The 235,586-nt window shown below is 36.0% G+C and overlaps 2 protein-coding genes and 1 pseudogene across 13 annotated transcripts; 2 read left to right on the top strand and 1 right to left on the bottom strand.

The window, feature by feature from the left end:
• Positions 1-80,570: 80,570 nt before the first annotated feature.
• SAMD3 (sterile alpha motif domain containing 3) lies at positions 80,571-112,952 on the top strand. 4 transcript variants are annotated; one of them, XM_016118475.2, is made up of 11 exons: positions 80,571-80,598; positions 80,942-81,029; positions 81,678-81,867; positions 84,716-84,823; positions 93,465-93,650; positions 93,901-93,985; positions 96,078-96,245; positions 107,483-107,683; positions 111,500-111,671; positions 112,174-112,256; positions 112,481-112,952. In XM_016118475.2, exons 2-11 carry the CDS (start codon positions 80,951-80,953, stop codon positions 112,763-112,765), a joined length of 1,557 nt encoding a protein of 518 aa, XP_015973961.1. In that variant the 5' UTR covers positions 80,571-80,598; positions 80,942-80,950; the 3' UTR covers positions 112,766-112,952. The 4 variants fall into 4 exon arrangements, with proteins under 4 accessions (XP_015973961.1, XP_036077540.1, XP_036077534.1 ...); XM_036221647.1 differs by lacking the exon at positions 80,571-80,598 and having other exon boundaries at positions 80,605-81,029; positions 81,633-81,867; positions 93,468-93,650; XM_036221641.1 differs by lacking the exon at positions 80,571-80,598 and having other exon boundaries at positions 80,605-81,029; positions 81,633-81,867.
• Positions 112,953-115,600: 2,648 nt separating this feature from the next.
• On the bottom strand, positions 115,601-215,317 carry L3MBTL3 (L3MBTL histone methyl-lysine binding protein 3). 9 transcript variants are annotated; one of them, XM_016118401.2, is made up of 23 exons: positions 215,211-215,315; positions 211,667-211,740; positions 193,738-193,854; positions 187,082-187,193; positions 186,644-186,718; positions 185,060-185,219; positions 183,825-183,960; positions 181,899-181,983; positions 180,277-180,368; positions 178,179-178,283; positions 175,105-175,240; positions 173,547-173,638; positions 169,239-169,390; positions 159,686-159,762; positions 156,095-156,180; positions 154,142-154,252; positions 147,368-147,482; positions 146,296-146,398; positions 139,672-139,821; positions 129,152-129,231; positions 122,001-122,170; positions 121,677-121,739; positions 115,601-117,456 (listed from the first exon to the last, which is right to left on the bottom strand). In XM_016118401.2, the coding sequence occupies exons 3-23, from the start codon at positions 193,837-193,839 to the stop codon at positions 117,313-117,315; spliced, it is 2,346 nt and encodes a 781-aa protein (XP_015973887.1). In that variant the 5' UTR covers positions 193,840-193,854; positions 211,667-211,740; positions 215,211-215,315; the 3' UTR covers positions 115,601-117,312. The 9 variants fall into 9 exon arrangements, with proteins under 9 accessions (XP_015973887.1, XP_015973894.1, XP_015973888.1 ...); XM_016118408.2 differs by having other exon boundaries at positions 183,825-183,957; XM_016118402.2 differs by lacking the exon at positions 215,211-215,315 and adding an exon at positions 214,413-214,431.
• Positions 199,821-199,939, top strand: LOC118605103 (annotated as a pseudogene).
• Positions 215,318-235,586: the final 20,269 nt, after the last annotated feature.

The following is a 235,586-nucleotide window of genomic DNA, read 5'->3' as shown; positions in this document are numbered from 1 at the left end:
AGGTAGAAAATGTATCAGAAAAAGAGAGAAGAGGAGGAAGAGAACTTTCCACATTAAACAAAATCTCGGAAATCAGATAAAAGACTGTAGAAATAGATTGCTTCTGGTGTAATCTTTCTTGACTAGAAAAATTTGTAGATTTGTCACTTACAGTAAAAATTTAACAATCAAAGCATTAAAAAAATAAAAGCTGAAGATATTGGGAGGAAGGTGGAGAAATGAGTCACCCCTATAAACCATCTGTCATTTTATTTTTACCCCACCTGCATCCAGTACTTTTTAGCCTACAACCAGCGGCTCAGTTCTCTTAGGTTTTTTGTACATTTGTCTAGGCATCCCATCAAAGGAGTGTGATTTCATCGGGCCATCTTTCTAGTTGTAACCTCTGCATTTTATAATGTAAGATCACTACTTCCTGGTTAGGATCACTAACTTCCCAGGAAATGAGGAACATACTCATAGTGTCTGTCCTTAGAGATCATTAAACATGACATCCCATCAAAGACAAGTAGTGAAACATTCAAAATGGTCACCTAACCATTTTAGGCATTGAATGATTGAGACGTCTTCAAAGAGGGACTGATGAAAGAAGGAATAAGCACATTCTTATGACCACCAATATTGATAATTTCTCATTTCTGAATTTAGAGTTCAGTGATTTAATCAAAAAAGCAGAAAGATGAGCTACATAAGACTACTAAAAGTGCATTATTTACATTTCTTTTAAAAATAATTACTGTTACTCTCAGAAAAGACTAAGGTAACATGTCCTATAAATAAAGGATTATGTGCAATTCAGTAGACCAAGCGACTTCCAAGACATTAGCTATCAAATTCTCCTCTGACATTAAGTGCTCAAGGCAAGCTTAGGTAAATAATCCAATCTCTGCTAACGGTCAGTATCTTTCTATCTGTAAAAAGGTCCAGTGAGTATATCATGCCAGTAAGATTTTGAATTTAGCTCCACATCTGCTTTAGAAGTAGTAAATGGGACCTCTTACCATCAAGTTGCACTGCACTTCACACATGTTTTTGCTGTGTCTTTCTGAGATGTGTAAATTTACACTAGAACAAGCCCATCTTGTAAGAGTACATCAAGGAAGGACCATTCCTCCCTGTAATTCAAGTTCAACTACCAACTAACAGAGGAATTTTGAACCTCGTTTCTCCCATCCCTTAAGTAGGAACGAAGGATCTATTTCAAAGTGTTTTTATACAAATTGAATGAAATGATACATATAAACTCTTTTTACCAAACATAGATCCTCAACACGTAGTTAAACACATACACACATACACAACCAAACTTGTTTTAATCCTATTAACATGATTAAAAAGAAGACTTCCTCTGGAATTGAGAATTAGCTTGAGGAAAATGTTGAAATATAAAGATTAACATTTTCAATCTTGGTACACTATAAATGTAAACCCAATGACTTAATTTCAAAAACATACATTTGAATGAAATAGTAAGTATTCTTAAGTAGATCATGCAACAAAGCTAAGGGAAAGCCTCTTAGAAAGTTTATCTGAAATTATACCCATTGTCTTTTGCCATAAATGCAGCCCATAGTATTTCCAAACCTGAGAAGATCCTCAACCAGAAAATAAAAATATCTTCAGTAGAAAGTAAATGGAATTGTTTGCCAGATTCATATCTGAATTACTTAGCTCCAGCTGTGAAACAGACTGATAATCTTAAAGTCCCCGAGGTATCTCTTATAGCAGCCATAGTTGCTGTTTCAAAGAAGGGGGTAAATAAAAACATTGTCAATTAAAGAAAATGCTGTGTTCGATTTTATCCTTAAAATATAGAATTTGGTGGAAGGAATACAGGAGGAATACAAGTAGCAGAAATACATTTAAAAATGAATTTTAAGGTCATTTTTATTTCACTTTTATTTTGACTAGCACTTTGACATATTTTTATTTACATTTTTCTCTATTATAATGTATAATTGATTAATAGTTTTGTAGATTTAGCAGCAAAAAGATGTTGGTAATTTCTGTTCATCAATAGTATAAGTTAGAGGGCTACTTCTCTGAAATATAGTATTGAGACTGATAATATTAAATATTTTATGAATTCTGTATTAACTTTATTATTTGATAATAAACCTGATTAAATTTTTTCACCTGTGGAGCACTGACAGCCTACCTTTTAACAATGTGAAAGTGGTACCCTCTGCCCTCTCTAAAACCTCAGTTCTCTCATCTGGACAGATTTGTACCTAAATGAAGGAAAGGATCAGCACATAGCTCCTATAAATCCAAGGATGAATTTCAAAAATTTCTCTGTGGTTTGTTATCAGAATCTACCCACAGGAGATATTCACAGATTTGGATGAAACAGCAAAGATGGTAGTCTAGCACACCTGTTCCACTGTCCATGGTGCTGAATTAGTCTTTGGTTATTAGCACTTGACTACTTGAAGTGTGGTCGCAGAATTGGCGATGTTGCCATCACTGGAGAGTTGTTAGAATAGCAGGATATCAGGCCCCAATCAACCACACTGTATCACATTGCCATGAACACCCTCAAATGATTCACCCGCCTGTTAAAATTTGAGGAATGCTGCACTAAAACACAGTTCATGTTGCCTGGCGACTTTCCTGGTGCTCTGCTTGTATCACCCCTCGTATCAGTCCTCTCCAGAAGCATATTCCCACTGATGCCTTTTGAGCTACATTTAATTTGTTGATGGCAGTTTGATGTTACATAGAGAGCATAGCCTTTGAATCAAACAACTAGGCTAAAATCTCAACTTGTACTGACCATTCTAAGCTTCATTGTCCTCATCCATAAAATGTCAATATTATTACATGTTCTCATAATGCTGTTTTAAGGATTCAATGATAATATAATAGTATTTTGTAAGGCACTTAGCGTGATGTGTAGCAGATGTCCAATAAATCAACCACTGCATGAGTGCTACATCCTCTACCAAAAAAGGGGTGTCCCCTCAGTATAACACTGTAAGACATGGTAAAGCAACTAATCTCCAATTTCCACTCTACTACTATATTCAATTGGTCAGTAAAATAAAAACTTAAAAGCTACCAAATCTTTCAATTTGTATTTCTCCACCCCCATAATTATAATCTGGAGTAAAGAAAGATAAGGTCTTTCTCAATGATTATATTATATATGTTTTTATTAAATTAGGATAAGATGATTTGGTATTTTGGATTGGAAAATGTTTATAAATATCTGGATAACTTCATTCTACTACAAATGTGTACACATGTACAGCTGACTTTGTAAACAATAATTATTTACACTTATGTATAGACCCTAATTAAACTACGATGTTGGTAAAATATAATGCAGTTTAAATTGTGCTATTCAGGAGGGCTGGGAATTCCCTTTCAGACACTTATTTTAGAACATGAGAAAATCTTGACATTCATTTTTTCAAAAGAAATGTCAAATCTTATAATCTGTTCTGTTACAATAGTCATTTAATGAGTTTTGACACTAGGCTCATTGCTCATTACACCACTGAAAACATCTGTTTCTTTAAATAATGAGCAATAATGAACTTGAGCAGGTCAAATTTTCTTTTAGGCACAACATTTAGTTTTTAAATTTCCTGGGAAATAATCATTAAAATACCTTAGATGCCATTTCTTTTAGCTCCCTCATCTTTTAGTTTATAAATACAAGTTAGGTACCTTCTCAGAATCATATAATCAGAGAGTGGTAGGGGCATGACTAGAATCCAGGTCTTCCTATTTCTAGTTTAGTGCTTCTTCAATACTCATAAAACATAACTCAAATTAGCTGCTTTGAAGCCCCCAGGTTGAAATCTTGTTTGAAAGATTTTAGCATATCCCTGGACATATATTAGACTTCCACACCTAAGGACACTTGGGATCTAAGTTCTGTCTGAAGATCTGGCATCACTCTGTATAAGTTCTCTTTTTGGGGGGTAAATATAATGGTTGTAACATGCTGGGACTCTATGAAAAAGAGTTTGTGTATGTGTGGTATAGTGAATATGAAACCTGGAATATTTCTCTGGGCTGGAACCACTTTCTAAAAGATATCGAACCAGGTCACCCAATCAGTTTCTAAATCACTAATACTTGAGACTAGCTACCACACATGCCAAAGAAGAAGTTATTACATAAGGTCTGACATTAGAACCTGAAGAGTTGTACACACCATTCAAGTTTAGAAACAGAGGTTACACCGATGTGGGTTGCATCCCCTTTGGAGACATGTGCACACTGCAGGAGCTGTGGCTGATGGCACGTAGGGTGCAAAGTTCTGAAGTGCAGTTTATCCGGGAAATCTACATCTGACTGATTGTTGAGAAGGCCAGAGTCTTTATAGCTAGACTTCTGGACTTTTAATAGCAGTTTAATCCCCTATTGTCTAAGGAGGAATGGTTCTGGAATACCATACTTTGAATGGGAACAAATATCTAGAAGAGAACTGACAACCTGTGGACACGGATGTTTTGGTTGATTGTATGTTTCTCCATGAGTCTCAGGTTTTTAGGATGGTTATTCTGATCTCTTTTCTGACTTCATTTCCTTCTGTTTCTTTACTCCTTTGTTATCAAAAATTGTGTGTCTGAGATAACTGATATAATGGTCAAAGGTAACTTTGGGTAACTGATTTGATTTTATAATAAATTTGAGGGTTCCAAAATCTAGATTAAAGAAAGGACAGAATATCCCAGCTGACATCCTAATTTGTTGTTGGAAGATGATTGCAAATCATATTATTTCATTTAATTTCATTTCATTTCGCTTTTATTTTATTATTTTTATTAAAATTATTAGGGTGACATTGGTTAATAAAATCAAATAACTTTCAAGAGTACAATTCCACAATATATCAAATATATATTGCATCAAGTCATATTTTAAATTATACCCTATTTCCTATAAAAAGTGCAATAATAGAAATTGGAAGCCCATTTCAATCTATAAAAATACTAAAATTAATAACCTAAATAAATAAAACAAAAATGTATGAGCAGTTGCTTAGGTGTTAGAAGGCTCTCCTATGCTCTAAGTTTGACTCATTCACCTGCACAGAAAGAAAGAACTGGTAGCCAAGTAGGGAGCAGAGTATTGGCTTTATTCATGGCTATGCAGGTACATTAAGTAATCTCCAAAATGAAGAGCTATCAAGTAAAAGCTGAATTGGAGACACTACTAAGGTCTAAATCATTCTACTCTTTCTCTCTCCATCACTGGACCCTGTGTCTCTGGCAGTTACACTAGAACAGAACACCGGCCTTCTTAACTGACAGAGAGTTGAGCATCTCAAAGGTAAAGGAATGTGGACCAGAGGAACCTGTAACACAGAAACCCTGAAGGGAGTCAAGAGAGAAGCAGGAATTATGTACTCCAATACTTTTCTCTTTGCTTTTTGCCCATAGAAACATGAGAAAATGGAAAATAAGGGTTTCAATTTCCTTTAATAGTAGTTTTACATAATTATAAGCCAAAAATATGTAAGTCATATTATCATTAATCCTTTTGGCTGAGGCTCATTAATATAAAAGCTGTGAGACTGTCAGATTGAAGACATGTCTGTTATAGGTAAATCTCCCTAGAACAGAATATGCTTCATTTGCTACATACGGAAACCACAAATTTCATTCAAAATAAGCATCTACTCTCCAAAATGTTTAATTTCTAACTCAGTGAGCATGAAGACCCCAGATGTATTATAATGATAAGTTATGAGAAAAAGAAATTTGCATTTTCTTCAATGATCTTCACTCTAAGTGCAGCTATACTGCCCTATTCTTGACTTTGTGTCAGTATTGGTGTTGATGAGGAAATGGGTATTTGGGGTCCTTTTCAATGAAGGTAATTTGTAATTATAAATATGGGAATTGGTGGTTACTAGGGGCAGGGGTGAGGATTTTATTCATAGTAAGAAAAGTCATAAAGTGAAGAGGTTTCCATTCAAAACCCCTTAAGTTGTGAGTCTCATTTTGGTTTTAAAATATGATAAAAACAAAAACCATGTGCTGAAATAATTTTAATGAAATTTTACTCAAAAAGCTTTTTTCATTAACATAGCTCCTTGACTGGAGTTGATCCCCTTTCCTTTCATAAAACAACCACATTAATTTTTAATCAAGCCATTTTCTTGCCTAAAAACTTCTATAGTTGCCTATTGCGACAAGATAAATTCCAAAATATTCATCTTGTTATAAAAACCCTTTGTGTTTTTGAGCTTTCTAGACTTATCTATAACCCCTCAGGCCCCAATAGAACTGCCTTACTTGGATGTTCTAACATTCAACTTGGCAAGAAGGCACAACCCATGTCCCAGGACAGATACTGAGAATTTTCTAGTAACTAAGGGTCTGCTCCTTGTCTTTTTCTTCTTGAGCTTCCTGTCTTCATATGTGAAGTCAAGCAATCTGACTTCTTTTGTATCACTTGGGAACAGATGACAAATTCTCACTTCCTTCTGTGAGGAAGGACTTAGAAGCTCAGTTTCTGTATGTATCCATTCAATTAACATGCACCAGGGGCCTGCCCTGTGCCAGGTACACAGGACTCAAGAGCATTCCAAATGCCTCTGACTCTGAGAGGGTTTCTGGAGACTTGAATGCTCTCCCTGTCCTCACCTCCCCCCTACCAGTCTCATTCAGAATTTTATCAAAGGCTTGTGATGGTTTAGACAATTATTCTTCACTAACACAAACACTGGTCTATCTAGACTTAACACAGCTCTTCCCGTTTGATCCAAAGCATGTCTTTAGGATGAGGAGCTCCCTCCCCAAGCAGGAGAAGCTGAGTTCTTTCCACAGCTGTGTGAGAGCAAAGCATCTGCTCATTTCTGCATGACTGAAGAGAAGAGATAGTGGCTTTCTGAAATGTGTCTTTTTCTTCCGTAGGTCCGGGGGAAACACTGCGTCTCCGCGGGGTGGGGGCGGGGGCGGGAGGTGCGGGCGGGAGTGCGGGAGGGAGGGCGTCGGGAGGGAGGGAGGGCGGGAGGGAAGCGAGGCGAGGGCGGGAGGGAGGGAGGAGGGGGGGCGGGAGGGCGGGGAGGGAGCGAGGTGAGGTGAAGCGAGCGAGAGAGCGCGGCAAAACACTCTGAAGCCAGCAAGAATTACCTCCTTCCTTAGTACGTCCGTCCTTATAATCATTGCTTTTCTTTCTTTCTTTTCCTCATTTTCTTCCTTTCGTCCTTCCTTTTTTCCTTTTTTTCTCATTTAGAATGTGTGTGTGTGTGTGTGTGTGTGTGCGCGCGCGCATATGTAGCGATAGGGAGGCATTCTGTAGGAAGGCATTGCCCGTTAGGGCCAGGGAAAATAAAAAGTGAGCATCTCCGGGAAAATGTTTAAGCATAATACTAGAGAATAAAATTGGATGATCAGTTAGATTCCAGAATTTTGTCAGTGTGCAAACATAGAAATAGAGATATAATGTAAGAAAATCACTGAGAGAAAAAGTCACAAAATCAGTAATTGTTCTTACTGATAAGGTCAGTTAAGTGTGAATTTTCTTCTTTACATATTACCAAATTTTCTACAATAAACGTTTGTTACTCTATAATGAGAAAAATAAAAAATGAAAATCAAACATCAGAAATATTTTCTTCCCTGAGAGTTGTTCGTTGCCTGGAAAAGTCCAGTAGACCCTTCCTCAGGGGGCCTATCTTGGTAGAAGAGGTGTCAATATCTCTTTGTCGGTATCTTCTTTTCAGACCTGAACTTCCTCTCTTGACATTTCCTTCAAGACTGTCAGCCTCTAACCTGCTCAGCTCTTAACTGTGCCACTGTCCTTTGCCCTAGGGATGGAGCACTCCCTATAAGTGAATCAGCATTCATCCAGTGACCCTGGGGAGAGAAACATGTGGGCAATGTTTCAATCAGAACAATACCAGAGAACTGGAGCTATAGAATACATTTAGTTTTGCTACAATACTACAGACACATGCCTCTTTCATTTAGTAATTTCTTTACCTGTGCCTAGGTATGTTATTTTTGTGATGGCCAGAAGTTTCTGACAAAGTCCTTTATGACTAGAAAGCATCCTTTTCATTCTCCTGGTCATGAAAATAGGTAGTTCATTTAAGATTCCAAGCTGTGGAGATGTGGGGACAGCAGGGAGAATGTCTGAGCTTTCAGTGAAATTAAATCTTTTCTAAGTTAAAAGGGTATTTGAAAAAGATTCTGAGAGCTATTGATAATGCATCCCTTAAATTGCCTTTTATACCAGATTTAACATAAAATTACACAAAAAGTACACAAAAATTAATAAAAATAATGCTAGAAGTAATAAAATTCCATTATCACTTCTAGAAATTTAAATCTTCTTCCATAAATTATCTAAAATTACTTATCTTGACTTCATTCTAGAAAAGTCAAGTTTTTTTTCCATGTAGTTTTGAGTCAAGGCCCCTCAATATGGTCTGAATTTTCTGGGTTCACCAGCTTTGCTGCTTACTTAAGTATGTAATATTTTCTTTTTTTATACAAAAAAATCTTCAATAATTTTACAAACTTTTAATGATATTTGTTACTGCTACTTTTCAAGAAAGCTATTTAGCTTCCTTCTGTAGGCCAAGAACAGTTACAATCAATTAAAATAATGAGTTACATATGAAACTTACTATATAATTAAGTATTGGGTCAAATGATTTATTAGGTTAAATCTTTTTTGTTTCTTTTAATAATAGTCTCCCATTTTAAGCTATCATTAAAGAAAAAGATGTGTACATTTGCAGTATTATGGAATTCTGTCCAGATGAAATGGTGTTTTGTATTTTTAAAGGGAGAAAAATCATTAAAAAAAATAACAACAGGCTACGGTTTGCAGAGTCTCTAAAGTGAGTTTTAAAGCAATTAACTTTAACTAATTCTAAATATGATTATAAGATATTAAAATTAATAGCTCAATTCTTAGCTTAAATTAATTGAAAATGATGCTTAATGCACAGGTTGCTTAGCAATTATATTTTTATATTTTCATATTAATTTTCCAAAGCTGCTGCTTAGCTTACACACAATAGCCAAAAAACACTCATTATGATTCCAAACAATTTTTTTCTGAGGTTCATAAGCAAGTTCTGTAAAAAAAATAAATAAGACTTTTTTTTATAAAATCTTCATGAGTATAAACTTTTTCTCACATGTGAGGTGGCTAGAAACCAATTCTGTGCAAAGTTCATCACAGGATTGTCTAGTAAGGTGCAAATTCCACATCTTGCATGGAGGGATGGAGATTTAAAAAAGAATGCATTATACATCCAGATTCTGACATCAGTATAAGGAATTGCTACCTCCCTCTCACAGGGTCACAACTTATAGCATTTACCTTTCCCTCTTGGCATAGAGACCCAAAGAACCATCAAAGAGCTTTTTGTTAGGGACTTGGGAACAACATACAATGTGAAAAACAGTGGCAGATGCTCCCTCACTATAAATGTGAACAGTTGAATTTTTAGGTGATACACTCTTTACAATGACCAAAATTTTAGATAATAAGTTTTCCACCTTAGCAGTCAATACATTTGCATTTTAGAGCACTTGGAGAACACTATCTACTACAGTAAGATTGATCATTACATTTTCTTGTAAGAAATGACTATGTTATCATAGGTGCTCCCAAGGACTATTACTTTGCAGCATATAAAAAAATGTGATGAATTTTTTCTTGAATATTTCTGAATAGAAATCACTATGAGATGCTCACTTGTGGAAAATACACAAATATGAAATCAGTTATCAAAAACATTACTCACCCAGTATATCCTCTACAACAGTAATTAGTATACCTCCTTCCTGTTTTGGAATGGAAATTTCCCAGAGATAGTCCCATGCACTAGGGGAGCCCTCGAAGGTAGCATTATCCAGTGATTAAACACAGAGAAATCAAGATTCAAATTCTAGCTCTAGAATTTGAGCTAGGGTCATTGTGTAACCTTAGCACTCTGAACCTCATTTTCCTCATCTGTAAAGCAGGGGTTTTAGAAGTTATCTCAAGGTGTTCTCTAATATTTAAAGAGTTACTTTATATAAACTGCTTAACACATTATATTAAGATTAGCTCTCATTTTAGTAATGAAGCACAGAAATCTACTGACACAGGGTATGTTTGATAATATTGGCTTATAAAACCCCAGGTTTGATAATATTGGTTGAGCGAATAAATGAATTAACGAATATGTATCTGATTTGCTTTAGTCTATAACATATAGTAAGAATGGGTACACTGTTCTTGACTTAGCAGGATATGGGTGGTCCTCTGTCAGAAAGATCCACTAATGGAATTGTCTCCGTAGTGACTGGCTTGAGATGAGCTGTCACATTATTTGATATGTTGGTTCTGGTGACAAGTCTTACACATTTGAGACTTGCTTGGTCAGGATCGGGGCTGGGCTCTTCAGTTTTGGCACATGGTTTTTTCTTTGTGGAATGTACCTTCGCATAAGGAGAGAGAACCCACAACCTTGGCCTCATTTTTATTCACCCTGGAGCATGACAAATGCTGCTAATTGACTGCCTGCTGACCACTTGGCTCATATTTGGGAACAAGAAAGCCAGCTTGAAAAAAATAGCAGCTGGGGGCCTGAACATTTACCACTGTAAGGCCTTGGCCCATCTTCTATAGCTCAGAGACAAAGGCGATTAATGTTGACAAGTGCTTTTGCAGATATTATAAATCTTTTATAAGAATAGGGTGGATTGATAAATGGCATGTTGTCCTTTTCACACTGAGCATGCATCCCACCTGTCTGCTGGTAACAGATGTGTCTGCTGTTAATATGGCCTGTTCATATTTTACTACCTTTCTCAGATGACCACACTGGTGGTACAATATGAAAGAAATGGAGAGTAGGGAAACCTGGGTATTCATTCTGAATCTGCTACATGTTGCATATATGGCTTTGAGCAAGGGAGAAAAAACTAACATTGTCAAATGTCTTCTATGTACCAGTCTCTGGGTAAAATATTATATCTGCATGTAAGCTCTTTAAATCTCCCAAAGACCCTGTAAGTTAGAATGATCCCCATTTTATAGATGAAAACGTTGAAACTCAGAGAAGCTGTATAACTTGCCCAAGAACATGGAACAGAATTGTAAGCTAACTTCATTGTTTTAATTGAAATATATTTGACATATACTGTTAAATTTAACAATGTTAAATTTAAGGTATATAGCATGTTGATTTGATACATTTATATATTGTGATGTGATTGACACTGTAAGAGTTAGCACCTCTATCACTTAACGTAATTATCATTTCTTTTTTGTGATGGGAATAATTAAGATTGAGTCTCTTAGCAAGTTTGATGATTATAACAAAAGGCGTTGTCTATATTCACAATACTGTGGATTAGATTTCCAGAACTTATTTGTCTACTAGTTGCATATTTATACCCTTAAACAATATCTCTCCTATTTCCTCACCCTCTAGTTCCTGGTAACCACCATTTTACTCCTTTTTTTTTTTTTTTTTTATGAGTTTGGCTCTTTTTTAGATTCCACATGTAAGTAATATCAGGCAGTATTTGTCTTTTTCTGTTTGACTTATTTCACTTACCATAATGTCTTCAAAATCCATCTGTGTTGTAGCTAATGACAGGATTTCCTTTTTTTTTTTTTCTTTCTCATGGCTGAGAAAGAGTCTATTGTGTATTTATATATACTACATTTTCTTTATCCATTCATCCATTGGCAGGCTCCTAGGTTGTTTCTGTATCTTGGCTATTGTGAGTAATGCTGCAACTTAGTTCTGCTAATTGCAAAGCCTTTGCTATTTACTATACAATGTTGCCTCTGGAAATCAGTCGTCTCATCCATGAAAGGAATTGGGTAAACTAGATGGGGCATCCACATTTTCCTAGTAGAGAATCACTCCAGATCACAATCCAATGCTATGTATGCCACAGTCTTCCTTTCTCTCACTCTTTCTCAATCTCTCTCTCTCTCTCTCTCTCTCTCCTCTCTCTCTCTCTCTCTCTCTCTCTCTCTCTCTCTCTCTTCTCTTTTTAAAACATTTTATTTAATGACATGACCATGCATAATGTAGAAATATCACAGGGTTACTCTGTTTCCCTCCTGTCCCCTCCTCCCACCGCCAGCTTCAAGCAGTGGGGAGGGCTGGGCTCCTTCCACTCGGTGGATATTTGTGGCAGGATGGACAGCAGAAGCCACTTGAAATCAGAGAATATTCCCAGCTTTTGTAAAAACCTCAGCTCTTTGATGTTATTATAATAAGTGCTCCAGAGAGAGAGGAAAGAGAAACCAGTACCTTTGAGGTCAATAGAGGGAGTGGAAAGATTTCAATAAAGAAGAAGGAGAATGGCATTCTGCATGCAGGAACATGAGCATGACTCCAGTACAGAGTCCCAGGGAAGTGGCAGCTCCACAGAGGGGTTTAGCTTTCCTCTTGTCCCATTGAGGCTGAGTCTCAAGCATAGGTTTTCCAGCAGTCAAGTGATATGAAAGCAGAGAGTACACGGGCTTAAAAGCATGAGGGTAGATGACTATGATGAACTAGATATGAAACAATCTTCTCTCTGTTAGTCAGTCCCACCTACACTTCCTTGATTCTTACACAGGCTTAATGACTAAGACTGAATCTCTCACCTGCCTCTCAGTATAGGAGCTTAGAAGAAATTTTGTGTTTGATTTAAAATAATAAATAAACATGATATTTCCTGCCACCAGAGTTTAAAACTGAATCACACCTGCTCTACAATATTGGATGTGACTCAAACATCAGCCAAGTGCATATGGAAGTTTTATTCAAACCTATCTTCCTTTTGTTTATAATCTTCCATAAGGCTCCCTTTTCACGGTGTGATTTTAAAGGAATTAAATATGAGCCACCCAAGCTCTATATAAAATGTTACCCAGCTTCCATTAGAATTGCAAATTGATCCAAGTTTATTTAACAATATAATTGCAAGTAGTCAGCCATGAAACAGTAGGAAGGGGTTAAGATGCATCGGACCACTAGTTAATACTTAGGTTACAACACCCATTTCAGAATCTTGGCTAATTCTGGAGAGGAGGCAGAGCAATAGGATCAGGGAGAAGCATGTGAGTGGTTGAGGTCAAGTTCTAAAATGTAGATCTTAAGTGCATGGTGGGAGCATAAGACTTTCCTTTATTGTGTATACTTCATAACTTACACATGCATAGCAAATACACGTTAAATATTTTTAAGGCTGAAAATGTCTAGCGAGACCCAGGTCATAATCCTAATATATGTCCCCAGTAGGTTTGCTTTCCTACTCTATAGAAGACAGTTTCACAGCCTCTCATCACTCCTCAAACACGCCACCCTCTTAACACACACAGACAACTGTGGCCCTCTCAGACTTCATTGAGGGAATAGCACAATGATTATGTTCCAATCACTAAATCTACCAAACCACTTGCATCTGACCTTTATTTCCTCCCCTTCTTATGTTACAATGTAAAACTAGTCCCTCCGTGTGTCTGGATCTTGTCCCCTCAAGCACACCAAACATTTCCCCCATATCAGCCTATAAGGATGCTCTGAAATCTCTCCCCAACTCAAATGACCACGAACAGCCTCCCATGACCTCATGTCCCCCTCAAATTCTCTTTCCCCTTCCCAGCAAAACTTCTTTCTAGTAACCTGTTCATCATCACAGCCTACATTTTCTTATCTCCTAGTTTCTCCTTGGCCCACTGTGCTTTATATCTCCACAGAAACCATTCATGTCAACTTGCTTTACCAACCACCTCAACTGGTGTATTCTTTAATCCCCTTTCCTGACAGTCTCTCTGGCCAATCCTAAATGATGTACTGTCCAGGGGATGTTCCTGAGCCCCATTTTTACTCTGTTATCCTTCCCTAAATGATGACCTCTCATCTCATAGATATAATAGTATCTGTTGCTGATAACTCCCAAATGTATAACTTTACATCTGAACTCTCACTTTTGCTCTACACTCATATATACAGATGTTTTCTTAACATCCCCATTTGAATATGCATTATACACTCAAACTTAATGTATCTAAAACATAACTCCTGCTTTCCCCCCAAACTGTTCCTTATCTAGTTATTTTTCTTCTCAGTAAGTAGTATCACCTTTTACAACCTAGTCACTCAAAACGAAAGTCTAAAAACCATACTTCATACCTCTCTTCTTCCCCTTCCATGTCCAAATCCTCAAGTTCTTTTAATTTTACCTCCTAAAAAAATACCTGAGGCCTATCAACTCTACTCCATTTCCACCACCACCATCCTAACCATATTTCATCATCATATTTCAATGTGGTCCCTGTAGTAACCACCAACTGGTCTCTTGCTTCCACTTTACATGCCCACAAACCACCCTCCATGTAAGACAGAGATCCTTTTGAGTATAGGTCAGATCATTTCATTTCCTTCACCAGCAAGGCCCTCTGATCTGCTCCTGACCATTTCTGCAACTTTCTCTCCAACCATCCTCTCCCTGTTTTGTTCTGTTTTGTATTTGTTGAACATGCTAAGCTTTTCCTATTTTCTCCACCTGGCATAATTGGCTCTAATCATTTCAGTGTTACTTTACCTTGATGTCTAAGCCTTGTCTCAAATGTCACTTCCTATTAAAGGACATACTTTGCCACACCATGTAAAGTTGTAAGCATATACACTCACATACACATTTTATACACATACAACAATAACCACCTGTCAAAAATCTAAACTTTGTGATATCAGAAGCCTTGTTTGCCTTGCTCCCCTACTCTATTCCCAGGGCTTAGAATATGCCCAATTGATAGCAGGAACTCAGTAAAGACTTCTTGGAAAGGAATAGTAAATATTCCAAAACTATCAGGCTACAAGATTTCACATTTCTGCTTAAATTATTTCTAGTTATTTCATGATTTTAGCTGGTTAGAATTGTACATAAAGTTAATGAATTTTGTATAATTATTTTGTATCATCACTATTAGGAATTTTCTCATCAAGTCTAAGATTTTTTTAAAGTAAATTCTCTTAAATTTTTTACTCAACAGTCTTATTTTCTAGATGCAATGTCAACATTATCTTCTTTTTCATAATTCTTGTATGCCTTATTTGTCTTTTTTTCTATTATCACACTGGAGAGAAAATCCAAAACAATACTGACCGTTAATGATGGTCGTAAAGAGCAGTCTTGTGGTTCTGATTTTAATAGAAATAGCTGGTGATGTCTTTATTTGTAATCTCCATGAAAACTCTGTTATTTTTTCCTGTTCATTGATTTAATATGTTAATCTTGATTGAGTTACAAATTTTTGTTATATTCAGTTATAGTTAATTTAGTTCCTATTCTCTTTTACTCTAGTTTATATTCTAAGAAATATCTTATCATCTAAAATGACTTCTGAAGATAGCTAAACTAATCCATCTTGAGTTAATTGTTTAAGTATTAGTGTCAGTAAATAATTTTATTTTCAGAGTCTTAACAGAGAGAAAGAATGCAGAGGGTAATTCTACCCAGTAATCTGGAGGCTATATAAGTGGTAGGGATTATGATGTTGGATTGTGATATTTTAGAGTAGCTTCTTTTCCCAATTCTTGAAAGCCTGATCAAGCCTTACAGCCAACACCCATCCAGTTCATCAGAGGAAATCCTAAGATATCTCGAATCTACCCATTCAACCAATGAAGTCTGGTACTCCCAAATTTCCTTCCTTTATCTTTTCACTTATCACTACCAATTTTTGGCTTTTAGTTCTTCTAGCTCAGGATTATCTATTACATAATTTTCCCTCTTACCTGCACTTGCTCAATAAAATATTTATCTGTCCCTCCAACTCAGTGGTCATGGATGCTGTGTTAGTCTACTTGGGCTGCTAAATAAAATACCACAGGCCAGGTAGCTAGTAAACAAAAGGAATTTATTGTTCATGGTTCTGGAGGCTGGAAATCCAAAATCATGACATGGGCATGGTTGAGTAAGGACTGTCTCTCTGGTTCTTTGCTGGTATCTTTTCACTTTCTCACATGGTAGAAGGGACAAATGATATCTCTGAAGTCTCTTTTGTAACAGCCCTAATTACATTCATGAGGGTTCTGCCTTTATGATTTAAGCACTTCCCAAAGGGTCCACTTACTAATACCATCACATAGGTCATTCGAATTTCAACATATGAATTTTGGGGGGACTCAAACATTTAGACCTCATCAGATGCAACTGAGTACTTTATCCACATAATAGAATTCCCCCCTTTTCCTTCTTCTAAGTTCTAAACCATTCTCAAAAACATAGATACATGACTGAATCTCACTGTTTTGTACTGACCGAGGTCCCAATATTGGTAATTTTTAATTATTTATGTATATTAAAACTTTAGGAGCAACATAAACTCATAAATTAAGTGAAAAGTTTTCACACAAAATGTAGTCATTTTAACTGCATCCTAGGTCTCCCATTCCAATATTCAACATGTCCTTGCATTCTTATATTGTGCTCCCATATCCTAAAAGTCTCCTTCTTGTAACCACCTTATGCTTAGGTACTATCTTCCCAGCCTCTGAGTTCATGTAACTTTCAGATAACTGTCCTTACTCCATCATACACAAGATAAATTATCCTCCAATCATTCATCATTCTCATACTTATCAGAATTACAGGACTGGTTAGCTTCCATATACTACCTTTGGAGAGGATAGTAGAATGAAGCTAAGCAGTCCAGTGATTCTAATCAGTGTTCTTTATCTGAAAGTGGATGGTAAAGATGTCAGACAGATGTCACTGGTCCCCAAAAATAATGTAGTTCAGTAATAGAGGCAAGTATATCAGCAGCGCTAAACTTTACCAGACATTTTTTCTTTTTTAAGATTTGTTGATGGGGCAAATCTACATATTTAACTACTACAAACAAAGCAGAGATAATGATGGCAGTAACCATACTGAAGATAATTAGTAAAAACATAATCTACCTAACTGGGAAAAAAAAAAGCATGAGTGGACTAAGTAACCAACTATAACCATCTATAACATGTAAATGTTATAGATGCTCTCTTGCTTTGTGCCCACCTCAAACCAACCCTTATATTTTGATTTCCCTCTGACACTCTCAACTTTGTCTCAGCAAATCTGCTAGCTTTTCTTTATATTCTTAAACTTTGTACATATTTTCTCTCTACTCAGATTCCTCTACATTACATCTACCTACTTGGGATTCCAAGTGATTTTTCAAAGCTGACAGTAGATTCATGCTTTCAATAGAGAATTTGAGCAAACCAGGCCAATATTTGGATGACTAGAATGAATGGCATATATTTTCAAGGTTCAGAGATTGTAATTAGCTAAACAGACTTGGCCTCGAGGCATTCTGTGATCCTAGCAGCAGCATGGCGGGCTGAGGGAGGCAATTTGGAACTATGCAGCATAGAAGCTGAGAGAACCAAATTCACGTTGGGGTTGATCTTGTCGCCTAGTAGTGAAACCTCAAAGTCCAAGATGACTTCGCAAACTCAAGTTCTCTTCTGAGTTAATGTGAACGTGTGGAGGATCTACTCTTCAGGATGGGGTATGGGATCAATATTTTTTGAGCATCAATGACACTTAGGTGATAGCAACTTAATTCTAAGAGAAGTGGGAAAAAGAGGAATTTGGGATTGAAATAGAACCCCAGCCAGTGCCTTTAGATAGAAGACAGAGTTCAGCCCACTAGAAAGGGAAAATTGGCAGGGCCTGGGCAGTTGTGTAGCTGCAATCAACAGTCAGACTGCAAGGCACATAGCTTCAGGCCCAGCAGGTCCTGTAATATGAATCAGAATTGGGGAACGAGTCCCATCACACCATAGGGCCTATCAGTGGCAATTGCACAAAAGGTAGCAAGTTAGTCAGACTGTGGGTTTGCTTCCAGGACTCACAGCAGATCTGCAACATAGAGCAGCAGGTAACTTTGAGTTTCTGTGGAAAACTCAAAAAGTGGGTAGAAGATAGGCAGCAACAGATGGGGGTTGAATAAAGCCTGTATGGAGAGTTAGTCTCCTGGGCTGGTCCATTTTTAAACTCATTTCTAGGATTAGGCAATGATGGTAGTAGAATTAATGTTCCCTGTTGATTTGAAAGTAATTAATCATTTCTTATTTTCTTAATTTATCTCTCCACATGTGTTTCCTCAGTCATAATATGAGCATTGTAATACTTTTAACTTATAAATTTTTTTGAGTATTGAAATGACAAAATGTTACAAGTACTTAATATTTAGTATAGTACCTGATACATAAGCCTCAATATGTGGTTATCACAAATATTAATATTAATATCCATTCCATACAGAATATAAATACCAGGAGTCGATTTAATAATTCTGCACTAAGCTTTATGCCAAAGAGACTGTTTACCCAGTTTTTATTTGAAATTGTTTGATGCACAAATCTAAAGGCTATTTTTACTAACTTCATTTTCTTGAAAGAATCGTCCACTAAATTGTCTATTAAATTATAATTCGCTAGTTACTAAATATGAGATTTCATGGTTTTTAGTACTAAACTCTGAGAGTTAAAATTTCCAGTTTCCTAGAGAAAATTAATGTCTTTTTTTAAAGCTAAAAATTCGAAATCTAATGATAAATTCAATTACCAAGTCTAATTCTAGAATTTGGACGATGGTAATATCTGTTTACTGGCAGCTTTCTTTCCTTTTCTCTTTTATAAACAATAAAAATTATTTCTCACAGTTTTAAAATCCAGCAAGATAGGTTTGCTTTTGAAGCCTCTTCTCTTGGCTTGTAAGTGGCCACCATTTCGCAGTGTGCTCTTGCGCACGCTTCTTAGTTTGCCCTCTGAGAGAGCTAGTGAGCTCCTTGGTATCTCTACTTAAAGGGGCCTAACCTCATCATGAAGGCCCCACCCTCATGGCTTTATCTAACACCCAATTACCTCACTAAGGCCCCATCTTAAAATACCATTACATCGGGGACAGGGCTTCAACGTATGAATTTGAGGAGGACACAAACATTCAGTCTATAACAGGTATCTATTCTAAACCTATAAGTTGCCCCTTGAGCCAGGAGCCAGGGAGCTCACGAACACCTCAGTCACCAGAGGAACTAAGTAAAAGAATATGAATGGCAGTTCAAGCTAACCAATCTCCTCTTCACTTTCATCATCATCATCTTAAGTGGTTATTCCTGGCACAGAGAAGGCAATCAATATCCTTAAAAATATCACTAAGTATTCTTTACTCTTTCAGGGCATTATTTAGTCTATGCTTCATGATAAAGCTCCAAATGCTTGAGGTATTATCTTAATTGTATATTGTATTAATAATGGGAATGTATCACTACAAGAATTTTAATATCAGAATATTGTAACATGGCACTTAAGGAATCAGATCTATGCCATATTCCCTACTGACTCATGTGAGTTTCTGATAAAAGTGTCTTTAAGCAAACAGGTCCCAGGTTCCTGCAATTAGTCCTATCCCCTCCATCTGGCAGCTTTCTTTAGAATCAACTTCTTTATCTTCTGATTAAAAAATAATAATAATGTTCTAATTTTTACTAATATGTTTGATGGAAATTGCTATTTTACAAGCCAAAGCTTATTTTTCACAGTGAAATCCATTGACTTATATCTGTCCATCTATACAAGCTTCATGGTCCAGGAGTTGCAAATCCAATCAAGGAAATGAGGATTTGGTCCAGGAAAGGTAGGCAAAGTTTTTCACAATTTATAAGGTGCACACTCCGAAGAAATATATCATGCCAAAACAAATGTTTTCCTGTGAAAAGAGACAGTATCAGATCAATGATCCCAAAATTATCTGTTTAATATATATATATATAATATATATATACCTGATTTTGAAAATCTCAAATTAAATTTTAATTTAAAATATAACTGTCTCACATTTAATATAGTTACTGCAGTGTCTCCTCTTTATCAATCAGGGCAGCTGCATGTAGTTGAGTACTTGTACAGTTCACAACTCAAGTGGTAGAGTGGATGTTCACCTTAGAATCTGTGATACTAGTACCTACTCCCTGAGTTGTTCAGTGCACAATGTATATAACTGTACTCTGGCTCTAGAAATGTTAGACACATTTACGATATTAAATTTGTTTGTTTAGTCCACAAAAAGGAAAATACAAGCATCCATATTTTAAATTAACAAATATTTATGAACTGCCTTTTATGGACCATTGAAGTTATTATGAAGCCTAAGAAAGAATTCCTACCCAAAAGTAGTATATAAGGAAAATCAGACCAATAAACAGCAAAATAGAATATGACACATGTATTCAGTTAGGAAAATGCACAAGGTACAATGTGACAAAAGAAAGGGGGCATTTAATACAACTTAGAACTGCAGAAAAGAATCACTAAAAAATGTATCATGTGGACTGAGCAATGAGGATGAGCAGGAGTTTGCAAATAAAGAAAAATGACTAGGCATTTCTAGAGAAACATCATGGATAAAGTCATAGAAGCAAGAAGCAAATACATATCCCAGAAGATATAACCAGCTCAATACTGTTTATGTATAAAATATAAGATCAGGAGTAAGGAATGATGGGTCTAGATTTAAGGTAGTTACAGTGAGTTATGAATAGAGTCAGTGGGTTCCAATTAGAAACTATTACAATAGTCCAGGCGAGATTATGGTGAATGCCAAAACTAAGGTTGAGATGTCAGGAATGGAGAGGAAGGGATAGATTAGATAAATATTCATAAATCATATATTTCTTAAATATTTATTGAGCATCAGGGACTGCGAGGCCTCTGAGTTTATAGACAAAGCCTGGCTCCCATGGCAGCTACCATGGGGAGACACACAGGAGACAAACTCCATAATTAGGTATTTGATAAATATAAAGGAGCAAGGGAAAGCAGTGTAGGCTGACTTCTAGATTTCTGATGGGAAACTGGATAGATATAATCCATTTCCTGAAATCAGTAAAGTTGAGGAAGGAGAGGGACAATGTCGAGTTTAGTAATGGACACACTGAATTTGAGACTCTTAAATCATGACATTTAAAAAATAATCTCAGTACTCAACCATGCCAAAAGTGCAAAAAAATACATAAATCCTAAATGTATAACAATGAGACTTCTGCTAAACTAAAATCTGCTAGGTATAGCTCTTATTTGTGAATAGATAGAATTCTCCAGGCCTGAATTGCACCTGCAATATTTCGTTTAAGGTTACACTGATATTGGTGGCAATAAAAAGATATTTTACTTAAAAATGGCAAAATTATAATTTAAAATTAAAAAAAAAACTGGCTTTTTTGGCAAGCTTGCATGGTATCTATCATTCCAGTATGACACAGGAAAAAACTAACTCTTATGTGTAGGCGGCACCCAGACCAGATTAGGTGATTACATTTGGGCAATTTATGTGCATGAATTAACATTTTTCTGTTCCAAGAAATTTTCTCCAAAATGTAATTTTTGTTATTTTAGTTCCAGCTATTTTCAAGGATATTGTTCAGATCTTTTGAATTTAGGGATTTACTTGATATATTTAAAAGGTCATTTGTCTTCCTCTGAGCCTAATTTTTCTGATAAGTAGAGTTTTAACCTAGTTTCTTTAAGAAAAGAGAAATTGTTTCAAAGAGGAAGAAAGCACACAGTACATTGGTATGAATAATTCTGAAAGTATTTTATAATTAGAAAAAAGCAAAATATAGATCTAAGAATAAAATTTTATATTTTGAAAGTAAAGAATTCAATTCCAACAATAATTATGCTTCAATATTTCATAAATTTTAATACAAGTATGCAAAAATATATCACATCAAGAATATTCCTCACATACATTTTTAACAGAAAAATCAACCACACTAAATATACTTATTACACTGTAATTTTGCTTCTACAAAGTTGGGGTAACAAACATGTTTATTTTTTTTTTTAAAAAAGCTCAAATTAAAAGGCATGGTTTCAAATCGGAAGAAAGTTAACCTAATTATTTCAAAGGCAACTTCTAAATAAAAAATGCTATTATTCTAAATATATTTTGAAATTCAACTTATCCTTAAATATTATCTTAATGTTTAAGAACATTTGATCAATCTAAAATGTAAAGAAATATTTTAAAAGATTACTTATACTTAAAGTGTTATATTTTTCAATCATGCAAGAATAATGTGTTCATAAATATATTTCAAATGTTAAATGTCAGATTGTATTTAAGTCATCCTTTGCACATCTCATGTGTACGTCGTATTTTAGCCATTCATTTATTCATATGTTGATTGAAATATTTCTTGGTATATGCTGCATATCCAGCACTTAAAAGGCACCAATACAAGGAAACCAGAACACAGTTTCTTACCTTTTCCCTTACATTCTGGTTGGGGAGCAAATTATTAAGTGGTGTTTACCATATCTCCCACCAATTTAAGCACTCCTTGTATTAACTCATATAAGGCCTGTAATAACTCTAAGAGGTTAATACTGCTGTCATCCCATTCTACAGATCAAGAAAATGAAGCAGAGGTGTTAAGTAACTTATCTAAACTCACACAGCTAGTAAGTAGTGATCCCAAAAATAAAGAGAGAGAGAGAGAGAGAGAGAGAGAGAGAGATTTTATAATGCAAAATGTTAGTGTTTTTGTACATAATTTCAAAGAAATGCAAATAAAGAAAGTGAAGTATGATAGTCAGATGAAGTGACTTGTCTGGAATTTGTCTCCAATAGCATCCCCAAAAGAAAAAAGGAATGTGGGTTGAATGGTAAGGAAGAGAGGCCTGAGAATAGAAAAAATCCGCTTGGTGCAGCTAGGGAGCCTAGCTTTTGTAAAGGTTGTGAAAGAGGAATCTATCATCCTATTCTCTCACCTGTCTATGTTTTAGAGATGTCTAACATTCACCTATCAGAAGACTCATTGAAGAACACAGTAGACATTCTTTGCTATTTTGACTTTTATAAAGTGCTTCATTTTAACTACTCGTAAAGCAGTTTTATTTCATATGTCAATGGCCTTTCGCATGATAGTCATTATTTGACTTTCCAGCTATTATTCCATGAACATTTTCTATTGTAAACTTTCAAATGTCAGGGAAAAAGCTAGTAGCTTGAGATTCAACTTATTCCGTTTTCTGTATTGACCCGCAAATCGCAACCACACTGCCACCTAGTGGGTCTTAGCAGAAGCCTCCACGATTAACGAATTATATTTCAAATACCTCCAGCCCACGATTCCTTAAAATTTATTTCTACAGAAATGTGTTTTTATATAGGTTGCTTGGAATACACAACTCATTTTAATATAGAAGTGATATCATGAGTGGTTGTTAGGTTTCCAGCTCGTTCACAAAGTCGTTCATCCCATAATGTATTCTGAATGAACACTTTCCAGGTATGCTGATGCATCTGCAGTCACAGTTCATGGTTTTCTTGCATCACCTCCCATGTTCCTTCCACTTCTACTGTTTTGATAGTCCAAGAGAAAATGCCTGACTCCCAATCTCCCACTCCAGCCACGTAGTCTCAACTTTGTATTCTCGCCTTGGGCATAAAAGGGACCTCACTGGAATTCAGCCTTTCTCTCATCCTGCTGCTGGTTCCTGATGCTGTGACTCAACCAGGCGGGCTCAGCCTCTGTCCCTTGTCCCTAGCTCAAGGCCAGCCAGCTATGAATTTATTCCTCTACTGCCTTTGCCTGGCCCACTCCTACTCCTCTCTCTACCCTTGCCTTGCTGATGGCTCAGTTAACCCCTTGCTGATGATGTCCTATCAATGATCCTCGCCCTGCTCCATGGATCCTCTTTTCCAAATATTCTGAGTGCATGATGAATGAATACCTTGGCTGCCTCATCATAGGGAAAAAAGAACATAGTAGCTTAAGGAATTTCTCATTCTTCTGGTTTCCTATGAAAGACTCTCCCATTGGAGTGAGATCTATATATGTCTGTTAGATCCTCAGCTAAGAATCTTCCTTTCAGTCTGGACTTTTGTTTATATTGTATGTAAAGTGTCAAATATGCTATTAAAGGGTATTTTAATTATTTGGTTACATATATATTACTATAATAAAGAATTTCCCATACATCATTGCACTGGAAGTACCTAGAATAGTACCCAACACATAGTAGGTCTTCAAGAAATAGTTTTATAAATGTTCATTGAGCTCCTTCTGATTCTTCTTGGGAAGATGATCATGGACTGTCTACAAATTCATCTAAATCTGGACAGTTTTTCCATCAGCAATTCAAGATTCCGGGAATGGATTGGATTCTGACAGTATCTTCTTCTATTGTCATTTAGTTGCTTATGGTTGCTAGGGAAAACGACAATCCATAGAAACTATAGGACTGTTAGGCAGATAGCTGGTGATAGCTGTGAAGTGAAACCAAAGTGTGTTTCTTAGGAATTCTCATTAGTCCTTCTGCCTTGAATCCCTAACATATCATAGACCAGAAGTCAGAAGGCCTGGAGGTTCTGTCTGCTCTGTCCCCTGCTGGCTATGCAAACCAGGGCAATTAACTAACTTCCTGAAGCCATTTTGTCATTTATTGAATGGGGATGATAATAATACAGATTTACATTTCCTACTCTCCAATTCCAAAATCTTAAAATCTATGAAAACCAAATGCTTTTTCATAATTTATTTGGCATCAAAATCTGACTTATATGGAATAAACTAATGGGAGGTTCTTCAAAACTTTTATTTATCCCATTAAATTAAGAGGTGCTTTCTCAGAAACTCTGGGGTGCATTGTTTAATGTGTGGTAAAGGCATCAACTTACCTTCTAAAACTTTAAAACTCTGAATTCCAAAATCTAGCTTCAATGTATATACCTTAATATAGCATATATTTGGGCCTAAACATTTCTTAAAAGAGACTTTGAATCTTTTCATATCTGATGATGTTGTTATGCGGTGTAATAGTATCATGAATGAAAGCTATTATCACAGTGCCTGAATGTATAAGCCCTCAGTGAATGTAAGTTATTATTATTTTAAAATTTTAACTCCTTTTACTCTAAAATACAAGACATTTTCTCAGTCCTTCTGAATGGGAAGTTTTCCTAGCCATGCGTTCAAGTTTTCTGTTCTTTTTCTCTTCTCTTTCTTTCCTTTTCTCACTTGTACTTCTACTTCCTTCCTCTTCTTTAACATCTCATTCATTTCATCTCTGAAAATAGATGAAAGGTATGGATCTTCTTCCGAGGAAATCGTTCCTCAGCACATGCACACACACTTCCACATACTTTTTCAGGAAAGCCACAAAGTCCCAAAGAGTTCATTGGGGAGGGATCCTCCTTTGGGGAGCTCATCTTTACGGAATTAACATCATATGTGTAAGAAAAATCCCATTCACATGGGCAATTACTATTTTAAAATAATTTAAAATTATTATTATTATTTTTTTTTATTTTAGGCGAGGCAAACTTTGGTTGACCTCACAGATTGCAAGGACATAATCAGTTTACGCCTACAGCACCTGTTCTTCTTAGGTGGTCTCCTATCCAAGTACTAACCAGGCCTGACCCTGCTTAGTTTCCAAGGTCAGACAGGACCGGCTTGTTCAGGGTGGCAAAGTTATTTTAGAATTAATTTAAAACTATTTTATACTAAAAAAAAAAAAAAAAAAAATTCTATGCCCAGTTTTAAGTAGATGCAAATTTTAAACTGAAGAAAATTGAAATATCATCAAAATAAATACAAGAATTTTGCAGATAAGTTACTTTCCTAAATGGTTTAGGCAGGTGAATAAACCCAACAACCTCTTCGGGACATTACTGGGTCTATTGTTCTATAATCCTGTTCTTGTCAACAACTTACATTCACATAAGACAGATAAATTATAAAGTGATTTTATATATATTATCTCGATAAACCCTCACAAACCTCTTGAGAGTTAAGGCTGATATTACCTTCATTTTACAGTTGAAAAAATGTAATTTCAGAAAAGCCAGATGATTTATGTCTGAGGTCACATTACTGAATATCCAAATATCTAATCCAGTGATTATAGCACCATATTCTACTGGCTCTTCTGACAATTATTCCCGTATATACCTTTTCCATTCTAAATTTTCAATGACACTTTAAACCAATCCACATTTGACTTTTTTTTTATGTATACACACACACACACGCACACACATATAATTGTATTGGTTTTATATATTTATATATTCATATTTATAGAGAATATATAAATATTCTATATATTCTTCATATATATATATATTTCTGGCATACTATAGGTTGGCTATGACCTCTTCCCTCCCTTCCTACTTTCCATCTTAGCACATTCAGTTTACACAACATACCATATTAAGTCAACAGGTATAGTGAAAATCAAGAACAAGAACACTATAATATTTCTCAATGCTTGTTAGCTTGAAAGCACAATGTACTACATAATTTTAAGCAGGGACCTTGTGGTGAAATATTAATTTATATGTAATGGACATGTGCTAACCAAAATTGTTTAAAGTGCTAGTATTCAAAAGCACTGATCATTCCTAGAAGTAGCTGGAGAGTATTTTGTCAAAAGAAGTCAAATGCCAGGTCAAAGTTTTATTCACATGACCCTTAGACCATTTCAGCTATTTTGCTTTTACAATTCTCCAACTGAGAGATTTACGCCTTTGGGATCCAGTGATTGTCCCAGAGCCCAGTATTTACCTGTGAAGAATTCTCTCCTGTCACTTTGTTAAATACAGAATTTAAATTCAATATCCTCTTTGGTTACTTCTTCTGGCTAAATGCAATCTGATTCCCCAACATCACGAGTTGGGCTCCCTCTCAATAATAAGAGGGGTTACACGCGAGCAAGTCTGACTAATACCTAAATTACCCTTTCAGATAGTGTTCAGATTTCAGATTGTTAATATTTGGATGAAGTAGAAAGCAGTTTCAGTGGCTAGGATATTAATAACAATGATAAACGAAAAAAAAAATTACTAAATTCTTCAAGGGGTTTTAAACTCACTCTAAAGCTCCTTGGATTAGTGCCAGTGTCATTTTCAAAGTAGAGAGCAAGTCTACTGTAAAAATGTGTGGCTTTGATTTTGTGGGTAAAATTAAGACCTAGAATCTTTATACTTTTAAGTGAGGAATTATAACACAACAACACAACGTAGGTATATATTTGAAATTTAAAGAAGGTATTAATTTTTTTTTTCCTCAAAGATATCTGCTTTTTGGGTTCTTTCCTTTTAGAGTCTCTTAAGGGCTATAGTTTCCACTTCAAATGTTGGTTTTATTGAACAGACAATAACAAAGTATAACAATCAGGGCTTTAAGGAAAAAAATTAAAATGTGAAAAGAATGTACTTTGTACCTTCAAATTTCTTTCCTTCATCTTTAACCAAAGTCATTAATAATATCTCTTCAACTCACGTACTTGTATCCCCTTTCCACTCTCCCTCTTACCAACTCTAATTTCAAAAACGCATCTGGGAATTCTGGTCATACACAGATTAAACACGCATATTTATTGTTGCTCCTTTATAATACACCAAAACGAAAATAAATGCATATAAGGGCATAAATCTACAAAATGAAAGGGAACGGGAGAACAGATAACTGCATATAAAAGATGTCGACAAAACTTCGAACTTGGGAAAGAAGACGGATAAATAGTAAATGAAATAGCAGATCAGAGAAAACGGAACTGTGAGCTTGCGGGAGAGAAGCTGCTTAGATCTGCTGAACCTCAGAGAGGCTAACAATGGAGATAGGTATTTTGAAAGCAGAATGTCAGAGCAAAGCTACAAACTGGAGGGTAGTTTAAAATTTTATGTGAAGGTCACTTAGACCTCCAGGTTCCCTTCCCAGGAGTCTGGCCCTTTTCTACCTCTATGAAGAGATTTATCTTTGGAGAGATTTACAGCTGAAAATGGAGAGTAAGGTGGTATTGGCAAAAGTCTGTCACTGCCACAACATTCTCATCACACACTAAACCCACTATTTAAATTCCCTTGTGTGAGTTATATTAGGCAAGAGAATTGCTCTTGACTATATCCTAGCTAAGCAAAGTGGGTTTTGCTCTGCTGTTAATACCTCTTGTTATACTTAAATAAAACACCTCTGGTAAAATAGAGATAGAATTAGATAAAAATCTGGGTACAAGCCAAATAATTAAATACAGTGCCCACTAATACCACAGGGTTCTTTAATATCTTCAGATGACTGCCCTCAGGTATTATTTTCTGGTTCAGATCTCTTCTTCAAATGAGACTCAGTATTTTGCTTATTATAAAAATAAATTGCTGTTGTTAATTTTTGTTTTTCATAGTTTGATATTATGACATCATTCTGATAATGGTTACTCAGTGTTTTGAGGTGATCACTAAGGCCTATGAGGCTTCATATAAGAAATCGTAAGGAACTACAGATGTTGCCCTTAAACAAATATGACGGAAAAGCCTTCCTCTGTTCTGGCGCTCTTTTGCTTAACTGTGGCCTAAGGCACGTAAGAAAGAAAGCAAACCATGTTCCCTCCTACATGGGACATGACATACCAGGAATGAGACTCCCGGGCACGAGAGACTGACAAAGGCATGACATACCCAAAATGAGCCACCTGACAATGAGGGACGAACCATACTTTTCATAACTGATCAGTGCTACTTTCTGATAATTTTTCAGGGACAATTTCAAGGAAAGATCTGATCAAAAGGGGGCAATGACAAAATAATTAAATAGAGACACTTAAAGGGGAAGCCAGAGCTGCCATGCCAGAGGAATTGCCTTGCATGTCTTATGCCTCAAATTTTTGTAATGCTAAAACAGGGCAAAATAACCTTGGACTGGACCTAGGGCAACCCTGTGTCCCAAATATCTCGTTGCAAAGATAGCTGGACACTGAGTCCCAGAGTAAACAGAATAAAATTATTTCACCAACGTCTCTTGAAGGACTGGATGGGTCCAAGACATGCGGATCAATGTGGTTCAAATGACAAGACTCCAGCTCTAGATCAGGGGACTGCAAAACTTGTCCAGAAAGAGCACTTTGTAACAGTATCTTGAACAAGTAGGACTCAAAATCAACGCACTATCGTTTTCGTTTTCCACTATTATTTTCAAATTTGTTCAATAAAATTTATCTCCTGTTTTTTAATAGAACCTTTGACAGTTTCATGAATTCTCATTTTAACAGAACATTCTACTATCACTTAAATCACAAAACAGTCTCCATTTACCTATTAACACTGTCCAAACCAATAAATGAATCAACATTTCCACATTTATTTGTAGTGAGGCCTCTCTTCCCTCTTTTTCAGCTGCAACCCACACAGCTAAGAACCTGTTCATTATGAGGAGGTATTTGTCACCTGTGGCTTTTCTCTTTCGTGCTCTGCTTATGCCATCATTGCTAACTATGATTTAGCATCTCAGGTCTAAGGAGTAGCGGGAGGGCTAGGGGAGAAGGGACACTCTCAAGCTTGATGGGGCTTTCAAGCAGGCTCCTTCCTCACTGGGCGCTTTCTTACGTTCATCAGATGCTCCTTTGCTGATGATGTATCGATATCGATTCTGTTTCTTGTATTACCACTTTACCCTTGATTCCTGGTTCTCTGGTTGTCCATCTAGAGACGCTCTCCTTCAAAAGTCCCTCCAGGACAAAACTTGGAACTGCTCCAGACCAGCTGTGTTGGCTCTTGTGAGGTGGGAGGTCAGCTCCAACCTAATTTTAGGAAGAGGTGGGGGCGCTCACAGTATAACAGCTCTCTCTCTAAAAACCTTTCAACCTTTCTGCTTCCAATCCGTTTACATTTGAAGTTGGTAAAGTTAAAATAGTTCTCATTTTCTCAGCAAGTTCTGCACAATGAGGATTTGCCTCAGCCATTTTGATATCTAACATCTATCATATTGATTCTTCAGTTGAAAATGATGTGGGATGAATCCTACTCTTAATGCCTTAAATGGAGAAAACTGCTACTCTCAAACAAGGAAGTGTATGGTAAGTCAGCACCCAAAAATAAATTTTAAAAAAAGTCCCCTATTCAAACTCGTGGTAATAACTACCCTCCCCCTCACTCTTTTTTTGTCTAAAGGCTGAATAGTTTGCTCTTATAAAAACTCAGTCATGGTTAGAGGAGGAGAAGGAGCTAGTAATGGATGCCCCATATACCAGGTTAGCCCAGCCAATCTATGACCGAACCCAAATCTTAGTTTAAGAAATTCGTATTAATCATAAGTATATCTGATCCCTCTGAATGGGATGTTTCCAGACAAGGACCCAAGAGATAAGCCTGGAAAGACACTAAAAGAAAGCAGTAGTCCTATAGATGTCTCCACAAATTTTATTTTCAACACTTCAGGTGTTCCTCTTGCTCCAAGTCACAGCCCATTTAAAAAAGTGTAGGATGACCAGCTCCTGGAAGACGGCCCCTGTCACTTTTTGATGAAGGCTCTTACTACTGCTCTGTGGGCATGCAGTACCATGCAAGTGGCTGCAGCAAAAGACAGGGCAGTGGGCCGGAAGGCTTGCCCTTGCCTTTGGCCTTGGCTAGGCACACAGCCTCTCCAGGCTCCGATTCTCTCATCTCTCATAAACCGCATCTTTAATAAAATTTAAATGATTTCTAAATAAAATTCTAACCCTGATACATTGTGATTCTGGCCATATAAATAAAATAACTATCATGGTAGTTGGATGAATAAAATCAATATTCACAGTAGAAAAGGCTCAATTATAAGAAATGATTTAATTCGAATAATAAAATAACAATTCAGATGCAAATGTAAAATTTAATTCCAATGGCACTTCTGAAAGTAGGGAAAACGGAAGAATGGGTAGGAGGTTGATTCTGTTCACTTACTTTTATGAGCTGTCCTTTTTAAGTACAGCTTCTCCTCTCTGTAGCTATATGATTTAGTGAGGGAGGTGAGATGGTGCACGGAATGTGTGGTTCTTTGTCAGGGCTCTGACTCGCTTCAGTCTTAATTCACTTTGCACAGCATGGCTTGGCCTGGGGTCATATGCCTAAGATACAATTTACTAGTACCTGGCGTAGAGTTTACCACTGACGGAGTGTCCCTTCTCAATCCCCAAGGAGAGAATATTAGCTATGTTTTAGTTTATTTTTTTAAGTATTTAAACCTTAAACAACAAATTATTGTGGTTATTGAATATCTCATCCTCAGACGTATCTATTCAATGCAGTAGAAAAAAATTAGTGACAGTGTTAATAGACATACATTTGCAATCAGTCTTCAGCTCATTATTTTTACGATATAATTCAGATTCTGAAGTCTCCAAGATATGTAATCTACAATTGTAAGGCTTGAGAATTTACAGGTGTTAAATTATCTGCACAGAGCACATTTACTGTAATTTCGAATTCAATAAAAGTACATTATATATTGCCAGGAAAAATTTTAGTACTAAAATGGAATAGGAAAACTATAACGTTCATGGAAATTGTGTTCCCTAGCTCATAACTAGAACTATATATATGCACAAAGTATTAAATTTTGTTATAATATGGTATGTTGTGCATTGCTTTTTAAACAAAAATAACTTAACTATTTTTATTAGCCAGCATGTATTTTCAGAAGACAGAAATAATTAACCTTGGAAAGCAAATCACTCATTTGGTCCATGATGAAATAAAATACATGAAGTATTTCTATTAATACAAATTCCACCAATGAAGGGTTCTAAAATTCATTATATATGAAATGAAATTTTCTCAAAAGGCAATATTCGTTTTATTAAGATTACATTCACATCACAGCTATTGCAATATATATAATGATACGGAGGCAATTATGGCGATGTTTTACATTCTTTGAAACAATTGAAACACATTAAAACTGATTTTGTGACTCAAATGGATCGGGATGCCAGAAAACTCTGGGAAAATGTTATTTCCTAATATAAGAATAGAGAAACCATCGGTACACTATTCTCATTTTGCTATGTGTCTACAGCTCATTTAGGGTTACCATTTAGGACAGGAGGTTATGTTCAGGAAAAGGTATTATCTTAATTGAATAACAGAACTATCTGCAATTTTGTAAATGGGAGGGGTGTTTTTTTCCTTCATATGATATTATTAGGTGAATACTTTTTGAGCCAGAAGGAGAAAACTGGGAAGGCAGAAATATACAACTAAAAAGGAGTGAAGTATGGAGCTTTTACATCTGAATGGCAACCAAGGAAGACAACCAAGGACATCAATTAACAAATGTAATGGCATTGAAAACAGTCTAGATTCTGACTCCCCTCTTAGCACAATAATTGATGTTCCCAAATCCCTCAAGTCTCCTTCCTTCATCTGGCAGGGTGCCAGGAAGCTCATATTTCTTGATGACTTTTAAGTGTCCCCCTCTTTTTCGGTTCCTCTTCCTGAAGGATGTGTGAGCTCTGGCTTAACTACTTCAGAGAATTTCACCTGTGCCTCTTGCTGTGCTCTGGTTAGTCTGTAGCTTCTGCTGTCAATGTTTTTTAAAGCACTAATATTGACTTTGTGGCTCCAATATTAATAGCAACAACATTAGCTACCATTTTCTGAGCATTTTTGTGTGTGTGCGTGCCAGGCATAGTGCTAACACCAGCACCATCTTATTTGACTGCTATAAAAACCTTACAAAATGAGGAATATTAGACCCATTTTATAGGTAAGGAAAGTGAAACTTTCTGAAAGTTATACAACAAGCTAGAGCTGAGTTACAAATGCAGAATTTAAAACCTAACACCCAGCTTTTATCCCTTACAGTCTAGTTTCCCACATTCTAAAAAAAATAATATTTTCTGACAGTTTACAACATGGTAGTCATGATACCAAGTACTCTACACACATCTTCCCATTTGTGACCACAGTGCTTGAAATACTCTCATCTTAAGTCAGTGACTATGGAAAAGGCTGTCTTCTTATAGAAATAAAAATTATATAAAAAGACTGTTGAAATAGTAGCCAAGTCTTAACACCACAGATAAGGATATGAGTTTTGATTTTGCCACTCACTGATTTTGTAAATTTATTTTACCTCTCTAAGCCTGTGATTCTTTATTATTAAAATAAGGGTAACAGTTGTATCTGTTTCATTATTTATTAAGAGAATTAGGAATTATAACATACAAAGAATAGTGTATCCTCAAATTATTCTCTCAATGTGTTGGTTATTCTAATATTATGTTTGCTATTCTAATATTAATCTTGGTACTTTTCACCTGAAAAGTTGCCTTATAAATTTCTCTCTCAAGTATACTGGGACATCTTTAGTTGGAGCTAGGTCATATGCCCATTGTGAATGAGTATTTAGGAAAAATTTTTAGCACTTTAATTTGCTTCTATACGAATGTAACTTCACTTCTCAGAAAAAGAAGTTTTGCCTTGATTTGAGACAGACTTTATCATTCCCTTGTTCTCAAGTCTTCTTCTAGTTATCTAGGGCCTACTCCCCAGCCCCCAAATTCACTTCGGCTTTATCTTTTATAAGGTCTGATGTGACACCATCAAAATTAGAGTCTTAGAATCTTTCCAGGTTGATTTACAGGTAGGTGAAGTTTCTCTCCCAAGACCACCTTTCCTACCAAATATATGTATATATAAAGTAGCACGAAACTTTGAACTTACCAAATTATAAAAGTTGAGAGGGAATGAGAAAATTTTCAGCTTTTTCAGGTTTAATAAAGATTTAAAAATCTAAAATCTTCTGGTTATTTATCTTAACTTTCTAAGAGAGACTCCCCTGGGAATTTGTTTGTGTACTCCAGTTTCTGGTTTGATCAAGACTCACATAGAGCTAAACCAAGGAAACTCAAGCAAATAAAGTGAAAACCAGACCAAATCTTGTTTGATCAGAGAGGCCAAACATGGAGCAGAATATGAGAGAAGACTCCCAGGAATGTATTACTTATAATCTTGTTACATTTTTTATATTTTCCAAAAACGTGAATTTAAAATATTAGATGAGCAACCTTTGGCCACCTATGAGATGGAGGAACTCTTCTACCTCATAGTCAGCCACTTGGGTCAATGTCAAAAGGCGTTATAAAAGCACAGATCTCAACTAGCAATGTGGAAACTAACTTTTTACAAATCTTTAATTCTAAAACAACTCTCTCATATTTGATAGATGCTAAGCTCTTTTAACCAGCATTAATTAGAATGATAAATTAAATAAAGTATTGGCCTACTATATTTTGTAACCAAAACTATTTAAAACTTATTCTATCTTATGGACATAATCATTAACACATCCAGTTAACATAAATGAATTCTATAGTAAAATCTTATAAAAATTCACTAAGAATCACAGTTTTTCAATTTTCAAAAGTAAATTTTCTATTTCTCCCTCAGCTTATAGAATAATCCAAGTAAATATTAAGCTCATTTCTCTCATTAAATGGTAAACCTGGGTTTTTTAAATCAATATTCTAATTCTTCTCTTAAAGAGTATTTGAATTATATTTTTAATAAGGCCCGGAAAAGATATTTATTTTTCACAGTTAATGAATACTTTTTAGCAATTGCCAAAATAGAAAAAGAAAGCTTAATTTCAAACTATCTTCTAAAACTCACAACAGGACCAGCTACGTAATTGTGGGGGCCCAATGCAAATATCAAAATGTGGGACCCCTTTTCCAAAAATGATTAAATATTTCCAGACAGTGGCAACAGAGCAATACAGCAGGAGTCAGCCCCTCTAAGTGTGGGGCCCTATGCAACTGCACAGGTTTCACCTACCTGAAGCCAGCAGAGCACAGCTGTATTCACCCCAGATGTAGTCTCTCACATTTAGCGAATGCTTCCTTTTTTACTGTATGTGTAATTTAGATATGTGTGTAAAGTTCAAGCTTTGTGAATTCACAAATATCCAGAATATTTGAAATACATGAAAATGTATTCAGAAGCACAGAAAACACAGGAGGGAATGGATTAAAATAATTCTAAAAAGTTAGGAGACAGAGAGAGATAGAAAATAAGTCAGAATGCTGGTTAGATCGTCCATATCCTTTGCCATATTATAGAACTAGAACCTCAGTAGTGATCCATAGGTAGAACTTTAATCAATAGTTTAAATTTTAGACAAAAAAGAAAACACAAGTCCTGATGGTTTTTCAGATGATTCAGCCAAATATTCAATGAACAAATAGTTCTATGTTCATGAACTTTCTCAGGAAATAGAAAAAGAAAGAATATTCTCTGGCTTATTTTATGAGATTAGTATAAGTCTTGATACCTGTTCTAGATAATGTTCTCCCTGTACTCCATACTTGCCCTTTATACTTTTTTCTATACCTCCTAGAAGCCTGCAAACTATATTGCATAGTACCCTTGTCATCAGGCTTCCCTTTAGTTTCTACTAATGTGAGGCACTGACAAGACATTGTAAAATGAAAAGAATAAAGAATCAATCTGTTTCTCATTTTTGGCAACTCCTACAGCAATGGCTGCTTCAGAAGGGCAGTGGCAGCCACCTGTAAGAGTGGATTAATTGCCTAGTCAATTCCCTTCCAACTGCCTCAGGATCATAGCAATCATAGGTACTAAGTGACACCATTTTTACATTTGCTTCTTTAGCCTTCTTTTACCTTTATTGGGTAACTAATTTTTCATTATGTGCTCCTCCAATTCTTCTAATACTTTGTAGCAAACTTAATTCCCTAAATTAAATTTCCTCTTCTAGTAATATCTAGAGTGGTCCTGTATTTTTCAACTTGAATAGTGACTTATTCAGTACTTAAATCATCCAAGCATAGTTTGAGAATTAAATATTTTTGCATGAGTGCAAAAGTCCTAAACAAAATATCATCGAATTGATCTAGCAGTGTATTAAAAATAACATGTGATTACCACCTTATGTTTATTCCAAGATTTGAAGGTTGTCTGAATATTGGCAAATCAATCAACACATTTTACACCAATAATATTTGAAAGAAGAAAAAACATATGATCTTCTTTGTAGATTCAGGAAAAACATTTAACAGAATTTACTATCCATTCATGATTAAAATTCTGATTTAACTAGGAATAGGAGAAATATCCATAACCCAATAAAGGGACTCCAATAAAGCTTTATAGCTTTCATTTCTCTTAATGTCAAAATGTTAGAAACATTTTCTTTAGAATCAGGGAAAAAAGTAATGATTCCCATTATCACAATTTCTGTTCAATATTTTTCTGGAGACCATAGCCAGGAAAATAAGCAAATAAGTAAATAAATAAAAGGTAGAAGGATAGAGTATTAAAAATTAATAATGAATACTGTAATTATTTAAATGATGTAGATGATATAGTTGACTATCTACAAAGAAAATCCAAAGGTTCTGGAAAAATTATTAGGATTAAGAAGAGTTTAGCAGTGTTACTGAAAACAAAATCAGTGTAAATAAATCAATTTTATTTCTTTACACCAGTAAAAATTAGAAGATGCAACTTAACTATTTACAATAGCAACAACAACAACAAAAAATCCTGATAAAGATGTGTAAGCACTTTGTAGAAAAATTATAAAGTTTTTTGGAGAGATATTTTAAAATACTTAAATACATAGAGCAATATACCATATTCTTGGAAGGAAAGATTTAACATAATAAAAATATATAACAATTTTAATCTCATTAAGTTAAAGTTTAGGTGGAATTCTAATTAAAACTTAATTAAAATTTAAAACATGACTCTTATTGTGTGGAATTTGGCAAGATGACTATGCACTGAAGATCAAAGCATCCTGAGAAGAGTCAGAACTCTTCGAAAGCAAAAGAATAAATCAAGGAGATTTGCTTTAACTGCAGTAAAAAGTTATAAAGCTCTACTAATTAAGATGTGGGGTATTAGCACAAAGATAGGACCTTGGACAAGAAACCTAAAAGAGATCCCCTAAACTAATCCACACAGTATGGAAACTTGATTTATGAACAATTGGCATTTCAGATCAATGGGGAAAAAAGGAAGTATTCAATAATGTTGACAGAACAATTGTTTGGTTGCATGAAAAAAAAAGAAAGTTGATAGGTACCTCACATGATACACACAAATCAATTCCAGGAGATTTAAAAACTTAACTTTGAAAGAAAAAAAAAAAACATTAAAATATTGCGGAGAAAATATGGAGAGATATGTTTAGACAATCAAGTTGAAATTTATTAAAGAAAAATAGAGATGAAAAACTTTAAAGGAAAAGATTGATATATTCAACTGCTTTAAAATTAAAGCCTTATGTTAATCAACACATTTTTAAAAGATGAAAAACCAGACAGAAACTGGGAGAATATACTTGAAACACATACAAATAATAATTAAAATCTAGGATGTATTCAGGGGTGAAATGACATGATTTTATATGTTGTTCTAAGAGATCATCAGACCATTCTTTATTCAATAAATTGAATAGGTGTAAAAATTGAAAATTGGAGAAAAGTTAAGAGCCAAGTGAGATAAATAATGATGGAATTTTAGACTGGTGTAGTAGCTGTGCAGAAAAGAGAAGTAGAAGATTCAAGATATATTTTTGCAAATGACTAACAGAACTTGCTGATTAATTGTATGTGTGTTTTGATTAAACAGGAAAGAATTCTTATTTGATTTCCAAGTTTATGGCTTCATCAACTAGGTAAATGGAATTCTAAAACAAATACACTTATTTCTATTTATGGAGATGCCTAGGGGAGGAAAAGTTTAGGGTTGAGAGGGAATCAAGAGTTCCCTTTTGACTTTGTTAAGTTTAAGTGCCTATTAGATATCTAAATGGAGATTTGGCTCCATTAAAATAGACACTGGCTGCTAAAATAAATACTGACTTAGAACTCAACAGAGAAATCAAGCTTGAAAAATTGATTTAGAGGTCATTGGCCATATGTGGTGTGAGGGTACTTCTTACCCCTGGCCTGCGACCTGAAGCAGAGAAGGTTGTGACCTTTGACTTTGGGAAAGAAAGACAAAGTGAAGAGGACCTTTACTTGAAGGAGACATGCTGTCCTGGATGACAGAGGCAGGAAAGGCAGGAAAGACAACATGTGTCCAGGAGGGTCTCTCAAGGAGGGCATTCACTGGTTACCTCCAGGAACAGTAATATGTGATAGTGTTAAGTTTTACTACCCAAGCTGTAGTCTTCTAATGTCTTCATTGACATGCTTATGGTGGTGGTGGGGGGGGGGGCAGAGAAGGGGGTGTGGATAATGAAGCTTGCTGTTATGTCCATGGCTAGGGCCAACCAAGGGAGAGAAGCAACTTCACCTTGGGGAATAAGTATATATTACATTAACTGCTCACTAGTAGAAAAGCCCAGAACATTGGTCCATAGCAGCATGCTATGAAATGATTGCTTAGTCCTTTCTGGAGAGTCTAAAGAGCTTCACAGATAAGATAATAAGTGGATATTGAGTAGAATTCTTTAAAAAAAAAATACACACAAATTGGACAAAGATTTCCTTATTCCGAAGTAGCCTGAAAAAAATCTTATCCAAAACTCTCTGAAACAATTTTCAGAGTTGCGAAGAATGTTTAAAGCCCTTTTAAGTCTAGTATTACATTACATGACATCCTTAGGCTAAACCCAATTGAAATGAAAGAAAGAAGAAAGGAAAGAAAGAAGAGAAGGAAGGAAGAAGGAAGGAGGAAGAAGGAGAAGAAGGAATTAGGAAGGAATGAAGGAATGAAAGACCCAAGAACATAAGCAAAGACAAGAAATGAAAGAAGTAAGACAGAGCCCCAAGGGAGGGGGGAGGTTTGATGTTATGGTTCAGAATGAAGGAAGGAAGGAAGGAAGGAAGGAAGGAAGGAAGGAAGGAAGGAAGGAAGGAAGGAAGGAATTCTCTTAAGTGAGCAGTTTTCTTAAACAAATATGAACCTGTGGCTTTAAAATCAATAGTTACTTGCTTACCAGCTCCTCAGATCCATATCCCTCAATAACTAGGGCTGCTCCCAAAGAAACGTCTTGAAAGTGGAATCTATGTTCTTCACAGAATATGCATAATCTCTTAAATTAAGTAAACTGAGAAGTAGCCTGCTCTCTTCTGGTCATTCTTGAAACTGAGCCAAGCTCAGGTCCCATTGCTACAACCTTGTATGCACCAAGCCCCGCTGTTGGTTTCTCTCTTTGCCTACCTAACATAAAAATTATGGAAAACAAATTTGATCCTTATCTAGAAAAACTTAGAGATTTAAGAGACAAACTATGAATACTTTTTTTAGTATGAAGCACTAAAAACAAGTTTTTAACATAAAGTAGCACAAAGTACCTTAAACTTGTAGATACAATCAATCGAATCACCTGACAAAATAGAATCAGTCCTGATTAAAATAATAACATGTCAATATCATATATTAATCTTACATCTTTATGGAATGGTTTCTTTTAAAGTTTTTTATGGAGACCATGGAAACGCTACATTCCAAGATTATTCTTAGGACTATAATATAACTAAAGAAAACTATACCTTACTTAAGGATAATGTCATCTGCCAGAAAACTATGGTCATGCGGCTTTATGTGAAAGAAAGTAATCAGTTGACTAATAAGATTTTTTTTTTTCGATCTTTGTCTAAGGGAAATAGACACTGTATCTGGAAGACATCTGTATTCTAGTGACTACAGTGAAGTGGCTAGAGTGATGAAATGTATTGTGTGTCAAGGAAACTTGTGAGCTTTTGTTCAATAGCTTAGATCAAAGATGGCAAAAGCATGGCATGCTCAACTCACACCAGAAATCTTGGGCAGATGGATGATGCTGGTATTCGATCATAGCATTCCTCTATACTGGTCTCAAATGTTGTCTCAAAATAGTTTTCAACCCAGTACCCCAAAGATAGAATCGACCCATAATATAAAATCAAATTGCTCCTCTAGCATAGATTCAATTGTCCAGTTTCCTTTACCCCGATTGTGGATTGTCTAAACAGAATTTTAAATACTAATTAAGGGGTTCAGAGACTTGAATACTGAAACCGAAGGTCCTCATAATTTTGACTTAATTTGCTGCCTTTTCCTCTGCACATTTCACAGACCTCAGCCTTTCCCTTTAATAATCACCAATCTTGGAGGCAACAGAAGACAATAGCCTGGTCCTGACTAATGGTCGCAAGGTTTGAGCCTGTAGTAGGCTAAACATAAAATCTTGATCTAAGTTATGTTTCAGCTCTTGAGCCCTAAGGCAGAAGGGCCCTCACCATGAAACCAGACAGAGGCACTCTGGAGCTATCCCAGAGCTGTCCTCAAGAAATTATTTACTGTTGTTACCTCACCTTCGACCAATCAGCCCCTAAGATGACCCCCAAACCCCTAATCCATGGTGTCTTGTGATTTTGCCCTATATAGCTGTTACCGTGGTGTTCTGTTCTCCTCTCAACATGTTGTCCAGGCTCTTGATGTCTTAAACAAAGAATCGAGCAAGACACTGAAGTACAGCAGCAAAAGAAGAGCCTTGTCGGAAGGGAGAGTAGAGCAACAGTTCACTTCCAGGCAGAAAGAAGCCTGAGCAAGAGAAGGGTGGCTCAAGGGCCTAGTAACAAAGCCTTTGGGGTTTTTATCCCTACTTACTGTGGGTGGTTACTTTTCTTAGAGGAATGGGCTTTCTTAATGAATAACGAAGATGGATGGGACTCAGTGACTCATTTACTTTCTGGGCATGTTTGTTCCCAGAATTCAGTCTGTTATAATGCTGTTAATAAACTTCCAGGCATATGCATTATATTAGAATGATGGCATATAAGGCTCAGGTGAGCTGGAGGTTATTACGATCTTCATTGCACAGGTATGAGTGATTGACTTAAACTGGTACCTAATTCTCTGCCTACCTGTTTCTTTGTGCAAGTAACTTTTTAACCCCAAAATGCCTTTTGACTTACTTAATTATGAGTGGACGGGGGTGGGCCTTTTCTATAACAGGATGGCCTCAACATTTTGCAGGCAGACGCGAAACCCCCTATTTATCTTTCCTGACTAACTTTTTTTCTAAGAGCTATGAACCCCTTCTTATTAGTATGGATACTGAAGGACAAGAAGTCTCTTCTTCTGTATCCGCTTCCTGCTCAGGAGGGTCGTAGTCCCTGCCTTTTGGTGTTTCATAGAGCTCTTTCCCTCTCTGTCTCAGTCGGAACGGGAGCTCCAGTTCTCCTGCCAGAGGATGTATCCCACCCAATTGCTGCCCTGTCCCTAGACAAGGAAGAAAGAAAGATGCGTGCATATTATTCAAATCATATATCTATGAATTTTCTTACTATTGATGTTCTTATCAAGTGAAAAGAATAAGCTTAGTAAAGGAAGATAGACTTGGTTAATATATGACTTAAAGAAAGCCCTGAGTTAAGGTTCTCGTCCTCCCCATGACTACAATGGCCCTGCCTGGCCTAAGGCAATTTGTGCTTACAATGGACCTAGAAGAACGGACCTGGAAGAATGCTAAGCTTCAGTGATCCTCAATCAATAACCAGAGGACCTGAGTCAATAACCAAAAAGCCTAAGTTACACCTTTCTGAATAATTATCTGAATTAGAGAGAGAGGGGGTCTTTTCCCAGAGAAAGGAAATAAAAACCTCAGCAAAACTTAGTAGTGTAAAAAAAATAGTTTGAAAAGCACTATTAAAAGTTCTGTGAGCACATTTTATAAATAGTAGCTGTATCATAACCGGTCAGTTACCTGCCACAGGGAACTTGGTCTTTTAAATCATGGGTCCCCAAACCCTGGGGCCGAGGACCAGTACCAGTCCGTGGCATGTTAGGAACCAGGCCACAGGAGGAGGGAAGACAAGCAAGTGATCTTCGTCTGTATTTGCAGCCGCTCCCCAGTGCTAGCATCACCACTTCAGCTCTACCTCAGATCATCGTACATTAGATTCTCATGACGTTGTGCTAAAAAGGTTGGGGACTTCTATAGAGCACCAGCTCACCTGAACTCCTGATCAACACCAGTCCTAGTGAACTTAATTCCCTTCTCGACTGTAAACTTCTGCTCATTTATCTTTCTGCCAATGCATGCAGGAGAACGAACTCACGTATTGGGATTCCATAACAATACCAGGAGAGGGTAGTACCCTAGATACATCTTTAGTAAAGACAGCTTCCTGTGTAAATGAGCAAACCAAGATTCTGAGTTATATAGCAATCCCTTATGAGTTTGTTTCAGAAGAGTTGTTCTTGAGAAGCAACTCAACTAGGGGCCTGATGAAATTGAGGTTCTCCATGTGAAAAACCAGGATCCAGACCCTGGATCAGAGTGGCTCTGCCAGCTCACTGCCAACCTGTGAGAGCCTGCCTTGGTAACCAGTTCTTCATGTGATCTCTGTCAGTGCAACAAAAATTGACTTCTCACTCATTCACAGGTTAGTAAAACCATGTTAAACTTTTATCTCAAAAACAGGTACGAATCAGATTTGTTCTGATAATAAAGGTCACCTAATCAACCTCTTAAAATTTCAAATTTCTTTTTTAGTTTTCTATTTTCTTTTTCTAAGCTAAATTATTTTTATCTAAACAGATCTGGTGTAGAGACACATTAAGAATGCACAGATCTACCCGCACATAGTTACTTTGATAGAATTGGAACTTATTAGATGTACTTCTCTGAAGGAAAACCCACAGTTAATTAATTCTGAAAAACCAATAAGAATTACAAATGGTAAAATCACATGAGTATTAGCAAATAAAATCACCTATCAACAATTTGTTTTAGATAATGCTGGTATGTTCAGATGAAGAGAAGTAAATGAACTATAACCTTTTGAGATTATGGCAAAAAGTTAATGAGCAACTTTTCGTGATATTAAGAATCCACCAAGATGCTGCCTGTAAAGCAACAAGGCATTTAAACTGACAGCTGGCTAATTTGCTGGTTCTCTATTAAACTACAGAATAAACCATGAACCTGAGTAGTGAGCCATAACTATTATCCTAAATAGGTCAATTATTGCCAGTATTTATGGCATGAATATTTTTTAAAGCAAACATAAAAATGAAAGGTCTGAAAAATAGAGCATGTTAATGGTGGTATTAGGGAAGAATATTGAAACTGTGGCATCCAGGATGATTGGTTATCACACCCAAAATGAAAGGAAAGTAAAACAAGACTAACAAAAATAAAAACTTATTTTTCATCTGAAATGTTTGCATTGTTATATTTCAAGATTTTTAAAGTGTGAATGATGATGTATGTTTAATAATAATAGCCATAATTTCCTGCACATTTACTCTGTGTGCTACCCTATACTGAACACATTGCATATATCATCTAATCTCATAACAATTTTGTAAGGTGCTTTAACAGATGAGAAGACTAAATCACAGAGAGGATACAATATTTCCTCAAGGGAACTCAGCTCCCAAAAGGCAGAGGTAGAATTAAATCTAGGCCAACTAACTCAAGAGCCAAGTATTAATGGTAATGCTATAATTTCATGTGTCAATGTGCCTGGGCTATTCCCAGTTGTTTGATGAAACATTAGTATTCATGTTGCTGTGAAGGTACTTTTGGTTTTTTTTGATGCGACTAACATTTAAACCAGTAGACTGAGAATAAAGTAGGCTATCCCCCATAATGTGGGTGAGCCTCATTTAATCAGTTGAAGGCCTCAAGATCAAAAACTGAGGTTTCCCAAAGAAAATCAATTCTGTCTCAAGACAGCTACAGAGAACCTCTGCCTGAGTTACTAGCCTACAGATATGAGACTCAAGACCACAACACCAACTCTTCCTTGAATTTCCAGGTCGCTGGCCTGCTCTGCAGATTCCAGACTTGCCAGCTCTCCTAACCGCATAAGCCTATTCTTTAAAATTAATATCTCTCTCTCTCTCTCTCTCTCTCTCTCTCCCTCCCTCTCTCTCATAGAATTATGTATAGGTATGTATGTATTTGTTGTTTCTACAAAGAACCTTGACTAATCATGTATATTGGTATAATCTGTGCTGTTATATAATGTTATTTAATTTAATTCCTATTACAACCTTATGCCTTAGGTAACACAAGTATTATTAACATGTTAGAAATAAAGAAAATGAAACCAATAAAGTTTGGGTTAGTTATCTAAATTATAGCCCTAGTAAGTAATAAAGCCTGAACTAAAATGTAAGTCAAAGATTACGAGCTCTGCCAGCAGATGTGTTATGTTTGGCTACAGCAGATGTGTTAGATTTCTGTAGGGATTTGAGTTTGCCACCATCTACCTAAGTCTTCTGACTTTATGGTTTGAAAATATTTCCTCTACCTCACTACCTCTCAAATAAACAAGTATACTTATCAGATAATTCAAACAAACAGCAAGAGGAGAACACTGAATCAACAGTTTTAGATCATTTCTGCCTCCTAGCCACTTTCTGGCTAGGCATGATATGCAATGAGGCAAAGATGTAGAAATAGAATCAAGAAAACCAACATCTTCTTTTGTTTATTCAAATACATATGGAGGGCCTATTGCACAGTGTGTACACAGGTACTTTAAAAGAAAGCAAAAGGAGTGTGTTACTGTTAAGCCACAGAGAAATGGGTCTATGCTAGAAGCCTATAAATTACCTCTTGCATTTAAATTAGTCCCAACAGTTATATTCTTCTCCTTAAGCTGATACCATGTCGCCCGTGCACTACTCTAAATTTTAACATTTATTATAAGCTTAGTGCTACAAGGCCAACAATAATAAAGTCTTCAAACAAGCAGACCACAGTTGACATTACTCAGAGCTAGTAGATGAAGCAAGAGATTATAGTAAGGTACATAGTGGTTAACTGAAGAGTGGTATTTGCCAGCAGAAAGTAAAAAGCATTACTGTATAAACACTTACAAAGATATGATCTTAAGTACAGTGAAATAGCTATGCAAAGAGTATTTATTAAGGAGATTGTACTGTTCATAAGACTGTGATTCCAGCCCTTAGCTCTGCTCAGCGTTTTGATTCTATTTGCCTTGGCAACTTATTCTCCCTCTCACTTTAGAGAATTTTACACACCTTATCCACTATCTTCAAACCTTCAGTCTCTTCCTCCCACCCCAGAAGATCTCATCTACTTCACAGAGAAATAGAAGCCATCTGCTGGGAACTCCCAAACCATCCATATCAGTACTCATCTCCATTCACATTGGAGGAGTTGACATAAGAAATGATTCTTTATATTGAACCACATGTTTACTAATTTCTTTCTTACTATTGCTACTTGTAGTTTATGTTTCTTCCTGGCTTTTACTTTACCCGCATTCTTTAAAAGATTTTTATTCATCATGCATCTGAGTGGTACAACTTCTAAAATTTGTCTAAAAATGTATTTCTAAACCCTTTTTCCCAAATGACAGTTTGGCTAATTTATTCTAGAGTAACAATTACTTTCTCTTATTATTTTAAAGAAAGGCAATAAAAAATAGAATCGCCTTTTAACCTCTATTCTTGCTCTTGAAAACTTGTGGCAGTAAAATTTTTGTTCCTTTTTAAAAAGGTAGCCCATCTTTTCTCTCTGATTGCTTTCAGATCTTTTCTTTCTTTGGTTTTCTATAGTTTTACAATAACGCTCTAGGTGTGATTTGTTTTTATTTAGCCTGTTTATGACTCATCGTATTTCTTTAAGGATTCCTATCTTTCATCAGTTCTAGAAAACTCAGTCATTACCTCAACAGATATGGTTTCTCCCTTTTTCTCTTTAATCACCTCCTACCAGACTGGTATTCTCATTCTAACCTCCAGATTTCTTAATTTCTCCTTGTTTTCTAATTCTTTACCTCTGTGCTGTAGTCAGGTAATGCTCTCCAATCTAACTCTCTGAACCTTTACTTAGTCGTATCTTATTTTCTATTTAGTATACCTACTGACATTTTATTTCTATAAATTTATATATTCTCTATCCAATGTATAATTTTTATAGTGTTCTGTTATTTTATATGGTTTAAATTCCACATCATATGCTTAATTCATTTTGAACAAACTTATTTTATAAATTCTATAAATAGAATTTATAGACTGTTCCAGGAGCAGAAATTCTAGGGATTCCAATTCTTTTCACTGTGGTATCTGCTGCCTTTTGCTCATCATCAATTGTTTCTCTGTAACGTGGGTTGAGGATTGCCTCTCTCCAGAGATTTTGCATTTGCTTCTTCCACCTGCCCTAAGGGTATCATCCTGCTGGGTCAAATTCTTATATGAACTTCTTTCTTTCAAGATATCCAAGTTTTATGAGAGTATTATTTTGAACCCTAATCCTGCATGAAATACAAGTTTAGAGTTTGAATTCTCAGAAAATTCTCTTTTGTTTCAGCTTCTTTGTCTTCTTGCTATAGCAGTGGGTGAATTTCTTCTTCTTCTTCTTTTTTTTTTAGAATATTCTTCTTCTGAGGGTTTCTCTCAGCTTTAGTGCTTTGAGGGTCTCATATTTATTCAAAGATCTCTGTTTCAATTCCCCTCATTTTCTAAATACAAAGGTTCAATTTCTGTCCCTATGAGGATATTAAACTTTGAGTCTCTGGATTACAAACACTGAGAATCCTTCAAGGCACCCATGGTCTCACATATTTCACTCTACCACCAGATAGTCTATTCTACCTTACGTGCTCAACTGTGCGTTAAAAAAAATTTTATAGCATGCATCCAGCATTTAGTAGGTGTTGGTACTAGGAGAATTTCTGTTTCTCTTTGTTCTCTTTAAGACTGCTGACTTTTGTTAGGCTAGGAGAAAAGGCCCTTTCCCTAGTTCCAGAAGCCAACTTTAGGGCAAAGAGCAAGGTCAATCCTGTGCATGTGTGTAGGTGTGTGTGTGTATGTGTACACAAATATGGCTAGTGTGAATGTGTTAAGTGTGCGAAAATAGGCCTCAGTCAGAGAAGACTTTCCAGAAGAGCTGTGTCTTAAAGGAAGAAAAGTTTTCTAGAAAGACACGGGAAGCCTGTTCCGGGCACAGGACACAGTATGTGCAAATGCTTAAAGACTTAAGGGAACTTGGATTATTTAGAGATGTGTGAGTAGGTCCATGCAACAGGAGCATAAGCTGAACACCGGGAAATGGTCAAAGTCTAGGACTGGATGACAAAAATTCATTTTAATTTCATACTAAGAAGCTTGGATTTTATCTTAGAGGCAATTGAAGGCCCTTGAACAATCTCAAGCTGAAGAGTGACATAATTAGATTTCCTCTACAGTGTGCCAATATGAAGAATAGATGCAGGAGACAAGAGAACATCACACAAATCCATATGTCCAGTTTTCCATGCCATAAAGGGTCATTTAGGGGCAGATGATGTCAGGGAATGGGGGAGGGCTGCAAAGAAAGAATGCCAGGGGTAGCCAGATACCTGACACCAATGACAACAAAACCCAAAGGAAAGATCAGATGGGGAGCTGGGCAGAGGGCTTGAGGTTCAAGGAAGCCCGAAGAGGAGTCGTGAGGGTGAGGGTGGCCAAAACTAGATCAGAAGCCGGTATCCAAGTTTGGTTAAAGTACCAATAAATGTAGTTCAGGAATATGCAAATCAACCTAAACAAATGCAGAAAATAGGGACAAAAGTTTAGTGCTGTCAGTTATGGGATGTTGTAGTCAGTCATGAGAAAGCTTTTAGAGATGTCTATTTTCACTTGTTCCCTTAACAGGTGGACATGCCCTCTGCTTAATGTTACTACCTTTTTGATTGGATCTATTCGATCCATCATCACCACTGAAAATTCATTCTTAAATACAGCCAACAATAAAAAAAAAAAGATGAACAAACTTAATGACATGTAAATAATGCATCACATTGCTTTGACTAGAAAGAAAAAATTCTTTAATGTAGCTATAATTGTATCTCTATGGATACGGTGATAGAAATATCAAATGGGGCAAGGTGGCAGTGTTCCTGCCAGAAGAAACAATCTGGGCTGTCTTGATTTCCCATTTTCTCTGTAAGAGGATCTGGCAAACCTCTAGATGCCTGGCAGGTGTTTATCACTCTATTCCTACTCCAGTGGGAGGGACACAGCATGACAATGTGATATTCCAAATTTAAAATAAAACCCGCTTTATCCCAGAAGATGAGCTCAAACTGGTGATGCTTCAGGGAAACAACTGCTGTTATCTAGCTTTTGTGTTCTTTTGGGAAATGCAAGCTGTGTCTTCGCCATCTTGGCAGCAGTGTACCTCTAACCCTAATTAAATATCCACAGTGGTGCATGCCTGCTAGCTCTGAAATTTAAATAAAGAGGAAATAATAATTTTATGCTGTAAAATCAGTAAGCAAGAGACTTTCCCTTTTTTCTATTAGTTTGCACTGTGGTGATTTCTACTGTTCTCAATTGTGTTATGCCACATTTTTAGTGAAAATAGTTATTATTTCCCAAGAATATTATTGAACATATTATAATTATCAAATAAGTCCTTGATGACATAGATCTATGACTAAGAAATTTTTATACAAGAATAAAGAAGGGTGTCAAAGATGAGGCAATGAGATAAAAACTATGTATAATTTCTGTCCTAAAGAGTTTGCAATCTATTATACAATACTCCAAATAAAGACAATATAAGACACTGTGTGATATGTGCCAAAATAGGAGTATGAACAATTGCCCAGTGGGTCCAGAATCCAATCTCGGACACACTAAATTTGAAGTGCAAGAATAAAGTACATGCGGAAATTTGATTAGGCTTTTGGGAAGTTGGAACAGAGCTCTGATGAGAGGCTGGTGTTGAAGACTAGATTTGGAAGTTGCCCATCTAGAGGTGCTATTTTAAAGTCTTGAGAGGGAATATGAGTGCCAAGTAGAAGCATGTGAGAAAAGAGAAGAGAGCCAAGAAGTGAACCTTCTGAAAGATACTTCTGGAGAGAACAGGAAAAGGAATGGTGTCAGGAAAGTCCATTTGGGAATAGTGAGAAGAGAAAGAGGTATGAGATTGTGTACAATCATCAAAGACAAAGGAAATGAAAATGCCAAGCCAGAGGGGACCCGCAATGCAAAATGCTTATGAAGTTTAATAACTTGGTCATGGTGAGGCTGGTTATCACTGCTACAGAATAGTGTTAGTAAATAGAAAGATAAAGTGATGAGGAGTGAATGGGAATTTCAAAAGTAGAATCAGCTAGTGAAAAACAAACCACACAAAAAAGAACATTTGAAGAGTTTGGTGATGAGAAAGAAAAACAAAAATAGCCTAAAGGAGCAGCGAGTTTGAGGGCAAGCCATTTTAGTTCATTTTGTTTGGTTTGGTTTTATTTTTAACTTAGGGAAGATAATTATGAGTTATAACTGAAAATAAGAGTCAAAAGGTCAGAAAGAGATTTAAGTTTGAGAGAGAAAAAGAGTATGATAGAGTACCTGAAGGGTGGGAGCTCAGACTCAGATAATAATCAAGAATGCTTCTTATTTAGTGCTTACTGAATGCCAAGTAGAACACTTAGGAACTTCACATACATTAAACAATGTAATCTTTACAACAACACTATTAGATAGGTATTGTTAAGCTCATTTTATGATTTAGGAAACTGAGACTCAGAAAGGCAAAGGGACTTGCCAAGGTCATACAGCAAGTGATGTTGTGGAGCTAGGAATGAAATTAAGATCTAACTTGACTCCTAGGCTCATTCCCTAACTCTTGTACTAGGTTGATCCTAACAAGAGAGAATGTTCAATAGAATTACAGAGAGTATGATCATATCCATGTTTCCCCATCTCCTATCTAACCACGAGAGTCAGCAATAATACTCATGCTAAGCTCACCATGTGTACTAGACAGTACTGTGGTTTACCAGCATTCAGTTCTAATTTCTTTACAGACACATAGAAGTACACATCTCAGCCCTTTTTTTATGTGAGGCTGTGTAAACAGTTCAAGAGATGAAATGTGAGCAATAGTAACATGTCACTTTAGTGCTGAGGCAATGAAAAGCATGATCCTCTTATTTCACCCTTCCTCATCTTGGCAGCAGTGCACCTTGAACCTTAATTTATTTAATGGCTTAAAATAACATGAATCTACTATTCTACCATTCTGAATGTCAGAAGTCCGAAATCAGTTTCACCAAACTTAAATGAAGGTATTGGCAAGCCTGAATTCCTTCTGGAGGCTCTAAGTGAAAATATTTTCTCACCTTTCCCAGTTTCTAGAGCAACACAGGTTCTCGGGATCAAGAGTGGAGTATTAAGAAAAAAAATAAAAGAACAGGATGAACACAGAAGTAGAGGTGCAAGATTGAATCACCAGTGGAAAAAAATACAAATCAGGACCAAATAAACAAGAACCTGGTCATAATATGCGGAGGAATTTTTTTTCTCCCCATAGCATTAGTAAGGATGAGGATTAATAAGTAAACTAAATTGATATCATGAATACATTGCCACATATAATTATGCTTTCACTGATTAATCTAGTTAATTATATAATGTGGAATTGGTTCTTGTAAACTGAATACATGTTTTATTGTGGTTCTTCTGAAGTCCAGTGCAATACAACCCTACTAAATATGGAGACAAATAGATTTCTGAACTCTGGGTTTATCTGAGTATTTTTGTCAACATTTTAAAACCCAGAGTTGACAGGATAAGAGGGTAAAACATCTTTTGATTGTTTCCTTAAGATGGCTTATTATGTCAGTAAAATATAATACACTGATAATGGGACCTAGACCAGTACAAAAAGCAAGAGAAATCGGCAAGTAAGACTTGGCAGTTAAAGTTGAGAACTACTGGTATAAAGATAACTTCCATTTTTCTAGCAAAGCTATAAATGCTAATGCTACCTTGGATGAAATTAGTCCACATCTTCATGAAGCACAACAGTATAAAATTATCAGTTGAAGATTTATTATCTCATCACTCACCAGCCAACTATTCATTGTGGTAGTTTAAGGAAACACATTCCTGGCTCTCCAGTTATTCCTTATTGTTTATAAAAATTAGAAATATTGGACCTTTTTTTATTTTTTTGTAGGGGGCTGTTTCAGGATACTGTAAAGTTACAACTGAGATATGAAATAATTTAAAATAAGTAGATAGAGAAATAAATAAATCATTTAAGAAAGTGCCTATCTCGGTCTGACCCCTGGGTCTAAGAGAATCTCAGAAAAGTAATTGGTTTTAGCCATCCCCAAATTTAATCCATTAAATAAAAGATTGATAAATATACATGGGTATAAGTACACGATAAAGATGGCATTTTGAAATAGAGAAAAGATAGATTATTTAGTAAACAGAGATGGGATAATGGTCAGCCATTTGGAAAATAAATATAACTGGATCTTTCTCTCACTCTTTTCACAAAAATAAATTACTGGAGATCAAAGCTTTAAATATAACAACATAAGAGAATTATTTATAATCTTGGAAAGGATAAGATCTTTTAAGGCCAAATGTAGAACTCAATAAACTACAAAAATCAGGATGGATATATTTGTCTATGTAAAATGTAAAAATTCTACTCAGGGGGAAAAAAAAACCCCATAAACAAAGTCAAACACAAATGACAAAAACTTGAAGAATATTTATTTGCAATATGTATGACAGACTTAAGTTTATTTTCTAAATAAGTGAAGAGCATTTATAAACCAAGTAATAAAAAACAAAGAATTCAATAAGAAGTGGAGGAAAAATATAGCCATAAAAAAGTCTTGATGCTCATTTATAATCTTATAAATGCTAATTAAAATCACAATGCTAATTAAAAACCCAATCAAATTTCTAAACATCAAATAGTTTGATAGTACAGTGTTAGTGAGGTTGAGGGGAAATGAGCATTCTTAGGGTGTTGACAAGAACAGGTACAAATTCTCTTTAGGGTAATTCGGCAGTGCCCAACAACACTCATATCATCTGATTCAGAAATTTTAGTTCTCAGAGTTTTCAACAGACATACAGACACACCAAGGAATATATACGTGAATATTCCCTGCAGTATTATTTTAATAACATAAAAACTTGGAGAATATTTAAAAATGAATAGTAAAAGACTAAATAAAGTATTATTTATTCATACCATGGGACGTTATATAGCTATTAAAATGAATAAGATACATCTATGAATTTAGGCATTTATAGGATCATACGAGGACCATATGAAAATATTTTGGAGAAGGAATTTCTGAAAATGTGATTTTTAGACTATCTGTGGTTTATATTTGTAAGTGATCAGCTCTTGGTTTAGGTGCAGCTTGGTTTAGACAATTCCTATTTGTCCAACCCTCTTAACCTAAAATTGCCAGAAGGAATGTTGAAGTTGAAACAGAAAGAGGAGCTTGCTTTAGGCCAGACAAAATCTCAGAAAACATCATGAGATTCAGAACTAACCTATATGTTTGAGTTATAATTTCATGGGAACTATTAAGATATCCAACTATATATAGCCCCAGGCTTCACAGATATGGAGGTAAAAGAGTATTTATGGAACCAGTAATATTTGGTGCTCATTTGCATATATATAGAGTTAACAAATTTTAACAGATATATATTTTAAAGTAATTTTAATTTTACTTTAAAGGCAGTACTATATGTATAATTCATGACATGATTTGCATTTTGCTATGAAATGATATTAATACTTGGAGGAAGAGCTATTTAAATGATCATACTTGTCCTTCATAATTACAGGTTATTCTGAACAAAATGACAATAGTTTTTGCACACTGTCCAGGTTGCTATGGTTTTTAAAGAAATTTCTTCTATAAATCACAGTGATGAAGGTGAAATTTAAGATCATCAAGATATCTGTAAATATAGAAACTTAGTTTTTGAAGGCACTTACAGAAATCATTCATTCTAGTCTCCCTGTTTCCACTTAGGACTACAAATAAACCTTCTAAACCACAGAACAGATTATTTGTTTCTCGAAGCCTGAGATTTTTTTTTTCAAAGTTTAATACATAATCATGCACTCAATAGGCGTTCAATACATACTAGAATTAATTAATTGTTAGAGGAGATTGTACCAAAGTTTGTTTTTCAAAATAAGACCAACTGGATTCCAATCTTTGTTTTTCTATTCACTACCTGTGGCGACTTACAGTGAGTGAATCAATTTTCTCATCTATGAATAAAGCATATTTCCTCAGGCTTCATCAATGATTTTCTGTGCCATTACGGACATTCAAATTTCACTGGCTCATTTTCCTCCGATGCAAATTTCATAACTTCAGTGTTTGTACACTTCTCTCCAACTATTTCTAGAAATCCTTAAGGGGAATTTTAAATATTCAGAGAGAATATTTAAAAGAATGGAAAAAGATATATCATGAAAACAAGAAGTTTGCTCCTTCTGAATATTGCTTTGCTCCGTGGTCTCTGCAGTTCTCCACCGTGCCCTACTGCTTCCCTGGGCAGTAGCCCTGTTTTTGTATGCATTAGGCACCTCAGCAGCACAATTCTCCATCAGGGTTAGTATGTTATTGGTGCTTATTCTACCTGCTGCCACTCTACCTTTAGTCTTGGCACCTTTGATGCTCCCCTAGGTGCCATCGCAAACAGTTGCCGTTGGAGGCTCAAAGATGCTTAGTGGTCTGTAATAAAGTGGTACTCCTCTCTTGGACAGTACTTTCTGTTAGAGTTCCCCAAAATGTGGTACTTTTGTGTTCCAATGATGAACTCTTTTTCTCTTTCCTTTCTTCTTTCTCTTTCTTCCTTCCCCCCTTGTGTCGGCCTCTTTCTTTTCTCTTTCTCCCTTTTTCCTTCCTTCCTTCCTTCCTTCCTTCCTTCCTTCCTTCCTTCCTTCCTTCCTTCCTTCCTTCCTTCCTTCCTTCCTTCCTATTTACAGATGCTATTTTCTGTAAAACCAAGGCTTTAATAGAGGCTGTGCTAGAAGTTAATGTCAAGTGATGTATCTCATATTGTATTCAGATTTCCTTTTCCTCTTCCATTTATTACTGATTCATTTTTTACTGTATTCCTGGTTCTTCTTGCCTTAGGAAATTGTTTCCCCCGGAACACACTTCGGTCTCCAGGAAAAAAGAATTGTTTTGACCCATACAACCTGTTTGTCATATATTTCATATATGATTATAGACATCTATACTTAAAGTGAAATCCACATTAAAAACAGAATATATATAGTGATATCCAAATTATAAGACTGTTATAATATCATAAATTTCTTAATAGGGTTATTAGAATTTAAAAATAATTACTGATACATGGAAAGTTGTCAATAAATGTTAGCTAACAGCAGTAGTAGGTTATGGAACTTCTTATTATATTAGTATGATTAATTTAAGATGACTATTACTTAGTATCTTATACTCAATCAAATTTTTTGATATTTTTATAATATTTCTATATTTAATATTTAATTTTTTACTGTACTTATTTCTGTTGATAACTTATAAAAATAAAGCAAATTATGTTCATCTATATTCAAGTTAAGGACATTTGAGGGAGCTCCTTTCTGATCCAAAATTTTAACAAAATTTAAAATATAAATTCTTAGCTATGAATAAACTTAAAAATACATTGTTCGATTTGGAAAAAGAAAACCTAGCACAGGGATTTAATTAATTAACTATATTCACAGTGCTATCTGCCCAACACTAAACTCCGTACAAAAGGAGAAACAAACAAACAAACAAAAATCAAAATACCTGAAGCTAGTCCTTCTACAAAAAAATAGGATAAATAATATTAACGTTAAAAATAATAACCACTAGGAGCTAACTCAAGTGGCAATTAAAAGTCTACAATAGGATGTCAGGGAAAAAGTATGGTAAGAAAGGCTGATTTAGTCACATACAGCTTGATGGAGAGAGTAGGACTAGCAAAGAAGTCAACAAGCGAATTCGGCCAGGGAGAAGATGAGACTGGAAAGCGCTGAAGAATCAGGAGACTTGTATTCCACCTCTGATTCCAACTTTATGCAGTTACTGAGACTTTCAGAAAATCACTTAATCACTATTTTTATCTCTTTTATTTTAATTATAAAAACGAGTTACCTTGGTTTCAAAATGAGGAGTTGCACAAATTCATTTTAAAGTATTTTCATAGCCTTAAAAATTCTATAACTATGATTTCAAGGGTTGAAATCATACAGGTTTTTTAGACCACTATGAAATTAAAATAAAACTTGACAACAACAACAAAAATTTAGAAAATGTTTGAAAATTAAGCAACACACTGTAAATAGCCCAACACACTGTAAATAGCCCAACACACTGTAAATAGCCCATTGTTCAAAGAAGAAGTCATGGTAGAAATTAGAAAACATGTGAGGTGCGGCTAGAGCAATACTGAGAAGAAAGCTTAAAGCACTAATCGCTTATATTAGAATGGAGGCAAGATCTCAAACAATTAGAATTCCTACCACAATGTAGGAGGAAAAAAAAGAGCAAAATAAACCAAAAACAAGCGAAAGAAAAGAGACAATAAAGTTAAGAGCAGAAATTATTTAAGTTGAAAACAGAGCAATGATAAAGAAAATTAAAAAACCAAAATGTTGATTCTTCAAAAAAAAAAAAAACCAATAAATCATTAAACCTCTAGCAAGATGACAAAATAAAAAAGATAATACAGCTCACTAATATCAGTATTGAAACCATGACATTATTGCAAATCTCAAGCCATTAAAAGGAAAGTAAAGCGACACTACAAAGACCTTTATGCTTATAAATTAAACAACTTCAGGGAAATGAACCAAATCTTCAAAAATCACAAACCACTAAAACTCAACCAAGATGAAATAGATAATTCGATATGTTCCATAACCACGAAAGAAATCAGAGTCATATTTTTAAAAAGCTCTCAGAAAAGGGATCTCCAGCCGTGGAGAATTTCTACCAGAAATTCTTGGGAATTTTAGTTTCACTGGAGAATTCTACCAGACATTTGAAGGATTAACACCAATTTTACACAATCTCTTTCAAAACAAATAAAAAGGAAAAAACTGCCAACTCTTTTTATGAGGCCAATATCACCTTGATAACAAAAACAGACAAAGACAGTAAACAATAGAGGATTAGAGACCAAATCTCTGATAAACTTAGGTATAAAGACTCCCTACAAAATATTAGCAAATTGAATTCAACAATATATAAAAAGAATTACATGTCATGACCAAATAAGAGTTGTTCCAGGTATACAAGTCTGGTTCAACATTTAAAAATCAATCAGTGTGATTCACTATATCAACAGGCTAGAGGAGAAAAATCATATCATATTAATTGACACACAAAATGTATTTGAGAAAATAAAACACTTATCCATGATTTAAAAAAATAATAAAACTCAGTGAATTAGGTATAGAAGGGAACTTAAAATTTTTGAGAGACAGATGAAAAGCAAAAGGATGGAAAAAGATAAACCATGAAAACAATAACAAGGAGAAAACTGGCATGACCAAATTAATATCAGACAAAGTAAACCAAGAAACATACACAAGAATTTTCAAAATATCTTTATTTATAACAGTCAAAAACAAGAAACCCCTACATGTCCATTACTAGCAGAATAAAAATACAAACTGTTGTGTATTTAGTCAGTGGAACACTAACAATAATAAAAAAGAACAAGCTATAACAAACTCAACAACATATATGAACAAGAACAAACAATAACATGTATTGCTACTGACAATAATAGACATAAATCACACAGACATAAGTGCATACATTGCATGATTCCATTTACATGAAGTTCAGAAAGAGGCAAAACTTCTCTATAGTAATACAAATCAGAATAAAATTTACCTCAGGGCTATCTGCAAGAAGGGGCATAACAGAATCTTCTAGGTAGCTGGAAATGTTTTTACATTGATCTGAATGCTGGGTTGCTAGCTGTATATATTTATGTTAAAAATCATAAATATGCTATATGCTTAAAATGTATATGTTTTGCTGTATGTATGTTATAACTTCAACAAAAATATTTTAAAAGTCAGTAGGATTTTATAAATTAAAAACTTAGCGATTCTATAATGTCTTGAGTAATTTAGATATAAATGATTACTAGAAGACTTGATCTAACTAGAGAGAATATTTGGTGTGAAGAGGTGGTAGAAATAGTAGTTGAGGAATAAAAAATACTCACTGTTTTTCTTAACCTATCAGCAGTTAAATTATTCTCCTAATTTATTTTTAAAATAGATCAAATGAATGCCAATTATTTATAGAATCTGTTTCTCTATTATTGTTTTTTCTATTTTAAAATTTTTATTTTTAATTTTAAAAATTTCAAACTGAAATATAGTGACACATAACATGTAAATTTAAGGTATAAAACATGTTGATTTGATACATTTATAAATTGTAATATGATTGTCATTGTAGTGATAATTAGCACCTATTTCATGCCACATAATTGTCATTTCTTTTTAGTCATCGTGATAATTAAGGTCTACTCTCTTAGCAAAGTTGATTATAATATAATATTATTGTCTATATTTACTATACTGTGCATTAGATCTCCAGGACTTATTTACTACTCCTTGCAAGTTTGTACCCTTAAACAATATATGTCCCATCCTCTCACCCCAATCCCCTGGTAATCTATTATTATTAAAGTACTTTAGATCAGGCCAAAGTAGCTGTAGGACCCAAAGCATTGTATGCCAGTACAAAAAATGAAAAAATAAATAAAAAGGACTTTTGGAGAATTATTTACAGAGCAGCTATTTCTGAAGAATATAAGCTAGCTAAATAATAATTTTTGAGTACTTGCAAAATGTCTTTGTTTCATGCTTTTTCATAAAGCTGAATTAAATGTCTTACAGAGCAATAGAAAAATGAGCTCATCCATTTAGAGACATCTGAATCAGCTGGAACATCTGGGTTGGATGTTTCAAATAAATCTGAAACCAGAAAATGTTTTGTTTTTATTCCAATCCTGTTTTATTTATTACACTGGGGTAAAAGCTCAGGCAACAACATCTGTTTTCATGAATGTTGGGAGAGGAATGCACAGAGACAAAACATACAATCATAAACAGGCAAGTCGGGGGACGATGACTCTTCTGGTTTAAAAATGGAATAACATGGAACAGTAAAACCTAAAACAATTGTTGAGCGATGTTTGTTTTCAAGAAGATTCATAGTAGGCAAAGAGCCTACAGAGAATGATAATGGTGTGTAATAGAATAGCAAAATGCTAGTGCTCTTGTTGCAGCCGCCGGCCCCAGATAGACACACGGACCACCAGAACTCAGTGAGTTATAGGAAACACACTCTTTATTCAGCCAGCTGGGTCTGCCAGGGCTACGCAGACCCCAAATTAAGCAGCTCCGAAATGTAGAGGTACAGGGTTTTTAAGCCCTAAACCCCATCCTTAATTCTGTTTGAACACAAAGGTCTATTTTTCTTCTAGTCACTACCTGTCAACCCACGGGTCGGGTATGCAAGCGAGGGTACATGTTATGTTCCCTTAGGTAACACCCTATGTTCTCATGTGCAATAGCCTATATTCCCACGGGCAATAGCCAAGCAGTAATTTTCCAGCCAGCACATTCTAAATTCAAAACCTCATTTTACTAAAAGAGGACCTAATATATAGTAGGTATTTAATAATCTCAAGTGAATGAATAAAATCCAGGGAGGAAAATGTAAAGTAAACGTGTGACAGGCTGAGAGAAGTTTTAAAAGCAAGTCTTTATTGTGAGAGTGCTCCCGGGGGAGATTCTCTGGTCCCGAGGGGAGGGGTCAGAGAAGTTGCGCCCTGGGATAGGAGGGCATAGTTTTTATAGAATTATGTGGGCGTAGGGTATTGAATAGGGAATGTCAGTTGATTGAGCATCTGGATTTAGGGTGGTGGCGCCCCCGGGGGCTGTAGGGTGGGCCCTTGTCCTGATTCCTGTCAAGGTGGGAAGCCTCCAGGCAGGCTCCTACAGACCTAACAGAAAAGTGAGTTACCTATGGCTAGTAGTTGAATACTGCAGTTCGAGAAAATAAATCACTTTGAACAAAACACTGATTTAACATGGAAAATGTTTCTAGTTGATTTCTAGTGTAAATATGATAGCCTTAATTCAAAATTCCTTCCTTTTGTTCCTGGAAATCACCTTAGAGCTTTAAACCACTGTTTGTTTGTTTGTTTGTTTATTTGTTTGTTTTTTATGAAACTGGGAGAAGCTAAATTTTCCAGACTCTAAAGTAGAGGAAAGGGCTGCCGAGAATCGCTGAGACTGAGCAGGGAGATCAAGAATCATAAGCGAAGAGAAGACACCGCACAAAGATAACTTAGGGGCAAGAAAACGTAGTAGCTTCAGATAGCAGGACTGGAGGGTTACGTTTCTTAACAGATGAAAGACACACACTGAAGTGCAATAGCTGTTGACAGAAGCATCCCCAAACCCTTTTTGGTTGTGACAGCAGAGGAGGCAGAGAAAAATGGAGGATCCACACAGGCTGCCATGCTTCCAGCAAGCAATCTGGCTCTGCGGCAGAGGAGGAAGGAGACCCTGTGTACTGACTAATATGACTTTCTCCATTGTCCAAAAGGAAACAAAGACCACACAACTTATGCCAGTGTTAACGAATATGGGTATAAACAAAACACGGTATGCTAATACACTGGAATATGTAGTCATGGAAAAAAATGAAGTACTGATTCATGCTGCAATGCCGCTGAACTTGAAAATATTGTGCTAGGTGAAAGAAGTCAGACACAAAAGGCCACACACTGTATGATTTCATTTATATGATTTGCCCAGATTGAGCAAGTCCAAAAAGATGGAAGGTGAGTTAGTAGTTAGTTGTCAGGGCCTGGGGCCTTAGGAGAGAGGAATGGGGAGTGACTGCTAACATGGGTGCAGTTCCCTTTTGGGATAATAAAATATTCTAAAATTAAACTGTGGTCAAGGTGGCACAGCTCTGTGAATATACTCCAAACTACTGTACCATATATTTAATGAGGGAATTTCACGTTATGGGAAATTATCTCAATAAAGTTGTAGAAGAGTAGAGGTTTTTAATTAGTAGGCATAACTACTTGTGCAGCCTTTCCTTATCTGCCCTCTTCCCAGCACTGGACCAAGGGGATAGCTGGGTGGACCCTCTGTTGATAGAGCAAGAGGAGGAAAGCTTAGAGTAGGAGGGGAAAAGGCATCAAATGTGTTATGTTGTGTCCAAAAATGGTGTTATTTTCTGCTATGGTCTTTAGAAATACCTTTATTAAATGTACTATACTTGTACCTCTTTTTGGTTTCAAATCTTAGCCAAACCTGTCTCACTGTGGTGTCTTGATTCAAGTCTACACCCGATGTTTTTAAAAAGCTATTTTTACTGGAGTAAGACAAATAGCTTTGAAAGAGATAACTCTTGGCTAATTAAAATAAGTAATATTAGAGTCACAAAGACAAAGAAGAACTAAATCCAGGGCTTTGTGTCCAAGGCATGCTGATTGTTTAGCTCCCATCTCCAATCCTTTCATTTCCTTTCCCTGAGGCATCTGATAACAACTAGCCTGGCCTAGCCATGTGGGTGCAAGGCATGCATCTTGTGCCTACCTAGTCTGTGTTACCAAGTTTTCCAGGAAAGGGAGAGGAGATTTGAAAGGGCAGATATCTGAACAATTAGCTCATGAATGACTTTTATTTCTTTTGTCCTTCAGAAATCCCCTGTATAATCCTGATTTTTAAAATCTGGTATTGAGCCCTATAGCAGATGCTCTGTGAGTCAGACATAGATAATATATCTGCCCTTGAGAGCTGATTTTAATTAAGTCTTACTCTGCTAGCCACCTAATATCAATTTAAAATTTCCTGATGCTTCAAGAAGGAGAGCAGAATTCATTTTTGTTTTTAGGCAGCATCTCAGCAAAGCTTCTTATAAATGGAACCTGGCTCCCTTTTCTAAAGCCTTCTTTCCCTTATCCCGTTCCCCCAAGGAGAGTCTGGCTTATTTACTGCAGAGTTCTGTTCATTGTTTGGATTGGCATTAATCTCTTCAGTGCCAGAAACTGCCATGTTTGGATCATCTTCCTTGCCTTTTTCTCCACCCTGAGTCCCTATTGGAACCTAGGTAATTGATAGACTGAGTGTAGGGCAGGCCATTGCAGTGCGTATAGTAGCATTATACTGCTGGGTGACAAGCAGTATATTTTCTGTTTGTTCCTGAGACGTCTAACACTTCCCTTGTTAACCAGGTGTGTTCCCAACACCTTTACAATAATTTTGATTCTGTACATTTTGTAACTATCAGAGGTTTTAGTGAGATATAAGAAAAGGGTAGGTTAAGATGCTGAAGGAGCAGACCCAGAGAGGCCAGACTCCCTACAGTACTGCTTTGATCTCGACATTACATGGTTGCTTGTTGTGATCACAGGCTACAGTTGTATGTTTTAATAAATTTTGATATGTTGTAAGTGATTTTTGTTAAAAAAAAAAAAAAAAGCAAAGAAACAAACATATCAAAATTTTCAGATTGGATCACAAAATGATTCATAGCAGTTCAAAATAAGAGGGTGTTCAAAAGTATACCAAATGAATGCTAAAAGCATATCTATGAATCTTAATATCAGCATGGTTGAGATCAGGCCAAAAATATTAAGCAACACCATGAAGGGCAGTTTATAATTCTACAGGATGTACTTCGCACTAAATATGTTATCAATACTTATGAACCAAATGCTATAACAACCACAATCATACAAGAAACAAGATACGAGCAGAAATATACAGAAATAATAGAGATAGGTGTAATGCACATCGCTCAGATTACGATGGATACAGGGGTCAAAAAATAAGTAGAGACAGAAATGCTAAATAACCTAGTAGTTATTCTTCATATATTAGTCAACTACGTCTATAAAACGAAATTTCTCATGATCTACATGGTTATCTAAAAGTACATTTCATACAAGAAAGATCAAATAGACATCTGACTTTTGTTGTTGTTTTTCTCATATTTACCAGTTTATAAAATAATGGGTTATTCACTGAACTTCTTCCAAAGGGGACTGACACTATGTTGTTTTTTTTTAATGTCATTATGAATTCACGGTTTTAAATATACTTGATGTGTTTTGATCTATTACAGGTACTATACATACTGATGTTCAAATTGTCCCATCTTTGTCCCTAGGAGCATTTTCCAACTGATTCGTGAGTCCTTTTGACATGACAACAATAATCTTTAATAGCTCATTCATTTTCTAAAGTGATAGAATGACTAGGCTCACTTTATTCACTTCTTGCCACAGGCTGAGAACCAATCATTTCTCCAAGAACAACTGGTTTTTTTGGAAATCATTTTTATAGATAAAAATCTGGGTTCTAGAAATTCTCAATGTTCTTGGGACTTTTTAGTGATCAAAATTATATAGCTACATGCATATGTATATGTATTTTTAATAAAACATAAATTCATAATGATATTTTAAATCCAAAATTCCAGGGAAAGAGATTTTAACTTTTGCATCTCATGTTTTTATCTGCTTTTTCTACTGCTAAAATCCTATTTTCTAACATCAACATAATTACCCATCTAACAGGCACACAACAGTCTCAAAAAACAAACCAAACCAAACAAAGCAAAACTGTTACCATGAAAGGTATGATTACTAAAAGAAGTTAACAGGTTTTTTTCTTTGGTGGGGGTGGGGGGAGGGTCTTTCTGTTCTTAAGAGTATATATACTATGAGTGACTGAATGTCTTTTTAATAAGCTCTATCTATTATACTTTTACTACTCCCCTACCTTATCTTACATTCATGTTACTAAGAGATACCACACAAATGATTTGCCACGAAATAGAAAAAAAATTTAAAAATGGGAGAAAATGGAATAAATTTTAGTACCTAACTCAGCTGGTACCTCATATAATTTCTGCCTTATTCTTTTACATACAGCTTTACACTACGAAATGGATCTGGTGGTGAAATATAGAGATGCCATTTTAAAATAGAATTACAAGCTCCTTTTCCAGGCTGAGTCTGAAAAATTTCTAGATATTTCCAATCATAGTACATTTTCTACTGTTCCTTGGCAGCAGAAACCCCTTTTAATCACTTCTCGAATTAGTCCAGCACCTTCCACGCAACATTAGTTTTTAAAGAAAATGGCTATACCTTATTTTCTGTGGAAGATTTTCCAAGGGGCACTCACAGACATGTACTCAAAATATTCCAAAATCAAATGATTTGGGAACTTCCCTATATGGGAATTCATGCAGCCCATGAGCATATCAGAGTATTTCAATCACAATATTACTTTCCAAGCATATAAGCTAACAGTCTTCATATCAGTGTTCTTAGGTTATGGCTTGGAAGTAAAGACAATGAATATATACTGAGGGCTCACTGTGTTTCAGGTGCAGTTTTACAGAGGTCTACAGCATCATCTCTCTTAATCACAATAGCCTCATGCTATTTTGCAGGTAAAAAAACAGAGGCACAGAGATATTAAATAATTTATTTAAGAGTACATGCTAAATGTATATTATATAATAAGTGAAGGAGCCAAGAACTAAATCAGACATTATGACTTTTGAGTTTGTTCTTGACTACTACACTTTGCTGCTGTTTAATGGGAAATGCTACCAGAGAAGTATCTCAATCATTTATGTTTTTATGATGCATCTCATAAAGTTAGTGAGGCTTCAAATTGTCTATTGTATAGAAGTTTTTATTCTTTGTCAAAGGCATGAGATATGTTCCTTTAAATCAAATCATCCAATAAAACTAAATATGCAACCCAATTAAAATATACTTCCAACTTATTAGGAACAAATTTACCAGTCTTATTTATATAGGAATAGAACCATTATATGAAATCTATCTTCTATTTTGTATTTGTAAACTAATTAAAATTTTGCTAGTCATTTCTCTAATGAGAATTTAATAGTTACTACTCTCTTATCTAGGGTCATAAACAAGGAATACAAAACCAAATTACAGACAATATATATTCATGAGACTTTTAGAGAACAAAGTCACACACACAAAGCAGCGGATGAATTTAAAAAGTTTTTATTATACAGCTAATGGTGTGTGTGTGTGTGTGTGTGTGTGTGTGTGTGTGTGTGTGTCATTGACAGGAGAAGTCTTTCTCTCTAACTATTGGATTTTGGGAAAATTACTAAGCTTCCTTGAGCCTCCTGGTTTTTAAAAGAATGAAATGAGATTATATACATACAATGTATAGCACATAATATTTTCCATGATTGCAATAGCTCAGAATTTTGTAAGAACTCAGTTCAAATCTTCATTCTATATCTAATAGTTATGTGACTTTGTGTAAATTATTAAACTTTGCTGAGCCTAAGTTTCCTAAACTGAAAAAATGAGAATATTACCTGTCTTATAAGGTGGTTGCTATGATTAAGTGAGATAATATATGTGAAGCACACAGCATCTAGCACTATAAATGTCAGTCCCACTTCTCTCTGCTCCTCTGTCTGAATTCTCTCCTCTCAGAAAGGACTGGTAAGACTTGGGAGGTACAGTTTGGAAGTAGACGTGCCTCCCACTTACCAGTGACCTTTGTCTCTGAAAGACTCAGCCAAGCCTGGTGGCCAGAGAAGTAGAGAGCAGAGTACTCAGATTCTAAATTCTGAGGAAAAGAGGGTCTTAACATTTCTTTCCACATATTCAACTCAGCTCACTAGGACAGCAAAGGAATTAAGGATTCAAATGAAGGCATAACTAGCAGGCATCTGTCTCCTTCAGTTATATACCCTTTCACATAACTGAAGCAAAGAAGGAGCTCCTGGAGTCTTAAGGGAGCGACAATTGCGGGGAGGTCCTTGTTCTTTGTGATGGGAGTAAGGAGCTCACAGCGTCCATGTGGGCATGAGGACTGCGTGGGGTCAGGTTCCCATCTTGCTCATGTTCTTTCCTAGGGTCCTCTTAGAACCTTGCAGTTCCTAGAGCAAGATTTTTTATGTCTTTTTTCTTGTCTTTTGATCTTTCTTCACAAATGTCAAAAACAATTCTGCTGTTTTTTTTAAATGATCAAGCATGGTCTCTTGCTACAGTTCCTCTTTATACACATTAATTATTACTCACATTAAATTTAATCACAGAGAATTGACTTGCTAGAATCAAAAGTAAGTAATTATTATTGATTTCAAAAAACTATTATTATATACTATTTTTTATAGGGAGAGAAGGAATACTGATAAAACAATCCACCTACCATCCTCCAAAATTATATTTATTTTTTAACAACAATTATTTGGCTTAATTTCATTTTAATCACATTAATATTAAGTCCTTAATTTTAAGACTGTTGGGTTTTTGTTTATGTATGGTGTGGTTTTATCTGAATAATTTTACAAAATATTAAGAATGTCAAAAATTGGTTATATACATATGTAAATTACTTTAATTTATATATTAGTTACAGTAATTTATATATGTGCATATATATGACTATAATACACTTTATACTATAAAACAAACTGAAAATCTGGTGATTTAGAATGTTTCGTACCTTTAATTCTAATTAATACTCATTGTAATCTAAACTGGCAAAATCAGAAATTGAACTGGGATTGGTTATTTATTTTTAAAGTTTTCTTGGAATTGAAACTTTACTACATAAATATTTTTAAACACTTAATTGCATTCCTTGTAATGAACACTTTTGCAAACACTAAATCATTTAATTCTCACAACTAATAAACTAACCTGAAATATCACCTGAATCAGTGATTTTAGTGTTGCATTTATTTTTAGAAACAGTGCCTCATGGGATCAAAATCAAATCTTTGTTCAGACATTTATTAATTATTTAAGTTGAGTAAGTTATTCACCTCTCTGAGCCTCACTTTCCTTGTCTACACAATAAAGATGATGACATTTACTTCAAAGGATTGGGGTAAAGTGTAAATACATACATATGTGAAGTGTCCAGCAATCATTAATGACAACTGCTATATTTATTGCTTTGCTACTAATTCATTTTTAAAGCAGTAAAAAGTCTGACCCTTATCAAAATATATCTGTACCATTTCTATATCCTGTATTGTCATTGGGCTGTAGCTTTAGGTAAAAGTAAGCAATTTGGGACAGTTAAGAATTTTATCAATCTAAAATTTACCAAGTACTAAATTTACCAACTTTTTTGTGAAGCATTAGGGATACCAGAATGAGAACAAGCAAGGAGACAACCATACACAGGAGTTATGCAAGTACCACAGAGCAAGGGAAGACTCTAGAATGTGCAATTAATATATATAGTCAAAACTAATTTAAATACTAATAATATGAGTTACCATTAATTAAAAGATTTCATGTCAAACAAAGTAGTAGATTTTGCATACATTGTTCTATTTTACCTTCACAACTCAGACCTCTTTTTTTTTTTTTATCTCGACCTCTTCATCTTTAGTCTTTAATAGTTCATAACCAACTTATTATTGCTAAATTGCTGGAGATAGAAATTTTTTTTAAGTCAACATAGATTATTTTTTATTTAATAGAGTACATGTTAGTCATTAATCATAATAAAACCAGAGTAAAAATAAGAATGATAATTTTTTTGAATTAAGTTTGGGTTTATTTGATTCTCTTTATTAGCAGGGCTGGATAAAACTGGGCAATATTTTGTTGATTGCAATATAATGCAAATGGCTGACTCTTAATCAATTTCTTGTTTGTGGCCATATCAAACTGATACAAGGGAAAAAGTCCTCCACAGTAAATAGTCTACATCAAAAAAAAAAAAAAATCACGAATCTTAAAAAATATGTAAAAAGTAACAGTCTAAAATTATTGATTATATAAATGATACACCACCAATATTTTCAGCCAATAAAACAGACAGGTAACCAGAAGTACTGATTTTATAATATAAACTGGCCATAATACTTTGGGTAACTTTCAAAGTCAATCATTTTCTTGCTTTTTTCTTAGCTGTAATTTGCTTAAGATGACAAGGTACTTAAGAGCTACCTTCTACTTCATAGATTTCCAACAAGTCCCCTCTTATCAGCTTCATGTCACATTTCCGCCTTCCAAGAGAAATTTGTTTCTAACATTCCTCTCTTCTGCAGTGTCTGACAGCTGACTTCTTGTTGTCTCTCAGCCTTCACACACCAACATTTCAGATACTTCCATTCTGATTTCTCGCCTCCCCAGAGTTGGTTGTCATTCACTGCCTATTTCCATCTTTCAAAATTTGTGAGCATCATTTTTCCTCTGCTATTTATTTTTCTGTTTTCTTTGACCTCTTAAGTTTAAACATTTTTCTTCATCTGCCGTTATTTTCTAAGTTTTCAAAAGGGAGCAAAGATTAATATACATATATAATAAACCACATTTAATTGAAAGTTCTGAAGCATGACTTTTAAAACTAGTTGAAAATATTTTTTATTAAATAAAATTCCTAAATAATTTGTATACATAGATATGGAGAAATGAAATCAATTTATTCATTTGTAAATCTGTAATAGATGTAACTAATCACTTATTTTGAACATTTTAAAAGTAAAATTAAACCCTTAATTTAATAATTGTTTAGGTTAAGGGTTTGAAAGCCAACAACTTTACTTATTGGATGTTAAATTTGCTTATATCTCTGCAACTCAACTACAAAATAAATATAATAGTAAGACTACTATGCCAATGATTCTATGAGATAATACCTGTATATCACGCTTCCATCGTCTAATCTATGCTTCCATCTTTCTCGAGGAAGAAGCTAAAAGGGCAGCCTCCAACCGGTGGAAAGAGGTCAGTTTCGGGAGGCTTCAGACAGCTGTGGGTCAGAGTTGAGACTCTGTCACTTCTAAGTTGTGTGATCACCTCTCTGAGCCTCAGTTGTCTCCATTTTAAATGAGTATAAAAGGATCAAAATGAGTAGTCAAGGCAAAAAGGTGAGGGAAGGGAGGTGTCTGCTCCAGTCCAGAAGTCTGATTACATATGAAGAAGGCGGGAAGGAGTTGAGGCCTCAGGAAGGAGACCCTGGCTTCTGGGCTGTGACGGGACCATGTTGAATAGTGGCTCTGGCTCCCTTCCGTCCACACTCGGGGGATGAGGTGGGTGTGAAGTACAGAGGGTGAATTGGGTGGAGTGATGGAAGGATGAGATGTGTCATACACCTCGGTATCCAACCACATATGCTGTCCTTCCCATATCTGCCAGTGAGCCCATTGGAGGCCCAGCAAACAGCAAGGACTCATTGGGAGGTGAGAGTTTATGGAAGAAGAGGCTGCTTAGAAAATATGAGAGCCTGCGCAAATGACTTCTCCATAGTCTCTTTAGCACATTCTTACTTATGCAGAGTAACAACACTGTCACAGACTCCTGCTTCACAGTATGGGCTATTGGTCCGCCACCTGGGACAAAGCTAAACAAAGATTTTTGGAAGATGTTTTCCAAAGCATGTGCTTAAAACAGCCTGTCTTCTCTAAAAGATATGGGGACAATGCAGCCTTTTATATAAAAACCACCATATATATACACATATACATATATATATATATAAATATATGTGTGTGTGTGTGTGTGTGTGTGTGCATGTTAATCCATAGCTTCTACACACACACATATATATATAGGAGCTATGGATTAACATACTCAATTGATGTGCATTTTAAGTTCAAAGTGATGACTCCCAAGAACATCTCTCTTGCGACAAATGCACAGGCTTCCCCAGCACCTGGGGCTTGGAAGGATGTTAAGTCATGTCTGGGTACTTGAGTACGGAAGTTTGAGAAGCATTCGCTGACACATTGGGCTCCTCGGGGTACAAACTATGTCTCATTTCTCTCTGTATCCTCCTGCCGAATTTAAGGTTGCCCACAGGCAGCATGGCCACGGAAGCTTGGGCCCACAATTCCATCGTCCCTTTCACGTTTCCATCTTTGCCGAGGAATAAGCCACAATAGGGTCCTCCGACCGGTGGAAAGAGGTCAGTTTCGGGAGTCTTCAGACAGCTGCACATCAGAATTGGGACTGTCTCTTCTTAGCTGTGTGAACACCTTCCTGAGCCTCATTTGTCTCCAGTTTACATTAGTAGAAAAAGGCCAGAATGAGCAGTCGACGCAGAGAAGTGAGGGAGTGGGAGGTGTTTGCTCGAGTCCAGAAGTTCGATTTCATATAAAGAAGTGAGGAAGAAGTTGAGGCCTCACGAATGAGGCCCTGGTCTTCTGGGCTGAGAAGGGACCATATTGAATTGTGACCGTGACACCCGTCCCCCGAACTCCAGGGAGACCGTGGTTGTGCACTCCACAGGGTGACTTAGGTGGAGTAATGGAAGGATGTGATGTGTCTGACACCTCGGGTGTGTGACTACGTGTGCTGGCTTTTTCATGTCTGCCAGGAAGCCCCTTGGAGTCCCACCTCACAGCAAGACTCATCGGGCGGCCGTGCTTCAAGTACAAGGAGGCTGCTCACAAACTCTGTGAGCCGGGGCCAGTGCATTCTCCACAGCCTCTTTAGCACACCCTGACTTTGGCAGAGTGACAACACCTTCAGGGCCTCTTGCGTCACAGTAGGGGCTATTTGTCTGCCCCGTGAGCCAGAGCTAAGCAGAACTTCTTGGAAGATGTTTTCCAAAGCACGTGCTCGGAACAGCCCATCCTCCATAAAATATGTGGGGGCTACACAGCTTTTTCTCGTAAAACTCACGATATACATACATGCGTATATATTCCTACATACGCATGTATGTATATGGGAGCTATGGAATAACACACTCATTTCACCTGCATTGTAAGCTAAAAGTGACGACTTTGGAGAAATGGCTCACTTGCGCGAAATGCACAGGTTTCCCTAGCACCTTGGGGCTCCATAGAAAATGTTCAGTCACCTGCGGGTACTTGGGTAAATTCATCTTATATTCAGCAAGTCAACTTCCATTGTGATAGAAATAAAGTGATTCCACTTCAGGATTTTGAGTTAAAAAGAAAAAGCAGCATAGCCCAAAGGCCAAATGCCATCTTTCGGCCATTCTTGCTTTTTAAAGTGATTCCTTCCTACAAAATCGCTGTTGAATAGAAATGCAAGCAGATACTTGACATTTAGTCTTCCCTTCAGCTCAGAATCCTTGAAGACCTCATTTTCTTTTTATTCACATCACTGGGTTGCTGGGAGGATGGTGTAAAGCTTTCCTTAATCTGGAACTTAAATCAAATCCTTTCTATTCTGAGTTTGAAATTTAAAGCCTTTGTGATCCTTAACAATCAAATCAGAGAGTTAAGGTTGTCTAATAATCAGTGATTTTATTTAAGATGACAAGTTAATTTTGGGGCAGCTTCTCTTTTCCAGTAGCTTTGAAGCGCAAATCAAACCTCTTAAATAATCTGAGCCATCTCCATGCTAGGCCAAAACTAAGAGTAATTTGTGTGCCAGCGTAGCTCCTAGCCCCAAATGGGAAAGGTGAACCCTGAGACACCTATAAAGACACATTGTCCCCATTAACTCAGTTAATACCTTTGTTTGATCCTGGAAAGGAATAAACGGAGGTTGGCTGCAGATGTTTGTTTCTTTGAAAGAAGTCAGAGGAAAGAAAATCTATTTGCCCTCTGCCTCTTCTCTTCCTCACACTGTTTTCTCCCTTGGATGCAGAGAACTTCAAGGGAAATTGGATTGTGAAATACAAAGAAGAGTCTCACGTCTTCTCTGCGCTGGTCTAGGTCAGGTCAGCTCAAATTAATATGGCAAACTTAGATCATTTGTGGGAGTTTATGATGAGTTCCATGGCTGTGATAGAGTTTTACTCATTTATTTGTTTTTGTTTGTTTGTTTGTTTGTTTGTTTGTTTTCTGGGCTTTAAAACCGAAAGTTTTTAGAGTGATCAGGGAGAATGAGGGCACTGGGTCCACACATTATGCTCTGTCTCTCCAGTGATTATGGATCTCATGGACTCACTGAATGTCAGTCCAATTACCGTCAGTATCACAAAAGATTTGGCTGGTGTTTGCCCCTGGGAGCTAACTTCTAAGCCCTCAGACTTTACCAAGTTATAGAAATATCTTTGTTATGACCCAATCAAGCATGTCTAAATAATGAACCCTCAATAAAACCCTGGACTCCAAAGACTAAGTAAACTTCCCTGGATGGCAATACTCTGAGTACTGTCACAGTTCAATATCGGGAGGGGACCACATCCTCTGGATGATACAAGCTTTGCATTTGGAACCCTCTCAGCCTTTGCCCTACATGTCTCTTCTCTTGGCTTGTTCTAATTTGTATCCCTTTGCTATTAGAACAAACAAACAACAACAACAACAAAAACTTCCGTTATACGTATAGCACTTTCAGTGAGTCCTGTGAGTCTTTTGAGTGAATTATTGAAACTTAAGCAATTGTGGGAACCTCCAACTTTGTAGCTAGCTGATCAGAGTGAAGTTGGCCCTGGGGAACCACAAAACTTGCAACTGGTTCTGAGGTGACATCGGTCTTATGGAGAACCATGCCCTCAGAATGTGTGGTCTGACAAACTCATTGTACTGTTCTTCCTAAGCTTCCGGTCATGTCTATCTTTGCCTATCAGAAATTTAGCCCAACAAGCTCAGCTCATGTCATAGTAAATGACCTAAGATTTATACCACACCTGCAAAATGCTCTTCATCTTTCCACTGGCCAATTCTTCTGATAAGCACCATGAAGATAGCCCAGTTTTTTATAAACTAAGTTAGCTCCCTTGCCAAAGAGCACTCCACACCATTATTAAAAACACAATGAATAAAATAACAATAAATGGTAAATGCCAACATTAGCTAGTTGTTTTCATGCACTATCACAGTCTTGTGAGGAGACAGTTATTATCTTCCTTTTTCAGAAGAGGACACTGAGTATTAGGTTATATAATTTCCCCAAGGTCCTACAACCAGAAAAGGAAAGGCTAACGTTAAACTTCAGCTGTCTGACTCCATTACTTGAACTCTTAAACTATATGCTCACAGAACATAGAGACTCCAATTTATCCCAACATGTAGGTATACTCCTGGAACTGGTAGCATCATTCTTAGTTTTGCTTTCTCAAGAAGTAGATCTTGATGGAACTTGGATACAAAGAAACACTAGAAGAGAAGTGGAGAAATGAAACAGGGAAGGTAAGAGAACCTATATAAGGTAAATTAACAAGCTTGTCACCACTATAGGTAACTGAACTTGATCTTCCTTGGGAACTCTTAAAGTCGGCAGAACTTTTGCCTCTGAGGTGGCTATAATGGCCTTTCACAATCCCAGAAAAGTATTTATATACCAAGTTATATCAGTCCATTGTTAAGACAGCTCTACTTCCAGCCTGCCCTGGGCAGCATGAGCTCTAGTTCCTGAAGAAAGTCTCTGGGCAGTGGACGTAGGCCTGTCCCACACAGAGTGGTTACAACTGAGAGGCTTTGGGTAGACACTGACAAGTTCCTTACAGCTAAGGGTTTAGTGAAACAGAAACTATTTACCTGTGTTCTCCGATACAGTATCCAGGAGCCACTGTAACTACTTAAATTTAAATTAATTATAATTAAATAAAATTAAATATGTATTTGCTCAGCCACATTAACCACATTTCAAATGCTTAACACCCCTATTTGGCTGGTGACTAATGAACTGGACAATGCAGATATAAATCATTTCCATTAACGATAAAATCTCTATTGTTCAGTGCTAGTCTATGCAGGTACATAGGAGAGTTTTAGGAATATCCCTTCCAGAAAACATTTTAGCAAAAAAAATAATAATATAATTGTTTATACCTTTGACTGAGCAATCTTGATTAGTTAAGAAAAATAGTTCTTGAACTATCTACGAGCCATCTCTGAACAAAGATGTCATTTTTAACAACACACACACATACAAAACTAAAATCGATATAAACACTAAATATTTTGGATAGGATAAATAATTTATATTTCTACAAATTGGAATATTATTTATTAAAAATTATACTTTAAAAAGTTAAATGATGTGGGCAAATTCATTTGATACCAGGACAAATAATAGAAGTAAAAAAATAAAAATAACTATGTACTATAGTCTTAACTATATTATAACATATACATTGTTAGGTTTAAATATTTTTCTTTATATCTTATATATTTTCCACATTTCCTATAAGGATAATGTTATCCCTAAAATTATAAATAAATAAAAATGGCACATGCATATACATACATTTTAAGGTCTTTATTTTCTTACCTAAGTCATTGATAATGGTCTTGGCAGACTGTAACTACAGGGCTGAATTGAGAAGCAAAGCACCAAAGATCTTTCCCCAGGTTCAAGTTAATCTGATCATAACTTTTCAGATATAATTGTTTGATCAGTTTTAAATATTTCTTATTGTCTTAGCGAACCTATATTTTTTTATTTTGATCAGATGATGTCTATAGGACTCCTTTAACCATGACAGAATTTGCTTGTTTATTCAATTTTTTCAACAAACGGTTGTTGAGAAACCATTCTCTAGCCAAACAGGAGTCTTCCCAGGATTGTGCACGCAGAGGTAAATGCATCTCACCCTTGCCTTGAGCAGAGCAGGTGCCACATCCTGAGCGTGGCTGGAGCAGCATAGCGGGCTCTTCGTCCTCCCTTCTGGTTGGCCCCAGCCTGCTCGACATTCCCACCAGAAAGTCCTTGAGATTGTGATGCAGATGTCCTACATTCAGAATTCCAACATAATACCATTCTTCTGACAGGCTCAAAATAATAGGTTCAGCATTTAGGTTCTTAGAAAGTTTTCAGGGAACTTGGTAAAAATAAATCTGCTTTCTTTTCTTTAGCAATTCCATCGACACTGTTCTGCATCACAACTTATACTACATGAGTAAGATATAAGACATAGGGTCTTTAAACTTTAGGTACGAAATGTCACAATTTATTGTAAAACATTTGATGGTATTTTTATAAGCAGGTACTTGTCTTATGAATTATGACTAGAGCAAAATAATTTCTCCGGCTTTGAAACGCTCCTACATTTCAGAGTTTGAAGTTTCATACTGTCACTGTAGTGAGGTTTGCTGACTCTTTTTGCTTTGAGCTTGCTCTCTCATTAGCTAGGCAATTCACTTACTGGTAGGAAGCTACATAGTTGACTTAGGCTATGCAGTTTTACCAGCCATTTAGTCTACTAGCCACTAAGTTTACTAGCTATGCATTTACTCATAGGGAATTAAGCAGTTCATTTACTCATATCAATTGATGGCTTACTACATGTAGGTTTGTAGTACTAACAGTTAGTACTGCAAAGTTGGATAACAAACAGTCCTCATCCTCAAAGAACATATAATGTGAAAAATACAGCCATAATAGAAGCACGACATGATGCCAAGGTGCACTTAATTTATTTTTTGCCACCTCAGGTTTTTCTTAATACTTATGACTTACTTAATTTTTTGAAAAAATGACAGCATGTTATTATAAATCTCAGTCTAATAAATCAAAAGTGTAAGACACCAAATTTTCATTATTTTATAGCAAATTTAATATCAGGCTCTGAATCCCAGTTCCCCCAGAGTAAAGAGAAAGATACCCGACCTCAATTATTTCTGGAATTCCCCCACTCTTATTCCCTTCTCCCTTCTCTCCTTTTTCTCTTTCTCTTTCCCTCTTCCTCTTTCCCTCTTCCTCTACCTCCCTCCTTCACTCTTCCCCCGTTTCTCACCCCAAATTCAAAAACACACACTCATATTTAACATTAGACTATAACTTACCAGTTGGCACCACTTGAGGGATAATTTTTTTTAAAGAATAGCTTTGTATAAACAAAAAATTTGAACATCCTGATCTGTCTTCAGAGAAACCCAGGTCTGACAGAAGCATGAGCATTTGTCACTCAACTGTACCAGTCTTGTAGGAGAGCTACAGGGTCCAGTGCCTTTTTCATCCCGAGACTTGCTATCTGTGGCTTGAGTCACACTGCAGTCCTCTGCTTCTAGAAAGGGCCTACATAGTCAGACAAACACTCTAAAAATGTAGATTAGGAGAGCCTTGTTTGACTCGTACAAGCTAAGCCTTATAGGAGGATGCAGAAATCAACTGTCATGTGCTCTAACAGATGAATGCCTCCAAAGAAACAGTTTAATAACTGTAATATTTTAATAACAAATTCTTGCCACCATTCAGAGCTCTAAAAGTAATTCTCACCTGCACTATCATGTGCACATTACACTATGTAACAAGAACTACACTAAGCCAAGGTCAGTGCTCAGTAAATGTTTGTGCATTTTACTTCAAGGATGTAGTTGTCAAGAAACGAAAGCCTCAACACACCAGGGCTTTCTGAGACACAAAGCTTCGAGTCCTTGATTTGTGATTCAATGCCTAAATTCTGATATATATATTATAATCTTTGCCTTAAAGTCGCTATAGCAAATGTATTATTTTTTTCCTGATAGGTGGTAGGTATTATTTCTTCTAGGAGTTTTAAAAAAGTTAATAGAGAATTAAGAATATTCAAAGGTATATTATTGTGCATATATACATACATGAGTATTTATGACTCTTCCTAAGACCGTCTTCCTTCAAGAGTTGACAGATGTTAGCTATCCGGGATCCAGTCTGTTTCAAACTGCCTGTCTGCTCCCGGTACCCTACAGTGCATCTCAGAGAGTGACCTGTACTTCTTTCAAAGGAGCAGCCACTACTCAGTCTGTCGTTACTCAGAAATATAAACACAGCATAAACTTCTAATTTTTTGAGTGAAATCAGGATTTCAGATTAGTAGGTAAAAGCTTCTATTTTTAAAAGGAAAGTAACCAAAAACACCTTCATGAGCCAGATCTAGCCTAGTGCTCTTTCTTTCGATTTTCTCAGATACGACCCATGGGCCAAAGCCTCTCCAGCAAGTACCCATAAATACCACTTTTTACCTTTTATCTTTAAAAATCTAACTTTCCTGAAAATTAAAGTGAAGTTCTTCTATTGAGAAAATTTTGAGAGTCACAAATTAGAAAATTCCACCAAACTGAGGAATCCACTTTTACCTTTCAGTGCATGTTTTCCCAGTCTTTATCCCACTTATATATTTAGTTCTGTTTGCCTTTTATCCTATCTACAGTATTGAATCATAAGGTTTTAAAGTTATTTTTACTTAATTATATTCATAATTGTTTCTCTACATTGTTATTTTTTAAAATGCAATTTTTAATCACTACATAGTATTCCATTTTAAATATAAATTACCATAATTCAGTAGTCAGTTCCTATTGCTGGAAACCTAGACTGTCCAATTTCTTTGTTATTTTAACTATTACTACAGAGCACATCTTTGAGCTCATTTCTGTTCATGTCCTTAAGATAAATTCTTAGAAATGTTATTTTGGAGTCAAAGTATAAGACTATCTTGATGATTTTTGATTTATATTAGCATTCTTTAAAGTTAAATAGATTGAGGCCCAAAGCTATCTTTCCTTTGCAAGTTATGAGAATTTACGTGAATTACTTCTGTAAACTTCAGGTTTTCATCTATAAACTGGCAAAAATATAACAGAATAATTTGTACCTTCTTTAGCAATGTGTAAGAGAATATTAGCACTCTTGCTAATCATTTCAATTTTGCCTTTTCCAATAAACTATAAAATGATATTTAATTAATTTTATTACATAGAATGTTTTATATTTTTAGATATCTAATTATCAAAATTTTGTTCATGAATTTCCCATTCCTCTTTTTTCTAGTGGTATAGTTATCTTTTTATTGGTTTAAAGGAATTATTTTATTCCTTATAATTATATATGTATACATACATATTTTTTATTTTTTTTGTAGTCAAATCTGGCTATCTTTTAATTTTATTTTTAATCTTATTATAAATTATTTTAATTTACCTAAAGAATTTGTTTTATAGGTGATATGAGGCAGTTTCTTTTTTCTCATCGCCTATTTGAATCAATACTTTTTAATACTTTTATTGTATATTTCTGTTTCCAGGTTTCTATTCTGTTCAATGAAATGGTCTGTCCTCTTTTACTTCAGTACCATGCTTTTATATTTATTCTAATTTTGTAGTACCTTTGAACATCTTGGAGTGCAAATCCTTTGGCCACATGCTTTGACCTATTTTGTCTGTTTGTCCTTCCAGATAAACACTAATACCAGAGTAAGTAAAAATATATAACTAATTTGAATATTAATTGGAATTTATAAATTAATTCTGAAAGAACTGACGTCTTCAGATTATCAAGTCTTCCAAAAGTTAATAGCACAGCTCACCATTCCCATCTCTGGCAAGAACCCAGAAAGTTGTAGTCCGTGCTGATGACCCATAAACTTTGACAGTTAACTAGGCAGAAATAAGGTTGAACCATAAATTTGACTCAAAGGCAAAAAGTCCTGGGTGTTTGTGACTCAAAAACATCCCAAGAGACCTGGGATTCTGGTTCATTGCAATTTTTAATTTGTTAACTTAATTAAACCTCCCAGATAAATTGCTGTTTAGTTTCTTGATAAATAATAATAATTAAAAAAAACATAAAAATTTAAGCTACTATTATTATACTCTTCACATCTCCTTATCCTCAAATTTCTCAAGGGTGCTTGTGAATTACAAATGCCTCTGATAAATTTTGCTGGACAAAAGAAACCAACAAAGAAATACTTGTAGTTCTCATAAAATCAAGATTTTAATCAATAAGTTAAACCATAAGAAATTACTGATCTTAGACTCTTATGTGTACAAAAATGGCAGTTTCACATGATTCAGGTTAAAGCACACTGACGGGCCCTTGCGATGTGTTTCATTTGCGTGGTGTCAGCTAGCTTTGTAGATCTCACTCCCTTTGTGCCTATCATGTATGAAAAAAAATGTTTTATTTCTATAATTTATGAAAGAAAGGTTAATATGAACATCTATCTTTCTAAAGTGAAGGAAAATTGCTGCATATATGAATGTTTAGTAAAAGTTCACTTTTACTAAAAGCTAACTTTCCTTCTTATACATAATTAACTTCGAGAAAGAACACCCTTTCCTATAAGTTATCAGGCACAGCTGCGTAAAAATCTTCTCAAGTATAGACTGTACAATCAGCTCAATGACTTTCCCTAGCTGAAGTACGTCTATGAACTCTGAACCTGGTATTTCAGGCTCACCAGTGATCTGTCTGACCGTCTGTTGTCATTTTCTACCGTGTGTTCACCGTTCCAGAAAGTTTGGTCCACTTTCAGGTCCTCAAACCTGACTCATTTATTTCTGGCTTTTTACTTTTAGTTCATTCTATTGATCCCACTTCCTCTGGCTCCTTCACTATCTAAACTGTATCATTCATTCATATTCCAAATAGAGATTCATTCATTTCCATGATAATAGGAAAATTCAGCTCATAGTGCTTTCTATAGCTCTCATCGAAATTGACTTTATGTTACATTCTACTTATGTCGGTGTCTTCTTCGCAAGGCTTCTAACTTCTTTGGTGTGTCACATTCACCTAGCTCTGAGCTATCTAGGCAGTAACCATTTCAATAACTAAGATAAGCAAGGTATTCTAGTTGACTGTTCCAGTTTTCATTCCTCCTGGTCTGGTGATGGTTGGGATGAACAATGGCCCAAAGTGGGTGAGATGTTTGGCTTTACTCGAATACAATGATGTCCTTGCTTCATGTTCTAGCAAGGTCGCTACCCAACAGGATTGCCTGGACAGTGGTTTATGTGATAGCCACATCCCTATTTTTATATCTCAAAATTTTTTCCCCCTTTTCATCAATGAGACCGAATTTTTGCTAAATGGCCTGTTCCTTCAAGCCAGGATAGGAGATGTCCTTTCCCAGAGCAGGAAGATCCAGGAGAAGGCATTTACCACCAGCAAAGCTTTTAAAAATCTTTTGCTGTCTTAGCTTTGGGACTCTGAGAAAATAAAAACAAAAAGGCAAGCAGAAAGGGAAGTGACAAATGTTTTCATATTTCCTTAAAAAGTGCTTATTTGTGGTTGATGTTGTTATATGCTATATTGTTCTTGAAGATTATAAACCACACTCACAGCGATTTGCACTATCTTCCTTTGGAGTTTAAACAAATTTATTAAATAAAAATGTCCCATATTTTAGGTTGCTTTAGCTAAAGTCTTAGTCCTTTCTGGCTTTAATTAGTATTTAATACAAACGTTTTTTAAATTAAAGTATAACTTAATTAAATAATGAGACTAGTTTGGTTGGAGTAGTCACATATGATGTTCTTATTATTTTTATTCTTTTTGTATTATTCTGTCTTCAAATATTTAATAATGGTACTTGTCTTCACATTTTAAAATCTTTTCAGATGTTTCTGCAGCTTCTGGATATGCAGTAAAGCTGTTGGATGTGTCTTTTTTTCATTTGATATATCTTTTATTTGCTTATGTATAAAATCATAAATAGTATATCTAGTCTTTATGTGAGAGGAAGTATTAAGGTGGCTACTTAAGTTGTTACTTTAGGCAGTGGTATTTCATTTTCTTAAATATTTAGAAAAACAAATAAACAAAAACTATAGTACTTTTTAAAAAATCTTATTGTTTTTGTATGAGGTTATAATTTGATAACTGCTGTGTTTTTCCCAAAAGTAGAATTAGGTAAAAATCTGGGAATTAAAACATATGAGAGAGTTTCCAAATACTTATTTTATTTTCAAATTTCTTTCTATCCTTTGATGTCTTCAGGGCAGTATCTTCTGCTCTGCATGCCTTTTAATCTTGGAGTTTAGAGAATTCTTTCTCTTTCTTTCTTTCTTTCTTTCCTGCTTTTTCTTTTTCTTTTTTTCCCTAAGTCCTATTCTTCACAAGGAAGCCAGAAGTGTGACGGGAAGGTGTGATTTTTAATTTACACCAGAGTCTCGCAAATAATGACTTTTCACACCCTACTCTTACTGCTTAGCCTAAGGGAGGAGTTCTGTGGCTACTGTTGTCGTAGCAAATTAAATCCACTGCTGTAATTCAGAAAGGCGTTCTTTTGTGTTTAACCCTTATTTTCAGTTTTGCAACTTGGTGTTTGTGAATACTTATGAGAATGTGGCTTATTACTTTGAAGTGCACTTGTTTTCTAGGAAATGATTTTTGAAGGCTGTTATCATTTCAGATTGTCAAGTTTGAAAGGTAAATGTTTTCACTTCCCACCACTCTATATTGGAAATTGTAACTTACTCAAATACACAGAAATGAAAAATATCATATTTATTTTGAGAACATCTGGTGATAAAACTTAAATACAAGATCTAATAAATATTTTTACCTTTCCTTATGATTCCATTTCGCTAAGAGCAGTTTTCCCTCTGTCTTTATGGAAGAGTCAGTGTCTTACTCTACAAGTAAATCTACATTTAGATTGAAAGATAAAATCGAAAGTAATGTTAAAAGACTAAAATGTTTTAAGTTTTTCTTCAGTTTCTTCCCAGCCCATTTTAAGTATTTTGGATTAAATCACTTTTACAAAGGGACAGGCATGAGCTGCCTCAGGGAAATAGGAAAAAATATTGAAATTGGTATACTTGTTTTGAAATTTTCTAAGTGGTTACAGAAAAATAGTGGCATTCAAAAATAACTGAATATTTAAAGAATAATCTAAATTTCATATGCACTTCTTTCACTTAACGACTTTTAATATAGTTAATTATTTTCCCATAATTGGGAATCCGCACAACTAAAACTTAACAACAACAACAAAAAAAGGTTTTAATCAATGAGCTAGTTTTTCCCAGTTCTCTTACCAATCATAATGGTTTTCAATAAAGTTCTAGAACTGAATGGAATATTTAAGAAGATTGTTGAAAGGAAAGAAAGGAACATTCTCAGGTTCTCCTGAGAAATTGTTTTGCTACTTCCTCCTCTTGCTAACCCAAAGCAATCAAAAGCAGCTACAAGCTTTCTCCTTAAGCCGGGAAGCAGCAAGGGGTTAACCTGTCTTGCTTTACTAAGTATCTCAGTCAGACTTTTATCTGATCCTTCCTCCCTTCCTTCCCTGCCCACCCCTTTTGTAAATGTCAACCACTTCCTGATGAGCCCAGTAGTGGTGAATTTCACACCTTTCTTTTCTTTGTGAACAAACCTGGGTGTTAATGGTACAGGATTGGGTACCACGGTATGTCTCTGGCTGTCTGTTAGTAAAGCTACAGGATGCCTGTGGAAAAAAAGTAGGAGAAGGTGAAGAAATTTGAGTAATGAGACTAGGAAACAGTTCAAATCAGTCTCATTTTTAAAAAGAAAATTTGTTTTATTAGCAACTTTTAGATGTGTATTCAGAAAATAGTCATTTTAAAGAAGCTTAGTATTGAGAGTCTTAAAGAGTCTGCCAAAATAAGGCACTGAAATTAGAGAGCTGATTGGTAAAAGTAAATAAATAAAATAAAATAAAACAACAATCTGAAAGAAAAACTGAAGAATCCTTCTCAGACCTTTTATTCTACAGGTGTATTCATTTACAGGATACAGCAATGGAAGCTTGGTCAGTTGATCAGGTCTGCAGTTGGTTGGTGGAGAACAATTTAGGAGAGCTAGTTCATAGGTTTCAAGGTGAGTTGTTTACACTTTTAAATAATGTTAATCGAGCAGCCTAGCTATTGAGTGTCCTTTGTTCTTGGTAATTGCTTTTGTTGCCTAATGCATGTGAGTGTGGACATGGAATTGCTTCAGTGGGGAACTTAATTTCTTGACTGGCTGTGGCAGAGTTTGCATTTGGCCTAGCATCCATGAGAGAATATATTCTGAAAAGAACTCAAAATAAAGTCTTAATAGTTACTTAAAATACTTATTTGCTATCATTTAATACCATTTGTCCTTAAGTAATGCCACATGTGTTTTGTGCAGTGCTAGATTTACAAGTATTGAATATTGCCTGGGAGATATTACTAATAATAATCTCCTAAGATTTGTTTCCTTATAAAAACTTGCCAGTAAGAAAGGATTGGAAGTGGGGAGGCAGTAATGTGGAAGTAATAAGATTTTATTGTGACTCCATGTTCTAGTTCTTTCTTAGGAGCAGATATCGATTTGGTATTATGCACATCAGTGTTCTGTCTGTCAGAAATACAGATAATTTTATAATATGAGAGGACAAGTTTAGATGATCCTTTTGAAAATGATATTTTCTTGCTCGGAGTGTGCTGTCTTTTACAGTGCTTTACCAAGCAGGCATGTGGAGACTTTTTTTCTTTTTCCCAGAGGAAGAAGTAAGTGGAGCCGCTCTTCTAGCACTTAATGATCGGATGGTTCAGCAGCTGGTAAAAAAAATTGGGCACCAGGCTGTTCTGATGGATTTAATTAAAAAATATAAGCAGAAGAGTCAAGAACTGCAACCCCCTGGAAGCCCTAGAGAAAGAGCCCTGCTCATGCAGGCAGCAGCAGCCCAGGAGTAAGTCTGTTCATGAATGCCTTGTTTTTGATGCTGTGCTTTCCTGATGAAGGCTATAGGATGAGACTGGGGTTTAAGCCTCTTTGAAAACTGAAAATTTCCAGCTAGATTGTGTGTACAGTATTTCTAACATCTGCATAAAGGACACTTCTTGCAAAATTTTCTGAATCAAGATACATTTTTTTAATGCACCACTTTTTAAACACCAACTCTAATTGTTAAGGGAGTCTGTAAACCACGAATTCCAATCTAAAAACATCTGTAATAAGTAGCTGAAATATACAAACAACATGAGTAGATACGGACTCCTGCAGCTTAGGTCTTAAAATCAGGATTTGGGGAAGCCATTTTTGCTGCTCCTTTGCTTTTCCCTCAAGCATTTATTTATTTATTTATTTATTTATTTATTTATTTATTTATTTATTTATTTATGTGTTTATTTGCCAAGGATTCCTTATAGTACCTAATTTATATTCTCCTCTCAAGGCCTTCACAATATAATTTGCTAGAGGCCTTCACAGTGTAATTTGCTAAAGGCTCTTGATACAATGGATTTTCTAATTTCTCAAGAGTATTCTTGGAAGGCTGAATGCTATGATAGCATCCCGTAGAAATTATGTAGGAAAATTTGTGGTGGCTTTGAGCTTTAAAGATGTTTTTATTTTTATTTATTTATTTATTTTTAAATCACTGACTTTTGCAATGAAAGGAATGATAACAGAAATTATGAAATTAAAATAGTCACTTTATAAATCTAAGTTCCAGGATCATTTCAGGCATTCTGATTTGGTTTTCTCACTGTCTAGACTTTTTGCAAGATTTCTAAGGTTAAATAATTGCTGCAGATGAATTAGTCATTACTTTTAAAAATAAAATTGTGATGTTTGGTGAAATCTATGTGTTTACTTTCTTTTTACAGATTACATCTATAATAATATATATTTCTATCTTACTCTCTGGCAAGCAATATAATATTAGAGAGACCCGACTTAAGTAATTTGATTTCTAGGCTATTTGGATATTTGGGACATTGAGGGGTAGGTAGATTTGAAGGGATGGTCCATGGTTGGTCTGGAGAGTATACCATTTGATTCACTTGAAGGATTTCTCCCGTTGTTTTGACATATTTATGTAAAAGCACACTCTTCAGATGTGACTTTTGATGAAGTTTCCATTGTATGCTTTTACTCCTTTCCAGCAAAAAGAGGGTGTGAACCTCAAATAGAGCTCAAAGTAATTTCCCAGCATTCTTGGATGAGTTGGACTTTTGGAAGTTCTCTTCAGTTGAGTGGAATCTTGATATGGCCTTAAGCACAGCTTGGAAGAAAACAGGCGGCCTTGTTTCCACTGCAAATTAGTTTATAATGTTCTCATAGTAAATGAGAACTAGCTTGTCTGCCAGGAATTCTGGGCTTCATTCCTGGTTCTACCACTGACTTGGATTGATTCTGTTAAATGTTGACATTCCTGCAGCTTCATCTGTAGGTTGTAAAAAATAATACAGCACCTAACTCCATGTTATTCACAATGATGTTAGGAGTTTCACAACCTTTGAGAAAATCTCTTCTCCTTCTCCCAGACCAAAACAGCCTTGTGTTAAATATCAAGCTTTGTGAACCTGGTTAAGAAAGCCATTTTCAAATGTAGCCACAACTGGGAACACTGGTTGTTCAGGGATTTATCAGTGAGGGTTTTTCACTCTACCCAGTAAGTAGCTGATTCACTTTAAGGATTGTATTGTTTTGTATTCAGGTTAAATTATTCTGGTGAAAAAATATAATTGCATGTGGACTTATTGGTTATATTTGTCGATTGTCAAATATACCGTCACTGGACAAATATATTGTCAAGTGAAATTTGTGATAATAGAAAGAAGGATGAAAATATGCTATTTAATTAAGCATTTAATTAAAAATAAGGAACATGGTATAATAGAAAGAGCCCTGAAGCTAGGTATCAAAACACTTGATTTCAAACCCCTGTTCTGATGTTAGCTACCCATCTAACTTTGGAGAGTCACTTGACTTTTCTTAGTTCCAACTGTAAAACAAAGCAGGTAGAATAAATGATGCTTAAGACTCCTAAAGAGTCTACAGTGGCATTCTAGATCAAAGATTGCAGATGGATTTCAACTTGAATGCATGTTTCATTTACTGGCTAATGGTTGCCTGGTATGTTATTTTAAAAAGAATTTGTAGACCACATTTGAATGGGATAGTTGGTATCCTATTGAAACTTAGGCAAATGATAGGAATATGTAATAGAAGAATTTGCAGTTGCTTTTTTGGTTGTTGTTTTTGTTAAACCTGATAGAAAAATCACTGAACAGGAAGCTGAAAAACTGAGGTCAGCTCCTGGCACTGCTACTGTGTGGCCTGTGGTGGTGAAGCCTTCTGGGCTTCAGCAGCATCACTCAGAAAACAAGAGAGCGTAATGTGGTGCTCATAAGATGAGATTTCACAGATAAAAGGCAGGAAGTGGAGAAGAGGTCTCTTTTGGATTGTTTGTCAAATCAGACTGTTAACCAATGAAGATATATTCTATTATCACTGTCATTTCTTATAGGAAAGAATTATCTTAACACCATTTAGAAATATGACTGATCAGTGAAAATAGGATTGTGAACTGTCATCGGTCTGCCTCCTGCCATTTTTGAACCACTGCGTAAGATAACCCCAGAGGCTCCTTCCTTAAGTTCTCTTAGTCGTGACTCTAATGTGGATCTTAGAAGAAGACACAGATCATATGTTTTCTATGGACTGACTCCTACCCTTAGAGCCACCCTGAGAGCAAAGGTTGTGGCTCCTACTGAACAGCCCCTAACTCACCTCTTCCTTTTTGGTGATAGGAATGCGCAGTCTTCCAGTCCAGCCATCCATGGGGAGCACACTGCATCTTTCTCTGCAGCTGGAAACCTTGCTCTTGGACTAATTGACCAAAGAGTACTGAAACAGAGGTGGGGTTGCCAACTTCTAAACATTTTAAAGCCAAATGATAATATTCATCTTTCTTTTTTATGAGATTTCATGTCTTTAAATGCATTTCTAAGTGGAAATTTTTTGCTTTCTGGAAGGGATTTCTTTTATTTTTATTTACTTATTCATTCATTTATCTATCTATCTATCTATCTATCTATCTATCTATCTATCATCTATTTATTTATTTATTTTTACCAAGTGATGTAAATGTTTGGTAAAGGATGAAGGTTAAATTTTCTGATCTTTATGTTAGAAAAGTGAAGTTTTGAAATTATACTATGCATCTTTCATGTTAAAGAAAAAAAGGAATATCTATGTTGTAAACTGTCCAGGATGATCAGCAGTAACCACAAAGATAGAATTTATTCAGTGAATAATGTCCTATTGACCATGCCTTTTTTGGAGTCTTTGTTTTTGTTTTGAATTTTGTAGTTGTTTTAACTTGATTATTATTGATAGAGGCACTGCTTCGGTAAACATTTTCTTATACAGAAGCCGCCCCGCCTCCCATGCCTTATTCACAGTTCTGCTTTCTGTGGTTTCAGTTACTCTCACTCAGCTGCTGTCCAAAAATATTAAATAGAACATTCCAGAAATAAACAGTTCATAAGTTTTAAATTGCACAGTGTTCTGAGTAACATAATGAAATCAGGCACCGTCCCACTCCATCTGGTGTGGGACGTGAATTACCCTTCTGTCCCGCGTATCCACGCTGTTCACGCTACCTGCCCCTTAGTGACTTAATGGTGGTCTCAGTAATCAGATCGAGTGTCGCAGTATCGCAGTGCTTGTGTTCAAGTAACCTTTGTTTTATTGTTTTAATTGTTCTATTTTACTATTATTGTTGTTAATCTATTACTGAACGTAATTTATAAATTTAACTTTATCATAAGTATTGTGCAGGAAAAAAACAAAGTATATGTATATAGGGTTCTTCGGTACTTTCTGTGGTTTCAGACATCCACTAGGACTCTTGGAATGTATCCTCTACAGGTAAGAGGGGAGATATTGTATTCCTTCACTGGATTTAAGTAGCGTAATATTTTGATATATGGACAGCATTGGAACAAAGGAAAACCATAGACCTAGACACCAGCCCCAGGAATGAGGTGTTCAGACAACCCCGAATGTGATTATAAGTAAGATGTGGTGCCACCTGGCTGCGTGGTTCATGTATCACTCTTGATATATATTGTTTTCAGCCACCGATGAGCAAATATTTTCCTTAAATGCACTGCCATTGAAAGGAGAGATGCCAGCTTGCATAGGAGAGTAACTGGGTACTGGACAAGCCAGGGTGTGGTCCTTTATAGTTTTCACAAACTCTTTTCATTGTCACCCCACTTAGGCCACACAGCAGTCCTGCAAGGTGGGCGTTCTCTCTCTTTTTTCTAAATGAGGAAAACTGAGACTTAGGTTAAGGGGCTTCTCTCTAGTTTCCCCAAATGAATCTTACTCACTTCTGCACAGGACCCACCATTGTTGGAGTGGGAGCTCAGGGGTCTACGGGCATCTGCCTCAGTCCCCTGACATCAGGCCCCTTCCCCAGCAGAGCGGGGAAAAGCCAGCTGCACCTTTGATCAGCAGCTCTGGCAAAACAGGCTTGGGCTCTGGGCTATTTTCTCTGTTCTTTCCTCTTCACCACCTTCAACCTCACACACCCACCACTAGTCAGTCATAAAGGCCCCAGATCCTCAAGGACTCCTAACATTAGGGCTCAATTTCACCCATGCCTTTGACTCCTGTTTGGCATTCTCGCCTGAAAAACGGGAGTAATAACAATAACGCTCTCCTTGTGGGGCTTTTGTGAGCATTAAAAATAAATAATGCCTGCCGAGTGCTGGCTCAGCAGAAGCACATGAAAGGCACTCCGTGTAGACAGCACTGCTCCAGGTAATATTCCCTTTCCTTAGGACTTCTTTCCTTTTCATACTTGCTGCTATGGAGGTTAAAATAATAATAATTTTTTTTTCTCCCACCTTCTAAGTTCTTCTAGCTGGGCTAATAATCAAATTAACAGAGACAGATTAACAGGAGAAAATCAAAATTTTGATACATGTGCATGGGTAGTTCACGTAGTATGAAAATTCCAAAGACGGTATGGCAACTTTGGGTATATAAAACATTTTTGGACAAAGAAGAAAGAAAGTAGAGGATGGGGTTTTAGATTTCACAAGTGAGAATGGGCAATTTACAGGTGGTTGAGGACGAGCTGGAACATAGTCAGCAGGGAAATTCTTGCTGGGCAACTGAGAAACAATGGGACACAGCGGGGGGTGGGGTTGGGAATGGGGGATGCTATCCAGCTAACAGGCTTGGAGTCTTCCTGACTAATGCTGGGGTGAAGATTCTTAAAGTGATTAAGTCAAAGCTTCCTTCCTAAGGCAGGTTCTTCTCTCAAACTCTCTGGTGGGAAAGAGGGTGGGGTGTCTAAGGTTCTTTCTAAATTTTGTTTCTTAATAAACAGCTTAAGATCAGTATCCAAAAAAAAAAAAAATAGCTTTAGAGGGGCAAAATTTTGGTTCCCTTCAGTGCCAGTGAAAGATAAGGGTGAAACCTATTCATGTCAGTCTTTCCTCTTTTCTAAGCCCATTGATGATAGTCATTCCCCATTGTCCTGAGATACTTACTGGCAGGGCAGGATTATTATTCCCGATTTTTCATATGTCTGGTCAAAGGAGTAACCCTGTGCTTCATGGTGTTCCTCATTCTTCATAGAGCCTGGCAAGAGAGAGACAAAGATAGGGCTGGCTTAGAAAATGTAGAGAAATTGTAGGGTTTGGATACCAGAGCTGATATTGCCATATCTTTCTAATCACGTCTCTCCTAACCTATTTGACCACTTGTTGCCCATCTCTAATCCACAAGCATTTCAGAGTTAAAGATGTCCAAAAAGGAACTCATGGCCTCTGCCTTTATATATATTTTTGGATGTAAGAACCACAATGCACTCTAACTTAAGACAAAAGGAGTTTATTGTAATAAAAGCACTCCGTAGACTCCAAGGGCAAAACCTGGAGGAACTGGTGCTGGAAAGCCAGGGGAGCAGCTGTCTATCCTCTCGTGGAACCACGTGATAGCCATTTCAGTCTCTCTTCTGCTTCCCTCCTCTGCCTCATTCCCTGGCTTCTTCCTAAGAGGACAGATTTATCCTACCACTCAGGGTTGCTCTGATCTCCACAGACTGACTGGCCTATGACTGTCTTGCCATAGCATTGACTCCAAAGGAAGTTCTTGCTGGAAACTTCTCAGGTTGTCCCAGCCAAATGACTCAGTATCTGGGGACGTGAAATGAATTGCCCATCATGGACCAGGCGCCCTTCCTGTGCAATCAACTGTGCGCGGGAGGGGCACAAAGCATGGTACCTATTTTAAATATTTTCCTTCTGGTCCAGAGCTGTAGAATGGGGATAAGGCAGAAGATTCATTCCCTTTCTATGACCTATCTTAGAAGGTGGCGCCGTTATCTAGCCATATGAGCTAAAATCATTGCAGTCACCCTGACCTCTTCCTCCTGCCCTCTGCCTGGGGTGCTATTCATTTGAGAGGTGTTGGTCAAGGACCTTTTGCTTGGCATTTGTATCAGGCTGTGTTGTTCCTTTCCTTTACCTACTTGCTCATCCTTGAAGATTCTGTTCAAAATCTCTATTTCAGAAGCCCCTCTGCTGATGTTCTAGGCTAGCCAAGGATCCCTGTCTTCTGTGAGTAGTGTCTTTGCTTTACTTGTAAAGCTAGATAATGAAATTAATAACTTTAAAGTCTGTAGTCCTTGATTAGATTGGAGGCACCTCAAGGACAAATACCGTTTGTTTGTTTGTTTGTTTGTTTGTTTTTTGTCATTATAAGCACAGCATTTGGCATAGTTCCTGCCACACACAAACTAAATAGAAATTTTCAAAATTGAACTGAGAATATGTGATTCAATGAACAATTGAATATATTTTCATGGGACATGATAAATATTTTAATAGCATCAATTTCTCTTTAGACCTTTTGATACAATTCATACTAAATATGCTAACTTTTTAAAAATTTTGTTTATTTGTTTTAATTTGTTTCAAGTATACAGTACATTTGTTAGGCATTTATATTGTTTATAAAACGGTCCCCCTAATTGCTCCTTTTCTCCTCTGGTTTTCCACCTAGCAAATATAGTAGTGCTCATTGCATTCCCTATGCCATGTTCCCCATCCCCATGACCATCAATCAACTACTAATTTGCACTTCTTTAACACTTTGCCCCATTCTCCCAGCCCCCAACTCCACCCCTTCTGTCTGTCACCGAATTGTCTACTATATTTGTGAGTCTGTTTTTGATTAGTTTGTTCTTTTTGTTCCTTAGATTGCACGTATAAGTGAAATCAATGGTATTTATATTTCTCTGTCTGACTTATTTTACTCAGAGTAATAACCTCTAGGTTCATCCATGTTGTTGCAAATGGTAGGATTTCGTTTTCTTTAATGGCTGAGTAATATTTCATCATATATATGAACCATAACTTCTGTCAATAGGCATTTAGGCTGCTTCCATATCTTGGCTATTGTAAATTCTGTTGCCATGAATATTAAGGTTATGCTAACTTTTAAAACAGAGTTAAACTCCAGGAATTTATATCACTCACACAATTTTCTTTTCTAAAATTTCTACTTGGTTTTTTAAAATAATTTCTATTTCTCTGCTAAATTTCCCATTACTTCAGTCAGTCTAACATATTATCCTTTAAATCACTGAACATCATTACAATAGCTGCTTTAAAATCCTTGCCAACATCTGGATAATCTCGACATCATACTCTGTTAATTCCTTTACCCTTGAGAATGGGCCACACTTTTCTGTTTTTTGTTTTTTAATGTTACGTAATTTTGGATTATATACCAAACATTGTGAATGTTACAGTGGAGACTCTTGATTCTTTCTTATTCACCCAGAGACTGTTATTACTTTGTGTAAGTGAGCAACAAAATTCGTTGTACTCAAACCAAAAACTCTCTCTTGGATATCAGCTTAAATCTAAGTGTAGTTTAGTTTTTTTTTTTTTTTTTTTTTTTTTTTTAATTTTTAATTAGGTTATGCACTTATGTGGTTCTGGATCAGCCAGAGATTTGGACAGTTTATACACAGAATTTGTAGTCCCCTCTCATTAACTTTCTCCTTTCTGAGATTCTCCACTTCCTTCTCAGAAATGCCATTCCCCCAAACTCTGTCCACTAATTCTGTAGGCCATAAAGTCTGCAGGTTTTCTAATAGAGTTTTAACAGCACTGCTTGAGGTCTGCCTTCAGGCTAAAAGTTATAAAAAAGGGAAACTCCCTCCCTGTCTTTTTTTTAAGTATAGGGTTCTCCTCAGAATCTGCTTACTATTTTCCATCTTCCAGTGTTCAAAACATTACCCAGAACAAAATGAATTCAAAATGAATGCCCAAGTAACTACTCCTTTCAGCTGATTGTGTTTTTTCTTTCCATAAAAGTCACCGTGTAGCAACTCTACTAAGCTAGGTTATATTCACTGTAGATAACACAAATCGTCCTTGTCCTCATGTAAAATCTGTGTCTCATCTGTTTCCTGCCAAGGCTCAACTTCTGTCTTCTGGGCATTGAGATTTTTCCTTAGCTGGAGCTCAACTAGAACTATTGTTTTTTGTTTGTTTGTTTGTTTGTTGCTTTGTTTTTAACACAAACTTATTGTTACAGTTTCTTTATTTTTGAAATTTTAATTGAGATATAATTGACATATAACATTAGTTTCAAGTATATGACAAGATAATTTAATATTTGTATATATTGTGAAATGATCACTACAATAAGTCTAGTTAACATTTGTCATCATATATAGTTACAACTTTTTTATCTTCTGATGAGAACTTTTAAGATTTTCCATTTTAATAGACCTGTTCTTGATAGGACCATCTTCTTTACTCTTGGTCAGCCACATCAGACCATACTATCTGCACCTTAGGAACAGAAAAATAATTCAAGGATTTTTCATGCTCATTAAAGTTAGACAAAATTTTAGAGTTAATTAACTTTTTTATGAGACTCCCCATTTCATATTTTTTAAAAAAATTAGTGTGTACTGCAATAATGATACTGCCAATTATCAAATGTGTCAGCTTAACTTTATTATGTTTTATTATCATAAATATAAACTCTACACATAAATTGAGTGTTTAGTGCAGTTAGAATGATTCAGTTAGACTGCCATCAATCCTTAACATTAGCATGTTAAAAAGCTCTTACTGTGTACTCGGGGTTGAGATCCATTGCATTAGAGGTGTGTTGTTTTGTGATGGTATTTTGCTGAAGAGCACTGGCTCTGAGGTGGGCACAGAGATATCAGTGTCTTCTTCATTTGCAAGCGCTTTCCTCTCCCTGCACTTACTTCAGGCCAACTTCCGTTGGTGTTCTCCCAATAGAACTCTACTTAATAAACACATTATAAAAATTCTTAACCACATAAAAAGATTATAAAAATCATAAAAATATTTTTTTAATCCAATGCAAACATCATTTTTTGGGTAGGAAACAATTGAGCCTGCCAACTACTTGCAGTTAGAATGTATTTTAAATTTCCAATGAGTCCCTTTTCTTGTGTAATACCAGTTTTGACTTGTTCTCATTTGGCATAGCTTGGATTCTGGTCACTTCCAAAATACCTTATAAAATTTGTTTTAATGTAAAGAAGATGAAAACGTTAAGCCTCTCATTTTATCTACTGACTCTATTAGGAGCAAGATGGAATATCTGGCTTTGAAAGAGTCTGTGTGTGTCTAGATACATTCTGGCATTTGCCAGAAATAATATCATACTACATAGTCCCTACACTGATTTTGAAGAAAAGAGACATATGGAAGAAAATATATGTTGAACAAGAAGCTAAAAATTGTATCAAGCCCTATTTTACAGCATTGGAATATTGAAATTATCTATTGACGTGGTATGAAATAAGAGATGGCAGCCTCAGAAGTCTGAAGGGGTTATGCCACTAACTTCACTACTTGAAAACCCTGGACTAAAATGTTGTACTGAAATCAAGCTTAACATCGGCAGTTACATCGCCTTTTAAAGGCACAAAATATGGGGGGAAAAGAACAAAACAAAACTTGTCATTACTTTACACCCTTGGTCAGAGTAGATAAAGGAGATCATGGGAGAAAGAAATGAGCTAATGCAATGGGAATGGAAACAGGGATTGTAAAAGAGTAATTACCATATGGTAGACCCCAACAAATAGTGACCGACTGAATGAAATGAGATGGAAACATACTGGAAAATGATTTGGGCCGAAGCACAGATTTCATCTGGGAATTGCTTGTTGCTCTATTAATCAAGTGTTAAACTATCAGTGTGCTTATTTTAGTGAGGGCATATTTTTATCACTGATACAGTGACTACCAAAGGGGGAAAAAAAGAAGAGAGCTTATCACAGAATGAGAAGCGAGTGCTTTCTCTTTGTTTCCTATGTTTTCTTGCACGTCATGCATTCTTATAAGATATGACCTAAAATTCTAAAGGAACGTGATCTTTCAAAACTCATCTGAATTTTGTTAGGACTACTAAGGATTCCATGGTTATGCCAGAAAGTTAACTTACTTAAGGCTAATTGAGGAAATCTTTCTGCTTTTTTTTTTTTTTTTTTTGTCTTCTACTTTGCATTTATTCCTTCACTTTCATTCCAGCCAAGCCTGTTAGTTAAGTATATGGAAAGCTCCTTGTGCCTCTGGGCAACTGTTGCTTGGAAATTTTCTGTAGAGTCTTCTTTTTACACACTTAATGATCAGTCACTAACTTTAAGGTTTTAAAGTGGTTCTGATAATTTTATAAATGGCCTTATTGAAGTATATTTTACATAACATAAAATTTATCTGTTTCAAGTATATAGCTCAGTTCATTTTAGTAAATTTATGTTTGTGCACCATGGTCACAACCTGTTCTGGAACATATCCCCCTCGAAAATTCCCTTTGCCCTTTTGCAGTCAATCTCTCCCACCTCCAGCCCCAGGCAACTACCGATCTGCTTTCTGTAGCTATAATTTTCTGTAGCATTTGGTAGAAACTTCACCTGAATGAAATCAGAATATCTGATATTTATTTTTAGTTTAGAAACAAAGTTTACCTATTAAAATAGCCAAACCAACTAAATTAAATGGATCATGTATTTCACTATAAACAGCAGCAGAATAAATTAATCAGATGTATTTTCTTAATCGGGTGCTATGACTTCATCGTAGGTCTCATTTGTGTTGCTGAATTGCAACTTCCTCTCTTTTTGCTTCATACGTTGTTCACTTTTGAGCTATGCATTCCATATTATTTCTTCAAGATATATGGATTACTATTCTTTTCAACTTCGGGCTTTATTCTAAAGTCTATATTATTATGACATTTCCCCCACCCCCTGCGACCTCCAGAACAAGTATTTATGTGTGTACAAAGGAAAACAGAGATACCTAACGAGCCTTCAAACATTCACTGATAGATGAATGGATGGAAGACGGATTGATGACTTTCATCTATTTAGGTTTTAGGAAAGTGGTTTATAGCATCATTTCTCAGGCTGTAGAAAATTAATAAGTTGCACATACTTACAATAGAATTTCGCTCTGCGTGTATTTTTAACAGAAGGAATGTGAAACATGTGCTAGCAAGGAATAAAGCATCACACTGGATGAAGCCCTATGTTTTACCAGAGTTTCCCTATGACGTCAAGTGCATGCTAGCAGAACAGAAGTGTCCCGATCATAGCGTGAGGATAAGGATCATTGAGTTTCTCCAGGCCGACATGACTAAGTATCTGGAAGGCTCATTGTGAGTAATAACAGGACTTGTTCCTGTGGGAGAGGGTCTGTTTTCAGAGTAAAATAGAATTTATTTGAAACCAACTCTCTTCAGATTTGGGATGGCATATTGGTAATAAGTCCAACATGGCCCAATATTCGAATGTCTACACTGTTCTCTAGAAAGAGTTGAAGAAAAGTGAGTGCAATTTAAACTCACCTTAAAGGAAGGAATGTGAGCTGCTTGAAGTGATAAGTGTTCTCCTTGTCCTGCTGACCAGGTATCCTACCACACAGCAGTATAACGATGTGGTCAACGCCCTCCTGCAGGCCCACCCTTTCCTGGATGAGGATGGCTGTGGCTTTGTAAGTGACCGCATGATGCCTTTTCGTTAATCTCAGCCCATCTTAAAGTAATTGCCTTGCATTGTTCAGTAATGGTATGTGTCACCCCACTTTCTTCAGCTTCTCTCTCTCTTTTTCTCTCCTGGATACTTTCTGTGCCTCTCTTTGTGTCTTTCTTTCTTTCTTTCTTTCTTTCTTTCTTTCTTTCTTTCTTTCTTTCTTTCTTTCTTTCTTTCTTTCTTTCTTTCTTTCTTTTTTTAATAGACTTTATATTTTAGAGCAGTTTTAAGTTCAGGAAAATCGAGAAGATGATACAGACATTTCTCCATATGTACCCTCTGCCCCCACATGCATAGCTTCCCCTAGTACCAACACTCCTACTTTTTGTCTAGGTCGATATCTCTGCTCTTTTTTGTTTTTCCTGCTATTTACTTTTTGGACAAGTCCAGTGTAGTTGCTGTGTAAGATGGTCCACATTCTGGGTTTCTCTGAATGTTTCTTGATGATTATATTTGGGTTTGAAAGGCTGGGCAATGATCTGCTGATGGTGCTGTGGACTGCTTCATGTATCAGATCAGGAGGTCCATAATTTCAGGGCTGTTTTTTATTGCAGAGTGATTGGAGGGGAGCTGTACTCATGTAGGTCTTTCCACACGCCCTCCAGCGGGAAAACTATGGAGAAGGGGGATGATTAATCAATGACACAAATATTATCTACTGAGGCATCTGAATTAGGAACTCATGATGCCAGGCATATAGCAACTCGTTGGTTGAGTACTCATATGAAAAACTGCATTCGATTTATCTTTTTATTTTTGTTCCTAGCAGACAGTTAATAAGGAGAGAAGGGAGAGTCTGGGAAGAAGAAATTGGCAATTTAAAAATGTCCTAGCAGTTGATTGTTATAATACCTCCCAGCAGGCCAGCAAATTTAGAAAACCTTCAGAGCTATAGGAAATATGAGAGAAAAAAATATATTTGCACTAGTTCATATTTCAAGGCTAAAAAAATATAAACCATCCATTATTTCTGTGCTGTTGTTAAACAATGATGGTGGAGTTTGGAATCCCAGCCTGTGGGAAGTGATGAAGCATCTGTGACTCACACATCCCCAGGTGCTTAATCAGGGACAAAACTGTCCCCCAACCTCAACCCACAGCACACCTCACCAGGGCTGTGGAAGGCTTTATGAACTGCACTTTCGTTACAAATAGCTATTTATTTGAGTCTCCCAAAACCCACTGAAATGGACAGGACTGACTCTATTGCTCTCTCACTGTGCTGGGCTTGGTGAGCAAAGCAGACATGAGCCTTGTCTTTGCGTGCTTATAGCCCAGTGGAAGTAAGCCAGGGAAGGAAGGGAGGGAGGAAGGGAGAAAGAATGAAAAGGACAGAAAAGCAACAGAAACAGAATGTCATCACATAGATGATGGTACATGCTGGTGTGATAAGTGTTGACAAAGAAAAATGAGAGCTGACAACCCAGAGAAATGAGCTGTTAGGGTGGCCATAAGGGAGTGGTGACTGAGCTGAGATCCGGATGGAGGCAGGGTGAGAGTTAGATACCAGCAGGGTGGGGGAGGGGTATCTTTGTGTTTGCAGCAGTAGGTGCTTCACAAATATTTAGAGCGATTGCCAGTAGTATTCACTGAAGCAAATTTCAAGGGATGATAGAAAAATCATATATGGATTGATAAATTTTCTTTAAATGCACCAATCTGTATGTGCATCAGCCATTATCAGTTTTTTTTTCTAGAGCTCACTAGATAAAAGTAGAGTACGTTGTGGAGACAGCAAAGTAAGGTGAAAAGTATCCAATTTTAGGAATTAGAAAATCTAGATTCAGGAACCAGTATATTTACTCAATAGCTATATGACATTGGGAAAATATTTTTATTCCTCTGACTCTGTTTTCTTATTTATAATATAAGGTTTGCAGTTTTTAGAGCAGTATCACAAAATTTCTAAGGGTAAATGGTACGATAGATACATTATTTCTGTTACTGTGATGTGAAAATAGTTCCAGTCCGAAGGTGATAGAAAATATTTTATTGTTTACATAGAATTATTTCAACCTCTTCAAAGATTAACTGTCCTGTTTTATTTTATACAGTTTTTATGGAAACGAGCCCTCAAAGATCGCTTTAAATATGTTCGAAGACCCATAGAAGATGACGAACAAGTGATGAGAAATAAGTGTAAATTTGGACACCGAAGAGGCCAGACAAGGAAATCTCTTGCTGATATAAGATTCGATGAAATTAAAATTGTCCAGATAAAAGTAAGAATCTTTAATTGTTCTTTAATTGAATCTTTAATTGCTCTGACAACTTATGGGTCAGTTGATTGATTATGGGATAATAAGTAATAGCATTTGAAATAAAATAAGTATCTTTTTGGTGTAGTCACAAAGCAAAAACATTTATGCTTTGCCTAGCAAATAATGCAAATGACAGTATTTCCAGAAGGGAGCTTCTAAAACCAGTCTGAGCGGAGTATGCTCTTGAACATCTCATGCTTATTTTTTTTACGACCTTCAAAAAACCTGAAAAAAACCCTTACGTTCTGAGTGCCTGAATATTTTCCTGTCATCTTAAATGTATTTTGTGTTCTCATGGTTCTTATTGGTACAGAAAGTTTTTAATACTCATAGCGTAGTCTCAAGGTGTCAGGGAGCAAGGTAGTGCACATGTGTCGACATGTACTCTGTATTGCCCTTTCTTTGATCAGAAGGGGTCCCACACCACCTAAGACAGCCATGGGGAATGTCAGGCCAAGGACTTCGGGCAGGGCCTGGGGATTTCTCCCTCAGCAGCGGGTTTGCTGCATACAATGTCCGTGTGGCTCCTGATTATCTGAGATCCTAAAAGTATTCCTTAATTGCCTCGGAGTCCCCAAATATCCTCAGAAACAAGAATGTCCTCTATGAATAGAGTAGGTTGAACTCCTAAGTATAAAAGCTAAACCTCATGCTCCCCCAGTTCTGTTTCCATCTCAATCCAACATGAATACATAATTTAGTTCTTTATCACAAACACATTTATGTTAGTGAATGTACTTGGTACAAATATTCTATTTTGTTCTTCAGCTGGTATATTTATTTGCCATTAATAGAGCAGCCTATCAGGTCATGCCAATTTTATTAGCACTACTAATAGCTCCAGGGGACACAAATGCTCTTAACACATTTTGTAAACCATTCATCCCAGCATTATACATAAAGAAAAAGTTTAGATAAAGGTATATATTTAAATATCTTATTATAATTTTCAAATAATAGGCCAGTTAAGATAATATAATTCTCTGTCTACTCTTTGACAAGACACATAGAAGGCGCCTAAATTTAGTGGTGTAACTTTTTAGAAAGTTTGACTGCTATATTCTACTATAAGCTAAAATCAAGATAAAGACAGAATTACATTTATTTAAAAATATCTCTTATATTCTTAAAATTAAAAGTCACTCTACAAAGGAACATGATTATGCATAAATTGGTTTTCTCAAAAAAGTTGATTTTCAGTCTACTAAAAATGGAGTTCCTTTATAAATAAATTAACATTTTGCAAACTCAGTTTTCCTTCTTTCCCATGATGCATGTCTCGATAAAATTCACTGGAACGGATGAATGGTAAAATTGGAAAATTAGCAATTGTCCCAGCACTAGAACTCAAGGGTAAGTCCTTGGGGTCAGGGCTCACCTCCAGGGACACAAGGCTAAATGGCAGCTTCTCTTTTGTTGACACATCATCACTGAACCAGCTCGTACATTCATCTTTGTTTCTTCTCGAAGCCACCTTAGTTTTTTATGTAACTATAACTGTCAAGGCTCTACCCAGCCACCTCCCCGTCTACTCCCCCAGACATACCTGAATCCTAAAATGACTCCTGCGGAGACCCATGTGGGGGCTTTTGCTACAAAAACCACAGGGAGTCGAATGTACCAGGCCCCAAGAGAAATTAAGTTGCAAAAAAATTTAGTTTTGACCTTCTTGCCAGTTGGGGCAAAAACCGATTATAAAGTAGTCATTGTTCACATCCGAAAAGACAACATTTTTCCTGGCAAACAATCTAATTGGTAAGGATTTACTTTTCTCCCCCTTACCAATGGAGCTACAAATTGCTGATTCTTTTAAAAACTGTAGCATCCCTGTTTATAATCTGTAAAGCCAAAGCTTTAAAAGATGGGAAAATATTTATAAAAGAGAATTACAGAAAAAATGTATTTCTGTGTTCCGTACCCTCCATGGTGATTAAGCAAATGTAAAAACACTAAGAAGAGTGGAGGGACAAATCCGCTGAATGTACTACTTATCTCATGGAATTTTATACTTAAGATGAATTGCTGAAATAATTTCCGATGTCTATTTTGACCTTCTGACAGCTGCTTTTCAATATCTTTAAGATTTCTGAAAATTGAAGATATTTGGATTAAGAGACACTTTGGTAACTTTCACATTTTAAAAAGTTTCTTGACCGGGCACAATATTTCCATAATACAGAAAAAGTTATTCCCTGTGTTGCAGAAATGGAAAGTGCTGATTCAGGCAAAAAGCCAGGAATCAGGCCATTCCCTCAAAGGTAGGGAAGAGGCTTTGGCTAAACTGGAGGAAGATTTTGGGAAGAGAAGGAGGAAAGGAGAGGAAGAGATTTTCATTGGTTTGGTTTTGTTTCTCTCGTTCTTTAGAGGTTGGAAGGATTCAGGTAGATGTCTCAATGAAGGAAGGTGCATTTCTTAGTCCTGTCACATGGATTTCTTCGGATAACCTAGGCAGCTGCAGAATTTGTGTGAGTCTGAACATAGGCCACTGATTTCTTGTCCCTCTCTCTCCTCTCTCAATCTCCTGGGACAGTTTAGCATAGCACAAAGTATACTACAAAACTTGAAGCATCAGCGGCACCAAAACACTAAAAAGTCTCGTCACCGTGTTATATGGATAGCTGTACTTGTTGGAATCCCACACTATGTACCTAGAACAAATCCCGCAAAATACTGGGTATTTTGCAATAGGTAAAAGTCCTTTTCCAACCTCACAACCTCATGTCTCTGCTGCTTATAGGATCACACAGCAAAATACAGCATAAGTGGTATACTTATTTATCTGACTTTTAGTTTTAGGTCCAAATAATTCTGTAGACTCATGAATTGATAAATTTGTTTCTTTTGCTTAATTATTTTTTCCTATACTTCATCATGTATTTATAAACTGTCGACATAATAATGTCCAACATTCTGAAGAATTTATATGAGTTTATTTGAGCCAAATCGATGACATATGCTGGGAAGCGAGATCTCAAATTCTCCGGAGAATGACAGTTTTGCAGTTTGCTTTACACATTTGAAATTAAGGTCACAATGGAAGGAAGATTACATAAGGGTGGAAGAAAGAATGGGGATCAGATTACATGATCCTGAAGATTATGTGTTCTCTTGAGGGTGGTCTGCTTTAGAAAGAGGGATGTGAAAGAGCGGTCAGTACGCAAGGAGGAAGGATAGGTCTGGAAGGGGGCATTACAATGTGATTTAACCTAGATGCACAGAAACAACGGACAGGGCTTTTGCTTAAGGCAAAAATAAGCCTTTTACTAAAGAAGTGATATGCCTGGGATGTACCTACTCACCATGACCTGCCTAGTTAAAAATATATGGTCAGGTCTCCCTGCAAGGTTACTTTCCATAGAATGCCTTTTTTTAAATCCACAAAATAGAAGTATAATTAGGTTCTCAAAATAGTAAACTTAAATAAGTAATTTCATAAGTTGCGTACAATATTATCCTTTTTAAATGATGAAGACACTGGTTTTAAAAGTTTGTATGGATTATATGAAACTGCATGGCAGTGTAGAGGAATCACACTTTATACTATAAATGTATTTTTTTTAATTAAAAAACCTCGGGAGCTAATTAAAGCTAAGTCAGATTCTTCATGGTGTGTTAGCATCATTGCCCTGTGGCCTTTTTCTGGTTCTATTCATTCCTTTTCTGTCCCCATTCCTGTCTGCCCTCCTCCCCACCTCCGCCCTTCGGCAACTATTCTAATGTCTCTCATATGCATCTTTCTGTTGTAAGTGTTCCAAAATGTGTATTATCACTTTGGGTTTACATATATTTGACTGAACGTAAATAGTATTCTTACCTCATTCTGGGTTCACTTTTTTCACTGACACTCTTTAAGACCCACTTATGTCACTATGTATTTCTAGTCCATGATTTTAACAGTCATGAAGTACTCCTTACCACAAGTTCTCCCCACCACGAATTGTACCATCATATATGTCTGGTTACGAACCTACCTGTGTGCCTGTGTGTTATTTCTTTGGGTTGTGGGAGTGGAAGTGATGGGGCAGAGGACATGCACGTACTTAATTTGGCCAATTGCTCTTCAGAATGACTTTGTCGGTCTCTCTCCCACAGTAGTACATATCCCTATAATCCTGCCGACCCTTGGCATTATCCAGCCTGCCAGGGTTTGCCAATTCTAATAGGTATAAAGGGTAATCTTGTTCTTGTGATTCGCATTTCCCCAGGTAACTAATGAATTTAAGCACCTTCTTACATGTTCGTTAGCCTTTTGAGTTTCTTCTTTTAGAAAAGTACCTCTTTAGATGCACTTCCATTGTTTTAATGAGCTGGCATCTTTTTCTTGTTAATCTGTAAGAAGCAGTCCTTCCCGTGCCCTAAGTCACAAAGATATACTTCTTTTTCTTCTCCTAAATTTATAGTTTCACTTTCACATCTTCGTATGTGCTATCGAGTAGGGATCTGCATATCGTGAGTCACTTTCTTAATACCAATTACTAAACAATCCGTCCTTTTTTCATTGGTTTATGGTGGCACTTTTATTGTATGTTAAGTTATCTAATAGACTTGGATGTGTTTTGGGGGCTCTTTCTTATTCCACTGGTGAGGTTAGCAGTCTGGTATTATGTCATCGCCATATTACATTTGAGTACTTAGTGATTATTATTTAGTATCATTTAATACTTAGAATAAAGATATTTGTTCTTACCAGTGGGAAATGTGCTGGGTCAGGGAAATCCCTCAATAGAAAGGATTCTGGAGAGATTTGTCTGCATTTTCTAGGATAAGGAGAACTGCGGGGAGTTCTTTTCTTAGTAACTGACATTTGGGCCAATCTGCACCATCTACTTTCTCATAGGAGAACTAGAACCGGGGAAAGGGGCATTGTGTTCAGGTGGGAACCAAAAGAAAGTTCAGAGATTCCGCCAGCACGAGGAGCGGCAGCATGAGCTGTCTTGCTCTTGTGGAGGGCCTGCTGTGACAGGACAGAGATGCTCTGACAAATACATCCTGCTCCTGTCATCCTGATCCTGGGGTGGGGGCGAGGGTGACATCTGGTCTACGTGTGGCACTGAAGCTGGATCCAGACATTGCCACAGTCTGATGCTCTTCCTTTCTTGGGAATTTCTTTATCCGGAAGAGGTCGTACTCTCAGGTGTCTGACGATCGCCCCATTTGAAACAATGGAATATAAACATAGTTTTTGAAATGCTTAAATTCATCTTCAATCCTTTTTTTTTTTTTTTACTAATGTATACTTTTTTCCTTAAATTATTGATGTTTCCTTCCTCTAGTAGAGTTCTCGAACTATTAGCATAAATTCTCCCATGGGATATAAGCTGATTTTGACAATAGTCAAAGCTTCTTTCAAAATTCTGTGAAAAAAAATTGGGCTTATATCTTTCAGGTGTCCAGTTCTTCACATATATGGCTGATTTTTTCATATACTTTGAAAAGATTCACTTTTAACTTTACAGGTAAATTAACCCTAAATTGGCTATTAGGTGAAATTTCCTTTTGTATTGAAGCAGAGCAGGAAGGATTTGGTAGTTTCTATGAGAGCTTTTGCTTCTCTTTTATTTAGTTATTTTCCCTAATTGCAATGAAGTTTTCTCAGTGTGGAGGTTTTAATGTGATCTTCAGTGTGCAAATTATTTTCTTTTTATCAGTTAGTTTATTTTACATTCGGTTTCTTTTTAAGAGTTTTAAATAAGTAACTTATACTATTAATCAGTTTCTCCAAAATTCCTTTTGATATCGTCTTCTCAGAGGTCTTCATTTTATGATATATTTGTTATATCCAGTCCAAGTTACAGTAATCCATGTTGTCTTCTCCAGGAATAGCAGTTGTTCTAGTCTTTTAGTGGCTTGTTTTTCAGCTGTTTAGTGGTTCTGTTTGTTATTGAAAGTAGATCACTGAAATCCCCAATGATTATTATTCTTGAATTGTCTCTTTCTCCCTTCAGTTCTGTCAGTTTTTGCCACATGATTTTTGGGACTCTGTTGTTAAGTGTATATATGTTTACCATTGTTACATCTTCCTGATGGATTGGTCCTCTTACCATTATTAAATATCTCTTTTTGTCTCGTAAGAACAATTTTTATCATAAGGTTTATTTTGGTTTTGGTTATTGCTTGCAAGGTGTATCTATTTCCCATCTTTGCATGTTTGAATCTAAAGTATATCTCTTGTAGACAGCATATGATAGGATCATTTAAAAAATATGTTCTGTAAGGTAGGGTTAATGTGTGCTCTTTTGCTATTCGTTTTCTATATGACATCTCTTTTTTGTAATTTTATTCCTTAATTACTGCCTTCTTTTGTGTTAAGTAAATAGATTTTTACCATACTAAGGTAATTTCCCTTATTGTTTTTCTTAATATATATGGAATTTTAGTTATTTCCTTAATGGTTTCCCTGGATATTACAACTAACATCTTAATTTATAATAATCTAGTTTGGATTAATACCAATTTAATTATAATAGCTTACAAAAATTTCACCTCTATAAAACTCCATCCCCCTTCCCTTTTGTGCTGTTATTGTCACATAAATCACATTTCATACATTGTATGCCCTACAACACAGGTTTATAATTATTGCTTCGTACAATTGTCTTTAAAATATGATGGGAGGAAGCATTACAAACAGAAAATACATTTATGCTGCCATTTATATTTCCCTCGAATGACCTTTACCAGTGCTCTTTATTTTTTCATGTGGATTTGAGTTATAATCGAATGTTCTTTCATTTTAGCTTGAAGAATTACCTTTAATGTTTCTGGTAGGACAGATCTGCTTGTGACCAATACTCTTAGTTTTTATTTATCTGGAAATGTCTTGAATGTCTCCTTGTTTCAAAGGTTGTTTCGCTAGACATAATATTCATTCGGACAATTGTTTTCTGCTTTGAGAATTGTGTGTTCTGGTGTCTCAGTTAATGTGATTTTGCCTATAGCTAACCCTCTCTAAAATTGGCCAAAACTATATTAAAAAAAAAAAAAAAACTACACTCTCACATAACAAGAAACCCAAATATACATGAGCCTTGTAAGGTGTTTTCATATCCCTAAATCCTCCAAATATTTGCTAAATAAACAAATTAATAAATACCAAGAGTTAAATTACTCAACACTATACTTATAATTCATTTCTCTCTTAAAACATTTTCTTTTCCTAGTTGTTGGATAGGTACTCTATAACTTTGAAAGTCATGAAGCAGTTTTGTGTGTTAGCTTTTTTGGTATTAGAGATAAAATAAAACTGAAAGTTATGCAAAAACTACTTAGTCAAATGTTAAGAATATCTACTGAGTTCTTTTGGGTTTCTTTTATGGCAGTTACTCTTTGTTTCTTACTGCACCTGACACATAATGATTTATTGTCTAAATACAAATCATTTTTTAGAGCCTGTTTCACAGATGTTTCTCTCATGGAGCAAAACTGAACAAGACAGCAAAAGTTGAAGAAAAATGTTGACAGTTAATTGCATTCTGGATATAATGCAATTACTGCTATCAGCAGGTGGCAATTTACTAATACTGTGAACTTTTATAAGTCAACTGTGGACTTGGAAACATGGGGCAAAGTTGCAGCATGAGACACATAACCGAATGCTAAGCAGAGAGACTCCTCAAGTTACATAGAGAAGCATCATTTCCAGTCAATTTGATGACAAGGGAATTGAAAATAGGACAATCGGAATTTGGTGTGTAGAAAACCCTACCATCTAAAACAGCACTGTCTCATAGAAATGTAACATGAACCACATATGTAATTTAAAATTTTCTCATAGCCACATGGGAAGAATTTACTTTTTTAAAAAGAGTAAAAAGAAACAGGTAGAATTATAATATTAATAGTATATTTTGTATAACCCAATATTTTACAATATTATCATATCAACCTTATTAACAATGGTTAATGAGATGTCTGACATTCTTTTTTTTTGCATACCAAACCTTTTAAATCCAGTGTTTCCAACACACATGTCAGTCTGGACTAGCCATATTTCAAGTGCTCTGTAGCCACATGTGGCTAGTGGCTATTACACTGGATGACTAAGATACACACAGTGGAATTGTAGGGTGAATTGACACTATAGGGAATACCAGAGTTGGGAGGGAGCATGACCAGTTATTTGATGTTCAGAGCTATAGTCCCCAAATCTTAGGTACAAGACCTTTACGTGTTGTCTTTAAAGTGGATTTTTAATTATGTGTTTATGAGAATAATTAAATTTCATAAATTTTCATAATGAGATACTTTCTTTGCAAACTTATTCAGATAGCAGGATGTAGAACAAAATTATGGTCAATAAAAGTCCATGTGAGATTTTATTCATTTCTGGGGGGGAAATGTTTTAATTGTACATTTCAAATCATACTGTCTTAATACTTTAAAACCAGTCTGAATTTTCTGTTAAAATCTAATTTAGAAATATTATCCCCACTCATTTCTACTCTAGCTGTCAACTTAGAATTGCAATTGGTTAGAGCTCAACTCTCCGCTACTTCAGCCAATTCTCTAGGTGCTGTAGGTCACTGTGATGTTGGAGCAGAGCTCGCTCTGCGTCACTAGCACTGGTGTGGTAGAGACGTGGCATAAACGACTTATCCAGTTTGTTTGCATCCAACTCAGGTTAATGTTCTGGTTAACTTATGCTGATTCCCTTGAAGTCACAAATCCCACAGGTGACTTCCACTTCCGTCCAAAGTGTCCATTCATTAGCATTCTTGGCCAGGAATGATCTGTTCCCTGCTTTTTGCTTTCTTCCTTTGATGCTTCCTCAGCATGTCTCCCTACTTTCTTTGCCTTCTGACACAGACATCTAGCAGTTGACTCTGCTGCGTCTGCTGTTGTGTATGACTTAGACATTGCTTATTCACTAGTTCTCTCATCTTAATATGTACTGCTAAGGAGTCCAGCCTGTCAGAACAAGGCCGTCTACCTCCTCAGAGAAGAGGGGAGTTACACTAAGACGAGAACCCCCAGCCCTGGTTATCTCTGTGCTTGGGAAAGTTACTTCCTCTTTGAAAGTCTCAGTTTGCTCATCAGTAAAGTGAGAGGCATGGGCCAGATAATTCTAAGTTCCTCCCAGCTCTAATGGTCTAGAAATTATTAGAAAAGTGAGAGTTTTCAAGTCTGATGCAACCAACTATTTTTTTCTAAGAAGGAATGTCATGTCAATCTAGAATACAACACACTAACGTGTTAATTCCATCAAGCAGAAGTGTCCTAGAAACTCTGCCTTTTATGATAGTTCACGAATTGGGTGGGGATTTTAGGGGAAGCAGCACGCCATGTGTTTAGTAGTCTATAAATGTCAGTTTTAACAATTATAGAACCGACGGTATATTGCGATAAGAGAAGAGCTGTTTATATAATTCAAAATTTTTCCTTTACTTTTTAAAAATTATGATTTTTCTTTTATTAATAAATCTGTCCTTATATACATTTGAGACCGATAAAAGAATATACATAATATATGTGGGTTTTATGAGATAACATGAGCACTGTGAGCCCAACATCAAGCTTTAGAATTAGAACACCCCCCGTGTCTGCCTATACTCATCCTCTCTCCCACGCCCGCCTTTCCAACACTATTGCCCTCTACTCTGAATTTTGTTTATCATTCATCTGTTTTTGAAATATATGACTTTATCACATATGCATGATTCCTAAGGGAAGACTTTGCATACAATTTGAAGTGCTCTATTTCAAAAGTTTAGTAGAATTTGTCTAGAAAACAATAGACAAATTCTAGAATTTATCTGGAAAACAGTCAGATCTTGGAATTTGTCTAGAAAACAGTCAGATCTTGGAATTTTTTGTGGAAAGACTGTTACTTTCTAATTAAATTTATGTAAGATTGTATGAACTTCTTTCGGTCTGTTAAGTTATGTTTTTCTAGAATTTATTCACCTGGTCTATGTCTTGCTAGTCATCTATGTTCACAGATGACTTGTAAAAGCTTTGATCATTTTTCATCCTTTACAGGTAATATATGTTCACATTCTGATCAGATAGACAGTTTGTGAAGTTGTTAATTCAAATCCAAGTTCAGTTGAATGTCCTCTTGATGCCAGACCGACAGCTCGACAGGGCGGGAGTCCAAGGAGGGACCCTGACCCTGAGGTTCTGGTGGCCGGGTTCTTGTCTTATGCCCTGAGAAAGAATTCAAGGACACGACAAACAGCAAGCTGGAAAGCTCAGGTTTTTTAAAGTGAAAGTACTCACTCAAGAGAAAAGTGCGGGCAGCTCAGAGAGAGTCTGCCCCAAGTTGTCTGAATTGTGGGCTTTTGTTTCCTTGGAGGTGGGGAGGGTGTCCCAAGCTTATCTGGCTTGCCTTCAGTTCTTGGCTTGTTTCCCATGTCACCTGGAGGGGAGGATGCAGCCCAAGGCCATCTGTCCTGTGTCTTAGCCTTGGTCTATTTCTCATGCCGGAGTCTCAGGCTTGAAATCGAAACAAGGAGAGAGCCGAATAAGGGGCAAGGGAGAAATTCCAGAGCCACATCCTGGAGAGGAGGGAGGACTTCCCTAAGCTAACTGTCCTGCCTCACTCTCAACTAATTTTTCTAGAAAGATTTTTTTTCTTGTCTCCTCAAAGCTGATTGTCTTACATTTTTAATGATAATGTGTAGGGTATTTCTTAGCCACCCTATCCCACCCAGTGTACCCGAATGTGTAATGTATAATGACAGCTTGATAATTTAGCAACACAAATACTCAGTTATTATTTTAAATATGGATTATATGACATGGTACTGCAGCTATTACAAGGCATTTAAAAAGAAAAAATACAAGCAGTAACAACAAACCTTAATTTAAAACCTTTTTATCTCTTCTTAATATTTTATTTTCTAAAATTTGAATGAGTAGAAATAAACATTCCTGTTAAGCGTGAACCTTCTGGATGACCTAGCTTTCCATATAAAAGGGTATGTAGGAAATGAAGTTACTTGTAGATCTGTCAGAGACCAGATTATAATTCTAATTAAATAATTAACTATCTGATTTGTTCAGAGCTTTAAAGACTGTCTATTTGTTAACCATGTTCAAGGTCAAGTGCAGTTATACGTAATGGTGCTCATCATATAAGTACATTATTACGATATATATAAAATGAATACAATACAGCCTATAATTCAAATTCTCATAAAACATTAAGCTGAAACTTGAAATATAGAACATACTGATATTCTAAAAATATTTTGCAGGAAGAAGCTGTTTGTTTAGATTCTGAGGTAGATGAACATATTAGCTGGTTCCAGCAAGAATATGTGAAAAAAGACAAAGACTGGAGAGAAGTTGATAAGAGGATGAGCCAGACTTTGCAAATAAGAAGGAAGTTGATTGGAAGCAGAACACCGCTGAAGGACATTCTTAAAATGTTTCCTTTCTTGAAGTGCCCTTATCAGGTATCTTTATTTACTTATAATATTCTGATTATAGTGTCAAAAAGGACTTATCTCTCTTTCCTCTTGGAGCGGTAACAGCACTGTGTAGCAAGGTGATAGGTATGACTCCCAGGGGCTACAACCAGGACAGTTTCGTAAGAATTTCTAGAAACATGTTCTAATGACACGCACAGGCTGCCTTCAGATTTAAAGAGTTCCCTGTCATTGGGTATATTGGGAAGCTGGGGGACCACTACTTAAGGGTATTTTGACAGTATGAAACATTTTCCCTTTGCATGCATTTACACACTCAAGATAGTTTATTAAGGAAATATTAGTATGCAGCATTACTCAAAATCTATTTCCTTTATGACCCCAAATCATTTCATAAGGTGGTCTTAAAACACATGAAGTTTAAGGGGTAATTCATGTACTCTGCCATTTAGTTTACTTAAAGTAGCCATTAAAGGATCCTACTACAATTTTAGTATAATATCAGTTATAGTACATAATGAAAAATTCATCAGAGTTTTTACCTAAGAACACATTTCATGGAAGAATTCTTTGGGTGCAATCAACCAAATTGAAAATGAAAAGTCTTACACCTTTTTTTCCCCATTCCAAAATAATAAGAATTTACTTGCATGTTTTATTTTAATAATAATATCAAAAGCAAACATCTGAACTTACTATGGAGCAGACATGTTCTTTGCACTGTACATGGATTATGTTACCTATTCTTCTCAGCAACCCTACCTTGATTTTTGTTTACTTTCTCTTCATCTGTTCCTATTATTGGGAACAGTAGGAGCCAGCTTCCTCTGGCTATTAGAAAAGTATGCCATATTGACACAGCTACAAAATATAGTTTTCACACAAAAACCTGTCAATCTAAAAGTCTATGAACTCTTTAAATACAGGGAGCATGTTTTAAACACCTTAGTATCCCCAAAGTATCTGCCAGAGTACTATATGAAATACAAATAAAATGTTGACTTTTTGAATGCCGAATGAGTTAGCAGATGGTTAGTGTGGAATGCTGTAACAAAAATACCATACACTTGGTGGCTTATAAACAACAAAAGTTTATTTCTTGCAGCCTTAGATTAAGGCACTAGCAGATGTGGTGTTTGGCTAGAGGCTGCTTTCTGGTTCTTGGATGGCACTTTCTAGCTGTAACATCCCATAGCTGAAGGGGCAAGCTAGCTCTCTGGGGTCTCTGTACTCATCCCATTCATGAGGGCTCTGCCCTTATGACCTAATCACCTCCCAAAGGCCTCACCTCCTGATACCATTACATTGGGCATTAGATTTCAACATATAAATTTGGAGGGACATGAACATTTACTTGGTATAACACAAAGGTCACTGATATTACAGTGTTATTTATATTCAAAGTCTTCATTGAAGTGCAGCTTGCAAAGGTTTAGTGATTAAAAACAGATGAGCTCTGTGGTTCAGTGGTCTTTTTTAAAAAAGTAGATGATAGTCAGTCTGAGGTTGTTTATCAGCCTGAGTGAGGAGTAAAGAAGAGATTTCAGAACTGAGACCGTATCTCTCATGTTTTATCTAGTTCTCTGTCTTTCCCCCTTAGTCTCTCAGGTATTTAACCCTTTATAGTTTTTATAATGAGTGTACTTACTGAATAAAGTTGTTTATTTATTGTTTTAAAAAAGTTAAACATTCCTGAAGGTACCTCCCTCACTCAGCTGTCTAGCTTAGCTGGATTTACAATTGATAAACCCTGTTGTGCTTTCTAAAATAAAAGCAAGTCTGACTTTATTTACAAATACCCTGTTAAAAACAATCCTATAGGAGGCCGGCTGCCCCTACTCCGAACCTCCTCCTCCACTTGTTGCTACTACCATTGTGGAACTACTTGGAGCTTAGGGTGCTGTGGACACAGATGTGGCAGCAGAGAAGCAGCTGGTGTGGGAAGGTGGTCCTAGGGGTTTGTTTACCTGAACCCTCCATCACTACCTGCACTCATTAACATCCTCCCCTCAACAAATTTTCAACAGAAAATTTAAAAATTAATAATTTAAAAATATACTTTTAGACTATCTAAGATATTATCAACTAGAAATTTGTTACTGGGATCTATTGGATGTGACATGAAACACTACTGGAGTTGAGGGGAAAATATCAAATACAATTTAACAGTACCTCATATTTTCCCATAAATCCTTTGAGATGCTAGTTTTCGCCTTACTGAGAAACTATTTCAACAATCTGAGAATTTAAGAGAAGTACATAAGAATCACCAGCTAATATAATACTTGAAACTATATAGTACAACATATATAATAATTAACTTTATAGTTGAGAAATGTGGCAGATTCCATCTTAACGAAGTGATAAAAGTCAATATTTCTAATAATGGGCCCAATTAGCACCTCGTGTTTCCTCATGCAGTGAAAAGGGTCAGCGTTCTTGCCAAAAATGCATAAATCTTCAAGAAATATCATATAAACCTAGACCAACAAAATAATTCGCTTTTGCTTCTCAAAAATGTCAAAGAATATGAGGAACAACCAAGAAGCTGTTTCAGGTGGAAAGAGACTAAGGAGCCATGATCTCTAAATCTCACACTTTCCTGGATTAGATCCTGATTTATAAGGAGTATGACTGGAACTGGCAAGCTTGAATGGAGTCCATGGATTAGATTTTCCTGATTTCGATAGTTGTGCTGTAGCTATATAGAAGAGTTCCTTGTACTTAAGAAATACACGATGAAGACTTAAGGCATAAGAAGCATCATATCTATAGCTTATTGTCAAATGGATCAAAAATGTTAGCATTGGAAGAAGTTGCATGAAGGGCAAAAGTTACTATTTCTGTAACTTTAATGTAAACTTGAGAATAAAAGGTAAAAAAATTCCTAGCCTGTATGCACCCAGGAAAGTAGAATATTCACCACCTTCATGCTCCACTTTACGACTCCCTGCTAAGAGAAGACCTTTTCAGGGTATTAACCTAGATTAATGGTCCACTGAGGATTTCCTGATAACAGCCACTATGCCTTTGTGAAAATGTGCATCTCAGTTTTCCGACAACTTTTGGACCTTATCTTTGGGCAATTGATGATCTACCAAAACATTTAAGGAACAATGAGACATAGTGGGCAGTATATAACTATTCTTTACAAAATTTTAGAGAAAGTGATGACATCAGTTCCTACTAGTGTAGGTGATAATCTTAAAATGCCACTATCAAAAAAAAAAAAAAAGTAGAGAGGGAAACAGTGGTGGTGGAATTGAGGGGAAGAACTTAGGTGCTGGCAGGAAAAGGTGGTTTTGCCTGAAGGAGATTCCATTTTGTAGTCAAATGTCTTACCTGTACAGTTTTTCATAAGTTTATTTCTATCTGATCTTATAGAGTCTTTAAAGCTTTCATCTTTCCCTTTAGGATATACTAAAGTTAGGTATTTTTTCAACTTTTGCCTACTAAAATCTAAGTTTTCTTCTTTGCCTCTTGTTGGACACTGCCAAAACATAACAATGTGGTTTACCGAAAGAAATGTAAGATCCTAGAATCTTAGCTGGGTAATCCAAATAGCCAAAATATGCATATATACTTTGGAACCCTCATTTAGTTGTCTGCCTCCAGTTTTAATTCTACGCACTTCCAAGTTTGCCATGTCCATTATTTATTTATCTTTTACTATTCACTTTAGTCTTTTGTTCTTTTCTCCTCCTGTCCTAAATCTTTACTTCTCCACTAAAGCTTAGATATCAAGTATATATGTTAAACTACACTCAACATTTAATATAATCCTAAGGAGTTATTTCCTCACATTAGCTTTTCTAGTGATTGGATATCTTTTTCTTCTTCCAGATGTTCAGAGAATTTCAACTTCTTACAAGAACAGATGTTTATAAGAAAACAAGGCACATTTTGGAATCCTATTCAGAAAATATACTGACTTCTTTTTCAGTGGTGGACAATCCAATCAATATTGCATTGCAAGAAAAAATGAAACAGCACACAGATGAAGACATGTTGAAATGTTAGTAAACCTAGGAGTGGGGTGATCTGGTCTCAGTTTTCTGTATAATTCAGGATAGTTAGAAAAAGTTCTCTTTGGGTAATAAGTAAAGTTTAGTGAGACAACATGTGAGAAAGAAAAAATTCTCAAATAGGAGGAATTGGAGGATAGATTTTAATTTAAAAACTACTCTCAATATTGTAAAATTATATTTTAGGAAACCAGAAATCTATTAATTTCATAATCTAAATCACAAGGTAACATTTGATAAGATCATCCTGGCTCATGAACAGAGAGTACACAATTCATATCTTCTGGGCAAAATCTGGAGGACAGAACATGAGATCTTAGATGTTTATGAGAAGGGGATGCTGGTTAAAAATGGTTGGTCAAACACTGATCTAAGAAGGCTAGTTTGTTCTCTGTAGAAGGTAGTGATTAAAAACAAATTCTGATGTTTTAATACTAGCTTTGTATTAAAAGCTTATTTTTACTTGGACTGTAAGCATGTTTGCTTTGGCAGATATGAAGATGACAGCCACATGTTTACTCCTACCAGATGTTTTTGGGGATGATCCCAGCCTTTTTGTCATTGTGAATGAGAAGGTAGGCAGTGTATCAATGATCACTGGTTTGACATTTCACATCTTCACATAATTTACTGGAAAGCAGGACGGTGGTCTATTTGAAAGTATGTTTTGTCATATTTACAAATGTTGTAAATTTCAACAAGCTTATTACATCATGGTTAAATCCAGGCACCTTGCATTATGTAGTTATTTTACACATCACAGGGTGGTGACTCTATTATCATTTTTTTTTTTTTTCAGGTGCAAGTGTCCACGCCCGTGTTGGAAGTTAAGAACCCTTTTAACATCGATGTCTGTGAATTTTCTTTGTATTTAGAAAAAGAGAGACTCACAAAAGTGGATGACTGTGTTACGGCCTTGGCTGCTCTCATAGCTGCCTTTCATGTATTTGGGATCAAGTGTCCAAGACGACTGTCCCAAACTCTCAACTTCCTAGAGACACTGATTTTTGATATGCACAGTCCCCATTTTTCTTCTATGAAAGAAAAGGAAAAGGAAGTAGGATTTCAACACCTGGTCACTTAATAGCATGCCAAATAAAGTATCAAAATTGCTATCTCGGACAGCTGAAATTTTAATAACGAGTTGTTCTGAACTAGGGTTATGGTAGAGGTATTAGAAAATCATCTCAAAGATGCGAACAAATTTCAATGCCTTCTATTGTTACACTTAAATTCTTTATGAAATTCTGTAATAAAATACTATTTAAGGAGCTGTTTTTGTGTTTTCATTTATCTTAAGAAATTCCATGGTCCAAAGTTATATTTTCATGGGTGCATTTTAAAATACTATGCTTCAGATTTGCTCAAGTCCTTTGGTTTAGGGTATGACCTTGCACTTAATTCAACACGTCCACCTTTAAAGACGTAATGCTCAGGCAGGAGTCCACCTTTAAAGACGTAATGCTCAGGCAGGAGCATCACATTTGGTGTGGAGGGGCCTGGGCTGCCCCTTTGTCTGACATTGCTTGGCAACATTTTGAACTTGGATATTTTAAGATGAATATACTCCCCAGTTCCTCCTTCCCCCAGGTGACGTGTGTGGCCCCGGAGTTTGGTTTCCTTCGATCACATTTGTTGAGAACAAAGGCTGCTTCAGGGCTCCTCGCTGTCGGCCAATCTCACTGGCACAGGTTCTGATCATCTGTGATCTAGGTTTGTCTTTCCCTGCTTCCCTCCCTTGAGGTACAGTGCTGCACACCTGGTTCTTGTCTTCTCACACTGTTTCCGATAATCCCTGGCCTTGACCTCCAGTATTTGTGTCTGCCCTGGTTGCCCCGCAGCCTTGTCTGCATTTGCAATACAGACCTAGCTTTTCACTGCCAGGGCCACTTGGGCACCAGCTTATAGTTTTCAGGTAAAGGCCCTTCCTAGACCTGTTCTCTAGCTCAGAAGTCCTAGTCCTGGTTCCTCAACCAGCCCAGAGTCCATGTCATAATTCATCCAATACTACAGTTTTAAGGTGTCCTTTGATGTCATCATAATATCAACGTTAATTATAAGTTTGACAGAACAAAATGGTTTAGACTGAAGAAACTTAAGTGTGCTTATATGTGCATCACAACGCAATGAGCATTTCTTGGGTTACCTAATCAAAATGAATTTTTAAAAAGTTTAAGGGGTTCATATAAATTATTAAAAAATTTTTGTAACATACGTCTCTGGAAATACTGTAAAACACCAATACCCTCCTGACTGTTCATTGAAATGCTTCAGTGAGATGAAAGGAAATGAAAGACCAGATGCCTCCCTCTACAGTGACTATGCGCTAACCACTTACAAGGGAATGGACGAACGGAGTAACTTGGCATGTGCCATTTTTGTGTAAATTAGTTCCTATTCCAGTTTCCATTTTTCCCCTTTCACTAGAATGTGCCTTTAGTTCTTTACAAACTTTATTTTTTTAATTATCCCCTTCCATGCTTTTTAAGTTTCACAATTTTATTTCTCTTCTTCCAAATGATTTTACCAAATTCTTAAAGATTTCTTTTCTTAGGAGGTTCGCACTCTCTATGGCTGAAGTTGAACTAAAGCCTCGCGTTTTGGCCGGGGCAGACCGGTGGGGGTGTATATGTGAGAAACTGCAGTGAGATTTGGCTCCAGACGTGACAAAGACATCAGCTGACCATGAAGTCAGGTACATGGAAGCTTTATTATCTCTTTCGAGGTGCGTCTATCTCCAGTGACAAGCATGGCTGTGTCACTTTGTGAATATTCAATATTGCTGGACTAACCTAACCATGTTTTCTTTGGAGGCTGAATCCCCTGCATCTAGAAGTAGCAAAATGGCAGCCTGGGGCTACATTTCAATCTGCAGACAGGTCTCATTTGGCTTGCAGTGTTTGTAATTTTTTAATTTTTTGCTTTGATCTATGTTTTAATTAAATAGACAACACATTTTAACATTATAAAAAGACATTCATATATCATATGGGGTTTCCTATGAATACAAATGGACCATTAGTGTTAGGCACCAAACATTTCAAATATTTTTTTTTTTTTCAGCCTGTCCCACTGATACATCCTCAACTCTTCTATTTCTGCTCTGCGGGCATCGCCACTCTCATTAAATATTTTCACAGCTCAGAAAAATTCTCTTCCGAACAACCGGATTGGAGACTGTCCTCTATTGGTATTCTTCAGTGCATATTTTCATCAGTTATCTCACAGTGCCCAGATTGCTACGATGTTTATTACCATTTAAAATGAATTTCTATTTTAACCATGAGAGTTTACATGTACATGTTTATCTAAACACAAAACTGTGTTTAGTTGAATGAATAATAAAAATGACTCATTCTTACTGGTTACTGTAGAATAATTTCAATCACGTAATTTTTTTTAAATGCCTTTTAGAAGGAAAGGTCTTCTCAAGCTCCACATTCCCCGTTCCTCCCTTTTGTCTTTCCCCTAGCCTGCTTCTCCCAAGTCAGAGACTCTTCTGCCATCGTGGCCCCCTATTTCCTCCGTTAAGACTTAGACTCTGTCCCAGAGAAGGAATGGTGAAGTTTCCCTTTCTGAGGTACATTCTTCCACTCCAAGGATGCTTAATGCCTTGCTTCTAACATATTAACAACATGCTGCATAGTATATGTTTCCAATAAGATTTAATTGTCTCTTTTGTGTAATGTACGCTTTTAACCAGAAGGACAGATTACCCAATGTGTCACTTCTACTTGACCTAATTATATAATTTTCAAAATTTTTGTTGCTCTTCCCATTGTCTGGGACGTATTTTGACAATTTAATTCCTGCAGTCATCGCACAGCTAGACAATGCCCATGTGTTTGATGTTGTTCCTATTCTCATTTGCCCCTCCTATTTGACAAGCTTTCTTAAAAATCATACATATGTAAAAAAGTATCTGCAATTTAAATTTTATTTCATTCATGTCAGATATAACAAGTGCAACTTGAATGTACAAATTCTGAACAAAACATAAAAAAGGGAATAAGAACTAACAACAAAAAAACTTATTTCAGCAGATTCATGCAGAGAAATGAAAAGGACACTGCAGATGTCGCTGATCCTGTTTTTACCTTGAATTAAGACAAATGCAAAAGGCTGCTAACAGACTTCCAACGGGGGTCCATCAAAGGGAGCTCTACATCAGAAAAACTGAGAGTAACTAGAGAGGTGGAACTTTCCCGGAATTCAGAGAGCATGCTACAAACTTATTTTCTACTTTTAAAGAAGTCCTTGAATAAATATCCAATCCTGGAATTAGAAATTATATCAGAAGGCTGAAAAATAATTTACCTTTTGTGTTGGGAATGGATTCTTGCAAAAGAAACACTACCAGCTATCATTTTATAGGTCATCAAGGGCTTTCATTTAAAGTGCATGTGTATGCTTATATATTGAGGTGAACTGTTCCACAGAGAAAGGAATCTTTCCAAAACAGAGGTTCTTGAATAATTGTTTTGGGAAGTCACTCCCTGATGTGTGAGTATTTAGCATCTTTGTGCCACGTGATGTTGCTCCCTCACACCTTGCCTTTTTAGTAAAATCTATACACTTTGTTTTTCAGGCAACCCTGAAGAAAACCTTTGGGTTTAGAAGACATAGCAACATCCGAGACAGAGCTCTCTATACAGATTGGTGTTTCCATTGACAGAATAAGCCCTTCATCGGTCTCTGAAAAGCACCAGCTACCTCAATGATAATTAGAGAGACGCTCAAGATAATATCATAAATAGTTCAAGATCCTTACCCGCCCCTGCCCCCACCCCCACGTAACTGCATATTCCATGATACCACTGGACTCTACAAGAGTCCAACACACAGGGCACCACGATGTTTGAAATTGATGCCATTCAAATACATCGCCTAATTTATTTCTGTTTATATATTTTATTTTTCAATTCCATTACTTATATACATGTTTTTGGTAATTAAGTAAAGATGCTGGTGAAAGTAATTTGTTTAACATTTCATAATACGTGCAAAAGCAAAAACACTGATTTAAGGAAAAGTAATTTTTACAACTATTCAGCCCCAACAAACGATGACAAGCAGTTAGGCAATATCATGACTTGCAAAGTTATACTTAGCATAATATTGCAATTCAAAATATGGCACAGAATTAACAATACAGATAACAGTCCCACTGGCTAAACTCAGCCAGGTTTTGACTAATTTGGTTTAAGTCGAAATTTGATTTATATAAAAAGATTCCTGAAAGTATTGAAAAAGAAACAGTGTACATGAAAGAGAATTCAACAATGTTTACAAAATGCCAAAAGTTCTTACTCTGTCCCCTCTTATCCATAAATAATTAATGAAGTCCCTGTTCCCCTCCCCCCTCCCCCGGCCTCAAAAAGATTTACAAAGATAAATTTAGCTCAGTGAACAGAACCAAAAGATGACTGTTATTAGACAGTACTTGGTTAAAAGCTCAAGCACTTTCGTAAGAATTCATATATATTGTCTCTGGAGGAATATAAATAATCCAATAGCATTGCTCTTTTGGGTTTTGGACACTTCTCACTTGGGAGTTATAACTGTTCTTGTGCTTTGAATAAAACATGAGCTTTAAAGCGGAAAGCTGATGGTATTTGAAATTCACCATCTTCAAAGTTCATTGTGAGAGTTCTTCTCTGCAGCTTTGAACATCAGGATAGAATTGAAAATTTTGAGAGCAGGGCCCAGCTTAATGCTCATAATTTTAACAATGTCTGTTTGGGTCATAAGCAGAAATGCTTCTCCATCAATTTGCTGAAATGGGAGAAAAAGACAAAAGATTGTGAATTAATCGGATGTAGTGTTGTGGAAAATATTCAAAGTTAAATTATTAGTTTCTTATACACAGTAATACAAAAAAAGGAACAGATAGGAGTTCATGTGTACAAACATTTCCAGATACATGGATCTTTCTTATCTACAACACACCCAAATGTGGAAGGAGGTGAAGTAAAACTCATTTGTCTGAAAAATCAGCTCACAGGAAAATGGAAGGTGCCTATACGTTCCAGTGATTACTCTTAGGTGCTGACTCAAGAAGAATTTAGAAAACTAAGGGGTGCCTCAAATTCAGCTCCTATCATGATAGGTTTTAGAATTAGAGATAAGAATAGGTACATAAATGTTTGTGAATATAAACAAAAGAATTCAGGCAAACACAACCACTGCATGATAACATTTTTTAAAAATTAGCCTTCCGCCATGAAGAAGAAAGAAATCAGTGATAACATTCATTTCTAGAGTGACCACAATTATTCTTCATATACAGAAGAAAAGTAGTTACTAACAAGGGAAATTGATAGTGTAGTTGGAAAAACATGAAATTGTTGTTAAAAGTTGTAAACTCTGCTGGTTCTTCTACTACTTGGGTAACTGAGAAATATCCTTCTTCTGTCTCTTCTGAGTCTAAAAAGTCTATGCTTCCACAGAATGGTATACTTTTAGGTTCAAAGATACAATTCTGTAAAGATGATGTCTGGTTCAGCTGGCAGAACAAAGAAGTGGAGCCTTTTTATACGACTTTCAGCTCATGGGGAATCTACTATCTTTAAAAAAAAAAAATCAATTCCATTACCTTTCTCATTTTGCACAAGAAGTGAATCACATGGTTGCTCTCTGCTTTAGAGTACACTGGACACTTTGACAGCAGTGTACTATTAGGGTTGACCATGTCCCTCCCAAATTTGTATGTTGAAGTCCTAACCCCCAACACAGAATGTGATATTATTTGGAAACAGAGTCACTGCAGATGGAATTAGTTAAGATGAGGTCATACTAGAGTAGGCTGTGCCGCTAATCCAAGTTGACTGGTGTCCTTCTAAAAAATGAGAAATTTGGACACAGAGACAACCATATGTAGAGGGGAGATGATATGAAGACAAAGAAAGAACATTTATAATCCATAGACAGAAGCCTGGAGCAGGTCCTTTCCTCACAGCCCTCAGAAGAAGCAATGCAACCTGTCAACGCCTTGACTTCTGGCCTTCTTCAGACTTCTACTCGCCAGAAAGTAAGGATTTGGATAAAGGTTTCGGTAGATTATTATTTTTAAGGTTACACTAGAAAGAAAAAATCCATCTTGAGGCTAGTGTCAAAAAGCCCGTTGCTCTGATGTGTGGCCATAAGGACAGGCCTGAGCTAGGAGGAAGCAAACTTAGAACTGAGAAAGTACTTTCTAAGAACAGTGATCACTGCATATTACTGGGTTTACATATAAACTGGTCCAACTCCAAAGATTAAGTATCTTGCTAAAGGCCCAAAACTAAGGAGAAGGATCTGAAATTTAAGATGAGGGGAGGTGGGCGCCCCTTCTTTCATGCCATTACTTCTCCCACTATGCACTCACAGCTCTTTTCCAATGCTTTAACTCTGAAGTCACAGCAACAGCTCTTTGCATGTCTTTCTCAGAGTGTAAAGGTATGAGTATATTCACTTGTTAAAAACTTACTAAACATCTACTATGTTCCAGACACTCTCTAGGGTGTGGGCATATAGCAGAGAATAAAACGAATAACAAAAACAAGCAAGTAAGCAAACAAAAATTCTCTGCAGGGCTTTAATAGTTGGAGACAGTCTCCAAGCTAAAAATATAATAAGCAGATTAATTGGTAATTACTACTAAAACGTAATTAGTGCTATGAGAAAAACAGGTGGTGGAGATGAGCAGGCAGTAGGTGTAGGGACGGATGTGTGGTGGCAGGTGACAATGTGAAGTAGGATAGTCAGGATAGGAGTAATAGAGAAAGCTGTGTGTGAGCAGGGGGAATGAGCCAAGTGAACATTTGGAGGAAGAGCATTCCAGGAAGAAGAGCTGGGGTGTATCCGGTGTGTGGAACAGTGTTATGTAAGGGCAGAGTAGGAAAAAAGAGGTCAGGAGTAAGAGAGGTAATGAAGTGTCAGATTGTATGCCCTTGTTAGGATTTTGGTTTTACTCCGATTTACTATTGGGAGGGTATGAAGGAGTGACATGATTTGACTTATGATTTAGCAGGATCACCCTGGCTATGCTGGGAACAGATTGTACAGAAGCAAAAATAAGAGCAGAGACAATGGTTAGGAGGTTATTGCCTTAATCTAGGTGGGAGATGACAGTGACTCGGACCAGAATGGTGGCGGTGGAGGTGGGGAAGAGACAGAATCCCTATATGTTTTTAAAATACATTCAGGGTTTTCAACAGATTAGCTTAAAATGTGTTAAGAGAAAGAGAAGTCAAGGATGGTTTCAAATAGCAGCCCATTCTAACACCTATACTTTGTTATTTAGAGATGACCTACAAGACTTTAGTTTTTTTTTTTTTTTTTTTTTTATGGTTTACTTCTAGGACCTAAAACCAACGCCTGCTGACTCTGAGACATCTGAGAGTAAGGATTGTGTCCTATTATCTCTGAGTCAGTCTTCTCACCAGGGCATTACATTCCGACATACACATGGCAGGCATTTTAATAAGCATTGACAGGATGAATAAATAAAAGGATGAATGAATATAAAATGACACATGTGAACAAAGATCAGTCACGGTTTCACTCCTTATAAGCAGGATCTGGTTTTAAGGATACTTGGAGCCTGAGGAGCATCTCCAAAGATAATATATCATAAAGAAAAAATATATTCAAGAAATTACGTATCATTTAAATTTGAACTTAAATCTTACTTAAACTAAATAACAGAGTAAATCCATATGCACTGTTTAGATATCAAGAGAATCCAAAATAGAATTTATAAAATAGGTGTATTATACATTTCTTTCTTAAAAGTTTTAAATCATTTGCAAAGGTAGTATCATGTGACTCTTTTAAAGAAAGAACAGCTCCCTGCAAGCGTCTAGGTCTGTTCAGGAATGAAAACTGAGAGCGGTCCACAAAGACACTTAGAAATTAAGGAAAGAAACTTAAAATCTGACTAATTGCCAATTAAAGATCAACTAGAAATAAGATAAAACATTTCTGAAATAAGGACATAAATCAGGAAAGGGATGTTGAGACTCAGACCTGTGTGCATTTTAATAGGCATCCATTTAGAGCATACACGATATCTAATTATTATATAATGACACTGGTGACCAGTGGCTAGACTTAGCTCTCCTGACACTCTTGCAATGCTCTTCATCGAAAGTGTGCTATTCTTAACAGCTGAGGCTCAACACAGGAGCAAACAAGGTATATACACTTATTACTGTAGACAGCAGATGCTGGAGAAAACCTTCTGATATTATGTATTCTTGCTACCTTCTGGTAGCCAAGATCAGAGTGATAACTGGCTGTTCTTGGAGATGCTGACAGGCGAGTGGCTTATTTTTAAAGGTCTCTAGTGAGAAGAGTTTTCTGTACTCGAAAAGCATTACTTCTTGTGTAGTAGAATCTGAATTCCTTAGAGTTCTAATGCTCCATATAGGTGATTAATCATCCCTTATATTGAAGTTCTGGACAGGCAGATGAAAACAACTACTAAAATAATCTTCCAAGAGCAGACTGTAATGAATGTAATGAGTACCAATTATGATAAACATTACTGAAAAATGTATAGGAGCTAAAGGATTATTTTAGCAATATGGTAATATTACTATAAGCATCAAATGAAGTTACTCTTGGTGTTAAAATAATGTTTGAAAATAAAATAACGAGAAATAATTTTCCTGTATTAAAAATGAAATGTATTTCTTTCTTTGGTTTCTTTCTGTACTATAAATGATATAAATGCATGCCATTAAGTTTTATGTTTTTTTTTTTTAAATAATGAGTTTAGTGCTACTGCTTTGGGGCATGATAAAGTGGTACAAACATTTCTTTTGCGTCTAATCTTAAAGACATTTCTATACAACTGACTAATGCTACTTATTAGACAACTCTATCGATTTATCAATTTCAGCATAACCATTCCCTTTCCTCCTCTGTCAATGCAAAATATTTCATCTTTCACTGCATTTCAGTGCTTTGGTCCCATTAAGTTACATACTGCAATGTAGTGGAACACTTACTTCATCTTTAAAAACCTTTCCATGTTCCTCACACCCGGGTAAGCTCTGTATGAATTCTGACACCTGTCGAAAATAAGATAAAAATTCTAGCTTTAAAAAAAAAAGAAGTCAGAAGCTCAATGCTCAAACAGGTTCAAAATGTTTAAATTACATGTTTTAGTTGTTTTTCTCAGAATTCCTTTCAGAAAAAAAGACTAATGCCATCCCCCGCCTCCATCTCCCCCCCTCCCTGCCCCCCACACACATTCATTCATTGTCTTCACTCTTTAAGCGAGCAGCACTCCCATATCTGCTCCTTGGCAGACAAAGAAAAATAAAAAGTACCTCATCTGTGCTCCATTTGGAAACTTTACTGGCAGGGATTCCAGCTACAGTCGGCAGAAGTTTGCTCTGTTGCTCCCAGCGCAAGGGCAGACATGGAATCGGGGACTTAAAGGACAGAAAAACAGCTGACCGACGCTGTGCCTGCTGCACACTAGGTTCTTCCCGGGCACCTGGTTGATTGAAACAAATGGGAAATTATTCTCTGAAAAGTAGCAAAAAAAAAAAAAAAAAAAAAAAAAAAGAGTCCCCAATGCCATACATTTTCCCCAAATAATGAGTTGGGGGTTTAGTTAAAGTATTGGTTCCTTACAACATCATATGCATTGAATAATTACATCTTCCTTTGTCTTTACTGAAGGTCATCTAAAGATGACCATAAAACACAACCTACAAATTGAGTTTATGTAGTATTTGCTACATCATCCACTGAAGACATGCATCATTATGTCATTCAATGTTTCAGGTAAGAAATCTGCCTCAGCTTTAGTGGCAAGGAAAACAACTCTCACCTTAGGAGACTGTATTTGTTTCCCTTTCAGCGATGGATGTCCTAAAGTGACAGCTAAGTTGAATGCTCACGTCTGGCTGATGTGTTTACCCTACGCCTGTTCTCTCCTTTCATCTCAGCCCTGGTTTGTTCTTTCAGTTTTAACCATGATGAGTTTTCATGTAGCCAACTTAACTATTTTGGAATGGGATATGAAATTATTTCAATAAAAATAGCAGAAAGGCAAATGCTTTTATCATTCTCCATTTGTGGAGATCAAAGTTAAACTACAGGATATTTATCTGCTAGATCTGAATCCAAACTTAGTTTACTGCTGCTCTCTTAAAATAGTCATTTTTTTATAAAATGCCTTTATGTCCTTGGGACTCTGGACTTAAGAGCTTGTCAGTAATGATCTCAAGATCCTTTAGAACAGAAATCTTTTCTGGAAACTACACACTCAAAGCCCATGGAAAGAACACCTCTCCCACATACACTCCCATCTGCGTATCCTCCCCGACCACATCAGCTCAGCTACGGTGATTCTTTAATTCCACCACGATTCTTTGCCAAATGGCTACCTAGTTTAGGCTTAGAGATTTCTTAAGAACACTTTAAGCTATTTTGTATCTCCGAGAATGTTATAAGGCTTTAATCTTTGAAGAGTAAGATTTATAGAAAGGTACACAAATCATTCAGTGTATAGCTCAAAAAATTTTCATAAGGTAAACACAGCCCAGACAAGAAAAGGAACAGGGCAGCACACCCAAGAACCTCCTTGTGTCCCCTTCCGATCAATCACACCCCTCCCTGACTTCTACCACCATAGATTCTTTACTGTTTCTGAATTGTATTTAGATGAAAATTCTGGTGTCTGGCTTCTTTCTCTCAACATGTTTTTGTGAGATTCATCCACGTTTCTGTATGTGGTTGTACCTCACCTGCTCTTTTTGATTTTTGATTTTTTTGATTTTTGACTGCTATAAATATTCCAAAATTAATTTGGAACTCATGGACATTTGAGTTGTTTTTAATTTTTGACTATTACCAACATTCTTGAAAACATTCTTGAAAACATGTATGTATTTCTTTCTGTTGCATATTACTTTAAAGCAAAACTTTGAGGTTATAGTGTATATGTATATTAAGCTTCAGTATATTAATTCTGCCAGTTTTCCAAAATTGTTGTACAATATGCAGCTAACCATGTATGAGTGTTAAATGCTTCACATCCTCACCAACATGAGGTACGGTCTATCTTTTTTCATTTTAACCATTTTAGTGGTCATGGTATCACACTGTGATTATAACTGCATTTGCCTGATGAAGTTGACATATTTTCCTATGCTTACTGGTCATATGAAGAACCTCTTTTGTGAAGACCTTATTGATGTTTTATGCCCATTTTTCAATTGAGTCTTCTTGCCTTTTTCTTACTGATTTGTAGAAGTTATCTATGTACTATACTCTGAGTAGGAATCTTTATTGGAACTATGTATTACTTTTATCTCTTCCCACTCTTTTCTTTCTTTTTACTTTGTTAATAGGGTCTTTTGATAAGTAAGTTCTTCCTGTACTAAAGTTTCTAATTTTTTCTTTTCTGATTAGTGCTATATATGTCTATGAAAAAAAATCTTTGCCAGTACAAATCTGCCCACCATGTCTCTCAAATCAGTTTGAGACTACAGGTATTAAAATTCTTGATTTGGCTTAGGGTTACGAAAAAGTGAAGCAGGAGATTAACCCTTGTAAAAAGACATTTCTGATAAAGGTGATCCAGAAAGAAAAATCCTCCAATGTTTCATGTAGAATCAAGATGATAAATCTTCTGTATTAGGAACACAATCTAAACCAAACATGAAGTCTCTTAGTAGAAAGAGACGTCCTCGCCACCATGGAGGGTGAGAGCCTCCTTTCTGGAGGTTGGCTCCCACTCGGGCCCAGTGGAAACACTCCTCAGTAGGCTGACCAAATGGGGCAAGTCCCAGAAATAAGTATCCATCATGTTCCCTGCGATTTTCAGACTCACTTCCAAGTCTGAAATTCTGCCTCCTATTTCTAAGTCTGAACAATGTTAAACAAGTCATAACATGAGTTACCACAGACCTCTTATCATGACTCATTATTATTCCTTTCCCTTAAGCCAGTGACAGAAGTGAGACCAGAATCTCCAACTGTCTTGTTTCATTTTAGTTTCAAAACAATGCTAGGAGGTGGTTATCCCCTAAGGTGAGAAAATGGAGGCCTGACATGCCCAAAGCCACACTGTATGATAGGGACAGCATTAGAAAATGAGCCTGAATCTTTTGCTTCCTAATACAAAATATAGGTTCATGGTCAAGAGGGTGAGTTTGAGAGTCTGATAAACTCAATGAAAATTCCTGTTCTGTCAGTGACCAGCTCTATAATCTTGGCTATATCGATGTCACAGGATTTTTATAAAAATTACATAATATTTTAAAAAATGCTTATCCTAGTTTCTGACATAAAGACTCAGAAAACGGGAGAAATTATTCCTATTTTGAAAGGCATATCACTGAGTGTGTATTGGATATAAAATGAAAAAGATTCAATAACCCTTTCAGGTTAATAGTCCGTAAGTCTATAAAATATGCTCTTAATGTAGAAAAAAATAAAGCTAGAAGAAATGGGCTACATCTGTCAACTAAAAAAAAAAACATCAAATGGAGTTACTAACTTGTGACTAAATATAAAAGGATGAACAATAACAGTGATTGGGTAAAATAAATGGATCACAACATAAGAAAATGTAGATAAAATTATCTACAAGATATATAACTCAGGCATGCAAGAGATTTGAGAGTAACAACCAAAATAACAAACCAACTGCTATGCAAACAGCAAGACTGATCAAGTGAGAATCTAGCACATTATAAAATGAAATTCGACTCCTTCTGCATATCAGCCATCCACGACAGAAAATGCTTCCATGAGAAAACAAACCTATACCTTTCACAGGAATACAAGAGTTTAAATTTGAAGAACAAGCCAATTGCAGGAAATTAAAGGATGATAAAAACCACTACCGTTAAAATATATGTTAAAGGCAGGAGATTTCATGGACTTACGAGGCTGAGTAAGAGATTTAAATTTGAGAAACAGGTGTAAAACATCAAAAAAATGTAGTTATGAAAATATTAAAATATTTCCCTTTGTGGAACCTTCCTATGATCCAGCAGCTAAGGGTAACTCATGGTACAGCGGGCAGCTTCCAAACTCCACTCCAGCAATAAGAACGATGTTTGTTTTAACTGTCCTGTCCAATGCTGGCTGCCAAACCAACTGTTAAATATTTTAAATATCATGCTTTGGATCTAACCTAAAATAACAGGTATTATCAGTCAACAAAGGAGAATAGAGCAGAAGTAATAATCAAAATTATAACTGAGGAAAGTTTTCTGGATTTAAAGACGACCAAGGTCAAAAGAAAAAAATATCAAGAGAGCTCATGACATCTCAGACAAAATTGATAATAAAATAACTGAATTTAGGAGCCAGGTTCATTGTTTGAAACGAAAAGATTGGACTGAATTGGGCTGGCCTAACTTCAAATATGTACAAAAATGTTTTGGCTTTTCAGTTTTGTTTCATTTTTCTTAAAAGAAAATCAGGGACCAAACCGGCTGGATATAGGGGATGCTATGGTTGTGTCACCCAAATTGCCCTTCAGAACTAAGACCTTCATTCTCCTACCTACTGATTGCTGATGGCTCAGGGCTGCCTTCCCTATAGCAACTGCCCTAAGCCAAAGGGAGCTTACTTGCCCAAGGACATGACCCCGTCTCAGCCAACATCTAAGGGCTGATCAGTGTAGGGAGATCTAAGGCCTGGTTCTGTTGCCTGAATTCAGGATAACTCTAAAATTATCGCCCAGAGCTCCTCATGGAATCTGTTGCAATATATCACAGTTCCACTTCTTATTCTGCTCAATCCTGTTTCTCTCACCCTCTCACAGGTATTATTACCATGAGTACTCACCAATAAACACTTTCAACGTCTGTTTCTAGGATCATGGCTCTATTGAGAACTGAGAGGCAGGGGGACAGAAAGAAGTGAACACCTCCACCTACGGACTAGGATCTGAGCTATGCCCCAAATGACCAAGATATAGGGGCCTTCAGACATTTAAGAGCTCAATTTGGACCTAAGGTCCATGGGATCCAGGGACAACCAATAAATTATTAAATGGTAAATATAAAGTTAGAAAGTAGAATCCAAATCTTTTCCATACAAAATGAATCTAAAAAAATTATCAAAAAAAAAATCTAAAGATAAGAAAGATACTGAATGAAAGCTAACATGATCATAACATAATTTCACTACAGATAAAATTAATTTTATGAAAGTTTTATACAAAATATTCCAAAAGTCTGAAAAACAAGGAAAGTTATCAAACTCATTTCAGGAGGCTAAAAGTAGATGAGATATTAATAGGTGACTCTCCCTTGGGAACATATGTGCAAAAATTGTCAAAGCAACTTATTTTATGTGGCTCCCTTTCACTAGTAAAAAATAAGGCAGTAAGTAAAACATGTATATTAAACTACAGGTTTTATAGGTGAGATAAATAATTAAAGAATGATACACGAATTCCAGCAATGTTTCTAGAATATAGAAAAAAAAGAGGAAAGAATAATAAGACAGAAAAACTCAGGCAATTCGAATCAAGAAAGACAGGACAAAAATATAGTTTGAAAAGACATAAAACTACCACATGAAAAGAGAACACCATTCACACATGCTAATAAACCTGAAATTCTTCACTAAATAGACTACTTTCAGAAAAAAAAATTAACAAAATTGGCTCAGCAAATAAAGATTAAATAGATTACAAAGTCAGAAAGAAACTGAGAAGATTATCAAATTGCTACTTCCTTAAAAAGTTCAGAGTCTACATGGATACAGAGAGGAAACTGAGGATTGCCAGAGGGAAAGGTGGCCGGTGACAGTGTTTGAGGTAATATTTCTAGTTATAAAACAAGCATGTCATGGGGTTGTAATGTACGTAAGGGGATGTGATGTACAGCATAGGTATTAGAGTCAGTAATATCATAATAACTTTGTACAGTGACAGATGGTTACTAGATTTACCACGGTGATCACTTTGTAAAGCATATAGGTGTCAAGTCACTGCTAATGCACTTGAAACTAATATGATGTTGTATGCCAACTATACTTTAATAAAATTAAAAAGATCACTCAACCATAAAGATGGTGATGAAAAACAAAAGCAGACAAAAAGATCACAGTAAAAGATGTTACTTTGAATCTCTCTGAATTTTCTATAATCAGGTAATTCTCTTCAACACTTATTCCACAATATCACTATTACTACTACCACCACCACCACTACCTGCAGCTAATAAATACTTCAGCCACTGATGCATCTAATCTTCATAATCCGATGATGTAGGTATTATTACTGCATCAATTTTACGTAAGAGGAAACTGCTCAGAGCCAGCCACACCGCTAATAAGTGACACTGGGATGAAGGCCGTGATGCTAATAACCACGATTCACAAAGGCGGGATGAAGGCTTCATCTAAGAGCCCAATACGCCCAGATGAGAAAACGTTCATATGTTAAATGTTTTTATTCCTTTGTAAATAAGAAACATTTAAAATAAGCAAATATTGCGTAGCACTGCCTGTGTGCCAGGCACTATTCTAAGCGAGTTACGAATGTTGCTGCACTTAATCCCCATGACAACTCTGTGAGGAGTTACCATATCACCCTTCTGGATAGATGAAGAACCAGAAGCACTGAGAGTTGTTCTGTGAAATGTCCAAGATCACTAAGACAGTAGGTGGCAGGGCAGGAATTCACACCCAGACCATCCGTAGCACTTGTATAAGGTACTACATTAAATACCATGAAACGTGCTTAAGACAGCACTAAATATAACTTTTAAATTAATCACCAGTTACTGCTAAATGAAAATCAGATACAGAAATAAAAGCATCACTTATGGAATAGGTCATTACAGACAGTCATTCGGTTTCATTCTTAAATCTTATATGATAATCTGAATGAAAAAATACACTTGAAAACCAAAGTCCCCAGAGATAATCATTAAACTCATAATCAGGCCAACATTTTCTTACAAAAACTAAATAATTACATAGCTATGTGTAAGTTATAAATACAATCTATACTATGACTACTAGTAATTATGACTTCATGTCTTTTTAAGCAAAGATGCAAGACACATTACTTTCTCTAGTACAACTTAAAACATTTGTTCAAGTGAATTTCTTTTCATTTATGGTATCAGATGAAGAAGATCACATTAATTCTACTTGGATATCAATACACATTGAGATGAGTTTAAAGTCTGTGGGGCAAGTGCCATCAATGATCCCACAGAAAATGTATGGCGAGGACCAAATACAATGTTTTACCCAAACTTTATATATAATATTGTACAGATATGTGAGACTATAAATATAGGTCACAAGTTCATATCATTATGAATTACATACTATATTTTTCCTTAACGATAAATTTTTTTTGTCTGTGATAACGGAACCAACCAAATGAAGTTTATCTTTAATATAAAAGTGATTGCTATATTCCAGTTAAATTCTGATAGTTGAGTATTAATAGTAATATCCATCAACGATATAAGACTATTATGGCTACCTCTGGTTTCCTGTGACGTTCTCATTTCACTTTCTGCTCTCTCTTCAAATTCTTCTTTCACATCATCAGCATGCTGGTCTCTGAGAATAAAAAGCATTTTAATATTTTGTAATAGAAGCACTTTAAAAAATGGTACAGTACCACATCTCATCAATTGTTTTTTTAAATTAAAAAAAAAATAGTAACACTAAAATGTTAGAAAGAATTTTCAGTTCTACCAAGAATCGATCAATGCTAATAACATCTAAATGTCCATTTTCCTCATTGTCAGTTTTCATGTACTGTTCAGAAAAAGAGATTTTAAAGCTAAAAATGCTATTAAGGAAGGTCATTCTGGGAAATGTAGCTATTGAATAATTCATCTTTGAAGTGAGACATGTATTCATGAGGAATTTTACTTATACTGTTTGGTAAGACTACAATTTAAAGAAAATGCTCTGAAAGTCCACACCATTTAATCAATTCATTATACATGACTCACCAGGATTTGGAATTGAGACTGAGACTGGCTCAGGACAATCAAACTCAATTCTAGGAAGCTTCTTTTGGCTTAGGCCAAATACTGATGCCACCGTCTACTGACCAGGAATGACCTAATGCTATCTAAACATGACAAGGATGCTCTAAAATGGAAAGGACCTATTACAACGATCTTACTTCAGAGCTTTACCCTTAAGACAGGGACAAAAACTGGCTTTAAAGGGAACCAGACACAAGTTGTTTATATTTCCTTTAAAGCTAAATTTCAGGTATTTAAAAATTTTCAACTTAATCTTCAGAATAAATCCCACTTTGTAATTTCCTGGGACTATCTAGGTTATGATACTTGGCTTACACACCTTAGCACTTTATAATACTGTGTATTCACAGTGGTATGTTATTTTATAAGTATTGTTACCTTTACAAATGTATCCTGAGCTTCTTAAAGACCCAGACCATACTTCTACTGGTAAGTTTTAAGAAAAGGGAAGAAACATGTAAAACCAAATACCCCAACAAAATATAAAGGAGTTTTATAGTTTTACAAAGGTACTAATTTGTTCTTTATTTGAAATTATGTCACATTATTATCTAACACAGTATGCAGACAATAAATAAATTTTCACTACTTCTTAGATCATTTCTAGGGACATATGAAATTTCATTGGAATCTGAACTCCCGGGCTTAGTTTATACTAAAAACAATTTATAACAACTGCTGAAAAATACTTGCTTACTTATGAATGGGGAAGAATCACTTATTGTACAATACAAATATTTTTTTCCCAAGAGAAATCAATTAAATGACCATGAAGACTTTTATTCCACAGAAAATGAAAAGATGGAGGCATAGTACAAATATAAGAAAATCACTGATAACTGGAGAAAAGTCATTAGTTGAAGTTATAATAGAAAACTGTCCTATTTGTAAAAGCAGTGCAGAAATATACTTAGTAACTGCATGTTAAAATTAGCTTACTATGCTAAGTTTAGCTTATATGATCTGAACTTGCTTTATTATTAAATTGGAAATGATACTGAGTCCACAAATCTATCCCCGTGAGTATTGCGGCCACCAAAAACTGTTGTTTGTGGATGGCTATATTAATATTAGAAACACTCACACATCACTGTTGTATAACTTAAAACGGGCACTTTCGAGTCGAAGAAAATAAATTCCTATAATTGGTTAACAGAGTTCCTAAAAGTTTTAATGAATGATTTGTTCTTAAAAAAAAAAAAAAAAAAAAAAAAAAAAAAAAAAAAAAAAACTGAGACCAAAGGCTAAAACTGTCTTAGAATTTTCTTTATATTTCAGTGTTTGATTGAGAGTATCCACTGATAAAAGTTACACTTTTGTGGTTTTAATAAAGCATTATTCCTTTAAAGTTATATTTATTAATGAGGAAAGTTCTTTAATATTCTTATGCCCAAATACAATGCCAATGACTTATTCTATCAAATGTAATTTTCTAGGAGGGAACAGAGATAGAAAAAATAAGACCTTTGACCCCTCAAATTCTTCACTGTAGTACACTCCAAAAGAGAAGCAAAATGAAAGCTATCTGTTCTTTATCAAGTTGCTTCATTTCTGAAGCATGTTCAGCTTTTATTTTCCCTAATTTAACTCATATTTCATTAAATTGAACCCAAGTAACTCAGGAATATATATTTATTTTTACCAAACACAATTCAAATAAAGGACTCCACAAGAAATGTTTATTGAATGTTTTACTTCTAATTAATATACTGATTCGGCTAATTCCTTAAAATTAAAAGTGACTAAGCCCCTTGGGGTTCCACATGATGTTTCCATTAGCTAGAGAAGTGGGGGAGAATCTGAGCAGTCTATTAGAACTGGCAGTATGAAATAGACGGGTGAACAGAAACACTGATGTAAACAGAATGCTAATCAGCACATCCAGCAATATGCAAGAAGTTAATAATAAGAAGAAAAGTTAATGTTCTTAAGAACATAACGATGGACGGCTAAAAAGACTGGCTGAGCTCTTTATATGTCCAGTATTTCTTACCAATCACTGGAAAAAGTTTCTATTATTACATCCACTGAAACTTAAAGAGATTAACCCCACTTTGGGGATTAGTATAGCACCCAGTCTTATACCAAAATTCAGAATAAGATTCAACGTTTATTTGGTTTTTATCCTTGTGTTTTTCCAGAATACAGTACCCTGTTATATGAAGGTACAGAATCTTTCTTATATGAAGTTCATGAGAACATGCCTTCTTGTGCTATAATCTAATTTTCAAATTGTCTTATATTGGTAAGGTCAAGAATGAAGAATCTGACTCATTAATCTTATTTGTTTTGTATTTTATTTAAAATAAAAATTGTTTTCTCAATTTGGGCAACCAATATTTCTCTCTAAGGCTGAGAGTTTCATTGCTAATTCAAATTGAATAGGTACTGTGATGGATTTCTTTCTCTTGGCAAAAATGAAATCCTTGACCTAGGATTTCAATTCCCTAAGCAAAAAGTTTTTCTAATAGCACAGTCTTCCAATGACAGACAAAATATGTTTATATCAGAATGTCCAAAGTCTGTGATAATATTATAATATACTCTGGTACATAGTATTTGTTTCTTGACAAGTTCTTTTAAAAAATGACAAGCAAAATTATATTTATGTTGTATTTAATATAATTCTGCTTTACATAAAATTTTATTTTCTCCTTTTGATCAACATTTTTCTTTTGGGAAGGCGATACAAGCTGATTAGGCATGGTTACATGTATGTACGTCTTTGGAAGTTAATAGATATGAATCAAATTTAAGCTCTGCTGCTTACTATTTCATTAATGACCTTTGGCAAGTTACTTAACTTCTCAAATTCTCAGCTGCATCATCTATAAGAAGGATAATAAATACTTTACCTCAGAGGTGTTCTGAGGACTCAATTAAATAATGTATATAGAAAGTGTTCAGCACAAAGGAAGACAAAAGCAGAAGTATGATTATAGGCAGTTATTATTAAAAACTATATTGTATGATAAAATTATCTACTGACAACTGTTTTCTTTAAGCAACCAGTTATATTCAAGTTTTAAAAGAGCACTTAGAGTAATGATTACTAGCCAGAACGAAGCCAATCTGCTTGAGTTATAACCCTGGTCTGCTACTTACTAGCTGTGTAACCTATAACTTAGAGAGGTTCTGTGTTTAGAACAGAGATGTAATAATAGCCCTTACTCCACATTAGGCTTTATGAGGATTAAATGAGCTAATGCAGATAAAAGCACCTAGAAAAGCACCTGGAATATAACAATTTCACTTGGAATTTTAGAATTTTCAAAAACTAGCTCATTTCAACATTTCTTTCACTTGAACTGAAATATAATCATAGCTAAAATCTTACTCAAGAATATTCTTTAGGCATTTAATTAAGGCAGTGGAATCCACTCAAATAGAAAAATGTATTTTTTATGAGTCAGCATTCTCTTATTCTCTGTAATTATGTGTCATGCTTTAAATGTCTTATTATCTTACTCTAATTACACTGTTGTAAACATTAGCTAAACAAACATTAGAAAAGTAAATACACAGTAACAGGATGGCATTTGAATGCAAACTGTATTTCTACATTTATTTATTTTTCATTTAAAGACAATCCCTAGCCAATTATGTTTTAATCAGTTCCAGTTTGTTAAAAAAAATAAATACTGAAAAAATACTAAAAAATGAAACAATGAATGATTTTGCTTCAATTTGGAGATTTCAGCCACCATCTCTAAGATCCAGCATGAGTTTGGCTTGTCCAGTAGCTTAAAAGTACCCCACCTTTCTCCTTCCAGAACAGCTTATTCTAGTCTCATAGGGGCCTTTTTAGTGCTGAAAAGTCACCTGTACTCCCCAGTAACAACTGGGAACATGGTGAATTTCATGAGAGCAAACATGTAGGGTTTGCTGTTTTGAATATTAAAGGATGTCTCTTTGCATGTACCCAGCATTTCTTCCCCCTTAATTTCTGGGCTGAGGTCACTCACAGTTAAAAAAAAAAAAAAGAAAAAGAAAAAAAAAAAAAGAAAAGAGCGAGAGAGAATGAGAATCTCAGGGTGGGTTACTAGAGGTTTATAAAAGAGTACTTGAATGAAGAGGAGACTGCTTGAACAATTCAGGACTAGGACATCACCATCTTCAAAGGGATTCAGAAAAAACAGCAAATAAAACCAGTAGGATTAAAACTTTTATTACTATGGTTAACAGTTGAATAAAGTTTTAAAAATTAAACTCCTTTTGAGATACATTAGCAATAGTTTTAATAGTGTTTACATAAAACACAGCCCAGGAGAGGCAAACATGGTTTACTATTTACTTAATGACTAAAAAATAAAACATTTGATTAATAAATCTTTTAAATTATAATTTAGCATAAGATACATGTTAGTGAAAAGAAATATCATGTGTAAATAAGGTGGTTACTACCAAGATGCCAAGGGAAAACACTCCAGAAAAACGAATTCAACAATTAACCAACCTTCTCATTAAATGAAAAGCCCTAACCAATAAGGGGAGATTTGGAAAAGAAAGATCATGCATTGTAAGAAGAGTGAGACCACATGACTTTCATGTTGTTGTAGAAAAGAGAGGCTTTCCTGCTACATGTAAAAGTCTCTTGAGTCAGGAATTGCTTCTATTCGAGGAGGTAAAACAAGACCTTGATATAACATTGTTCCAGCAACTTCACAGGCACACAATAACAGTCATCTCTTCCTTGCACTCTGAATGGTGGCCTCGGTGTCACTGTGGTTGGCATCAGAACTGAGAGTACTTTAACTAAAACTGAGGTTTTCTCAGGTGCATACAAACAACTGCATAGATTTGACTCGGATTCCCAAGAGCTGGAATATTTTAAAACTTCCACAGCTCCTAATCCATATCTGGTCGTCCATCAACATAAAGGCTTTTACAAAGCTAGGGAATGCCTAGTCATTGAAATGACTTTCTATAATCAGCAACACCAAGCCCTCAGGCTCAGAAAATCTCAGGGCCTGAAGATTCCTAATTAACTTTTGAAATCTTTTAGAACTTTTGGCTCTAAATTATGTTTTTCTCCTTGATGATGTTTTGCAAAATAAGTAGATTTATTTATATTTATAGTTTCCTATCTTATGTTAGCTTGTTTTCCCATCTGTTTAACAGGACCCTCCTCACGGGTACAGCCTGGCTCTTGATGTGATTGGCAAATCTGACTTGTCCTAAAAATATAAACTGGATTGTTAGCTGCAATTTCTACAATTGCTTTATATGATTCTCAGAGTGGAAACACTGGTCCTACAACTTGAAAATCATTTTAATGGTTCAAAATGAACTGAACAGGCTAAATTTTTTCCTTGCTTGCCTTGCAAGGTAATATAAGCATTTAGCTAGTATTTTAAACATGCCTTACTATGTTTCTGTTGTTAAAACATTAATTCTGAGCTTGAAACATTGATTATTAATAGAGATAGGACCTAATATAAAGACACAAATACAACTGGCTGTGGAACAGATTTCATGCAAATAAGCCTATCTGAGAGAGATGCTGACATTCTCCAACTGCTAACACACTGTGAATTATGATTCTAGGGAAGGGTCTTTATATTCAGTAACAGTTTATATAGATCACTTGCATTTATCACTTAGGAGGTTTTTGTTTAAAATGAATTGGGATGCACCTTACATTTCCTCAATCAGTATGTCTGGAGATGGTATGTAAAAGCTGTCTTTAACAAACATGTGATGATTCTAACACAAAACAAATTGAGAGCCATATCTTAATGTGGGGCAGAGGTTCCCAAAAAGATGTCCTGAATCCTCAGATACTGATCCCTGTAATCCTTCCAGAAGACAGAGTCCCCATCTGCTCACGTGAAGGCATCTCCATCCTTTTCCTTGGTGTAATTTCTCTGGTACCATTTTCTACATGGGCCAGGAGTTAAGCAAGAACAGTTTGAGAAGCACTGCTCTAATTTATTAGACAGTGAAGATATATATTTGGAGGATTTACCACATTGTTTAATAATTATCCCTCAGATATCTGGTGTGGAGATCTAACAAAGTGAGAAAGTAGGCAGTTTTACTGGAACAAAAAGGTTATAGAGCAGTTGCTTCGTAGGTTATATAATTGATGTGGCTCCTTTGAAGGCTGGTGGATGACTCAAAGTTTGCCTCACACCCTTACTGTGCACCACGTAGCATGCTCAGTGCTGGGGTGTCTCAGAGAACCAGAGAAGACAGACCTCTGCTTGTACAGAGATTGTCATCAAATGGAGTACACAGACTCGGAAGAAATATTTACACAAAACCGTCACTAGTGTCAGGATGTGTGACGTGAAAGCATGTAACGTGGAACTTGCTCTACAATCTGGTGGACCAGATAAAGCTTCCAAGGAAATGACAGTTAAGCTGAAGCCTGCAAGATGAAAGACCAACTAGAAGATGGTAGGGATGGACGTTCTCGACAGCGAGAAAGGATGTTTGAGGACCAGAGAGACTGGTAGAAATAAAGCTGGAGACTTAGGCAGGGGCCAAATAACATAGGCCTTTGTAGGCCATGTTCAGAATTAGGGTCTAAATTCTAAGAGGAACAAGAGTCACTGAAAGTTTTAAGCAGGGAAATATACGCTCCCTCCCCCCCCCCCCACCCAATTATTTAAGTGCAGACTGCTAGGCTCTAGTTTGAAAGATTATGGCGGGCTGGGCTTCCAAATCTGAATTATAGACATCCCAAAGAGTCTGATGTCAAGTTTGGGAGCTATTGCAGTGGAACAACAACTGTCCATGAGTCTATCCTGAGCAGGTGGCCTGTGAACTGGCCTTTAAAATAATGCTTATGGCGTTAAAGAGATATACATCTTCCTCATATTGTTAATTTATCTATTATGTCAGCTCCTGAATCAAAAGCAACATCAGCTTATTTCTCATTCTGGTGACTGGTATGTGAAATGGTAAATGAGATGGCTTAGGAAACACTGTCAGCATCCAGCCCAAGTTCCCTGGCCACTTATACCTACTTCGGTGCACAGCTCTGACTCCCCACCTGTCTCACCTGATCTGCTTTCCTGTAGGATGAACCTGAGCTCTGGATGTTTTGCCCGCTGTGCACAGGGCAGATGTGCTGGGGAACTAACAAGTCCTTCCTCCCCTAACAGCCTCTGGAGCTCTACAACTGAAGGGAACTGGCGTTTAAATAGCTCAGCTCCCTTATCCTTATGTGGGAAAACTCTTGAGATGTGTGTTTTACAGACTCTCTGAATTTTCCCAGTAGTACTGTGCTCCCGCTATCCACAGTGGTAACCAGTGTGACGATGAGCTTTTACCGTTGTCCTCCCCTTGCCCCTCGGTCTCTTGTCTCTCCCTCACTCCCCTACTGATATTTTCTTCACTTCCCGGGTAAACCACCTGCAGTCAAATCTTTGCCGCAGGGTCTGCTTCTGGTGGTGCAAACTGTCTCTTGCTGTGACAAAATGTAGTGAAAGAAAAAAAAAATGACAATCTGGCAAGCAAATTTTAGTAAATTATTTAGAATGATGTAAAGAAAATGTATTACATACTGAGTGGGAAATTACATCCACGGGAGTAATGATTATGGGAAAAGAAGACAGAAAGTAATATGAGTATCATCTGGTTTGAGTGCTCTATTCAAAATTTAACCTAGGAATATAGCAAAGAAATGGGCCAGCCTTTCTTTTGCTCTCCAGGAATAAAAGGAATATTGTAAAACAAATGCAACAACATTAATAAAAACTAACATTTATTGAGGGCTTATTACTTATTATTCACTGTTCTCAGAGCTTTGCACAGCTCACTATTTCATTCTGAAGTCCAAGTTAAAGAAATTAGTAATCCACAAATGTTGTATTTACTTTTAAAACAAAAAAAATATATGAATTGAATGTGTTCAGACAGATTCACTTATAGTAGAGTTAGCTAAATTTAACTTCTAACCTGTTAATTCTAACTTAAATCAACCATCCCTGAGCCATAAGATGAACTTCTTTGTTAACAACCTTTCGTTTATTTTTTAACATTTGTACCCATGATCATTTATATCTGAAATACTACGTGTCATTTTGATTGTTGTGAGAACCAGAGACTGCCTGGAGAAGAAAAAAAGAAAATAATCTAAAGCCAATTTTTAATTATTTTTAAAAAAGGAAATTAAAAGAGTAAATAAATCTACATTATTTTGGCTATTTTGGAAAATTTTTTTTAAGTATGCATAATAAAGTATTCAGGTAGGAATATTACGATGCCTATAATCATTTCTTAAACATACTTGTATAAAAAATAAAGTGAGAAAAAAATCTTGGTAAACAACGTTCACCTTAAAAATTTAGGAGTCATTTGGATGGTCTCCCTCCCTCATGTTTCCTCTAACTGCATGAAACCAGTCTCTCACGTTACATCTAGGCCCACACACAAACAAAATAAGTCGATACATAAATAAAACGGTAAAGTGGAAAGATGAAGCTGAGAAGACATCTGAACAAAGCCTTTAAAATCCTGAATAATGTGATGCTCATTTACCAAATCCTAGCACCCAAATATGAATGCACATCACTTGAAGTAACTTTATGACAAATAAAGTATTAATTCACAGAGAAATAATGGAAGGTTGGAATCCATTGATTCAAAAGACGGTATGAGCTAAAAATCTATGTAATGTAAAAAGTATTTAGATATGAAATGTGTGATGAGTTAGTATAGAAAACTTAAAACATCTGAGATGTCTCTGTGATGACATGAAGAGCCACAATCACATACTCGCAGGAGACGGATCACTGGAATAGTTAGATCCACTGTAAAAATTACTGTTTTCTTACATGACCTAAGTTAAAAAGGACTCGAAGAAATATCCAAACTCATTGCCAATTTGTGGTCTGAGGAGACTCTGGCCCCAGGTATCTGGCTCTGAGCTCAGACAGTGAAATGCCTGCGAGATGGTATTACATGCCCTTTAAAGAATTTTATTGATGTTTTAAATAGTATCTTGGTTTTTGAAATCTAAAATTCTAGGTATTCTTATCACCATGTGATTCAATGAATTCTGTATCTGTAATTACTATGTGAATTAGTACTTCTATTTATCTTAAAGTAAATTTTTTCAAGTGATACACCCCATTTTATGGTGCTGGGTTGAGTAAATGAGTTTATGTTATATTAGTCATGGTTTTGAGGATAAAAAAGATCATCACTGTTGTTGATAATTAAAGAAGTTATAGCTCTCCCCCATGCACAGGGCAAAACTGCTTTTCTAGGATATTGATACTTAAAATGTCATTACGCTAATAACACTGCTGTGCATTCAGAATCATACAAAGTAAATCAAATATCCACCTTGTTTATCTATAAAGATGGCAATAATAAAATATTAAAATAAACAAAGAACTATGCTGCCTTAGGTTTTATACTACTCAGTTAAATAACCCCCCAAGACTTAATCATTAGGGAACGAATATCTTTCTATTAATCTGCTCTTTTAGTAGTTTCCTCAGTTTTAAATGAGGGCACAGACCATTTACATAAAGATATGTCAAACAAAACTTAGTTGTTTACTTAATATAATCCACTGAGGCTAAAACATTCCAACTCAATTCTACACATGAAATGACTGAGCTTATGGTACATTTAACATCTTAATAGTTACATGAAATAATATATATGCAAGTACTTCATATAATGAACATCCAAAAAAAAAATAATGTCCATTCTTCATAAGTAGTCTGACATCTTTCTTATAAAGGCTGGTTCTATATAAATATCGATCAATTCATTCAAAATACAAACTGGTATGACTAACATCAAGCAAGTTCATCTAAAATATGAAGAAGAAATCCTGCCTGATTTAGATATGCTTTCAGAAAACCTCTCCCTAATTTAAAAAAAGTTCAAGTGCTCTGATCCCAACCATCATTTCACATTAAATTAGGTATATTTTCGATAATGTTCAAGAAAACATTATCATAGAATATAAAACACCTAAGATAGAAAACCTCTTTCTACTTCTAAACAATACTAGTATTATCACATAAATTACCTTATTTCAGGAGATGAAGAGTTTTCATTTGTGTCTGTCCTTTTATTTCTTGGAAATGATGGGCTAGCTGGAGGCATTTCCCCACTTAAGCGGTCTGGGAAAATGCGGTCTTTATTCAAATTGATTTCTGAATAGGGACAGTTGGCAGCACTAAAAGATTAAGAGAGAAAGAAAACAACATTCCCATTACAACATACTTATTTCTTCCAAATATAATGACATGCTACAGAATATAAAATTCTAAAATTTAACTGATTATGTTACATGCATTTATCTATGTATATACATATGATTAAGCATACAGTATGAAATATTTTACCTTTAAAAGATAATTTTAGTATATTCTGATAGAAATTATGGTTTGCACCAGATTTTTAGAAGCAGTCTGATGCAATCTGTAGAAGTAAGTGAAGGTCACCAAAGAACTCCTTCTACAATGTCCAAGGATAGGGCCTGTACGCACCTCCAGGGACAATCTACCCGAGAGAGAAATGCTTAAGATATTGTAGGAGGACTGGTGATAGAGATAGGACAGAGAGACAGATGGATGGATGGGTGGAATGGACCTGCTTCCCAAAGTGATTGTCCAGGCCCAGGGTCATCAGACACTACTTAATTTCCTTTCTAACTGCTGCTGCCCCTAGGGGAAGGAGGTTCCCCCATGTTCCTGTCTTCAGGTCCAGATGTGCACCTGATAACCTAGAAAATGCACATAGCAATCTACAGTTGATCCTGTCCCTATTATGAATAGGGACCAGAGGCCAACTTGGATAATGACTCACTTCCCTTCTATCAATGACTACTGGTTGGTCTTTCAGGTACCATTTGGGGATCATTTCTGTTACCCAAGCATAAGGAAATCTAGGTCACTAATTGTTAATTTAACATTAAGTCAGGGTACTCTGTGCCTGGGCCTCAGCTTTCCAGTCTCCAGAACAACTGGGCAGCCTCTGTATCTCAATACATCATTAACCTCTCCAACTAACTGCCTATCTTGTCCCTCTGTTTTCAGGAAACTTCCTTAAATCTGGAAGTGGTTAGCACCTTAGGCAAATTATATTAGTGACATACATTCTTTTCCTCCATTTAGGTGACCCTCAGCCACTTCCATACCTCGCCCAACCCTCAATTCCACAGAGGCTGCCAACATAACATCTGACTTGCCTTCACATCGCTCCTGAGGATGGAAGGCCCAGATAGCAGCATGTGCTGGGCAGTGTTTGGGTCCTCTGCCTACACTGTAAGTGCCACAAGCCTGCGGAAGGGGAGCAGCTCGCTCCCTGTGGCTCCCCTAGCGGAGGTGGAGCCCTGCCTAACACTAGTCTTGATTTCAGGTAAAATAACAAATGTCTTAGAGTTGCCCTGTAATAAACGTGCCTTAAACCAATTTGTCAACTTCAAAGAACTCCCCTTCCCCGGTGCGGGAGGTGGGGTTGGGACACGGATGAGGAACACAACTAACTCCTCCTGCTGCTCTTGATTCTGTTTGACGAAGGAAATGCAATCAAGCCTTAGATCGCTGTCATCGTTGACTCTACTATATTCTTTCTCCTTCTTCATAGTTCTATTGCAAATTTATTTACTTACATTTTCTGACAGCAGGAACAATATCTGAATATATTTTTTGGTTTTTCTAGACATAGACAGTATGCTATTATTCCTAGAATACTGCAACCATCCATCATGTTTCACTTACTGTTAAACACCTGGCTTGACAATCACTGAATAAACGTCTGCATATTTACCTTGGAATTTTATCAGATTGAAAAAGGAAAGCAAATGAGTCTTGTTTCTAATTGCACCCACCACTCTTACACTGGGAAGACTCATGGGATTCGTAGAGGGGCCAGGTTCCCAGCTGCACATGACAGTGAACAGTTATAGCTTAGAAGATTGGTAAGCTCCACAAGGACCGTGACAGCCCCCTCATATATTTGTTGAATAAGTGAAGGAAAAACGCTTCTCTCTAGATTGCCATCTGTAAATGCAGGCAGCTCAGAGAGAGGTAAGAGCGCAGGCCGGAATGAGACTTAGTTCTTCGATATTCCCCTCAGAGGAATTTCAAACTCTCAACTTGAAGTAGGGGAAATAATTTCAGCCCTCCAAGCAGGGATTTACTGATGGGACAGGATGATCTACCAAGGGAGCCTACTTTCTTTTCTCTTGAAGCCCCAGAAAAAGCAAATGGGTTTTCATATCTCTCATTCTTACACCTACTATAGTATAGAGAGGGAAGTCATCTCACTCCTGAAATGGCAGGTGGTTAAAAAAAAGGAGTATGTGTGTGTGTTGGGGGGGGGGTGCCGCAAATGAAGTGTACTCAAGAGATGGAATATGTACAGAAGGACGGGCGATGCCCTAGATGGAACTCAGGGACCAGGTTCTCAGTGTGCTGTCTGCTGCTTTAGCCGTTACTTAGTAAAGAGCAAGCACAACTTCTGAGACTGTTTTCTCATCTGTAAAATGAGGATAACAAAATAATGACCACGGATGGAACGCGTGACCCAGGCTAAGTAAGTGCTTTACTTGCGTTGCCTCATTTAATTCTCACAACCAGGTAAGTTGTTCTGATTTGAATGATTTTATAGACGAAGAAGTGGAGGCTTTAAAAAGGGAATGTGCTCAGGGTCACTTAATCAGTTATTGGCAGTTACACTGTGAACTCTGGCCATCTCCTAACTATTATACTGTATCAGGTCATCGTACCTTGCAATAATGAAGAATTTCCTTATTCTTAACCCATGATAATGAATCTATCTTTTAGTACTGTTTTCTAGAAAGGTGTTGCTGTCATACAGTTAACATACAAGCAGCTAATACTTAACTGCTGTGTCAATTTATTAATTTTTTTTTAAATATAAAGTTCTTATGCAGTTTTAAAAGTTAATAACTTTATAAAACCACCAGTGCTTATTAGAGTACACCCTGTTCTATTAGCAAATAGTTTCCTATCAGCTATATATACAAATACTTGCCCCTCTGGGCCCTCTAAGGAGGCAGTTTTTCCTAATAAAGACTGATCCAGCTTATTAGGAAAGGTGGAAGGATTATCTTATTCACTGCTCCATACTACCTTTAAAACCCTTTTAATTATAAAATCATTTATTTAAATAAGGCAACATTTCAGTTTTCTAAGTGCTCACATAATCATTTTCATACTGTTGTTACAAAAAACCTATTAAACATAAGAGGCAGACTCCCTCAGGCCTGTGCTTTGCTCGAGAGCCTAGCAGTTAAGAGTAGAGACTTCAGTGCCATGTAAGCCTGGGCTGAGTCCTGGTTCTGCCACTGTCTGACCTGGGCCACTTACTTAACCATTCTAAGTCTGCTTCCTCAGCTGCAGAATAGGAATTTGAACAGTGCCTGCTTCACAGAGTTGTTGTATAGATTAAATAACACATATAAGTCCTAAAATAGTACCCAGAACCCAGGAAGTCATCAATAAATCTTATCTATTATTATTATTATTATTATTATTATTATTATTTTAAAATAAGATGACTAACAACCTCTCCTGTGTAAAGGACCATCAGCAAAAATAAATGACAACATTTAAAACTCCATAATACACTTTGTTTACAAAGGCTCTCCACTGAGTGCTTCTATTCATGCCTCTATGAAAATCTGTTTATACCAGACTGGTTACAGCTCTTCAGAAATAGGGGCCCTCTCCTCTGTACAGCCCATCACCTAACCCAGTACCAGGCACAAGGCAGGAACTCAGTAAGTGTTGGATGGATGGATGAATGGATGAATGGATGAATGGATGGATGGATGGATGGATGGATTGGATGGACTGGATGGACTAGATTTCAACATTTAAAAACATCATATTCTCAAACTTCATTGTTGAGATACATATTCTAACACTTAGATCAAATTCCACTATTAAAATTTTCAGAGACACTAACAATAAATGCTAGTCAAAACAGGCTTTTGCTTATGTGTTCATAAAACTGATTATTCTTGCTAAAAGAAAAACTTTCCTTGTTATCTAAGCAAAGAATGCATGTTTTGATTTATGTACTCTCTCAGCAAATTAATCCAAAGAGAATTTTCTCATTACATTTTCCTACACACAGCATTCTGAGCAAGGACAAAAATGTGTCAGTGAAATGAACCTTTCAAAGAATATCCATGATGCAGCAGCTCTTCCACTAGTCTACTAATGAAATCGAAAACAGGCTGTGCCTGTTAAGGATTAATATCCTGCCAGGTAAAGGGCTCTGAGTGCTGTAAATCAGAGATCAGAGTCAGAATGACTAAGAAAACTCAGTTGAAGGGGCTGAAAAAAAGGAAGATAGGACTAGGGCTGGAGCTGACATTGCCCACTACCTGTCTGAATTGCATCCTCCTCTTTGAAGCTCCAGTTAGACTTATACACAGATCTGCTAGTTATGCCTTATGTGTGACAAGGAAATTAACACAATTTCTTTATCAGTGCATGTTTTTTATGCCATAAGATCTTTTTACTCTCTCATTCCAAAAAATGAGTAATTCTCTACTATGGTTTCAATTATACTAAAAGATTTCTTTACCACATTTTTCCATAAAATCTTCCATGACTGTCCTCATTATGGTTCCCTTCTTTTAGCAAATACAATACTGCATCTCTGAAGAAACGTTCTGAAGACAAATCATTGAAACTCTGTAAAGTGGGTGTGACGCAGCTGAGGAACCCTCAGGAGTCCACAGCATACTTAAGGAAAGGCGGTCCTAAGGAGTGGCCGGGGACATCAGGAAGGGGACAAGACTGTAACTGCAGACCTTGTCGCGACAAGCAAACCTCTCTTCTCAGATCGAACGCACTCCTAAAGAGATTACGGACAGTGCTATAAGGTGGGTTTTCTTCTCAGAAGACCAAAAACACATATATATATACACACACATATATATATATTTATGTATATATGTGTGTGTATATATATATATTTTTAATCTTCAATTGCATCCTAAAAACAAAATGTCAGTATTGACCTATTTAAAAATTTTTCTTTCTTCATTGGTGTACATGTGTCAAAGTTTCAATACTAGTTACCAATCTATATCTATATTTTAATTAAATTATGTGTAGCTTGTACACTTCTATTAGTCCATGAGATCTCTGAAGGTTGGGTCTGTGACTAATTCACTGAGTGGTGCCTTGAGAGGCAGTGAGAAGGGTGTGTGGTTAAGACCACACACCCTTGAGTCAGACTGGCTGCCATTCTCAGTTTCCCCCTCAGCCGGCTGTCAATCAGGCAAGTTAGTACACCTCCACCTCTACAGTGCCATGGTGGCCTCGTCAAAATTTTTGAGAAAACAATAGTTCTATATTATAGTAGCATTTGAAGGTTATCCAATAAATGTAAAAAAATTAGTGTAATACCTGACAGAGTAAATAAATGGTCAATAAATGTTAGTTATGGAAAAAAACTGCGGCTCAAAAGTTTGCTGAACAAAAAAAATAATTTATAAATATATAATGGAAATTCAGCATGTTAATGAGATATTTCTGGCATTTAGACTTATTTAATGTCTGAAAATAACCTAGTTGCCTTTACTTGGCAATGCTAAATAACTTCTAAGATGCAGTATTTTTGACTCAGTTTAAATTAATCATATAACTTTTGGACTGCAATCATACAAACGGCGAAAAGGATTTTTAAATGGATAGCTGCAAATGGAACCATTTTTTCTATGTTCGAATTTTTTACTCTGGAACATTCTGAACCTCATAAAAAATAACTCAGGAGAAGTGTTGCAAAAAGAAGATAAGCAGCATTGTAGAAGATTATAGAAATGAAAGAAGAAACTATATAAAGGTGAAAATAATCACGCCAATTTTACAATTCTTATTAACTCTCAGAGAAACAGGTAATGCAGTCTTTAGGATTTTTAAAGACACAGATTCAGCACCTGCACAATCTAGATAAACAAGGAATCATTTTTCTTACTGAGAAATCTAATTAAGATGCAGTTAGAACATTTACATTGACAAGTTATTGTAATACATACCTAAATAGATGATGCTTTTGTTCTTTAAAAAGCCCACTTAAATCATAGTGATTTCTCAGTATTTCAGTAAAAATTTTAAATATCTAAGATACCCAAATCACTTGGACAACATATCAAATTTCCAAATTCAGTTTATTTTTTAAGTTCCTTAGGGGTAAGAGAAATATATTGAAAAACACATTCTGACTGATGCATTCTCATGTTTGACTATACTTGTGGTTTTTGTGATCTTTGCTAATCTACAATAATCTCACTTCTCATTATTCAAATTGAGTCACTTAATCACATAGTATTCTACCAAACAAATATTTCTAACAGGGCCTGCCCAAACTGACTGTTTCAGAAACTAAGTGTCTGTACAACTAGTCATGTTGCCAAGAAAAGCCAAATAGCTAGAGTAAATCTATTTTAAATTATGAATGTGTTTTCTCCTAGGAAGATTTAACTACAGATATACCCTCCATTTTTACAGGATCACCATGGTAACCACAATTCCTCTGGATCTGAATTTAAAATTAGTTCATATATATTTAGTATAACTGAAAACCATTACCTTGCACATAGTAGGGACAGGCACCCTCTATCTGACCATGTAAGGAATTTCCTCATAAGTGAGGTACCACATACCTGTGAGGGCCCAGGTGTCTCCCTCTCTTAAAATGGCCAATCCCTTTACATCCCGGGGTTGAGCATCCACCGTGTTCTGAAGCTTCCATTAGTTCTAAAGGGCCTATGACAAAGCAAAAAATTAAAATAAAACAAGGGGCATATAGTTAACCAGAAGGTCGTAAGCATCAAATGTTTGGGATCAGAATAGGGAAGAAAAAAATCCCTAAAAATCCAATTTTGAATCAACACATAAAAACAAAAAAGGAAGCAGATCCTATAAAATTAATAAATATCTTAAAAGTTTCTGCTTCTAAAGATTTTCTTCTATGACTTTGTTCATACTACTTATCTTACTTCAATAGTAAAATAGTAAACTTTGATCTAACATTTTCAAAATGCCACAAATTCTAGCAATACCTAAATCTGGATTAATGAGATTTTAAATAATTTTTCAAGTAAATAAAATAATTTAGATATAAATACTCATACACTTTGAAAACTTCAAACACACTGAAATACAAAAGAACAATTACAGATCTCATTCAAGTCACCCATCCCCACATTTCATACCCTCCCTCGTCCTGAGTACTTAGTCAAGTTCTCAGTGTAGCTTTTTTTTAAAAAAAACTGGATTTAACGGAAACGTTTATTGAGGTCATTGTAGATTTGCATGGAGTCCTAAGTAATAATACAGAGGAAGATCTCTTGCATACCTTGCCCAGTTTTTCCCAATGGTATCATTTTGCAAATTATAGTATAAAATCACTATCAGCATATTGATGATGGATTAAATTTCAATAGTTTCACAAATTATATTCCAAAAATTCAGCAGTAATTATAAAAGGTGATGATTACTTCTAAATAAAAGTAAAACAATGTCTATATATACCTGACTCTTTCAGACATTAAATTTTTTAAAAACATTTTTGTGACTACCAGGTAATTAAAAATGTAGTAAGAGGGAAAAGAATTACATAGAGAAGAAATGTACAGTAGAGAGAGAAATAGAAAAAGAAGGGTAGCAGGAAAAACATACTAAGTATACTATATATGAAAATGGAAACATTTTTGTTATCCTTGTGTTTCTTACTCAAAGGAGGCTGCAGAGGATGTCCAGTTTTTGAACACCAGCCTACAGGGTGAATATCGGGAGAATCTGCATCTATCCAGTAATCATAGCAACTGTTCCAGCCATCAAAATGAACCTGGATAACAAAAAGAAATTAACAGGACAAGTCAGGTCCAAAAACTCCTATAGTAAAAGTTCTGTCTACTCTAACCATTTTCATTCTCTTCTAATTTACATAGTACATTTAATACCAAATACAGTGTTTCAATTATTTAAATTATATCATTCGCACTCTGAGAAAAGATGCATTTTTGACCTATCTTCAAATTACCTACCATCAATAAATGTCTTGCCAAAGGCAATTTTGGGGCAATACTGCTACATATATATCATGCATTTCTCAATACTATAGGCAACCTGAGTATATAACATCTGCATAGGAGCAACACCAAACACCCAATAAATATCGCTGAAGTAACATATAAGTCAGGAAAGGAAGGGAGGATGGCAGGGGAGAATGGAGGGGTAAGAGGACCTTTTGTGTCAATTTCAAGTCTCCCAGAATTATGCTAAAAAAAAATTCAATGCCTTATTAAATATACCCAGTTTACAATATTATCCCTCCATCAAATGCATTTTTAATTTTTTCTTATAAACAATTGAAATATCTTTCAAAGAGGTTTTACACAGTGGTCAGTGCTACTATCTTCACTGGCCACCACATAAAAGGACAGTTGGTATTTTGGGCATGGTCAGCTACCTATATTTTAAGTATTACATATTTTTTATCTTTTGGGATGAAAGTATATATTAAAAGGCTATATATATGTATGTTTATATGTGTCTACATATATATATATATATTTTTTTAAATCAAGTTTGCCATCTAGATCTCCTTTATAAAATCTGTGACTCTCTTACTCCTTACAAGACAGTAGATGCCAGATGAACAAAAAATTTAAACATAAAAACTGAACCATAAAAGTTCTAGAAAAATGAATGAGTGACTGTATTTGTAATCTTAAAGTGGGAGAGCCTTTATAAGCAAGACACCAAACTCAAAAGCTACAAAAGAAGACTGATCTGACTACATCAAAATTTAAAACTTCACAGCGGCAAATATTGCAACCAAGATGGAAGATCCACTAGAAACCCGAAAACACATTTGTTACACACATGATAATGCACTCTGTTGCTTAATTTATAAAAACATTATATATCAATATAAAAAATGAACGCACGATAGAAAAATGGAAAATAAATATAAATATAAATGGTTAGTAAACTTATATAAAAAGACGATTTCACTTATAACTAAAAAGCTAAAATTAAAACCGCAAGATGCAGCTCTTTTCTTTTCAACCTGCCAAAAATACTGCATTTTTGTGATTCCTGGAGCTGTTGATATGAGAATAAATAGGTTTCTCATAGAGAAGTCGTGAGAGTACTAATTGGTAAGATATTTCTGGAGAGTTGTTTTGTAGTAATAATCAACACTTAGAAAATGCATCATCTTTGACCTGATAATCTCAATAACTCAATTCACTGTTTTAGTAGAAAACAACCAGTGTCCACCATTAGAAGACTGGTTAAATAAATTAAGGTATATTTAACGATGGACTAGTACACAGTTGTTTAAGTACATAACCATATTCAGACTTCGAGACAATCCTGCCAGTTTTCATACTGTTTGGTGTTGCTCCTATGCAGGCTCAAAATAACCATCTTTGCAAAGAATCCATTTTCTCAAGCTTAGAAATCAATTAATTCTGGAATTAAAAGCCATAGACTTCTCTACCTGAAAGAAACCATGGACATTATCTTAAAGAGGAGAAGGAATCACACAGCTAATTAAGAGGAATAACTAGGCCTAAAATTCAAGAATCCAAAATAAAATTGTTCATCATTCATACGCACTGAATATTATAGCAGCACTTAAGTTAACTTGAAATAACCCTTTCCTTTCCTCTGATCAAAAACAATGTTTAAAGAACATTAAGAATGAAATTCATTATAATTTTCTGAAAATATCAATTTATGCTATCAATGCTACCCATAAATTAGTCATAATCAGTCATAAATTAGTCACATAATTCTCAGCTAATCATCAAGTGATTATTTTACTAGAAATATGGAACTCCAATGTTTTCCAATCTTGCTATTCTTGAATTCCATTTCTTCCACGCTGGAATTAATATTAAAATAACTCATGTTTCATTTGTTATAGATAAATAACTATTATTTTACAAAATTTAGCAATATTCCTGTAGCAAACAAACTCAATTCTTACAAGTACATGGTTTTCTACCCTGGATACACACCAAAATTACTGGTGAATCTGAACTTACTCATGAATATTGAAAAGAGAAAAACCCCAGATGAAATAATTTTATTAAGGTTTATACAGTTTCATTTATCTTTTGTAACTTTTACTACTTCAGTCCTTAGCATACTAAGAGGTTTTTAACAAATTAACAAAAAAAATCAGACACTCTAGTAATGGTGGGTAATAATTTCACTTCTGCTGGAGACTATTTTGAAATAGAACAAAGAACAAAAGAGGAAGAACCATAAATATACAACATGAAATATTTTTTAAAATTCTACAAATATAAAAAAGATATACAAAATATTTACAATAGAAATGATCCACTATAAATACAATTATATATAAAGCAACTCAGCAATGATGCTTTATTTAATAAAAATCCTAAAAATATATATATACTATGATAAATCAAAGTATATAGTATGAAGGATTTAATTCACACATATTTAAAATTTTAATTTAGGAAAGTGGATATATTCTTTACCCAGAAGAATAATTTTGACCCTTTATAAAAACTTAATACATATAATAGACAATTTAAAGATTAAGATATAATATTTTTAGAAAGCACACCATTTCTTTTAAAGAAAATGATATGGTTGGATTTTTTTGTTCAAATGAAAGGCAACTCAATAAAACACATTTTGGACCCAGGTGCTTATCTCTGCTCTCTTCTAATATTAAGGTTAAACTTTAAAAGGTATAAACGCATAAGGACAAAAAGAAAAGGAAAGCAGCTAATAGGTAAGAAATGACCATGCTGGCAAAGACAGGGGAAGGAGTGCTGACCTAACTGGGAGAATGCGTGAGCTGCAACTCTGATGCCTACAGAGGAAGTACACGACTAAAAGCAAAGTAGTTCACCCTGCAAAACCTAAACAGGACTCAATCTGGAGGCAGCAGGTAGGTGAGGAGGAGGGTATGAAAACTGGAAGGACTGGCTCGAAGTCTGACTATGGAGTGGTTAGACCCCTAGATCCACTTCCCCACTCTCCCACCAAGGCAAATGTCCCTTCGACAATCCTGAGAGAGAAGCGGTTTGCTTTCTAGAGAAATAATATCATGGAGTCTCTGAACTTCAGGACAAAAATGAAGTGTTGATGTGCTTAATGGAAAGTACTGTGACTAAACGAGTCAGCAATGCTCCAATACTGGTCCTTCTCCTTGTCTCACCTAATGACTGCCAAGTTCACCCTTCCCAAGGGAGGGAGATGGCAGAAACTGAAAGGCTCCAGATGGTGACAAATAGGGATCTCCATGGGAAAAGCTGGCTCTTTGGTTTCTTACCCTACGGTGAAGCCCAATAGTCAGTAAGTTCCACCCATGAAAACAGCTAATTTTGAGTGCCTTTTTCTTAATGTGAACAATTAAGGACATGAATTTCAGGAGAGTCTCCAATATAAAAGCAGAGGCCAAAATAACTAAAAAAGAAATTTAGAAGAAATAAGCAGGGAACAGAAGATAAACTAGTACTAGTATTCTCAGATAAGAAACAATATTGCTTCAGGAAATAAGAAGATGCCATTTAAAAGGCGGTAGGGGAAAAGATGAGAAAATATTTTTAAAACATTTGAAATAAAAAAAAATCAGAGGTAATTAAAATTTAATATAAATTTTGAAAAATTAGAGAATAAATATCTCTAAGCAAGTAGAATACAAAATCAGAGTAGCACAAGAAAAAAATATAAGAAAATCAGCAGTAAATCCACGAGGTTTAATAGCAGAGTAGCAGGAATTCCAGAAAGAGAAGAGACGAGAGGAGGAAATCATTAAGGCAATGAATGATACAAGAACATTTCCAAAAACTGAAGGACACGAAACCCCATTGTGAAAAGGCATGAATAATCAAATGAAAAAAGACCCTTACACCAAGACAGGTTATCCCAAACGTCAGAATAGCAGAGACAGATGGTCCTGTGAGCTTCCACAGAGAAAAGGTACATTATACAGAGCAATGGAATAGGAATGGACTTGGATATCTATAAAAAACACCAACAGCATCTAATAAAATAAGTGGAAGTTAGAAAAATTTTAACTCTGATCACTCATGGTGTGAAATATTATATATCATGTAACTTTGAAAAGTTGGTTTTATTTACAAAAAGAGTTGCTTTATGCCTAAGAAATATGAACTATTAAGCCATACTAATAATTAGTCTCTATTTTCCTCTTCTTTCATGACAAAGACAATGAGTATTTTTACTATATTATCTCCCATATTACTAGAAAAACACCTATTGCTGAAAGCTTTTTATATTCTCAGAAGTCTCTGCTGAATCCTCAAACTGAGTCATTGTCACCTGTTCATTAACCTTTAGAAAGGTTGCATCAAACCATAGATACTTGTTCAGTGGTTTGCTTTTAGCTAGGAAATTCACTACATTTAAGAAAAGATGATTGTCAACTACATACCTGATAGCCAGCTCTTTTTTGGATTTTGAAGACTGACCAGGATGTTGTTTAGAAAGAGAATTCAAGCCGGAAGTAGAAAAGAGCTGGATTCTAGTCTATGCTTTAGAGTATTTAGGGTATTTGAACTTCCTGGGCCAAAATTTTCTCATATGTGAAATTGGAGTTACTCAATTTTTTTAAATGATAAAAGTAACGTGTTCCTGAAACCAGATAATTTAAAACCCCTAATCATTTATAATCCTAGCATCCCAACACAGGACTGTAATTATTTTGATGTTTATTTCCATAACTGCTTATGCATATATTCTTTAAAAAAAAAAAAATGCCAGATACCATACATAAAAACCTGAATTCTTCACTTGCCAATATTAAATATTCTTCTAAAACACTGAACATCACATAGATATAGGGTAATTTATTTTACCAATATCCTACTCTGGCTGTTCCCAATGTTCAATACTATAAAAAGCACTGCTATTTTCTCCTTGCAATTTTTATCTTTGTGTATGTTTTGGTTATTCCCGTAACATAAATTCCTAGGACTAAAATTCTTTTTTTTTTTTAACAATAAAGTATGTATTATTGCATTATGTGTTCATTGCCCATAGTTAGATTTAAAATTCCTGAATTAAAGGGTAAACAATATTCTAAGACTTTTGATGCCTATCGCCAAAATGCTCTTCAGAAAGGCTGAAACATTTTATATTTCTACTGGCTACGTATGAGAATAAACTTTCATGCACCCAAACCAAAACACGTATTTTTTCCAATTCTGCCTAATTTAATTTATAAAAATAAGTTTTGCTTAATTCTACATTTCTTTGATAACTGGTCTAGATTAAAAAAAATACTACTCTTAAAATACTCTGATTGCTTTGACTTATATTATTACTGAGTACAATTAACCAGAAAATATACTTGCAAAAGATTAACGCAGGCCCTCTATTATTTATAACATTTTCTAAAATATTAAATGATGATATAATGTTAAAAATAGTGAATCAAATGCTAAAATTTCTATTTGAAAGAAATACTACCTTTGCACAGGTTTTCCATGTCATTTTATAATTTATTTTCTTATACATTATCTCACTAGAAATAGCTAAGCATGTGATTTATTTTTATCTTTTAAAAAAAGCTTACAATTAAACTCCTACAATTTAAGACTGTGACTTAGTTCTGCCACTGTCCACAATTAACAAGGAATTCATTTAGTCTTTCTGAGCTTCAGTCTCATCAATAAAATGATGATGATAACATAAATCTCCCACATGGTTATTACCGTAAGTGTTATCCTGTAAAAAACCATGTAAATCTGACATCTGGCTGTTATTGTAATTATTATTATTCCTAACAAATTCTAAATAATCTTATGAAGTATGCAGAACACATATTGTTCTGGTTTGAGAGTGAAGTTAATGCAGAAGCCAGAGAGAGAGAGAGAACTTCTGGCTACTTGGCTGGAACTGCTGCTACGTTTTACTTCACCCACTTGGACATCATAAACCAAACCGATCTTCCTGTTTCTTACTTTATGAGAGGAACTTCGCTTTTATCAACCCAACTCTAATTAAGAACTGATTTTATTCATAAAATTATTTCTATTTACTTGCCCTATATTAAAAAGCAGGATAGTCTTCTGAAAAGTTTACATCTAATACAACCCATAAAAAAAAAAGACCTATGTTTTTTAAAAAAAGAGCATACCATTGGAGAATGAGTTATTCTATTCAAAGGAAATTTCTCTATTATCTATGTCAGATGTTTTCTCTTAATTATGACTTTTAATATTTTGAGTATACATTTGGAGAAAGAAGATATGGCATATTAAAAGTCAAGTCATAATTAAAGAGAAAACTTCTTGCACAGATTAGAAGGAAAAATGGATAAATACTTATGAAAATGCACAGGAATTTAATTTGTATATTCCTTCATTTTTACTAATTTAATTACAGGACTTCACAAATTAAATACCTTTAAAAGTTTCCAACCAAGATGGCTTGTAAAAGAAGGCAAAAAAAAAAAAAAAAAAAATCATAGCAGAAAGAACTTACTTTTATTCGGTGATCATCTGTGTCTGCAACTGTTGCTACTCTAATAAACACAGGATTTCTTTTGTCTATGACTTCCAGCTTCATTTTTTTCTGGAATCCATGTGGAGGTTTCTGCCGTTACAAAAAATTTTAGTGAGATTTAGAAGAAGAGGTAGGTTCTATATCATAAAAACAGAATAAAAATTTAAAAAATTTTTTAGAAATGAGCTATTTAAAGAATTAGATTTTCAAATTTTGGGTTCTCAGAGTAGCTTTGGACCTCACCCTCCTTATCGAAAGACACAATCCTACATCACATGCCCGAACTCTTAAGCAACAGAAATGGCCTGATCACCTAGCCACAGGAGCAAAAGGAAAGCTGAAGATCTTAAGATGAAATTCAAAATACTGTGGTTATTTGATGAGCCATAGGAAAGACAAGAATTTTTTCTTATTAGTTAGAAGTGTCTTGGCAAAAATCAACAAGCACGAAAATTATTTTTATTGGCAAAAATCAACAAGTATAAATATTATTTTTAAAAACAGAGAACATTAAAATGGCAGAGATAAGACACAGAGATTAGAGGTGATGAGAGCAGAAAACAGAAAATAGTTTTTGAAAAAGAAAATTAGCAATCAAAACATGTAGGACAGAATCACTCGAGTAAGTAAAGGAATGAGAAGGAGGATCTACAGCTACCTACACCTTAGTACTCATCAGAAAGTTGTAAACTTCTGATGAAAACTATAGGCAGTAGAAGGCCAAGTGATTATTTAGTATGTTAGGTAAATTACTTAAATTCCTTAACTTCACATCCCTCTTCTGTAAAATGGGTATAATAAAAGTGTTGCTCTGAAAATTAAGTGTGAAAATTATTTACAAGATACAAAACAATCAATACAAGACACCTAAAAGCCAAACTAGAGAAATCTTAGTTTTCTCTGATGTCGGTGACACTACACCTATAGTAACTGATGTAATTTTATCCAGTTCAAAACAAAATGCAATGTAGCTCTTCTTTGGACTAGCCTAAGTTAAAGTTAGAGAGTTGGATAAAAATTTGTAAGTATGGCATGACTCTAAACATTACTCATTTTTAAATTCTGAATTTACTATCAGTTGGAATCAAACACATTGTTTGATGTGGCTTTTTTCATGCAATACAGTTTTTCTCTTACAAATTTCTGATGTTCTTTTCTTCTATATTTGGGCCCATATTTACTAATACTACCATTAAGAATTCTAGCAATTTATATACAAAAGGATCATTTAAAGAAAAGCATCGTTTTATAATAGACTAATTATGCCACATTAAAATATTTACAAGTATTTAATATCTTTGTTTTCCTTTATATTCATGGAAAAATATAAATTATAAAGCAAGCTGTTTTAGATGGAAAATCCTTAAGAACACATTTCATTTCTTATTCTTCCCCTGCACAGAAATGAGGTTTACTTTAAATCTTAATGTGCAAGGAGCAATGACCCTGGGTTAGAGAGGTACTATAATAAAAGCAGATGACCTTGCATTTTGGTAATTAAACATGATGATTTATAGCAATAAAATTTAAAAAAAAAAAAAAAGGATCTCAGCTTAACATAAATAAATCCAAATTAATTACTGAATATAATTTTCATTAAAAAACAATGTCCTGTCCTGATTGGCCTTTTAGAACGTCTAGCTGGAAAAACAGAAGTCTGATGTACAAACAACTCACTACTTCAGACTAACTCAAACAGAATTACTTTCCAAGGAGACTTTAAACGGAAGTATTTTTTAGATGCCGACAACAAAAAACCCAGTAACAATTTTGGCTTTCAAAACTGTAAAAATTCAAAAACATCTTTGATCTTCTGTTTCCCTCTCAATCCTATTCCAGTTCACCAGTCCATTTCTTTCTGTTCTTAAGCTTCGATTAATAAGGACTATCATCGACACAAATTAATCAAATATTGTAAATATATTATCTCACCACTTTGAAAGCTCTTGCAGGAGCAGGCAAAGAATTCGTTTCTTCTAAGTATTTATCCCAAGAAAAATGTTTCACATTTGGGTAACCTAAGAAAGAAAGAAAGAAAGAAAGTAAATCCTATCAAGTTTAACCAAATTGATGGTGAAAACTACAGACTGACCTATAATATTATGAAATACTGTTATCATTATAATGTAGGAAAATATGTACATATTACATGTAACAACTTTAAACTAATTTCACATTTAGAACTATTTGTAATAATGAAATTGTTTTCATCTTGATCATGATTTCCCTATTTCCCATAATCTGAGAAAATCTGCACATGAAAATAAATAATGCTAGTAATGGATTATAACCCACTGATGACAATAGTAATCTATGGGCTCGCACTGATATAAATTAATTGAATGAATAAATAGGAAGATAATAAAGGTAGTCTTTGTAGAAAAATAACAATTAGTTATCTACAAGGAATGATAAAATAAGAAAAATTAACCATTTATCACCTTTGAGAATAATTCCATATGAAAATTAGTAAGTGATACAGGGATGAAGTACAGGATATTTACACAATTTCAAAGTATCTCCTCATAAGTTATTACTGAGAGAAAAAAAACTACGTTAGTGGAGAAGCCTGGAAAACACCAACTTGATCAATTAATGGTACAAATCATCCAGTAATGAGACAAACTGAAATCATGTGCCACCTGAGAGGATGCAATGGAAACACATCATTGTTTCTGTGATACTTACGCCAAAAGTGCATAACCTGGGTCTAATCACGAGAAAACAATAAACATATCCAAATTAACTAACATTTTACAAAATGACTAATCTGTAACCTCAAACATAACGAGGTTATAAAAGTCCAGGAGAGCCTAATTAAGGGAGATTAGAGGGAAATGACAACTGTGCAATGCTTGATCCTTTTTCTATGGATGACATACTGACACAACTGACAACCCTGAAAGGGTCTATAGTTCAAGGGTACAGATGAACTCTGTACTACTCTTGCAACTTTTCTGTACATTTAAAATTGTTTCAAACTAAAAGTTTTAGGGAGTAAATACACAAATATTTCTGTGTATATAAACATTTTACGACATATTTTAAAAAACATATCTTGCACAGTTTAAGTGATATTAAACCTGATTATTAATGCATGTATGTACGAACATACCCAGAGACAAAAAGGTTTTACTGGAGACAAAGACCAACTATTAAACTATTAATAGAGATAACAGTAGTTATCTCTATTTTTCACTCTAAACTTTAAAAAACAAGTATGTCTTAATATGTAATTTGAATAATTCAAAATACAAATCATTTTTTTTTTTAAAGGTATGAAGATGTTAATTTTGGAAGAACTGTAGCTATGTTACATCTTTAGAGAAAACACAAGCATGGCGAGCAGGGCTGTTCAGGGGACTGATCCACAAAGTAGCAAGACTCTCCAAAGAATAGCTGCCGAAGAAGACCCTGGTGATTAGGGTCCCTTCTTTTCAGACAAGAGACCAGAGATCAAGCCAGGAACCTGCCTGCAGCAAAAAGGGACCAGAGAAAGAGCATCTTTTTTTTTGGTCATGGAACCAAAGAGCAGAGTAACATCAGCACAGGCCCTGTAAACCATCTCATTATTTGGCAGTTTTTTGTTTGTTTGAACTGTGTAGGGAGGAAGGATAAAAAACATATCCAATAAAATCTACCATTTTAACCATTTTTAGGTGTACAGTTAGTGGCACTCAGTATATTCACATTGTTGTGTGGCACTTTTTAACATGCAATTTTAATTTGTAAAAAAGCTATATATTTTTTCTTCTACTGGATTATACAAGTTCACAAAAGGTGACAAAGCCTTGGTTATTTGCCTCACATCAGAAGTCAGCAATAATGCCTTACACCACACCCCTTCTCAGGTACCTCACTAGTGCTGTGAAGACATAACCAGGAACCTGTTGTTCACCGGTTTCCTGTTTACATACCAGATCCCTGATAACGACCAAAAAGGTGGTAAGGGAAAAAAAAAAAAAAAAAAAAAAAAAAAGATCAACATCAAATTGGTCAAATTGGTAAATCTAAAAGAATCCTCCCAGGAATTTAGATGATGATAGTGGCAATCATTATTCACCAGCTCCTAACACTACATAAGCCACGGGACACAGGAGGCAGCACCACATCAGGGCCAGGAAACCACTGATGTCCTGCTTTAATACTTTAGGGTTATGTAAATACTCTTTCATCTTTAAAACAGCTCTGTGAATCAGTAAAGGACAGAGGCTTCTGTCCCCTAATATATGAGAATACTCAGAAAGTGGAAGGGACCTGCCCGACCCGTTCATTACTGAAATGGCTGGTTCCCTGAGTGAGTAAATATCCAGACACTAACTGAGATACACACAGTATCAAGGAACTGGAGATAGGCCTAAAAATGAAACCAGCTGTTAGAATGGAATGAAACAAGTATTTGAAGCTCCAAGCTGAGTCTCTGCTGTTTACATGCTGTGGGCAACATCAACCCAACTACTCTTAGGGAAACCAAGGAGCTATCCTTTCCCTGTGTGAACGGTAGCCTTCATTATTCACAAGAGTATCCACAAGCAACCACCTAACAGCCAAGTGACATGATGTTAGCTGATGACTCTGTCTTTTCCTATCACCAGTCATGGCACCTTAAGTAGTGATATGTTCAGCAACTCAATGTCTTAATTTTGATGGAGCCACAGAATCTGTTTTTAGCACATAAAGATAAACTTAAATTGACATAAAGCAAAGAGACTATAATCAGCAGTTATACTGCTCCATGTCAAAGAGAGTGTGAATAAGCTGCAAAGCCTCTGTGGCCAGCAGCAGATAGCTGAAGTACCTGAAAACTACTTAGAGAACAGAGAGGTACTACTAGTCTACAGGTGAAAAATCTATTTTGGAATCAAGAATCACAACAGAAAAAAAAAAAGAGGGAGAGAGAGAGAGAAAGTGAATGTGTGAGTTCTGATCTAGGCTAAATAAAAACAAAAATCTAATGTCAAAAATCAAGTTCTCACTTAAATGTGAACATTGTACTTTTGCCAGAATTGACCTTGCCATATATGGTCTAGGCTCCATCCTCAAATTCTGTCCCATACATCCATTTTACAACTCATCAAAGCCTTAGACAATTCACTTCTGTGGTTAGACTCTCTATTTCAATATGTATGAATAAACAGTCTAACTAGAAATTAATTTCAACTTGAGAAATGAAAGATCTTTTAAAACAGAACTTCCCCTTTTTCCAAAGAAAACAAATGTTGAGACTTTTTTAAGGACTAAACCAATGCTTAGTATACTTTCAAGTGTATCACAGGTCAGCAAACTACCACCTGCAGGCAGGCTGCCTCTTTGTGCAAATGAAGTTTTACTACAATACAACTATGTTCATTTTTCACATATTGTCTATGGCTGCTTTTGTGTTACATCTCAATCGAATAGTTGTGACCGAGACTCTATGGCTTACAAAATCAAAGATATTTACTATCTAACCCTTTATAGAAGACGTTTGCTTATTTCTGATATATATATATGAATAATATTAGACATATAATAAACACTAACCTGGAGGAGTAATAAGGGTTCTTCTATGTTCTTTACACCAACCAACTGGATGAATGTGTGGACTAGATGCTTCACACCTGTAGGTTATATAAATTTAAAAACTGTAATTAGAATTCTCAAATACCAGTGAAAGTAAAAAACATTAATTAGAGGTTGTGAACACCTTATTATGATTGATCTGGAAAAACAATTGTTCAACCTTGTTCCTCAGCAAAAAGATCTTTCATTCTTCCAATATATTAATACCAAGTAAATTTTTATTCGATAAAAATATACAAATTTGCTATCAGGCAGTTTTCGCTCTCCCATCAGTTTTGTTATATTCTACAACTTCGAATATCGCTAAAATTCAAAGTGATGTCATTAACATTCAGAATTTCCATTCATAAAAATCATGTGAAGAAATAAGTGTATGCATAAATAATCCTGCATAGACAGGCAAGCTAAAACTATTTCAGCATCTCTAGGGGCAAACGTACAAGGAAAGTCAAACACCTTCAATAAACAAACATCATATTTCTATCACCCATGAGAATGGCAGAGATCAGGTATTAAGTCAGGCTATTCCTTTCTTTTCCTCACTCTTTCTTTTCCTCTGTGTCAGTTTTACTTCAGTCAAGCACATATTTTTTCAGAGCCTCTTTATCAGTATATATATCTGGTACATCTGATTTCTTGTTCTTAACCAAACTTGTTCTATGTATTCCTCATCTCAATGTGCAACATATTTCATTCATTCGATTGCTCACCTCAGTCATTCAAATACTGAGTGCTTAGGATGTGCCAGACACTGGGATAGGCACTGAGGATACAAGAGCAAGGAAAACATACAAAGTTTTGCTTTCCTGGAGCTTACAGTATAGTGAGAAGAGACAGGAAAGTAAGTAACAAACAAACCAACCATATACTCTGGTAGCACAATGGTATGAAGAAAAAGAAGTAGTAGAATGCAACAGTGGAAAGGCGCTCCTTTATCTAGCATAAAGGGGTCAAGATGGCCCCTCAAATAACGTGACTTTGGAAGTAAAGGGAGAATTGAACCACTCAAATATATAAAGGAAAGCCATTCCACGCAAAAGGAAAAGCAAATGCATAGGCTATGAGGTGGGAGTCTAGTAAGACTGTGTCAGGGATAGACTGAGAGAGGCAGAGAATAGGAAATAATATAAGGAAGGGCTTTTAGGCCACAGTTAGGTCCTAGGATTTTACTCAGAGTAAAATAAAGACTGCTTTGCAAACAATAAGCCACACTGGGAACTAGAGAGTGAGAAGGCTTCTGTAAGAGTTGATGATGATGGCCTGAACCAGAGTACTAGAAGGGAAGATGAGAAGAAGTGATCATGTTTTTAGGTCTGTATCTTAAAGGAAGAACCAACAGGATAGGATGATAGATTTGATATTGAGTGTGAGCAAAGTGAACACGTCAAGGACATTCTAAGGTTCTGGGAATAGCAATTAGAAGAAGATACCATCATTTTCTGAGAAGTGAAGGCTACAAGCACAGTCGTTAGCATTCCAACAGGTAAATGAAGATTTCTGCTATCAACATAAATTTTACAAACAGGTAAAGATGTCAAATAGATCATGAGAATAAAAATCTAGAGTTCAAGGGCAAGATCAAGGCTAAAAGTATACATTTGGGAGGATCACCATTTGGGATGGTATTTAAAGCCATGAGCAGATGTGACACCATCGAGAGAATGAGTACAGAGAAAGAATGGAAGAGGTAGGAAAGAAGACCAAGAAGGAATAACTAGTAAAGTAAGAGAAGGAAAGAAGGAAAAAAAAAAACCTGGGTGGAAGGCTGCTGCTAGATCAAAGGAAAAAAAAAAACAGGAACTGATCATTGGATTTATCAATATAAAGGTCATTAGCATCCTTGATAAAAGATGTTTCGGTAGAGCTGGGGATGGGAAAGTGAAAAAGCCTGATAAGAGTAAGTTTAGGAGAAAATGAAAGGAGAAAAGATGGAGACAGCTAGTACAGAAAAAAATGTTTAAGGAGTTATGTTTTAAAAGAAAGCAGAGAAATGAGACATTAAGAGGAGGCTGAGTGAGCTTACAGGAAAATTCTCTGTACAATTTTACGAACTTTCTAAATTTAGAATGGCTTTGAAATAAAACGTTTTTTTAAAAGATGGAAAATATTACTTAATTTATCAAGAAATTATGCGGAACAACTACTAAGATCAGGGCATCATTCTAGGTGCTAGGGCTACAACAGGTATCAAAACAAACAAAAATCCCTTCCCCGACTCGGGCACCACTAGGGATAATTCGATAGCGAGGGATGATCTACTGACACAGAAGAGAGAGAACTGACTCTGAGAAGGAATGGAATCCTGTGCATGAGAGCAGGGGTGCATCACCCGCAGTTACAGAGAAGGCTCCGTCCATGCGCAGAAATCAGAAAGGTACCCAGCAGACAAGATGGCGGGAGCATGTGGACATCTCTTCTGTGTGTTTTTTCTCAATGAATAGAAAGCCGAGAGGAAGCATAGGAAAGGGGCTGTGAGAAATTTGAGAGAAAAAAAAGAGGAGTGAAGTTTAATGGTCTGGAAGACTAGACATGGATCTGGAGCAGGACTTCAGGGCAGAACTAAGGGCCTGCTTGAGGTTAGCGGTCATATGTGAAGTCAGACCCATCAGCATGTTGTCCCTTTCTTAGGTATGGTCAACTGCTCAGGCACAGGCATACCGTAGGCAGAAAGCTGGGTGCAACCAGAGTTGGGATTTTTGCCAAGCAAACACAATATAAGGAAGTGGAGGCCATAGTTACACTAGACTAGTTATAATAGTATAAAAGATACAGGCACCTACAGGCATGTCACAATTAATATCCTTTAAAAAAAACTTAATAGAATATTTCCCATCTGTGTTCTCAAAGATAACAGGCATAATGAAGTTTTTTTAAAAAAAATGAGGGTCAAAATATTTCAGGAAAGTCTACCTCTCCCTCTTACAGATTTATAAAACATATTATTAGCATATTAGACTGTGAAGTTACACTATAAACAAATCAGTTTCAAATGTTTTAACTTAGCATTTCCTAAAGATATTTAACTATGAAACAAACTTTGGTGGGCAACTCATTAGCATTATGTGGAACATTAGTGTTCTGTAGAAGATAAGTTTGGGAAATGCTGGTCTCAAGGATGCCAGAGAGTCCAGTCTTGCTCCATTAACCAGATCTTTTGAGTGCATCCTGAAAGATCAGGAAGTCTCAACACAGCCCTCTAGATGGGAAACCAGAAGATAGAAAACCAGGAAGGTAACAGTGGTTGGAGTTTTCGGTGAATACAAAAGTCTTACAAGTAGTGAAAAACAAAGAACTTCCCAAGAAAAGTACTAAATGCAGTCACCACCTCTCAAGTTATCCTTCCTAAGTGGGCAACACTAAATGTAACACGAGGTGAGTGGATGTAAGTAATCCTAACATCATGCTCATTTTTCTCAAATTATTTTAGTGGAAAATACCTTTAAATTTAAAATGAAAGGTGCATTCCTTTCATTCACTTATTCCTTACCCATCCTATTATTTTTTTATATATATTAGGGTTACACGTATAGGTGTATGTCATTTTAGAAATGTAAAAGAAAACAAGCACTGCTAAGTTAATATCAAATTCATACAGCAATTGGTACATTTGTACAATATATATTTTTCATAAAAGATATTTTAATACACGATTCCTTAAGAAACATCATTCTGTTACAAAGTGTATAAACAAAGCTATGGAGCTCTATCTGGTTATGGATTATTAGTAATGATGCATTGCCGTTACTTTAGGGAAAATCTTTCTTTTATTTTAGGAACAGCTGTTCATTCATACAGGGGTCATTTATAATGAAAAAAAAGTACATAACATGTGTTTAATTTTTTTTTCCCTCAATCTCATATAGCTACTGAGCACTTTTTATAATTATCTACCAGGCTCATGGTGATTAAAGTAAGAGCATTTTTTATTTTATTGGATTGTTCTATAAATTACAATTAAGGAAAATACTGTGGCATATTTTGGCCACTCATTCCTTTACAACCTGAATCTTACATAATAAGGTTTTAATACTATCTAAATATTGATCAAAGTCATGATTTAAAATAAAGCTATCTCCATAGAGAAAATAAAAGTCTTATATTTATTTGGTTTACGTATACTCAATATGCTGACAAGCCTTCATTCAGAAGCTGGAAGGCTGTGGAATCCTTCCTTCTATAGTATCACAAGTCATCTCTTAGTCCCATCTAGTGTTCAAAAGCAGAAATGTAACCCAGAAGCAATATAATAAAGATCAGCTAATGGTAAAACGTTTGGCAAATCATTGATTGCTGTAGCTCTCTTCTCTTTCTTTTTGGTTTTTATGTATGTCATCAAAAAAAATCAATTTCAAAAAAAAAATTTTTTTTTTTACTTTCACATATAAGTTCAAACTATTCATACAGTCTGCTAAGATCCAATCATACCTAGACTGATAGATCACAGAAATAATAATTCATGGAAAATCCATGTTTTTAATATAAGAATAAAATGAACAGTCATCATGATCCTCGTTTTAAAAAAGCACAAAGACATGATTTCACTAAGCCCCGAGGTGTTGAAAGAAAGAGATCCTGGTTTTATCAGTCACTGCCAAAAGCTAAACAAAACTAACGTACGCACACTGGGTTCTACAGATCTAGGCAGAGAGACAAACAAGAATGTTCAAGATACTTACATAAAGAAAACATCAAAGTCTTCATTTCAAACCATAATGATTTAGCTTCTTTGAAGAAATAAATACATGACACTTGGCCTCTTCCACTCCCTTAATCCAGAGCATGATGACTCTATTTTCCAGTACCCTACCTTCCTGGCTTCCATCATATGCCAACTGTTCAGGGACTCCCATCACTCTGTGTTTTACTACTAAACCCTGAACCTCATCTGGATGAGTCATCCAGTTCTCCATTTCACCCCTAATTCATTTATAATCCCATTCCCCACAGTAGCTATTTTTAATATTATTCATTTGTTTCAAGTTTAAAACCTGATATTCACGAATAGTGACTACTTGTAAAAGTTAAAAAAGATGCTATCTCATTACCCTAATGTCAGTTTTCCTTTCATTTCTCCATTTTCTCTAGACTGAGGGAGAAGAAAGTTTATTCCTTCTCAAGTTTACTCCCTCCTACGGGACCTGCTGTCCCCAATTATTCACTGTTTCAAATATCTCCGCTCTCCTCCTCCAGTGTGGCCTCCTTCAGCCTAAAACCAAGGGCAAAACTCTGTGCATGTCTATGGCCATGCCGCCCTGAACAAGCCCGATCCCATATGATCTTGGAAGCCTAAGCAGGGTCAGGCCTGGTTAGTACTTGGATGGGAGACCACCTACAAAGACCAGCAGTTATAGGAGAAAAAAATAAGGGATTGTAAACTGACAAGGTCTTTGCAATCTGTGCGGTCAACCAAGGGTGGCCTCACCTAAAAACAAGCAAACAAACAAACAAAAACAAAGAAAACCCTCTTCAGAGGTTGATTCCTTCTCAAGCAATAATCCACTTTCACCTTGAAGGCCGAACTGCACTGCTTGATGTCCCTCACAGCCATCCCTTTAACCTTTTATCATTTGGTTTCTGCTTCTAAAACTTTTATTTTAATCCTCATATCACCCTATGAGATGATGATGATGACGGATGATGATGATGATGAATTCTTTTTGCGTACGGAGCAACTAAAGCTGAAAAGAGTTAAGTCACTTACTGAAGAGATTGGCTGCCATTCTCCAAACATACCCTTGGTTTGCTCCGCCCCCATCCCCACCCTGAGCTTGAACAAAAGTGCGTGCTTTTCTTGGCCAGGAAAAGTTCCATCCCAACATCTAAGTACAGATTCTTGTCAGCCTTCATGATCCAGCACAAATCTCACTTCCTCTAAGAAGCCTTCCCCAAGAACTCTCTAATAAGTCAGTCGGTCCTTCCTTCCATGTGCCACTACAGAGAACAAGCAGTTGGTTCTGATAATTAAGCCCTAACCGCCATCTACCCTGCAGCCAAAATAGTGGTGTTATGTTTCCCTCCTCACACCCCGGAGACCTTCAGGGCTGAAGTGTGGAGCTACCTAGGTTCCTTTCACCACTATAACTCATTACCACCACCAAGGGGTGCTTCCCAGATGTAACAGATGATGACCAACCTGTTACCTTTCACACTGCTCTAAGAAATTGACAACACCACTGCAAACTTTTCAACATTACTTTGAGGAAACATATAATTACTGTCACTTCCAATTTATAAATGTAAAAGAGCTCCATCTCTTAAAAAAAAAGTTTGCAGTACACTTAAATACACTCAGTAAAAGGCCCCCGCCCCATGTTTGTTCTAATTCACTATCTCAGTGTTCCTCTTTTTTATAGATATGTTTTATAGATCTGTTTGTTGATTTTTGCCAACTCACTAGGACACTAGACTGAAATTCAAAGATGGCTGAAACTGCAACCTCATTCGACTAGGTCTTTCTACTCAACAGTCCTGTTCTCATGCATTCCTGTTCCCTGAAAGACAGGGTTACATGAAAAGAACATTTCTTAAAAGGAAGAGTCCTTTCCAGTGCCCTGGAGAGAAGAGGAGGTGACTCCTCACTGTGCTGCTGTGTGGAACCCTCAGGCAGCAGAATATGAGGAGCCCAAGAGGCTGCCCACTGCTCTTCCTGAGGACAGAAACACCCTCACGGCGATGGCTTTCCTTCCCACATCTTTAAAGACTTTTCCAGTATTCTGTGATATTAAATCCAATGAGAGAATTAAACAGCTACCAACTACCAGTTACAAAAGCAGAGAAGAAAGAAATCCAGAGGTAGACCAACTTTTATTCTAATATAGATACTATTTTCCTTTCATAAAAAACTACTCCAAACTTACACATAAATTTAAATCCTACACAGTGTTCCTTTTTGGGAGGAAGAAATGTTTTATTGCAAATACACATGTAGTACCACAAATGTGTGTGTGTATGTTTAAATTCCCACTAAAGTGAAAGAAATAAGATCACTATACAATTCAAATGAAAAAAAAAATCTCATTTCCAAACTATTTTAAATGGGGAAAGGCAATCCAATTTGTAACCTCAATTACATACCTAAGTAATTTATGCAGGGAAAAAATCATTCAAAAATTCAAAGATCAAAGAACACAATATTTAATAAGGCTGGAGATATTCCAGTGCACTTAAGCAATTTTCAATGTGCCTTAATTGCGTGTTGATGAAGAGAACACACTGTATCCTCTTTTTGACAATTAATAAAATATAATTTCATGTCAATAGTTAGAAATGTAAGTAAACTCTCAAAGTATATTCCATCCTAAAACTAATTATTTTGTATTCATAAAAATACAAAATCAGAGCTAAAAGAGCTCAATTTTTTTCTCTGCTCCTTCTAAAAAAGAACTTGGGTTCCTTTCTATTCTTGAGGCATTTGGCATAAAAAAAAAAGTGATTGTGATAAATTCTTTTAGACTTCTTCATTACTATTTTCCAGAAGTATGTTTTTAAAGGAAATACATCTCATGTCAAATAAGCAACTTATACTTTTAAAACCCTATAACACTTATAAGACCACAAAAATAACTTTAACATTCACCCACTTTGTTTAAATCAGGCAAAAGCTAAAAACAAAACCATTCTCCCTAAAAGAATCAGAACTTTAAAAACAAAAAGATTTTCTTTTCAACAAATTCTAATAACTGCTCTAAGGCATCATTCATTATAAAAGTGCTAGATCCTACTCATCACATTGGTACTGCCATCATTACAGCACATCGAACACAGGAGGGGAGAAACATGTATGACCCAGAAGAAGCAGATTTGTAGTATCTCTAAATTTAGTTTTCTCATTCACGCGTTCACATGGGTAATTTTAAATGAAACAAAACCGTCAATTTATAGAGAATATGAAGAACAGAAGAACATGGTAAGCAATATGACAAGGGTTCAATCAGCTAATCCAGACTGTGGGAGACTCAACAGGACAAGCAACCTGGTTTCCTCAATAACAGTTATGAGTAGAAGAAGATATAGAGAAACAGGAATATGTAAATTAAAGGAGACTGACACACATCAAAGGAATCACAAAGTGGGCACCTAATGTGGATCTAAAACTATCAATTTCCCTGGCAAAACAAAAACAAAAACAAAAACAAAAAACAAGACAATTAGAGAGAATGTTTAAGTATGCTAGTAATGTAGCATTTGGAAAAAGAAAAAGCTTCCCTAGTTTTAGAAGATATATACTGAAATATTCACAGATGAAACCCAACGATATCTGGAATTTGTTTCAAAACAATCCTGGAGTTGAGATTTTAGGAGCAGGAATACAGAGGAGACAAGAGCAAATATAAATCGATAATTCCTGATGCTGCGTAATGGCAGCAAGAAGGTCACACTAATATTCTACTTCTGTATATGCTTGAAATGGTCTACATCTCAACAAATTTTTTTTATTGCAAACCCAATAAAAAGACATCCTAAGAGGAAAAATTATGCTTTTCAGAAAAAAGGTAGGGAAAAACACACCAAAATGTTTAAAAGTATCTGACTCTGATATAATCATGGAATTACTTATCTACATTAAAAAATTCTATAAAAAGTATATGTAACATAATAAAAAGTATTTTTAAAACATTAATAGCAATTGGCTTTCAATATTCTCCTTTTTAAAATAATGCAAGTAAAACTGGTGAGTGTCTAAGAATCCAATTTAAGGAGTTAAAGAAATTATCGATGGCTCTACTGAACATGTAAATGTATGTATACTACAAAGTAAGGTCAGAAAACAAGTTTCCTTGAAATTTAGCAACATTAATATAAATTAATATTCATTCGATATAACATTAGTCATATTTTATAAAAATATCTGTCACTTCTCTAAAATGTTCTCATTGTAAGTATTCTCTAGAAGGAACTAAACCCGTCAGAAATTTCTTTCACCAGGAAGCTGAATTATAGTGATCAATAAACATGATTTAAGTATGGAAAATCATTATTTCAATTATTTAATTAAAACCTAATGGCTTATTACAATTATTTCATAATTATATAATTTTATAATATGTTGTTCCTACTACTTTGTTGGTATATCCAAAAATTATAAGGATTAAAAACAACATTCCTCAATTAATATATTTGTATTCAGTTATTATAAATGGTTAAATTAGATACTAGGCATGAAAATACAAAAGAAATATGAAAATGTTTTCCTAAAAAATAAGAGAAGACACCCAAGATGAAGGGAAAAATGTGAGTCTGTGTGTGCTTCAGGTGTAACTATATTTCAGGAATGGTTTATAAACAGCATTTCCACAGGAGGAAGTCAACTAAAAGACAAATCATGAAGGATGTTATTTAGAAATACATGCCATATGGAACATGTTAAAGGTTAAAAATCTGAAAAAGAGAAGAGTGGGTCAGAACTATTATTCTCTGTCATAAGCTTTACATTATATTGTTTCTAAACCTATACCTGGTCTACCTGGATAAACACTAAATTAGGAAAAGCACACAGCAACAGAAAATGTCTCACCAATAGTCATAGCTCTCATCCCAGTTGTCGAAATGTACCAGGAAACGATTGTCCACCATATCTGTTACCGTAGCAACACAGATGAATGCCGGGTTCTTTTTGTCTACAGCTTCAAGCTTCATTCCAACACGAAAGCCTGATGGGATCACTGTCTACGAAACATAAGATTTAATTAGAGATAAGCACACACTTAACAGCAGCAAGGCCTGCACTCTCTCTGCACCTGTGTTTAAAGACCTGTCATCCATCAACTGCATTCTCATAATTTAAAAATCATGTACCAATTTTACAGTAGGGTCACTTTCCAACAAGCAGCAATAAGAAAAATGCCCTGTTTCTACACCCAATTAACTATCCCAATTAACTATCAGGAAGTCAAAACTAAAACACCACAACTGCACAGAATTTAATAAACATTAACATGTGTTTTAGTACTTTAGTTAGACGACTATACTAGTTAGGCAAGTTTTATTCACCATATAGTTCACTTTCTTTTTCTCTCGTCCTTGATTTTAGACAACAATGAAAATTATTTTACACAAAATATGCACTTAACCAAGTTAAAAATGTGTATGAGTCAGTACAAATTCACTCCCACTTCTGAAAAGATCTCTCAAAAGAGTACTCTACTGAAAGTAGGTCACCTTCATAAATGAAAGGCGGCAAATTATTACAACTTTTATTTAACACTACAGATATTATTCACAACAGCACCAAAAGAACTGGTTGTTAATATATACAGTCATTCAAACAGTTTATAAGAAAATCCACAAATTATCAGCCATTTGGAACATGGAACTAAGATAATAAAGGTTCGATAAGATTTAGTATTTGAGGTACGGTAAAATGTAAACATTCCTTACAACAATCTTTTGTAAAGAAAAATATACTAATCTCAGAGATGTTTATAAACTTGGATATCAGTTATGCTGATGACAACAGACAACAAGTCATTTCTGCCCTTTTAAAAAAATCCTTCTGTCCAAATTGATGTATGTAGATACTATTTAATTCCTTTAAGCAAAATAGATGCTATCTCTCTTTTTACTATAATTATACTGCTATCGTTATAAAAACGCAGATATCCGTGCACCTGAAAATGTTAGAATTAAGTTCTGTCTGACTTAAAGGAGTAGTTCCCTAATGCTACAAAAATATCTTTATTATACTTTTAAGCCCTGAAATTATTTATCAGAGTTCTGACCATAATTTGAGTATTTTGAGGTAGGGGAACCTAGAAATACAAAAATTAATTACTTCTTAGATATCAAGCACATAGCCCAAGATTATGTTGTGTGCTAGCGAAGCACATAATTTAAAAAGATGGTTCAAGGCAGTAAATCAAATCCTTAACTGAACTAGACAGAGATTCAGAAACTTGAAGTGGCAACAGCAGGTCACTGAGCTTTCCACCTAACAGGCCTTCTCCCCTTGTCTTGATAGAGAAAACTTACTGACAATGCATTATTTACATTTCAGCAACGAGCTATCCTCTCGATTAAGGTATTCTAAAAATTTTAACCTGGCTCATTACCTCTATTAGCTACCTAAATACATGTACCCATACACTCCTCTTCAGTTCTCTAATTCAACTTGGCTTTGCTCAATTTGACCGAAGAACCTTTCAGCCATTAGACTGATGCTTGAAACAACTGGTTAAAATCATTTCCCAACAGAATATTTGGAGTGAGAGAGAAGGGTTTTTCCCCCCACTCCTGCTATTTATTTCCATTTGGAGGGAATGTTATTGAAATGTTACTGCCTTTTCCCATGTTCTCACTCACTGTTACCTGACTGTTGAATCTGGAAGAAAGTACTGAGCATACTCTTAAGAGTAAGCTGGACTACAGTTTCCATTATGTTCCTCTAGAAGCTAGCTCTGTCCCTGTGGGAGGGTACATATGCCCTGGTTCACTGATCCTGGGCCTGGGTGTTGGGACAGGAAGGACCAGTAAATCTCTTTAATTCCAGGGCTCAGAATCAAAAAGTTCATCTTTCCAGCAGATATAGGCCAAGTGAGATGTACTGCAACTGAGCCCTTATCTGTTATAAAGATAATATTTTGGTTTTCCACCTGCTTGTTTTCCATTCTTTCCAATTCAATCAGAACTTGGGCAAGAAAGAACTTGGGAAAGGATAAGGCATCAGGCTTCCTCAGAGATGTCAAAGGTAATAAATAGTGGCAATGTGGTAATATAGGTCAAGAAGTACAAAATGCACACACAACCAGACTGTGCTTCAGTTAGTACTGCAAATAAAGCTAGAAGTTGGAGTGCAGAAAATCAGTCTCTAGCATGCATATCTCAATAGGGCTACATTGAGAGATTGGATTAAACACTGTGGCATAAGAGACGTTCCCAGATCTCTCCCCTTGAAACAACAATAAGCTGAACACCTAAAACTCAACAAAAAACACACAAACTGCACACCAGCATGTCTGAGCGTGGGATCTGTACGTAAGAGCTACCACAGGTCAGAACCCCAGGTGTTGGGCAGTGGACTAGGAGAAAACGAAGAAGCTGCCTCTCGCAGCCAGAGCTTCCTGTAGGAGGAGGTGGAGGGGAGAAGGAGCAGCAAGTTCCCTGAAAAGCCCCGCCTGAGAGTGCTCTGAGTTCCATATGGCTAGCAGCAGTGCCCAATCATTAGGGCAGAAGGCAGAGAAACAGAGAAGGCAGAGAAACAACAGTTGATTTTTATTAGCAACAGTTGCAAAACTGAGGCTGAGCCACAGCTTCCAACTCCCAACCCAGAGAGCCCTTCCCCTATACCCTCCTAGACGGAACACCGCAGAGTCCCAGGGGAATATGAGCAAACACTACTGAAACAGTCACTAACACTGACATGAACTGAGACTGAGGGTAGTGAGCATGATTAAACATCTATAAGGAAAAAAAAAGACGCTATTAACACTTTAAATAAAGCAGAGACCCGAGGCTTAGATGTCAACTACTGGAAACCAAAAGAAAAAAACCTTATTTGCAACAGGCTAGGGATGGACCATCATATAATAAATCTTCTTTCTGTAAAAAAAAAAAAAAAAAAAAAAAGGGCAGAAACACACTTCCATTAATGCTCAGGTGGAGCAATAGTCCATTAACACCATGAACAACCAAGGTAACACGGCATCTTAGAAAGAAAGAGAAAAATCTCCAGAAAATAAGCTTACAGACATAGAAATATACAGCTTAAATGACAGAGAATTCGGGATGGTACTTCTGAAAAAACACAGCGAGATCCAAAATGAACGTATCAATAGTTTCAGGAATTGAAAAAAACTGAGCAGAATGAGTTCTTTAGCAAGGAGACTGAAACCCTCAAAAAGAACCGAATAGACTTTCTGGAGATAAGGAATACATTGCAAGAGACGAAAAATGAAATAACAAGCTTGGGAAATAGAGTCGACCGAATGGAGGAAAAGATCAGTGACACTGAAGACAGAAATCTAGAACTAAATCAGAAGAAAGAAGAGAGAAACCAAAAAATGAAAAAAAATATTAAAGAGAAATACAGAACTAGCTGACACTGTCAGGAGAGGAAACTTAAGAATAATAGGAATTCTCAAAGGAGAGGAAAAGGAACAGGGATTAGAAAGCATTTTCAGACAAATAGTTGATGAGAATTTCCAAAATCTAAGGAATAAGCTGGAGCTTGGAATTCAAGAAGTCACTAGAACACCCAATTATTTAAACCCAAAAAGGCCTTCATCAAGACGCATTTTATTAAAATTATCAAAAATCAATGACAAAGACAGAATTCTCAGGGTAGTCAGGGAAAAGAAGATGGTAATCTATAAAGGAAAACCCTTTGGATTATTGTCAGATTTTTTAGCACAAACCTTACATGCCAAAAAAGAGTGGAATCAAATATTCAAACTATTAAATGAAATGAACTACCAGCCAGGAATAATGTATCAAGTTAAGCTCTCCTTTAGATATGGAGAAATAAAGACCTTTCCAGACAGAAACAGGGCTACATTCACCTCACTGTGTGAACCCCATTTGAACAGGACTCCTAAACAAATGACAGCAACAATATCCCAGTCAATTTAATTTTTTATGCACCTTAATTAGCAATTATACCTGAATTTTGTACTATGTTGCCTTCTACCATTCAATAAAAAGACATCTATGATATGGCTATAAAATAGACATTTATTTAGGAAGATTTTAAGCTAATTTTAAAGTTTAATTAAGAGTATTCTATTTACGAAAGCAATAAAAGTTATTACAGTGTATTGTTGCCACTTGTAATTTATTCTATGAAACACACCACTTCTTTTGAAAGAAAAAGTATTTTAGATGTACTTACTATATTCTGATTTTCGAATAATGACTTGGGAGCAGCTTGAGCTTTGCATGTCTTAAGATAGGTTTGCCAATTAAATTCTTCTTCTTTGTAACCTAGGAAAAATTTCAGGCTTAGAAAAATTTCAAAATATCCCACTTTCATCTGTAACCTAAACATGCCAAAATCAAGATATGAAGTGCTTTTTTAAATAGACAAAATTTAAGTTATAATTCATAACTATGAATTTTTATAACGAGGTTATGTTTATTTCTAAAAATCTATACTTTTTTTCAATTCTGAATGAATGATAATGGATATAAAGAAAAGGTGTAAGGAAGCAAATACATATTGTGGCAGAATTCCTTTGGAGCAGACTACTGAGTTGTCAAATTCTTTAATTTTCCCTCACCTACTCTGTTTTGGGAGACTAAATTGCAGGAACAAGTAGGAAGCTGGGGAAAAAAGTAATAAAACAGATCAAATACATTTGGCCAATCACCACAGGAATGACAATTCAAGATTTATGAATAAGCACATTGGCAAATTATAGTAATGGAAATGTCCTTGCCTTAATTTTCACAAGTTTATGTTTAATGTTGTTAAAGCCAACATTCCCTTAAAAAATTGAACATTTCATTTTATCTTATTCACGTGCTCTCTTCTACTTCCCCCAAAGTCCAGAAGGAAACAGGAAAAGAACAGCTGACAATCCACCATATATGAGGTCAATTTATATAAAGGCTTAACAGATTTTCTTTTTTCCCTCATTTTTCTATATGTTTTTGTTTAATCCTTCAGCCATGTGAAAATGCCATTCGCCATTAATTTTTCACTTAAAACCAAAGGATGGCAAAGCCATTAAAAAACAAAAGCCCTGAGACAGGCCAAAAATATCGAACTAGTAACCTGGATCTTTAACATTAAGTAAACAAAACTGAACATAATAGCTGAAAAGACGAAAACAAGATATTATTAACTATATTAGAGATGGACTGAAAACGATGTTATGTTATTCTCAGATCTTTATGCAAACATGAAACAGAAAAAAAATCACTGACAGACTGTATTTATAAAGAACTCAGTAATAAAAAAGAATTGCTATGATTACTTTAACCCCCACCTAAACCAATTTCTGGCGTTACTCTCCTTTCCAATCTACTGAATATTAGTATCTATATTAGTATCTATAAGTTGAATGCAAAATGTCTTGAGATTTTCTATATACAGAAATATCAGTAAATAAACAATTGTACAAAAAAGGTTAGAACTAATTTTTCATATCAGTTTTTTCAAGTATATATGTAAAATAGAAATCTGTAGCTAAAATTTATTTGTAGTCAAGATTAAGTATCGTGTAAATGTTATTATATATGCAAATGAGTACATGGACATAGTTTATTCTCTTAAATAGAATTCTACTTTTTAAATTTCTTTCACTTCATATTTTTCATCATGGAAAATAAGCTTGAATTTGGGCCGATTTGAATTATAAAATCTTAATTCTTTAAAAAAATCCAAATTAACACATAAAAAATAAGTTTTTACAGAACTGAAAATATGAAACAAAAAGTAAGAATACCTTTGGGAGGATGGAGCTTATGACTAGTTTTCTCACACCACCCAACTGGGTGAATATCCAGAGCATCTGCATTTACCCAGAAGTCATAGCAATCAGAATATCCATCAAAGTGCAGCTTTATCCGGTATCCACAAACCTGAAATAATAGGTAAAGGAGGCTGACTGCTCAAAAAAATAAAACAACAACAACAACAACAAAAGAAGAATATACACAGAACATGTGTGTATATGAGAATTAAGTATGATACAGCTTATGTTAATCAAAGCATCTTCATTAATGGCAACAAAAAACAGGTTAGCGAATGACAAAATCTAAAGGCAAAGGCTATTACATATATTGGGAAGGGTTAAGCTGCCATATTCTGCCATCGTCACCAGTTACATTAGGAGCACATGAATATGAGATGAAAAGCAATTTCTCAACATATACACATCCTCTTATTCATTATATTGTCACCAAGGAGAGCCAGTAGGAAAAGCAACCAGCTCAGCACAGGGCACACAGGTCCTGCAGAGTCCTAGGTAGATACCCTGCTGTACACTGTCTGCATGCTGGCTCTCTGTCCTTTATTAAGTTTCACACACAGTGATACCCAGCCAGACCAAAGCTGGTGCAGACAGATTTTCTTCTCCACCAGTAGCTAGACAGGGAGAAAGAAATAAAAGCCTCCCTGATTCATACTTAGATGAGATAGGCTCCCTAGAATGCCTGTAAGAAATTACTTTATGTAACACATGCTAGACGTCGAGCCCATACATTTGCCTGAAGGACCCTAGTTAGAAGAGTTCCAAGTTAAATGGTCACATGGGGTTTAAGAGTCTCAGCTAGGTTATGTTCTGCCTTGGGCTTTTAGAGAGAAGTTTAGTCTTTCAATCTTTTTCCCATAGCACAGCAAATGTGTTCCAGTGGAACCACATACCACACCAGACGTCTAACCACATCAGGAGCACCTGCCCTGCAAAAGCCTGAACAAGAAGCTTGAGACTATAGCCCAGGGCCAGGGCAATTAACAATCCCCAAATTAAAATTAACATGTTCCCCAAGTATAGTGCTGAAGTGCTGGCTAGTGTTCCTAAATGCAAGAAGGCTGTGATATGCCTTACAGAGAAGATATGTGTACTAGATAAGCTTCATCAGACATGAGTTTATAGTGAGTGCTGTTGGCTGTGAGTGCAATGTTAAACAGTCAACAACAGAGAGTAAATAAGCTGTCTTTAAACAGAAACAGACTTAAACATGGCTGTATACTGATTAAATGACAAAAAGTTGTGACCAGAGGCTAACAGGAACCTAACCCTTTAATTCCCCTAGGAGCAATGGTTTAGTATTTGCTATTTTTGGAATAGAACGACTGCAAATAATGAGAACTGAATGTACTCAAATATTAGACTTTCCCTGCTGCATAGCAATCCTTCTAGAAAGCCTTATCCAGTTTCCACTCCCATTCTTCATAACAGTCATTTCAAATCTTCCTCTCTCTCCTTCAGCTAACCAATCCCACCATCTCCATACTCTGGGCTGATGATTTACCTTCCGCAGTAAGGAAGTTCTCTTAAATGTCTGCCTCCACACTGCGAAACCCACGGGCTACACACACTCCTGTCCTCCCCCCACCCATTAAAACCTACAGAGGGACTCCTCCCCTCCTGCCTAAGGCCAGGACCTCCTCCTATGCTCTGGATCTCATCTTTTCCCATCCCCTCCTTACCAGTTATCCGTACACTCTCTGAACCCTCCAGTCCTCTGCTCCCAGAGGCTTCTCCTACACTCTTGGGTAACTGAAAACATGCATTAAAAATTTTAATGTCTGTAATCGTGCTCACTGTTGTAATGATGAGAAAGTGAAGACCACTTAGCTGTTCATTAAGATAAAACCAATTAAAAGAATTATGGCAATTCAGTAAAATGGAATATTACCCAATGATTAAAAATATTATGTTTATAAAATATGTAAGATACACTGTCACAAAAACAAGCTGCAGAATATTATATATCATATCATACCATTTATACATAAAAAAGAAAAATATACATGTACATATTTTTATGTGATGAGAAAACATCTGGAAGGAACATATTAAACTGCTAAGAGTTGTTATTTCTGGGATATAAAATCAGAAAAGGGAGTAGAAGAGGACTTTTATTTTTTTTGTAATGTACATTTTTATACTAGTTGAAGTTTTCACGATAAGCAAACAGTACTGTTATAATACAAAACCAGACAAATTAAAATAAATCTCTTCTAAAACCAAGAGTTAAAACATACCACACACACAACACAATTTTTTCTTTTACAGCTAAACTTCTCAAAAGCGGTCTATACTTAATGAATCTGCTTCCTCACAATGTTTTCATAAAATTCAACTTTTTTGAGAATGAACATATACTAATTAATACATGGAAAGCACTTAGCATCTGCCCCATAGTACTCTCTATGTAACTGTACATTATTATTTACTACGATTGTCATCATCCAGCTATCAGATGTTACTGTGTTCTACAGAAATCAAATGTCTTACAAATTCACTACATCATTGAAAGATTACTATGAGTAAAACTAACACACATGATTACTTTATTCTCTTGGGGATAAGTTTTAAAAAAATATACACCCCTGGCTTAAGGAAGGAAGGCAGAGGGTAGCACAAGAGAAAAAATATAAATTCTAAGAAGCACTCTCAGTAATATATTAGACTAAGGTATATATAACTGACTTGGACATTTTTTCCTGCAAAATTTCAGATACCTCAAAATACTAAAAAAATATAAATATCTGTTGATTTGTTCCTTATGTTAAGGCATGACAAAGGCTATGGAGTCAGAAAAACCTGGGGTCAAATATGGTTCTACCACTTAGAAGCTGTATGGCCTCAGTTCCTTCATCTAGAAAATAGGGATGAAAAATCATGACCTGCCCATAGGGTTTTTATAAAGATTAAACGAGGTAATATACACAAAACACTAAGCACCGTGCCTGGCACAAAGTAAGCAATCGACAGGTGGCATCTTCTCCCATTACTGAAACTCCATAGCCACCACTGTATTTTAAAAATAAAGACAACGCAAAGCTTACCTCAGCCACAGTGAGGACACAGTACACAGACTGATGCTCAGGATCCACGCCTTCTAATTTCATGCCAACTTTAAACCCATTTTTGTTATATGGAAAGGATTGATACTACAATGCAAAATGAACACAGCTTTAGTATTTTATCCTGAAGAGCTAACTGAAATTGTGAATAATTACCATTCTTAAACAAAGGCTATTTAATCGAATACATAAATAACTGTTAAAATCTTAAAAGAAAAGGCTCACCTAATGATTCAATGGAAAATGGACAAAGACTATAAAAAGGCCACAGAAAAAGAAATTCAAATGTCTTAGATATTTGAAAGTATGCTCAACCTCACCCGTTAGAGTCATACAAAGTAAAATTACTCTAAAGTATATTTCTCCTATCAGGTCGGTAAAGATCAACAAGTTGATAACACTGTGTTGGCAAGGCCCTAGGGAACCACCAACACACACAAACATCACTAGTTGGGATATAAACCGGTATAGCCTCTAGCAATCTCATGATATCTATTAAAAAAAGAACATTCTTTTTCACTCAACAATTCTAATTCTAGGAAATTATCCAATAGAGATACCTACACATGTGCAAAATAACAGGTGTACAAGGATATTCAGTAAAACATTTATCTCTCTCTATATAATCCATCTATATATAGTATATTCCATCTTATATCTGATCTATAAGTGACTCCCTACTGATGACATATATATGTCATATATATGCATGTGCCACTTAAATTATAGAACATACATAAGATAGAATATCACGTTTTAATATAAAGGACTGAGAAAGAAAATAATGAATTGAGATGGAATAATTTCCAAACTAAGTTAAACAAAAAAAGCAAAGTCCAAAACAGTATGACATATGTTATCATCTCGTTTAAGAGAGGGTAGAGGATTTGTGTATACATACTGTTTTTCTGTACATATAATTTTCTTGGAAGAAAATACAGGAACTATTAACAGTAAACTTTAGGAGAGGCCAATCTGGGACCTAGAGGACGGGACCCTGAGGGACATACTTCATATTCTTCTAGTACTTTTATATTTTGCATTACATGAATGTAGTACCGAGTCAAATAATTAGTTGTATTTAAACTTTTTAAAAATGTAAAAGTCTATCCTTTAAAGGACCAGTTACAGAAAATAATTATGTAGAACAAGTTCATATGTAATTACCACCTTGTTTAAATTAAATATGCTTTGTGTAGATGTACTCATCCTAACATTTACTGTTAAAAGCACTTTTAAAAAACTCCCTATGTTCCAACATATATATATAAGTATCGATGGCAGATTTATTACATACCATGATTAAATATAATTAAATAATTTAAACCAGAAGTCAGTAAACTATAGTCTATGGGTCAAATTCAGCCTGCCACCTGCTTATGTAATTAAAGTTTTACTGGAATACAGCCATGTTCATTCATTTATATATTGTTCATGGCTGCTTTCATTACAACAGACTTGAGTTGTTGCAACAGAGACCAGATGCCCCCCAAACACTAAAATGTTTACTCTCTGATCCTCTACAGAAACTTTGCTGACCCCTATTTTAGTCCAGGGGCAGCAATTCTTACCTAGAACTACACTTGGTGTCTATACTTTTAATTGATTTTAAATCACTTACAATAAAAACTCGTATTATACTTAATATAATATAGTAACTCATTCTTAGAGTTTTGTTATAATATTATATAACCCTCAATAACTTATTTTTATTTCCCCAAAGCCATGATGCTGACATGAAATTTCATTCCAATGTTTATCTACTAGTTTTTTTAATAGTAGTAGAAGTATCCCTCTTAAAACTGAGTGAAAGAAAGCCTGGTAAATGAAGGGAGAAAAGAGCATATGCATCCATGTGTGCCTAGCATGTAGCGCAGGGGAAGAGGTGTATATATTCATGCTGGTTGCCCTTGGAGGTGCCCCCCCCCCACGTAAATACACACATGAAAAACAATACATTTGAGAAATCATCTAAGTCACATTTCCTAAACAGAGAGTGGAAACGACAATATTAACTACAGATCAGATTGCATGCAGCTCCTTTGCCCTTAGAGACAATGTTTTCCAGAAGGGCCCATACCTCCTTGAACAGCTTTGCTGGCACTGCCACAGCTTTTTCCTCTTCCAGGTAGGATGCCCAGCACCAAGCTTTCTTTCCTTTAGGAGGCAAACCTAAAAGGCAAATGAGATTAAAATGACAATTTCCAAATATAAAAAATCAGATGTAGATGATGAACTCTCGCTTCCTAACTACAATTAGACCTTCTCTTACTCCCATGGCTGATATTTCTTACTCTCTTCTCTTTGTTCCTCTTCCAAAGATGTAAGAGGTAAGAAGTGAACTGTGATATATAGTTGCAGTTATGTGGGTAGAAGAATGAAGCAGAAGAACTCAAAATAGATGAAGAAGACAGAGCAAAAAACCAAAGTTCTTTCCAAGAACAGAATCACTGAAGCTACAGGAAGTAAGCACTTCTAGAAGCAGGGTGCTCAAAAACCTTTTCCTAAGAAATTAAGAAGGACTAGAAAAGGCCAGTGTACTGAGTGGATAGGGAATGGCTACTAATCTTGTGAAAAAGGAAGAAATTTAATTCGGCAAGGGCCAGATTTTGAGCAGCAAAAGAATATGTAAGTGATAAAGATATGGAGTCAGCTAAAATCAATTTTAATTTGGATTAATTTGACAAATAATGAAAATAAAAGAAATAATGATCTCAACAGGTAACAAAGTTGGGGGAAAGGTATTTTAGGGATGAGATCTGAAAAGGGAAAGATAGAGCTCATGAAGAAAAAGGTCTGAATACCTAAGGGGAAAAAATAAATGACCGAAGAACAAAGTCATGGAGCAGCCAGCTCCCTGAGAACAGAAATGAAGGGGAAGGGAGAGAAAGGCTAATGATATTTTTAAGGCAGAGCGCAGCAAAACTGAGAATTTATTCCTTTTAATCTTAGTGATGCAAAATAGAAGGTCTTCTCAAAATGTAAAAGGCTGTGTGCTCGAGGCAGGTAGAAGTACTTCAAACTCTTCTGGAAGACTTAAAAAATGAGCAAGCAAGGAATGCCTCTAATCACTGGAGAGAAGCATTGCAATCATGGCCCTGATTTGTAGGTGGGAGTGGAACTGTGCAAAATGCAATTTTCTAACATGAAGGACTGGCCGGGCAGATGTGGCAGGTCAAGAGGACAAAGCCAAGTGAAAGACACTGAGGCCGCGATGGAAATGACCTAAGGTCCATAATGAATAAGGTGACGAGTTCACCTACTCAAGTATCAAAGGGAAAGTCCTGAAGACTGGATTCCTCGTGAGAATAAAGTGTTGCCTGAGGAATAATGAAAGGAAAAAAGGTACCACATCAAGGAGGTTGTATATGAGAGAAAACATTAAACATTTAAAATCTTAGAAAATGAGTAAGAACAGAGGTTTTAGTAAAACTGCAAAAATGAACAAAACCTATTTGTTACCAAAATAAAGTAAGACATTCTCATGTTTGCCCTGACACTATTCAAAACTCACTAATTTCCATTTTCCCCTTATCTACTTCAAAATCATAATTTTTATTGACAAAATTAATTTTTAAAAAAACCCGCAAAGCAATACTTTAACAAGCCTAGTGTGCATTATAACTAAGACTAAAATGTAGACTTGTGTGAAATATCTGAAATTTCATAGTTACAAGTAAAACCTTTCTTTCATCAACTCACCCTGCTTTAATACAGCTGAATCACCTCGTCTTTTCCTTCGGGCTCTCTGAGAACCCCTCAGGATTCTTCCATCTTGTTTGTTCTCCTACAGTAAGAAAGGAAAATCATGATTTTTAGAAGTTCGTGAAACTGGCACCAACAAAAAGTTACGGAGCTGTCAGAAAGCATTATTATTATTTTTTTGTACTTTCCTTCCATTTCATATTACAAGTTTTAAGGAAAGAAATATAGGTCATTTGAGAACTGTGTTGCTTTTGGCCTGAGGTCATTACAAAATAAGAACATTTCCAAGAATTACACTCTGGAATAGCACAGATCCTGCTCCTGCCCCCTTGAAGCACTTTCTTCTCTTAGCTCCTTGACCCCTCTCTGTTCCGATTTTCCTCACGCCTCACTGGCCTCACTGGCCCCCCTTTCTCAGTCCCTTTGCTGATATCTCCTCCAATCCAGTCTCCTTCTTTTCTCCATCTAATCACTCTCTCTAGGCTTGAAAGATCACCTGTCTACCAGATGTTTGCAGTCCATATCTCCAGCCCTGACCATCTCCTTAACTCCACACTCATGTATCCAACTGCCTATCTGGGATCTCTACTTAGATATATAATAAGCATCTCAAACTCGCGAAGCCCCAGAACTCTAGATTCTGTACCCCAGCCCTCAATAAATGGCATCATTATTCAGGAAATTGTTCAAGCCAAAACTTCAAGAATTATCCCCGATTCTTCTCTTTCCCTCATATGCCGACAACCCCACCTCTAACATCTATCCCGATCCGTTTACTTCTATCTCACACAGCCCCCTCAGCTAGTCTACTGCAAAAAACTCCTAACTAGTTTCCCTCACTTTACTCTCGCTCTATAGCGCTAGAGCCGTCATGTTAAATCATAAATCGTATCAAAATATTTCCTTGCTCTTAATTTTCCGATGGCTTCCTATCAGATTCAGAATCAAAGAAAAATCCATTGCTTTTGTTTACCAAAAACCCCTACATGACCAGGACCTCTTCAGCTTCATCTTACCTCATTCCCCCTGAATCTCCATGACTCAACTATGTTGTCCTTTTTTTATTTCCTCAAACAAAAGATACTACACATTACTCTGGAGACTCTTCCTTAGCTGTTCCATTGCCCAGGGGGCTCCTCATCCCCAATGTTACAAAGCTGGCTCCTTCATACTCAGATCACTTTACTCATGCCACTGTCTCTGGGAGGTCTCACTAACAACCCAAAGTCAGCCAATCCTAATGTCCTACTGTAATTCTCAGCCAAGCACTTACCACAGGCTGGTATTTCTCCTGTTTATTTTGTTTATTATATGTCCCCTTAGTAAGAATGTAATGTCCCTGAGAGAAGAGATCCTGTCCATCTGCTGTAGTAGTCATCCCTGCATTCCCAGCTCCTCCAACAGGGACTAGTTGCTTGATATCAATGCTTTAAGATCTCAAAGTTCTCTTTACATGTAGTACCATTAATATATACTTTAGGGATAAGATATTTATGTTTTAATTCACATATTTTTAATTAGTTCTCCCCAAGTATACCTGACATTTATCTACTTTCTACTTATTCACATAGTTCTATGAGCTCCATCTGCAATTTACCAAAATAGGATTAGTATCCTGCTGTTGAGAGGAACTAAGAATTCATCTGCAAAACTGAAGGTTTGCTGTTGCCTCTTTCGCCCCAGCAATAAATTCCAGAACATCCTACTTCACCATCAGGAAAGGATACTATTGTTTATTATCCCCATTTTGAGATGAGGATAGCAACACAGAGAGAGTAGATGGTTAACCTACTGCTGGTATCAAACAGTCACAGAAGCAACATCTGAATTCAGTAACTAGTGCAGAGCCAGTGCCTCTGACTACAGTGCTACCCACTTATGAAGGACCATGTATTCCCTGGTAGTTGTACAAGAGATACTAACCATTTCATCATCTCTCTCTTCTCCATCTTCCTTGGAGTCAGCTTTCAGAGATAGTTTTGGTTTTTTCTTCCGACTGCACTTAGGATCTTCTTCCTCATTGTCTTCTCCTAGGTCCCTTTCTTCCTTCTGATCTCTGCTGTGTTTATAAACCCAAAACAGTGACACAAAACAATACCTATACAATGTCTACATATTGAATATCTATGTAAAATTTGTTTTGAAAATCACCCTCCAAAGGAAAAATATTTAACTACCAGGAAAAATGTGCAGACATTAGAATGTCATAGATAAGAAACACTTCATATGTGTACGACACTATCACAGCAGAAAGTGGAAATCAGCTTATGTGTTAATTTCAAGAGGACCAGTGCTATATTTGAAACAGATTCTAACAAGTTTAAAAGTATCTGTCTTTCATATCTGACATCCATATTAATAAAAGAATCAATTATTTAAAGATATTTCACTCTTCAGGGCAAAATTAAAACAAAGATCTAGTAATTATTAAGAATGACACGTCCAACTGGAAAAGGCCAAGTATTACTTCGTAAAATATCAGCTGGCCAACAAAAACAGACAATTCACAAGGCTGTACTGATTAAAATACATGGGAAATGCCACTAAAATTTAAATGTCGAGTCATTCATTTATAGTATACAAGCAAGAAATACATCTGCTTAGTAATAAGCTGAACTCTGTCCCCTCAAAAGTCACATCGCCATCAGTCACAGCTGACACCCCTGTCTCACATCTCTGAAATCTGCTCTAAGATCGGCAGTAACACAACTCATTACACTGCTCACTAAGGCCATCTTCCTTCAGTTGATTTCCATTCAGCTTTATTCCATTTGTAGAATTTTAGCTGAGTTAACAAAGAATCCTCCAAATCTAAACAAAACTGTGTTTTCATAAACATTGGCATCACCAAAATGTATATGTAGCTAGAAATTTAAATAATCTTAGGTGGGGCTCAATCAAATTAATGTAAATGAAAGGCTAAAAAATGAGGCAGAAATTGTATTGCAGGTGGGACATAAGCAGTAAAACTCAGATCACGCATGACTGAAACCACTAGGTCCAGTAACAGAATCAAGGTTCATGTGTTTCTAAAGGAAGCCTCTGAAAAAAAAAAAAAGGCATGAAAGGGTGACAGAGGTTAGAGTCTCTATATTCCCAACTACCATGATCCTGGACTCTAAAACCCACATTATAGATGACATGGAGCAAAAACCTACTTGTCTTTGATATGCCGAGTACAGTTCTGGCTGCAAGAGTTTCCTCCAGAAAGACACTCATCTACATTGCCATACTGACAACAGTTTTCACAGAATTGAATCCCTTCTGCTTTCACTGGATCCTTCAACCTGAAAGGCATCCCGGTCTTCTCGGAAAAGACTAGAAGATGAAAAGAAGAGAAAAAAATTCAAAACCATGAAAGAAAACATTCCAAAATATATCTAAACTTTTCCTTCTAATAATTTTGTTAGCGACACAACAAAAGAATGTTTGTTGAATGAATGATTAATCAAACTATAGCATTTGGGAGAGAAAGAGGATCAGCTTGGCAGGAATCACTTGAATCATTTACATAACAAAACAATTCTGTAGAAAAGATAAACAAAAGCTCTTCAAGGCTTTTTCTATAGTTTGGAGTAAAATGAAGAAAATTTTTAGTCACTAAATCCAGCAGATTAACAGTTCAGAAACCATTAATCTATACAATCCTATTTTACAGGTATATCCTTGACAAAATGTAAAAAGGGTTACCTATGGTATTTAACGTTTATTACCTTTTGATGAGTAATCCTGTTTTACTTAATTGGCTAAATCAACGTCTCTGTTTTATTTTTACTGTAGCAGATCTCCCGAATCATAATTATTCAATTGGTTTAGGAACTCGCATTCCCTTTCGCCTGAATCATCAGGCTAATCGTTCATTCAGCAAACATTTATTAGGCACCAATTTAAGCTAGATACTGAAAATAACAGTATAGACCTTGCCCAAGAGAGCTCACAGTCTAGAAGAGAAGACAGGCAAGAAAACCAATATTTATAATAAAATGTGACACATGCAGTAATTGAAGCATGAACAAGTTCCAGAAGGAGTACAGAAGAATAAGTGATTCATTTGCCTGGGGTGAGCTCAGGGAAAGATTTTCTGATATAAAAAAGCCTCAATAGGATTTTGAAAGCCAAAGAGGAATTTACCAACTGGACAAAGAGAGAAACAGCATCCCAGCCAGAAGAAACAGCATGAGCAAAGGCAAGGAAGCATGAAGCCACATGATGTGTTGGGAGAATTACATGTACTTCAGTATTGTTGGCACTGCCAGGACACAACGTACAAAGAACTGAGAGCAAAGAGACAAAGCAAGTAGATGGGTGCGGGTCACCCAGATCTTTGTATGTTTTGCTAAAGAGATAAAAAGAAATTGGTGAAATGTCAGATAAGCAACCTACATTAGTTCCTCTAAGTTCAGTGTACAGAAGCAGAATGATGCGTTTAGATGTCTGCAATAGTCAGGTGAGAGCTGATAGAGCCTGAATTAAGGCAGTGGCAGCAATAATAAGTAGAAAAGACCAGATCTGAGACATATTTAGGAAATAAAACCCAAGAGAATTAAGAGAATTAAGTAACAGGCTATGGGGCTTGGGAGAGCAAACTTAGGATGACTCCTAGATTTCTGGCTTGTCCACTGGGTAGATAGATGGTGCTACCGCCAACTGAAATATGGGTTACAGAAGAAAGAGCAGGTTTGGGGGTAGGGGAGAAAGAAATAGAAAATGAATTGCATTTCAGACATGTGGAGTTGAGGTACCTGTGGGACATCCAGGTGGAGATGTCCAGTAGGCAGGTGGAAATACGGGCCTGGAGCTCGGGGAAGAGGTCGGGGCTGGAGATATAGATTTAGGAGTCATCAGCATATAGGTGTTAGTTACAACCATCGGAGTAGATGAGAAAAAAGTGGCAGGCTTTTGGCTAAATCACCTGGATAGGCTATTACATGGATTTACTTGATAATTTCCAATTAACCTGGTGCTATTACAGATCTGGCATTAGGAAAGAAGACAGTTAATGGTTATTTTAAAATATAAAAGCTGATTCCGTATCGGTTTCATTATAGAATTTTACCTAAAAATATGTGAATGAAGATCATCCAGGATTTTCAAAGATCTGGCCTATTATAAAACCTTAGACACTCTTATTTTATAACTTTCAAAAGAAAGAAATGACAATGTAGACGACCCGTTCTTACCTTCTTGAGCAGTTGGTACCATCCAAGTTGTGGTAGCTGTTGCTTTTTTAACATTTTCCATCTCACTTTCATCTGTTATAACTTCCAGAGCTCCAAATTCATTTACCCGAAACTAGTAACAACATGGTAGAAAGAGGCAAAATTAACAAAGGTGTTCAGAGCAGTAATCATTTAATGGCTGATATGTATAATCTTTAAGAAAATTAATTATGTTTTAAAAGTTAATCTAAACAATTATGTCTAGATAAGCCTTCTACCCATATTAAGCCCTTTGCGTTTTATAAATTTTAAAATTTGAGGGAGAGGACAGAACAAAGCAGCAAGGTACTTTTTAAGGCTATAAACAAACAATCCTGCACTATCCAGTAGAGCTGACAGCTCACTTACAGAGCCTGTAATTTCAAACATCATTTTTTTGCTAAGATTTTTCTTATAGTATAGCTTATGTGATAATCAAAATTAGTAAAAAGAGAATTACTGTTTTCCTAGGAAGCAAGCTGTCTTACCCAAGTTTATCTAGTTCAGAGGGAAGGTATATCTCTATTCCAAAATTACAACCAGTGCATCCATATGGTTACATTCCAAGACATGAACGAGGAAGATGGAAGCATGCATGGGTCACATGACTCCCAGCTCAACACTTCTTTCTTTCGCTGCTCTTTAGAATATTCCATTACATTCACCATTAGCTATACATAACAACTGGTGATATCAATGAAATCTAAACAAGTCTGCTAGTTCCAGGCCAATCTTATCACCAAAATGTAAGGGCATTTTGATTTCATGGACATTTTGACTCCAGATATTGAAAATTTCCTCTCGGTTCAGTGCAAGCTTCAAACAAAATACGTTTCTGTAACAGCTTAGCTGTAGAGTTTGTATGGCTGCATGCTTAACCGCTCTCTATGTGCAGGGGCCTCATCCTCTATGAAGCAGCTAGGTTTACTGTCATATTCATGAAGTTCAAAGTTTTTCGTATTCCTTCCGTTTTTCCATAAAACAGAATAACATTAGAGATTCACTCATTTTAACAGGTGATGAAGAGTTAGAAGGCTCAAATTTCAAAAGGGTAATAAAACTTTTTGCTTAAACTTTTAAGAGCTTTCACAGAGCATGGATATATATAGTATTTAAATAAGGCATTCCATTTCTGATTCTGAAAAACTGTTCTGGTCAACATGCTAATAGATGTATTTATTTTACCAACCTAAATTTGGACAAGTCAAAAATTCTTAAGCAAAAAATACTAATAATTATTTTTCCCACTATATGAAAACAGCACCTTAAGTAATTTTTTGTATACAGTCTACAATCATCTTCTAGACTGAACGAATTGAAATAGTTAAGGAAAGCAAAATGTTTTCTCCCTATTACATATTCCAGACACAAGCTCCCAGGTAACTATACCTAGTGTGTTAACCTAAAGATGTCAGTCTGGGAGATGGCAAAGTGTTAACTGGAAGGAAAAGACCTAAAAACAACTTTACTTTTTAGAGAAAAATTAATTTAAAAATGATTAACTCTGAAAACAGAATATTTCAAAATAAAGCTGACAGTACCATCTACTGGGCAAGAGTAGAAAAAACAAGTCATAATGATTATTAATTAATGATATTAAAGAATATGACAAAAATAAATTCTGAATGAAAAATTTTAAAAAACAATATGCATGAACTTTATGTCAATTCAGGTTAAGTAATTATACTTTTATTAAATACTGATGTTAATTTATACTTATTTGACAATTACAAAATGTGAAAAATAGCACCATTACACCATTACACAGGAAGTCTCCTAGAGCTTAAGTTTCCAAATTGCTGCTAAACTACAAACCACCCTGCAATTCCAACACTGAGAGAGAAAATATCACTAAGTGAATCTTCAAATGGAAACTTAGATCTGACACTTGAACACTTGAGGCTCAAATACTTTCAGAGTTTAAAAGGCAATATTCCCATAATACAACATTTAAGCCCAGCTATCTTTTCCTTCTCCTAATATTTATTACCAGTAACTGACCTACAGTTTTAAGTACAAAGTAAAAACATAATGGCACTTAGGGACACAGTTAACTGCTGTAAGCCAGGAATGAATTTTAGGGGTCAATGAATCTCATAAAACACATGCGAAATTATGGTATGGTAAATACATATATTTATTTCTGGGCCTAGAGCTCATAGAGTTCATCATATTCTCAAAGGTATCGTATAACCATGAAGATTAAAGAACATCTACTTTAACCAAAGTTACTTTATCTCAAAAATTAACCTCGAAGTGTTTTCAAAGTACCTATTACAGGGCTTGCTTCCTCAGCACATATACTAAAGTATCTATCACATGCAAAAAGACAAAGGGATCAATTTTTTTTTCTGGTTTCTCAATTTGAATTTATCATGTCTTCCACAATCTTATTATTGTTATAGAAAACATTGGAAAACTCAGGTTGTTAGGTGATGCTAACATTACTGGTGTCCCACAGATGGAATTGCAGAAATAGTAACATTTTCTAACATTTTCCCTGATAAAATATCCAGGTTCTGAAACTGGTAATGGTTTTGTGAATGGTTTTGGAACCATGAAAACTTGACATAATCACACTTTTATTTCTTTAGTTTTGAAGTCCTTAGTTCTTTTAACATAGACATCCAAAATTCAGTTTGAAAATTTATCAAGTGACTCCATTCATTCTATAACCAAGAATATCAAAATTATAAACTTTACAAAGGGATTTATTAGGCAACAAACAAATCAGCTGACATTGTAATATTTTCTATAAGTGAATATATTTAGGTGAATCTGAACACAATTACTTCGAAAATATATGAAGGGTAGCAAAGGTTTTGTTTGTTTGGCTTTGCCTGAATTACTTTTAATTGACTCAATTCTTTGTTTTTGGTTGTAAAGGGAAAGGATCTTTTCCTTATTTATGCCTGTCTTTAATAACAGATCATTAAAAGATACTGCTGAGGTTAGTATTTTTGTTTTATTATTTAAAATGCTGAAATTTGATTTCTACTTACCAATCTGTTTTAAGGGCAAAGATATCGGGTAACTAAACTGTTCTGAACATTAATCAAGACAAGGAAAATCATGCAATAAAAGTGTAGTGAATTTCCGGTAGGGTTTCAGCTTTGCTGCTAAAGGGTTTTTCTCTCTGGTAAAGTAGCAACTATTCTTACCAGATAAGATGCTATCTCTCTCAGGAGTGTATTTACATTTTACTCAGGGACTCTGAGAGACCAAATCTTTATGACCCACAGGAATAATTCTCTGCAGATAAATTTCAGACATCATTAGAAGTTCAGGTAGCCGAAACTGCCTTAGGGACAGAAAGCTGTACCATATACCTTTCCTGCTTGCTTGTTCTATAGCTGGCTCTGAGATATTAACCTACTAATTTACATTTTGAAAGAACAAATTAGGTAATGATAAAGTTGCCAAAGCTATGTTTTATTAATGACTACAAGACTTTCAAGAGGATCAGTGGACACTTGATGCTCTCCCCTAACACTGTACTTTCTTATGCTGACCTCCTGGAAGCCTTTCTCTTTCCCTCCTCCCATCCCTGCCTCCCAAAAGTCTTCATGTAGACGCTTACCTATTTTCAGGCACCTGAAGCTCACATGGCATCTGCTTTCCAAAGCCTTTCTGATCCCTCCAGCTAAAATAATACCTCCTCTAAAATGCTGTAACCTTGTTCTAGCGTCTTTTTTGATAGGAAAACATTTTCCCTTTTTAAGCTGTAGCACAACAGTGGTAAAAGAATAAATTTTAACATCAGAAAAAGCCTGGTTTTAAGACCCAGTTCTGCCAATAACTAACTGACCTTGAGCAAATGAGTTAACCACTCTGGGTCTCTGTTTCCTCATCTGTAAACTGAGAAAGGTGGTAGAAACTACATACCTACAAAAGTTAAGTAAAAGGACGAAATAAAAAGATGCAGGTAAAATGTTCATCATTCTGCTACTGCTCTCAAACAAGAAGCTTTTATACTGTTTTATATAAGGGCTGGTTAGCCCAGTGTGGGAAGGAGAACAGGGATTTCTGCAACAGGGAACAGTGAAAAAGGAACAAGATGTAAAGTCTTCTACTAGTGGTTTGGGCTGGAAAGGAAAGAGAATGGCACTGAGGACTGAAATGAGATGCAACCAGAAAAAAGTAGGGGATAGCCCACAAAAAAACTTTTGTGGCAAACTCACGGTAAGAAATTGACTTCTGTATATCAGCTGATTGTATTAGCTTAATTAATGACAGCTGATTGTCTTAGGCGAGCACACTGTTTATTAGAAAATGCACATGCCTATATCCATTAAACCAGGGGTCCCCAACCCTCGGGCCACAGGCTCCGTTGGGTCCGTGGCCTGTTAGGAACCGAGCCGCACAGTAGGAGGTGAGCCATCGGTAACCAGAAGAAACTTCATCTATATTTGCAGCCACTCCCAAGCACTAGCATCACTACCTCAGCTCCACCTCAGATCATCAGGCATTAGAGTCTCAAAGGAGCACTGGTCCCTAGTGTCAAAAAGGTTCGGGACCACTGCATTAAACAATAAAAGCTTTATAGTATAAAATTGGAAAAGCGTGATAGAGAGTAAATTTCATGGCTGATTCAAAGTTCTTTCTAATACCTTAATTTAAAAAAATCCATTCTCAAGCGGATCTCTTAAGCAGCTCAACTTCTAATAGAAAGAGCAAGTGAATTAGAAATCCTAAGCAATATGATCAATTGGCTAGTCTCTGAATCTCCTTGGATAAAAAGGGTTATAAGGTAGAACATAATTTTTTAAGTTATTTTTAAGTGGGGTATTAAACTTTCCACTGTACCTGAAGTAAACTGGATACGTTGCAATTGCCCAGGTAATTAGATGAGCCTGAAAGTCAAATCAAGTAACCTATATTATAATACCACTAAGTGACTCAATTACCTAATTACCTTCATATAAGTAATAGGGTATTACCTTAAACCTGTTGCTTAGAAAACCTTCAGGCAATCTACATTTCTTAGGGACAAAAACTTCACTGTACTGTCAAAATCTACTTAAACAAAACTTACAAATTCATCATCTACCTGATGCCCCTCCCCTCCAAAAAGCCACTGAGAGGAAAAGGGATAAAAAAATGTACTGAAAAAATAAGGGAATGCAGTAATAAAAAAAAAGAGTGGGGGTGGGGGAGAGGCAGTGTATATATCATAAAGTCAGATTGAATATAATTTAGTGTTTTACATATATTATTTGTATTAAGTCCAAATAATTACCTTATGACATAGATTCTAAATCTCCATTTTGCAGAAAAAGATTCTGAAACTTAGGGAATTGAAATAACCTGACAAAGCTCTTGTAGCTAGTATATGGCTATATTATCAGAGAAACAGTTCCATCTTTCTCATAAATTCTAGTACTCTATTTCCAACATATCTAATCCAGATTAACATTTGGAGAATGTCAGAACAGATAAAATCCTTAACATTCGTTTAATTCCTTATTCTACTGAAGAGGAAATTGGTCCAAAGAGACCTACTGACTTGTTCAAGGTTCTAGACTAAAAGTAAAACCAAATATCCTTTCCAGATCTCACTAAACCTCACTGTAATATTTTTAAGCTAAACTCAGATAGACATGTTGGCACACTGTACTTAATTAAATCTAATCCAACTAAAATCTAAGTATTTTTCCAAAAACAGACTGTCCAAATCTCACCACTCAGGATGAACTAAGGCAGGCTTGGCTGAGATACCTGTCAAGAAAGCACTAAAAGCGACTGGATTCCAAGAAGCCCGTACTAGGGGGCAAGAATTTCTACTCAAGAAAGACCAGAACAGAAAAGAAAGGCAAATGACAGTCTGTTAGGGAGATCAGAAGTTCAAACACCTGAGTGACCAAGTACAAACACAAAGTCTAAAAGGCCACAGAGAGTTTCAAGGTCTCAGAGATAGGATCAGAGCAAAAGCAAATTTGAAATGAGAGGTGAGGGTGGTTGGCTTCCCAGATGGGTGCTTGCATAACCCTGTTTCATAGGGCAGTAGATGTGGTCTTTGAATGGGGTTAGGGCAGGGTAAACTCTTAGAAAGAAGGAGTCAGAAGGATCACTCTATGAAGAGTTCTCATCTGTACAAAAGCAGTCTGGTTTACAAGAAGAACTAGCTTTTGAATAAGTGATTATATAAAAATCCATATTTACAGTATGAATAATTTAAGAAAGGTGAATAACACTGCTTATTCAGTATTTTAACATGGTCCAGTTTTTAAATGAGAAAACAAGGGGATAGGGAGTATAGTTATTTACTTAAAGTTACAAAGCCCATTACTAAAAAATATTTGAAGTTAGATCTTCTAAGCCTATCATTGCTTGCCACATGTATTGGCCATCATGATAGAGTCAAAACTAAGATGACCCTCCTTGAAGCTATAACTCATTTTTTACAAAATGAACCCTTGCTGACAAAATATTCCTTAGTTCCCTTTCCAAGTGAGTGACTCCTGCCAATCCATCAGCATTTCAAATTGTCTTGAGAGTTTATTGTAGCGGTCTAAGTATCATATAAGACCTACAACATTATGCTTCATGCTTTAAATTCTTATTTTACATTTGTATTTAGATTTTATGATAAATATTTATGTGCACACGCATATATAAATGTATGTAAGATGGTTTACCTTTAAGTCACTTCCTGGCAATGTACCTACTCCATCTTTCCAGTCCATAACGCTGAATACGTCAAACTCTTGACCACTTGTGCTAGAAGCAGATTCAGTCATGATTTATTTTTTAACCTGGAAGGGGAAAAAAGGCAGATGACTAATATTCCACATAGAAATCAGTTTTTATTTTAGCAATCATTACCTCAGTTTCCCTTAAATACATAATTTTCTTAATCAAAATATCCCATATCCACAGACCTAGAAATAACTGCTTCAAAAATAATTACCTTTTTTCCTAATGCAATCCATGGTATATTATAGAAGAAAAAAAAAAAATCAATAAAGTTTCTAAGTCTAAGGACACTGAAAAAAGAATAGGCATAAAAAATAAAATGAATAAAAATGTTAATAAACAAAAAAGGAACCAAGTAGATAATAAAAAACTATTATTGTCATCTGCACTAAATTAGTCAATTAAGTTCATTGTGTCAATACAACGAAAGCACAGTGTAATTGATTCTGTAAATAAATTGATTTACTTAATTCAGTTGAAATACCTGCTAATGTGATGTTCTGGAAAACAGGAAACAGTCTCAAAATGTATAGCAAACACCAAGAATAAGACAAATAAATTGATTTACTTAATTCAGTTGAAATACCTGCTAATGTGATGTTCTGGAAAACAGGAAACAGTCTCAAAATGTATAGCAAACACCAAGAATAAGACAATTAAAGTAACCAATTCAGCTAGCTAAAATGTGATAATACTTCATTTTCATTTTTGAAAAAGTTGCAAAACAAACTTTTCCATAATTATGTTATATGTGATAGTGTTGATATTATTCTGAGATTGTTGTCTGTGTGGCATGGGATAAAACAAATACGTTATTATGTTAGTGTCATTGACAAGCAATGAAAGATCAGCTGGGTCCTAAATCTGAATGAAAGTATTCATATGAATTAGTGATATATTTCATCTTTTAAAAATATGCATATTTTCTAGTTTCGTCCACTGAAGAAGTTTAAAAATCACCACCAATCAATAGTAATGAGCAGCCTGGTGCTCAAACTGTGGTCTCTAAATACCATTTCTGTGAGGTCTTCCCAGAGAAGGAGGTGATTTCTATTGAGTGCCAGGAAACGTACAAGATAAGCCTGAATTTTCTTAAACAAAAAGCAACGAAACTATCAAGGACAACAGAAGTCACATAAAAAGAACTTGAGAGCCAACTGGAGGCTCTTGCAGGCCAAATGTAAGGATTCTAGTAGCAATGAATTGAAACACATCAACTGAGTTTAAAGTCATGAGTACATAATAATATTCAAAACAAATAACAAATCAAGAATACTTTATTGGTCACCCTTTGAGGATACATGGTAACCAACTTATTATTTGGAAAAATAAACCGAGATTTACCCTGCTTATATCACAAGACCCATGCACACTGTATCTCAGGATAACCAAATCCATTGGTAAGAGGAAGTCTCCCCTTAGAAAGAATTCCTGCCAATAAATAAAGGAATGACAGAACTGAAAAGACCATCGCAACCCTTAATAAATTAATGGCTCTAGGCAACAACCATCAGGGGCTGCTAAGAATACAAACCCAACACCGTCTATGAATGAGTCTTGCTAGGAAAAATCTAAATCAGAGCTAAACTGATTATGTCTATTTACAGAAAATAGCAGAAACAAAGCAATATGTTAAAGCGCACCTTAAGGACATAAGAAGCAAAATTCAGACTGTCAGAAAGTCTCTAGTGACGTTTCTCAAAGTATGGTCCACAGACCTTGGGGATCCCAGGACCCTTTCAAAAGGTCCAAGAAATCAAAATTACTTTCATAACAAGACTAACCCATTCGTTGCCTTCTTCACCATGTCGACATTTTGCACTCATGGTACTAAAGCAATAGCGGGGAAAACCGCTGGCACGGTGGCAGCCAACTGCAGTCGTAGCCTTGTTTTCTTTACCATCGTGCCCTCGCAGCAAACAATCGGCTTCATTAAAGTCTATCCTTGATGAAGTAAAATAATATATTACACTGTCTGGATATCCGAAAATATATCTTTTTAAAAGTCTGTGTGCTGAAATAGGAAGTATGCGTAAGTGCCTGGGCATACCAAAGTACCATGGTTGTCATGAGTAACAGCACTCATGGACTGTCAGAGACACACGCTGAATAAGCTGCTTTTTTCATGGGAAGACATTTTTATTTAACAAACTATCTTTATTCAGGTTTGCATATTTTGCAAATACTATGTCAAAAATAAATGAAGTGGGCCTGTCACAACAATGAAAACACTGATAGCATTTGTGGCTAATGATACAATTTCAGCATTCATGAGAAAATCAGAATTGTGGAAAACTTGTATCCACCACCAGGAGTTGACAACTCCCTAATAGCTAAAAGCTTCTAAAGAGATGGGTGAAATTTTCATTGATACGATTTTTAAAATATTTCATAATAAAATGTGAACATTTAGAAGACCTGTACAACTTAACAATGTACTATTTTCCAAATGACCAATACTTGATGTTACAAAATTATGCACGGGTAAAGGGTCCACGCAAAGTGCAAGATAGACCATTCAATTTTAAAGTAACAGAATATGAAAAACTGACTGATAGGGTTTCAAACTGTGCATTGCAACAACCCTTTAAGGAACTACCACTTACCAGGTTTTGGTGTAGTATCAAAGAAAAATGTCCACCATTAATTGAAAAGACTTAAAATACCCCTCTTTTCCAATCCTGTATTTGTGTGAAGCAGGTCTTTTTCATTACTTTAACCAAAACAACATATTGCAACAGACTGAATGCAGAAGCAGATATGGGAATCCAGCTATCTATTAAGCCAAAAATTAGAGTTGCAAAACTATAAAATGCTACTTTTTTATTTTCAAAACTGTTTGTTTCATAAAAATTATGCTTATGTCTACTAGTGTAATGGGTTTACTATAGTTATTTTTAAATACATTATTTTAATTTTTAATATAGTAAATAACCGATAAGATATAACCTATATGGGTAATAACTCTTTGACTCTTTGAGGTTTTCAATTTTTAAAAGTGTAAAGGAGACTTGAGACCAAAAAGTCTGAAAACCACTGCTGTGCAGAATAAAATTGATTTTTTTTAAAACACACACACACACACACACACGCATGAATGTAAGAAATAAAAAAAATATTTGGAAGAGGAAACTTGAAATTGAGATTTAAAAGAGATTTAAGAGACATATTACAAATCATAATATCACAATTCATAGATCTTGTTTGGATCCTGATTTAAACTATTAAAAAAAAAAGATCACTATTAGATAGAAGGGGAAGCATGTATGACAACTGATTATTTAATGGTATTGGAGAAACACTGCTGCTTTTTTTTAGAGGTATGATGACAGTGTGTATTTTTAAAAGGAGAGTTCTTTCATTTCAGGGATACAAACTGAAACTGAGAGATAAAATGACGGAATGTGAGTTTGCTATAATTTAACCAAGGGTGTGAAGTGGTAAAATAAGACCGGCAACATATTGGTATTTGTCAACATGTGTGAAGGGTCTGTGGTGGTTTATTATACATCTTAGTTATGTATATGCTTGAAAAATTCTATAATAAAAATATTTTTAAGTATAATCTCCTTAGATATATAACATACATTCATTTAAGAAGTCAATAGAAAACACGTTTCTTTGAATCCTAGCTATATTCTGTTGGAGTTTACTAGATGCTTCAATATTCTTTCTTCCTTTTTTCCCTTTTAATTAGAAAATGTCAAATATAAACTTATGTTATTAAGTCTATTTTTGATCATTTCAAAGCTTATACAGTCTGAATTCAAAGAAACATCACATTTCTCTATAACTAAGACTTAATCCTCAAAACTGAAACTAGGATGTGATGGTCTGAGGAAGAATTTATCTAAGAAATAATAAGACTATTATGTGAATTAAAACTTGCACTTAAATTCTCTATGACTCCTACCTCTCTAAATAGATAAAGATCAACAAAATTGACTTCCCTGTTAAGTGATGGAGGGAGGAGTGGCAACTTCTTCCTGGTAAACAGTAGGGTGACAGAATAATGCCACCCCACCGCATCCTCCCACCCCCGCCCTTGGATAAACTGGATAAAAGTTGAGTGATCTTTTAAAAAGAAAAGTTTTACTGTTCTTTCACTACTCTATAATAGCACTTGTCAATTAGACATAATACATATACTTTAAAATTTATTAGACTTCACCTTCTTCCAGAAAAAGATTCAAAGCAGCAGACAATTTACATCCATTACTTCATTTATTTCCTTCCAACAAAAAGGCTGGGTTCTATCATCTCTCTAGTCTATGTTGAAAAGAGTGTTGCAGAAAGGTTCGATAAATCAGCCAAAATCACAGTTGGTGGCACAGGCAGAATCTGAACCCAGGTCAGTCTGATGCCAGCCCAAGCTATTTTTCTCAACCATTATCTGACCTTTGTAGAATTTAGTTCCTTCTGATAATCTGACAAAACCTACTTTTCCCTATGTTAGTACTTGGAACATGGCAAATCCAGAAACCAATTTACTAGGGCCAAAGTTCTTGATTTATATATCAGTAAAACTTGTACCCTTTTTAATAAAATACCATCGAATACATGCTTACTTGACAAAACATCATTAAGACACTTATACAAGATAAAGAGATTTTCAATCTTTTCTTAAAAACCAAAAATGTATAAAAGTCACAACAGCAAAACCCAATGACTATGAAGAGGAATAGACAGTAGAAGAAATCTAAAATCCAATACTGTATAAAACCTTCAGTAAATGTTCATTACATTTTAGGAAATACTCAGAATATGTGTTTGCTATATAAAACATTGGTAATTTTACACAGCATACTCTGCCTATAAACACATATCTAAAATGTATAAAAATTGTTTCCATCCACAGTTTTATTCTAAGGTTTGCGAACATTTTGTATGATATATTGTAGCATAAAAATATCCACTATGTTGTCTTTCTCATTATCTGATTTTGCAGCCACTTGCTACTTTCACTATCACAAGTAGACTAAATAGCTAGGATAGATTAGGTTTTTTCCCACCATCTTTTAATCAGGTAGAATAGCCAGCAACCAATATTTTAACAGAGGTTGTTTCTATGGCACCCTAAGTCTTCCTTCCATGTATGCATCCTCCACAAGTGTATGCATACAAACATGCCAAGTTCTTTCACTCCAACAAATCATGTTTCTAAGAATTAAACAATTTTTATTTTTAAGTATTTAAAAGTCCTTTGCTTTGTTTTATGTTTTCTTTAATTATTACTTGGCCTTTTTCCATAATCCCATGTGTAACCTGTATTTGGTAGGGCAGAAAAAACAGGTAGGCGATAGTCATTCACAATACAAGTCACAATCAGTATTCTTCATTCTGCATAAATTCCATCCCATATCTCATTAAAGGTGCTGAAATTTCCTAAGAAAGTACCTTAAAAGTGCACCTCTGTGCTATCACACAAGATCTACTATTTTCCTCCTAATCTTTTCTAAGTCCTAATGGCCACCAGCCACTGTTGATGTCAAAAAGGGACAGCTTTGGGGTTCAGATGTCCAGCAAATACACCAATGCAGCTTTGGAATCCCACTAACATACATACCATGGCTGATGACTGCTAAAATCAAGGGTACTAATGTCCAATGTGCTTCTATTACTGCCCATGGTGGATGTCTCACAAGATGACTTTATTGAAGGTTGAGACCATTAATGGTGACACATATAAAAATGTCCCTGTTTTGTGAAACAATTCACTTTAGCTTTTACTAATTTAATAACAATCTTCTTGACCTAAGCCTCTAACAAAAGGGCTGGAGGACAGACTAAATAACATACAACACTGTCCTCAGAATTACCTTCTATATCTCCTACACCACTCACTGTCTTCAAAACAAAGCTATGTAACTTGACTCTCTCAGGATACTGTATGTAATGGATGAACTTCCTCAATCATATAGATAAATCCCTGAAAGTTCCAACCTACCATATACCACTAGTAACCTAGAAATACTAGGTGGTGATGAAATTAGTTAATACCTTACACTCAAAAATCTTACATTATGTCTACGGCCATGCTACCCTGAACAAGCCCGATCCCGTCTGATCTCCGAAGCTAAGCAGGGTCGGGTCTGGTCAGTACTTGGATGGGAGACCACCTAGGAATACCAAGTGCTACAGGTGTAAAAAAATAAAAAAAATAAAAAATAAGGGATTGTAAACTGACAAGGTCCTTGCAATCTGCGAGGTAAACCAAGGGTTGCCTTGACTTAAAAAAAAAAAAAAATCCTACATTATGAGAATATGGGGAAGCAGGCCTTCTCATACACTGATGGCAGCATTACAATTGAAACAACCTTTGTGGAGATTTTCAGTAACATATCTACCAACTCAGCTACAGATATATGCACATATATAGGAAAGGAAAAATGTAAAAAGTCACTCAATATAGCAAATACTGGAAAAAAAACAAATAGCCATTAATAAAGGCCAACTGTGGCACAGCCATAAAATAGTATATATGTCACTATATATACTAAAAATGACAAAGTTCTTTACATTCTGACATAGAAAGAGCTCCATTAATACTACTAATTTTATGCAAGATATGGAAACTACATGCTACCATTTATATAAAATAAAAGGGGTTATACATAAATATGTGTATTGCCTATATGCGCATAGTCTACGTCTACAAGGATTTGTCAGAAACTGGTAAAGCTGGCTGCCTCCATGAAGGGAAGATGGTTTGCCAACAGTCATAAAAGGGAACTTTCTCTCTCTACATGCCTTTGTAACTATTGAATGTTTAAATATTTTCTTAAAAGAAAAAAAATAATAAATGTTTTAAAATTGTTTCAGTTTTATTTAAAGTAATTTATGTTACAAAAGGCATGTCTTCCTATGTTTGTTATTGAAGCCAACAACTGAAGCTATAGCCTAGAAGTCACTAAGAGAAATCAACTTCCTCAAAGCTCTTGGGTAATTTAACTACTAAGTATTTAACTGTATATGCAAATGTATCAGCTTCACAAATCAATAAGGGCAAAGTTCACTTCTCCACAACTAAGGTATCAGAAACATAGAGCAGATCCTTGGCATTTCCAGACTATTTAGAGTGTCTACCATTCCTGAATGAAATTTGATGTTCCAGTGATATTTAGTAATTTGTTATTTTGCGGAGATATGATCCTGAATCATATAGCTGAGAGGCAAGAACGAGTCACCGCTACCAGCCAAGGTCCAGGTATGTTCTTTGTCTGAATGCTGAGTCTTAGCTCTATGGCCACTGTAAATAGAGTTAGAAAACTTTGTTTCTTGTTAAGAAATGAAAAAAAAAAAAAACAAAATTAACCGCTAGTTGATTCTAGTGTTGAGGGGAACATAGAAATGTTTATGAAAGTGATCGGTCCTAGCCACAAAATAGAGATTCGGATAAATTAAAGATTGAAATGTCAAATGCAATGATGACTCAGACACATTTGTGTGAACAAAACTACCAAATGCTCCAAAAGGAAATAAGTAGAAAAGATGTGTGAATTTGTTTCAATAAGTGCTCCAGACAGTACAAAAATTGCTCATCACGTAAAGTAGGCAAGGTCTAGAGAGATCATTTACATTTTTCAGTTACACATTAGTATCTGAAGGAAGAAATTATGTGCTACAAATTTTTTTAAGCTACTTGGTGATTGTCTTTTGATATTTCCCTTACAACTGTCAAGAATCTACTGTATCTTATTTTCACTAGAGATAAACAGAGTTTATGTGTCCTTCATAATTCTCCCTTTACACAATCTCTTTGTTCATATCTGCCACAAGTGGATAAAACAGTGGCTGAGTGAGGGGCAAAGACTCCCCCAGTGTTGAGCTCCTACAGTACATTCAAGATAAAAAGTTTGCCTGGAGCTGTGATGAAGAGATGACAGTCCCCTGAAAGATAAAGCAGCCCAATCTAGGATGCTCAAACATAAGATAAAAGAGTGGGCCTTGCCTACAAACCAAAAGTCTGGATTTGCAGAGAAGGTGAGAAATAAAGATTACTAAGAAAGGGTACTAACTGTGGCCTGACCAGTCCTATTCAAACCATTGTTCTCAAATATTAATATTTAAAAGACCAGCTAGTTAACATTCACTAAGACCAGTTAAACAGTTTTAATTTTACAGTTTTTTTCAAGAATTGCAATGTATAACTTTATAGTTAATAGGTATATTTTTCAAAAATAAGATATAGAGATAGTACCATCATGAGTGGTTGTAAAATGGGTACAGACATTTATCTCAAAAGCAGCATCCGAGAACTATATTAAAATTCTGTCATTCGAATGAAAAGCTGACATATCAGTGCCTGGTGTTAATGGACTAAACCAGTTTTGGTTAAGAAGGAAATATGTCTTTGGTTAACAGTCAAGAATGCCAATTCTAGAACAGTGATCAAGGACCAAACAATGACAACTATGCAGGAGAGTAATAAAGCAATGGGAAAAGCCAATCTACACCGTGGGAAACCGATGCCTTGTTGCTATGATGGCCACTTTAATACCATCAACCGAAGCTGGCTTTCAGTTTACTTTGTAGAACACTCATCTGTCACTAACAAAATGCTTTAGATAGCATACTGTGATATACTGAATAAAGTCCTAAATGTCATTCTTCAGTAAATAGATGCAAATCAAATACTTCATGGATCATCCTCAAAACTTGCCATATTCTCATAAGTTCCTCTTTCCACCCTTCACCCTTTCTTAAACCACTTCCTTCCTTTCCCCCTCCTCATTTCACTTTGCAAATTTTGACAATTAACTACTCTGTGACTTCAGCCCAATTAACTTCTTGAAGTCTCAATTTCCTTATCTGTAAAGTGTGGAGAATAACAGAACCTTTCTTCGTTGAGCAATGAGGAGGATTAGATGAGATAAGTCGTGTAGGTAATACCAAGTCACATAGGTAATACCTTAGCACAGTACCTATCACACAGTAAGCAATCAATAAAATGTTAACTTTTCTGGTTTAACAATTATCAGAGTTCTTAAGAGCTGCCCAGGGACCTTAAAAACATTATGCAGTGGCTTTTCTTCCTTTTCTTTCATTTTATTTCAATAGTATCTATTATAGTAGGACATGTTTTCAAATCTATATCACAAGCTGTCAATTCTACTACATAAAAGTGGATATTTTATTGTTAATAATCCTTCATATTTACATGGCTTCAGAAAAGACTGCTAGCTTTCTTATAAGAAAAATACATTTGAAGTAATGGAGAAGCATGTGCCGTGCAGGGAGAGAGCTAGACCTGAAGGCTCTGATCTGGCTATACGTGCTAGGCCAGGCTTAGGCATTTAAATTAGATAAAAGGCTAGGGCAACATTTCCCAAAGTCTGCTCCTCAAAAATTAGCTTTAAGGAGACCATTTATTCATGTCCCATAATAAAAAGTTTTGTGGTAAAAGAGATTTGTTTAACATTCTCAGGATCTCTGAGAGATGTACAGCATACATCAACAGTAGTGCAGCAATTTGTAAAGTGCTGTCTAAGCTAAAGTTTCCCACAGTCACTTAGCCTTGTGAGTCTTTATCATGGTATACTGAGTTTCATGGAACCCCCATTTGGGAAAATACTGAGCAATGGATAATAAATTCAGGAAATAATATAAAAGTGGTAGTGTTTATAGGGTAGAATTTATTAATCTTCAGGTTAGATTCAATTACAAGATGCTATATTCTGGCCTAGCTCCCAGCTTGCATCCTAGTGTTGGGATCTGTAGTGTCTAATACTTAAGAGTAACCGCAGGATCTGTAGTCCTTTAACTATAGGCCAGAGAAAGTGATCCTGAGAAAGATAAGGCCCTTACCTCCTAAGGTCTGTCTACAGTTTTCTGATTGCTCTGTTGGCCTCCTTTGTACCTTCATAACACCAGACAGGTACACAGCCTATAAGGGTAGGTAGAACTCACATACCCACAAATACAAGCACATGTAGGGGTAATCAAATAAAGGCCATAAGCCTAACACGGTAAAGAGATACAGACATACGGGAACAGAGGGTTTCTTCCATCTTTGTCACTTAAAGAATCTCACTAATTCCAATTTTATTTGGCCTTCACAACTACCTCTTGAGACTGACAGGTATTCTTATTCTCATTTTACATATGAGAAAAGTAAGATCATCCGGACAAAAAACTGTGCCCAACACAGAATTCAATGTAATGTAATGGTGAAAAGCACAGGCTCTGTACAATCTTGGGCAAGGTACCTACCCTCTCCTGAGCTTTAGCTCCTTCATTTGAAAAATGGAATAGGAATATCTTCTTCACAGAGATTTAATTTTTTTAATTATTCATGTCAGAGTGCTTTGCACACAGTGCACACTGAGTCCATGATACTAGTTATTTTGAAGAAAAGAAACAAGTAGCTTGTTCAATGTTCACATTCCCTTCAAACATGGGTATACCAGTGTGATGCATACTGGGGTAGAGGAATGATAACTATGCAAAGACCTATCAATACCTTTGCACCACAAAGCCCTATTTGATTTCTCAGGAGTTCAGAGATGGAGGTAGGAAAGAGCAGGGGTAAAAGGGTCAGGGAGCTTGTAAGAACAATGGTAGTAAGACTCTGGGATTTCATGGACAAGTAAAATTTCAAAATGAATCTGGGAAATTGATATAAAGTCTGTAACTATTAGTTTTGCCAAGCTCTTATAAAGAACTTTTTAAAAATGTTCTTTAAAAAACATTTTTAAAAAGTAAGGACATAATCTCTGAATAACAACCCAAGACTAGGCCACTGGCAACCTTACTGTGACACTTTTGCTGAGGAGGCATGAAAGCTTCCTCCCATACCAACTGTGGTTCCAGAACTTGCTTTCAAGAAAGCTGGTACAGAGATGAACAGCAAGCGCAGTGGGAGATTACAGCAAGAGGCCAGCAGGAAAAAAAGATGAAAGCTATGGATCCTCCCCAAAGGGGACTAGAATGACTACAGTAAGAGTCTTTCTCTGTAGGAGTACTGGAATATGTGTACATAAAATGCAAGAAGCGGGGCTGGGAAGACAGAATCCACTACCCAGATTATAATACATATTACAATGTATCATGATCATCTATATCTGAAGAAAAGAGACCTGGATTTATTCATTTCTTTACACCTTGTGAATATTTAAAGTAGGTATCAATAAAATGTATCAAATGAATAAAAGAGAAGGGGGAAACGCAAGACTGGCGACAGGAGGGCAAGGATTGGAGAGGGGGGAAACCAGGAAAAAAATCTTCATTTGTCTATCTACCTCACATACTCCACCGAAAGTTCTATCTACCAATGAGGGTGCTAAGAATTTATTTACCTCTTTGGCAGAAGCATAACATTACCGCTCCAATAAACCCTCCTTATTTATTTAAGTGTCAGTGGAGAACACATCAAAAGAAGTTAAATTCAAACCTCTTTAACAGGCTTATTCAATAGGATAAGAGAAAAATCTAAACTCACACTTGAAGCATCTCTCAACAAACACACAGTGTGCTACAAAGAAAAATTTTTCTTTCTAATCAAGCGTGACAGATACCAGGTTTGATATTCTACTCACCCTGCCTGATAAGAACTCTGAATCGCACACATATTAGAATTGAGATCTGTTGTGGAGAGATGTGAAATTTTGCCCCGAGGGTCCAAGTTCATAGATTTTAGGTAGGCAAAACTCTAGATCATTTCAGTGTGAGAAATGAAATCAGTACCATCAAGAACAAACCCTTGAGAATCTGGGTCTTCTGTCCTTATCTATACTTACATAGTAGAAGCCTAAGTGGCAAATAATCTATGCTTCCTTTAAATAATGGAATCAGTTATTCCTTCTTATTGACATTTTCTCAAGAACACTCCCCCCTGTATCTAGTGGTCATATTTTAGTGAGAACAACCCTATTTAAACATAGCAAGAGTTTATCTGATTTTCTACCTTTTCTACCACAGAGATCATAGGCAAAGGAGTAGTCACCAAAGGCAACCTTTACAAAATCTCAACTTCCTGCCCTTCCGTTTGTTACTGTATGAAGGATGAATTATTTGAGAGTCTGTGGCCTAACCTACATACTTCCTCTAAAGGAGGAACAGAAAATGAAAAATGCCTTTCGAGAAAAAAAAAAAATGTACATAGAAAATGAAAACACAAACTGACATTAACAGGCCGATGGCATATTTAATATATTCTCAGCAAATGCTTTTATTTGAAGTTCATTTTCAATGTACAGACTATAAAGATAACTCAATTTGAGGCAGAAACAGCCTGAAAAGTGCTATCACATCATCAACATACTACACTAGTAGAATAATAGAAATTTTACATCATTAGAGGGATTCAAAGGGCATGAAAGAACAAGAACCTGTCTGACACAGATATTTCAATACTGAGGCAAAATGGGTATGAATTAAATTAAAAAAGAAAAACTAAAAGTAGTACCTTGTTCTTTTTTCCTACTTTACTTAATTTTTTAAATGTTAAAAGTAGTATTGTCTTTTTTCTTATTCTGCTTCATACTTTTATAGTAATACAACTAAAATTAAAAGACTTACACTCGATTTCTCTTTTGCAGGTAATAAATTTGACCAGATTTTATTTCTCGCATGGATGTTATGTCTATAGGCTTATTTTGATAACCATTTGTAGCTACCTTCCTTATCAATAGATTACACAGCTAGGCCTCAAACCTACCAAGTAAGACCACAAACCAATAGGGTGAATTACTTAGATCATTTAACAACCAGACCAGATTGACCACTGAGGAAATTCAATGCATATTTCAGAATTCAATCAGTGTAACAGATGATGAAAAATAATCAACTGATTTTGGAGCCTGAACGATCACACTCAAAATGATCTAGTAAATGAACTAGTTTAATTCAGTAAAATTACACATAACATAAAACTGTGATCCAGTTTTAAAAAGGCCTGGCACATAGTAGGTGATCAAAAAAGTTATTAGATAAAAAGAGCTTCAATTAAGGAGACACAGTCCATTACCTTTAATAAATGCAGGTAATGGCATCCTTCTAAATCAGACTAAAGCTCTCTTGATGGACCATAACTCATATAACAGATATTATATAACTCCCATTGCAACACAGAACCACCCAATGAATCAAAAGAGACTCTTCACTTCATTTTGTAAACATGGGCATACTCTTCTGGTTAAAGAGTATAACATCAGTAATTATAGCACTGCTGATGAATATATTCTTAGTCATAGTCTCTGTTTACATTTTTAAATTTTGAATCTAGTACTGCACATTCCCCCTGCCCCCAGCTTCTCCCCGTTATCTCTATCCCTCATTTTAATTTTCTTCTTGCCTTATATAATCCTGGTTTTGAGTAAATTCCATCATCTGCTGAGGTCGTTTATAAATTTATGCCTCATTCTATTCATTGATTGGTTGATTTACATTTTTTGATAACTAACCTATTGTCTTAATCAGGTCTCCTCCTACAAAGAGCAAATGAAATTTTTTTAATAAATAAGCCCAGTAACTCCCAAACCTAATCTGAATATTTTGTTAACAGTTTGCAATCATTTTAAGGCCATGAGCTAGACCAAGGTGTTCTTTTCAGCATTACACGGTAACTGGACTTTTCCCAATTCTTGGTTTAAAAAAGAAAACCATAAACACTCAATGGAAAAAGAGGGAAAGTGAAGAGAAAGGTTTCTTCCCATTATTTTTTCTTATACCTGTTAGCTACTGCTCATCTTAGTAAACCAACATATAAGAGAAAATACATTTATCTGGAAATGAGGTCTCTTAGAAATATTCTAGGAATTACTATTTTGAAAATCAGAAACCTAAAGACATAACAATCATAAGCCACTATCATTTTCCCTGGTCCCACCCCTCCCAAACTGCACGATATGAACTCAGAGAAGTTACTAAGTATCTCTGAGTGCCAGTTTGCTCTAAGCAAGAAATAATAATACCAAATGCTCAAGGTTAGTGAAAGTATTTGAGACAATACTCTGCTTAGAATAGTACCTGGGGATACAGAAGGCATTCAGTATTTGTAAAATGAATGAATGAATACAAAATACCTAGCTTAATGCTTGACATTCAGAAGGTACTCTAATACACGATTACGCCTAACACAACATTTCAGTGTTTCGCAGAGAGCACGCCACCTGCTAGGTTCCTACCTTGGGAACATGTTTAACACCACATCCAGTCTTACCACTATAGTACCTACTGCATTTTACCTACTGTAGTCATCTTTGCCATTCCTAGCAGTGAACCATGGCTTTGTTCTGTTAAAATCACTCTATGTGTTTAGGTTATTTCCTCGGACTAGATTATGTATACACTGCTGCTTTCTTCGTAGCCTCAGTATATTCATCCAACCCTGCCCTAAGTATTGATTCTCTGAAGCACTATTAAACAGAGACTTTCACAAAATAGATGCTCAATAAATATTTGTTGACTGACACAAAACACAGACTTACAAAAATAATAATAATAATGAAGGCATTTTACTATTACATATAATACAAACGTAATTCTTTGCATCACTATCCAGGCCATTATTTCTAAGTACACATCTGAGGAAGAGACTGAGGCTCATCACAAGATCACCCAACTTTTTCTCAATTTCCTCTCAAAAGTCCTTGCTCTTTCCACCAAACCATCCTGTCTCCTAAATAGGGATTCCTTAAAGGTCTTCTACAATCTTACTTCATAAATGAAACTCACGTTATATTTCAAGGGTACCCTTTTCTGGTATTTGGCTTTCATCTATTTGCTCCATAGCTGCTGCTGCAATGAATACAAACTAGTTCATAATCTGCCATTATTGACTCATATTCTCAAGTCAGTGAAATCATTTAACTTAGTAAAGAGGAGATAACCTGAGAATACTCCCATTGTATAATGAAGCCCTTTACAAAATACAACTTCTACATATGTCCTGAACTTCAAGACATCATATGTAAATATACACACATATGAATATATAAGTATTTCTCCTTAAATACCGTGTCTGAGGGGGAAAAAAAATTCACTTTAAATACACTGTCCCTCAAATCCTTGTGAGGAATGAAACTCTCAATAGTAGCAAGTAGGAATAGTGCTTGAAGAGTCAGCTTTGTCAACACATTGGTCAAAGGAGAAAAGAAACAGCCCAAATCTGTCAGCTTCGTAAGATATTTAATTCAGACATTCCTTGACATTCGGTAGAGAGTCTTATTCATTTCTGGAGACTGGGCATTAAAAAAGGGATGTAATGTATTGTGCTATGTGTATACAATTATATGCCATGGTCCTGCATTAGTTAACTCAGGAATCCATGTTTACTGGCTCACTGACTCCCAAGGGTGCTACAGCCCTTATTCTTTTCTATTGGCACAAAGTACAGCTGTTATACTCTTATTAGCAGAGCTCAGAGTTCTATCTACTCCTCCAGTAAGAGACTAGGGAATTCCTGAAGGGCAAACATCTAATTTTTTAGTGTTTAGCACTGTAAGAACTCAATAAAAACTAGTTAACTAGTAGAAACATTGCCAGAGGGATCACTCAGGTTTCCCATCCTTGGGACCCCAAGGATACCTTTGTCCCACACCACATAAAGTAACTTCTCTTGCAAATTCCCCAACCTAACTATATCTACTATAAATAGCCTTGGTTGAAATATGTATTTCTTAGAAATAAACTAACAACGACAACAAAAAAAAAACCCAGCAGAGATTACTGAAGAACCAACCCTCAATTACTCCCGGACTAATAAAACAGGACATATATTTCTTCTTTCTTTCACTATTAAGTTTTTGGATTCTTAGAATATTGATTGGATAACCTATATATATAAGAAAAGAGAAATGAACTAGAACTAAAACTTATCGGAGTTGTCAAATTCAGTATCTTCAAATGAAAACTAATGGTGGATAGTACTTGAGACTTTTTTTTTTCTATATAGACAATAGTTGGTTATAATTAGAAAAAAGTAGCAAATGGGGTCTAATAAACATAGGGGGTGGAGGAAGCCCTACATGGGCCTTTCCCTAAATGCAGTCATTTGCAGCATCCATTTCCTCTCCCCTATGGTCTAAATCCTTGCTACCCCAGTTACCTATTTTCTCATTCTCATTTCCCGGCAGACTCATACAGCTAAAATATTAATTACAGGACATAAATTCCCCTCACACCAACCCTTCTACTTTCATCACGTACCATTTCCACAGTTAGGCATTATTTTAAATTTGAAGTATTTATTTCATTTATTCCTACCAATTAAATGACTAGTTTAGAAAAAATAAATTTCAGTTCATGTTCAGCACCATGCTAAAAATAGTCCTTTCTCTCAAGGAGCCAATATCGTGAAAGATAAACTACTTTCTTCCTAAAGAAATATCTCCTGGAAGTATTGCGGCAAGTCCACATAATATATACATCAGAAACCAATCTCATAATTTTAGCCAGGAATTAAATCACTCTGTTCTGCCCTAAACGACCTATCTTCCACCTTTCACAAAGTCTGGCTAAGATAAAATGGTAAAATGACTCTCAATTAATTCTTGATAGTTCTCAAAACCTTATTTGATTTGATCCTTTCAACAGAGAAGCAAGACAAGCACTGTTGTTTCCAGTTTCCGGATGGGGAAATATAAGCTGAAAGAGGTAATACCTGATTTGCACGAGGTATTAATGATTAAACTGTTTTCTGAGTCCTATTCTAGTTCTCTATCCACAGCCCCAGTGCTCCCCAAATGAAGAAAAATAATCACTGTCCTCCACTCCACCCTGCATGGCTAAAAGACTCACCGTCCTAGGAAACATATTCACTCTGCTTTAACTCCACTTCTGTCTGCATGATGTTATCATTTATCTTGCCTCACTGTCTCTGCTGCATCAGACAGATGTACCATCTCTCTCTATTTTGCTAAAAACACTATTCAAGAAGATCCACAAGCAGAAAATGACAATAAACTCCTGTTAATTATTTTTATAGCCATAATTATTCAGTTTTGACATTCAGACATCTACCCTGGTTATAAGACGGTCCATGAGCATTATTAGTCCTGCTCAGAAAAGGCAGGCTTAATATTCTTTTGTTTTAGCCCAACAACTACCAACAACTCCTTTAATACTCAAGACAGAGAAGGAAAGTGAAAGCAGCAGAAAAGGAGAGGGAAAGGATTAAAGAGGGGGGAGAACATCAAGCAGGCAGAAGTAGAGTTAAGGCATAAACAGTAGAAAGCACTAGAGCAGCACGAATGTACTTTGATGCTCTACCCAAGTTAAGGGCTGGCCCATCTGCCTGAGACGGGACCTTTGTCCGGAAAGCAGGTAGGTCCTGAATTACTGAGGAGAAACCAGCTCCCTTGAAAATTGTCAAAGGGATCTTACTGGACAAAAGCTATATTCCCTGTGGAGATATGTTCAAAAATTGACAAGTCTATGCTAACACACTGAAAATTCACTACAACTCTATGACATGATATTTGGCAGAAGTCACTCCATGTTAGATTTAATCACGGAGATTATTTAAATACACCCAAAGTTCTTTTATTCATCACCTACAAACTTTTACCAAATAAAGTTCCAAAATTCTCCATATCATTGTGTATTTACACAAATTATATTAGTTTACAATTGCTTTGTTCTTGTTTTCCCACTTTTTCAATTCCAAAGAATAAAACAATTTACTTTCAGTAGAAAACAGGTGCAATTGAAATGCTCATTAAGAATCTAGTGAGAGCCAGTCCCAAGATTCTCAACTTTTCCCAGTTTTATTCCAGCTTCAATCAATTAAGACTTTTATGAATTCAAAGCAGACCCCACAAAATGATGTTTTTTCTGCCAACCTTGTCCCACACTCCTCTTCCTGATCCTCAGAAGCAGCCCTTAACATCTGCAAATAAATTAAGTACTGTTTCGACAAGCAAATCTTACCTAGCAGTGCTGAAGAAATAACTGTCTGGTGGTCCTCACAGTTGCTGTCCACCCCCAAGACTTCTCCTGGAAGTCTAGCATTGATTTAAAGATAGAAAAAGTGAAATCAAGGCACTGTCATAAAAAAGCCTTCAAATTCACCATCCACAATTAAAAAGTTTAAACTTTGACTCATTAGATACTGCATAATTTCACACAACACTCAGTATATTAAATTGGTTCTGCATGATGTGAAATGGATTTTATTATTCATATCATTCCCCAGATCCTAAATTACCCCCATTAAAATCCCTTCTATTGTATGACAACTGGGTAAAAGTTACAGGGATCATTTGGTTCAACTTTAATTTCTCACTGCTTTTACCTTTAAAATTAAAGTTACTTTACAGAACACACACTGGCAAAAGAATAGATATTATGTAAATGGTTTTTGTCCATATATCTAAGTGTTTAAATCAAATTATACAGAGTATTCAGAAATGTCTTACCCAGCGAAACAAAATTACACCCTTAGAACTAAATGAGACTATTTATTTTGACTATATATAACTTGTATAGTTAAGTTACTAAATACCAGCCTTAAATTATATTTATTAGAGAAAAAAATTATCGGTTCATATAAACTACAGATTTCAACCCAAGGTCTTCTTCAATTGTTTAAAGTTTTAAACATATATATTGTACTTTGCATTTTTAACAATGAAAATGAAATTATCCACTGTGTCTCCTGATTAAAAGTTGATCAAATGTATAGACGACGATAAGAGAACAAAAATTGTTTTGAGCGACTAAGCTCAAAATCTAGAATAAAAGCAAAGTGTTTTTCCCATATAAGTAATGAGGGATGGAAGCTCCAGGGTCTAGGTCCTTAGAATTCATTTGCTCTCGGACATACTAAACTTTCTATTTCTGATCAGCATCCTTTCACACAACATCTGGCTCCTCGCTCAGGTCCTCTAATTACTTCCACGTCTGAACGGGCTACGTAGCTACAAGTAAAGGCCAAACTTTGCTCTCGGCCTTCCGAACTTAAAGATGCGTTTAACCACTAGAGGTCTCCCCTTGGCCAGTTTTGCACGTTCGCTATTTTGCTGCACTTGAAACTTTCCGGAGAAATGCTCTACTAGAGTCAGTGTTTTTCTAAAAACTTGCGCAAAAATCCACGCGACCGAGCTAGCCAGTACGGAGAGTCTTGGGCTCCCCAAACCAATAAAGATATCACAACAACGTTCTAGGAGAACCAAAATTAAAAATCGACGCACTCGTCCCGATAGCCCCCTCCTTCTTATTTCTCATCTCGGTTTCTCTTAAACTTAGAACAATTAAAAATCTATTTTTGTTTCTGTGTACTTTGAATGCTCTCTAATGCATTTTTTCTGGCGGTACACTCGAGGTGGTTAAGGAGCGGGCCAAGGATGCAGGGAGGGGGAAGGGCCAAGCTCACAGCGCCCGAGGAAGTTGCATAAGGAAAGAGACTCCGTTTTTTGGGTCCCCTCAAAAAATCGGCGGGGAGGAGGAGGAAAAGGAAGCGAGGGGAGGGAGGGAAACCAAAGCGACGTTTACCTTCGTCTCCCCATGGAAGGGTGGGGTAAGAGCCACGGTCTTAGCGACCTCGCAGAGCGGCTCGTTACCCCCACCTTTCTCAGAGCGCAGACGGACAAACAGATACCCCCACCCCTCCACGGGGAAGGCGGGGAGGAGACTGCCCGCTTTTAAACTTTCTCTCACGGTCGCGCTGTGGGCCGTGCTTTGACCAGAAAGGGTGGGGGTGGGGGGATTATAGGGCCTTTTTTCTTGGAAGGTAATTAAAGTTTTACCACCAGGACAAAAGTTGCGCCCTCCCCCCGCCCGTGCCACCGTACCCCGCCCCCCGCCCCCCGGGCTCACAAGTTTCCCCCCCCCCACCCCCAGCAACACCAGCTCGCGGGGCGCGCGGCGGATGCCCCGTCTCCTGCGCTTCCCGATCCCCACCCCCGCCGGCCTCTACTTCCCCCCGCCCGGCCGCCGCGGCGCGAGGACGGCCCGCCGGGCCCAGGACGCGAGTGTGCAAAACCCATTATTCCGGAATGGCACACGCACGCGGCACGAAGCGGGCGGCGGCCCCGCCTCGGACCCCTCTCTGCCTCCCCAATATAAGGACAGCGTAAACAAGTTGCGAGAAAAGCAGCCCCGCGCCTACCCCCACACACACCGCCCGCCGCCCCGGCGCGGCGGCCGCCGCCAACCGCCGCTACCGCCGCCTCCCGACACACGCCCGCGCCCGCACCCGGGCCGGCGCGGCACGGCGCGGGGCGAACGCCGCGACGGCGCGGGCTCCCGGCCCGGCCCGCGGCCCGCGTCCTCCCCCGCGCGGACGGCCGCGGCGGGCCCGCGCCGCCTCGCTTCCCGAAGCACTTTCCTGCCTCGGGCAGAAATAAACCGGAGGGTTTATTTTTGTGCAACTTTCCCAAAATGGCGGAAATTGGAGCTGATCTATATGAAATTCTCACACAGTCGGTCGGGAAGGGGGAGGCGGCGAGGAAGAAAATGCAAACTCTCGGCCGCCGAGCCCCGCCGCGGGTCCGTGAGTGTGTGCGTGCGTGTGAGTGTGCGTGTGCGCGGTGGGAGTCGGGGAGGCCTTTCCGCCGCGCACACACACAGCACACGCCGGAGAGACGCGCCTGCACATTCAACCAGTCCATTCTCCGCAGCCCGAGCGGGGAGAAAGTGGCCCGGCCTCTTTTCCCACTGCCTCGGTCTCCCGTACTTGTACTTCTCGCGCTCGCTCGCTCGCTCGCTCTCCGGTGCGCGCCCGGCACAAAGGCCACACGGGCGGAGGGGGCCGCAGGGGCGGCGCGCGGGGCTCGCGCCTCCCGCCGCACCGATCTGCGGCCCCAGCCGCCCCCGCGCCCCCCGCCGGCGCCCCCCGCCTCGGCGGCCGCGCTCGCCGCCCGGGCTGCGGCTCCGCGGCGCCCACTCGGGCACGCACCCTGGCGGAGCCCGGCGCCGCCGCGCTCCCCCACCCCGCGCCCGGTGTCATGAAAGCAACCAAAGTGACAAGCTCGGGGGGCGCGGGGGAGGGGGCCCACACGCATCCCGCCGCCTGCGCGCCGGCGAGAGCCCGACGCGGCCGCCTCGCCCCGGCTCCCTTCCGCACGGCCCCACACACCCTTCCCCGTGTGCGCGCAAAGAAAAAAAATACAAGTCTCTCCTCCCCCCATTTTTTCCTTTCTCTTTTCTCTCTCTTTTGTTCCTCTTTCACACTCGCACTCACTACTTCAGAGTGAGATGCCCAGAGACTCCCCCTCCAGCCCTTTCCGAGTCACTTGCCCACTTTTTTCCCCGGGATTAAGTTTTCTCGTCTTTCCCAGAGGCGCAGAGAAGTGGGGGAGAAACCCCTTCTGTCCTTTCCCCTCCCCTGATCTGTTTCACAAGACGACGGTGCGCTTCCTTCTCTCTATAGGTCTCTTAACTTTCATCCTCACCCAGAAAAATAAATGAATGGCTTTTGCACGGACAAATCTTCAGATTAATTAGAGATTAGATCCGATCAAACGCTTCTTACCCCCAAAATCTCTCTTTTTTTTTCTCCGTCTCACGAGTAGTCCTGACAAATGGTCCAGGGCTGCGGGCGCAGTGCGCATGTGCGCGTAGAGTCAGGGCTGGGGAGAGGGGAAACTGCGCTGGTGCCGGTGCCGCCGCCGCCGCCGCTGCCGGGGAGGCTCGCTCTGGCTTCCCTGTTACTGCTGCTGCGCCTTCGCCGCTGGAAAGCAGCAGTAAAGCCGGTTGGCGAATGCAGCTGCCCGCAGATACTGTTTCAGGTGCATCTTTTCAATATCCTTGTCACCAGCTTATAGCTGGTTCAAGAACAGTCAAAACAAATATGAAAGACAGCTAAGGTTATAGATTTCTTTGTCTATTTTTCACTTTACTTTTTTAAAAAGGCAATTCTCAGAGCAGCTAATCCACCATGTACTGTTAAATGTATGCATTCAGCCATTAAAGAGTGGGCCTTAGTCTTATACAGACACTCCCCAAAGGCTAAATGCATGCTACAGGTCATGAAAAATATGAAATAAAGTTTCAAGCTTTTATGCAGTAGAACCTCCCTCTCTCTTCTAAGACTGGAAGAATGCATAATAAAGTGTGCTTGTAAAATGCATGATCTTTCCGTTTCTTAAGTGTTTGTCTCTATTGACGGCATAAGCGTGTTAGGCCTACGTTGTGAAATATGTTGGGATTTGTGCATCAACTTAGAAAATCAGTATTAAAGTACCTTGGCAAATAAGCAGGTTGAAGACTGCCTCTTAATGTATTCAGTCAAGATGGCTGAGCAGTCCTAAATAGCAAAACCTGTCTTTGTTAAGGAGTCAAAACTAGATCAAGAGAGAGTATTGTATTTCGGTATTGACAGCTTTATACTTATTGACTGCAGGCCTCCTTTTGGGCAACTCACCATTTTTTTTTACTTGGTACAAGTACTTACAAATTCATGTAATTGAAGTTGCGATAACCATTTTAATGTCAATAACACAGTTTGCTGTGCAAGAAATAAAGTAGCCTGTGTGATTTCAGGAATGGCGGAACCAACTTTTATATTTTTCAGGGATGGGAAAGTAAGGCACAGTCCCCACTCCCTCAAAATGGACTATTTATTTTGCATCAAATAAAGGGTAAAGGAGGCCCTTTTCTGAAATTGCTGCCTGAGGCCTAGAATTTAAATATATCACAGATGGAAACTCTGTATTAAAAATCCTTCTCCAAAATGTAAGTAATATTATTCTTGATTGAATTTTTTCACTTAAGGAATGTTCCTTGAACCAATTTTAGAAAATAAACTGTTAAATTCTTTCCTTAGGACCATGAAATTATCCTAGAGAAGCAGACCACTTGACTACTACTTTTGTTGGTGTAGCGACTGAATTCTCCAAATCAAAAATCAGGACATATGGCTTGACATGTACTGAAGAACAAAGGAACAAGCCCTGTGAAGCTGAAATAAGCTTATAAAATATGCTTCATATGTTGGGAAGCCATTGGTTTAGGGGTGTGAAGTGGGGAAGGCTGGGTTAGTGAGAGCTTTAGATAATCTCATACTGCCAGTTAACTTGATTTCACCCACCACATTCAACCTTTTTCAGAGCTGCTCCCAAACAGTATAATTAACTAATCTAAATTTCAGCTTCTCTCTTTTTCTCCCTAGACCTTGGATAATAAGCACTGAAATGGCCAAAGGCAGACTACAGGAGAAGGAAAGAAAGCCCATGAACTATGTGTAAAACTAAGACCTTACCAGCATAGGGAATATAATCGATAATATTGTAATAACTATGCATAGTGCCAGGTGGGTACTAATCGAGGGATCACTTTGAAAATTCTATAAATGTCTAACCATTATGCTGGACACCTAAGACTAATATAAAATAATATTGAGTGTCAACTCTAAGTGAAAAATAAAAATTACAAAAAACGTAAGACCTTACCCCAGAAGAAACTAAAATTAATTTTAGATTCCTCTTTCGAAAAGGAATCCATTTTAGATTCATGCTCTGCAGATAATTTCTGGATGATATTTCAATTTCACATATATTCTTAGAGATGTTGGTTCAACAGCCTATAAACATGTTAACGGCCTACTTTGTGCTGAGCACTCTGCGAGGTGCTAGGGAATAACAGAAGATAAAAATTAGGCCAAAAAGAATTTAGTCTGGCAAGAGAACATAGTCTAGTAAACTGGGCATCACGTCACAGTATGGTAAATGTTGTAGCAGGGGTACACAGAGCAAGTACTACTGAGGAGCACCTATGGCAATAAGGAGAGGCTTTCTAGCAAAAGTCATAGCCAAGCTGATTTGAAGAACAGGTGTCCGGGGTGTGTAGTTTTACCTTTCCCCTGGGAATGTGATCCAATCCGAGAAACCCTGAGTAAAAGTCCAAGGGTTTGGAGAACAAGGCTTGCTTGGGACCTGTGCACTTATTAAAGTTCACTAACAAAAATAAGAATGAATTGAGGCTCTTTATGATACATCATCTTTCTCCTCAAGAGATCACTGGTAAAACCTCAAAATTTCATCTTAGTTGTTCCCAAGATGTGGTTCAGAATAGTAAATATTTTAAAGATATTCATGTGTAAGAATAATGACTTTAAAGGCCGCTATCAGTTTCTTCTACAAAGAATCCTTTGGTGCCACCACCTGAGACAGAGGCAGAATGCAGTATTAGCATCTAGATAACACTGTGATATTCTTCATACCAACTGATATTTACAGGACCTTTCTCCATCTGTTCCCTAAACCGGCAGTACCCAACCTTTTTGTCACCAAGGACTGGTGTTCTTATAAGAATCTAAAGTTTGATGATCTGAGGTGGAGCTGAGGTGGTGATGTGGTACTGGGGAGCTGCTGCAAATACAAGTGAAGTTTAGCTCACCTGCCACTCACCTCCTGCTGTGTGGCCTGGTTCCTAACAGGCCACAAACTGGTACCAGTTTGCGGCCCAGGGGTTGGGGACCCTTGCCCTAAATGGTAATATCCTAGTAGGAATGTCTTTGCTGTTTCTTCGCCCTTCCCCTGCTCAGTTACTGGTTAATAATTAATGATGAATCCCTTCTTTCCAGCATTGTTTAATCTCATCATTCTTCACCACTGTCCCCTCTTCCCATCCCACTCTGGTCTACTCTATCACACCTACATACCAAATCCATCCTTCAAACCAGGTCCGTAACTTCCCTGACATCCCAAACTAAGACACTAGCTCACTGCTTTTCTTCGTATTTGTTTATTTACACCCAAATTTATTCCCCTCAAAACAACTGAATGTTCCTCTATTCCTAAATATTCTGAAGCTAAAATCATTTTACATGGAAAATCTTTTAAGCAAATCACCACACTCAGTCTGCAGAAACTTTTTGAGGCTTCTCATCACTTCCTGGATGGAGATCATTCAAAACCTCTTTCACTGTACTCCATCCTGTAACCTTCACTCTGTGTGAACTTCCATTAAGAAACCAAAACTCTTGTTTTCCTAACACCAAGCTTGTTCTGCATTAATGGGACATACTCTTCCTATTCTGGAACAATTCAAAGACGACCTCCTCCATGAGCCAGCCCCTCACAAATTCAAAATGCCCAGGAGTAAAGTCCAAGAAATTTTTCTTCTAATCCAGTTCTGCCAGTACCCACCGGGAACCATTAGGAAGGTCACCTCACATTTCAGGGCTTCAATTCTCTCATGAGTTAGATTAAGAAAATAGGTCATTGATTTATACGGTCTCTCTGAAAGCCATGTCCCTCCCCATCCTTCTCACATAACAGAAACACTGTCACATTTTAGTATAAATAATATGGAACCAAGAAAGGATTTTTAAGTATGGGGTAAAAATCCATCCATTAGCTAAGTATCAAAATGTTACCAGTTTATAGCTCATTCCGTGGGTTTAAACTTGGTACTAATGAGATGAAGGTCATGGTTTCTATTCCCTAATGGCTAGTTAATTTAGGTCTGTTTCATTGCTCCAATCTGCTTTCCTAACCCATGTTGTAACGTGTGCTAGTGGTCACAAGTCTGAAGGTAAAAATTGCATCTTCCCATAGAAATTTTCTAAATGAACAATACTTTTAATGTATTAGCCTACTTTTAAGTATGAGTCAAATTATTGATTTTTTAGCCTATATATTTGTGTGCTCCATGTTTTTCCAAGTATAAAAATGTTAAAATTGATTTGGCCAGTATTATTCTTATTGATATTTATAAGAGCTGAATTTGATTTTCTTGTTAAGTTTTCTAGAAAACACCAAAATGTTCATATAAGAACTCTAATTTAAATCCTGGTTATCTTTCTGTGACACGTCTGCATATATTCTTAGCACAGACTTTGTGATAGTGAAAGGTTTGAAATGCTGCGAGTGAAAGGAAACAGGTATATTATTCATCAGGTAAGGAAAGGATTATAAGTGTATCACATTCTCAACATCTTAAGGAAATTAATATATAAAGAGCTTCTGAATAGATGTGAATATTTATTATCATTTCGTTTAGATGCAAAGGTAAGGATAGAAATCTGACAGACATATTCAAAAGAGTGGAGTAATCTGGAGATGTAAACTATCTCCTAAATTAAAAGAAAAAAGACAATTTATAATTTTCCATAATACACTCATTTGAAGCCTAGATCCAGAAGCCCGATAACCAAATAATATTAGAGGGCACAAGCCAGACTTCAGAATATGTCTGTGACAACAGACCCTAATATATTCAGATCCTGGTTCTAGAATGTTCTTTGCATTTAACCTGGCCTCCTGGCCAAAGCTGATTGGTCCAGGAGTGAGCATTTAATCTAAGGACTGAATTGAGTAGAAAAGGGTGGCCCGTGAGCAGCAGGTGGCACTTCTCCATATAAATAAAAATTATGAAGTGGATGTCATATTTTCACATGTGGCCGCATTAACCAAAAATACTGGAGATAAAGTTAGTTGACAGGCATTACAAAAACTGAAGGATTCACAGAGAGAAAAATGTAGAGTGCAGGATCATTAGCTATTAGGCATTAGAAACTGCATAAGTAGAAATCATAACGTAGAACAGAGAAGTCAGTCATCCTGATAAAAATAAAGAGAAAGGTGCCAGAGCTGCACTGGGCTCTGCATGACTTTCTAATTCCAAATGTCGCCCTAGTCTTGGAAAGGCCTGGCCATTCTGTGGTCACTGTGAAGACTATCTGCATAACCAGAATTTCTGCCTTCACTAGTTTCCCTATTACTCCCCTTGATACCTTATGGAAAATTGAGTTGTTTTTTGAATTGAACAGATAAAAGACCCCAAGCTACAGCAATGTATATGACATTCTTTGCAGCCTTACAAAATTAAAGGAGACCAAGTCAGAAAGTCAATAGTCAGTCCAGTACCCAGTTGCTTTGTTCTCATAAGTGGTACATGTTGGCCAGATGGCAAGGAGCAGATCCCAATTCCACTATTTGCTAATGTGTGATTTGCAATCTCTCTTACCTCAGTTTCTATATCTTTAAAATGGGGATATTAACAGAACCTAGCTCATGGGGTTGTTATGAGGATGTGATGGATTAATGCAAGACTAGTCTTTGGCATGTGGTTAGTAATCAATAAATGTTAGCTTGTGAGTCAGGATTTTTGCCTGCTTTGTTCTCTGCAATATGCCTAGCACCCAGAATTGTACCCGCACATAGTTAAGTATGTAATATTTAATAAATGACTTAAGAAAATATTATTATGTGAATTATTACATCTGTTATTTTACTTGCCCCTTTCCTCACTGTTTACTAGGCCGTAGGTGTCATGTCACAGGCATACTCACGGGCAACATCCTCCTAAAAGTTCCTAAAAGCATGTAAACAGAGAGTGCTAATGGAATTCATAGGCCTTATTTCAAAGGAGCCTGCTGTTCAGAATATATTATCTTTATTTAGCATTTATATTACACTTTTACATCTTCAAAGCCCTTCTCAGTTTTTTAACTAAATATTTGTTATAACATTCCTCTATTATCTTTAATAAGGGAGGTAACTGAGGCATAGTCTAATCATTAATACCTATATCTGGAACTGAATTCATCACATAAATACAGTATGTGTAACTGTATTTTAAAAAATCTATAACATTACTTTGTTCATGTAGAATGCCGAATGGAATGTCAGTGTTTGAGAAGATGACAGTCTGTTACTTTAAATTATACTAGCTTGCCTTTAACTTGGTTCTATTTCAGAAACTAGAGTCAATAGCAAGGTTTTTAAACTGAGGTTTCTTAATAGGTTTGAAGTCTTTAAAGAATAAAATTTTTAAATTCAGTATTGAAACATTTTATTATATCTCAGTAATTTCCCAATCCTTTTCTATGAAAGCCACTTCAAGAAAGTAGTTCTTTCCTAATGTCAGTATGTTGGGAGTTTCTATATGTCTGCCCTTAAAATTTATAGACAGCAAAGAATGAAACAAGTAAAAAAATCAGGATGTCATTGATAAAATCAGTCAATAGCAATCTAACTCCCAGGTCTATCAAAGGGCTAAAGAGATTTGGAAAATACCCAAGTCCAACCAGGTATCTGTGGAGTTTCAGAAAGGCCTAAAAATGTATTGGACTGAAAAGATATACTGAGCTTGGTCACTAGTCCAGCTGATTGGCTTCACTACAGAGTAAAACAATATTAACCCAGAGGAGCCCTCAATAAACTAAATAATCTATTCATTTGACTCTAGTTGAATCCCTCATCCACAGCCTAACTAGCCGTTTGCTGATCTCAAGGCCAGATTCCACTTTAGATTTCCTCAGTCCCGGTGCAACCTCCTTTAACTCTTCCTTTCAACTTCCAAATCTCTTTTCATGTCCCATTTTCAGGGGGCAATGTCTCTACCTCTTCCCTGAGCTGTCCCTCTAAATGTGCTTTTGAGCACACCCTCTCTCTAATCCTCCATGAATTTTCATTATGCTCTCAATATTTGTAGTTCATTATTCTCCACTGGCTCTTCTGCAGCCAAAAAAATAAAAATTAAAAATTAAAAAAGTAAGTAAATTAATAAAACCAAAAAACCAAACATGTTTGTATCTTCCCAGTCCTAAAAAAGGAAACCTTTTGTCAATTCTATATCCTTTCAAATACTATACCATAATTTCTCCTTTCCTTTGGTGCCCAAGTCCCTGAACAAATAGTTTATACTCACTTTTTTTCATTTTCCTACATCCTATTCATTCTTCAATCCATGAACATTGTTGTATATGCTTTCTTCTCTGTTATGGTCTCCACTGATATTTTAAATGTCAAATCCAGTGACCACAGTCCATTTCCTATTTAAGATTCTAGAATTATTTGACAGTGTTGACTAACCCCTTCTTTGAAACTGTTTTCTCATGAAACTTCTATGTAAATTCACTGTTGTGGTTATTCTCTCGTCCCTCAGACCTAGTCCTCTTTCTCCTTCCACCTGATAAATATGAGTGCCTCTGTAATTAAGTTCTGGCCTTCTCTTCTATCTTTAGATTATCGGTTGAGTGACCTCAAGGGCTTCTTCAGCATCACTTGAACTCTTCTTCATGTAGAGAACTCCTGGACCATTTTTGTCCATGAACATTCTAAAAAGCTTCAGACTTACAGTTCCAATTTGTTGAGAGATGAATTCACATGGATATTCTACATGTTTGAAAATAATGGAGTGATGTGGTGTTTTTAAAAATTAAAATTAAAAAATGTTTGAACTTTGGTGTCAGATCTGGGTTGGAGTCCCAATTCCACCTCTTAATGAGATAGATATTCATAAGTGTACCTAAACTGAGTTTCCTCCCACATATAGTAACCTTGCTTCACTGAGTCATTATCAAGATTAAATGAGAAAATACCTATAAGGTACCTAACACATAAAAGCTTAATAAATAGTAACAATTGTCTTTGCCTGCTTCTTTTTTCTTCTGCAATCTTCATCTCAGTTTATAATGTCATCCAAGCTCTCAGTCACTGATTTAACTACAACTTCCTCTTCCTGCCACCCACATCTAGTTGGTCAACAGATCCTATTGATTGTTCCTCTATGATATTTGTCTGCTATTCCCTCCTCCCCTTTTACTTCTTCTTCTGCCACTGCCCTACTTTGTCTCTTGCTAGGATTATTACCTTATATTTGTAACTACATACTTGCCAGTACAGTTATCCCCCTCGAGTATGAAGTTGGCAATGTAACTCCCCTGCTCAAAATCCCTAAACAGTTTCTCATAATTTTAGGAAAAGTTCATCTTCTCCGTGTGGTTCTTAGTGCCCTTTAAGCACTAGAACAGATTGACCTATCCATCTTCAGCCAGTATACCCCCTAAACTGATACTACTTGCCATACCAGGCAAGCTCAGTGCATTGTCACCCATCTTTGTGTTTGTTCATACTGTTTCGCAAGCTTGAGATGCCTTCTCTCTGCCCCCATTTAACTTATCAAAACTTCTTACTCACTAGAACATATATTTGTACACCCATGTTTATAGCTATAAATTTACGATTGCCAAAATGTGGAAACAGCATTAACAGATGAATGGATAAACAACATGTGGTACACACATATAATAGAATATTATTCAGCCTTACAAAAGGAAGGAAATTCTGACACATAGTATAACATGGATGAAACTTGAAGACACGCTACATGAAATAAGCCAATCACAAAGCAACAGATATTATAAAATTCCACTTATATGACATATATAGAGTAGTCAAATTCACAGAGACAGAAAGTGGAATGGTAGTTGCTAGAACTGCAGGTAGGGGAAATGGGAAGTTATCGTTTAATTGGTAAAGAGTTTCGGTTTTGCAAGATGAAAAAATTCTGGTGATAGTTTCGCAACAATGTGAATGTACTTAATGCCACTAAACTGTACACTTAAAAATGGCTAAAATGATCAATCTCATGTATATTTTATCACAATTTAAATTTTTTTTCTAACTTACCTTTTGTTACATATATTAAGTACCAGGGACTGTGCTAGGCCCTGGAAATACATAAATAGATAAGTACTACCTGTCCCATTGAGAAGAGAAGGTTAAATCGAGAAAAGCTTAAATTCTACCTCTACTATGAAAAACTCCAGGTAATTACACTGGAAATTTAAAGCCTTCTTCTGTCTCGGTACCTATTTTAGCACTTGTCATATCTTGCTCTATATTATATCTGGCCCTTGTAAACATTTGTCTCTCTTTTGAGATAATAAAATACTCTAAGGTCAGGCGCTCTGTCTTATCTATTCATTTTTTTATCTATCATAGCACTTAATACAGTTCATTGCACATAATGGGAGCTCAATAAATACTTGTGGAGTAGAACAGAATGGAATGGAAGTTAAATTCAGCCATTAGTGATGTTCCGAGCTGGAAATGACACCACCTCATAGACTGGCTTTCCTCAGAACAGGTGTACTGACAAATAGCATTCTCCAACAACAACAATAAAATCAAAAGAAAGCCTCAGCTCAAAACACAACTACATCACTCAATACCTGGCACCTCCAGCTGTTTTGGATTCTATTTATGATCCTCAGTAAATGTGACTATCATCACATATCTTAATTAATTTCCCAAAATTTCATATTTAAAGCTGTGATTTAAACCTGGTTGGATGGGGCTTACACACTGTCCAGCATATCTACAATCAGAACTGTGAGCCAACCATTAAGAGTTTTGTGAGAATAGTATAGCCATCCACAGTTGGCTTCCCTCCCTGACCCACAGGAGTTTGGAAAAATCTGTCTGAGCTGGTTTGGTTTGACTACACGACAATAATCAGCACAAATAACACTTAGGAATCTATAACTTTCTATCCTTTGATAAACCTTTAATTATAAATCATCTAGGTAGCAACAGGCACTTAAGCCTATCTTCCCAAATACAAGGGAAATTTCTCCCTCATCAGGATGGGATTTCTCTTTTTACTTTCAAAAGAATTTTGTATTTCACTATCTAGAGGAAGTTTAGGCCCCCTGATGCTTAATAATTATGGTTAAAATTTACTTTGTAATTACCGTGTACTAAGAACTGTGCTAACACTTTATTTGTATTATCTCATGTCTTCTTCTTGACAACCCTATCAGGTAGCAAGGTGGATTTCTTTTGTTTGTGATTGTCCCAAATGCTTTTTCTCTTATTTTATTAATAGCACCACACTTCCCCTTTAGGGAGCTCCCAGCCTCATTCCCTGGTCTTGGGAGTTTCTCAATTATAAAGTTTCCTGGCATCGAGAAATGGGTTTGTGATGGAAGTGAGGCCAATTAGACTCTGTCAAGAGTATCTGATTCATGGGCCAAGTGACAAGGGTATGGCAGCTGTAGGTAGGTTATTTCAAAATGTACCCCACCAAATTCCTAGATGATTTCCTCACAGTTGCCCTGGAGCCTGTTATCCCCAAATCCTGACCATTTTGTTTTTCCTTCAATTCTTTGACACACCAAATTTCATTCTAATAAATTCTACTTAAAAAAAAAATCTAACTGTACCCAGAATCAGTTCCTTGTAACTGAAAAATCTTCCTGATAACGTAGTGTACTCATTTTCTATTGCAATGTAACAAATTACCACAAATGTAGCTGTTGAAAACAACACATGTTTATTATCTCACAGTTTCTATGGGTCAGGTCTCTAGGTATAGCTGAACTGAGTCCTCTGCTCAGGAACTTATAAGGCTACAGTCAAGGTGTTGGCCAAGACTAAGTTCTTATCCTCAATTTCAAGTTATCTTCCAAGCTTGCATGGTTGTTGGCAGAATTCAGCAACTTGTGGTTACAGAACTGAAGTCTCTTTTTCTTGCTGGCTGTCAGGTGGGGCTTGCCTCGTTGTCAGCTCCTAGAGGTCCCTGCAGTTCTTTCCACATGATTCTATCCCTAGGCCTCTCATGCCATGGCAGTTTGCTTCTTCAAGCCCAGCAGGGAAATCCCTCTCATTTCAAATGTCTCTCTTTAGAGAAGGCCTGGGCCCACCTATAAAGGGCTCACCTGATTAGGTCAAGCCCACCAAGGATAATTTTCTTTTTGATCAACACAAAGTCAAATGATTTGAAACCTTAATTACATAGAAAAATCCCTTCACTTCTGTCAGCTAGCATAATATAATCACCAAAGTGACATCCCATCACAGGTCCCTCCCATAGTCAAGGAGAGGGAATTATCTAGAGAGTATATACCAGTTGTGGGAGTGAGGAGAGGGAGGTTTTTTAAGGGTTACTTGTAATTGTGCCTAACACAGGTAGCTACTCTTACTACCTCTATTTTATAAATGAATAAACTAAGGTTTAGAGATATTAAGTCATCTGCCCAAGATTATAAACTTTTAAATGTTAATGTCAAGATTCGAACAGGCCCATTGCCAGTGCTTAAACTAAGTCATGGCATTCTTGAAATAATTTGTATCCTCTTCATCTCAATTTTCTTGTATTTGCTGAAACTTTTCTGTATTATTAAGAGTTTGTCTAGCTTCTTCTTTCCACCTGTTCTGAATACCTTAGTTCTCTAAAGCGCACACCTATATCAACAATAGGGGCAAGTCACTACAGAGATATTAAGGCATTTGACAAAACTTTGTAGATCTTTGGCCTACTTGAGTCAGTGACTAGATGGCTTGAGAAAATCCAATGTCAGCCCCCAAGAAACTCATTTTCTTTCAGAAGACAAGATCAATCCCCAAAGCATGAACATATGTGGAAAATAAAGGGATGCACAGAAGAGGGAGCGATGAATTCTCTAATTGCAGTGAAAGAATGAGAGAAATGGTCTCAAAGCAGATGAATCATAGGATTTTGCCTTACAGAAAAGTGACTAGATGTCAGGGATCATAGGTGATCTTCCTGGAGCACCATCCTTTGTGAGTTCCTCCTCATTTGATACTTGCCAATTGTAAGTTAACACAAAATTAGCTTTTTCAGAATTAAAAGATGATGATAAGTTACCCCAAATCTTGAGATTCTATTTTCTTTGGTTGACCTAAGACAGTTTAAAAACCAAAGAAAATAAATCAATTTTGGTCAAAATATAGAAAAATAATCTCTTGCTCAATAATGCCATTTAAATCATGTTTTCACTGGGTTATTTACATAGATTATTCTGATTTATCAACTGCTACTTTTCTGATGTGATTTATCCTTTTGTGCTCCTTTGAAATTTTCCATTCTTTGCCTTAGACTGAAGATGCCATTCATGACCAAGAAGATAAAAAGCACTGATATTAATAGGTTAGTTATCTTCCTATTAGAGAGAAAATCAGATGAGAAAATCACATTCTGTACTATATCAAACCGTAGTATACATCCACACTGGAAATACCATGTGTATATGTATTGCTGGAAATTTTATATGAATCAATAACAAATGAGGTATAAAGGTAGTGCTGTTTAAAGTAGTTGATGAGAGATTTGGGATTTTTAAATTAAAATTTCCATATACCCAGAGTCTATATTTCAGCTAAATTCATCCTATTTATTCATTAATTTGACAAATATTTATTGAGTACCTACTATATTCTAGGCACTGTACTAGGTTCTGGGAATAAAGCATTAAATAAGACACATTATCACTCTCATTAGGATGTAAAATGCAATGGAGATATTGTCAATAAATAGGCAATTACAATACATGATAATATATGCTATGGTAGAGAAGTGCTATGGGGATATAAAGGAAAATAATTTTGTTGAGTTTAAGGGAAATTTGTGAGCTTTTCCAGAGGAGATGGCATTTAAGCTGATATGTGATGATAGAATGAAAGATATGGCACAGACTGTAATGAGCAAAAGATCAAGAAGTACCCTCCTCAAAAAAAATTGTGATTGTTATCTGGGAACACACAGAAGGTAACAGAGGACTTCTATTCCTTTTAATCACTTGAAAATGTTAAGATTTTCAAAAATTCATCCCCATACACAAAGATGCTTCACTCAACACTTATCAGGTCCTATCTATGGGCTACAAGCACTTACCTGTAGAGTCTAAGCAAGAACTCTAGAACTTATCTTGCTTATCTACAAGAGTCTTTGCCTGGAATCCATCTCCACCTGGCTCTGAAATCTTGCCTCTATAATAACAAACACAATCTCCTCCATGGGCCACTGTGAACTCAGGATTTACAAATGCTAGGACCTTGGCTTCACCGGTGCAGTCAGTGCCAGCTGCTTCAGGGCCTTCAGCAAAAGTTGCCAAATATCAATAATTATATACCAAACAAATGCAAAAAATTTATGACTTCCCCCAAACCACATGCAGGATCTAGGACATTTATGGCAATCAACAATATATCATCCATATTACATTAGACTTTACATTAGCTTTTTTAATGCTTATTTTTTAAAATCAATTTTTGCCCCAAACATGTAAGTAGCATGTATGTGTTATGTACATACCATTCAGCTCTGCTATATTCACCTGACCCACAACTTATATACAACACTGATGTAGTCTACTTTTATGAAGCTCTAATATATTACTTATTTTTAATTATGAGCTTATAAGTTTTGTATAAGCTATGTTTTAAAATTATAAATCAACTTTCTAAATGTTGATCTCATTTTACAATATTAAAAATTGCATTTGCTGTATCATTACCGATTTCATCGGAAAGTTTTTAGATATTGGGAGGCACTGAGCTCACATTGGTGGATATGAGTTTTCCAAAATTCTAATTTTTACTTAAAAGCTCAATTTTTAGTTTGCGGCTCATATTTTTATTTGTTTTTCTTGAAGTAACAAGCACATTTTGTTCATTTTTAAGAAAATGTTTGCCAAGCATTTATATGAATAACCATAGTTTGCCATTCTTTCAAGTCAAAATGATGTTCCCATGAAAAATGCAGCTAGTTGGGTTTACAACTCAATCACGCAAGTGCCTTTCCTTGAGACAACCGGGTTTTTTTGGTATGGAGGAAATTGCTTTATATGTACTTCCTTTCGCATCAGAATTTTAAAAGGTACTCAAGAGTCAAGATTTAATTAAATTATTAGCTTTTTCTGCTTTGTCAAGGACATTCTTAAGTGAAACTGGAATGTTTTTATCTGTATGTGGCAGGGAAGAATACAAAGACTCCTAGTACAGTTTAGCACCATTGTCTTGATTCATGTCAAGGTGCCAATGGTTTTATCCACATTGCTTTTGCATCACTAGTGCAAATGCCGATAGTGAAAATGGCAAATTATGTCTCACTATCATTATGAAAATAGCTTTCACCTCACAGAATTTTTCAAAGCATCTTGAGGACCCCCAGATGTCCACAGATCACACTTGAGTAATAACGGCATAAACATTTCTGGAACAACATATTAGAAAATGGTAAGATTATTTGCCTTCAATGAAGAGCCCTGGATAATTAGCCGACAAGTGTGGGAGGAAAGTGTTTTACTACATGTCCTTTTTACTTTCTGAATTTGAATTACTTTTTGAATTTGAATCAAGAGATATATTAGTTATTCCAAGATAAACTTAAAAATATTCTTAAAGAGCATACAAAATTTTAAGGCTGGACCACAGGAAGTGAGGTGACAACTTGTACTTATACAGGGATGGTATTTTGCAAGGCTGCATATTTGCAAAGTGGTTGGCTGGTAAAGAACTCAGATGATTTTGGAATCAGGGCTCACAAAGAGGTTTAGGCTGGAGTCATTGGTTAGGCTCACACACAAACTGCTAATTAGCACAGTTCAGGCATGGAGAGTAAGCAGGGGACTTGCCATAAATTACATCATAATTTGATAATAAAACTCAGGGAGGAAAATCAGAAAGCCATTTGTGACTGCAAACAGTTACGGACACACAATAGCTCCTGATCACCATTGACTTTCCTCTCCTCAATAGTCCCATTCCTACTCCCAAGCAATAAATCTACATGACAAAGGTAAGTAAGTACTGGTCACAGGGAAGGAGCTGCCCTTTTCCAAAAACTAACCATCAAGTTTACCTGCATCCTAATCTTGGCCTACCTGACCCACCTTACCCTTCCTTCATCTAAAGCAACAATCATAAACTCGGATAACCAGAGGCTCCCAGCAGGTACTACAATGAGTAAAGCAGGCTAAGAAAAAGAAACCCATTGTTCTCTCAGATTATCTTGCATATTTACAATTATGATGGACGTAGAGTATAGGAAATATGTCATGTTCCTCATGATCCTACCATAAATAAAACAAAAATTTGAGTATGACCATAAATGGCAACAGACAGGTGGCCTCTGTGTCACAAGGATAATAAGTGGTAGGGACCCTGGTCAAGTGGAGAGCATAGGCCTATGTCAAGGAGATACTTGCTCCTCAGCTCTCCTTAGGAGCTCTGGATCTGGTATTGTTGAGATGTGTACTCTGTGTGATTGTCACATCTCTCATTTTACAAGGAGATGAAAATCTGGATTGTTAGGGGAGATTTCCTAATCTTTAAAAATAGGAAACTAATTGAAAAAAAAATCTTTTAATGACTATGCTGTTTTTGTATGCAGGCAAACACTATGTTGGCCAAAAAAAAAGAAAGAAAGAAAAAGCAAAAGAAAAAAATATATACCTGTGGGCTGATTTTAAGATAAAGGCTTAGAGCTTGACATCTCTGATCTAAATTCGCTTTCTAATATCTTTGTGAATATCATTTGGGTCCAAAGAGGATTTTGATACAGCTGACCTGTTTCTCTTCATCAGGGCAGCTCATTCCAGCCAAGGCTAACTCCCCAGTGAAGGGAAAAGAATCACTGACAATTTAAAGGCACTTTACTAAATTAAAGGGGCTTAGCATCCTGATGGGTCCACATTCTACCTGAAGGCTGTAAGCAGCACAGGCAAACTTGAGAACTCTGCTTGCTATATGTATCGCTAATGACAGATGGGAACTCAATCAACCAGGCAGACACAGTGCTCTATAAGACACAATACTAGCCCCTCATAAGAAATAGTCCAATATAAAAGCTTTGTGATCTTTTATCCTCAGAGTTAAGTAAGGCAATACAAGGGAAGCCAATAAATGCCTATACACCCAGCACTTGATCAGTATCCAGGGCACCCAGCAGTGTGGTAGTGATAGGAGAGAGACTTCTTAACTAAACCAATTAGATATATGTCTTGGTATAAGATGCACACCCATAAATTCTATACTTCTGCATGTGGGGTCATTGTGGCCCACCTAAAATTTTAAAGTAGTCCTCTGGAATTTCTGGTGACTCTACCTTTGGCATCCAAAATACAAACACCAATTCACATGCACATATGTATTTTGTTTTATTTGTTTGTTTTTTTAATCACTGGCTGCTCCTAAGGTACAAAATCACATTGGTACAAACTCATATTGGTGAGGGAGATGCCCTCACCAAAGTAGCACATATCATTTCTGAATGGGAGGACTATGTAGAGGCATTTTACCTCCATGGACTTCTAGTCACTTCGTTTACCCATTAGAGAAATAAAACTCTATTCAGACCTTTCCATCAATATCAGTGTATTTATTTATAGTAAATCACAGACGATTGGCCAGACAGAATCTTACAAAATTCATCTTCCTAATAGTACATCTGGCCTACCACACTTACTATGTGCAGAGCTCACTACAATTTTCCACCAAGAGCACTCTCTTCCTTAGAAACAATAATTTCTACTCCTGTTACTTTACTTTTTTTTTTTTTTTTTTTTTTGCCCCATCATCTTTCCAGTAACTGTTGAGTACACAGAATCACTTCAAGCTATTCAAGAAGAGCTTCTGGACTTGCTTGAACATGAGAAGGAACAAAAACCAAGACAAGGAACCTAGAAGACAAAATCAGAATCAGAGATACCATCTGGCATTTTTCTTGACATATTCATATACCTGGCTTTTCAAAGCTGCTGGAAGACTATTTCTCAGGACTGCCAAAGTCATGAGAGCAATAATTACACCTCAAGTTGTGATAAGAATAATTAGATAAGGAATTCTCGGACCAGGAAACTTCTGGTTTACTTTCTAAACTTGAAAGTATAAAAATGAATAGTCTGATATCGTGGCAGACAACCAAATCATCTACTCGGGGGGTGATGGAGGAATGTATTTTGTATCACACTTCTCTCCACAAAAGTATTCAATACCAGAGACAATGGGAAAATGTGGAAAGAATTCTGAGCAAAGAAAGTACTGTTCTTTAAGTTCTTTAAATAGGATGGAAGAATATTTTCCCAGAAATAGTATCATGTAAGTAAAAACAAAAATATTTAAATAAGAAAAACCTCAGGGGATCTAACACACTGAGTTTTTCTTGTTAAGAAAATGTATATTTGAAGACAAAAATCCAGCTGAATAAGAAATGATTCAAAATTTAAAAACTGAGGAATAAATAAGTGGAAGCAAAAGAACACATATGAGCAATGAATCCATTTTCATATAGAATACTAGAAAATACCAACCAAAAATAACTATAATAAATCTTGCAGTATAAAAATAAAAGAACTCATAAAAATGGCAAAATTATAAGGGGTAGTTTACAAGAAGCTTAAGTTCTCATTTTTTTTTTTTATATAGCAATGAGTCAGTTGATACTGTCTAAAACCAAAACTTTTAGTTGAAACAAACAAAAAAATACTCTCATCCACGTATTTTTTTTTAGATAAACTCTTTTTAACTTTACAGAGTTTTAAAAAGAGGAAATAATGTATTTAGTAGTGAAGAAAGATATTTGAAGTCAACAATTTAAACATTTTTTCTCTATTAATTAAAACTAAAAGTATTGCTTTTACTTTAAAAATTAGACAACTTAGCTAAGTCCGTCCATCCATCCAATCAATTATCCTTATCATATGCATTCTATATGAATGGTAGCCATTTGAATGATGCAATACGAAAGCCCAGATGTTTTTATCTTTGTATATGTGTATATTGTCTACACATCTGCCATGTGTAGAAAGATGGTTAGAATGATATCCCTCTAGTGTTAATGAATATTTCTTAGGCATAGAATTTGAAGTGATTATTTAAACATTCTTCTTCGCATTTTTCAATATTGCTGAAAAATGTTAAGTATTCATTCTTTTTACAAAAAATATTTTTCTTTAAATAAAAATAAAAAATAAAAATGCAAATGAGTTAATAAACCTTGACAGCTTCCCCACATACGAGGCAATCATCTAGAACCCGTGCTCGTTTTCACTCTTTGGCTTCAGTTTCATCTCCCCAGCTACAAACTCTTGACTCTGCAATCCTAAACTGAACTCACCCCTGTCCTCTCTATTTCCAGTATTTGGAACCTAACTTTCTCCTCTGGATTTCTGTTCTTTCTTCAAGTGGCATGGAGGAATCTATGATTCAGTTTTTGCTGCCTTAAGACTTCTTTGAGTCTGATGTTGTAGCATGTAGTGAATGTTATTTTATTCAGAAATTAATTTAACAGAACCCTAGGATGTTAATTAATTTTACCATTTTGTAATATATATATAATGTGTGTGTGTGTGTGTGTGTGTGTGTGTGTGTTTGTGTCTATAAAACTTCTTAAAGAATTGTCTGTCTAGTACCCAAACTCTTTCCTTTCTCTGGAGAATTCTCCGAAGTAGTAACCTTTAGTCTGTGTGTAGAAGGATGCTGAGAAGTGTAGAAGTGTGCTTTCATCGCACCTCCACCTGACACACACACCTAGGGCTAGACTTGTCCAGTCATTTGAATTAGTCTGAGATTTGAATCTGGTGTGCCTGAGGCAAAGAAATAGAGTAAGTAGAGCATTCATTCTAGTGGCAGCAGCCACAGCAACAATCACTAGAAATGGTGCCAATAGCAGAATTAGTGCCTTGTGCTGGTGTAGACAGGTGAGCAAGCCGCAGCCTCCATTGTTCAGCCACGACTGCCATTCTAGCTGCTTAACCTTCCTTTGTTCCTGCTTATTTTCAAAGCCTGACATTTTTAGACTGAAAATTCTATGGGCTTCCAACAACTTTTCAATAAATTTATTTTCTGTTTTGATCAGACTACAACAGTGTCAATTAAACACTTTGATACTATACTCATACTATGATTCTCTCTGTGTATATTTACTTGTATCTTAACTTATAGGTAGGACTTCCAGCTTTACATTCAAATTCGGACATTTGTCTGTATCGCTAATTATATCTAGGCTTTTGAGAACCCTGTTTACTTAATAGTAGGCTCCTTCATTTTCATCATCTAGTAATTTATTCAACAAATTTTTATTATGCTAAACATTGTGCTGGAATCGGGGGATGGGGATAAAAAGTAAAATACAAGACACTGTGTTTACTATCAAGGATTTCAAATTCTAATGAGAAAGCTAGATGAAAAAGTAACAAAGTGGTAAATCATGGAATAGGGATGGGTACCAGGTGTTACAGAAATGCAAAAGAAGAGCACAGAAGAGTGGCACCTGAAGAGTTAGGGACACTTTTCTCTACTTATCCTAGGGGATAAGTAGAAGTAAGCAAGATGGAAGGCCACAGGCAAACAACACAGTAAAAAGGTGACACAGTGTAGTATGTTCAGGAAGCATCATTCAAGTGGCTTTCTAAAGTGACAAGTGGAATGGGCGTGTCTGAGGGCTGCGTTGCTCAGTCTTGTGTGATCAGCAGAATCACATAAGGCTTGTTGAATATTAGATATCTGGGATTCTTCCTCCAGGGAACCTGGTTCAGTAGGTCTGGAGTGGGGCCCCAGGTGACTCATAGGAAAGGGAAAGCTTGTCATGTGGAAAGAGGCTGGAGGCAAAACTCATGAAGGGCTTTGTATGCTAAAAAGTTTGAATTTTATCCTAATGGTAAGGTGGAGCCATTAAAAGGTTTTCAGCAGAATAGTAATAAGATCAGATTTGCATTTTAAAAAGTTCATTCAAGCAGCAGTAAAGAATTGGAAGAATGGCTGAGATTAGCAGTCAGGAAATTATCAGCAGGAAAATCAGTTAAATTATTAGAAGTACTGAAATACTCTGAGAGATAATAAGGATCTGAACTAAGGCTGTAATCTGCAAAACAAAGGGAATCAACTGGATAGAATTTAGTAGTAGACTTGGTGCCCCGTTGGGTGTGGGGTTAAGAGAAGAGCAGAGATGGTGGCTAGATTTGGGACTCAGTACACCTGTGTAGATAAGGGTGCTGTTCACCTGGTTGAGACAGAAGAGAAACACGAAACAAAAATTAACAAGTTCAATTTTGGCCATGTTGAATTTAAAGTGCCTGCGGATGATGGCCAAATAACTGGCATCTAAGTCTGAAGCACAGAACATGGATTGGGAGAGAAGCTATCCACTGACTCTGCCAGATGTAGGTGGAAATTATGTCATGGTGCCATTCAAAAAACTGGAATGAAGGCAGTGGTAATCTGGCCAGAGAGGCCCATTCCAAGCTGTATACATGGCAGGGAATCAGTCTCTCTTGAATAGAGCGAAATAAGAGGTCCATTATTTCTGTGAACGAACAGATGAAAGATTCTAAGTAGATTTATTTGAAATTGTACGTGAAATAGAGAAAAATATT

This window comes from Rousettus aegyptiacus, unplaced genomic scaffold, assembly GCF_014176215.1.
Source record: "Rousettus aegyptiacus isolate mRouAeg1 unplaced genomic scaffold, mRouAeg1.p scaffold_m13_p_1, whole genome shotgun sequence".
NCBI classification, from domain to species: Eukaryota; Metazoa; Chordata; class Mammalia; order Chiroptera; family Pteropodidae; genus Rousettus; species Rousettus aegyptiacus.
This window is presented reverse-complemented; position numbering and strand designations above follow the sequence as displayed.

Coding starts and splice junctions, on each gene's coding strand:
- L3MBTL3 (XM_016118401.2), bottom strand. CDS start 193,839: ATGACTGAATCTGCTTCTAGCACAAGTGGTCAAGAGTTTGACGTATTC. Junction 180,369..181,898: donor TTCAGCTGTATTAAAGCAGG/GTGAGTTGATGA, acceptor TTTGCCTTTTAG/GTTTGCCTCCTAAAGGAAAG. Junction 156,181..159,685: donor AACCCTTATTACTCCTCCAG/GTTAGTGTTTAT, acceptor TTTCTTTCTTAG/GTTACCCAAATGTGAAACAT.
- SAMD3 (XM_036221641.1), top strand. CDS start 80,951: ATGGAAGCTTGGTCAGTTGATCAGGTCTGCAGTTGGTTGGTGGAGAAC. Junction 84,824..93,464: donor CAAAGAGTACTGAAACAGAG/GTGGGGTTGCCA, acceptor TATTTTTAACAG/AAGGAATGTGAAACATGTGC. Junction 107,684..111,499: donor TCTTGAAGTGCCCTTATCAG/GTATCTTTATTT, acceptor TTCTTCTTCCAG/ATGTTCAGAGAATTTCAACT.